This window comes from Acanthochromis polyacanthus, chromosome 7, assembly GCF_021347895.1.
Source record: "Acanthochromis polyacanthus isolate Apoly-LR-REF ecotype Palm Island chromosome 7, KAUST_Apoly_ChrSc, whole genome shotgun sequence".
Classification (NCBI taxonomy): Eukaryota; Metazoa; Chordata; class Actinopteri; family Pomacentridae; genus Acanthochromis; species Acanthochromis polyacanthus.
In genome coordinates, this window is record NC_067119.1 from 25,131,928 (window position 1) to 25,336,128 (window position 204,201).

General features: G+C 41.8%; 9 protein-coding genes and 4 long non-coding RNA genes across 23 annotated transcripts; 7 read left to right on the plus strand and 6 right to left on the minus strand.

The window, feature by feature from the left end:
• Positions 1-4,101: 4,101 nt before the first annotated feature.
• On the plus strand, positions 4,102-13,046 carry egr3 (early growth response 3). Of its 2 annotated transcripts, none has more exons than XM_022200840.2 (2): positions 4,102-4,619; positions 7,263-13,046. In XM_022200840.2, the coding sequence occupies exons 1-2, from the start codon at positions 4,466-4,468 to the stop codon at positions 8,339-8,341; spliced, it is 1,233 nt and encodes a 410-aa protein (XP_022056532.2). In that variant the 5' UTR covers positions 4,102-4,465; the 3' UTR covers positions 8,342-13,046. The 2 variants fall into 2 exon arrangements, with proteins under 2 accessions (XP_022056532.2, XP_051806794.1); XM_051950834.1 differs by lacking the exon at positions 4,102-4,619 and adding an exon at positions 6,725-7,109.
• A 192-nt stretch (positions 13,047-13,238) lies between these two features.
• bin3 (bridging integrator 3) lies at positions 13,239-58,609 on the plus strand. The gene is made up of 9 exons (XM_051950619.1): positions 13,239-13,356; positions 20,648-20,696; positions 23,060-23,100; positions 42,726-42,787; positions 44,292-44,428; positions 48,896-48,936; positions 53,494-53,635; positions 54,733-54,867; positions 57,077-58,609. Exons 1-9 carry the CDS (start codon positions 13,349-13,351, stop codon positions 57,221-57,223), a joined length of 762 nt encoding a protein of 253 aa, XP_051806579.1. The 5' UTR covers positions 13,239-13,348; the 3' UTR covers positions 57,224-58,609.
• A 136-nt stretch (positions 58,610-58,745) lies between these two features.
• acsl2 (acyl-CoA synthetase long chain family member 2) lies at positions 58,746-89,630 on the minus strand. The gene is made up of 20 exons (XM_022199904.2): positions 89,506-89,630; positions 73,536-73,786; positions 73,336-73,450; positions 66,594-66,658; positions 66,391-66,492; positions 65,622-65,721; positions 63,976-64,154; positions 63,820-63,852; positions 63,565-63,616; positions 63,335-63,408; positions 62,972-63,049; positions 62,751-62,885; positions 62,526-62,660; positions 61,764-61,932; positions 61,593-61,681; positions 61,388-61,504; positions 61,142-61,285; positions 60,956-61,057; positions 60,786-60,857; positions 58,746-60,681 (listed from the first exon to the last, which is right to left on the minus strand). The coding sequence occupies exons 2-20, from the start codon at positions 73,782-73,784 to the stop codon at positions 60,541-60,543; spliced, it is 2,151 nt and encodes a 716-aa protein (XP_022055596.1). The 5' UTR covers positions 73,785-73,786; positions 89,506-89,630; the 3' UTR covers positions 58,746-60,540.
• Positions 89,631-91,395: 1,765 nt separating this feature from the next.
• On the minus strand, positions 91,396-99,989 carry prkg1l (protein kinase cGMP-dependent 1, like). Its single transcript, XM_022199897.2, has 20 exons — positions 99,568-99,989; positions 98,477-98,669; positions 98,259-98,382; positions 97,891-98,057; positions 97,194-97,307; positions 95,208-95,313; positions 94,897-94,960; positions 94,540-94,617; positions 94,257-94,351; positions 94,007-94,072; positions 93,804-93,881; positions 93,611-93,707; positions 93,367-93,506; positions 93,189-93,278; positions 92,883-93,024; positions 92,625-92,788; positions 92,422-92,544; positions 92,080-92,142; positions 91,921-91,987; positions 91,396-91,812 (listed from the first exon to the last, which is right to left on the minus strand). The coding sequence occupies exons 2-20, from the start codon at positions 98,664-98,666 to the stop codon at positions 91,729-91,731; spliced, it is 2,052 nt and encodes a 683-aa protein (XP_022055589.1). The 5' UTR covers positions 98,667-98,669; positions 99,568-99,989; the 3' UTR covers positions 91,396-91,728.
• Positions 95,321-97,056, plus strand: LOC110955066 (uncharacterized). The gene is made up of 3 exons (XR_002595970.2): positions 95,321-95,473; positions 96,343-96,437; positions 96,662-97,056. It is a non-coding gene; the product is annotated as an uncharacterized LOC110955066 (long non-coding RNA).
• A 967-nt stretch (positions 99,990-100,956) lies between the features above and the next one.
• Positions 100,957-106,088, plus strand: ubl4a (ubiquitin like 4A). Its single transcript, XM_022199903.2, has 4 exons — positions 100,957-101,161; positions 102,679-102,784; positions 102,915-103,132; positions 105,427-106,088. The coding sequence occupies exons 1-4, from the start codon at positions 101,114-101,116 to the stop codon at positions 105,532-105,534; spliced, it is 480 nt and encodes a 159-aa protein (XP_022055595.1). The 5' UTR covers positions 100,957-101,113; the 3' UTR covers positions 105,535-106,088.
• Positions 106,089-106,291: 203 nt separating this feature from the next.
• Positions 106,292-113,724, plus strand: si:dkey-32e23.4 (dynamin-1-like protein). 2 transcript variants are annotated; one of them, XM_022199900.2, is made up of 18 exons: positions 106,292-106,477; positions 106,940-107,066; positions 107,315-107,456; positions 107,731-107,769; positions 107,973-108,019; positions 108,100-108,171; positions 108,271-108,357; positions 108,525-108,687; positions 109,202-109,322; positions 109,587-109,925; positions 110,321-110,441; positions 110,562-110,717; positions 110,826-110,915; positions 111,021-111,119; positions 111,321-111,437; positions 111,526-111,635; positions 111,765-111,924; positions 112,063-113,724. In XM_022199900.2, exons 2-18 carry the CDS (start codon positions 106,965-106,967, stop codon positions 112,117-112,119), a joined length of 2,022 nt encoding a protein of 673 aa, XP_022055592.2. In that variant the 5' UTR covers positions 106,292-106,477; positions 106,940-106,964; the 3' UTR covers positions 112,120-113,724. The 2 variants fall into 2 exon arrangements, with proteins under 2 accessions (XP_022055592.2, XP_022055594.2); XM_022199902.2 differs by lacking the exon at positions 107,731-107,769.
• A 132-nt stretch (positions 113,725-113,856) lies between these two features.
• On the plus strand, positions 113,857-128,737 carry disp3 (dispatched RND transporter family member 3). 2 transcript variants are annotated; one of them, XM_022199895.2, is made up of 22 exons: positions 113,857-115,012; positions 115,096-115,182; positions 119,333-120,313; positions 120,410-120,629; positions 120,776-120,912; positions 121,042-121,176; positions 122,471-122,631; positions 122,807-122,946; positions 123,065-123,156; positions 123,274-123,438; positions 123,828-123,989; positions 124,079-124,225; positions 124,317-124,453; positions 124,573-124,742; positions 124,843-124,973; positions 125,287-125,471; positions 125,564-125,690; positions 126,063-126,208; positions 126,312-126,471; positions 126,563-126,676; positions 126,787-126,959; positions 127,185-128,737. In XM_022199895.2, the coding sequence occupies exons 3-22, from the start codon at positions 119,341-119,343 to the stop codon at positions 127,539-127,541; spliced, it is 4,032 nt and encodes a 1,343-aa protein (XP_022055587.1). In that variant the 5' UTR covers positions 113,857-115,012; positions 115,096-115,182; positions 119,333-119,340; the 3' UTR covers positions 127,542-128,737. The 2 variants fall into 2 exon arrangements, with proteins under 2 accessions (XP_022055587.1, XP_022055588.1); XM_022199896.2 differs by having other exon boundaries at positions 113,857-114,867.
• Positions 128,738-133,699: 4,962 nt separating this feature from the next.
• LOC127534907 (uncharacterized) lies at positions 133,700-136,907 on the minus strand. Of its 2 annotated transcripts, none has more exons than XR_007943499.1 (3): positions 134,537-136,907; positions 134,337-134,434; positions 133,700-134,251 (listed from the first exon to the last, which is right to left on the minus strand). It is a non-coding gene; the product is annotated as an uncharacterized LOC127534907 (long non-coding RNA). The 2 variants fall into 2 exon arrangements; XR_007943498.1 differs by having other exon boundaries at positions 133,700-134,063; positions 134,140-134,251; positions 134,337-136,907.
• A 3,666-nt stretch (positions 136,908-140,573) lies between these two features.
• Positions 140,574-170,775, minus strand: bmp1a (bone morphogenetic protein 1a). Its single transcript, XM_022199894.2, has 20 exons — positions 170,517-170,775; positions 161,669-161,782; positions 158,465-158,590; positions 157,255-157,372; positions 155,666-155,844; positions 155,264-155,369; positions 150,353-150,477; positions 148,670-148,785; positions 148,405-148,507; positions 147,952-148,068; positions 147,427-147,572; positions 147,134-147,329; positions 146,770-146,895; positions 145,581-145,741; positions 145,225-145,405; positions 144,998-145,123; positions 144,449-144,576; positions 143,951-144,164; positions 143,398-143,648; positions 140,574-142,049 (listed from the first exon to the last, which is right to left on the minus strand). The coding sequence occupies exons 1-20, from the start codon at positions 170,659-170,661 to the stop codon at positions 141,915-141,917; spliced, it is 2,913 nt and encodes a 970-aa protein (XP_022055586.1). The 5' UTR covers positions 170,662-170,775; the 3' UTR covers positions 140,574-141,914.
• A 2,987-nt stretch (positions 170,776-173,762) lies between these two features.
• kansl3 (KAT8 regulatory NSL complex subunit 3) lies at positions 173,763-191,445 on the minus strand. 6 transcript variants are annotated; one of them, XM_022199887.2, is made up of 22 exons: positions 191,314-191,445; positions 187,033-187,307; positions 186,676-186,846; positions 186,450-186,540; positions 185,196-185,381; positions 184,955-185,083; positions 184,721-184,837; positions 184,523-184,621; positions 184,060-184,131; positions 183,870-183,944; positions 182,835-182,992; positions 182,670-182,733; positions 182,369-182,557; positions 181,659-181,815; positions 181,223-181,300; positions 180,041-180,220; positions 179,027-179,114; positions 178,675-178,802; positions 178,178-178,284; positions 177,101-177,299; positions 176,050-176,168; positions 173,763-174,789 (listed from the first exon to the last, which is right to left on the minus strand). In XM_022199887.2, exons 1-22 carry the CDS (start codon positions 191,422-191,424, stop codon positions 174,784-174,786), a joined length of 2,799 nt encoding a protein of 932 aa, XP_022055579.2. In that variant the 5' UTR covers positions 191,425-191,445; the 3' UTR covers positions 173,763-174,783. The 6 variants fall into 6 exon arrangements, with proteins under 6 accessions (XP_022055579.2, XP_022055581.2, XP_022055580.2 ...); XM_022199889.2 differs by having other exon boundaries at positions 191,177-191,374; XM_022199888.2 differs by lacking the exon at positions 181,223-181,300.
• A 1,562-nt stretch (positions 191,446-193,007) lies between these two features.
• Positions 193,008-203,881, plus strand: LOC110955057 (uncharacterized). Of its 2 annotated transcripts, none has more exons than XR_007943415.1 (3): positions 193,008-193,150; positions 193,418-193,499; positions 203,773-203,881. It is a non-coding gene; the product is annotated as an uncharacterized LOC110955057 (long non-coding RNA). The 2 variants fall into 2 exon arrangements; XR_007943414.1 differs by lacking the exon at positions 203,773-203,881 and adding an exon at positions 198,010-198,115.
• On the minus strand, positions 194,120-198,003 carry LOC127534868 (uncharacterized). Its single transcript, XR_007943416.1, has 2 exons — positions 195,404-198,003; positions 194,120-195,369 (listed from the first exon to the last, which is right to left on the minus strand). It is a non-coding gene; the product is annotated as an uncharacterized LOC127534868 (long non-coding RNA).
• Positions 203,882-204,201: the final 320 nt, after the last annotated feature.

Consider the following 204,201-nt stretch of genomic DNA (forward strand, 5'->3'; position numbering starts at 1 on the left):
GAATCCATTGCTTTTGAACAAATGTTAAGTATCCGTCAGTTGGAATATTGCTCTTGACCCTGATTTACCCATCTTATTTGACTTATGAAATCACATTTTTAACAATTGGCAAGTGGAGTCTAATTCCACACTCATCGTGGAGCATGCCAAGTGGGAGAGCATTCTTCCAAAAACCACCTACTTGAATCCATCAGTACACCATTGAAATGCCAAGATTTGTACTTCCAAATACACTGTGCATTTTTTTTTTCTTCTTTATATCTTGGAGATATCCTGCCAAAACAGCTGGATTTTGCCACTCAGCTTCCTTGAATGTGTTTATTTTTACTCCAAGTGTCAGGAGAGTTGAAATATTATGATTAAGAAAAACTGACAGCTGTAGTTCAACGCTGTGCAGTAGATTGCCTTCACTCAAAATATAGCTTGTCGCATCCCCCGATGGTATGGGAAAGACAGTTATTATTTTTGTAATTTATTCAAACTTACGTTAATTAAAAGGAATTTGTATAATCAATTCAATTGCCTAACCGGCACTAAGTGATCTAATATGCATGATGACTCGAGTCCCCATTGTTCTTCTCTCTTTGCTGCTGAAGAAGAGCAGGAGATTTATTTCACTGGAGAATTTCTGCAGCTCCTCACTTGTTGTGAGCAGTGGCAAAATGAATTTGAGTGTGACATCTGTTCAATGCATGTCAACAATATGGCCTGCTGACCGCTGTGCACATTTATTTACTGCGCTTTTGACCTCAACAGACTGGTATTGTCCTGCAAATCTGACTGCAGAGATTTAGCGCAGCTCAGTCCACCTGGAGATTTGAGTTCTGCCTCTGAATAAAATTCACATAAATATCCACGTTTTTAGGCACTATTGAACACGCTACATTCACTAGCAAGGAGTGCAGAATTTTAAAATGCACCTTTTGACCTCTAAAGATTTTTGCTAATGTATCTGCGCTGGCTTTGTTTCTTAAATGCATGTTTTTATCCCTCCTAATAACTGTAAAAAAAAAAATAAAAAAATGAAACTACATGCAGGCGGCAGGCTGAGTACTAGCTTAATGGTTTCAACTGGAGCTACTGCAAGCGACTGGACTCAATAGAAAGCTAAATGAAATGCCTTTATGGATGATGGGATAAAAATGAAGCAAAAAGCTTCAGTGTATTTTATTATTTGCTCCTAAGAAAATGCACAATGTGTAACCATTAGAGTTTTTTATGGTCAAAAGTTGTCTTCATGTTAAAAGCAGGTTATTCCTTCTTTAGCTTCATTGAAATCAGATATTGTGCAATGGATAAAGTTAAAATTTGATGCTTGTCCTCCTCAATAAAGGGCTGTAAGTGCTTCAAAAAAGACCATTTGGGGATATAAGGCTTCCACAGTACTGGCCAATGGTAATAGTTGGCTAACTTTGGAACAATGTGCTTATTTGGGCTCCACTATCAACAGATTTGACTGGAACAGTCAGGTGATAATCATTTCCCTCCTGCTTGTTGTCAGTATTACAGGATACAAAGTCATAACAACAGCAGATACATTTGTATAAGTAGTAAAATAAGGTATGTAAAGTTACTGTAACTGGGAACATTTTAACTTTCCAGCTCCTTCAGCAGCATCAAGGAACACCAATTTTAGCCTTCCCCATGAAGCTTGGAAAAAAAACAAAATCTCATTTGACTATGCATCCACAGTGCCTGGGAAGTTTTCCACTGTGCTTTCAAATGAGCCTATGCTTCCATGGAATCCCTGTATGCAAAGGAGCCCGGGACGCTACTGTCAAAGAGATCTAATGCCACAAGCCGTTGACAAGCGCTGCAGCCCTGCCCCATGTGACCCGGCTCACAGTCGAGGAAATAAGCCTGCAACAGGTAGGTATTCCAGCTGGCCTGGCCAACTTTCCAACCACAGAGCCACACACACACTGTTCTCCCGAGGACACACTCTGTAGCACAGTGAGTCCTCAACCACACCTGGGGGGATTCTCCCATCGGTTTGCATCCATAAACACAACAGTTGAGGCAGGCTTTTCCACCGATCTTCTGCTACATTGATTAACCTGCTGGTCAAACTTAACGGGATGGACAAAATAACAGGAAGAGCAGACAAGATAATGCAATCTGATGGAAATATCCTGCTATAAATTCACTTTTTGGAAGCTTACAGTGTATTATTTTCATACTTCAACTGTAAACTGTAAGTATATCTCATACATTAGTGGGTTTCTTTGATGTATAATTATCAGATTATGCTTCTCTTTTTAACATCAATGTGTCTGAGCAGTTTATATACCGTTATAATGTTTAAAACAAGGCAAATGCGACCTTCACTGTGTGACAAGCTAAAACAAGAAAAATACATGTATAAATATAAAATCCTCAATATTTCTTTAAGGGCTGACACTATCTGTGTAAGTGTAGAGGGACATCTTGCAGCTTTTAGCTTCAACTCTACGCAGCTCAGACATGCAAAAGATGATCCTAACTTATGTTGCCTTTTGACCTGGACCATTACACAAAATGTGATTCAGTGAATAAGTTTAGGGAATGAGTCAGGATGAGGTTGCTGATGAAGTCAAAATAGAAAATCTATCTTGGGACGGTCATAAGTCTAAATTTAATTTGGAATCAAGTCAATCAGGATCATTATTTTTGTTTATTTTGCTGATTGAAGGTCCAAGAAGACACACTGAGAGGACTCTGCTCAGCCCACTGCCACGGCAAACAGACACTCACAAAGCACACAAGCACACGGAGGACTTGCCTGTGGTAATGACACACACAAGATCACTGGCTGCTCTGTTTGTGTAAGCCCCCTAAACACCGAGCATGATTCAGACTAATTCTCCCACACACTCTGCTTACACTTCTGGTTCATTGAGGTACTATTAATTTCTCAGGTCTGAATATTGGAGCACTGACATTTCATTGAGAATTTTCTGAGAATTTTGCAAAGGCCTTTACTTCAATTGTTACAACTAGAGCAGAAAAAGTTCGCATAAAGTTAAGCAAACCTCCCTTAAACTAATATTTAGGAGTCCAAACGTTGGTAACTCTGATGTGACACGTGAGAGCTGTGCATGACCCCACAGGCTTTGAGTTCTCTCAGCTTTTTGTGTAACAAACAAAATTACAGGGGGATATTTTTGAAACATTATAAGGCAACTAGTGTAGGTATTTTTTCACAAGTTGGTGAAAAGCGAGCCATGACGCTTTGTCCACTGTCATGTCTTTAAACGTCTGTGGCTTCCGATCACTTTTCCACTACTACTTCACCCGGAACTCGCATGTCCAAATACAGACACAAAGGGGCGGGGCCGGACACTGCCTTATTTGGAGTTTCCACTTAAGCGGTCACTTGGGCTCCAAGTCAAAGCAAGCCTGTGGATTTACAAAGAGCTTGCAATATTTACAAACGATTAATTCCGTCAATTACTGCCTTTGTATAGTGATGATACTTCATGGAAGGGAGTTTTAAACCTGTTCTGTGCAGCACAGGTCAGCACAAAGTGTGTGTGCACTCACTAGGAGAAGAATCAGAGCACTTAGACTATCCAAAGTCATTTGTCTAACTGAACTTTTTGGACAAAACAAGCCTGAAAGTAAAGCCAGCATTTATATTTTTCATTTTTTGGTCAAGTTTGGTCAAATTAACAGAATTAACAGTATACAGGCCAAACTTATGACATAAAGTAGGCCAGTCTTTTGTAAAAGTGACAATCCCTATAGCCACAACACACTTTCTTTCCCTCTCTCACACACATACCAACACACAGATGAATAACTAGCTCGCTGTGTGCCTGATAGTCCACTAAAGGCTTCATGAGTAGTGACAATAATAAAGATAACACGCTGTTGAATCACCGTGTTTTCCACAAGGACGGGAACACTGGATAACCACCGGTTCATTCCTGAAGAAGGACGCAGCTGGAGGTGCCATGTAGATTTAGTAAACTTTGTAGCTATCTCTCTGTCGGAGCCTTTTGCCTCCACTGTAGTTTCCACAGACTGACGCGCGGAGAGCCTGGCGCTGGGCGCCCATGTCCATATATGGTCATCTACGTCACGCAAATGTTCCATCCCCCTATTTAATACAGGCAGACTGGAGTCCCCTATCCAGCTCCAATAGAGCAAGTAGAGCTGCTCTTGTGCAACCAACACCACCACCTCCTCCATTGATTCACAGACTTCAAATTCCCCCACAAGCAGCCCATCAGCTTCCACAGTGATCAGATTAATAACAACAATAGCCTGTGATCACACAGGGGGAGATAACCGGCGCTGCTCATCCTCCGCGGGATACTTGGATAGCTACAGCAACAGGATCCATCCCTGCTCCTGTCTCCTGATTTTTTTCACGCCCGATCCACACCTGTGTTTTCGACTTTGAGAACACCCGGTGTTTTTGTGTAACTACTTGGATACCTGCGCGTTGTGCTTTATAAATGTCGGACTGAATATATCTGCTATGACAGGGAAACTAGCGGACAAAATCCCTCTTACCATGAGCAGTTTAATAAACACGATCCCTGACAGTCTCTACCCAGAAGAGGACATCCCGACGTCTATGAATATTTTCACCAGTACGGAATCTATTAACCACTATTCACAGATGAACACAGGTAAGATTTTCTTCTACTTTTTTGCGTGTGTGCGTTTTGATTAAAGTGCTTCAAAGTGCGTCGTGCGCGGACGGCAACAGTTGTCTTCGGGCTTGTGGAGCACCTGTTTGCGCGCTGGCTGTCGCGCGTAAAGGCACATTCCCGTAGCACACTTTTTCGGGGTCAGGTGTAACATTGCCCTGTGTGCATGAGATGCACCTTTAAATAACTCACTTTCAGGTTCATGGTGTGATTTTTTTATTTCTTTTTTTTTTTTATTTTAAATCTATTGTCTGTAGCCGATATGCCAGAATTTCAAACAGAACGTGAAAAAGCCAGCCTTGTCATTCGCATTAAAACAAACAAACAAACAAGCAAAAAACATAATTAGAGAAATTACATTTAAGCATCTCCATGTGGCGTATAGTGATTTTAATTCTTGCGTGTTTGAGGAAATGTCTTGATATGAATGGCTGTGAAAAGGCTGTTTCTCGCAAAGTCCATTAAAAACGCGTTCGGCTCCTGCTTGAAAATGAAATCTACACACTATGAGAAGACGTGTTTAATTAGGCTTTGTGGTTAAGCCACGGTCTCCCTTATTTACTCATCTAATCCGCCTGCAAAGATGGGTCAACTACTTTAGACAATGACTTTCATTCACAACTCTATTAACATGTCAGATTGGCTTTTAGTAGGCGTGTGTGGCTGCTGCTGCTTTCCACCATATGAAACACGTTGGAGCGCCAGGCCCGTGAACCGTCTTATATTCCTTAAATTCCGAGGCCGGAGATATGGATTGATTTATTGCTTAAACCAGATTAATGTATATTTGCGTTTAATTCATCTGCTGACCCCAAAGAAGACTCGTTAGTTCGGCTCAGTGTCGTAGATTGGCATTAAATCAATCACTCAGTGTACAGATTCACCTTCTGAGGTGATGGGTCAATGTTGCAGGACAAAAAAAAAGCAAAATCTCCAGTTTCCTGATGTGGCTGAGAAGATGCGGTGACTGTGATTTACTTTTAACGTGTACAACTCTGTGCACAAGTCATTCTTATACTCAATTTTTTTTTTGTTTACAAGTTAAAGCATCACCTGAATTTGAATTTAACCTGGGACATTTTTCCCTGCTTTATGTCAGAAGTATGCGTTTAAATTATCCTCGCGGCAGGTGTTACAAATAATATAGTTCCTGTAATGTGAATTAAATATAGGCGACTTTAAGTTCCTGGCACGCATATGACATATTAAATTATTCTACTAACACGGCTGGTAAACGCATTTTATTTGACCTCAGACGGGAGATGGAGAGTTTTTTTTAAAAATGAAATAAAACTTATTAGGAAAAAAGGATGTGACATATTACAGTGTGTGATGCTGCTTTAATTATGTCTCATCCTCGTGAAATTCACATGATAAACTACACATTCTGTACATAGACTTCACATTTTTTATTATCTGTGCTATTTTGAGCAATTAGCAATTATAGGTTTTGAAAGGATCGTGCTGTGATTTTACAGGTGAAGCAGGTGTGTGCTGTGCTCTTCAGTGCTGACCTGCAAGAAAAGAGTGATGACTTTATTTGGTGCCCTTCATTCTGTTTAAAAAAAATTCCCATTACTCAAAATACCTCCAACAGACTAAACATTTAGAGAAAAATACATTAATATCAAATGAGGCTTGTTTTCTAAATGTCATATCCAAAAATAATTTTAAGAAATGCCACAAGTGTCATTGTTCCTATGAATCTCACATGTTAAATGGTATTGTGCAATGCACATAATTTGTGTTTTGTTTCATTATGATTTGCCTTCAGCCAAACTCCAGCAGCCTGTAATTACTGGGAGTGAAAATATATGCAGGAGTGTATATGATTCCCTGCAAATGAAGTGAGACGTCTATTTTAACTTCTGTTTACGAAAGAATTCTCCCCAAACGTCTCGCATTTAACCTTCAGAGAATAATCAGCACATATATGTGTCCCCATTAAGCAACATGGCATTTTTTTAGAATAGGTTAAATGTGTGAATGTGTTTTTTTGGGGGAAGGGGGGTCAAGTGTAAGATATCTATAATAAAATATCAAATACATTTATGAAATTCGATAGGAACACTTAGATTTCCTCCCAGATGTTCTTTGTTGCAAATGTGTTTTGAATGCTTGAGCGTGATAGATGTGGCGTTTGCCTTATAATCCTCCCTGCTGTGAAGAAATCAAATCTTGCCATTCAGTTTGGCTGTCCTCCTGAGGGACACAATGACTGGATCAAAGGGGGTGTTTAGGTCTTGATTTATGAGAGCTTGTGGGATCTGAGAGAGAGAGAGACACCACTCTCTCAGATGCAGCAGTCAGTCACTTAACTTACAGGTCTGACAGCGCTCACATTTCTTTATGAACTGTATGGGACTTCTTTTATTTTTGATCTTTTGTAGCCTTTTACAGAGCTATGCAGAAAAGCTGAATTTTGGACAAACCTGGGACTGTCACTTAAAGTTCACACAGCCTAACAAAGTGAATTTTCTGGACTTTTTTTTTTTCACAACTTGTGCCACATTGTCACTGTCGCAGGCTTTTCTTCTCAAATGACTGCATTTCATGTTAATGTGTGAACAATCACATGGATGATTTATTCATGTTCTGTGTTTTTGTTTGTTTTTAATCTAGATAATATCATGGATCTGGGCATGGGGAACGAGAAAGCAACCTCAGAGATTCAGTATGGATCCAGCTTCCAGTCCAACCGCAGCGGGCAGACTGTCACCTATCTGGGGAAGTTTGCCTTTGACACTCCTCCTTCAGGTGGCATCGGCGGCTCCGGCTGGTGCTCTGATAACAATATCATCAGCCTCGTCAGCGCAGGGATCCTAGGTGTTTCTCCATCCCCCGGCACTGTAACGACGCAGACATCATCCTCCGCAGCCAGCATGGGCGGACAGACGTCAGATATGGAGCAGGTATATGGTCCGCCACTGCCTGCCTATTCCACCTGCAGTGACCTGTACCAGGATCAGGTCTCCTTCCACCACAGTCCTGCCACCAGCACGGCTCTAGCCTACCCCGGCAATGACTATCACTCCACATCCAAAGCCTCCATGGATGGCAGCCTTTTCTCCATGATCCCCGACTACAACCTTTTCCATCATCAGGGGGAGGTTGGCGTGATGGAGCACAAGCCCTTCCAGAGCATGGACCCCATCCGAGTCAACCCTCCGCCCATCACGCCCCTGGAGACCATCAGAGCGTTCAAAGACAAGCAGCAGATTCACCCAGGTTTCATCGGCGGGCAGCAACACCCGCCTCAGCACCACCCCCCGCCACAGACTCTCACCCTCAAACCCATCCGACCACGGAAGTACCCCAACCGGCCCAGCAAAACCCCCGTCCACGAACGGCCGCACGCCTGTCCGGCAGAGAACTGTGACAGACGCTTCTCGCGCTCGGACGAGCTCACACGTCACCTTCGCATCCACACAGGTCACAAACCCTTCCAGTGTCGAATATGCATGCGCTCCTTCAGCCGGAGTGACCATCTGACCACGCACATTCGCACGCACACAGGTGAGAAACCCTTCTCCTGTGAGTTCTGTGGACGCAAATTTGCCAGGAGCGACGAGCGAAAGAGACATGCAAAGGTTCACCTGAAACAGAAGGACAAGAAGCCAGCCGACAAGAGCAGTGGGGCGGCTGGGAGCCACAGCTCGCCGCCCAGCTCCTGTGGGGGGCCAACAGTGGGAACATCATGACCGTCACTGCGTGCACATGGACTGGACCCTCACCACACACCATAAAGAGACTTAGGAAGAAGGGATCACGTCCACTATGAGATAAATAGGTGACTCTTTTCCTCTCTTTTACACCCCTGCTCTTTTCAGTTCCTTCTATTTTGAGATGGATGCCTTTAGTTTAAGTCAGAGGGGAAAGGCTGCTACTGCGCCCTTCTCTTTTAAGCAACTCAGAGCCTCAGCTACTGTAACACAGTGCCAACACAAAGAAGAGCACTTTGGCACATTCTGTCCAAACGGCCACTGTGTATCTATAGGTTTTTGGGGTGGATACACTTTTGTAAATTTTACAGAAATTTTCTAAATTGGAAGGAAGCCAGAATCCATCACAGGGGTCGAAACAGACACATTTATACTGGAGCTCAGTTCGAGGGTGAGTTGTCTGGGATGTATGCATTAATTTTATTAGGCTGTTTTAAAGTGCAATTGGTTATATTTGTGTATCGTCATGGATACCTTATTAGTGGCACTTGACTGTCTTTTTGTTGTTTTTGTTGAGGTGTAGTGTTTTTATTTTCTATTTGAATGTTGTTCTCTTCAAAAGAATGTGCCAAATGTATTGTGGTGATGCAGCCAACCTTGTTCTTATTATTGTGCCTGACATTTGCCAAACGTAACGGTGGCATCAGCTTAGCACAAACATTGAGTTTAGAGGAAAGATCTGATTCATTCACCACATTACCAGACGTAGATTTACCTGCACAGTTTGGTTAAATCTAGATAATGACTGACTGGGTGACACACAGCAACAAACCGATGTCTTGTCTCGTTACCTGTACTTATAAAGCAAGCAGGCCTGCAGCAACGGATGCCTTTGCCAATACTTATTTATTTGTAGTCACTGTGAGACACTGTGTATTTTTGTTGCCTTTTCATATGGTTGCTTTATGTGGTGTTACCGGATATATTTCTGTTGCTGTTTTTTTTTAAAGCTCACCAATACTGTTCATTTTTCAGTTTTCTTGTGTTCTGCAATTATATGCAATATAGTCATGACATATGCCACCAACCTGTAAATCAAATTAACTAGGAGCACAGCTAGACAGACTGAGCTGCTTAAATAAAGAACACTGGGTTGCAAACCAGCAGTATATGAAAGCAAAGAGGAAAAAGGATGGAGATGAATGAGCCCCCTTGTCTGTGCTTCACAGTGTAAAAAAAAAAAGACTAAATAACTTGGTTTAAGTCACCAGAAGATGAGCAGTATATGGCAAGAGAAAAATAAAAATGTCCAAATCCATGTTTACATCTTTTCTAATACAGAGAGACTGAGCTGTAAGTAAGGTGTTGTTGTTTTTGTACAGTATACAAACATGTATGCAGGTAGCTACGGTAGAAGTTTCACTTTTGTACTCAAATGTCAAATGCACCATAATTCAGTATTAAATTGTGCATATATGTGCATGCCTCCATGCACACTATGTAAATACAAATGTCTGCATAAACAAGAACTTTCAATTGACTGAATGCTTGTGCAGAATGTGTCTTAAAGCTTTTAGTAATGTAGTTATAATACAGAATATTTTGTTGTCCTATAGGTCATCGCAAAAATTTCTGGAGCACTACAGTAGTGCCAAATATGGTGTGCTATCTTCCATTTAAAAAGAATAATAGCATTTGCACCATCTGTATGCTTTAAAGTGGAAACTGGTTCAAGGAAGCACTAATGTGTTCTCTGAATAAATGACAACATTTTTTTTTTTTTTACATTTTGTGTATCTCCATTATAGCAATATCGGTTATTTTAATTAACACATCTTCCCCACTGCATTAAAAACACTGGTTGTTCTTGGATAGATGTTCTCCCAAGTGATTGGATCAGTTTGTGAACAAAATATGTCACAGGGCAATGCAAGAAAAAGAAGGGGGAAAAAAAGCTCATATTATATTTCTGCTTGCTTGCTTAGCCTTCTACTGATAGAAGGAAATATGTTTTCTTTTCATTCAATTAAACATTTTGTATAGGCTCCTTTCTGCCAATTGATTTACTTGGATCCTAAGTGTATTATAATGATAATATTTAAAAACATCACCACAAAAACCATATTCGATAAAACTTTGCTTTTTTTAAAAAAATATTGTTTTCCCTTAATACTGGAAAGCAGCCATGTTTTTCTTTTCCCTCCAAGACTTTATTATGGCTCTGTGGAGCAAATGCAAAACATCATAAGTGAGATACTAATCCAACATTTTCATCCAGTACAGTGAATTTATTACAGTTTTGGCCAAAACCAATTAAAACAGCTGAAAAAATAAGAATGAGAAATGAATGAGACTGTAATTATTGAAGTATTTACTTTTGTCAGGGTCAGCATGAAGCACAAATGGCAAACACATCAGCACTGCAGTCATCAAATGAGAAAGAGTGGAAGAAACATTTTTTGAATAATGACCTTGTCAGTGTTGTAGGATAATTTCAGATTTTGTTAGAAATCTTAAATGAATTTTCAAATACCACTTGAAACTCACCTGTTTTAAAAGAAACATACATCTTTCCATTTTATTTGCTAATAATATTTCTAATAATTGCCTGTGCTTTCACACTATTACAAAATCTAATGTTCACGTGAGATAAAAAAATTTATATCAGCATTTCTAACCGCTGGGAAAAAACAACTCGAACTGGTCAGCAGACACAGCAATCAGGCTTAAAGAGAAGAGGAACTGACGAAAGCAAAGGGCAGGAGAAAGGTTTAGGAAAGCAGTGCCACAGAGAACACAGTGCATACAGAAGTGAGCTTCCAAGGCCACACTTTCCCTTTCCTGTAACAAACCATTTTCACTGCTGAGCTTCCTGGCAAGTGTCCACTTATTTTCCAATTAATTTGGCCTCAGAGAGTCTTTTCTCAACTCATCTACATGGTTAAATGAACAGACCTCCTTGCACTTTTTGAGATAGTTTCAAAGTTCACATAGCCTCTAACATTTAACTGTAAATCAATAGTTTTGTATCATAGAAATCCATCCTTCTACTGACCGGATGAACATTGGCATGAAACTTTTCTGATCCAACTTAGAAAAATGCAGCTGAAATTAATATTGCAACTTTAGAAACTCCAAAACAAATTCCCAGATTGAGACATTACATTACTAATCCCACATAATTATCCTAATACTAACAACTCATTTTCAAACATTAGGCTGGAATTTGTCAGGTTAAATCTTGCAGTGAGTAATGGCTTCTAATCTCACCTTGTGGAGTCAGCACAAAAGAGTGTATGTAGTACACAAGGTGATGAAGAAACAACCGAAATGTTTATCTTCACTGTTTATCTGGAATACTTTGATGTTGATCATTTTACACTCTGGATTAGTGAGAATTTATTGGACCAAAAGCTATGCTCTCCTCTAAGAGAAAACTGTGTTTATGTTGCTTTGTGTTAAAGAACGATGCGGAGTAAGGCGGAGACTACACCAAACTATTTCCTCGTCTAAATGAAGCCATGTAATTACAAGTTTGCAAACTCAGTATTTCATCAGTCTTACTGTGTCTGTCACTTTTGTTTTGTGACATTTTTGTAATGGGCAGATGGATTTTGTAAAATTTGTGAGATCCCCTCCATCCTCTAATGTAGTTTGGCGGTTGAACAACAACACAGGCTGCACCGTGTTCTCCTGAACAGTAATCTGTGTAATGTGTGAATGCTATACATATACATCAATGACTTGTGAAGCTCAGAAACAACCTCCCTCTTAATAACGCTTCTCCAGGAATAATTTATGTCATGTTTTTTTATGTTCTATCGTCCAAAAGTGGGCGGCTGAAAGCTCTGAAATTGGAATTTGCCTCATTTTCGTCCTCTGCTCCATGTTGGATCTGAGCCAACATCAGCAGCCATCTTTGTGCCAAACTGGGTTGCAGGGTTGGCTGATCAAAAACAATACATGATGAGAACTCCACAGGAGCAACAAATCATAAATGTGACCTCCGTCTGCTTGCAGCTGAAGGCAGCCTTGTGCTAATGTTTGTGTGTAGCTGTTTGATTTAGTCTCCGTGAAGTTGGCCTCGGGCAAGGCCGTAGGCTTGGGCTCACTCATGACAATTAATAATTGTTGGATTTTTTTAAAAGAAAAAAATGCTCATTTTTGAAGAGATTCAATAATGTGTAGATATTATAGGCTACTCATGTCATCTTATGGACTTCAGGGTGGCTTCAGGGATTTTGTGGTCTTCAACAGTGACACTGGTGTTCAGATGGAGTCGATACTCACTGTTTTCTGTTGTGTTGTGTTTCCTTTCATTACAGTATATCCTCATGTTTGCATGTGCACGGAAATGTTCCAAAGTGCTACCCTCGGATGCGGTGGGTGGTGCTCATTTCTTTATTATGCATGAAAATAAAAGTCACATTGGGTGAAATGGGATAAACCTGACAACAATGCAAGACAATTGGAAACACACACTGGGATAACTGTTCTGTTGGCTTTTTTGTTAAAGAAAACAAGGGGTCTTGTTTAAAATGTTGTGGATGTCTTTAGCCTATTTCATGTTTTTATTACCTTATAATAAGGTCCTTTTATGATGAGCTGAATATTGAAATGAATTTTACTATATCCTTGTGATGGGGAGATGTGCTCCCCTGTTTACTTGGCACTTCAGTTTGTTGTAATGCAATTGTTTTGTTATTTCTATGTAAGTACTTGAATAAAGAAAAATATAACTTGCCTTCAGTTTAACTTCGTCTCTACGTGCGCGCGCACACGCACGTCAGTGCAAAAAAACACAAATTAAAATCAAAACGACAAACATTATTTTAAAAATGTTTTCTATATGATATTATTAAACTATCACACGAGAGTGACTATTTTTTAGTTTAGTTTAAAAAAAAAACTTACATGGAGGAAACACAGCGGCTCAGCTGCGCTCCGTACTTCCTGGTTAGTGCTCGTCTGTTGGGTGGTAAACAGGGATGATTCTCGGAAGATAATAAAGCTACCTGACGAAACCGGAGTAAAAGTTCACTCAAAATGAGCTGGTATGTATCGTGGCTACGTCGGTAACGTCTTACATGAGAAAAAATATACATTGTACTGATTAATTCACAATAATGTAGTACTGTCTTGTCGACCGGGCTCCGGCTAATTCCTGGAAGTGCTACACAGCCAGTACAGTAGAGCAGGAGTTAGCTGTAGCTCGTTAAACTCAGGAGCTCACAAATAAAACCTCTCTTATTGATCTTTTTTGTGCTCGTCTGAGGGGGTAGTTTGCACAAAGCAGTTTCTACTAAACACTGTATAAAAGCGACAATTGCTGCAGACTGTCAGGTTAGCTAACTTCGATGTTTGACAAAGTCGTGTAACTTGTTACTTGTACTAAATCTGTTAGCTAGATTTTAGTTAGGTTGGTTGCTGAAGAATTAACGAGAAAATAACCCACATAAATGAAATTAACTGCTATCCTAAGTACTAGCTGCTTGTCTGTACTGTTTAAAGAAGCCCAGGTTGTGCCTTTAGCATAACATGGGAACTCGGTGTAGCTAATTACCAGGTCATCAGGGTCAGTGGTGAAGCCACTTAAACGGATTTGATCATCAGTCGACAGCAGTCAGCTGTTGTTAGCTAGTAGACTGAAGCTGCTTTAGAAATGTTGGGGTGTTATGTTGCTGTGTTACGATAATAGTAATTCTAATGATGTAGTGTTTATTATTCAGTGTATGTCTCGTGTAGTATTCAAAGTATATCCCGTCAAGTATGTAGGTAGGTCAGTGTGCTGACACCACTAGCTCGTTAAATTACTTGCCACAAGCTGTGGGCTTTTTCTATTAATTAATCTATTGCCTATTTTACAGATTACTTTAAATGTACATTTTTCATTTTTGATGTTACTATTTTTGACGCTGTATTTGTGTAACTGTAAAATGTACACAGATGTTTCCATCATAAAGTGCAAAACTGTAGGTTTAAACTGACAAGTCCAACGTGATGAAAATAAATGAAAAAGAGGGTTCATGATATAACTTACTAGTGCAGTTCCTAAAGAAATCTAAACCCCTAGCCAAGTATAAAAGCACAGACAAGCTACAGCAACTGCATTTCTCTTTATTTTGCAATTGCTCTCTTACCTTTTTAGTAGAATACACACACACACACACACACATATATGTATATATATATATATATATATATATATATGAATTCACAGCACAGCTGCTGTGTTTAACTTCCCTGTATGGTGAGAATGTGGGAAGACGTCACAGTGGTAAAATCAGGATTTTAGCAGCACAGAGCAGCAGCTTGATGAACATGTAGTCTCAAAGAGCCATATTTCTGTCACTATTGACAACAGAAACAGAAAATATTGAAAGGAGAACAGCTTTTTGGGAAATTCAGCTGTATTAAAATGCAGTTCATGTGAGCACAGAGAGTAGGAGAGAAGCTAAGAACTGAACAGTACCCATGACGAATAGCACCTGTGTTTTCTATTCAGGTGTTGGTGCAGTGTGCCATGCTGCTGTGATATGCCATTGAAGTTCTGCACAGTTTGCAAACTAACTTTGTAATTTGTGATCATTTGAAGTACTCTTGTAGTCTTAAAACTTTGAGGCTTTGGAAACTGTGACATTTAGTCCAGTTGACCGTTGTGTACTGTAGCCCTGACTAGACAAAAATGTGTCATGACAACAATTATACAGGAATACTGAAGATAGGGACTTGTTAGAATGAGTTCAAGTTATAAAAACATACACGTGCGTCGACTAGAAATATTGATGTTAACACATTTTGAGCATGTCATCGGTTTTGCAGAATAATCACAGTGAGAATGGTATGTCATTTACTTTTCAGTTTGTATCACGTATAGTATTCAAACTGCATTGTGGCAAAAAGTGAGCGTCAGCCAATATCTGATGACCCACTTTATATACATGTACAGCTGCTTATTTCTGGGTCAGACAGTCATAAAGAAATCATTGCTTTTGCAGTTAGCCTTAGGCTTTGTCTCCAAACCAATCCAGTGGGTTTTTTTTAAATGACTAATTCAACTCTTATAATGCAGCTTTCCATTCATCAAAAAAGCAATTGCAGCCCGTAAACTGACTGAAATGTTATCAATGTGTCAAAATACCTTGACAACATTCGTGACAAGTACATTTTCCCTATCATAGCCTTTAGGATAATTGCAAAAGAGATAATTTGTTTATGTTACATGTGAAATGCATCCAAAAATACTTTTAATTACTGTCTAAACAAGGATATTAGACATACACAAATCTGCAATACATAAGCAAATAGAGCGTAAATGTCAGAAACAATGAGTTCAAGCTATAAACTCAAGTTTTTACAGAGGCACACTACTATTACCACGGACATAAAGTTCTGTGTTTTCGATTCAGATAAAGCAACTATAGACTGAGCTGAACAACTTTAACAAGAACTGTGCTATGAGTTTTACAACGTTAATAACCTATTAACTGTGGGATTCATCAGGTGTTTTCAAACACTCGTGTTGTTCTCATTGCGAGACACACGTTTGATGTTTTGTCTGCCTCAGTTTTTGACTACTAGCAAATAAAAAGCGCATCTTACATCACCAGCAAGAAGAACAAAAGATGCCTCTGACAGCTTTGCACCGCTTATCTCAGGTTTTAGGGGCACCGGTGACAGCTTTGTCTGCAGACCTTAAAGCTGACATGATTAGTTGAAAAGTATGGTTGAACAAGAAGTCTATTTGCATCTGTTTTGATGGCCACGTACCCCTTCAAGTTATTTTTCATGCAAAAAGGCATATGAACAGAAAGTGATTCCAGCTTCTCAGATGTGAGAGCGTGCTGCTTTTCTTTGTTAGATGGGATCGCAAACGAATGTCTTCGGGGTTTGGACTGCGAGTCAGACAAAGCGATCAATTTTAAGATGTCACCTTTTAATGTAATGAACATCTTCTGATAATAATAATGGAGAAAATAAGTGGTAGAATAAATCACCAATGAAGATGTTAGTTTTAGCTTTTATCAACAAACAATATGAAATTGATTACCATGGCGTTATTACCGTATAATACCTAAATGTATACTTTTCAAGATATTTGTTATTTCGTATACAGTCAGAGATAAATATGGAATTAAGTGCAATGAATATAAACAAGTGCTGTGTTGACTTATGACACAAGGTGTGTTTCCGTAACATATTTTAATTCACATTGAGTTTTTCTACTGCAAATGTTGCATTAGAAGAACTCAATGGAATTGGCTTTTCTGACCATTCTGACCTACAATTCTCTGCACAGTTACGCCACCGTGTCTTGTGCAAGATTAAACAAACTTGAGCCCCTGGGAGCGCACTGACAGATGACAGCTCATATCACACTATAGATCAGTACGTTTTAAGAGTAAGAAGAAAAAGTACCCAATTTGGAAAGAAGCCCTGATTATTCACTCATTTTTGAGGCATTTCAAATGTTCCCTCCAAATTCCCTTGACAATTATATGGAAACTCAGCGCTCTTCCATCTAACTGGTGGCCTCCCTGAAAATTAAACAACAGAAAACAAGGCAGTAATTTTCAGATCTTTTGGTTATTTGAAAAAAAGAAATGTTCGCTAAGACAATAGTTGCCTATTTGTTCAACATCCTTAAATTATAGGCTTTTTCATTATGCACGCTGAAGCAAGCCTCTTTTTTTTTTTTTTTTTGCAATGCAGAAGCATTAATGACGGTTGTACTCTGTTTCATTGGACTGTATATTGTGCATTTCATTGTATCATTTAGGATTCATCTATAACTGTAACTGACTTTTTCTTTTCTTTTTTTTTTACAAGTGTGCGGAGGTTCATTATACCAAACCTCCCTTGTGTGTGGCAGTTAACAAGTTTTAAAGGAGCTTTGCATAATTCACCGCTTGTTTCTCACAAGCCATGAATTGACTTTAAGAGGAAATGAGGAGAAACTTACTTTTTCACTGCAACTGTGATGCGTATGTATAGTAACTTGCTTTATGATACGTGACACATTCTTAGTGTCATTTTCAGGCAAGACCGTAATCAAGTAAGCAAGTTGGCGTCACTCAGTTCAGTCAGATAGTCAATAGCTGGCAAGCAATTCTTCTACCAGCACGCACTGCCAAACACAAGGTCAAGAGTGGGGTGCTCGACCAGTGAAAAGAGTCCTTTATGGGCTCTGCTGACTGATGCATTCCAGCAGAGCCTGCACACTTGCTTCTATGACGTGAGAGATTTGACTTTGGGGTCATCATCAGAACAATTCTACTTCCCAACATCTTCAACTAGCCCTCTGTGCTCCGTGGAATATCTGAGGTCGAATGATGCACTACTCCTCTAATGGTTGCACATTTGCCGTTTTAGTGAAAAGCCATTGGTTCTTCCACTCGGTGCATAATGTGTCCCGGATAGAGAAGACTTTTATGTCTTTGTTCGTGCCTACGTGCTCACTTGATGGCAGTGACGTGTGTCCCATTACTGCAAAGATGAGATAACCCTTAGATGCAAGTTGGCAAACTTCTCAATGACAGCAAATGCATAAACGAGTCATTTTTAATGCATATGAACCTGAGTTTTATTACAAAAAACATCCTATACGTGATCAAGTTCCTGTGATTCTCTAAAAATCCTCTCCTATTCATGCATTTACCCACGCGTGCATCGCTAGGCTTAAATTTGGCTCGATAAAATCCTGGACTTCAGTTTGTGTCACACTATTTTTCAGTCTTCAGCTGGCCAGGCCTGTGCCATATCAGACGCTAGTTCTGGGTTCACAGGACCGGACTTACCAATGTTTCTAAATGTGATAGCCCCTACAGAAATATGGCTGTGTGAAGAAACATTAGAAATGATTCTCACAGTGACTACCATCCTCCCTCTCTTCTCATTCTCTCCCTCTGCTTGCAGTTTCGCTCTCCCTCCCCGAAGCACACTTCACTCGGTGTGTTTGCCAGTTCTCATGAGCAGCTGAAGAGAGTGACCACTTTCCCTTGGCTCTCTGCAGAAGCACATACACTCTCGAATATATAGCAATAAGGGCTCCCTTCATTTTTTTTCCGAGCAAGTATAGCCTTTGGTACGTTAAAGGGAAAATCCACCGTAATATAGTTGCACTTTAGCAGATACTCTTGATGTCATCTAGAAATAAATCTGGCGTCTGTCCCTGCCAAAACATAGAAAAATAAGAGCATTGAAAGGAAACGTTTAAATATATGTTTCATGGGGACACTGATGACAGCTTGGAGCATTGCTGCAATGCTTATACTTAACTCTTCCATTGGTTTTTTTTTTCTGTGGATGTCATGATTTTCTTCCTGATACACCCACCAAATTTGAGCGAATATCAAAAGCTGTTTCCAAATGTTGCGCAATATTGGTAGAAAACCTCGTGTCCAATCGGTTACCTTGCTTTATAAATTCAAGCCTGTTATACAAATAGAGCACCATTAGACAATTCAGCCGTCACATACAGAGACAAACTTAAAAGTAACAACACCAAAAACTTGAATCTCCCTCACACCGATGTGTTTCTTTCTTTCACTTTGTAATTTATGCGAGCAGTAAATGCATAGCCACAGTTTGAAACTTAATAGTATATATGAGTCATTTGTGTGGCTGTGTGTCATTGGAGTGGATGCCTGAAATGCAGATTCATCAATCACAAACACTGGAAAAAAGTGAGTAAACGTCTCACAAATAATGAGGGCATGTACCAAACCAAAAACATTGCATTAACAAGTGGGACAGTCGTCAGAACAAGTAGGTGCTCAGCCACAGTGATGGGATGGGATAGCTTGATATGTAATCAACACTAAAAACTAGTTTATGGACAGCAAATGCTAAACTTTTCCTGATTGTTTGATACATGTCTCACTGGCTAGATAGATTTTTAACTTTCTATTTTGTTGTAAATTGGACTACATCCTGAGAAGTCTGTTAAATTATACAGCTGTTGTGTCGTTGAGGAATCCCATCCAATTTTCAAAAAAGAATGGCTACATACGTATGTATTGTGTTCAGTGTGACGTTATAGCGTAACTATCAGGCAATCAGAGAAGGTGAGTCATGTAAGATCAAGCTGAGTAATTTCTGTGGTTATTTTCCACGTTGGCTCACCCAAATGATGACATAGGTGAAACTACTTTCCTGGGGCCAAAGCAACAAAATGTTTTTTTGGCATTTGGAATTGTTTTGAAAAGAAGTCACTGAAGTACGTGTTTAAATCTTCATTTCAAACAAGGTCAGAGCAATGGATACTTGATAAAATCTAAAGTACACCACGGAAAAAGCAGATCAAATGAATTCTTGATACCTGAGCCACGAGCGAAACCATTTTTAAAAAATTTTTTTTTTACTGGATTAATCCTGCTATTATTTGACCATGTTGAGTTTTGTGATTGAGCTGTCATCAAAAGGATCTTCCCCACACATCAGTAGCGTTCCCTGGTTGCACAACGAGGCTCTACATCACACCCTCACTTTTCCATCTCATTAGTCTACACACCTTTCTTTTGACGCAGCTGCTGCCTCACCCTGCCTGTCAGCAGCAACTGTCCATCATATAGCTTAGATTTCAGACCATTAGTGGCACATCAATGACAACCTGCAGCCAATCACATTGGTACGGCAGTGTTTTCTGTTTCACGGATTCTCAAGGCACTGTGATGCTCGGCAACAACTTATTAGAGCATAGGCAAGGTTTTGAAATGGGGGATAAAAGATTGTGTTTTAACTAAGAAGGAACGGGTTTCTTTTTCTTTTGCCAAAACTCAAGTGTGGATCTTTGTGCGTTTTCTTTTCATGAGTGAAGAAAAGTTGTACTTCATTCTGAAAATTGCGCACAACTATTGCAGATACAATAAACCACATGGCATGCTTTGGTGCTGATTGTTGTTGGCTCTGTCTGTTTGAGTCCTAATATATGAATGTGTTTGCCTGACATTCTGCAGAAGCCTCACTATTTTTCTGATATGCAGTAGAGCATCTGTGTTGGATTGCCAGCTGGAATCATGCAGCAAAACCACACAGAGAAGAAGGGACAACCACCTCTGCTGCCTGATATCCGCTTGCAATGGGAGCCAGATGTGATCAGTGATGACATGAAGTTAATGTGCATGGCACCGACTACATACTTGAGATGAACAGGGATTAACAGCCTCTGATTGTCTGTGTCAGTGATCTAAAACAAGTGCTTGTTCACCCAAAGACCTGCACTGACCTCTAGTCAGGCATCATGCAACTGATGACAATCTGAACAGTCAATAATCTCACCTTTTTGGTAGTCATTTTCTGGTTGCTTATGTCTGTCACCTCTCATTGCTTTTTGTTTCATTTTAGGATTCCTTTCAAGATCGGACAACCGAAGAAACAGATTGTCTCTAAAACTGTAAGTCACCAGAACAAACTTTCACACATTTCTCAAAAAGTTTTTGATTAAAAAATGTACTTTAAAGCAGTATTTCTTTTCTGTAGAAGGTGTGGAAGGGTGGCTTTTGTTGAAGCTTAGTTGTAGTTAAGCCTCATAAAATGGCATATTCAACACATATAGTAGTCTAAATACTGTCATTGGTGTGCCACAGCCAAAAGACGTATTGGATACCAATTTGTCTTAGCCATTCAAGGGAGCAGGGGTGGTTGCATTGAAGGGACAGCGAGTGGGTGTTCTTCTTGCTGGGGAAAACCACTTCCACCGTAATGGGTCTGTGGCCCGGTAGCCACCGTCGGACTGGGTTTCCAGCTTCCTGTGCCATCCTAAGCAAAAACCATGGAGTGGGTTAAAGGCTACCCAGTTAGATGATCCACTAGTGACAAAGTATCAAGTCCCTCCCTCGTTGTTCTGGCCACTGTGTTTACTTTCAGGAGCCCACAGAACCACAAGACAGGAACCCATGAGACCTTCTAGTTGACATGTTTCCGAGACATAGGAGAACAAGCAGTCTTATTTCACATTCAGACCGACTCCCTGGGTCTTTTTGTATGGGTCAGCCTGTGTCAGCCCACCCTCCTTCACAGCCCTGCCCAGCTTTGGTGACATGGCATTGCAACAAAGACAGGAAATTTTCAATGATACCAAAGTCTAAATGTAATTTAATCAGCTGGTGTACAAAAAACAAAGTAACTGAGAGAGAGTAACAGAGAACCGAAACTTAGGCTTTCTGTAAGTACCGTATTTTCACGACCAAAAGGCGCACCGTACCAAAAGGCGCAGTCTCAGTTATGTGTGCCATTACTGTATTTAACACACATAAGGCGCACCTGATTATATGGCGAGGGTTTTATATACAATCCACGCCCACACTTCCCCTTTTAACGTTCTCATGGTGTCCTCTACTACATCGGCCTTACAACAACACACACAAGCATACAAGTGTGCGTATTTAAAAATAGAGCGGGAGCAAAACTGAGTTTGGTTGTGCTTTATTTAAGTATTGATTACAAAGTACTAACATTTTTTAATCATCAATAGGCGCGGGCATGGTAAAACACATAAAACAAGCACACAAGTGTGCGTATTTAAAAATAGAGCGGGAGCAAAACTGAGTTTGGTATTCACATTTTTTTTTTACCGGTAATCGTCATCAATCAAACCCATGGAAGTCCTCATCCTCTGTTTCTGAATTGAACAGCTGCGCTAAATCTCCATCAAACATGCCAGGTTCACTTTCTTCACTGTCAGAGTCACTTTCCGTGCCGTGCGGCGCCTCGGAAATGATGCCGGCTTTTGCGAAAGCTCGAACAACAGTGCCAGCAGACACGTTAGCCCAAGCATCTACAATCCATTCGCAAACTGTGGCGTAACTCGCCCGGCGCTGCCTTCCACTCTTAGTGAAACTGTGGTCTCCATCGGTCATCCATCGCTCCCACGCCGCTCGCAGCCTTACTTTGAACGGCCGGTTCACACCGATGTCCAGCGGTTGGAGTTCCTTTGTCAGGCCTCCCGGAATGACAGCAAGCTCAGAGTTCATTTGCTTCACTTGTTTTTTCACATCGGCTGTGAGATGGGCACGCATAGAGTCACAGATCAACAGCGACAGTGATGCGTGGAAAAAAACCACCTGGTCTACGTCCGCCTTACAACAACAACACACACAGGACGCACTGCACCATAGGGCGCGCCGCACAATTTGAAGAAAATCTAAGACTTTTATGTGCGCCTTATGGTCGTGAAAATACGGTAGTTTGTTTAATGTCACTCAGTGTAATTCTCTGGTTTATCAGTGTTGTGTGTGGAACTGGACTGCAGGCTGGAGTCTCTGTGAGAGGCAGGGTGACAGCTATGTCATGAATGAATCCAATGTGATTTGAATTCAGGTAGAGTAGGCTGCAGACCCATGTCGTATCAGCCCTGGGAGCTTGAATAGCTCAAATTTGACCTGCATTTCAACCACTGGAACCCCTGTCCAGCTTTTCTGACTTGTTAATAACCATAAAGAAGACCCTGAGAAATCACATGGCTCATTAATTTGTCAAGCAAAGATAGTTCATTTGAAGAACATTGGTGGTAAGACATGATTTAGAACTTATCTGCATTGTTCCTTAAGACTTCAAACTTGTAATCGTTGTTGCTGGCATGTTTTACATCACTCATATAAATGATTTGTCCATTTTCATTTGTGTAGTCATTCTTCAGAGAATGCTGAGATGTTAACAGCAGTTTTGTTCCCAAATTAGTTCCAAACTATTTCAAATGAGTACCTTTAAATAAGGAAAAAACAGATATTTACGTGAAATGCATTTCTTTTATTTTAGGTTGAACGAGACTTCGAGCGAGAATATGACAAACTCCAAAAGTAAGTTTGCATTTTAAACCAAACTTTATAAGGTATACAATTACTTAGGTTTCTGTATGCGTTGTTCATATCCATTTGAATAATGTGATTCTTTAACAGTTTTACAGTATACTTAGATATTTTGTGTGTTGGGAATCCATGTATGCATGTTCATGAAACTGTGCTTTTGTGCCTACAGTTTGGTTAAACGGGAGTTTTCCCACACTATGTCTCTGCTCACATAATGTCTATTTTTTTTTCTACTTTTTATTTATAATTTTCAGAATACAAACACAACAAAACATAGTAACACAGTTAGAACAGGGGGGGACACACATGCTCTTTATGCTTAAAAATCCAAATTATTACGTGTCGTGGTGTATAATCCGTCATCCTTTTTTGGAAGTCAGTCCATTTTTCCCATCGTTGATAAGATTTTACTTTTTCTTAAGTAATGAGTCAGTTTTTCCATAGAAAGAATCTCCTCTACTAATTCCAACCAGTTTGTTAGTGTAGGGGGGTCGCTTTTCAGCCAATTCCTGGTGATGGTCTTCTTGCTTGCCAATATCAGGATTTTAAACAAGTAGACGTCCTTCGTGGGAATAATGCCTTGTGGGATCAAACCTAAATACACTATCCGTGGGTCTTTAGGAATCTTACAACCAAAATCTCATCAAGAGTCTGCGTAACGGTGTCCCAAAAAGGTTGTGTCTTTGCACAGAGCCAAAAGATATGTGAATGGTTGGCGTTCAGAGTACCACATTGCCTCCAACAGGTCTGCTGTGAATTTAATAGTTTGTTTTTGATCTGGGGTGTAACGAAAAATCGCATCAAGTTTTTCCACCCAAATTCTCTCCACCTTCTGGAGCATGTAGATGTTTGTTGTGTTTTACACATAGAATACCAATCACTCTCTGATATAGTTATACCAAATTCAAATTCCCATTTGGCTTTGACATAAAATGAGTTACAGCCATTCCGTTTCTGTAGACTCTTGTACAATTTAGATACAACCCCTGAGGGGTGTTCTTGCACGCACCAGTCAGAATCCCGATCACTTCATTGCCCTCTGCTGAGATTCCCGGTTTAATTTCTGTGTTATAAAAATGCCTGAGTTGTAGATATCTGAATAGATCTCCATTGGCCAGCTGAAATTCTTCTTTAAGTTTTTCAAAGGTTTTAAATTTGTTACTCTCTAAAAGTGTACAAACAGCTGTTATACCCTTTTCATTCCACCTGCCAAATGTTTTATCTGTTAGTCCAGGTTTGAATCTAGGAGTCTGCAAGGGCCAAATTAAAAGTTTGCCATCTCCTTCCAGATTATACTTTTTAACCACCTCGTACCAAGTCTTAAATGAGTCTTCCAAAATGCTACTCTCTTTAGTTTGTCCTCTAATTTCTTTTTCTCCTAATTTTGTCTGGGGTTCAACTCAATCTGTTTCCATTTTGCTTGGTACTCCGGGGAGCACCAATAGACAATATATCTCAATTGGGCCGCAAAATAATATTCTTGAATATTTGGGAGTGCTAAACCACCCCGCTCCTTGTCAATTTGGAGGGTCTTAAATTTTATTCTTGGTCGTGCACCGGCCCATATGAACCGAGATATCCATTTGTCCCATGCAGAAAATTGAGCTTCTGGGATTCTGACTGGTAATGATGAGAAGAGGTATAAATATCTAGGTAGTACATTCATTTTCACCACTTCCATTCTTGAACTAAAGTCTAATCCTAATGCTGACCATTTTGCTATGTCTTTCTGTATATTGTTATTAATAATATTATAATTCACTTCATATAGTTTACTCAAATCTTGTTTTAGAACCACTCCAAGATATTGTATAGATTGTGCTTCCCATTTTAATTTATAGGCCTGTCTGGTTTCTTTGCTGGCTTTGTAATTCAAAGGAAGGATTTGTGTTTTATTAATATTTACTTTATTGGCTGACATCTTACCATAATCATCTAGAATTGACATCAGTATTGGGAGAACTGTGTCTGGGTTCTGGAGGTAAGTAATAATATCATCTGCAAAGAGCCCTATGACATGTTCCTCATTAGCTATAACAATTCCTCTCAGATCTTCATTTTGTCTGATAGCTTGAGCTAGAGGCTCAATAAATAAAGCAAATAGGGAAGGGCTGAGACAGCATCCCTGGCGTGTGCCTTTGGAAAGTTCAAACTTTCTCGACAGATGGCCATTTATTTTTATCCGAGCTATGGGGTCTTTGTATAATGATTGAATACACTTGACAAATTTATTGTTGAAACCAAACCTCTCCAATACTCTTTATAAAAATTGCCAACTGACCCTGTCAAAGGTCTTCTCCGCGTCCAGGCTTACGAGGGCCGCTGAAAGGTCTTGTCTATTTGTTTGGTCAATAATATGAAGGGTCCGTCTAATATTGTCCTGTGTTTGTCGTCCTTTTAAAAATCCGGTCTGATCTTCATTTATTAATAAGATAGATTCTAACCGTCTTGAAATTATGGATGTGAATAATTTATAGTCTACATTTAGTATAGAAATAGGACGATAGGATCCACAGCATTCTTTATTTTTGCCTTCTTTTGGGATGACAGATACCACAGCCTCTCTCCAAGATGGTGGTGTTACTGCTTTGTTGAGCGACCAGTTAAAGGAGTCGAGCATAACAGAAGCTATGTCCTCTCTAAAGATTCTATACCATTCATTAGGGAAACCATCACTTCCAGGGCATTTATTCGATTTCAATTTTCCTATTGCCAAGTCCAGCTCATTTTTTGTTATAGGTGCTGTTAAGAGACTGTTTTGTGTTGTTCCTATAGCTGGGAGATCTAGTGTTAATAAATACTGTTTAATTCTTTCATCCTCAACCATTTCGGGTTGTGAGTATAATGATTCATAGTAGTTTGTAAATGTTTCAAGAATTTCATCCGGATCTTGCGTTACTCTGTTAGATAGAGGGTTTTTAATTCTATGTATTGCATGCTTATTTGCTTGAGACCTTAAACGTTTTGCTAATATCTTTGTTGCCTTCGGTCCTGACTCATAAAATGTCTGTTTAGCAAATCTCAGTTTCTTTTCTAATTCGTCTTTTAAGTTGTTATTCATTTGCTCTCTCAGCTCCCTTAACTGTCCAAACAGTCCTTCATTCTTGTGCTTTTGGAGTTGTTTCTCTAGATTTCTTATTTTTTCTTGCAGTTTCTCATAGTTTGCCCTCTTAACATGATTTAAATAGGCTGTTCTAGATATAAGTTTACCTCTCATTATTGCTTTGATAGTGTCCCATAGTATTGTTGGGTCTACTTGACCATTATCATTGTCATTAATACAGTCCTTAATTTCTCTCTTAACCTCCTTTATCACACTTTCGTTGTTTAAAATACCAATATTTAGTTTCCACAATGTTTGTTTGGGTCTGTTGCTCAAACTGATGGTGATGGAAATTGCATTGTCATCTGAGATGTCTGCGGTTCCTATTGAACACTCTTTTACTCTGTGTCTATCTATGTTGTTCATTAAAAAATAGTCTGTTCTCGAGTGCACCCGGTGAACAGCTGAATAGTGGGTAAAATCTCTTTCTCTTGTATGGAGGTTTCGCCAAACATCAAACAAACCTGCTTCTTTAATTAACAAATTGAGATCTTTTGATTTAACAGGCTTGTGCTTTCTTGGGCTTGTTGTATCAATAGAGTAATTCAGAACTGTATTCCAGTCTCCTGCACACACTAGGATGCCCTCTGATTCTGATGCTTTTGTGTCAAATAAATCTCTAAGGAAACTCCTCTCGGCCTCTGGTGGAGCGTATATGTTTACTAATGTGACCACTGTATTATCTATCTTGCCTTTCGTAATTATATATCTGCCCTCTTTATCTCCCTTTCCCATAATAAAATCAAAATTAACAGTTAGAAATAAGAGTGGCAACTCCTCTCTTCCGACTTTTCTTACAGGAACTGAAGTAGGAGTTGGAATACCCAAATTTACACAATTTGTTGTGTTCTTGACAAGACATATGGGTCTCCTGTAAAAATATGACCTGAGCTTTTTCTTTTTTCATTTTTGCTAAAACCTTACTCCTCTTTACTGGGTTGCTAAGACCATTCACATTTAAAGAAACAATTTTTAAATTATTTGAGCCCATGGTGCTTGTAAAAGGATCCTAATGAGAGAGTGTACCCCCTGAACTGAACAACAACAACTTTATGAACAACAAAACATGTAAAAGAACAGACCTCCAAAGGAGGAGCCCTCTGCTCCTCCTCACTTGTGACCTCGTTGGAAGGTCGAGGGAAAAACCTCTCACTAAGAGAGGACCCGGTCTTGAGGGTGATTGTAGAGTCAGATAACATGAACTCCATCATCCTAGTCCAACTTATGTTCGATTATAAGGAAACAGCTTCTCCCTGGTGCTAAAGTGACACTACATATTGAATTAAAAAGTATATTTTGAGTTACCGTTGTCGAGCAAATTCAGTCCGCAGTCCTTTACACAGCATGACCGCGTTGAAACTCCAGGAGTCTGTCCCTCGCTCTCTGGGCGGCCGCTGATCCTCTCTCCCGGCATCCCGATACCTGTCGCCATCCTAACTGCTCCCGGAGCCGCTCCGCGCTGCTACACGGCTTCTCCGCTCTCGCCGGCTCCTCCATGTGGAAATCGCGGCTCTTCAGCTCCCTCATTACCTCCGCTGCACTGGAGTAAGTCTTAACTCCGGTGGTCCAATGAATCCGCATACTCGTGTAGGGTGTTTGAAAGCGGATGCCTTTTTCTTTGTCAAGTAAGATGCAGATGTTGAGGTCTCAGAGAGGACTCAGGCTCATTACGGCCCTAAGGTAACAAAGGTTTTGAAGCAGACAAATAAAGATCTTAAGAAGAAACATTATAAGTTAACCATATGATTGTGCTTGCTAAAATACATATATATTTTTTGAAGTGTTGATTTGATTGAAGTAATGACTCAGATGATTTATTATGTTCAGATTGAGAAGGATGATTTAAGAAGTGATTCTGTGTGAAGTAATCCTTGTTTAGGCTCTGTGTGTGCGTACAGGCCTCATAGGCTTGTGTGTCCAGGCCTTAAGAAAGCAGAAGTGAGAATGGCAGAAGTCCCCTTAGAAATGAGGAACTTGGAGTTTCCACAGGATGACAGGATGGGCTGAGGCCTATTTGCAGAACATTGTCATAGCAACTGAGTATGTGTTAAATGTATTTGCTGTAAAACACATGATTCTATGCAACTGTTGTGTGTGTAACAGGAAAAAGGTTGAGTCTTAAGACCTATGAGTCAAGGATATGGGCGTACCAAGAGGTAGAACTGTGTGTAAAACGGTGTATGTGTTTGTAAGAGCGAGAGAAAGTATAAAAAGGGAAGCGCAGAGACATTTGTTGGGAGTTGTTCGCCGGAGCCGTCAGAAGAACAGCAAAGGGAACTTGGCCAGAGTTCTGAAGAATCTTCACCTTCCTCTCTTGCCCGAGAGACGGGAAGACGACGCGGGACTTAGGCTCCAGAGATCGCTGAGGACATCGTTGGAAGCAAAGTCTTTTTCTGACTTTGTTCAACAAGCGAAGACCACACTCTGCCAAACGGAGAGTCCTAAGAGGTTCTGCAGTTATCCAGAAGAAACCAATAGAGGGAAGAACCGACTACACCCGAAGAGGCAAAGGAGGCAACAGCACTGGGCTGTTCCCCTCCCCGGGGCTGGGAGACCCAGTGACCCACTACAGCCTGAACAGACGAGGGTTTTCCATCACCACCATACCACAGAGAAGACAGCTGAGGCGTAAGCACTAACGTTCCAGCCAATTCCAAAGGTAACTGCCAGACCACGATTGGCTTACAGGACTCCTCCGCTCCCCCCTGCTGAGGGATAAGATCCTTTTGTCCACAAAGAAGACATCGTACCGAGTCCTCCGGACAACTGAGTGCTTTTCCCAGACGCAAGACAAGACCGAGTGATACGGTAGTGGCCATGCTGTTTGCTCTCTCTCCTAAATTTAATAATTAGAGAAGATTGTCAGGTACGCTCAATTTATTTACTTTAATATCATTTATAATCAGAAATAATTAATTGTTTTAATCATGAATTGATGCTGTGCTCTTGCTAAAATTTGCTTAATAAAACGCTCTATTGCATTTAAAGAGAAGCCTAATGAAATTATTATAAACCACTGAAAATCTGCATAGTGGTAAAAAGTTAAGTTGATTGTGTGCATTCAATCCAATGGTTCTTAAAGGTTGCTTAGTCTAAAGTGAGAGTGTTTAAACATTACCCCTGAGGTTAGTTCTTTCCAAACCTCTAAAACGAACCCAGGAATAGCACCAAGTGCAGGCAAGTCCTTAGAGAGAAGCTGACCAATAACGAATGTGAATGATAGATCAATTCTACTACTAAGAAAGGCTGCTTGGTGGGATAGCATTTATCAGATAAGAGGGGTGAGACATTCGGATGCAAGGCAGTTAGAACCTGGGCGAGTATCTCTCGATTCCAGCTTAATTTATTCTGCTGAAACCTGTTAGGTGAAATACTAATAGGCAGATAGAATCTAACCCTTTAAACGGAGAGCTGGACCAACCTTAACCTGAGGCAAGGGTTAAAAAAGGCTAGACTGGCGAACATGGCGTCCCTGGGTGGGCACGAGTGAAGAAAGAAGTGTCCAAAAGAAGATTCTGAGGGTCCGGCACCGACACCTAGAATCAACCGCCAGAACCTTTTAGTGGAAACTGGGGAAGAGAGGGCCAATCTCTTCTGACCGAGGGTCCACGCTGCGGAGATCGGGGAAGGAGAAGACGAGACCTTCTGACCGAGGATCCACAGCACGGGTGATCAGCCGACAGAGCGACTCGGGATCATCACGCCTGACGGGAGGTACAGTGAGAACCGCAGGCTAGAAGAAGCCGCAGTGACCTTGGGCCAGCGCATCCCAGAAAAGAGGCACCGCGGAGCAGCTAGACGAGGTCTGCACTCATCCCTGCTCAACGGTCCTACGAGAGGTTTTGAGGGAGCAGACGACTCGAGACGACAAAGACGATGGCTGAGAGCCAGCAAGACAAAGATGTACTCGTCCCTGATACAGAAGAGGCGACAGCCCCACAAGACGACGCAAAAGCCGGAGGGTCCGGTGAGCAAGAAGAAGAGGATCCATCCTCCGAGGCCCCAGTGCCGGGGGAAACAACGATCAGCGAAGTAGTGAAAGCTTCCACTTCAAAGATGCTTCGCCCAGACCTCACTCCGACCTTCCAGTACCAGATTGTCCTGGCAGGTAAAGGATGGGATACCTGGGAAGAAGGAATAAAGAAGCATGTGAGCAACTTCAACCAGAGACTGACAGAGGCGCAGCTAAAAGAGCAAATACAGGATGGCCTTGACAAAGACGGGTGCTTCACCTCCAGCGAGAAAATAGGAAAGCACTGGTTGACAGTGCTAGGAACCATGTCGACACCACCAAAATCGAAGGATGGGGTGAGAGGATGGTTAATCTGGTGGGGTGAGTACCTGAAAGAATCAATGAGAAGTGCTCCAATGTCAAAAGTTGTCATGATTTTGAGCCCTTCTCCAGAATATGACCCAGTGGTAAAGATGCTCGCCAGAGAAACAGAGGTAACTCCAGTCCTGATTGCCAGCCGCGTCCGGGCAACGGCAATCCAGAGGGACTGGAGAGATGTGTTGAAGCCCATACATGAATATAGGGCCTCAAGAACCCAGATGACGATTGAAGAAGACCGGCAGAGTGAACAAACACACACCGGATCCGTAAACGAGTCGGAGGACTCAGACGAAGAGCCAGGGGGACCTGAGTATGCCGGGCTGCCAAAGCCAACAGGGTTCGCCAAATGGGAAGCCCTGATGGAATCTGGTGAACCAAGCCGTCCATACCCGATGCCTCGACCAAGTTTCGCAGGGAACTACTCTGCTCTGACTCCTGCAGGCCGTGAGAGGGTGCAAGCAACCGACGAAGTTCTTCAAACCACACAGAAGGCCCTTCAATCCTTAAAGGCGTACCAAGCCGCATACGCCATTGCAGACTACCCAGTCGACGACCTCTGCACCAAGGACGAATCAGTGAGCGACAGATCCGAGAGGATCCTCCCCATCTTACCCCCGTTGCCCACAGATGGTAAAAAGTTCGGCAACCAGACAGGCGCTACAGCTTACTACATCGAGGGAGACCCTTGGCAGTACCACGCAGATGCTCTGCTGGTGATATCCTCCTCCATCCTGAAAGTCAGAAATACAGCTTTCAGAAAGGCGCTCACACGCAGAGGTGGCGAAGAGTACAAGAGGGAGAGAGAAGAAGCCAGTAAAGAGAATAGAAATCGTCCAGATGGATGTAGATCTGTGGTGGTAACTAGCGGGGGTGATTCAACGTACTACTCTATAATCCATGTGATAGAAGATGAGTATCGTGAAGGAGATGACATTGAGTCATACAGGAAAAAGCTGTACAGTGCCCTGGTCAAAGGACTGGCGAAAGCAAATGATCTGAAGTACAGGAGAGTGGTCATTTGTGCTGATGGGCTGAGATCCAACACACTGCCCTGGGAAGTGGCAGAAGAGGCAGCCACAAGAGCAGCGAAGTGGCAGCTGATGGCGCATGAGGTCTGTAATGAGTTGAAGCAACTGGTGGTCATGACCTCCCAAGCTCAGAACAAAGAGCGGAGAGATCGCATACTGAAGCCCTGCAAAGATGCAGAGAAGGCGAGAGGCCTTAAAGCAAAAGGGAAAACTGATCGACCAGCAGAAGACGGAGCAAAGCTGCCTGAGGTGTTCAGCCCTGAACGGGAGAGAAAATCATCCACACCCGGTGAAGCAGCCCCGCCTGGAGCTTACCCTGGGGGTGAACACAGCTACGTACAGAGCCAGTCTCAACCCAAGTCCATGGTGATATGGAAGCAAGAGACTCCTCCGGGAGCTGTGGTACAGAGGTTGTACCTACGGGATCAAGAAGGGGCCATGGAAGCCGCAATCCCCGAAGGTGACTATACCAACCTGCAGACCACTGGGCAAGACCCAAGAGAGCAGAGAACACCAAGGACCCCTGTACCTACAGGTCCAGTAGTTTCACCCATCACTCCAGGACCAACGCCTCCTGTCCCAAGACGACGCACCAGTTTGGAGCCAAGACGTGTTACCGTCAACCCAGTACCAGAACCAGATATCGTGATAAGCAGCAGTGAGTCGTCCGATGAAGAAGAAGAACAAGAAGACGACCAGTCACTGGAATCAGTCCCCCATCAGACACCTAATCCTCCAAAAGACCTCAGAGTTGGCACCAGAAAAGGTGAGAAGAAGCCAGTAGAAATGGTGTCAGTAAGAAGAACCTCAGAAAGGTTGGCAAGAGATCCAAGCTTCGGCCCCATAAAAACCAGAGATGAGAGGCAAGCATACATGCCAGAAGTCGGCCAGACCAGCTATGATGTACCAGTCAGCTGGGCTGAAAAACCAGATGAGAGGAAAATCCTGCCGGTGAGTGCTACAATTGGGGAATGGGCCAATATATTGATGATGCCTAGTTATGGAACTTTAGCAGCATGTACGCAGCTGACAGCTGGTTTCAGAACGGCCTTCATCGCCATAACCCATGATGTGATGCTTCGAAGAATGAAGAGGGCAGCATATAGCTACTCTAAAGAGGTGGAAAGGGCAATGTTGGAAGATTTTTCCGAGGATGAAGAAACCGGAGGAAGACCCCAACAGCAGCCACAGCCACAGAAGGCCCCAGCAGCATCCGTGGCTGGAGCAGCAGGTAATGCGATGAGCCTGCTGACACCAGCCCAGGGCTTCACAGAGTTCAAAAAGGTCAAAATGCTAGTGAAGGACAAAGAGCCTGGGCAAAGTATGGTAAATTACCTGAGAGACAACTGGTCACTGGTGAAGAACACCACTACGTGCGAAGAAGCCAGAAAGCTGTGGTTGACCTATGCAACAGGTAACTCAGTGAAAGAGGGAGAAACTTCTCAGAGCCATTATGACCGGTTGGTGCTTGAAGACTCAGATGATGAAGAGAGCTGGTTACTCAGAGCCAAAGCAAGGCTGGAGAAGGGACAGACCCTCACCCTCATCTGGCATGAGATCCAAGACAAATTTCCACCGACAAGGTATATAAGAGCCCTGAGGACCCTGACTACAGGCCAGAGGGACGAGGTGGACTTCGCCGCCATGCCATATGAAACCACAGTAACCCAGCTCAATGCAGCAGTAAAGGGGTGGGACCTGAAGAGGAGGTTCTACCAGACGAGAAAAGAGAAGGAGTCACAACAGCAGCCACCAAAGGCTAAGCCACCACAAGAGACCCCTCAACGACCAAGAGAACCAAACCCACCACAGCGTTCTCGGTCCTGGCCTAACCGACCAGCCCCCAGAGACCAGGCAAGACCAGCCCAGAACAAGCAACCATTCCAGCCTCGACAGACCCAGAAGCCAGCTGGTGAAAGGAAGAGTGATTACCTGCCCCCAGAAGAGTACAGAAAGCTGACCCCGGAGCAGAGAGACGCCCTCCGTGCCGCTCGCCAAGCAGCGGGCACTCAGGGGCCTGCTAAATGATGGCCAAAGAGGCACGGGTCACCCTGGAACATGCCTACTGGAAGGGGGATGAAATCTACACTGATGTGGATGGAGTCCCTTACCAAGTAGACTCCGGGGCGGAGGTGTCGATGACCCGCAAGAGCCTCGACATAGCAGGACACCTACAGGCCCAACTAGCTGATGGAGCAGTTAGGGAGTTCCCATATGCAATTTGGAAAGGAATTGTATGGGTTCTTGGGCCTTTCAATCTGGTAACGACAAAAGATCTACAACGGCTACATCAACCCAAGAAGAACATGCCAGTCGAGAGACTGAAGAAGTTGCGGGCCCGCATGATCCGCTTTACACCTCAACAAGAAGAGTTCCAGCTTAAGCAGTGGTACAAGCCGGTCGATGTAGAAGAAGTCACAGCACAAAAGGTTGAAGAGAGTGATCTGTCAGCTGCAGGGAAAGAGCAGCTGAAAGGGATCATCTCCAGAGCCAAGGTAGCACGGTTCAAGAATGATTGTGGGGATCTTGGGGAGAAGTACACCCATACTATCATTGGAGGAGTGCATCCAGCGGTCCGCCAATATCCCCTCAATCCAGGTGCAGTAGAAGAAATGGACCTGATCGTCAAAGAGCTGAGTGCACTGGGGATAATCCGAGAGGAACCGAATCCAATAACCAACAGCCCAATCCAGGCAGTGAAGAAACCTGAGTCGACGGGTGGAGGATGGAGGCCAGTGATCAACTTTAAAGCCCTTAACCGTCGGACAACCGCGAACAAGGCAAGTTTGATTAATCCCCAAGGCACCCTGAAGACTCTACAGGTCAAGAAATACAAGTCCTGTATTGACCTGGCGAACGGATTCTTCTCCCTGCGCCTAGCCAAAGCTTCACAAGGCAAGACAGCGTTCACACATAAAGGGAAAGCTTATGTGTGGACCCGACTGCCCCAAGGCTTCAAGAATTCACCAAATGTGTTCCAAGCTGCTGTAATGGATATTCTACAAGGACTTGGAGCGACAATCTACATAGACGACGTGTTCATCGCAGACGACTCTGAGAAAGAACACCTGGAAAAGCTGCAAAAGATTGTTGAGAAGTTGACAGAAGCCGGCCTAAAGCTGAACCTGAAAAAGTGTCAATTTGGCCAGTTTGAGGTAAACTACTTAGGATTCCAGGTCTCAACCGACCTAGGGATTTCTGAGGGATACCGAGAGAAACTGGAGCTAATTAGACCTCCAGGATCACTGAGAGAACTACAACAGATCCTAGGTTTGTGTAACTACGTGAGAGACCATGTCCCTGGGTACCAGAAGTATGCCAGATCGCTGTATGCAAGATTGAAGAAAGCTGAAGACCAGCCTGAAGAGGACCACGACAAGACTTGGACATGGACAGCGACAGACCAGCACCATCTGGAAGAACTGAAGAAGGCGATCCAGGGAGCCCTACGGTTGGAGCCCAGAAGCCTGACGACCAGATTGGTAGCTGAGACGAGCTGCGATGACGACGACGCCGTGGTAAAAGTCAGTAATGAAGGAGCAGGAATTGTGGCTCTATGGAGCTACACACTGACCTCCGTAGAGAAGAAGTACCCACCAGAAGAAAAGGAATTGGCAGTCCTGGCAAGATACTGGAGTGCCCTGAAGGACCTGGCACAGGGTCAGGGCATCAAAGTCAACACCCAGAGCCAGGTACACCGATTCCTGAGAAAGGCCACTGTAGAGAGTACCAAGGCGACCAATGCGAGATGGGGAAGATGGGAAGACATCCTACTGGACCCAGACCTCGAGATTGGGCCAACTCAACCCGCAAGTAAGAAAGCACCAAAGCCTGAAGAACCATCAGAGGATCCATATGAATGGACTCTGTACACCGACGGATCGAGAAAGGGTCCAGACAGCACCGCCTATTGGGGCTTCATCCTTAAGCAAGGAGAAAAAGAGCGTTACCGACAGAAAGGTAAAGCAGAAGGCAGTGCACAAACAGGAGAAGTCACAGCAGTCCTAGAGGGCCTGCTGGAGCTAGAAAAAAGGAAGATTAAAAGAGCTAGAGTAATAACAGATAGTTCTTACTGTGCACAAGCTCTGAATGAAGACTTAGCCATTTGGGAAGAAAATGGTTTTGAAACTGCTAAAGGCAAAACGGTAGCACACCGTGATTTGTGGCAAAAAGTTGCCGAGTTAAGAATGAACATGGACCTCGAAGTGATGCCCTGACCCTGTGCCAGGTCCTTCAGGGCACTCCAGTATCTTGCCAGGACTGCCAATTCCTTTTCTTCTGGTGGGTACTTCTTCTCCACGGATGTCAGTGTGTAGCTCCATAGAGCCACAATTCCTGCTCCTTCGTTACTGACTTTTACCACGGCGTCGTCGTCGTCACAGCTCGTTTCAGCTACCAATCTGGTTGTCAGGCTCCTAGGTTCCAACCGTAGGGCTCCCTTTCCTTCAAGACTTTCTTTATCTCTCCGTACTCCTTGCGTCTTTTTACGATCTCCGCTGCATAGTCGTGGTCGAAAAACAGTGTCCTGTTACTCAGCTGTATTTTCCCCTTCTTCCACGCTTCTTTCAGAACCAACTCCTTGGTAGTAAACTCCAGGAAATTAATGATTATTGGTCTCGGTGGGGCCTCTGGTCTGGGTTTGAAGGCGGGTGAGCGGTGGGCTCGCTGAATCTTTAAATCCAGGTCTTGAGGTAATGGCAGCTCCCTCTTCAGGAGACTCTCGATGAATTGTGAGACCGAGTTTCCTTCCTCGCCCTCGGCTACTCCAAATACTCGTAGATTGTTCCTTCTCGACCGGGATTCTAGATCAGTTAGCTTCCTCTGCAGACTCTGGTTTTGCTCCAAGCAGGAACAGAGGGCCTCGGTGGCCTCCGCCGCCCACGCCTCCACCTGTTCCACCCGTGACTCCGCTTCGCCGACTCGTTCAGACAAGCCCTGCACATCGGTAGTTAGTTTGTCGAGTTTACCGTTGATTTCTTGACCCAACCGGTTGACTTCCTGTCGTAGATTATCGTTATCCCCCTTCAAGCCCTCTTCTAGCTCTTTTATCGCTGTTATAATGTCCCCGGGGTCAGTGCTTGCTCCGGCGCTGTGCATTCCGTCGGTGGCTGTATCTGTATAGCCGGAGCTAGCTTGCTCTGCTTCGATGATGCTAGTCTTTGCCGAAATGCCTTTAGTTTGAGACTTTGACATCTTCACTCCTCTTTTAGGGCCTGTGGTGGTTTTCCTCCCACTCATCTATCGTTTTGGCACCCACTTTTATGTTAATGAGTTGTTCAGTGGGTGCTTTTGTAAAAAAAGCTGGGAGAGCTGCTTCGCGTATGTCTGTCTACTCCATTAACCAAACCGGAAGTCCACGCTCACACAATGTCTTTTATTTTTGTAAGTATTGGTCTTTTGTAAACTATGATCATTCAGAATAATGGAGCCAATATGGAGAATTCAGTCGGTATATTTAGGTCTCGTTACATAAAGTCATCAACATTTCGTGTGTGTGTGTGTGTGTGTGTGTGTGTGTGTGTGTGTGTGTGTGTGTGTGTGTGTGTGTGTGTGTGTGTGTGTGTGTGTGTGTGTTTAGAGGTTACATATGAACATACACTACTGGTCAAAAGTTTTACAACACCACAATTTTTCCTGTTTTTTATTGTGAATTATGCATTTTAATGTCTCACTGTCCTCTGAAGTGAAATGAAAGCATAGAACAAATAAACAAATGAAATTAAAAAATTTTTTTTTTTAAATCAATTTAGAAACCAAAATTTATTCTGAACTTTTGACTCATCAAAGTATCAACCTTTGGCAGATATAACAGCTGAACACACGCATGGCATTCTTTCCACAGTTGAAATCAAATATTCTTCTGAAAGTTCTTTCCAACTCCATTGCAGAAGTTCCCATAAATGTGTGGCACTTGTAGGTTGCTTTGCTTTCATTCTTCTGTCCCGTTCATCCCAAACCAGCTCCACGCGCTTTAAGTCTGGAGACTGTGCTGACATTCCATGTTTTCAAGCTGACCATCTTGTTCTTTTCCTGAGGTAGTTCTGTCATAGCTTGGACTTATGTTCTGGGTCGTTATCTTGCTGTAAGATGAACCCCTGACAAACTAGAAATATACCACAGGATACTGCATGGCGCTGCAGAATGCTGTTTTAGCCATTTTGGTTCAGGGTACCTCTCACTCTGAACATCACTGACCCTGGACCCAACAAAATAGCCCCAGACCATCACACTTCCTCCTCCATGTTTGACAGTTGAAGTCACACACTGAGGAACCGTCCTGTCACCGACTCGACGGCATACGAAAGTCCTGTGTGATGAACCAAAGATTTTTTAATTTCAATTCATCAGTGCATAATACCTTCCTCAGTCTGCAGTAGTCCATGGTGGTGTTTCATGGCACAGGCAGACTTCTTTTTCTTATTTTGACATCTTCGCAATGGCTTTCTTGCTGCAACTTGACCTATGAACTCGAAATCTTCTCTTCACACTTGAAACTGGGACTTCTTACTACGACCGCTATTGAAGCTGTTGTCTTGTGAGCCGCCTATCACCAAGCTGTGGACTCTCAGAAACTTGTTTTCCGATTCTGTTGTGGCTTTGGGTCCTCCAGACCTCTTCCTGTCAGAGTTTCCTCCAGTTTGTGAGCGCCCTTTGATGGTGAAGAAAACTGTACTCACTGTCACCTACACTTTCTTCTCAATTTCTCTGTAGGAAGGACCTACATTTTAAGTGCTCTGATGGTCTGTCTCCTATTAATTGCCTTTTCCTTGCTATTTTTATAGCAAAACACTACTTTCTGCAAGACAATACTGTTCAAATAATGCTCTGGAGGGTATGGTGCCACGGTGTGTTCTAACACTGCTTTTATGCAGACAGAGGGGGTTGGAAGTAATCAAGAAAAGTTAGAACACCTGTAGGATTTAGTAGCACCAGCTATCAAAGCTTGATCAGCCTCCATTGCTGCAGAACAGCTTGAAGTTGTTCACCGATTTTTTTTTTTTTTGTTCCCTGAAAATGGCTTTTTTTGTATAATTCTGAAATATACATTATTTTTCAGTTTATGGAAACCTTACCTTGTTTTGAACCTCTGTCATTTCACTACTTATCTTTGTACCATTTCAAGCTATTCATTTGACTTGAACTACTTGAATTTTAATTAAAAAATTAACAAGTAGTGTACACTACAATGCTATAGATTTCAATTATAATGTACATTTTCCAGCCTGTTAATGTGCTAGTCCAAATCCAGAAAATTCCTCCTTGCAGTCCTTCTTTCATTATGGAAAAACTAAAGCTATGCTACTAATAGAAGTTTTTATATTATTCATAATTTTAATTAACGTCTTTGCTATTGTATGTGACCCAAGTCAGAGAAGAGTGAGGTGAAAAGAAATTGCAAGAGACATGCTATAATGTGGTTAACGTAAATATCTGAATATTGATCCATCAGATTATTGTTGTACATTATAGTATTTTGACTTCACCCGTTTAAAAAGTACTACTCATTGTACATATAGTTTGTTTGTTCTCTTTGTCCAAGCTAACCCTTTCACAGCATAGCGGATTTTAATAATTCTAAAGATTTGATGACTGCAGCCAGTGTAGATAGATATATGTGCAAAAAAATAAATTTGTAAATGGCTGATAGCTATTATTTCAGTGCTTCAAACAAAGAAGAGTGGGGTTCAGAGCATTTAGAAAACCTGAGACCTGAAAGCTCACTACATCCGGGCCTCGTCTTACCGCGAGGCTGAGGTTATTGAAACTCCCCGAGGGCCCAGCAAAATGAGTGGGAGCACCATTTTCCTCTCAGGTTTTGTTGAGTAGGAGGGCCCTTTATCAGGAAGGTGTGGTGCCAATAGACCTTATAGATGAGTCAGAGCAGCAGGCATGTTCAGACATTTTTGTTCTCCACCCTAGAGATCCATATCAACACATCTTGGCGTATCTGTGGCCTAATTTCGTAGGCATAAACCACAAGTCCTGTTTTTGTATTCTGTCTACCTCACTAAAGAAATATTTTGACATTTAGCTTGAGTTTTTGTTCTTAACAGCAGAATAAATCCAATGAATATCAGTATACTTTAGTTTAACAGGATTTCTAAGCTCACTGCTGATGTAAATATGTAAGAGTGACAAAGCCTGATTAAAGGCATAAAAGACAGTATTGTTTTTACATAACATTCATAACATGCTTTAAGTATTTTGATTAGGAACCCTTAAACATGTAGGTAAAAATAGGTATGACCAAAATAGATAAGAGAGGCTTTATTCTCCCAGTGGGAAATTTCCCTTGAAATTTCATTTCTGGGAGCTGGACAATGTATGCTTGAAATTTTACCTTTACTGGTGCTCTCTTGGTGACAAACTATGCATCAACATTTCTCAACAATTATCCTTAATTTTATATACACAGTATAATATGCTGTATCTGCATGAGATAAAGGTTTACATATTTACCTTTAGTGGCAATCCACTGATGCCATTTTCTCATGTCATAGTCTGCTTGATATCCAGTGTAACTCTTTCTGTGCCCAGCTTCAATCTTTTAAAACTGGACAGTTTCTAGTTAGTAAATAGTTTTACACAAGGTCTGGATTAATTCTTGGCTTTGGCAGGGATTTACATCAAGCCTCAGTGCCTGACCTGGGTCTTGTGTGAATAGAAATGACCAGCTGTCTGCTGAAAAGGAATCTGGTGCAAATGTTCAAACATAGTGGAATGCCTGTTCATTACTTTGTGGGATGCTCATCATTTGTGCTTGAAAGTCTGAGAAAATGCAGCAGCGTCTTTCCCGTTTTCACCAGGCAATGTGGCGTGATGACTGTGGCGGCACAGGGCATCGGGGCACTAGTGCAAGGAGCAGCAGCTGTTCCAATAGGTCGCTCTATTAACACCTTTTGGAAAGAGACTCCAGGCTCACCTGGCACTCATCCAGAATGGCTCTCTCACTGTCAGCACTGACAGAGTAGGGAGGATGCAACAGTATTGTGCAACACATTTTTAAGTAGGAGGAAGTGTCTGGAACATGAGTTTCACATGCACAAACAAGCACTACAAGAACACATTTTGAGTGTACAGGCATTGGTCTCAGAGTGTGCTAGTTTGTTTACATAGTGAAATGCTTTCACCCACTATCCTGCAACCCAGTCTCCATGACTGGCAGGGCTTTGCCATTATGCTGTTATTTTCCTCATCTCATGTTTGTCTCCTTTTGTCACTCTCCAGTGTAACAGTAACTGTATCAGCCAAACTACAAGACACTATTTTAATTTCAATTTGTTTTACAGTATGCAGTGGAATTCAGAATTGCATTCAGCACAAAGCGTAGTTATGTAGTTTAATTTTTTCACATGCTCCTACTCGCCACAAATACAAACACAGAAATGATAAAACTGACCACATCAGCTTTTCCAGATGTTTGTCAGAAGCATTTTTTTTTGTAGCAGGTATGACTCAAAACAGATTTGTAATACAATAGCTGCATGGAAATGTTGTCTCTAAGGGCCGGTTTTAAATGCTCTGTAGATCCTTGGTGATGCTTGAACTCCCTTCTTTCATTGTCGTGGTCTACATGCGCACTAAAGATTTACTTAATGAGAAAAATATGTTATAAAAATGGTAAGAAGCTCTTTAATTATTAGATACGGACTAATTGCTGCCTGAAGTGTTGCTGATTAAACTAGCATGAGAAGCGATTGCTGCAATTAGAAATGCCCGTTTGTAAATATTTGAAATAAAACAGTATATTTTTATTACTTTAGAGGAAGGCTGATATGGCTTGTGAGACCCAGTTACATCTAATTGGTGAGAGGGACACAAGAAGTTACTGTGGAGATTGTTCTGACAGAATGTTTTTTTCCCCGTGGTGTGAACAGTAAGGGATGAAGTTACATCATTTACTGCAAATGACATTTTTGGAACAACCTCCATCTGGTCTGTGGCGATTTAGTATAAAATCCTGAAAAACGTCAAGAAACACAAAAGCATGTAGAGGACAAGTTATGATAAAAAATATTAATCATTTTTAGTTGCCTTTAGACCCAACATCCTCAGAGTTTGCATGCTCTTTGTGGAGAGAACAAACAAATGAATAAATGAAATTGCAGTTACAGATGACAATCTGAAATCAAAGCTGGTGCAATACAAGTGCAATCTGACATGAGCTTTTTTCCACAAACTATTAGGCTTTTGTGACTGTTGTTGGAAGTTTCCCAGGACTACACATGCTTTCACATGGGATGATACAGTATATTGCTTTTCTGGAGCTGAACATTTCTTTTGCTGTCCTGCCAATGGGTTTTGTTTCATGAAACACAGAGCTCTCTGTCGACATATTACAGGTTCACCAATAAACAAATAATAACAATTGGGAATAATGTTGACCCCCTTAGTTTTAACAGTTGAGGTTTGGTGTATGCACCTGGGAGTGTACTGCAGTAACCCACTGTGTGCTTGTTTCCCAGCTGCTGAACAATTCCATTTTTGGTTGTCTGTTCTGAAACGGCCGTGTCTATTTTACTAGCGTTTTACTTTTTGCTGTGGTCAGTGACCACACCAGACGTCCAGTGGGATTACAGTTACTGTCTTTCTATTGAATATAATCTTTGAAAAGCGATGATGGAAGTGAGACCCCACCACACTGCATTTTTCATCAAGCCAGGAGAAGTGATATGATAGCGGTCTCAGGGGAGATTGTAAACCCCTTGTTTGCCTTAATTGATATAATGAATGGCATGTGTTTTCAGCCTCCATAGTCTGGTAATTGCCGTTTTTAACACCCATCAATGAAATATGTGCAGTGGAATGAGTGAAGACATTAATGCTTTTGAGCGCAAATGTAGTTGACAGTAACAAGAAGGATTCCCTGTATTGTTAATTAGCTAACTGATTTTATGTGGAATCAGTGAAATGTGTAATTCCTTCTTCAACCATATTTTTTTTAATATCTCATATTTCTTTTTCTAGGTTTGTGTTTTCTTAATCCATGTCTGTGTGGTCTTTGTCCACATCAGCATGTTTAGAGTGAATAAAATAATTTGGAATCAAGTATAGATTATTATGAATTAATCTGACTGTTGTGATTGTTGATGCTTTGCTGTACTTTTAGAGAAGAATCTGGCTGATAATTATTCTTCTGCGTGTCCCACAGGCTGGAGGATCAGACGAAAAAGCTCCACAAAGACATGAAGAAAAGCACAGAGGCTGATTTAGGTATGTTCTGCCACCAACTTGTGTGTTACCGCCTGGTGTGCCATTGATCTCCACTTGTTCACCACAACATACCTCATGTTGCTTGGCAGGTTTTTCAGGCCTAGAAAGATGTTCGGTTGTCTTGGTTTGTGTGTTGGCTCTCCAAACGACTCGACAAATGAGACGAGAGAGTATGAGCCTCCGCCTTAATCTTCTTTTGCAGGCTTTTCCCAGCTATCGTAGCGGGCGCGCGTTTTGTCTGTCTGTTTGTGCAACATTCAGCGAGGGCTCACTTTGTGTACCATCTCTGCCGTCATTTATTTGTGCATTCGTCTGCCACAGAAACCATGTTTACTCTACGTGCATTTGCTTATTTGTTGGCTTTAGATTTTTGTGTTTGGGAAGTAGCAGTAGGCATGGCCTGTGGTAAGTAACCAGTTGTGGGGGTGGAGGGAGCGGGGACGGATGGAGCAGTGAGAGGCTTCTTCATTTCCTCTCCTTTGTGCTGTGGAATATGGATGTCTGCATCATCAAAGTGTCATAGCTGTCAGGGCCTCATTATCGTTAATGGATTCCATCTGTTGCACAGGTCCCATCTCCACCAACTGCTACCGAACAAAGAACCGGACCTACTCTGCATGTCAGCACTGAATGTAATACACTCTCTCTATATCGGCAATCGTTTATCAAATCAAAGGTGGTGATATGCAGAGTTCAGTCTATCTTTTGAATAACATTTTCGAGGTGCTGTTTCAGTTCACATCTCCAATTAGGCTAAATAACAGAAGACAAATACGTTAACACCTATTTGATCACTACTAATATTCTCAGGTCACCTTTTGATTTTCATGACCCTCAGTGATATCAGACAGTCAAATCCAGCCGTTTGCTGCTTGGAGTTCAAATGAGCGAGATGCGGAAACGCCACACCGTGATAATTGATTGGTTGAAAATTGGTCTTGAGAGAATCCCAAGGGAGTGTGAAAAGACCATTGACTGTTCCAGATCTCCATAAAGCCCATTTTCAAAATAGGGCTCCTCTTGTCAGCTCGCGTCTCCTCAGTACAGCTCATTTATTTTGATGCTGAAGCCATAATCTGATATGTGCTCTGTGTCTAAACAAAGTGGCATTTGTGCAGATTAACAGTAATTGGTGCTGTCAGTGTAGAAACATGGCAAAGATTCTTGGTGCACTGGTGAATATTCAGTACGGCAGACAGCCCCACCACCCCCTCAGGTTTTTACAATGGGGGCAGCGCTGTGCCATTCTCCTCATGCTCTTTCCCAAAAGCTCACTTTTGAATACCGCACCGCATAGAAACGCATACAGAGATGAAACGCTTAAAGCTTTTGTTTAATCCGCAAAAATTCCCTCCACAGTGTAAGAATAGTATAAAAATCTGTCGGTGAATTGGATTAAAATGTGCAGATGTGGACATTTTCATTAACCATTTATATGGGCTGCAATCTAAATGACTGACTTTGTTTTAACAGCATTCTCTGTTTTTGTCTGTGTGGCTGTCAGCCATGTCCAAAGCAGCGGTGAAGATCTCTGCAGACCTGCTGAGTAACCCGCTGTGTGAGCAGGACCAGGCCTTCCTCGAGTCCATGACTGCTTTAGATACAGCCATGAGAAGGATGGACGCCTTCAACCAGGAGAAGGTCGGACTTATTCTCACACTTTACATTTTTAGTATTTAATTTCACTCTTTTGCTGTTTTTCTCTCCTTTGTTTCTCTTTTTTTGTCTTTTGGCACTTGTCGTTTAGAAGGAGATTGGTATCAGGTGAAATGTTTTTCCTCAGACATACAAAGTGGGAAACTAGACAAGGTTTTGTTGAAATTGCATGTTTTCGGATTTGTCAATATTGTGCTGCCTGCAGACTAAAAACTATCCGTATGTCTTTCCTTCTGCTGTTTTTGAAAAGCATCTGTGGTATCATCCTCTATAAGCTCAAGCTACTGGTTATCAGCTGTGAAAATTGATGCATTTGTGACTCACTGGTGTCTAAAATAACTCATACAATAGAAGGGCCCTTTTCCAACAGGAAAATAAGCCCTGCCACAAAATTCATAACAATAACTCACAGCTTGAGAAGCGAACATTTGTATTGCTTGCATTACATATGGAAACAAACATTTGGCTTCTGTTCAACTCTTTTTTACATTGACGGGTCACACATATAGTCTTGAAAGGTTACAGCAAAAAGTTAGTTCGTGGAGTGGGGCAACTGTAATGAGCATGAATTTATAAAACTTATGCACAAACACAATAAACTTCTCCGATCAATCCTGCAGCACTACATTTTTCAGTAGCACTAGATGAAAATACACCCAAGGAATCACCAGCGTTTCAGACTGTATCAGCAGACTGACAGATGCCGACAGGCAGACCCAGCCTGACATTGTCATACTACTAGGGTAGCCAAAATATGGTCCATTCCTTCCTTCATTTACATTTGCTTTCATGTTTTACATATTTACTGGTTGTGTTTAGATATTTGCAGCATTTGTTGATTTGGAAGGCATTTCTTTTAATGTTTTTACTTCTCACTCTTGTATGTTTTGTCCTAAGGGCCGGCCGTAGTTAGGCAGACATTTCTTTCCAGAACTGTAAGCAGTACAGCGTACTCTTGCCTGCTCTTCCACAGCTATACTCTGTGAAGATCTCTTCTTTGGCTGTCAGGCCTCTTCAGATTATTTTCCGGGTGCACTTCAGTTTTTGATTAGAATCATCGCCACAGGTAGTTATAATGTGAATCATAGTGGCACCGCATGTGTGCATCCTCAAGGCACTCCACTGTGAAGGGTAGACATTTAAAGAGGAAAAAAATACAGGAGAGAACACAGGAGATCACACTAAGGCATATACCGATTGACTTTTTTCCATCTGTGTTTTCTTGACTCATTGCCCTGCTAGTAGGTGTTCTAGGCTTTTCACATTTGTTGCCTTAAAAATATTCCCCTTTCTTTTCATTTTTTGTTTTGAACCAGAATGATTTCATAACCTTTCCCACAACAACAATCCAACAAGGGGGGAGAAAATGAATACCTTTTAAAATAGTGGATAAATTTATTATTCCATGATAAAAGTGTAGTGTAGTATCTCTGGAATAACAGACCATCTGTCACCTGGAAATGTACATATAGGCTTGAGAAGACATGATTTATGTTTTCTGTGAACCCTCATGAAGTGGACTCAGTTTCCATAGAAAATCAAGAGGTAATCTGTTCCCTAAGGTATGTGACTGAGGAAGTGTCCAAGCTGCAGCCTGAGTTCCTGGAAAAATGTTTTGAAGTCCTCATTTGAAATGAGCACATTGTCTATCTAAGTAGCTTAAGCTGGGGAATAAATCTCATCGCACAGTAAGTTAATGTATAGTATTTATGCATTTAAAGCATAATATCACGTCAGGAACTTTTTTCCTACTTTGACAGAAAGTGAAAGAAATTATTTTAATGCATAATAAACGTGAAAAGTGTAGGGTGGAGTTTTAGCAACTATTCTGTGGCAATCACTTTTGTTTCTGTCCTTCCTTCCTTCCTCAGCTTTGACACACCAGTCTTTCAGATCGGTTTTGCTCACAGCTCATCAAATTTTACTGGAGCCATTTTGAGTGACTAGACAAAGTAAAATGTAGGTTGGACTGAATGTGTGGGTTTGTGACCCGGGGTGCGTATGTTCCAGGACTTGGCTTGGTTGAGTGCCCAGGAGAGCACTCCTGCCAGTTTGACTGTTTTCAAGGATAGAGCACTTTCACATTCTTCAGATTTTGTACAATATCAACTTAGCTTTTCCATTTTCAGTGTCTTTTGAATTCTCAGCTAGACACAAAAATTAAATGGCACTAACCACGCACACTTGACTGAATGGATAAGTAACGTTGGGTGCTCTGAATCTACGGCTCTTTCCGTGTCAATTGAAGACTTTAGTTTGAAGATATCTTCAGCATCAAAGTCTCCCTGCTACACTTTTTTCCTCTTGGCTAAAATCGCTTCAGGCAGTCGTCTCTCATTTCAATGTGGTTTTGTATTTTCATGTCTCGAGTAGCAAAGAATCTCTATGGTGTGTAGTAGCGGATCAATTTTCTGGCTATATGGTGTGTAGTTTTCCTGTTTGGTTCTGTGACTCTGATGTGTTTGACAGTGATTCAGCCAGGCACTTTGATCCCAGCACAGTTTCTCACTTGTTGAGGACAACAGTCACCAACCGTATTGACGCGGTTATTTATTTTTTTCAACACACTTTCATCCGGAGTGGATTTTGACAGCTAGGTCACACCTGATTTTCTCGGCACTTCTTTCAGTCTTACTAAATAAAAATCCTCGCCTTAACACGATGTTCACTTCCAGATTTGGGCAGGGCTATGTGGCCCCTTTTGTAGAGTGGCTAAAAGTGAGCTAAAGGCAAAATAGCGATTGCGAGTACTTTCTGGTCAGTCTGCTGTGTGTATCACCTCTAGGTTTGCTAGGTGTTTAAAATCCAGCACAGCTCACTCGAACACTGCTCTAACTTCTCCCTTCAAGCTGGCTGTTGATTCTGACGGCACCAACAGCAAACCTTATTGCTCCAGCAAAACAGACACAAAAGCATCCACCCTTTGCTCTTCTCCGTGTTGAGACGAGAAGTTCCGCCGCAGGGCCCACAAGTGAGAGAGCCAGCAGATAAAACGTGCAGCGATAATGAAGGCAGCAGTGGCCCAGGTCTGTGTGTTTATTTCTGGGGCTGAGGAGGGCGCACAGCCCCGCCGGCACACTGCTGCCGAAGCTGAGCCCCAGTGTAGATGGCGGCAGCGCAGTAGAGGATGCTCCGTTTGGAGGGATATTGATTTCCTCTGCGATCTGTGTGTATTTTTGGGAGGCCTGTGTGCCGGGATGGCCTCTGCCCCGTGACTCACTGATGGAGACTGCTGCTTGAGCGCCGGCCTCAGGCTCTGCAGGGCCTCCAAGGAATAGCTCTGCCCCCCCCTCTCTGTGGGAAGGGGCAGAGGGTAGAGGGCACCAGCATGCTTAAGCAAATCTGCCGCTGTTCTTCTCCCTCCTCGCTGCATGCTCTCACCTTAGAAGCAGCAGCGCAGCTCCAGTCGGGGAGGGGGAGATGGTGTGAATATGTAAAACAAAGAAAATGTGAATTCCCATGTACTTATTTGTTATTGGTTCTCTGTTTTCCCTCAAACCACAATCAACCATTTTGTACTTGGAAATGTGCCTGTGTGAAGCAGCGAGTGTTGCTGTATGTTCTCATAGATGGTCAGGGCATTTTTACAAAGCACAGCTGCGATCTTGCTTCCTTGTTCTGGTGTGATTGACTGTCCTTCCAATAGCAAGTGAACATATGATTAGTGGAGCTGCTCACTGTTCTCATGCAGCTGTCACTTCACATCTCACCGCTTTAGATTCTCCTTCACTGTTCCTTTGCGTTTGCTGTTCACTTGACTCGATTGCCTGGTTGACTTAGCTCCGTTATGCTGGCAGATCCAGTCATAGCAGTCATTTTAAATCTGCAATGTAAATGACGTTCTAAACTTTATTAATTGTGCGCCAACTTCTGTCGATGAGACTTGGCGCTGGGGCTGGAGGCCTTGAGATGAGATGTTCGTTTACTTCCATTTAACACCCCCCCCCCTTCCCCTCCCTCCCTCCCCTGTCGGTTCTGGCAACCAGAAGGAGAATGCAGGAAAATATAAACTGTTATTGTTAAAATGTTTGTTTGTAAAGAACTTTCATCTTGTAAGGCAGCCCACCCTCCACAGGATTTGAAATCAGTTGGGCTTTTCTTTCATGTCCGTCCCCTGACAGTTCCATCCTTTTGTATCGCAAGCTCAATGAATATTCAGGGGTTTCTCCTCCGGGCTTGTGTACAATAAAAGAGTCAACGTCATGAAAGTTTCTTTGCAAGCCCCCCCCCCTTCCCCTTTTTCTTGAGTGCTCTGTTTGAAATATACACAAGTGTTGATGTTTGTGCCGCGGCATTACTTTGCAGCTAATGAGCGAGAGATGTAGAAGCTATTTGGTTCCGACTTCACTTCTGATGTAACTCAATTTGACAATGAATAACAATTTGTAATGTGGCTTCCCTTGATATAGAGGTTAGTATTGCTTTTGTTGACAAATGTCTTTTATATTTCAGGTCAACCAGATCCAGAAGACCGTTATCGACCCTCTGAAGAAGTAAGTGTCAATCTTAAATAGTCCTACTCTTCAATTTGTTGTGTTACAACTGTGGGTTGGTTTTAAATGTCACTCTACATGTATGTTATAGTGTGTGTGTGTGTTTATATATATGTGTGTGTTTACATAAGACTGTTTACTTAATTTAGAGACATGCCAAATCATAGGGAAGACTTGTAAAGACACTTTAGTTCCGTTTTGTGGCTTAATCTTCCTGCGGTGGTAAATCCATAGGACACTCTGGCCAGACGAGGCCCAGTGCTCCATAACGTTTTTATTATTTGACCTAGCCCTGTTTTCACACTAGCTGGGCGGAAAGTATAGCAGCAGTGCAGGACCACAAGAAGGCCTGCAGTGTAGTAATACAGATTGTAAAAACGAACTGGGGAGTGAGCGGCAGTGCTGTGGTGGTAGTGTGTCTGGAAGAAAGTTTATTTGGTTCTCATTCCTAATACTCGCCCCCATTTGAGAAGGCAGTGAGTGCTATTCCATTCCTTAAGCCCCACTTACACACACACAGACACACACTCATGCAAAGCAGAGGTACTGAAGGGAGTGGCTGGACGATCCCACCCGTTCTTCCGGAGCGCTTGTTAAGGTTTTGCTTCCTCCTCTTGGCTCCTCCCAGGAGATTAAACATGTGCTTTATAGGAGAGCACGTGCTTACTGTTTCTATAGCAAATTTGTGTTGAACTTTCTCCTCCATAAAGCTGTCAGTTTGTAAAATAACCAATGTCAAGAGAATCCTCTGTCAAAACATGAATCGGTTAGGTCAGACTGTGTGCGTGTGTGTGTGTGCCTGCACACTAAGCCCTCTCTTCCTCGTGCGCTCTGGTGGCGGAGCAATGACAGGATGGAATGGTTCTAATTTCCTCTTCCTGGTGGGCGGCAGGCGGACGTGTGGGCAGGCTCAGAATATGGCAAAGGGCCCAGCTTCCTGGGCCCAGAGCCGTGGATTGGTTGAAGAGAAGAACTGTCTCAGGACAGTGCACACTCTGACACAAACACGCACACAAACACCAGTCCACATTTGAGAGAGGACGCCGTCTCACAAAGATAGCATTTTGGACCATAAAGTTAAGTATTTACATGATGCTAAAACTCAGCAGAGGAAGTAAGTTCATAAATGAATTTTAATGCCGAGATAACCTGACCTCTCTATTAACTTTTTCCCCTTCTGAAAAACACAGCACTATTAGTTATTAGTTTATCAAAGTGTCTTGTATAGAAAAGCAAGACACAAAAGCTGCTATACTTTAAAGCTTCCATTAAGATTCCATTAGTCCTTCACTAATGAGTATTTTTCATTATTGACTTGTCTCAAAATACTCTACTGGTGATCTTGTGTCATTGTAAAGACAATTAGCGAAGAGTTGAAAAGGAGAACGTTACGTTAATGGAAGACATTCAATGGGTTGTGTGTGTGTATGGACATGTGTATTTGTGTCCATGTGTGATTGCTATTTAAAATTTTGGCATCCATCGTTAATACTTAGTGTGGTAAAATGCACAGTAAACAGAGAACAAAGTGGCCCCCCACTTCTAGCCTCTGTGTCTCTTTCTTTCTCTCAGGCCCAGACGTGAGTTTCATGCACTCCACGGGGTCACTGAATGACATCACATGTTTATGTGAGGGGAGGGGAGCGCATGGGCATTGAGGCATTTGTGTTATCTAGGCCTTCGAACCTAGCCCTTTCTGCTCTGTTGCTCTTTTGGGTGAGACAGAAATCAAGCCTGTTTTGAGACCTTTGTCCCAGGTTGAGCTAGAACTGGACAAATCACCTTCACTATCTCAGTCAGAGGAAGACCGCTCCTGGAGCAGGTTCTGTGGCCTGAAGCCAGTGGGACTATTTGGAGAGGGGAATGAGTGGATTTTGCTTAATTTTGTTGCTCTTTTTTTATGTAACTGACATTCTTTTTTTTTTGTACACAAGGTGTTTATTTTTTCCACCTTATCTGTTGTATCATTTATCCAGGCTGCGTGAGTTTTGATCAACAAACATGAGGCATGTCGCAGCAGATCGCTCTTTTTGCTGAAACAAAGGAGGTTCTGCTGGCATGTACGTCACACACAAGTTCCCATGGCGCACTTCTCTTAAACCATTTGTACTGCAGGTGGTAGTTATTTTACAATTACAGCAAACATACTTTAACAAAACTTGCCACGTGATGATGTAGCCTTAAGTCTTCATCTGAGACCGTGACACTTGGAGGTGGTAATTTTGCACATAAACATTTCACTTTCCCATGCTGTGTGTTTTTTTGCAGTAGTGAGTTATGTGATCGTGATAGTCGAGAGGGACAGCCAGCCTTCTAGACTGAGGGTGTCTAGACCAGACTTAGGCTTGGCTGATGGTTCAGACTGGCCTGTCTGTGGATTGGCAGCTGCTCATAAACACACTTTCTGGTCCAGATGCTATTTCCATCCAGCCTGTTCACCACACCCTGACCTGTCACATGGACAGTGGTGTGCCCTTGGCCCCTGCGCAACCCTCAGCCAGCGTAAGACCTCATCCAGACAAGACTGACCGCTAATGCAGACCTTGCTGGCTGACCGGTAGCTGTCCAGCCACGGCCAGGACATCGAGGGAAATGTCCAAAGCCTGGACAGTTTTAGACAAAACTATTATTGTAAAGTATGAGTAGGCACCTTTGACAGGGGCCACTGCTGCATATTTTCATGTGGAAGCCTGGAAACCAGCTGAGTCATTGTGACCTCTAGGCATGGACAGCCTTCAGGGTAACATTGAGACATCAGCATCCAGCACGAAAAGGGCGAGAATGATATAATCAACAGTTGGCTTTGTGTCAAGCTCTTTCTCCTCCTTCAGCACTGGGACAACAGTGGTCATGCATTTTTGGAGAAAATAAAATCAGCCAGCAGCATTGTCCCGTTTAGAGTCTCACAGCAGGCCATCGCGGTGTGGCATGAGGAAATTGCGCCATGCCGCCAGGTGAACTAACCTGATGAGAATTCTGTCAGCCTTTGTGTCGTATGAAAGCTGGTTTGTTGCCGCATTGTCATCAGCCAATAGGATTGTGCTGGAGAGCAGTCATGCCTAGAGGGCAGTTACATAATCCCTTGGCACTTCAAGTATGTGTACACTGGAGCAGATAGTAGACTTGAGGATCGGCATCCACCCCTGCCATAAACTGGGCCAAAGTGGTATTTTATAAATAGCGGTGGAGCGTGGGCTGTGTGGCTGGGCTGTGCTGAGCTCTGTGATGTCACTCAAACGCTACAAGACCACTCCTTGCTTAACTTCCTGTCGGAAACAATCCCTGCTTGTCTAAGACAGAGCCTTAGCTCAATAACTTTCCCCACCCCACACCCCCACCCCTCCTCTCCTGGCCTCTGGTAAGGTGCACGGGACGACACAGTTGTAATCTAGGTTCTCGGTGGTTCCCTCATCTGCTGCACAGAGCAGGGCAAGGGTTGGCATAGAGAGGAACGTAAATCATGAAGCCCACACATTTTGTGGCTAATAACGCTATGGGCAAAGGCGCACATAATAAACTATTGTAGTGATGTGCCTACACAGTTGATAAAATGCTTTAAATGAGTCATTTAAATAAAAAGCTATATCTAATTCTTCATTACGATTGTTTTTTTTTTATTACTGACTCACATGTAGCAGGCACCTGGGTGAATAATCTGGTAACACTGTCATTGTTTTTGTTTATATATTAGAAAGGCCAAAAATAATAATAATAATTCACTGGTTGCAAAATTGATAACTACTGGGATTTATCTCAAAGCTTGCTGACGTCGTACTTTCCTCTTTAATCTTTTTTTTGTATATTCTAAGCCTTTTGAAACTGATGAAAACAGAGCTCAGCTACCTCAGTTTACAGAAATGATGTTGGTTATTTACTGTATATTAAATACAGATGCTGCGTGCATTCGAAAATATTTTAGTATCACAGCTTAGATACTGTCTTCTGCAATTTTTGCTTTTTTTCCCTTAAATATTATGAGTTTCGATATTTACGATACTCAGTATTCCTGCTTCCCATAAAAAGCAGCCACAAAACCAGTGCAACAAGTCCCAGGATGAAGCTCAGACTCCTGTTGCTAAGTTACAGATGAATGTTTTCCTATTTTTAGTGCTGAAGACCAGGATTCTTGTTGCAAGAATATATTTTCATTTGGAATATGATAATTGTCACAAAATGAATTGTTTCATGCCATTCTGAACTACAGTAATTAGATAATAGATTAGATGAAGCTTAATGCAGAGCTGTCCTCGGGGGTTTGAGAGTACCTCTACAAGAAGATGTTTAAGAGATGAATTTTATTACATCATAATGACTCTTATTAAGATGCGATGCAATGCAGAATGCATGTCTACAAATTTCAGAGAGCAGGGAAAAGCTGCTTCAGTGTTTGCAGAAACTTAACTTCCTCTCTGTAAAATTTGCGTTGTTTTTATTCCCATATGAATATGCTGGCGCGAGTGTCTGTTTTTTCTCCTTTTTTTGTATGTTTGCGTGCATGCACACTGCCCTGGTTGCATTAGGCATGTCTAAAGTGTTCTGTATGCTGCATTGTTTCAGGTACGGCGGTGTCTTCCCCAGCCTCAACATGGCAGTGAAACGTCGAGAGCAGGCGCTGCAGGACTACAAACGGCTGCAATCAAAAGTGGAGAAATACGAGGAGAAAGAAAAAACCGGGCCCGTTATGGTCAAACTCCATCAGGTACCGTCAGTTAAAAGCTTGCATTGGTGCACGTGTTCGTCCACTCGAATGCTCCCTCTTACTGCAGGGGAGCAGAGTTCACTTGCTCTTACATGCTGCATGTATTGTGAATAGAGCACAATAAGTGGAAAAAGACACAAATGCTGACTGGATATGAACAAAAATAGTTGAGCACATGCATACTGTACATGTGCGCTCCTTCACCCACGCAAGCTACCAGGCTCTCAAGTAGTGTCTTTTCAAAAAGGCACTGCTGCACATCTACAGGCACGTAATTGAGAATTGTAGACACACACATACACACACGACAAGGCCACTACAGAAGCACACACATTCACAGATAGTGCTGCAGTGTTGCCTATGCTATTGCCTCTAACACATCCTCACATGGTGAGCCACCCACACACATTGAGAAAAGCACTGTCAGGGGAACAAAGCCTTGAAGAGGCCCCCACATCCCTGCCCTTTCCCTGTGCACTTAAAGAAATGATCCTGACGAAACACTTGTGTGGCATTTCAACTGGCATGTGTAAAAGAAACTAAGGTGAAGGGACCGCATACCATAATGCAGCGGATAAACAATATGTTGCAGTTTGAATATAGCACCCCCCCCCCCTTTCCCATAATAAAAATTCTCACCCTCTCACACTTATTCATTGTGCATTCCATAACTCCATGCCTACAGTAGACTACCCACTAATACATTCACACACAGATCAGTGGTGCTGGAGTCCACTCACAGCCAAGTCTGCCCACATTACCCACTCCTCCTCACTGTGGTCGTGATTACAGCCTTTTTTTTGCACTGCTTCTCCGTGGGAATTAGGCAAATATCTTTCTGAACAATAAGAAACAGAACACTAATGATGGCTCAAGTAATGAATTAACTTCAAACTAACTTGTTTGTCTTCGCTGGTGTTTGTTTTTCTCTTAATCTGTAAGTCCTTGTGCACGTTTATGTGGAAAAATCTTTAATGCGTACTGTCATTGTCACATCTACTTCCATTGGTGAAGTGAAAGGACGCTCTCTAAATTTAGAGCTGACAGGGGCCATCGGTGAGCCGTTCGTTTATTTCTTTTTTTCTCCTTCAACTCAGGCAAGAGAGGAGCTCCGACCAGTCAAGGAAGACTTCGAGGCCAAGAACAAGCAGCTGCTGGACGAGATGCCCAAGTTCTACCACAGCCGCATCGACTACTTCCAGCCCAGCTTTGAGGCTCTCATCCGGGCTCAGGTTTGTGACCCCCCACTCACAGCTGCGTGCACACGCCCTCCACACAGTGTGCTGTTCCACCCTCTGAGCATTGGTTAAACATTGCATAAAGTGTCTGATGAAGGGCGTGTATAACCCAGGCAGTCTGTCTCCCTGCATTCAGTTCTAATGTGATTAACCCCCAGTGGCGGCCCACACTACTGTGTGTACAGGAAGGCCTCATCTGTCTGGCTCCACTGCAGCCCTGCGAGCCGTCCTCTAACCTGAAGCTTCTCTTAAAGCCACCGGGTGTCTCAAGTTAGCGCCACCATGTCCCCCTCCCCCACCCCAGAGCTGCCTGTCCTTGTCATTTCCTCTTTGGGACGGTCACCGGCACACTACTAATGAGTAAACTAGATTATCCCTGACCTAATGACAATTATCGAGTTCTGTGATGCACTTTGAACTTAAAATTAGCAAACAGAGTAATCAAATATACCCAACAGTGTTTCCACAAATCTGAGCTGAGGTTTTCCTTTTTTAGGAGATCTAATCATATTTTTTACCTTTTACCTGGCTTTGAATTGGGCAGGAGCTGCTCTTAGTCACACCAGCTATTTTATTCTGTCTACATTATCTTTACTCGTGTCCACACATGAATGAGCATTTTCACACTTCCATACACACAGCCATATGTGGGTGGTCAGTGGACCAGCAGACCTCATCCCCAGCCTTGCTGTATGTGCTCGGTTTCATCCTCTGTTCCCGTCTCTCCCAGCCGCTTGTTGCTGCTCAGCTCTCAGCAGCAGCAGCAGCAAAAAGGCACAAAGGCTGTCTTTGTTTTGAGCCTTCAGCTATGAGTTCTGTCCAGCAACCGTCAGCAGGAGACACAGCCTGACCTGTCCACCTGTACAGATGTTGATGAATTGAGACATTGTCTTCATTTAGAACAAACAAACAAAAAAGCGTTTAGAGATTATCCATCGTCAGTTGATCCTTTACCAGTGGACACACGGTTTAAGGACTGCATAGAATGCGACTTAAATTATTCATTATTTTCAGAGGTCAGAGTGTAACTTCTCTGTATAAATATTAAGCAGCTGGGACTGTGGCATGTTAAAATGCCCAGACAAAAGTCATGTAAATTAAAGCTCTGTTTTACCCAAAGGCTCCTTTTTTGTACTGTAGGTGGTCAAAGCTGTGTGAGGCTGCGTTTACTCCTCGCGGTGACTCGACTAATTGTAATAGTAGTCTTCGCTGCAGATGGAACCTAGACACTGATCTGGTGTACATTATCATCACTGGTCATATGGACATTTCCGATGGCTCTTTCAACAAGCCACTTTTGGAAAAAAAATATCCGCTTTACCCCCACAAACAGCAGAAACCCAATACTTATGGCCCACTCATGTGGTTTAGGTGGCAAATATTGGTATAAACATGCAAAGACTGAGAACTGAAAAAGGCTTATACAAGGTGGTGTAGAAACTTGACTTTTTTTCCTTTTGGCTGACAGAGTCCAGGCTGCTTATGACAAAGTTCTTCAAGCAGTTCTTCCTCTGTTGTGACCCTTTAAGTGAATAAGTATTTTTTTTTACCTTGGTTGGACTTGCTGGTTCGGCCTGCAGTTGAACACACATGAAATTTCAGAGACACCAGAGACACCCCTTAAGAGCATGGCATCATATGCATTGCTGCATGAACAAATATTGAGATGTGTGTGGGTTTCAAGGGGTTGTATTTCCCAGTACTTTCATTCTCAGCCCACTCTTCTGGAGTCTTGTAATGTGATTAAAGTCTATTAATCATCAAAGCAACTCTCTAGGGAGCCTGACTCATGAACTAAGGGGAAGAAGCAGGGGTGGGAAGTGTCAAGAAAGCTTTCAGTGAACACTCTCTATCTCTTGTTCAGATTGGGAGAGAAAAGCAGGGTCACTACCCACTGAAGTGCTGGGTTTTGGGGCTTTGTCAGAGTTGTTTGATATCTGTGGGCTCCCTCTTCTCCTCTCAAATCACTTCTCATTAGCAGGGTTGAGACGAGCAGCTTCAGACTTGGGTAAGTAAAAGCAAGATTAAATTGTGTGAGTGGAGCAGAGTTTGGATATGAATTTGGAGGTTTTTTTTCCCCTAAGAGGCATCCAAGAAAGGTCTGTGGATTGACCTTGGCCAGTTTTTTGTCAGAAGACAGACAAGGTTTTTTTTTGTTCTGCTTTCCCAGACTAAGTCTTTTTTTTTCTTTGCTGCCCACCAGGTGGTCTATTTTACTGAAATGTACAAGATCTTCAGCGAGTTAACAGACCAGATCGACCAGGCAGGGCTGACTGATGAGCAGAGGGAGAGGGAGACCGAGGCCAAGCTCAGCGAGTTGCGTGCTCTGTCCATTGTCGCCGACGACTGAGGGAGGAAAGCTGAAAACCGGGAAGGGCTCTTTTCATGCTTCTCTGAATGGACTGCACTCAAGCTCCTCCAGAGTTCAAACGGACAGCAGTGGCCTTAACCTGATTATCAGTTTGTTTCCTTGCGGCCTCATCACCCCCCCATTCCTCTTGCACTACACCCTAATCTTTCATTCTCTCTATAAAGACGCTCTGCAGCTCAAAGCAGCTGAATGCCACATTAACTAAGCCATCAGCCAAGTGCAACATTATAAGCCAATATGTTGTCTTTTTTTTAGTAAAGGAATCAAATAGAGCTCGTCAGAACTAATTAACAGGGTTACACTTTGTGGTTTCAGAGATATCTATACGCATTTGTTCCTAAAGTAGGAAGTTAGCAAGGAAATGTTTTTATTAGTCACATCAGCCACATCACCAGCAATCTGTGAAACATCGTTTTTATTACCCTGCTTTGACAATAGAAACCCTACAGGCTGAATGTTATGTAATTTACTGTAGGTTATCGACAAAAAAATGTATTTTGGTATTTTGGCCTTTTTCTGGTTGTCTTGAAGCTCTGTGCCATGTTGTGTGAGGGCTTTTTTGGGACTTGAAAGATGATAATGTGCCTGCCTTGTCCTGACTTTGGATGTAACATGAAAACTAAGTTGTGTAAAGAGACACTTTGTCTGTGCAACGATGTTGAAAGGTCGACCACTCAGGCTGCACTGATAACCAGTTGCTGTCTCAACAAAAAACAAAGGCTGGTGCTCCCTCTAGTGGATAATACTGATCATGACACATGCTTTCCTTTTGTTCACGCCATCCATCCTTTGTTCTATTGTTGGTCTGAGTGTGTGTTAGCAAAGAACCTCACACATTGTTGGCTCTCTACAAAGTCCTTCCTCTGTACCCTCGACACCAGGGTTGGAAACCGAAATTTTTTGGCTTCTTTGATTTTGGACCAAATCATACTGTCAATGCACTCCTTTGTTTCCACCTTCTATCAGGTAGAGCCTCAGTATGATGAACACACTACATGGTAATGTGCACACACTGATTGTTCCCATGTCACAGTAGTGATTATTTTAAGGTGTCGTACCATCAACTCAGTTATTTATTCTTTGATCTTTTTGATATGGAAATAGTTGAAGAAAGTGCTTAGTCTGTTGCACGTCTTTGTGTTGTGTTCTGCAATGCAGAATGAATTAAATCTAGTTAACTGTATTAATGAAGGTGCTTTTCTAAATGAGACTTTAAAGTGTATTAATGGTTGATTTTTTAACACAACTAAGTGAATTCAGTAGCATTAGAGTGGGCTTTATTTAGGCTTTTAAATGTGTATACAGAATGTTTTCAGCTGTCTCCTCAAGGTGAAATCAATTAAGTAAATAAACTGAGAACAGCAACCAGTGACTTTTTTTTTTCAATTATGTTTTTGCCTTGATGGATTTCAGCTTAAAATTCCTCCAGGTGATTACAGGTAGTTTAAGTTTTCACTCAAACACGGGTAAAAGTGCATCATGAATGGAAACATACAAGTCATCCATTACTATTCTTTATTTCTGTTCTTTTGCTTCACTGGAATTAGTCAGTAGTGTCCTGTTGGCAAATCTTAACATAAGCAATATGTACAGTTCAGCTTTATCTTTCCAAATCACTGCAGGTTGAAACGCTCACTAAAAGTTTAACTTTAAGGTCAAGTTGTTTATGAAATGCCTCAGAACCAGTTAGAAAACCATGTGACCAACGAGCTAACATGTTCTTAAAAAGCCTAAATCATCCAACAGCCGTGTTATAAGAAACCTACAGTTAATGGAACTCCAATGAGAAACGGCATCCAAAAAGCTGTAACCGTCCCTTTGAAAATCCTTACTTGGGGAAATAACAGTGCAAAGTATCGATGTTTCTGAAGGAGACTTTCTAGTAACTTCTGTGATTCTCCACTATACAACTAAACAATAATTTATGCTCCTGTAAAATTCTCCAGTGAGCCTTGAATTAGTGGAAAAGACATCAATTTAAACAGTTTGGACCCATCCTCTTAGTGTTCATGTGAAGACGTTACATGACCACCAATCAGGCGTAACCTTATGACCACCTGTCTAATATTGTTTTGGTCCCTTTATGCTGCTAAAACTCCTCTGTTACAGGACCTCTGGGGATGTCCTGCTTCAGTGAATTCTCTGGGACCTACCTCGATCAGGCTTATGCTGGCACATCCCACAGATGCTCAATAAGATTTGGATCTGGGGGGGTGTGGAATCCGAGTGAACAGCTTAGCTCTGTCATGTTCCCTGGGACACTCCTGAGCAGTTCTTACGGTGTGTTGGGGTGCATTGTCCTGCTGAGGGTGGCAACTGGTATCAAGGACTGCTGTTGCCACGGGGGGTTGCTTGACCTGTAATGTTTAGGTGAATGGTACATATCAAACATCCACATAAGTGTTAGGACTTAAGGTTTCCCAGCAGAACGTTGCATTATAGCAAGATGATCGATGTTATTCACTTCAGCTGTCAGTGGTCATAATGACATAATATCAAACCTGTTGACCTGTGAAGTGATTAACATTGATTCTCTCATTACAATGGCACCTGTCAAGGAGTTGGATAAATTAGACAGCAATTTAACAGTCACTTGTTGAAGTTTATGTGGTGGAAGGCGGAAATAAAATATGAATCAGAGGAATCTGAGGCTGGATCAGCACATCTCACGCAACTCTTGTAGAGTGTTCCCAGTATGCAGTGGGTCCAAGAGGTCCAAGGAACGACAACCAGTAAATCGGTGACGGGGTCATGGAGGTCTGATTCCACAGAAGAGCTATGATAGTACAAACTGCTGAAACCTTAACTTAGCCTACGATACAAGAGTTACACATCACAGCTACCTGCAGAGGCTCAGAGTGGACATGCTGATCCCTCTGTAAGGATGATGCAATATCACAAACACTGTTCAGGAGTTGTTTGAGGAACATGACAAAAAGCTCAAGGTGTTGACTTAGCCTCCAAACTGTTCAGATGTCGATCCAGTAGAGCGTCTGTGGTTGTGCTAGAAAACAAGTCAGATTCACAGAAGCCGTCCTGCAACTGACAAGCCTTAAAAGATATGCTTCTAATGTCTGAGCCAGGTGCTTTCAGTGTTGCGGCTGATCAGTGGATGTGTAAGAATTGGTCACTGGTGGACACCAGTTAAAATTTCTTTAAAATATAATAAATTCCAAAATATATTCAGTTGTAGATTTTAGATGAGGCACTTCAGAATGTTTCATGTCATCCCCCAGGTCCGATGTTTTCTCTTATTGGACACCTTCGGGCGTTGTGTGTAAAATTACTGAGTGGAGTTAAATCGGCGTCTTGCTGTACATGCTAGATATCTGTTCCTGAAAGACTCTGCGGATGTCGGTGCGTCTGCTTTTCAAGGTGGGCGTGAGAAGGCCGTTGGCGACAGTGAACGTCTCTGGATGCAAGTAAAGATCCTTTACCTGAAATGATAGAAAACAAGACACAAAAATCACAGGAGAGGTTACTACTGACCACTTTAGAGGTTGTGAATCTGAACGGAGATCAGCGTTGGCAGATTGCTCACTTGTTCAAACGACTTCAGTCCTGCTTCCTTCCCCACAGCTTTCATGTCCTCTAATACTGCGTTCTTTACATCCTGAAGACAAACAACCAATTTATTTTTTCAGATCTACATCAAAGTAGTTTTAAACATTTATCTAAAAGTGATGTTTCAAAATGAGGAATCTGACATACAGGATTTTGGCACAGCTCCTCATGGGATCCTACAAATCCCCGATCTTTAGCCCAGTCCACAAACACCTCGGGGTCAGGCACAACTATGCCTATGAGATAGGACTGGGAACAAGAAAATCATACATGTAACACGTCCATAGACATATATTTTGCATACAGATTTACTGAACGGGAATTAGTTTGTACCTGCAAACTATCTCCGTGCACAAACACCTGGAGAACAGGAATACAACGCATGTAGACATTCTCTATCTTCTCTGGAGCGATGTACTCTCCCTGCGACAGCTTGAAGATGTGCTTCTTTCTGTCAATGATGCGTAACGTCCCATTCTGATGGACAGTCGGGCAGAAAGTGAAAAAAATAAACATTTGCTCACCTACAGTAAATGCTATTTGCATCACCTCTGGCCTGATTATTCTGTCTGATCTTACTGGAAGCCACTGGCCCACGTCTCCAGAGTGCAGCCAGCCATCGCTGTCCAAGGCCTCAGCTGTCCGTTCAGGGTCCCTCAGGTAGCCTCTGAACACACTGGGGCCACGAATACAAATCTAGCAAGATAAAGCAGTAAGAACTGTCAGTAGGCTCCACACTGCTTGATAACATGTAAAGTATGACTGCATCTTCACACCAGCTCACCTCTCCCTCTCCGTTCTTAGCGTAGTAGTTCATGTCGGGGATGTCGACCAGCTTCACCATGGCACAGGGTAAAGGAGCGCCAACGTGACCTGACAAAGACACATCCACACACCTGCTGAGGACGGGAGGAAACGGGAACGAGGAAAGAAGATAAACCAGGTCGTTCCTTACCTGTGCTCCAGTCGCCCGGCATCGAGAACGTGCAGCCTGCGGTGCACTCCGTCTGTCCATAACCCTCAAATATGAGGCAGCCCAGAGTGGCTCTGAGGAAGGACAGCACCGTGGTGGAGATGGGCGCTGAAGCAGTCAGGGCGAAGCGTAGATTACCTCCTAAGCTGGACTGAAACAGAAGCAACGCATGCAAGTATGTGTGCAAAACAGTTCAAGTACAATTATACTGTGGATACAAGTTATTTTCCATTTTAACCATTATCAACTTCGGTCACATTCTCCCATCTGTATTGATCACACCAAGCCAAAATCTTTCAGTTCTCGTTTGCCCGTGTGCATGCCTCTCCAATACACTCCCACAGGGCCAATATGCTCCGAGTGATTTTGGCATTGATTGCTGGAATAGTTGTGCTTCTCTTGTAAAGTTTGGACAGAGATTTTGTTGACTATTTGCAGGGCTGATGGTCTGCATGTACCACTGTGTTCAGCAGCACAAAACACAGCAAGTGACAAAGGTAAAGTCGGGGGATAACACAAAATATGTCACTTATGACTGGAAACCAATGTTTAGTTGTTTTGCTGGTTGATTTTTAAAGATGCTACTCATCCTGTAGTTGTTATCTAGAGAGCAAACATACAGATGAGCAGCTTAGGTGTGATGTTGCAGCTCTACAAAGCAAGTTGTAAAGAAAAAGCAACAATAGAGCAACAAGGGAAAGTAGGATCCAGGCAGAAGACCGGCTGGAGCTTTCAGCAACTGACCTGGATCCTGTTGAAGACCAGTTTGTCCCACAGACTGTTGTTACGCACGACTCCGCTGCTGAGCTCTGCCTGCTTCCTCCTCACGGCGTAGTGAAGCAAAGCCCGTCTGAACGGAGAGGTCACAGAGCCCAGGATCTGTAGAGAAATCAGCGAAAATGCACAAAAACACTGAAAGCCAACAATGAAGGCAGCAGCTGTAAATAATATAAGAAGATATTTGCTGACCTTGTCATAGATGCGGTTGAGCAGACGAGGCACGACAGGAAAGAAAGTAGGTTTGAGAGTTTTAATGTCATCCATAAGTAGAGAAATGTCCCCTTGGTAGAATCCTACTCGGGCCCCATGGCAGAACATGGAGACCTGTGATAGAAATAAGATGTCATTTATTGATTTAGTTCACACGCGGAGAGGGGGGGGGAAACACCCCAGAGAAGACGATCAACTACCTGAATCATCCTCTCAAACATGTGGGCAAGCGGCAGGTAAGAGATCGACACATCCTCCTGTCGGATCACAAACGAACCCTTGGAGGAAGCGAGGAATAAAACGAGCAAAGCACAGGGGAGAGATTACGCTCAGGCGGCAATCAAACACGCTGCACGGCTTTATCAACAGCAGTTAGGTAGCAGAGTCTTCATACAGGGGCAATTAGTTAAAGTACCTCGCAGCGACAGGGGCAATCAAACATCCAATTAATCATACCATTAGACACAGCAGGGAGAGGGACAGTTTTGAGACACACAGATGGGAAGTGATGGGAGCTGAGAGGCTGTTCTCAATTAGACAAGGAGGTGGAAGTGTAGACAGACCTCCAGGATCTTAATGACAGAGGAAGTGTTGGAGGCGATGTTGCCGTGGGTGATCATGGCTCCCTTGGGCTTCCCTGGATAAATAAACAAGACATTATTGCAGTGCCCTGCACAGCAAAGGAAACTACAGCGGTGCCATAAAGAGAGGTTGTTAGTGGGCACTGAAGGACGTTTCTCTAATGATGTGAGCGAAGGATAATTACGGAGAGACTTAAGAGATCAGACGATACCTGTGGTTCCACTGGTGAAGCAGACCACGGCCAGATCCTGAGGCTGGGGCGGCTACAGCAGGCAGCAATAAAATATGAGAATATGACAACGCGCTTCCTCCACTCTTAATTTAAGCCCTGTTTACAAGTGAGTGTTGATATCTTACGGGACAGGACCAGCGATAAAGCTGTCATGACGCCATTTAGAGGGAGATTAGCTATTTACTCGAATCAGTTTGATGCGGTAACGGCGCAGCTGAGAGACGATAAACTCACCACAGGATCTTTGAGGTTCTGCCTGCCCAGCTCCTAGGATGTGGACAGAGAGGAGTCGTGCATATCAATTTGCACGTCGTTATTGATGACTCGATTAGAGGGGATCAACAGGAATGAGTCAGCATTATGGTTATTTAGTGCTTCCACCCCGCTCACCATGAGCTGCTCCAGTTTCAAAACCTCCACCTCGCACTTCTGGGCCCTCTCCACTAAGGCTCCGCTGAAGTCGTCGAAGAGAACCAAGCAGGAGATGTTTGGAATAATGCCTTTCTCCTTGTTCTCCAACAAAGATGCCGCCTTCTCCTCCCGGTCACAGATCACCAGAGAGATCTCGGCTGAAACGCACCGAGACACAGAAGGTTTGTGAAGGAATGTTCTCACCACAGTGTGAAATCAGGACCACCAAACACAGCCTCCCTCTGAACTAATGAGGCTCGGACGGCTGCTTCTCTCGTAGAAACTTAAAAAATAGAATTCACACATTTTCTCAAGACGACTTGCGCAATAAATCCAACAGTCTTGAAATCACACGGCTGCACTGAGGGTCCAAAACACAAGAAATAAGCAAGTAGATTTACTCTTTGAAACTCTTTGACTTTAAGTCATATTTTAATCTGTTCTGTTCACATATGAGTGACAAATGAAAGGAAAATCCAACATAAAGTGTCTTTGTAAGGTGTTGGCCGCGACTAACTACCTGTACAGCTGCAGTGAGCCTTAACATTGATTCTCCAAGCCTCTGCAACCCTTGAGAGAGAGGCTGAACATCATTCTTTCTATAGATAGCCCCACATTTGATGTCTTGTTGGTGTGCGGGTGGAGAGCGCTGTTTAACATGTTGGTCCAAAATCTAAAATAAGTGTTCAGTTAGGTTAAGATCTGGTGACTGCAAAGGTCGTAGTATATGAGTCACAGAATATTCAAACTCATACACCTGCCCCCGTGTGCACTATCGATGGAAGAGACCGCTCTCATCAGGACAGACATGTTTCATCATATAAAAGGTACACTGAGAACGACTTTGTACTGATTTGCAGTGACTCTTCTCCCTCTAAAGGGAAAAGTAAACCTCAACTATGACATCAAAATACAACAAAACAGATTCACCTGATGCCCTCGATCCCGGGGTTGGGCGTTCAGGTTTTTCCTTTAATTCGTCACCTCTCTGCATATTGCCATTTATCTTTTATATCCTGTCTTGATGCCTCGTCTTAGGTGAAGCACTTTAAATTGCCTTGCGGCTGAAAGGTCGAATTTTACTTTAAAGTAATCTTTCCTTTGACGGTTGCCCCACAGATTAAAGATTTCACACATGAAAAGAACAAATAACCTTTTTCCACTTGTTTTTTGTCTCAATTTGGGGAAAAAAATCTGTATCTACAAAGCGCCTCTAGGCTTGTTTCAGATGTTTAAAGTTAGTATTCGCACCAAAGAGTCATTTTGTTTTAAACTGCACAGATGGTTTCATTCCAATAACTGCTCAAGGCCCACATAACAACAGAACTATTCAATCTCTCACCAATAATGGTAATTAAAGCAGGACTTTTACCAGTAATGGAGTATTTTTATGATGTCTTCTTTTACTGCTATTTTTAACACACTCTATTAAGAATCAACACCACTTTTCTCTTCTATTTTGTGTTTTCTTTATTGGAATTGCAAAAATGCATTCAGTTTCCATGACTCTCTGTCTCCCAAACAAAGCTGAAGTCTGGCTGTTCACTCATGCTAGTTCAGCGGGTATCTGATTCGATGTGGGAGAGAACTATGCTTTTGTTATGTCCACATGCAGGTTTTCTCACCAAGGTTGAGGATGTGGACCATTGCCTCCAGCCCCAGTGTGTCATACAGAGGCACCACCACCATGGAGTAGGTGTAGCAGGCCAGCTCTGAGATGATCCACTAACACCAGCAGAGGGAGACAAAGCAGCACCATTAGTCTCATTTCCAGTCCTGTGTGCTGGAGTTAGATATCTAACATTAAGAGGTTATACATAATGAATTACTTTACCATGCATTTCCTATTTGCAAAACAAAAAAAAACCCTGCTTTATTCTGAGCAGGAAACTCTCAGAGTGTAGATTGGTCTAATGAGAGGTTAAGAGCTCTGATGGAGCAGAAAATTATCTTTCACTTTCAGTCAGCACAGAAATGACAGAAATGGCCTCACTAACGGATATACAAATTTAAAAAATGAGTCTGGGAGCAGGCATGCTCCAGTTTAAGTTGCCCTGGAGACCCACATTCACCATCAGCACTTTGCTCTCAATATAAATAACGGCAAACACATTTCCAGCACAGGCAAAAAGCAATCATATTTTAATCTTCAAAATTCCTATAAAATACGATCCTGCACTCCAAGGACGCAAACTTTTATGGAGATGTGCGAATGATGATACATTAAGTTCTGCGCAGGGAAAATAACATTTGAACTTAAGGGTTGTTTAGAGGTTTAAAGATCAACAGCCTTAATTAGAGAACACAACCACTCATGCCTTAGAAGTCATGTAATAAATCCTCACGGGTAATTAACCACAAACATCACACCGCAGGGCAGCAGTGAGTTCTTACCTCTGGCCTGTTCTGTGCAAATATCCCAACAAATTGCTGGGAATTCGGCTGGCAGCCTTTTGCCAGCAGCCCAGAGCCCAGAATATGTGCCTGCTGAGCCACCTGAAGGATCGGAGAGGCTCCGTTAGCAAACAGTGAAGATGAACAAAGTACACAGAAGTGCTGTGATGACCGGAGGATCAAAAAGAGCAAATATGTCAGACCTCAGTGTAGGAGATCCACTGGTAGGGCTGACCGGGCTTCCTGAAGCCAAGACACGGGCCGTTTCCTGAAGGACACAGAGCAGTTGACACATCAGCACATGCACTATTGAGAGTATTTGTCTTTCTTTTTTATTTAGAGCAGGGGTGTCAAACATGCAGTCCGTGGGCCAAAACCAGGCCTCCAGAGGGTCCAATCCGGCCCACGGGATGATTTTGCAAAGTGTAAAAATTACAGAGGAGAACTATAAATTTAATACATTTATTTGTTTTGATCATGAAGCAAAATACTAGATTGGTCATTGTTCTTTGGTCATTTTGTGTCTCGTTTTTGCAACATTTTGTCTTGTTTTTGGTGTTTTTTTTGTCTGACTTTTGTTGTTTGTCTCATGTTTTCGTCATTTTGTTTCTCGTTTTTGTCGTTTTGTGTTTCCTTTTTGTCTCGCTTGTGTTTGTCTTATTTTTGTCATTTTGTGTTTCGCTTTATTCAATGTTTTGTGTCATTTTTGTCGTTTTGTGTGTCTTTGTCTCGCTTGTGTTGTTAGTCTTTTTGGCTGTTTTCTTTCTTGCTTTTGTCATTTTTGGTCTTGTTTGTGTTATTTGTGTATTTTCCGTCTCGTTTTTGTCGCTTTGTAATTTTTTGCCAAATCTTTTCTCTTTTTTGTTTTGTTTCATGTTGTTTATCTAGTTTTTTGTCATTTTGTGTCTCATTTTTGTCATTTTGCATCTGATTTTTGTAATATTTTGCCTTGTCTGTTGTTTTTTTTGTCTGACATTTGTCATCTTGATCATAAAGTAAAATACTATATCATTCAGTTCCAGATACCCGTGACTAAATGTTTTGTTTCTTTGTAGATCCACTGTGAGCTGGAAGTCGTAATGTGTAAATAATAAACTGAGGCATAATATTGCTGAAATTAAACTTATTATTCTTAAGAAATTTCAGGTTGTTCATCATGTTTCGTAAAAAGATAATTCCTTAAATGTGAACATTTTCAGAATGTACTTTTGTTTTGCACTAAATCAATGGGAAAATTTGGAGTTGTGGTTATTCATAGGTTATTATGCTGTGATTTTACTGGTCACTTGAGATCAAACTGGGTTGAATGTGGTCTCTGAACTAAAATGAGTTGGACACCCCTGCTTTAGAGAGACTTAAACTAACTGTAAATGTTCTTCAAAGTTAGGGATGCACAATACTGGATTTCATTCAGCATGCCAATATTTTCCAACTCATTTTGGGTCGATTGCTGGTTGAATTGTAGAGGCGATCCAGTCTCTCCTGTTGTGGAATGAACATATTACTATGGCTGCTCTTATCATGGCAATCCACTGGCAGGTGTATACATGAAACACAATGCTTTTCAAACGTACACATTCACTATGGCAAGTTTACAGGCAGATAACTACACTATCTACTTGCCAGTTTTCATTTTCTTGCTGGTTGCCGGTATGTAATTTTAAAGTTCCTATGACATGAAAATCTATTTTTATTGTGTTTAGTGTTTGTTACAAACTGAAAAGCGTAAAAAAAAAGCTGTAAAGATGTAAAGCCCTTTACTGCTGCCATCCTTAAACGGCCCTCACAACTAGAAAACTAAAAAGCCTCCCAGCATTACAAGTCAATAAGAATTTTACTGAACTGCGACGTTCCAACTGCAGAGCCAAAAGTTATGGAGCCCCTCTGGTGACATGATAAAAAATAAATTGTGGCCAAGATATAGCTATAAAGTGCACACGAAATATTACTTCGTTCACACGAAATACTAATTTGTGGCTACGAAATAGGCATAACGTGCACACGAAATACTAACTAATACTATTAATATCATTTTGGACAGCTGGGTAAGCAAATCGGGCGCATCATCTCTACAACCTGCAATAATCTGTGTACGGCGCCCCGGACCTACGTGATGTTCCTAAAATGAGTGTCTTTTCTTAGCTGTTCTAGTCCATATCTTGTTATCCTGCATTTAGGCAGTTATTTTTTCAGGCCTATGTTTGATACTTTGTTGCAACAGGTAGCCTATCTGCTGATGTGTCACCCCATTTACAAACTTATTATCCTCATCCTGTTACTACACGTTGTTTTGTTGTGCTAATATGTAGCTGTAAACTCATTTCTTTCTGTAGGAGCTGCAGTCCTGCACACATATCAGGACACTTTTCAAGCACAGCTGAGGGGTGTAGGCATTTTAACCTGGCTAGATCACCATGCTAACTTATGCTGCAGACCAAACCTGGTCCGGGCCACATTCTGTTCAGAGTTTCAGCTTGAAATCGTCTTAAAAAGTGCCTTTTTCACTGATCATCTCCTCTGAAAGTAGCATCAGGTGTTTTAGACTCTCAGCTGAGGGATCTGTTAAAAAGACATTTGGGATATTGTGGGTGATGTCGTCCGGTGTTTCTGTGGGCAGAGGGGGCGTGGCTTATGGGCAGTCAGTCAGCTGGAGTTGATTGGACCACATGGTGAATGTTTGCTGTTAAAACCGAGCTGCCCAATGTGTTCGGATGCAGTCCGTCGTGAAGATAAAAACCAGGGCGGTTCCAGAAGAGGTTAAAATTGTCAATGAAATTGAGGTTGTGAGCTGTGCAGGTGTGCCGGAGCCAGGTGCTCAAACTGAGGAGTCTGGAGAAGCGCTCGGCACCACAAGACAGAGTCGGTATGGGCCCGCCAATGAACACTGACTTACCACAGCTGTTCAGACGGCTGAAGATGTCCATAAAATCCCATTTCGTCAGTTCAGGCTGTTGCTGGGCCTTGTCCTTTGTGCCAACGTGAATTATCACACGGTATATGGATGGGATGGAGTGCAGCAGCTCAGGGAGTTTGTCCGGGATAACGGCAACATAACACTGTGTGGTGGCGTTGAAAAAAACGGATGTTTCTGACAATACTGTCGCCGATGATGAGAGTTGTGGGATTGAACAGAGGACGAGGTGACAGGTGGGGCAAGCCACCAGGGCCGGCATTAGGAGCTGGGGAACACTTCACTGGCATCTTCAGGTGATGGGCAGGGAGAGAAGCCGGAGCTGGGCGTGTGTCCATCCGCCGTAGCGCCGAGGCGGGACGCTCAGCGGGAGGGAAGGCGGTCTCTGTGCCGACGGTAGTGCCTGACCTGACAGAGGGGAGCTCCGCGGGCTCCAGGTGGTGATGACCGCTATGGCCGGTAGCAGATAATCTCTGGGAAGAGGATCCAGGATCGTGCCAGGACAGTGGAGTCTTCCAGAGCGCCTCCATACAGCCTCCCTTAGAAGCCTCTGGCGTAAACAGAGGTCAAGTCCCGGGATGACAGCTGTTGATCTGGGGCTGCTACCGGTGGGGATGCCGATCCAGCGGAGTGTACAGCAGCAGAGCCCATAGATGCCGAGTCTTTGGAGCAGGAAGCCACAGATATACCGTTGGCCGCTGGTGCAGCTGAACTCAGGTGTTCATCACCAGCTGGTTTTTCTTCAATCTTCCCAGTGGAGTGTGAAGCTGCCCCCACGCTGTTATCCACCGCCGATAAAGCACCCAGGTGAGGAGCAGCCAGAGCCACAGGGGCAGGTGCATCAGCCCGGTGTACCAGAGGATCCGCCGGGTGGTTTGGATCGTCATCAGACAGGGGCGCATACGTAGTAGTTGGAAAGGCTCAATCCAGGAGGTGAGACAGCCCCGTCTAAGCACCGGCTTCGGCTGCGGACCACCACCTCCGACCAAGACAGCTGATGGCTGGGCGTTGAGCAGGAGGAAGGTCGTGGACAACTGGCAGGATCCCAAACAACCGTGTCCTGGCTGGAGGCGTGAAGCGAGGCAATCTATTTGGACTGCCCCGCAGCTACCTCCATGAAGCTGGACAACAGGGACTCTTTCTTTCGTAGCTCATTGGAGAGCTGTCATATGTCCTCCTTAAGGTCAGTAGTCTTTTTATTTGCCTTTTGAAGTTAATTGTATTCTTCGGAGTTGTAAGCAGGCTGTGCTAGCTGGAGGCCGGGCTGGTAATGGTACTGTTGGGCTAGCCGGTGGTGAAGCTGTCGGTAGAGCTGCCGGCGGTGTGACTGCCTGGCTAGCCAGTGGTGGAGCCGGTGGTCAGGCTGCCGGGCTAGCTGGTGGTGGTCAATGGAGGAGCTAGTGCTGCAGGAGGTTGAAGCGTCGTCTCACTGTCTCACTGGGCGTGTGGGCGTATCGTGTCCACTGAGTCTTCATGCATTCCCAGTATTAGGAATTAAAGATGCAGTCAGATACTTTTACTATGGAAGACAATGTCCCAACAACAGGAAAACCCTTAGTGTTGGCAGCTGTTATGATTTAGCACAACTTAATGTCTTAGTGTCTTTTAATACAGGCAACACCCCAATAAAATTGCTCACATTTACATATTTTTCTGGTTCCAGTGTCAGACAAATGAACGAGGCAGAAGTGATGACTGAAGTGTAGCCCATTAACACTTCATTTTAACAGGCAGTCATTTCAGAGCCATTTCCCAAGCTGCTTCTCTGCACCACCAAACTACTGATTTAATAACTGCAGCATTGTTTGTCAAACTCAACAAACAAATTAGTCGAAGACAACAGCTGTGCTGTGAATTCAGATGTTTCCATGGAAGAGAGAAAAAGTTAGAAGTGGTAGAAAGTCATAGTCTCAGACACTCACATGTATGTCAGCATTCACAGAGAGAGTTTTCTTCCTGAAGGGGGCATTCAACAAGGGAACTTTAAAGCTTTTACTGGCTGATACCAATGATGATGTTGATATTATCATCCTGCATCCTCGCATATCCCTTTAATCGCTCTAGTTTTACAATAACTTTTCTTACTGGTACAGCTGGAAACATGAATGGAAAACACTGTGGAATCATGCAGCTATGAGTATTTGAAGCCATCACCCCAGAGGTTACTAAAGTAATATTACACAGTGAATGTGAACTTATGATAGTTAACTACAGTTTACCAGGCTTAATAAACAGTTGTTTAAAATGTAAGTTCTAATGTGATGATATATCAATCCACTATTTATGGTGGTTGGTATTTACTTTTTGTCATTTATTTCATGCCAACTGCTAATCAGTGCTGTAACTTTAAATCTGACAAAATATCAGCTTTTGCCAAGATCATAAAAATTGCTTTTCCGATACCAACGAGACTGCGCTTTTGTGTTGATGCCGTGGGGCTGGATTTCCTTTCATGGGATTAAAGGGCATCAATGTTTGTCTCCATCGTGAGAATATAACGGAATCCTTAAACTGGAGTTGAAGCAAAGCAGCCTTTGTGGATTTAAAAGGGTTTTCACAGAAGAACACCAGACTGATTTGTCATGTTTTTGTTCCCTGCTTAAAGATGATCACACAATAAAGTTGAGAAGCATTTTAAAGCTAGAGTGCTAAACTTTTACACATAAAAGATCATTTGGTACATTGAAGCCTTTGAAAACCACTGATTAAGGCGAATCAGTTTGTATTTTGCATTAAATCTGAGTTTTAAATCTGATTTCTGTGGTTACATCAACCAGAAGTACACTACAAAAACTCAAAATCTTACAAAGTCTTTGTCTCATTTTTAGTCAAAATGTCTCATTCCACTTGATTTAAGATAAATAACTTAACAAGTGACATTTCAGCAAGATGGAGGAACTTGTTTAAATACAATGCATCTTAAATATCTTGTTAAGTCAAACAATCTTGAAATTATTTGTTTTGAATTTGATTTTACAAGAAACAAGGTTCATTTTACTTTTCATGCATTTTTCAAACAGAGTTGTTATTTGTTGAAGCTACACAATCTTGATTTAAAAAATAAACTTGTTTACATGGTGTAGGGTTATTTATACATGAGGGAGTAAGAAACCACGGTCATATTTGCAACAAATGTATTTTCAACCAACTGTATGTGGACGAATATCTTGAAATTCTTAAATCACACTTTTTAATCTTGTTTCAAGGACATGGTGGTCTTAAATCTAGAGTCATGTCACTGTTATACAACCTAAAATAAGTAAAATACATCTTAAATTTTGTACTCAACATGAAGCAAATGTCTACTTTTGAGTTAAAAACAGCTGCTTTTGGGCACAGCTGGCTTACCATAAACACAACACCTCCAAATGCTGTCAAAACGCGACTAAATATTAAGATTTCTAGCCAGCTGTGAGAAGACGTATCTCAAAATGCTTAAATTAATCTTTGTAATCTTATTTAAAGTACAAGATGGTCTTAAATCTAGAGAGGTGCCACTACAATACAACTCAAAATAAGTTTAATTCGTCTCAAATTAGGAGGTTACATGAAAGCAAAAATCAATTTTTGAGTGAAAAATTACTATTTTTTAGCATGTCTGGCTTATTTTTAGACACCTAAGATTGACATTGCTGGTAAAATAAAGCTTAAAATAAGTTTTCCCGGCTAATTTTAAGATCTCGATATTTTAAATATCACATCTTATTTCAAGAAATCTTACTAAGTCATTTTTCACTTGTTACAGTGGCAGGTTTTTTTCACTTATTTCAAGGTAAAAGTTCCATGAAATAAGTTTTTTTTTCTTGTTTTGAGATGGACATTTTTTCCAGTGTATGGGGGAAGAACCATGGATGTGTCCAAGGAGATGGACATTTCTTATGTTTTTGCAAAGTGTCTGATACTCCTGACACAGAATCTCTTGTAGTATCTGATGGGAGCAACATATCATGAGTTTAGTCTCACAGCCAGGAGAGGGAGACAAAAGTTCAACGGTGCAGGTTTGAATTAAACTGGAATACACCCATTGCTCTTACCTGCGATCCTCAGGCCTCTCTGGAACATGTCATAGGCCGTCCTGGTGTCCTCATAGTAGAACTCCAGCAGAGAGTCATCTTGAAGAAGAGCCGACCGCCTGCAGCCGGGATCTCCCTACAACAAACAGCAGCATCAATGACAATGATGTGTTCCATTTATACCAGTCAGAATATTATACCGACAGCTAGTGTTCACTCACGTTGACTGCTACAGACTGGGCTTGCAGATCACAGGGAGGACGCATGGGTCGAGGACGGGTCACCAGCCAGTAGGCGGTGAGGGAGGCCAGAGCTCCTAAGCCCAGCAGAGAGGACGGAGACAGAGACAGGGAGGACAGGGAGAAGGAGGACAGAGGCAAAGATGGCAGGAGACTCCACAAATCCTCCGATTCTGATCCTTTAAATCCAGAGCTGGAGCGAAGTGACCGTAACCACTCCCGGAAATGCATAGCTGGGAGACAGGAAGTAAAGAAAGAGAAAGAGAAGGGAAGAGCAGAAAATTATATGAAAGTTAAACTGAGCTGCGATGTAAAAAAAAAAAAAAAGAATGCAAGAAGCACCACAACAATCAACATGTAGCAGGCTAAAGAAAAAACAAAGCCTTTGTGTTATTTTTTCTGTAGTGTTTGCATTATTTGACGCTTATCTGATATTTGATGTGACTTTATGTCTAGGTTTTGTGTGTTTTGTTAGTAAGGACTTATCCCTTGGTTCTTCTTTTCAATTAGTTGTTTATTCTGTTTTAATGTTGCCAAGATAATTATAAAAATGCCCAGAGCCTAAATCGGCATCTTCAAACTGCTTGTTTTCTTCCTCTAATAGTCCAAATTCCCAAGGCGATCAATTGATCATAAACTAAAGAAACAAAACACCAAACTCTCACATTTTCTTCACAAATCTCTTGATTAAAACTACACCTTATTCATTTGCTGTCGATCAGCTATTGACTATGAATATCTCTTTAACATTACTATTGTCTGTAAAAATGAAGATTTCTCTAATACCAAGAAGTGTAATAAAAGGAAGGCATGTGTGACTTAATTTCACTACAAGTTATTTAATTGTAAACGCATTCCTTCTGTTCCTTAGATTAAACTTGAATCCCACTTGATCAATGCTGGACAATAAACAAAGCTCGTATGATTTATAATTGCATTTCTATAACTTATTCAGGCTCACAATGGACAAGAATCAGGGGTATAGTCTTTTTTTTCCAGACAGTCTCACTTCTTTCTAAGGGTAGTTTTGATCATTTCTGTATTTGCAAGTATTCATGGGTCTGCTTGGGTGCAAGTCATGTCAATTTCATCATCAGAAGTTGGATTCAGGGCAAAACTGGTCTGCCAGAGCGTCCAATCCGGCCCACAAAGGGTGAAAATTACAGAGAAGACATTATAAAGTCCAATCCAATCCAACTTTATTTATATAGCACTTTAAAGAACCACAGATTGAAACATAGTGCTGTAAATAAAATTAGAAACACACAATAAAGGCACTAATAAAGTGAAATACTACATCATTCAGTTTGAAATACGCAAGACTAAAAGTTTAGTGTCTTTGTATGCACACTGTGATGTGTAATTTATAATGTGTGATAAACTGAGGCATAATTTTGTTGAAATTGCATTTATTTTTCTCAAGAAATGTCTGTTTGTTTATGATGTTTTAAAGAAGATAGTTCATTAAATACATTTTACTTTTTTTGCACTGAAAGAGAAAGATTTGGAGTTGTTGATTTTACTGGTCTGCCCCACTTCACATCAATTTGGTCTGTATGTGGGCCCTGAACTAAAATGAATTTGACATCCCTGCTTTAAGTGGAGTAGAAAGTAGTATAATAAGAACAAATATGCATCGGTGGTGTCCACAGCTGTCCATAAGGAAGCACACCAAGGCTCTATCTCCCCACACCTGAGCACAAGCAGTTTCTGGGCATTTTTCCACATTTTTCTTCACTATGGAATGACAATATAAAGTCCTGCATCTCTCAACTATGACTAGAAGTAGAGGGAACACAAAAAAATGCCTTCTGTGCAGAATGACACCATGAGTCGAAAAATCACTTAAGTCAAATTGAAAAAGAAGACCTGGCACCAAAATGTGCAACATCACATTTTCAATTTGTTTCCATGCTCGTCTCCAGTCTGCTCCGTCAGCCGAAAAGTCCCTGAATAGTTTCTCACACAGCTTTGTCATAGCAAGTGGTTTATCTGTTGAGAATTTTTAAAAAAATGCAACATAGAGATTTTAACAAAATATCACAATGTTAAGCTTAAATGTGGCTCTTCCTCCTGTCAGAACAGCATGTCATAAGGAAAGCCAGGGAGTGAAAAATCCACGTTCTCCTCTGTTTTTTTTAATAGTTTCTGGCTCACAGATGATGCTATTTTGGCGATCTTTAAAATACAGCATGCTTTTCAAACCCACTGGCAGGTTTGGGGGGATTCTGAGGGTCAAACATCTCTCGGTGCGCAGCTTAAATATATAATGCAACAACACAAGGAAGTGGACGTAACACAGCTTCTGAAACTGTATAATCCTGCCTGTAGAGACTGGTTAAAAGGCTGAGCCACGCTGGGCCACAGACTTGGCACCGCTCAGACAGAAAACAAGAGAAGAAAAGGTTTGGGCTCCATACAGGGAAGGCTGGTGGGGGGAGCGGAGAGACACCAGGAAGTAATAATGATTGGCTTAACAGAAGCAGGCACCGAGGTTACTCTCAGCCATGTTATGCCTCTTTCATCCAACAGGGAGAGAGAGTTGGGGTGAGTACAGTAGCAGTAGGGGCTGGTGGTGAGATGGGGTGAGAGGGGCGGACCAGCTAAGTCCACCCCTAGTGATTCCCTGCCAGAGACTTTATTGTTCATATCAAAACTGAATGAGTCGGGGAGAAACGGGGAGGGATGAGGCAGCTTGAGAAATGATCTGTAGCCTCAAAACAAACTCACTCACTCACACATCAACTACAGGACGAGACTCCTCCCTAAAACTTCACCCCCTCCAGCAAACCTCTTCATCTTTTAGCAGGAAAGGAATTCACCTCTCCGAATGAATCTCTCCTCACCCCTCCTCGAACACCCCTCAACCTCTCACCCACTTTCTCCCCCAGCACCCAATAGGAGAGGGAATAAGGAGTGATGTCTCACCCCCTCCCTCCTCTTGAACCGGCGCGATGCTGCGCTGCTTCCTTTCCCTGCATGTGCAAAAGCGATGCCACACTTGTCCTCGGAGGATTTATAATCTGCTCTAAGCATCAATTTATGGGAACTAAAGCGCTTCGTTTTCCACTTTACACCTACTGGGGTGAAAAAAAGCAGCTGGTGACCCCTTGAGTCCCTTTACGAGGTAAATAAATAGGAAACAAAGGGCTTTATGAAATGTGACATCAAAAAAATGACAGTCTGCTGTGAAGAGAGCTTCCTGTAGCCCCTTTTCTGCCTCCCTCTCCTCCCCTCCCTCTCCTCTCACTCCCATTCATTATGGCCATTGTCAGGGCCCTGACAAGGACTATTGTGCTCCCAGCCTTTACTCTCTGGAAGACATGAGACAAAAGAAATGGCAAACACATGAGAAAATATCCTGAAGAAAAGCAAATGCACCTTCAGTCTGCACCAATTCCTGCTGCGAGAGAAAAACCTCAGTGTTTTTACGAGTTCCACCTAAATTCTTACTCGGAGAGCTGCAGCCAGAGCGGAGCAATCATGACAGAGACGAGTTTCAGACAGCAAGTAGAAGATGTTTTGAAAAGCACAAGTGGATTGAAAGTGTGTTTGGTGCAAATGGCGTGAAAATGGAAATCAACCACTATGGAGCACATACAAGACGCCATAAAACAGCAGAGCGCAGGTTCACAGGGAGACAGCAGGGTTGTAACTGATAGCCTCAGGCAGTCTGCATGTCTGTGCACATTTACTCCTGCTGACAAGCAGAGACGGAGCTGGGAGCTGCTCACAGCCAGTCCATGACAAACAGAAACTAAAAACTGGTTTCGAGGAAAACTGGCAAAGAAACAATACTAACTTTATTAAATAGTAACTGTCTGACATTCCTTGTCTTCTACGTTTGGTTGCCACAAAGTGCAATGAACCTCAAGTGAACGAGCAGCATTAACCCTCCTGTTGTCTTCAGTAACGGGCACCAAAAAATATTTCCTCATCTGAAAATTTTTTTTAAAAATTCAGCAAAAAAATCCCCCAAATTTCTGAAAATTTCCAAAACATTCAGGGAGAAAATTCAAATAATTCAATAAAAGTTTCCCTTAAAAGTTTTATAGAAAAAAAATCAAATCCCCCAAATTTGGCAAGACAATTCTTGTAAATATTTTCAAAAAATTACTAAAAATCTTCCAATGAAATCCTAAAAATATCTAAAGTGATTACATATATATCAGTAAAACCTCTAATATTTTCATTAAGAACATTCAGGAAAAAAATCAACCAAAATCCAGCGAAATTCGCTGGATTTTGGTTGATTTTTTTTCTGAATGTTCTTAAAGAAAATATTATTTTTTACATTTCTTTTTTCCCCACCAAAAAATATTCCCAAAAATGTTTAAAATGTGGAAATTTTCATTGTGAAAATGTGTTTTCTTGCACATTTTCAAGCTTTAAAACGGGTCAGTTTGACCCACAGAACAACACGAGGGTTACTAATGAGAGATTAAAGTTACTAAAACTCACTGATGATCTCCAGGCAACCCACATCCGGTGAGAAGGCAGACCTTAAAGCAGCAAGAACGAACCGATCGTGTGGCAGCCACTTTGCTCACAACAGACAGACACAGAGGCTGGTGAAGGGGCTCCAAGCCATCGCAGATTACAGACACTTGCAACACCGCTGACAGATTGAACACAAATGTGCAAATGTCGAAGGCCGTGAATCCAGCAGGTTCTGCATGTCAGAGCGGAAAACGTGAGGAACACCAACTCCTGGGTCAACCCTCGCAAAGCAGCAGGAACAGACACAATTCTGGGTTCTACCTCCAGGGCCTGAGCTGCACGGCTGGAAACCATGCCCACAAACATCATTAATATTTTATTCACACTCGCATAATTGACTTGAGCTCCGGCTTCCACACGGTCTCCCCACGACACCTGATTATGAACCTCGACGCCATCCTCCGCACTGTCCTGGATGCAGCAGACCACGGTGAGGCCAAATCAAATGCCAGACCACCACACCGAGCACCATCCCTCTCCACAGCTGTGTGCTTCATCATCCAGCGTCCCCCGCATCATTAGTTTTCCCGATGACGCACCTCCTCAGCAACAACAACAAAACAGCTTTCAGAGAAGCAGTGGACCTTGATGGAAGCACAGAAGCAAGAAGACCAACAAAAGAGGTTGTCATTGCCTTCATAAAGACATGTGCACGCACAGCTGACCGTGGGTGTCACCTCTGTGGTGAGGGTCAGCAGCAGGTTACTGGAAGGGCAGATCATAAAAGACCTTTTCTCGCCGTCTCACAACAGTTCGATTAAAAGTCACGTTTGACTCCGTGCCGTAACCTCCGAAGCCCTCCATTTCTTCCTTAGTGGATTTGGTAGTGGGCTTAGGGTCATTGTTCTATTAAAAAGTCTGCTTTCATCACTTCTTTTTATCTTCAAGCACTCTTTGATAATATAGAGAACTTGCAGTTGATGCAAAAACTGCAAACTGTTACATCCCCGAGGCGGTGAAACAACTCAAACAATGACGGTTCCAGCACCGTGCTTCACAGTTGTTCTCCTCCTGAGAAGCCATCGTCGTTCTCACTGAACATCTCTTCTGTGATTGAGGTCAAACAATTCTATCTTTGATTTGTCAGCCCAGAGCACAATATTCCAAAAGGCCTGCTCTTCACCAATATGTTTACTGGTAAACTGTGGTTTTGCTTTAATGTTCTTTTTGGACGCCTCCCATTTAGAGCAGATTTCTTTCTGATAGTAGTTGCAGTTCGGAGAGTTCATGGAGACTTCATATTACACTGAAGAGTCTGTTTGAGCTGAAACTGCTGGAGGCCTGGACAAATTGCCAGTTATTTGAAAACTCCTCCACTTGTAAATGATTTTCCTATCGTTGGAATGATTCTTTTCAAATCATTTTGAGATTGTTTTAAACCCACAGCCAGACTCATCCACAGTTTTTATTTTCTGAAGGCATTAGAGAGTTCTTTAGACCTCGGCATAATGACACCACACACTTCAGTAGCAAAGAGAACACCAGAGCAGATGTTAGAGAGTTTAAATAAGAGATGTTCCACCTGATGCTCCCTAAAGATGGTCTAATCATTCTATTTTTATTGATCTGAAGATGTGCTTTCACTTTTTTTATTATGTTACTTATCTTATTTTTGTTTATTCAAATATGAATTATTTTCATATATGTAATGTGAGAATATCATTCTTTTCATAGAGGATCAAATTATTTTTACTCCAAATATGCTGAAAAACTCACTTGTCATCATATTTTTGTCTGAAAAACGACAAGAAAACTAAACTTAAAATGTTCGTAATTCAGTAAAGAAATTGCCTTGTCTGGTAAATTTGGAGCATAAATGGAGAATCTGACAGTTGATACTCTTGGGATTATTTTTTTTCCCAGGAACACTGGCTTCATCATTACTTTTTGGCACATTTCTGGTGTGGTAGGAAGTAAAATTTCAGTATTAAGGAATGTGTTTAGTCAAATTCATCAACACAGTCAGGTGAAGCATGCTTATAAAAACAAATAAAAAAAGGCACCCATGCAGGGACTTGAATTCTGCTCTTTTTTTAAAAAACGCTGTCTGTTACAAACTATTTTATACAGTTAGTGGTGAAACCTCGGAGCACAATAAAGCAGTCAAGGCCACTTTTAACTCATATATGCGAAAATTGTCTTCTTTTAACAGACAGAAAAAGGCTGATCATACAGATCTACTTTAACCCTTGAGTTGTCCTGTAGGTCAAATCGACCTGTTTAAAGTTTGAAAATGTTGGGGAAAAAAACACAATTTCACTGTGAAAATTTCCACATTTTCAACATTTATGGGAAATTTTTTGCACATTTTTTGGTACAAAAAAAGAAATGTAAAATATAAGATTTCTTTAAGAACATTCAGGGAAAAAAAATCTACCAAAATCCAGCAAAATTCACTGGATTGTAGTTGATTTTTTTTCTGAATGAAAATTAGAAGAATAACTGATATATCTGTAATCACTTTAGACATTTTTAGGATTTATTGAAAATTTTTACTCATTTTTTGATAATATTTACAAGAATTTTCTTGCCAAATTTGGGGGATTTTTAACAGACAAATTTTAAGGGAAATTTTTAAGGAGTTATTGGAATTGTCTTACTGAAGGCTTTGCAAATTTTCATAAATTTGCTTAATTTTTTTTGGCTGAAATTTTTTCAGACGAGAAAACAATATTTTTTTGTGCCCGTTAATGAAGACAACAGGAGGGTTAAGTGACCAAAGGTTATTGAAGCCTTTCCTTATAAATGTGGTTAAATGAAACTTAAAATATGCAATTTGTACACTGGAGGTTGAATAAAGTATTTTTCCTCATGGAAACTGTGAGAAAAAAGTAGCTACAGTAGCTCACAGGGCTTCTGTAGTGATGGGAGCAATACTGGGGAATGTTTTTCTCTGACCCAGAAAACTACAAGAGGTGACAGAAAGAGGGAGAGGGAGGTTTTTATGGGGTAGATGGAGGCCACAGCATTTAGTACCACCAGCAGCAGCAGCAGCAGCAGCAGCAGCAGTGAACTCTGCACACACTCCATGTGCCCAGAGGAGTGAGTGGTCCGATGGAGGGGAGATGAAGAGAGAGTTGCAAGAGGGACACGTGAGGCCGGCCGGGCAGAGAGGGGAAATGAGCAAAAGAGAAAGAATGAAACACACGGGTGTTTTCTGGCTGTGATTCCCAAATGAAGCGTGAAGAACACAGACACACACACTTGGTCACAATGAAGTTTTTCTTGTCGAGGGGAAGAGACGTGAAGAATAAAAGCAGAGAGACCACACATCCTGCACACAGAGAACACCTCCACTCGCTACGAGGCGGCTGTGGGTCTCCCAGGATCTCAAATTCACTTGAAACCGATCAGGATCTTCACAAACAATGTTCCATTTGTTTTGCAAGCGTTGTGTTTTCAGTTTCGAGTGACTAAGCAGCGCCAGGTTCAAACATCACTATGCAACGGCAACCCGCTTTTGGCTTCCCAGGCACCGGCATCACAGGTCGCCTCTGAATCAGTGTGTTTCTGTGAATCCTGCCTGCACACTGTACATACTGTACTCTATAGCTGTCAAACACATGCAGGGGATGTCAGAGAGATGGCATCCTGCCCTGCGGCAACTCCAAACATGCTGCATGCCTCAGAATATGTAGACATGCAAGTAAGGAAGGGTACGCTCTCAGGAAAAAACAAAAGCCAAAGCAGGAAGAAGATGATGACACAGACATGAGAGTGGTCTGACTAAAGAATGTCTTAAAAACCTATAGTTGAAACTCTCTCCAACCATATATACCCTCAGCTTAGACCACAGTCAAAATGCCACAGCTCTATGTTTAAATTCACAGCAACATACAAGCACACCCTAGCCTCTTTGAAAAAGAATTTGGAAGCAAACTGCAAAAAACATCTATAAAATTTCATTTCCTCCTGAGCCATAACATAATTCTACGAACAGCACAATCGGATAAACTCAGACATGGATAAGTTGAAGCTACATTTAGGCCCAGTGGACAAGAATCAGCAGATAAAAATGGTTAGAGTTCGAGTAAGGTCCAGACAGAAGTCATGGGAGACAGATGGCTGGTGGAAGGAATGAAGTGGAGTTCAGGTTAAGGTAAAATCATATTAGGTGGAAAAATCAAGAAATAAAAATAAGTGGAAATTTTCTGCTACTAAAATAAATTTTTAGCGACAGTTTTGCCAATATTGCAACATGGTGATGGCACATTTTTGGGTGCAATTATATTTTAAGTATATTTTAAGTGCATATTTTAAACAGCAGGTATTGAGACAATAAAAGTGTGACAGTAAATGTTTGAAGAGAATGTTGAATAAAATTTAAGTTGCAATTCAAAGGAGTCACTAAAATGTACGCTGCATTTTAAGCACACTTAATATTTTGTGCATGTGCTTTTCTAAAGTTTGTTCATTGATTTTTTTTTAAAGTGTATTTGATGTGTTTTATGATGGTTGCAAAACTGTCTTATGCAAACCACTACTTACAATTTTAATGTGAATAGTGTGGCTTGCACTTTATTGAGCATTTATGTAGTTGTACAGCAAAACTAAAGCTTTATAAATGTATGCAGATATTTCATGACCAGATAAATAACTTTTGCTCTTACCACTCATGCTCGGCGGTCTATTTAGAGCTCTAAGTGTTATGAATGAATGAATGAATGAATCTAATACATCAGAAAAGTGGGTCAATGTTTTTATTAGGGTCACCTGAGTATGTTTTTTTTTCCAGATAATTTCTGAATCAGAAAGAGACTCCAGTTTGACACTGAAATCCACTGGAAGTGCTTTGAATTCACTGTGAAATCTTATGTATGTTATGTATTGTTAAACTAACTAACCATGTAGTACAATAAGTGATTTATATTCCTGTATGACAGTCATATGATATGTAAGCAGTGACTTCACTTGCTATACAGATGACACTCAGTAACACAAATGTCTCTCTTTTCATGCTCTGCTTTGCTGAAATTAAAAACAGGATGTCTACGATATCCCTGCAGCTGAATGACTCCACATCTGTACAGATCACAATCACCCCTCCAGCTTCAGCAGCATGAACATCTCTCCTCTAGTCTGGGTCTCTTTTCGAGGAAAGTTCATAAAAAAAGGTTTCCGATCTCTGCTTTATTTTTCCCTTTGATGCTCTGGTGACCAGAGTTGTTAAGTCTTGCTTTGCCAAGCTAAGGGCAGCAAACCAACATCCATCCCTCCCTTTAAGTCTGCAGACTTAGAAAAAGTCATCCATGCTTTCATTGGTGCTCCTCCAGACTTGACTACTGCACTTTACTCTGGTATCAGACATCCAAAGATTCCAGTTATTTTTAAAATGCTGCTGCCAGACTTTTAACAAGCACCAACAGAAGTGAACATATCACTCCAGTCCTCGCTGCCCTTTGCAGGCTACCGATGAGTCTTAGAGCCGATTCTGTGATCTTACTGCTGAATGGTCAGGTTCCTGCCTGTGTCTGTGATCTGTGACTCTCTCTGAGGCTTACTGCTGCCTAAGATCCTCCAGCAGGATCCTACTGACAGTTCTAAAGTCTTTACTTGTCACTAAAGGTGACCGAACATTTGCTGTTTGAGCCCCTCAGCTGTCGAACATCTCCAGGCAGATAAACTCACTATAACTCTCCTCTTAAGATTCACCTTTATCTTTCGGCTTATTCTTAACTGTTGTTGTATCTATTTATTTCATCTTGTGATATTTTATGTTTTGTATCTTATTTACTTTGTATCATCTAGCATATTAACTTTGTTTTTGAAACATGCTGTATAGATGAAGTTAATCTTTTCTTATTGTTACTGTTAGACACACAGGTTAAATTGTAGCTGCCTAGAAACTCATTTTTGGTTTAATACATCAAACAGAGTTTCCACACTATGAAGCTTGTTTATCAGTATTTGTCATTTATGTGCACATAAACACATCTATGACATTAATATTGTCAAAAATGGTTCAGGTCAGCACTGCTGGAAGACAAACAACAAGAAAAGCACTCAGAGAGCGCAGTACTCCGCCAAGACTGTTGGCCTTGTACTGATAACAGTCGTGTGTTTTGCATGTGTACTTTATGTACGGACACCGAATCACCTGACCTAAAAATGTAGCAGGAGGCGGGAACTGATGGGACTCAGAAACACCCAAACAATTTAATCAATTGTTCGTTGTATCATTTCCAATAAATCCTTAGTGGTGGATTTGTCGTAGGATTGCAATCATGTGATCGTCAGCAGGCAGGTGACATAGTGTTCCCTTGTCGTCATAGTTACAATGGCGCCATGCCGCTATCTCGCAATGGGAAAACCTGAACAAATCCATGGATCCAGACTATAAGCTGCATCACTGTCAAAATCTAATCAGGTGGTCCTTGCGTCATTTCTGACCTTCCCTGAAGATTTCATCAAAATCCGTTAGCCTGATTTTGAGTAATGTCGTGCACAGATGGAAGGATTTACGTACGCTGATCGTCACATAACTCCACTGTGTTCCTTGGTGGAGTAACAAAATATTCTTACCAAATGGGACAGATGATGATACGGAGGAAGATGACTGATGGACATTCAGACTCATGCAAGAGGGTATGCTTTACAAATATGTTTGCTGTTGCATAAATATACTGATAAATCATTGTTACGCCACCAAAGAACGCAGCAGAGGTATGTGACAGTCAGCGTATGTTTGTCCTTCTGTCTGTCTGTCTGTGCACAACATTACTCAAAAAGGTACTTAGAGATTTGGATGAAATTTTCAGGGAAGGTCAGAAATGACACAAGGACCAAGTGATTAGATTTTGGCAGTGATGTGGCTTATAGTCTGGATCCACGGCTTTGTTAAAGATTTCTGCATCATTGCAAATTAGCAGCACGGCGTCACTGTAACTATGACAACAAGTGAACACTACATCAGCTGCCTGCTCACGATCACATGATTGCAATCCTACTACAAATCCACCGCTGCAGACTTGTCAGGACTTATCCATCAGAAATGATACAACAGCTGAGCAGCCTTGGCAGACTACTGCACTCTGAGTGCTTTTCTAGTTCATGAATGTGCTCACTCTTTATAGGCACTGAAAAGCAGTGCACAACAACACATGAAGGAAAACATATATTTATAGAACTCCTACATTTTTCTCTTGCCAAACATAAAGGGATAGACTGAATTATCACGTCAGCCTGCCATCTTTAGAAGTTGATGCTGTTAGTATTAAACGAGGCGCCACTGGAGCGTTAAATTGTACCACCACATCCTGTGACTGTAGCATCTCCAGTTCAGGTACCTTTGAACATTCACCTCTCTAATGTCCGATGCTCAAAAATACTTCAAAGGACCATCACTCTGTCAAATTAATGTATTATTAAGTATCATATGTGTTCCCATCCTGACTATGTTGTTGGTGCTAATCCATATTTCTTCATGCCTGCACTGCAGAGGGAGCAGAGATTTTATGACTACATGATGATTTGGGTATTCTTCTTAAGCAAACTGCATTATAACTAATTAAAAATGAGCTTTACGACATAATTAAGCTCAGTGGTGTCACTAATGACATATACTGACCCCTAAACAGTAACAATACTTGATGGTAAATGGTGCTGAAGCGTATCATCAAACTGAATCTCCCTGGAAAGCATTTTCAGTAGGATTATAAATACAAGCTTTGAAATGTCTGGCAAGTGGAGATTTATCATCACGGTTCCAAGTGAAATATTTGTGTTTACACATTATGTGCTCTTCTATCTTGGCAATAAAATTATTGACAAATTGCTTGTCTTACCTCTAAGATTTTGCCATGAGTCAGCATCCAGATTAGAGGACTTTCTCGTCAAATGCGCTCATAACGCCGCCAACACATTTCGTGGTAAATGTTCTCACTGATATCTTTGCTTGGCAGAGTTGTGTAACTCAGTGTCACTTCAGGATGAGAAGTAGTTGCTTCAGTATTCCTCAAATGGCAGAAAGTTTTACAGTAAAGGTAGAATCACATTTAATGCCCTTATATCTTACATTTCAAATGTGTTGGTGTCCGATTAGAAAGACTGTAAATTAAACTCTTGTGGCAGTAGTTTATTATTTGTCCAATAATGTGGTCAGATTTCCCTGCATTCTGCTGTACTTTTGTCTGCATGTGTGAACACAGTTAGTTAAAAAAATCATGCTCCAGTAGGCAGGCATTTCAGTGCTTTCAATGGTAACAATAATAGGCTTTGTTTTATGGGTGTTGAGGTTATTCACATTCTCCATTGAGGAAACAATCTAGAAAGAAAAAAAAGATCAAGTGTACAGTATTTGCAAGCATTATCTTCTGGGGGTGAAGATTTCTCATGAATATATTTCTGCTTTCTTTGTACAAAAAGAAGACACCCAAAGAGATTTGTTTGGAGGTCAAGGTTGAGAGTATCAGCTGAGGTCATCTTTTCAATGTCATTCTGCTTTCAGCACGATTCTACAAACCTACCAGGTGGAATTTCATGGGATTTGGTAGGGAGGCGGATCATTTTATGCTATCACAGACTTAGATCAGTTTCTTTAACATTGCAAGATGGTTCTTCTGAGCTACTTTGCGCCTCTTTATGTCAGAAAGATCACCTAATCTTGATTACATTAAATATATATAAATCATGTAGCTGACTCCTGCTCACAGCAGCTCCAAGTCCATCTATATTTAACAGAAAAGGGAGTTATAATTTTGTCCTGACAAAATAGAAGTGATGGAATAAATGTGTGACTGTCATTCATTCAGGCAATGTTCACTACACCGAGTCTGAGATTAGAGCCTCCATATGAAAAAAATGCAACAATGAGCTAACAGAGCACTGAAAGAACTCCTTTGTTGGATTTTTTATGTATGAGAAAAAATTAAAAATCCACTAAGATGCTCTCAGGTGAGCTGTGCCGACCGCCACATTCATCAACACCAACAATGCTGTGCAGAAAGAGTTTTTCACCAGTTTCTTTATATTATTCAGAAGGTTGCCAAGTTTTTATTGGTGGAAAATGAAAAAATGTACACATTCTTGGGATAAATTTCAGTGAAACAATGAACAATACATTTGGAGTCATTAACTAATGTTTACAAGGTTTTTGGGACAAACATAAAATGTACTGTGGCATTAATATAGTGTGAATATTGTTTTCTGTAAATTAAAGCTGCTGTCCGGAGTTTGAATCGCAGCGTCTCCCAAAACACTGTTGGTCCCTCCCTCTGATTTCGCCCCTGTATTTGTGCACGCGCGCAGTACATGAGAGAAGTGCCCGGAGTGCTGCAGCATCTCGCCTGTTTTGCTGTTTTCCCCTCTTCTACATTTAGTACATTTAGTAAATAATAAAGGAATTACGTTAGAATTCTGTATTGAGTCTAACTTGTCCTAATACCAAAATAACATGAATCTGCTTGGACGAACGAGTAAAGTTTCAATATGTGATTACACTCGTGTATCCCTCTCGATGAAGTTGTTTATCAAACTTAGTGCATTTACGCGTGTATATGTGTTACATTGTTTATTTATTTCTCTCTAGAGTTCAGAATTGCATGACTCCTCTGACGAAGAGTATGTCCCAGACGCCCCAACATCTTCCTCCAGAGGTCGGGCATCTAAACGAAGCCGTCAGGCGGGCTATGGAGGCCGTGGTCGGGGAGCGACGCGAGCACCCCGAGCCAAAAAAACGTCCTGCAGTCTCTTGGCCTGACAAGCCGTGGGATTGGTAACTTTTCTGGAAGTTGCTGATCCCTGATGCTCTCTCCTCCACAAGCAAAACAAATGTGCGCGCGGTTGCGTAGTGCGTAGCTCGCCCACCTCTGCATGGGCTTGCTTGCTGTGCGCGTAACCGTTGATTGACAGCATGACAAAGCGGAAGCTCGAACTTGATTGGTCGGCAGCAACCGGCGCTTTTTGGAATAACATGGGGGTCTATGAGAGGAAGGCGGAGCTCAGGAATAAATTTTCATATCGCGTTATACTAACTTTATATTATAGTATCGAACTAGACTAACACATTTAAGCTTTGTTAAAAAATGATACATAAATTGAAAACAAACGGAAACTCCGGACAGCAGCTTTAAGGTTCGATGTGTTTGACTTATCCTTGCTAAATGTTAAGTAAAACAATTACCCAATAAAATAATGAAAATAAATAATGAGTTTGTTGACTTACTTTTGTGCAGGCCTTAGTTGTTTTGAAAATAGATCATTTAAGAACTTTTAAATGTAAAGAACTATACTTTGTAAGAAGGTGTGACATATATATATATATATATATATATGATAGGCTAACTGTGAGACATACTTTCAAAATAAGATAAGATGATAACTAATGATTACATTAATCTCAGCCAATTATTTTCTCAATTATTTATTTGTCTCTGAAAATGGTGCAAATTGTCGATCAGTGTTTCCCAAAGCTCACGATTACATCCTCAAATGTCTTGTTTGGTCCACAACACAAAGATATCCAGTACACTGTCATACAGGAGTTCAGAAACCCAAGATTATTTTATTCATTATTTTATTTAAGAAGCTGGAATCAGAGAGGATTTTGACATTTTCTGTCTTGAAAAAACTGCTCAGAAAAATTAATTGGTTATCACAATAGATGGCAATTAATTTAATACTTGACATTAATGGGAATAACATATTATCCTATTTTCATAGCAATGAAATGCAAAAAAACCCCCTACAAATTCAAATTACATATATTTAATTATCTAAAGTACAACTCTTCAAGCAGTAAGTTATGTTTAAGTAATTGCTAATTAAAAGAAGCAAGTTTTTTTAGAGCAGAAAATTCAATGCATTCAGAAAATATACTAAAGTATTTTTTTCCTTTAATTCCAGCTAAAATAACTGCATTGTATTATGTTAAAATGCAGTGACAGCATATTTACAGCAAATGCTTTTCATTTTCCCCAATATCAGCTATTGGTAATTCACTATAAGTTCAATGTGAGCTGCCTTCAACTACAGTTTGAATATTTTTTTCTAAATTATCCTTGTGATACGTCTGTCTTTCTTCTGCTGTAAGTAAACTTTAACAGTATAGTGCAACTTTAAGACGTGCAAAAGTACCCCAAAATACACGTTTAATCGATCAAAGCACGCCCCTGAACGCAGCACTAAATTGGTTTTCACGTAACATAACTTTACATAAACTAAATTGCACTAAACTATAGGAAGCAAGCATATATTTTTTCGCTTGTGAGCTTTTGTCTCATCACTGCAGCTTTTAAATCCACTGAATCCATTCATATTGCACTCAACAGTGTTAACACGTTGATTTGTCTGCAGTCAGACTCTCAGCTCAGCAGCGTGCAGTCGGCGGGCTGCAGCCAAACTTTTCTTATGATTACCTCAGAATCAGAACCTCCTCAGTTTAACTGCGTTTCTTAATCGAGCTGAAACCACCGAAAACAAACCATTAAAGAAAGAGAAACCAAATGAAACTTACCTGAGTGAAACGCAGAGCTCCAAACTGTCCGTTACTGCGCTCCAACGTTACTTCTTCTGCTGCAGATCCATCGGAGTCTGTCCATACGTCAAGTTAGAAGAGACACAGAACAACTTCCGCTCTGGTCTCAGCTTTCAAAATAAGACACAGTGGAAAGCAACATGCTCATTTCCGTTAGGTTCGATATATTTAAAAAGTTCATCCAGACAGATCATCCACAAATAAAAAATACATAGTGATCTTTATTCAGTTGAAGAGTTTTTTTTTGTTGCAAAAACAGATAACTCAATTTTCATAAATTTTCAGGAAGCTTATTTTTATTGTTTACTTGAGCTAATAATAATAATAACAATAACAATAATAATTTTTTCTCTATTTTGTCATGTATTTTCTACTGAGTCAAATCCACTCAACTTCAGTTTGATTGATATTATCTCAAGTAAACAATAAAACAAAACGTTTTCTGAAAAATTATAAAAATGGAGTTATCTGTTTTTGCAAATAAACTCTTCAATTATTTTTTCATCTATGTTAAGTTTTGGCAGTATATCTTAAAAGAAGAAATAAGACAATTGGATGTGAAAGAAAAGTTTGCCCTGTGATTACTTCCTGCCACATGTTGAACAAACTGAACTGAAAATCAGGACACTGGAAAATATAAAAATTTAAGAAACAATCAAAATGCAAAGTTTAATTTACTAGCTGATCTCCCGAGATCGAGCCCATTCATTTATGTCCTCTGTACTGTACATTTGTTCTTGAGCCAGATCTTTTCACTCATCAGGATGAATAAAGTCTACCTTAAAGGCATTAGAGGAGATTTAATTTCCTACGACTTTGAACGTAGCATGCGCACATACAACCTCCCCCTCTTAACATTTACGAAGAAACGCCCCCCTCCAGAAACTTGCGTAGGACTCGTGAAGTTGTCTTTTACGGCTGGGTCCCCCTGGATCTTTATCTGCTATTATGCAAAAAAAGATGAGCAAAACAAGTCGCCAGCTAAGTACGAAGCTATACCAAAGCAACACATACACAAAACACGTAAGTCCAAGGCGTACGTAATCTACGTAACTAGGCCTGAGCCAGAAGATTTTTGATTGACAGGAAAGGGAGCAAACCAAACGCCTCGGTCCGAGCGCAATGATTGGCTGATGTTTTTCAGGTCCTGCCATGTCCACAGTTATTTTTTAAATTTTTTTATTTTTTTTTAGAAACCATGCATACAAGTCCACTAAAGGTCAGTATATTCATTTTATGTGAATCAGACAAATTAAACAACAACAAAAAAAAAGATCCTCCATAATGCCTTTATCTTATCTTATTTGAGCTACCCTACTGAGTCTCTATAGAGCACATCCTGGCCTTTCCAATGGTACCTCATGTGATTGGGTGGGATTTAGGGAACTTTATTTTCTTCCTGAAACAAAATGGAATCTGCAGCAAAATGCAGGCCTCCTGACTGAGAGTTTATGTTCATGCTCAGTTTAATTTAGATTCTTAGTTTCATTAGAAAATGGATTCACATTCTTGTTTCTTGTCAGCCAATTTTGATTTTAAAGTGTCACAGTTTTTGGGGATTTCTTTTTTGTCCACTACAGTGAACATGCTGTAAAATCTAAATTGTGAGCTGTTTTAGCTCCAAAAATTCAGGAAATCACAAAAACCGTAAAATTGAAAGATACTTTTTCCCTCTGCTCTCAGGAGGATATGACTGGGTTTTTTTGGCTTTATTTTGAAGCTAAATTCAAACCGTTTTCTTCTTTCTTGACATTTTCATGCAAGACTGATGTCGCTTCTCAGCTACATTCATGTATTTCAGGGAGACAGGGACAGAGTCATTGCATGGCACCACAAAAGGGAGAAAATAGATTTAAATGGAACCACAGACACGGTGTGATGCAGCCTTTATTTATTTACCGAGTTACATTCTGCTGCAGTGATACCACACAACTCATATCTTGTGTTTGTAAAGCTATAAAGATTTCACACTATAAAACAAAAAGAAAAACAAAAATCAGTCTGAGGTTAACACAGTAGGCAGCATGGTTCATTTATCAAACAACATCTGCAGTTACTGATACAGTGGAAAATATTATTTTTTAGAAAATATAATTAATTCTCGATGGCAGTAAGACTGAAGGCAGTGAATCATTCATGAAGAAGTCCTGAAAGTGATGAAGTGCTGTCGGTTTTTTTTTTCCTCCAGTTCACAGAAATTCATCAGAATTCGTCCCAGTTTGTGCACAGCTCCACTGAGTCCTCAGGGTAAAGAGCACATGTGCTGCTTTCCAGAGGATGTTTAACCTGAAAGACAGGAATAAAAAGAAAAAAATAGTCCAACATGTGAAGCAGATCTATTTATTTCAACAAGAGTCATCCTGAAAAACAGCAGCCAGACCGAACACGTCTTACTTTGGGGATAACTGGAGGATTTAACGTTCTTTTACAAAGTCCGTCCCAGTTGAAACCTTCAAACCACCTGAAGAAAGACAAAATATCGTAACCTATAAAACCTGAATAGGAAGCCTGAACCTACAATATTTCTCCGGTGTGATAAATCTGTCATCTTACTTGTGCTTCTGAATGTCCTTGGCCCCATTTCTCTGGCTGCCCAGTCTCTCTGAGGGATTGCTCCTTGGTGATGGAAAGTGAAAAAGAACACACCAATAAATAAGCTATGAATTAATAATCAGATTCTCTCCTTCAAGAGGCGGCAATACAGCCCAGCTAGTGGCCAATGCACCTGTGCTGTTTCCTAATTTCCTCTTATCTGCTATTTCTGGGGAGGCTGGAGGAAGGAAAAAATGAAAAAATATCCACAAAAGGTAGGCGGCTGTTTTTATGTGTGAAAAAGCACTAAAGGATAAAACTGTCACATTGTGTTCCAGTGTGTTAAGTGGATTATATTTGCACCTGCACAGTTTCTTTATGAGACTGGAGGCACTTTTGCTGATAGTTTTTGGGAAGTCGATCTGATCGATGCCACGGATGCTCGCAGCGAGAATCTTCATCGGATCAGAGCCGCTGAATGGGAGCCTGGAGAGGAAGATAGGAGCCCATCAAGATAAATTCCATCTACAGCAGGAGAAAGGAGCTTTAAAAGCGGCAACACTTACCCACCACTCAGAAGTTCAAACACAAAAACACCCAGCGACCAGAAGTCTGCAGAAATACTGTGGCCTTTGTTCAAGATGATCTCAGGGGGGATGTAGCCCAGCGTGCCGCAGAACGTCCAGGTTTTCTTCCCCACCTCGACCCTCTTCAGACACCTGGAGCCGATCTAACGACAGGCAGACATCAGCTCATTTACAGTCACCTCTTGTAAAATTCACTGGATAAAAATGTAGACTTGAGCTTGTAAGCTGCTGTACTACCAGTTTGGCGTAACCGTGCTCATCTAGAATGACATTTTCAGGCTTGATGTCTCTGTAGACGACACTCTGACGGTGAAGAAAGGTCAAAGCCTCCACAACGCAAGCTGTGTAAAACCTTGTGCTGCATTCGTTCAAAAACCCTCTGCAACATAATGGAGAAGCACTGATTGAAGCCTTATAGCACAGAAAATGTTGTCGACGCATCAGACCGTGTTCTTCAAATGTCACTGTGGCATGGCTAAAAACAGTGATATTTTCTCTGTATGATGGAAAAAATGTGCCTGAAACATCAATTTGCACACTTACTTTTCTTTGAGTAGACTAGATAAATCCCCACCAAGACAAGCTTCTGTCAAAACATATACATTCTCAGCATCTCTAAAGGTTTTATGTAGCCTGTAATTGATAAAAACAAGAAAGCGTGTTAGATTTTTCCATCATTGACGCACATCACCTAGACAATCTTAAGGAGAAGGACAAACACCTGACTATGAAGGGACAATTGGCCTCCATTAGGATGCGACCTTCTCTCAGTATGTGCTCTCGCTGACTATTGTTGAGGATCAGCTTCTTCCGAAGGACCTTCATGGCAAAAAGACACTTGGCGTTGCTCTTCAGCTGCACCTGACAAGGCAACAAATCAATATATTACATTACAGAAACATGGAATTTAAATGAAGCAGCAGCCTGTGTCATTGTTTGTGAGCTTCCTTACGATCAGCTCTTACCAGGTCTACGTGACCAAACTCCCCAACTCCCAAAGTGCAAATAATCTGAAAATCTCTTAAGGTGGAAGATGGCAGGAGGGCGGGATCCATGTCTGATCTGCACTCAAGAAAAATACATGGATGAGCTGGTATTTGATTGTTTTTCTATAGCTGCAAATAGAAACCGTTTTGTGTGTGTTTTGATGCTCCTCACTCGACTTTGGATTCAGTGTTTTGCTGAACCTCTTGGCGGCAGTCAAACACCAACCCGTCGATTATGTCTTTGAAGCTCCTGAAACGCAGAATGAAGCGAAAAGTCACCAGATTTCTGAAGAAGCACGTCAATTTCTGACCACATTGGAGGAAAGTGTTGCGACAGAATCAGTCACATTTTCAGTTCACAAAACCTCCACTTACTCTCTGTCTATTACCAGACATGCAACATCCCCAGTGGCTATCACGTTCACAGTCCGAATGTCCTCTCTACAGAGTCAAGAGAGCTTCATGTAAAAATTACGCTTGTCAACGCATAAAATATTGACAGTCATCCTGAGGCATATTACAACTTTTAATGCTATTTTTCAAGGGCTGTTTTCATAAAAGCTGCTCAACAAATTATATAATTTCCTCTACAGCATCCACTAAAACTGTATTATTTCCTTTGTACCCCCAAAGAGCTTTTTCTCCAAACCACTGCCTCTCAGAGAGCTTAGACAGGACTATCTGCTCCTCCTCCCCAGACTTCTTTTCTGTCATTTTCACCTGGCAAAATCCAAAAGACAGAGGAAATGAAAAGGAGGCAATGATGACGAGCAGTGCAAAAAAGTTAATTATCATCATCATAAAGTCATTTCTAAAGCTGCTGTGACATTTCGTCCTCCACAGTCTAAACCTTTTTCACTGAAAGCCTCATTTCATCCGTGCAGCAGACAGAGAGCATAAAACTTTACCTGGCCTTTGCTAATGATATAAAACGTGTCTCCTGTGGCTCCCTGTCGAATGATGTAGTCACCGTTAGAGTAATGCGTCTGTGGAAGACAGATGGCAGATGGTGGAGCAAACATTGGAAAATAATTTAAAAAGTAGAATGTAAATATTGGAAGACAATAATCAGCTTTCGAAACAAAGAAAGAGTAGCTCTAAAACTTTTGTTGCACCTGTTTTTGTTACAAAGATACCACACAAAGAAGCTTGAAAATAGAAAATGCAGAAAACATCGCTCCGTCTGCATATATAATCCACTGGCTGGATTCTGTTTGAAGGCTGAGAGACGGTTATACAGTATTGTGCTCGGTGTTAATCTGTACCTCCTCCATGAGATCAGACATTCTCATGATGACATCCTCTGGCAACGACTGCAGGAAGGGAAGGCTGCACACAGGTACAAAGAAGACAGACTCAGATACCCACAATTGCTGGTTTGAAAAGAGATTTTCCACAGTTTGTGGGTGCGTGAGCATATTCAGAAACATCGTGTTGATATTGTGCTCAGAGCTAGAGGCCTAAATGAAGCATTACGGTGACTGACAAACAAATGACCCCTGTGATATTCCTAGAATACAAAGCAGCTTTCACTGGCCGCCCCGTGGCAAATCAAGTGTATCGGTGTGGTGTTCACCTGCTAAGCAACTCCACGGAATGAGAAAGGCGGTTGAGACCACATTGCATAAGTACGGTCTGGTAGCTCTTGCGGTCAATAACCCACAGCTTGCTGTCCGTTTGTGCTGCGGATCAAAAGACAGAGGCGGAGGAAACGATAAAGGTTGTGTCAGTGACACTGGAGCTCAAGTGGAAACGCTTTCAAGAATCTCAAAAATTTTCTCTCAGACATGTTTTCTGTGATGGATGTGGATGTGCAATTCAACATCGGCTACAGCTCAAAGGGTAAGCAGACCAAATTGAATTGGAAATGTTTACCTTGTAGGATAAACAGAAATGGTGGGGGGGCTTGTTTTTCTTAGCGAGGACATTTAATAGAAATCTAATCTAATTTCCTTGACCACATTACCCTTTTTTTATAATAGAGCTTGAAAGAGGGTGTTGTAAATTAATAATGACCCTTATTGATTGGTTCACAGAAGCTTCCTGCAAATGCAAGTAAATGTCCGTCTAGACAGTCTAATTAGACCCAACATCTGATAATATGGTGCAGCCCTGATATCTCACTTCCACTATTTGGATAAACCCCATAGGTTTCCACTTTAGCGCCATATGATACACAGTTTGGCTTGTATTTCTGTCTGCTGCACTAGATATTTCTGAAAAGTAAAACACTGGTCTCAAAGGAAGACATTTTCTGACATTTTCTCTATATCATTTTTCACGCTGAACTTCAGCACCTGATGATGATGCCCCTTTTCAACTTCTCCTTTATAACTTTCACAATGAAAGAGACTATACAAGCAAAGGCCTTATTGATGGTCTCAGATGGCCACACCGGGGGGAAAAAAAATAAAGTAATTTCAGGTCAGGAAGGAGATAAACGCAGTGGGCCCTAGCAGATCCAAAGGAAGGGCTGACAGAAATGGACATGGAACAAAGGACAGCAGTCTGCCAGCAAGAGCTGAGCATTGTTACTGGAGAACAGACAAATAGTATAGAACAGTAAATTGGAAAGGCTGACTGGTGGGAAGATAAAGAAAGCAGGATAAAAAGGGAATGGGATGCTTACTGACCAAACACGGCAAATAGCCTGATTTTTCAATTTAAACTAATCCTAGCTATTTCCACATCCCATTTATTTGTGAAACCAGGTCAGATGCACGCGGCGATGGCTGAGGATGTTTCCCCACGGGACTCTGCGATCAGATGCTAGACTTACATTATAGCACGCTTTCTGTCATCTAAGGTAAATGTTTACGCTACAGATGTGTATGTGACAGGTCGGTCGCTGAATTCACATGGTTTCACAAAATGTTATTTGTAAATGTTTGGCGAAATTTCAGCTAATGTATGATAGATTGCAGGGAGAAGACATGGTACTCGGGCAGCTGGGTTATGCAGTAATACAGGGAGGGCCATAAGTTTCCATACATAGGAAAATGTATAATATATATATTTTTTATGTTTCAGATACCCTAGAAGATGCATTTGACGGTGTCTTTGGGGGCCATGGTGTATCAGATGAAGATAGGAGACATAAATCATCTCAAGGAATGTATCACCAACACCATCACAAGCATAACTTCAACTGTGCTAATGCTAGTTCATCAACAGTGGAAAACACGTGTTATTGTGTTTTCGAAACAATTGTAATCATATAGAGTACATTATATAAATAAAAATGATTGTTCAACATAAAATGTTTATTTTTCCTATGTGTGGAAACTTATTGTCCACCGTGTTGTAGAAAAATGTTTTAAATTCCCCTCATCTCTGAGAAAAACCATTTGAAGCTGCAGCGTTGTCTAAGATCTGAAAATGTCTCTGATTTTAAATTCAACAGCCGTCTTCCATCTAAGACCACTGCCAGGAATCCGCCCGCTTGTGATATTCTCCTAAATAAGAATTATTTATATCCCCACCAAATTAATCACACAAGAAAGTCCACCAGTGCTCCAGCTTGCCATTATGAAACCAAGAGGCCAACACAATGCAGTAATACCTGAGACAGAGTAGGTGTGGGTGCAACTGTAGAGGAGTGCCAGCTCTCCGAACATGTCTTCTGGCTCAACTGTGAGCAGCTTCAATCCGTCTTTTGTCATATCCAGCCTCCCTTCTGTTAATAAACATACACTCAGTGAAGAAATACAGCATGGGCATAATACACAGAGGAGTGATATGCATCTGATTTTGTGCCAGATAATGTAAAGAGGCTGTCAAGAACCCCAGACCGTCTCAGTTGTACTGCACAAACAACGGATATGCAATCATCTCGTCGCTGACAAAGAGAACAGAGAGCAGCCACTCTCCATTAGCGGCCACGTTACAAATACAGCCAAGATTCTTCAGCACAATTGAGCACTGATGAACTCTGCAACCAGGGCAACGAGGAACCTCTTTTCTCCCCTTTCTGCAGGTTCAAGTTGACGTTTCAGCACAAAACATCAATGTAGGTCACTTGTCATTCCCCCAAGTGGCTCCTCTATTCTTGCTCAAACTTGCAATTATCACATTATGGTGCTCAAGAGCAGATTATCACATCAAATTGGGAGGAAGCAGCAGGGAAATTGAAAAATAAAGATATGATAAAACAAGTAATTTCACCAGGCTTCTCTTAAGCACCTGTCATCGTGCGGAAATATTAATAAATCCTCTCAAGGATGATTAATGTCAGCAGTTGTTAGGAGAAAATGATTTACCTTCTAAAACATAAGCCTGAGCCCCGACGGTCCCCTCCTGAACGACGTAGCAGCCTTGATTGATGGTGCTGCGGTACATACAGGCTATGATCGCTCTGATTTCTCCTTCATCAAGGTTCTTCAACAAGTCATTTTTCAGAAATGCTGCCTGAATCAGCCTCTGAGACCTGTGAAGGTAGGAACACTGATGTAACATTAAAGGACAACTTATTAAACACCTTGAAAGCAGTGTCACAGGCTATAGTGTTATAAATATGTGTTGATTATGAGTCATGTGGAAAGCAGACAGGGAGACTGAAATATTCGAGGGTTAGTTAGTTTTTTCAGTTAAAGCAAGTGGAAACCAAGGGAACACTGTGTGCTCTTACTCCTGGCTTTTATCACAGCTTCTGTGTGAAACCATGGCGAGAGTCACCGGGTCCAGACTGAAGGGTTCAGAGATGACCGTCATCCTTTTCGCTGTCTGGTCATCCTCAGTCACAGCTGAGCAAGCTGCAGGGACAAAAAGGTCACAAGTTGAAGTCAGGTTTGAGGCTTGTGCTACCTGCAGGTGCTTAAAAATACGACAAATGTGTCTGCCGCCCACCTGCACCGGCTGCAGATGGTCCTGGGAGGGAGATGGTTGTTCGGTAGCGATCCAGTTCCTCCTGCAGTCTCCGAATCAGTTCATCCTTTGTGTCCAACTCTAACTCTAACTCGTCTATCAGTGTGTCCCGCTGGCGAAGCTCCTCAATCTTCAATTGCAGGGCAAATTGGAGGTCTCTAAGTGTACCCATTACCTGCAGGTGACACAACAGTCAGATGTATCTCCTCCTCCACGCACACAAACATACAGAGTGGGTGCAACTACACTGAATGGACGATTTCTGTCTAATTCAAATTGCATTAAGGCTCATTTCCCAGCTTGGCATCTCTGAATGTTTTCCTATGATTACTTATATCAATATTAATTATATTAACAACACAAACAGGCAAACAACATCCTCATCCTCAATATATATTGCATAATTGCTTGTTATGCAGCTATAGATAGATAGATAGATAGATAGATAGATAGATAGATAGATAGATAGATAGATAGATAGATAGATAGATAGATAGATAGATAGATAGATATTTTCAGCAGGCCGAATAAAAACATATTAACTCTAGTTCAATGACAGTTTTTCATGCAATAAAAAATAAGACTGTAAATCTATCTACGAGCTTGAAATAGCTCCTATTATTTGCTTTCCATGGTAAAGCATTCAGTAGATGTGCATTAGTCTGTTTATTTCTCTATTTGTCTTTTTCTCCCAACATCTTAATGAAAAAAATAAACCAAGGACACCAAACAAAGCTGCGAGAAAAACACAGGAGCAGAAAGCAGAAGTGCTATGATTATTAAAAAAAATTGTTCTAAACTCAATCCCACACAAAAATCCCAACAGAAACAGAATTTGAAATAAAATAGATATTTCCTCAGGCGTGTCTCATGTCCTACGCAGTGATAAAAGCCTCTGCTGCTGAAGGATGTTGTGTCTCTATTAGACTGTTTGTCACCATAGATGATGCTGTGTACAGAATAGGAGAAAAAATGATGGTAATAATTATAACGCCAGGCGGGATTTCACATTTCACACCACGCACAAAGATCACTTACCACACGCAGGCGTGGTGGGAGTCTGTCTCACTTACTTGTCCTGGATAAGTGTGTCCTGGTTTGGCAGCAGCCGCTCCATCCGACAGGTGCAGCTCTTCTCTGTGGCTGTCCGACTGGAGGACGCTGCTTTGTCGCTCGGGGCTGGACAGGGCTGGGCACCGGCAGAAGGCAATCACATGACCGACACAGCGGAGACCGAACCGGGAGGGCGTAATGAGAAATGCATGGACTGGATCCCAACTGGGTCACAGGGTCCTTAGGGTATTTTCTGAGTTCCTCCGGGGCATAAATGGGCATCCGGCAAACTGAGCACTGAACATTAATCATTTTACTCCCTAATGAACATGTGAACGAGATGAAAGGCTGGCTGTGCGCATCGATCACAGGTGGATTCATCATCTCTGTTCCTGTACACAGGAGACACACAGGCTCTCCTGGTGGTGATAGTTTGTAGTCTAAATTGGAAATTTTGTGGAGACGGTTAATTTTCAGTGACCTTAACGCTCATTGTTACTGCTGCTGAGATGTATTTAATATAACTCAAGTCATGTCAGCTTTATTTATATTGCACATTTAAAGTGCTTTCCAGTCGGTTAGAAAAATAATACTGGGGTTATGAATTGATATAACAAGTTGTGATATTGAGGTTAAGACCCTCCAGTGTTATTTATGCCGTCAAATCGCCTGAGTAATTTAAACATTTAGGGTTAAACCCCTACAAAATGAAATAAAATAGGATACAGCTTTATTTGATTATAATAAATATTAAGGCTAAGACCCTACAGTGTTTTCAATTATGGAGAGTAACCTAACTAATTGAAATATTCTGGCTAACACCTTACAATGTTAATAATTATAGAGGTTAACCTGACCCATTTAGAGCTCAAAGACAACTCTACACAAAGACACATAACAATCCAAGGATTCCTTGAATTCTCAATGAGGATAATATACGATTTATTTATTTTCCATTATTCTATATTTCTTTTATAATATTTTAGATTTCTTAAGTCCATTAACAGCTACATGGTCCGTGCAAATAAATGAGGACATCAATTGTAGTGGCTGTAAAGTTAAAATGTTTTAAAAGTAGTTGTGGTGAAAGTCAGACTCAGTGAACTTAATGATGATAGGAAATAATGAATTAAAAAGGCCCACACATTTGCTCAACATCACACAAGCAAAGTCAATCCCATTCATTTATTTTTAAATCGGTACCCTGTGTAAATCCCAGAGAAAATCAAAATCTAACCTAGGATTTGTAATAATATTACTACTAATACCTCTCTCTTTTTGCCTTTTAATATTTAATTACGCTGGGGCCATTCCAAGTAGGACAGACAAAATAATTTGCCTTTCTGTTTTGTGCTGCCCTCAGCTGCAGTACCACTCTCCGGCCAGAGAGGGGCGGCAGAGGAAACTAAGAGCAGTGCGCAGCTGCAACAGAAGAAGATGGGCTGTTAACGAGAGAAGAACCACTGTGCTTTCCGCTAAGTAACAAAGTAGCATTGCTTTGGGTAGATATTGTCACTCTTCTTTTAAACGTACAGTGTGGTTGTGTTTTGTTGAGCATATTCCAAAATGATTCTTACCGTGAAACCGCTTCAAGGAAAAGAGTGCAGCGTCCAGGTGAGTTAAGCAACGCCGAGCTAAGCTAACTGACAATTATGATCTGCACTATGCTAACTTAGCGTTAGCTAGTCGCTCAGCCGGTAGCGGTTGTCATGTCACATGCTGAGCTACCTGTAGGGGAAGCAACCGTACGTGTGATTCTTGGGTGTCAAAATAAGTTGTCTAACACCGCAGAGCGTAGGTTAAATGAGTCAGTTGTACAGACGGATAGTTTATCCGTTTTGAATTGACGTTACTGTAGCTAGCATGCTAGCCGCGTCATTTCAAACGAACTGTAAATCTTACGTTTCTCAAGTTAACTTTATTGTTGTCCGAATTCTACATGCAGGGTACCTAGTGAACTAAAACTATATTCATTTAAAGACCGTTAAAAGACAAGTACTTTGGCAGGACAGAATACCCATATCATTAAGACAGAACACGTATTATGGAGGAACTGTATGAAAAACAGTGTTGAAAGTGGCTTTGTGCTGTAGTAAACATAATAAACATGGCTAAAAATTGTTGTTCAGTGCTCTCTGATGTGAATAGGAGCAAAGAAATGCCCAAAAAGGTCTAACTATTTGCTATAAGATGTAACGTTACCAGACTTTCTCCTTTAAATTCTCTCTTCTAACTTGCCACTTTGAGACTCAGCAGCTGTCTGGAGCTCTCTCAAGTCCTTATTTGGTTGCTCTTTTAGAAAAGGGAAGTCTCTTGGCGAATGCGTCAATAAATCAGTATCTTAGGAAAATGTTTTCATTAGGTCAGTACGGTGTTACCTAAGAAGAAGTTGTTTGCGCTGTTGTCATCAGTTTGTGACGTAGTTTGCTTCCTGTGGACTAGTCTAAGCCCCAGTTTGTACCTCTTGTTTTACAGTGATAACATCTGAGGCACAGACTGGGGGTATACCAGGCCACGTACATGTCAAAACATCCACAGCACAGCCTGCTGAATAAAGAAAAATTCATCAGTGTAGTATGTGTGTAGATAACACTTGTTTTTTGTAGTGTAATTGGTATGCTGCTAAATTGGTCTAAGGTTAATTTAGGGTTAATTATATACTTGATAATGTTGCCTTTAATCTTTAGCACAGGCAGTTTTTAAGCAATCAACATGTGTATCAGATGAGGAGGGATTCAAACCACACTAAATTTTGTATTCAGCAGAGACATGACTCTGCTGAAAAATGACTTGTTGAAGAACCCTGATGGAGAAATCCGAGCGATCATAGCCTGTATGTACCGCAGCACCATCATGACTCTGCTTTTAGATGTCAAAGATTTCTTTCCAAACTCTGCTCTAAAAATAAAATAATGCCCACCTACACTGTAACTGCCCAAAACTGACTACATTTACAGCACTTTTCAGAAAATATTAACACTTTTAAGTTACTAAACATTTACTGTTTGAGTTTTAGGGAAAAGGGTTATCAAAGAAGCCAAGAATTTAGATTTTTTACAATCTTCTTACACCTTTGTGCTGTGTATTTCGATGATGAGAGTGACTACATGCTTGTGTTGTTAATCTTCCAGGTGACTGAAGATGAAAAAGTCTCCACAGTAAAGGAGCTTGTGTCTGAACGTCTTAATATACCAGCAAACCAGCAGCGGTTACTCTACAAAGGGAAAGCACTTGCAGGTACATTTTCCAATAGTCAAGTGTTTGATCACTTTTTAGCATAGCTGTAATTGTTAGATCCACCACTTATCTTCTACATGCTTCAAATGTTTATCATTTTAATTATGGTGAATTATATTTACTTTCTCAGATGAACACAGACTGAGTGATTACTCCATTGGGCCAGAGGCTAAATTGAATCTGGTAATCCGTCCTGTGGGAGAGAGGACTGGAGCTTCAGGGATGGCTGCCGGCAGCAGTGGCAGCAGCAGTAGCACACAAGGAGCAGTGTGGCAGACTGTGTCCACTATACTCGCCAGACACTTCAGTCCAGCAGATGCAGCTAAAGTCCACGAACAGCTTATTAAGGTATGTAAATGTGACATCTTTTGCTTCTTGGCAAAGCGAAATGTTTGCATGCAGGAATTCCAGAAAGTGTGTTAAACCTCATTTGAGAGGTAATAAGTGTGTCCTGTTCCATAAAGAGACACGGCTTAAACTCTCTGAGTTTCTGCGTTAATTTAATCTGTGAAGCTAACCACCTCCTTGGCAAGTTTTCCTTAATATCTGAGTTTCTCTTGGTCTCCTCCTCTTCTGGTGAGCCTGAGGGAACTATCTGACTCGGTTTTGTTTCTTCATCCATACAATCCATAACAAATTGCACATAACAAATTTACATTGGGAGGAGATTAAAATCCCTGCTGAATAGTTTTAGTTTGTTAAAAGACTCGTCTTTACTGACGTTACCACAGTTATGATCATTTGGTCATCAAATATGATGCCCTGTGGGGTAATTGTCAGCTCAAATGAAGTGCTTCTTTATGGCATTGTGATTCTGAGGACATTAAGACAACTTTGATGTTGTCAGTTGGTACTGAAACACTTTGTGTGCATGCCTGTAGAATCGGCTGTTTAAAATGATGCTTTAGGCACATAAAACTGTGAATAATAGTTTTCGATATTGTGACTGGCAGGACTGATAGATCATTCCTTTCATAGTTATATTACATTTGAGATTATGTGAATACTGTATAGCTGAGTAATGATGATTGTAGTGGAGCTGCAATAATATTTATAAAAATGGAATAATCCACCTTATAGTTTTGGCCTGAAGCGTGAAGTTTTTGAATAAAGCCTGCATACAGAGTCCCATTTCACTTTGACAGCGTTTCAGTTACAATTTTTTTTCATTTACAACATGTTTAAATGTAGTAATTAAATGCATTTCAGCAAGAATAGAAATCGTAAATGTAAATTCTCTTTTAACCTAGATGCATTTTTATCACTAAAATCGTTATTACTGAATAGGATTATCACAAACACAGGTTCCATAAAACACCACTTCATATATATTTGATTTATTTTTCTGTTGTTACCAACACTTTGCTGCAATCGGGTTACAGGTTTTTAAATGTTTAAAAATGTGATGTAACATAGAGTAGGATTGAAGCACTTCTTCATCTATTAAAGAAATGCTGAATAAAATCTATAATTGTTAACTTATTTATCGTTTTCTTCTTTTCAGTGCAGGCTGACACCCTTCTATCTGCAGTGGATGAAAATTGATAGTCTTCTATTTATTTACCAATTGCTATGGTGAATTGGTAGTATTTGAACTTTGCTAATCACACATGTGCACGTGAACTTAGAATTTTAAGTCTGATCAGCTCCTCTGGACGAAAACTTTTGAGTTTTTCATCTCAGGATTATCAACTCAGAGTTCAAAGTTGTCAATAGAGTGTTCAATGGGTCCTTAATCTTTTGTCTCTTGTCCTTTTACTATAAATGTTGTTCTTTTGTTTCCATTTTAGTCATTAAACATTGTATTAGGCTATTAACCCCCAAACATTTCAGTGTCTCATCCAATCACAGCCAAGACAGTTGCAAACCCAGAGGAAGTTTTCATTTGAGGCTCTGCATATCTGACAGTCCAATGTGCTGGTCATTTAATAGTATTCAGGCAAAGTTTGTAATGTCATAAAATTGGTAATTACTTTGTGATAATGTAATTTTTTATCAGATAATTACAATCAAGGGGCGGCCTATAGATCAATGGAATACTGTATGTCATTTGAGCTAGATCAGAAGAACAACAATGTGGAAAGCCAGCAGCCAACATTAACAAATGTGCAAATACTTTTTCTAGAACCTGTAAATAGAAGTCATACGGATGTCTAACAATTGTTCATCACGCATTGAAGTGAAACCTCACAGCTCATACAGTTGCTGCAGTTGTCTAGAGATTTTCCCAACTTATCGCGTATGTAATTTGCTGGTGTCGTAACAACTTCTCCATGATAAACTTGGAAATCTATGATTTGCCAAATTGGTTAGGGTCTCTGGTAATACACCATTAGTTTTGGACTGAGAGACTAAGACCTTCGTATTTGAGAGAGACACAAGCTGAGTGATCCAGCTACTAAATTAGTAAACTGTCACAGACTCTATGAGGTCAAACTTGTCTTTTGTAGGCATTTCAACTCCAAATATGTAATGTTTGTGGTTTAGTTTCAGGTCTGCATTGACATAGACTTAAACTACTTGTAAGAAGAGTCCTCAATGCCTCATTAAAAATAGAGCAATTTCTCCTCAAATATAGCATGCTTTAAATAAGTATAGTCAGATATTTTAATCTGCTGTTTTGCAATTTGCTATCCTTCCAGGACTATGAACGTTCCCTTCGACAGCTGAGCCTTGATGACATTGAACGCTTGGCAGGAAGACTTCTTCACCCAGAGGGCGAGGGCATGGACACCTCATACATGGACTAAGAATGCCTGCTTGAAACTGCTTTTTCTGATTGTTTTTTTAAGAAGCGCTCAGTGCTTGGAGATGCATACAGTGTTTAGAGTGTGAGACCATGGAAAATACAATATCAATTGTGTTGCAAAGAGCCCCTGGTGTGTGCCTAATCAGTGGCCGAATGAAGCTGGATTACACTGACTGTTGATTATCTCAGCAATAGGGCTTTCTTATCCACGTATAGAGGACTTGGATAAGAAAACTTGGCCACTTTGAACTGGCCCTTGTTATTGATGGTGAAGTAATGACTCAAGACCTGATCACATAATATTGTGAGTACAAAGGAATCCATTTATGCTGTTGTTTTCACATGATCTCTGGCTGCTACGAATCCCAGGGGACACTAACTTCTACTGGAGGGTATTTATTAGTAATATCTGTGTTGAATGGTGACAGCGTGTTTTCTGTTAACCAAATGTGAGAAGGTAATACACATTTTATCCCGTTACTTACTGATGGCCATTGTATGATTTGTAAATATTATGTTTATATATACAGACATTAAAACACACACAAAAAAATCTTTCCTTTTGTACTGAGTGATATTTAATTTATGCTAACTCTTAAAAGTGATGAGGGTTGACAGTGATGGTATTTAACTTTTTTTGCATTAAGAATGTGGTTGGAAGGGGAAAATGAAAAAGGATTTCTCATTTGGAGGCGGGACCAAACGCTGGATTGTTTCGTGTGACCCAATCGCACAACAGAAGAGCTCATGAGTCGTATGTTATGACCAATCAGATCGAGGGAGAGTAATACAGTGCCCGCCTATGTGGTGGACGACGGTTTGTGTCTTGTGCCGCTTATTTTAGATAATAGCTCGTGTAAAATGCCGTATTTTTGACGCTTTTCTACAAAGAATGAAGGACAGACAAGTTGGATAAAAAGAGGTTTTTGCTGAACACCGACAAGGTCAGAATGGAGCATCTGTTTTGCTAGCGTTAGCACAAAGCTATCAGTCTTTCACTTCCTGCCTCTACCAATAAGCTTTAGCAAGCTAGCGTTAGCAGATATTATTGAGTCTCTCGGCCTCTGCTGCTACAGTTAATTACTATTTTAAATGATACCTGATGTGAGTGCTGTTCCCGATAACTAGTAGACATGTTTCATCTTAAAATCCTTCTTTAAGCTAGTGTATGATCTGGGATGAGTCGGCTCGGTGTTGGTCTCGCTGGTGCCGGGGCGTTACTCCCCTCTCATCAGGACCACTGTTCAATTGGTGAAGCAAACAGGAGTCAGCCAGCTTCAGTCTAATTGGACTTCTGGGAACTGTATCTCTACTTAGAAAGTGTTAGATCTTTGGAGTCACCTCAGTTACACGAATTGCTGTGCTTTCTCCCTGTGAATTCATGCTTGTTTTGTTTCCCCCCATAGTAAGAGTGACCAGTCTATTGGAAGGATGGAGACTCTGATTCCCACCATCAACCGGCTGCAGGAAGTTTTTCTCACTGTGGGCGCAGAGATCGTACAACTACCTCAGATAGTCGTGGTTGGATCTCAGGTTAGCTCGGAAAAAAGCTCAATAGTAAAATAATAATAATGACCTCACTGTTATCTATAGTTTAACTTTATCTCAATGTCACTGCTTGCTGCAACTGAAGCTGTCAGATCTCTGTCAACAAACGTGTCTATAATTCTGATTTCATAAGATCATAAACTAAACTATTCTGAAGGGCATGCTCCTACTTGAGATAAACTTTGCAGATGACTGTATCAGAATTGAATTGCTCTTATTGTGTGCCACAACAGAGCAGTGGAAAAAGTTCAGTGCTGGAGAGCCTGGTTGGACGGGATTTCTTGCCTCGGGGATCAGGAATAGTCACAAGACGACCCCTGGTGTTGCAGCTGTTTAATGTTGCCCCACCACAGGAGAGGCTGAAAACTGAGAATGGTAGCCAAATATGAATCTGTTATTGTTTTTGTGTTTCATAGTAAAGTTGAAGTAAACATTCTTTTAAACACACAATTAAGTTTGGGGAGTTAGGTTATAGGAAGTGGTTTGTTATTTCTGTCTAGGCACGTTGACTCTTTGCAGTAGTTTATGTGTCCTTAGCACACAGGCATGACCCTTTCACTAACTGTTTCTAACTACTGGACTTTGTAGATCTTTCGTCTCGCTTTGCTAACATCTTTCTTCCTCTTCTTCTTCTTCATTACTTTTTCAGGAAATGGGGTAAAACAAAATGCCCAAAACAGCTACCCAGGTCTCTTTATATTTGCTCTGCATGGACTAATCTCTGTTTTAGCTTCATCGTTTCTTTCGTGAACTCTCACAGACAGTTTTTTTTGTTCGTTCTCATCTTCATGTATCCCACATTATGCATGAGTGAATTGACATTGTGTCCTACATCTTGAATTTATTCGAATTCTCTGCGGAATAGCTTGCACTCACTCTTGTTTTGTTCAGGTGTCAAAGCTGAAGAATGGGGAACATTCCTGCACTGCAAGAACCAGGTATTTATTTTACAGATTCCAATGACCTGCATTATGTTACTGTGTTTAGGTGATGCTTCATACTCTCACCTTTTTGACAGATCTTCACAGATTTTCAGGAAATTCGTCAGGAAATTGAAGCAGAGACTGAACGCAGCTCAGGAGACAATAAGGTGAGAAAAAGGTTTGATGTAAACTTGGTGATGCCTTATGCTTATGTGTTTACACAGACTCATGTTCTTTTTTGTCTTTCTTACTTCTATATCTTCCAGGGAATTAGTCCTGAGCCAATATATTTGAAGATTTTCTCCCCCAAAGTCCTTAATCTCACGCTAGTTGACTTACCCGGAATTACTAAGGTAAACCGAGTCACTTGACAAGGCTTTCATTTGTGCGAAAACACAGTAGCACAAAGCAATCATTAATGCTGATTGAACTGCATATCTGTAGTCATCACAGATCCACAGCAGCGCGGCATCTGTGCTGTGGTTACTGTAACACTGACTTCTCATTGTTGTTGCCTCAGGTTCCTGTTGGAGACCAGCCAGAGGACATTGAGGCTCAAGTGCAAGAGATGATCTTGTCCTTCATCTCCAATCCAAACTCCCTCATCCTTGCAGTGTCCCCTGCCAACTCTGACTTGGCCACCTCTGATGCACTGAAATTGGCTCGTGAGGTTGATCCAGATGGTGGGACATTTTGTATACAGGCACTTGTTCTCCTCAGATTTCATCCTAATTTTGTTTCCTGTCTCTCTGTGTTTATTACATAACAGGCTTCAAGTAGAAATGCATTTTAAATTATTTAATATGCAGGGAGAATGTATTATAATTATAAACCCATCATTTCATGATATTGAGGCCGTTAGTCTTTACAGTTAACAGCATCTTGATAGTTAGTGGTTGCTTGCAAAATTAATGGGGCTGTCATGATGCACTCTGAAAAATAGCTGAATCGATAATGATAGTGTGCCTGTAATAATTGGCTGGGATGTTGCCAGTATGACCTAGAAATATCTGTTGTGTTGAATTAGGATATCTGTATCTGTGGCTAAATGTTGCCCTGCTGGCTTTAAATCCTGTCCATCAGGGTCATGTCACTAGTTTGTTTTCTATTGTGTCCTACTGTAGCATTTCCTGCCGCCTTTGCCAGGATGAGAGATAACTAAATGATCTGTGAATGCTGTGTTTGTGTGTCTGTCAGGTCGTCGAACACTACTGGTGGTCAGCAAGCTGGACCTGATGGATGCAGGGACTGATGCACTGGAGGTCCTTCTGGGTCGAGTCATTCCAGTCAGGCTCGGGATTATCGGGGTGGTTAACAGGTTCGAAATAATTAACTTCTTACTTTTGGTGATCTAAACCTGGTCTGCTTTCTTTATATTTAAGAGAAGTAATGTTTTCAGCTTTATATTAAAGTGGTATAAGATAAGATAAGATAGACTTTATTGATCTCACAAAGGAGAAATTTACTGTTACAGGGCTCTTAGGAACAAAAAACAGAGGAGTGCAAAAAGTCACGAAATCTTGTTGTCTTGTTGTCCTTTTCATCTTAATGAACTCTCATTCATTCTTGTTGTTCCTTCCAGGAGCCAACATGACATCAATACCCAAAAGAGCCTGGAGGACTCAATGAGGGATGAACAGGCCTTCCTGCAGCGCCACTACCCCTCCCTCGTGTCCCGCGCCGGCTCACGCTATCTGGCCAAAACTCTCAGCAGACTGCTCATGCACCACATCCGAGACTGCCTGCCAGACCTCAAAACCCGAGTGACTGTTCTGAGTTCTCAGTACCAGGCACGGCTCAACAGCTACGGTCAGCCAGTAGAGGACCACAGCGCCACTCTGCTGCAGATCGTCACCAAGTTTGCCAGTGATTATTGCAACACTATCGAGGGCACAGCCAGGCACATACAGACTTCAGAGCTGTGAGTCTGACTTCACTGTTGAAGCCTTCATATTGTAATATGCATTCTAATGATGATGTTTTAGTAAATTATTTCTAACTTTCTTAGGTTTTTCCTATAACTCATTCAGCAGCTGTTGCGCAACTCCGCTTTTTACTTATATTGATGCACAGTGTCATGAAGGTAATGTCCTTAGGGTAATGTAAGTGTAAATTGAAGTGGTATCAGCACCTTCTGTTGGCACTTTCATCTCCACAGCTCTCTTATCACTGTGCGATTAATTCATGTAAATATGCGAGGAGCAGATATTGACCTTTTTTTGGTTGACTGCATTTAATTTTAGCACAATTACCATTGCTGACACACAGCACTAAGAAACAGCATTAGTGTCACAGCTGAACACGTCTCTTCTGCAGCTGTGGAGGTGCCCGGATCTGTTACATATTCCATGAGACCTTTGGCCGCACTTTGCAGTCCATCGACCCCCTGGGAGGACTGACTGATCTCGATATCCTCACTGCCATCCGCAATGCTACAGTAAGCTCATCTTCACCCCTGCTTGTGTAGTTTATTAAACAGTGATTCGTCTCATTTGTGAGAGTAGTGGGTAAATACCAGAGCTGGTGTGTTTATGTTTGTGTGTGATTTTGCCTGCAGGGTCCACGGCCAGCGCTATTTGTGCCCGAGGTATCCTTTGAGCTGCTGGTGAAGCGGCAAATTAAGCGCCTAGAGGAGCCCAGTATGCGCTGCGTGGAGCTCGTTCACGAGGAGCTGCAGAGGATCATCCAGCACTGCTCCTCCTTCAGCACTCAGGTTAGCCAGGAGACGGTGAAGAACTTTACATTTTACTGATTTTGTAAAACAGTGCTGCATTATTTATGACGACACCATATTAAGAATGTATGTTTTTGTGGTTTTAAGGAGCTTCTACGATTTCCCAAGCTGCACGATTCGATTGTGGAAGTAGTGACTGGATTGTTGAGGAAGCGCTTGCCGATTACTAATGACATGGTAATCCGCAGCTCAGCTGAGATGATCTTTCATATTCATTATTATAGCCTGCAGCCAAGACGTTTTAACTGTCTGGGGTATTTATTTCTGTGTTTTTCCTTTTAGGTACACAATTTAGTAGCAATAGAGCTCGCCTACATCAACACAAAGCATCCAGACTTCACAGATGCAGCGCAGGTCTCAGCATCTGTCAACAGTCAGCAGGTAGTTGTTTGCACCTTACAGCAAATACTGAGATTTGTCATTTACTCTGTGCAAGTAAACAGCAGAAGCAGTGTTCTGTAAAGCCTTAACCATTATGTTCCACATCTAAACATTACAGTCCCTCTCAAAGTTTTTAGTGGAATTCCAGGCTCAGCAAAAATTGCTTTCACCCTCTGACATCCACGGATTTTTTACTCGCAGGCAGAAGCCCTTGATGGAGGAAAGCGCTGGAAGAATGAGAAGGTTGCGGAAGAAAAAGCCCCAGCCACAGGCTTTGGCAGCCCCAGCAAGGGCCAGGCCATTAACCTCCTTGACACAGTGAGTGGTGGGATTAGTAGTAGAACTAAACACTTAGGAGTTAATTTATTGCCAGCTATCAACGTTTTACTTTGCCCCTCTCTGCCAGGCGGTACCTGTATCCCGCAAGCTGAGTGCGAGGGAGCAGAGGGACTGTGAGGTCATCCAGCGTCTCATCAAGTGCTACTTCCTCATTGTCCGCAAAAGCATCCAAGACAGGTTTGACTGGAACAAATCCAGAGGAGCTGAGGGCACGCTCGTTCCCTGGTGTCTATTGTGAAGCTGAGTTGTTGTCACTGATAATGATTTTCTAACTTTAGAAACTTTCTTGGGACTGTGTGTCCGCAGTGTGCCCAAGACAGTGATGCATTTTCTGGTGAACTATGTGAAAGAGCATCTGCAGAGCGAGCTGGTCGGTCAGCTTTACAAACAGCCTCTGCTGCAGGAGCTGCTCATTGAGTCACAGGACACGGCACAGCAGCGGACTGAGGTTGCTCAGATGCTTGAGGTAAAATTGGATGACGCTTTTGTTCTCTGAATAGGTTCTGAACGTCATGAACCGCAAGTAATTTCTCTTTTTTTTTTCTCTCTCTCATTTTACAGCCAGTAATTTAACCAGCCTCTCTACTGCTTTTCCCTTTTTCAGGCGCTGAAAAAAGCCAATAACATCATCTCTGAGATCCGGGAGACCCATCTGTGGTAGCCAGAGGAAAGTTCTCTTGTCAAAGGACAGTTTGAGAGAATGAGTGTATGTGAGTTTACAGCAGACAAAGCGTGTATGAGTGTCTGTGTGTTGATGTGCGACAGTACCACTGTTTTCTCATGGACCAACGATCATAGCACATTTAGATCTACTTTTACCCGTCAGCTGTTCCCCTGAGCAGCACACTGGGGCTGTTGCTTTTCACTGTGAACAACGACAGAAAGATTAATTAAAAACTCAGGCCGAAAGTGTTACTGCAAAGTTGGAATGTGAAGGACACAGCCACGAACAAAATCTTTTGCGAAAAAAATCTTTGTGGGCTCATGAGATTTATGTTGTAAATGTGAAATGTATATAATGTGTCGAGTATTTAAGTTGTTCTCGGGGGTGGTTTTTTTTTTCCCAGACTGTACAGTTCCATAGTTTCCAAAAAATTAGGCTTCCTCTGAGGCCTTTTAGCGGGTGCTAAAAGTATATTATATTAGACATTCCATCTTTAATCTCCTTTGTTGGAGAGCTCACCAGAGTTAGAAGTAGAGTGAAATTTTGATCTGAATCAACTGCAATGCAACACTGAAGACCCAGTGCTGTCATTTTCAGAAATTACAGGTTGACTGCAGATTGTTTTTCCAGCTCCATAGTGCTAATCAATATCCAGTTTGTTTCCCAGAGTCACATTTACATATCAGCCCATTTGTACTGTTTACTGCTGCACTAACTTCCCAGTGTTGTGTGTAGTCATTTATAAGACGACCAAACATTCCCAACATATAATTCCTTCTGTTTACGTGATTTTTAGAGGACTCCCACATTGAGTTAAACAGCTATAGTATGTTGCGTGTATATACCATGCAATTAGTGAATTCTTATTATTGAAATGTTAAAAAAAAAAAAAATGTCGGGAGATGGTATTTTTAGGGGTAAGGAATTTAGATTTTAGATCCACATAACAGAGCAAAAAAATCTCCAGCTTCTTTTTTACCAATTATCCATTTGACTCCTGAAACATAAGCCTTCTCCATATTATCGACCCTCTCCAACCATACAGACAACCGGCTGCCAGGAATGAGAGACTCAGTATGCATGCCGACATCTCCTGCATGGAGTTTTTTTGTATTCCCAACTGAAAGAGCACTTCTTAATTTAGCCAGAGCCATTTGCCTTTGTGCCAGTCATCATTCCATTATGTAATGTTGCTTGATGTTTATCCATCTTTTCCCATCTGCCGTTCCCACTTTCCGAGAGTCAGATTCCCCCCCCAGACTGAATCTCTTCCCATATTCAAAAAATATAATGTTTATCTTGCAAATGAGGCTTTTTCAGGAAGACTTGCTTTAACGAGACTCTCACGCAGTATCTCTGACTCCTCCTGTCTTCAGTCAGTCAGTCGGTCTTTCTGAAAACGCTGCGTAAGGCTGCATGTGTGAGTTCAGTGTGCATGTGTGGAGGTATGAGTGAATGTATATTTTGTATTATTTAAATGTATATTATTATCATGTGTCAACTGCCTCCGAGTTCTTGCCTGCCAATATTTGTGATACGTACATGTTTACTGAATGAGGTCTGTTGAGTGTGGAGGGACTCATTAAACCCTGACAAAAGACACTGTTCAGTTAAGCGTCTGTTTGGGTGTCATTGATGAAACGCAGCTGTAACAATTGATCAGTTCCCCCGAGATGTGTTTGTTTGTCACCCACCGTGCCACAAAAATAGATGTGATTAGACTCCCTCTTCCTCACGTTATTGATCTTAAGTGACTGAAAAAGTCTGTTTTGTCCGATATGTCCATCACAGTCACAACAGCAGGATGGAGTCTACACACACAAACACACATATATACACACTGCAGAGACATGAGCACCAGTTCCCCAACATCTGTTTCCTTTCTGTACGACTTCTCACTGCACCAACGGCTGTAGAAAGAGTAAAAATTTCACTTCACACTTATCTGCTTCCATTTAGACGGTAGCTCATTGCCTTTTGATGTCAAGGCAATCCGAGTTAAACATGAGCAGAGGTTGTGAAGCGAGGTGATGGATGAGTTGAACGTGGCAGTAAGAGTCGAGAGCTGGTCATTAATGTTGGATGAGAGTGAGCGAGGGCGCTACAGTCCAGGAGAATGCATTATTGGCACTGCAAGGCAAACATGACAAGTCAAATCAATGCTGAATTTACAATCCCCGATACATGTTAGTGGTGCTGTACGCACACAGCAGTCACACTGCATTTAGAAGCAGAGAACCACACCGAGCAGCTTTATTTCATCTGGCATGAGAGCACAGAGTTCCAAAATTAAAATGAGCAGAAAGCTAATAAAGTCTTACTTCAGATCATTATTTTAAATTGCTTGCACTTTGTTTCCCACTATAGCCAGTTATTCTGATCACCCTCTTATAACACACCCCACCTCCCCACCAACTGAGACTAGACTAGACCATACCAACTCTGACATGATGGGAGGGGGCTCGACTGCAGCATCGTGACAACCGCATCATTTTGGCCACCTACAACCGGCCGAATGAAGACTGAATCGTTCCTAGTGGCACTGTAACTAAGGTATAAAATCCCCCCAGGCTCTCCAGCCCGTCACCAGAGATGTCGGGGAGGTTTTCGAGCTGCGTTTCCCTCCTTGTGTCTCTTCTGCTATTGAGCCAGTCAGCAGAGCAGGGCGAACAAAGCAATGGGAGAGAGAGAGAAGAGCTTCTGGGAAGAAATGTCTCTCACTGACTCTGTCGCCTCGACAACCGGGTAAGAAAGGAGGGGAGGGAGCACCAGAGAGGGAGAGAAAGGACTGGGGAGCATAAAGGAGAGGAAAACAACACATTATGAACTGATGAGGGTAGAGGATTCCTGTAGAGTGAGGGAAGAAAGTGGATTTTTGTGTCATTCTCTGGTGAGGGTTCCCTTGGTGCCTGTCTTGATGAGTTATTAACTATGACAATAAAGCAGTAATTGATCTTTTTTTCCCCACATCAGTGCATGGAGCAGATGAAATTTCAGAGCACAAGTTGGACCAAGGAGGCCCGATCGCTCCACCTGTAATTCTTGTTCCATCAGCCTCAGGTAAGTCTCTCCTCGGTGTTGCAGGCATTTGCTTTGATAGGGATGCTTTTGTTTGTCATTGGTGAAATGTAAATATGAAATATTGATCACGGAAGGCAGCCAATTATGCAGTTATCTAGAAGATGTATGAGAAAGTCAACAAATTGTTTTTAAAAAATCTGTAAAAGTTTTCGAAAATTGGCTTCATTGTGAGTTTTACTGGAAAGAAAGGCTACCTTCAGTGGAATATGAGGCTTATTTATTCAGTTTTATTCAGGAGAGTGAGAGAAAACGCATTCTTCATCCCCAGCACGCTTCGCACACTTTACTCAGAGCTTTGCGCTTCCTTCAGTGTGAGCAGAAATTCATCGACAATAAGAAAAATGAACACCTTTGTTAGGTGTGAATGCTTCTCGAGAGTTTGACTCGACCCAAAGACTTACAGTGCGTAAAGAATGGAAGGCACGTCCGCTATAAACATACTGCAAGCGCTCATGCATAAGGAATATATTCATGGAGCACTGGTGGTGAAATCAATGCTCCTTTAAATGAGGTGGTATGCTGGCTGAGTTTACACCAGGCTCAATGTGTGTGGGGCAGGAGGCAGCATGTGATATCCATATTGGATGAGATGGAGAGGATATAAACTGAGGAGGGTGGGGGGTTATTTTTAGCTGCTGTCAGTAATGAAGGTTACAAATCTCTCACCTTTGTGGACAGGATAGACGTAGAGAAAAGGCAGCAAGATTGAGGGGAGGAAAAGGGCAAGGGAGTGAGGCATGGAGAGCAGACCGAGGGGTGAGAGAGATGCTGAGAGAAATGATGATATGTGAAAGGTTCAGGCTCAAATCATGCTGGGCACCCACCTCACCTACTCGACACAATCCAGAGCTGTACAGGAGGGTAACAGCACTGCCACTCAGCCGATCTGTGTTTTTACTGGAGATAAATGCATACAGGAGACGTGCGGTCAAGGGAGGTTTATGGTTCATCAGCCTTTTTGCTTGCAAACTCTCTGAACATAACACACGAGACACCAATACAGCTGTGTGCTGCTTATCATGGTCCATCACATTCAGCTGCTGTACTTCCAACCATGAGGCAGGTACAGCTGGGATGCACTTCTTTAAAAAAAAAAAGAAAGAAAGAAAAGAAGAAGGGAAAAAACCTACAGAGAAAGTTCCCAGCGGAGTTGGGAACAGTATTCAGAACACAGTCACACTCCATACATAATACAGGGGCCGGTTCATTTTCCAAGCGATTAATGCAAGATTTTATACACCTGCACAGAGAGGTTCATTTCAGGGCTCTGACTGCATTAATCTGTCAAATTTTTGAGTCTAAAAGTGCATTACAGGCAAAAAAAAACAAAAAAACAAAGACACCACCTCGCTATTAAGAACAACAGCCTTAATATAGACTGAGCCATATGGGAGACGGCTTTTATTCCAATAAATACAGAATGCAAGATGCCAAATTACACAGTATTTTTAATCCACACCTGCACAGGGTTTAAATCGACTCTGTTCTCCTAATCTTTGCAGAAAAATAGCTACCCTGAACAATTCTGGCAGCTTGTAAACACATTAGTTATAGCAGACTCTGCACTGCTCGCAGTGCTGTGCAGCTGTACACGGCTCATAATTACTGTACATGAGGTGCAATGTTCTTAGACGCAAAGAAGCGTCAGACTCATCAAGACGAGAGAAAAGGATGTGTCCCCGAGGCCGTGCATTACTGTAGTTATCTCTCCTCCACTGTACCTACATGCTGTCTGTTGCAAGACAAACATACACAGAGAAGAGGGTGAGCTGAAAGCACAGAGAGAACCCTGCCTTAATGTGTAATAAGCACTGTGGCTGCCTATCAGTCCCTAATGAGTTCCTCGAATTGACAGACTTTGACATCTACACGGCTAATCAGCCTATTTTGATGTTGAGACGGGCGCAGATGTAAGAGCCGTGGAGATTTACTGATAGTCCTCTCATTTTGTTTTTTTTTCCCCCCCTCCATGAATATTAAACGGCTAAAAAGCAACATTTTTTTACACAGATGTTTGAGGTGCTGGTGGGTGTTTGATGGGTGATGGCTGTGGTGTGTGTGTGTGTGTGTGTGTGTGTGTGTGTGTGTGTGTGTGTGTGTGTGTGTGTGTGTGTGTGTGTGTGTGTGTGTGTGTGTGTGTGTGTGTCTTCAGTCATTCCCCAGGCTTTTCACTCCTCCCCACTTTCCTTTTCCACTCCTCTCATCATATTGCTGCACTTGTCTGCATGCCTCCTCTCGTCTTGTGTTGACGAGAGCACCATCATCAAAACAAGCTGGAGAGGCACAGATGAGATGTAACAGGATTACAAAAATCTAATTACCAAAATTAGCAGCTGTATTCAATTTCATTTGACGTGAACGCTGAATTATATCTCGCACATTTTTTTTACCAGAGTGGTCACATAATTGCTCATTTCTGTCAGTGACAGGGACACGTTCAGAGAGGAAAAGGGACTCGCATTGTGGCGTTACAGTAAACAACATAATAGTGCTCATTTTAGAATAATAGGTCCTGATTATCAGTAATACCGCCTGTAAATTACAGCCAGCAAAGTGTAACAAATTAAGCTCCTTGTTGTTGAAATGTGCAGCACTGTAATCCCAAAGTAACTGAAAATAATTGGTTGATTTTGTAGAAATTATATGCTTTGCTTTGTGTTTTCACACTTGAAAAGCAAACTGCCCAACATCATTAATGAATTTGTCCTCTAAAGATGCAGGAAGTTCACATTCACAGTGCGTGGGCTGCTGCTAGCCTGCTGCTCTCCCGTTTAGAGGTGCACTGGTGCTCTTGTCTGCACTAGGATGACAGTATAATTAATAAAACCAAGTGTTGTCAAGATATAAATATATATAAAGAATGCCCTCAAATTACCCAGAGTATTAGATCCAGTGTAGAGTCATTGGCTTTCAAGTCCACATGCTTTATTGTCTCTTTTAGAAAAGGAAAAATTCAGCATGAAACCACATTCGTGCCTGTAAGTCCTGTGGACATTTGAGGACATGAAAAGCTGTTTCTCTCAGGAAGTGAGAAACTGTAGAGCAAAGGCTTTTAATGATGTGCCCATTAAACACATCCATGAGCTGCTCCATTATCAGTGAACTGGGCTCTGACCATACCAGCTTATTTTCTGCTGCAGAAGTGAGTGCATTTTCTGCTTAAACACCACCATGAAATAAAGTTTATTCAGGTGTAAGAGTCTATAAATCAACAAGCCCGCAGTTCATTTTTGTTGCCTCAGGGTTTATCTCTCAAAAGTCTCTCTTCTGTGAACTGAAGTAATCTTTATCATTTCAACAAATATTGATCAAACAATATAATTTGTAAATTCTGTTTATGATGGATTTTCACTTCAGCCACAGAGCTGAGCGCAGCTATCTTTTGCACATAATCAAGATTCAGTGTCTTACCTGGCTGACCTTAAAGCACTGTTCGAAAGAGAATAGATAAATTGCTGCAGTTAGTGGCCCACTGCCACTTGAATGCAAACTGTCTGCAGTATCTCATGTGTAGAAGAGTGGAAAAAAGTGGCACCTATTGACACTATTAGTCAAAGGCTGCCCATCACATGAGATAAATCCTCTCTTATTCTGCAACTCCGTCTAATACTCCACTCACTCTTCTTGTCAGTAATTAGACAAGCCACATGATTTAATTTGGTGCAGAGCGGACACTGCTACATCGACCGCTGATATGTAGACAGCCACCGGTAGACTCTCTCCAGGTGATAATGGCTTACACACAATGACAGAGAGAAGAATTAAATCGCAGCTTTTAGCCCGTCTCACCCCCAAGCTCTTGTGATCAGCATCTTAAAGCAGGACTCAGCCAACCATTTTCTCTTGTAAGCCCTTGAGGGGGGAAAAAAAGGTCCTCCTCCCTCAATTTTCTCCTCATGAGCTGCCAATGGGAGGCCTTTGTCGACAGCTGCTTAAGGACAGACTTAATTCTCTCATGCCCTTGTCGAGTAAAACTTTGGAAGTTACCTTGTCCTTCATCTTGTCTGATGCCTCTGTCAGCTGCTGATAGTTCAAACATCTATTTTGTGCCCGTGTTCACCTGCCCAAGGAGCCAAAAGGCACAGCTTTAAGTGAGTGATGATCGAGTGGTGTTATGTGTCCCTGACAGGTTCCAGCATGGACATGGATGATGAGCCGCTGCTGTTTCAGACCAGCTGGGGAGGCGAGGAGGAGCAGGAGGAGGAGGATGGAGTGGTACACACAACAGAACAGGACTGTTCCTGTGGGGATGCTGGGGTTTGTGGACTGTGGAGGGCAGTGGGGTGGGTTTACACACAGCCCTGGGCCAGTGGAGGGATTTTAGGGGTGGCTGTCCTGCTGCCATGTGCCCTGTTTGCCTACATGCTGCTCTACTGCCCTCCTCTGGACATAGACCTCTCCTACAGTGCCTTTGAGGTTCACAGTCACTTCTCTGCTGAGCGCTTTGATGCCCTCACCATTGCTGTAAAGACTCAGCTGGGGTCCTGGGACAGACGTAGGCGAGACTTAGATAACATCGAGTCCAAGGCATTGCGGGAGCTTCTGCTAGAGAAGCTGGCAGGACAGGGAGCGTTCAACAGGACAGATAATGAGGGCATGAGGTCCTCTGCTCATCAGAATGACTCTTTAAGTGCAGGAGATGATCAGAAGAGAGGAGCTGCAGCGAGCAGAGATAAAAGGACAACACTTGATCTGGGTCGGGAGGAAACGGGGAAGCACAAGAGCTCAAATCCCAGAACAGAGGAGGAAGAGGAGAGATTAGGGGAGAGAAATGCTTCACTCATTAGGAGGCGCAGGTTTGCTCCCAATTACTACTTGCAGAGTCAGGCCCTGTGGAGGATTGAGCTGGTGTTCGTGGCTCAAGGGCACGGCGATCGCAACATCTTCACCCGAGAACGTCTGCAGACGATTCACCACGTGGAGCGTCTGCTAATGCAGCATCCACAGTTCCATCAGTTCTGCTGGAAGCCTCTGGAGGTATTGAGGGATCTGCCACTGGGGCCGTCCTACTGCTCCCCACCCAGCTCACTCCTGTCTTACCTCTACCCCAGCGAGAGAGGAGGGAAGATATATTATGATGGCATGGGCCCAGACCTGGCAGATATTCAGGGTAAGTCCACAGTGAGTGAGCCAAGGGGGAAATCCAGTTCAAACAGAAGTCACTTTCCGTAGCGGTCTAGCCTAACTGTGTTGATTTACCTTATAGGTTCCCTGAGTCTGGCCATCACCCATCCACAGTTCTACTGGTACGTGGATGAGAGTCTGTCCCCTGAGCATCTCTCCTCGTCTCTCTTACGCAGTGAGATCCACTTCGGAGCTCCTCTGCCATCTTACTACTCCCTGCAGGATCGAGCAGACGAGCAGAGAACTCGCTTCAAAAACTTTGTGGTTCAGTATGGAGACATTCTGGCCAAGCAGTCTACCAGGTCAGGAAGAAATGACACAGTGCTGGCCATTTTTACCACGACAACATCCTTCTCTTCCAGTGTTTGTTTTATTGACTTATAGTCACAACAGTCACTTATTGTTGCAAGTGGTTGCGATGTGATGTTATTTTAAACCTTGTTTCCAGTCAGGTGAAGGTGCTGTATGGGGGAACAGAGCTGTTTGATGATGAGGTGAGACACACCTTCCACAATGACATGATGCTGGCTGTCATCAGCGGAGCATGCATCACTGTGCTCGTCTATGTGCTTACCTCCTTTTCTGGTACAGTGTGACCTCTTCCTTACTTCACATGTGTGCACACACCTTAATTTTTTGAAGTGCCAGAGTTTGTTCAGAAGCACGTGGATGTTTATCTTCTCCTTATCTTCTCTCCTTGTTGTTTCTATGCAGTTTTTCTGACTTTCTTCGGCCTCGCCTGCATTGGACTGAGCTGTCTGATGGCTCTTTTCTTATACCACGTTGTCTTTGGTGTTAGGTACCTGGGCATTCTCAATGGAGTTGCTGCCTTTGTCATTATCGGTATCGGTAAGCGAAAAGCAACAACACCAGATCATCCCTCTGTACAATGGATATGAAGCTAAACAACCAGTTTGATTCTAGAGATCAAGGAGAAAGCAAACGTGGCTCTAAAAAATGTCTGAAAAAATCCTAGCAGCACCTCTAATGAAAACTAATTAACATGTGACATCTTGGTTGTTTAATCTCTACAAATATAAAATGGAAATTCATTACCTTGAGGTTTAATGGGGCTTTTTATATTACTGTTAATAGACTCTGGAAAGGTTACAGCACCTGACCATTAAATAGACCGACACTTAATCTCCATGGTAGAAAAAGTATTCTGATCCTTCACTTAACTAAAAGCACCAATACAGCAATGAAAAAATACTTCATTACAAGTAAAAGCCCTGCACAAAAGCAAAATGTAGTAATTCTCAAGCATGAATAAGTAAGCAGCAGGTTACTGTTGCTGCAGGTGGAGTTTATTTAAACTACTTTATATTCAGTGTTATATACAGAGGCAGAAAATAAATCTACGAGCTTTTCAGGTAATTAATGGGAGAGGAAATAAGAAAAAAATGTCGGTTTTCATTTTTCAGCTTTTTCTGTAATCTTAGTTTTTAATTAAAAATTGAATCATTTAAATGTTTATTGAAGTGAAACCACATAAAAAGCCCCATGATACACCAGTGATCTCTCCATGGGTGTCTCCTGAAAATGCAAAAATTTCTGTCCAAGTAACACTCCTATGTAATCACAAAGGTTCATTTTGAGAATTAATCCTGAATGTCAGAAGGGTTTGATACCACTAGTTTAACTTCTTACAATGTGTTGTATTTTAAAAATCTTATTTTATTACCTATTGTGTAAAATATCCGTCTTAAAATCAACTAAAGCAGTGAAATAAATGCAGTGGAATAGAAAGTACAATATCCCCTCTCTTAAATGTATTGGGGTGGAGGTGTAAAGTGGCACAGGTAAAATAAAGTACAAGTACGTACTTGGTAACTTTTCACCACTGTAAAATCCTGCACTACAAGATGGCACGCTGTTTCAAAGTTCTTTTTGTTGCAGACTACATTTACAAGATGTATTGTGTCAATTAGTTAACTTTCGAGGTGCTTGAAGGTGGCTTGTGTTCATTAACTGCTTTCCTCCATTTCCCTTCTTTAAGCAAAGCGAACTGGCTGCTGACTTTAGATCATTTGAACTACAGATGCGTGAATGGTGTCGATTTTCTTAAACACCCAACATTTTTACAGTTCATTTACAATGACATGTACTAAGACAGTCCTTTTGTGTTCTCGTCATCTCTCAGGAGTGGACGACGTCTTTGTGTTCATCAGCACCTTCAGACAGGCTTCACATCTGCGTCAGCCAAAGCAGCGAATGATCTACACAATTAAAACAGCTGGCCGAGCAACATTCCTCACCTCCTTCACCACTGCAGCAGCCTATGCTGCTAACACCTTCTCTCAGGTAATCATGCAAGAAAACCTGAGCACTTAATAGAATCTGTACTGGAAGCATAAATGACTCCTCTGCTGTAGTTGAATAGAAGTGCATGCCTCAGCATACAGCAGTTTTCATGCGATAAGCACAAATTGAATGTTTCAAGGTCCTTTACACTGTGCTTCGCTTAACTGACACTCAGATCCCAGCCGTGCATGACTTTGGCCTATTCATGGCGCTCATTGTCAGCTGCTGCTGGCTTTGGGTGTCCGTCCTGATGCCAGCTGCCCTGTGCATTTGGACTCAGTGTGTGGAGCCTCGTGAACATGCCTGGTTGAACTGGTGAGCCAATACTTGCTTACTTTTGTGTGAGATGTTACTTGTGCATGCAGTGCGACACCGCGGGTGAGATGTAATCCCTTCTGCTGTCTCTCCCCGTAAAACTCTTGTCCCTTTGAAGCTGGAAGTTGTTTCCAGGCCTGTCAGCGAGCCACAGCCCTTTGTCAGATGAGGATGATGATGTGGCACTTCTGTCAGTGGAGATGGAGCCAGGTGAGATTATTATCTCCCTTGCATTCAGTGGGTGACGGAAGGGGAGAATTGGAAAGGGTGGGCTGTAAAACGCGCCTGTCCAGGCACCACTAAGGCCCTTCTCTTTGTGTCATCCAGGCTCCTGTGACACAGACAGTGATGCAGCCATTCTGTCCTTGTCAGTGGAGACACCTTTATCCCCTCCAGGCCAGCAGCATGTGGGTGTGGTGAGCACAAATCTCCAGTGGGCCCTAAAGCACTTAATGGCAGAGCCAGCTGTGGAGCACCGTAAAGCTGTTCTAGGTAAGATTTAATATAAACTCTGAGAACTTACTGCGATGCTGACATGGCTAAGATCAATTTATACGCAAGAAAACTGGAGACGATCAGGGTGAAATTCTGCAATTTGGTCTTCTTCAGATATTGTGTGCTGAGCTCTTGATGTTTGATTTAGTCATAAGAGTAACCTCAAGCTTAAATAAGAACTATTGAAGAAATACTGAAATCTTTGCTTGTCCTGAGGGGATTCAGCCTGTCAGTGGTACAGCAAGCGCCTCTCATGAAGTATTCATTCGCACTTTTCAGGAGTGACTGTAACTGATCCTCGCCACTCATCTGTCCTTCAGCTGCTCTGTCTACTCCATCAGTCCCTCCTCTCTGCCTTTGTTTATTATTGTCTTCCTGCCGGCCAGGTGTCTTTCTCCTGGTTCTGCTCTTATCTGCCGGCTGCTGCTGTCTCCTGAGGCCGGCCACTCACGCCCCTCTTCTGTTCCGTCAAGACACAAACCTCCAGACCCTGCTGGCCCTGAGGAGCAACCTCAGTGGCCAAGGCATCTCCTGCCCCATGTGCTCAGGTGAGACTCCAGCACTGAAGGAAACACGCTTGGCCAATAATAAAATATCCAGAATAACTATCTAAAATGCATGTTGTCGTATCCTGCAGGTGTGTTTATGGAAAAACCCCACCCGCTGAACACCCACGCATCCTCATCAGGATTTAAGTTTTCCACACATCAGCAGAGCCCGAGCACGACAACCTTGACTTCTCCTCAGAGTTCAGCGAAGATAAACCCAAGCACCAACCAAACAGGTAGACTTTCAGCAAATAAAATCCTTCTCCCTCCTTATTGAAAGCCTGTTCCCTGACTTTGAAATATTACATTTTATACCGTTTTTTTTAGGCCCTCTACTGACTGTTTACATATCAAAGTTGGACCTCGGAGCTTCCGGTACTCTTTATCGTTTCTCCCTGAACACCAGCATCCCATCTCCGTGGAAAATGTGCAGCACAGAGCACGAGGAAGTGTCATCATTTCAGGTTTGATAGCAGAAAAAGTCAATTTGATGATTTTTGTAATTAGTTGTATCGTTACGTCACCCAGTTGTGATATCTGCCACCAAAAGCGGCTTATAACTAATCTTGTTTTATCTGAATAGGCTTTTAATCAGCCCCGCAGCAATTACACCAGCAGAATGACAGTGTGTGTTTCCCATGTGTACCACCCATACCCCAGCTGGATGATCACATCCAGCTCATGTGATCCTCATCATGGCTGGACGCCAGAGTTTTCCTTCTATGTAGCGGCATCTCCGCAGCAGCAGAGCAGGTGAAAGCACGAAGGAAATAACATTAGAGCACAAGTTAGATGGACTGCCATGTTCTTTTAGTGGGGGATCAGTCATTTCAGCTCTGCTCTCTCTCTTTAGGAAGCTGTACTTTGCACAACGCCGTCTGAGACCTCATCCCAGCCGAGTATGTGTCAACCCGCCCGGCTGTGGCATCAGTTCTGGGCCTGATGGACCTACACAGGGAAGCTTTTATACTCCTTTTCCCAGCGGTGAGCGAGCAACTGTCACAGCATTAGAAAGCATCATTAACATAGAGACGGTTTGTTATCCCATCAGTAGAACAGCTTTCACACTGCGCGTGCCACGCTTCCGAAATGTCTCTTTTATGTCATCTAATCTCACATTGAGTCTTAAAAATAGAGAGGATGCAGTGATATGACAGTTTCCTCAAATATAGCTTATTAAAGTGGCACTGTCTCAACCCACTGGAGGATTTTTCCACAGTACTCTGCTTGTACGGATATTTTTACACTGCATAAATAAACGGCTTTGAGAGATTTTTCTCTGGTTCTATTTTCAAAGATCCCTCATCTGCTGCCAAAACCAAACCATCCAAAACGTTTGGCTTCAACCCATGCAGCGGCGGTGTGTGTGGTCACCCAGCGGTGCGTCCTCTGGTCGACACCGGGGCCATGGTTTTTGTCGTGTTTGGGATCCTGGGAGTGAACCGAAGTGAGCACAAGGACAACCATGTCATTGGAGATATGGTGAGGGTCACACCCAGGTCTTGTGTCAGCTTAACAATCAGCATGAATGATGTAGAGTGAAATGTTGATATGTTGTTTAATTTTCTCCAAAGGGCAGCATTATTTTGGATCCAGACTTCGACATTTTCCAGGAGATGGGGCATCTTTGCAAAATCTGTAAAGCTGTTAGTGCAAACACACAACTTGTGAAGCCAGGAGGGGCTCAGTGTTTGCCTTCAGGTATCACACACACATCAGTACTAATTTAGGAACTGATCAGTTGCTTTCAGTAATTTTTTAAATCAAAACTCGTAACTCAAACATGAATATCAAACTGATATTTTAGGCTTTGGTTCATTGAACAAAACTGTGCATCTTAAGACTTCAGTTTGGGGTTTGGGAAATTATATTCATGTGCATTTTCTGTTTTTTGTAGCTGCAGTTCTGAAATGTCCTTTATATGGCACAAAAAATGAATATAAAATGCTTTTCCACTGGGTAACAACTTGCAAATCACTGTCTGAACAAAAAGAAGTCCAATTAATATATAAAACTCTGAGGAAAGAAAAAGGGAGCTTTAAAAGGTTTTTCTTTGTCTCTTGTTTCCCTCAGGCAACAAGCTGTCTTCTATTCTGCCTCTGCTCCATCCTGAGTGTCACTCTCTCCCTGAACCCAACCTGCTCCCGGGGCAGCTCTCCCATGGAGCAGTGGGGATGCATGGAGGGAAGGTCCGCTGGCTGTCCATGGCCTTTGAGTCTGTGAGTCCCTTCATCTTTCAGCTTTTCATCTTCCCTGCATCAAACAGCTGTTCGTTTCGGAGTTGGCGCTTGTCCCCTAATGCTTTGCCTCTCCTCTCCCAAGACCACATACAAGGGGAAATCCTCTTTTCAGACCTATTCCGACTTCCTTCAGTGGGAGAACTTCATCCAGGAGCAACTCGCCAGCCTCCCGCAGTCTTCTGCCCTGCAACGAGGTTTCCAGACCTGCGAGCACTGGAAGCAGATCTTCATGGAAATTATAGGCAAGTGACAGGCCAAAAAAGTTCTTTGTCTGCAATTTGAGCAGCAACATAAATAAACCTGATAAAATGCTTCTCTGTGGTCTGTTTGTAGGTGTGGAGAGTGCCCTCTGGAGTCTGCTGCTGTCCCTCGCCATCTGCGTGGCAGCTGTGTCGGTCTTTACTGCACATCCTCTGCTGCTGCTGCCCGTCCTCATAACCATTCTAGGTAAGCTGCATATTCAGGTTTGGAGGTGATGTGTTCACACACTTAAAAATGCATCTTAAAATTGAGTGTGCAGGCCTGAGTTTGGATAATGAGTTTTGGGCCTTCGACAGGGGTGATCTGTCTGGTTGTGGCGCTCATGTACTGGCTGGGATGGGAGATGGGAGCAGTGGAGGCCATTTCTCTGTCTATACTGGTTGGATCTTCAGTGGATTACTGTCTGCACCTGGTGGAGGGATACCTGCTGGCTGGGGAGACTGTTCCCTCTACGCCTGATCGTAACTTGGTATGAGAGTGTGAACTTGTCAACAACTAAAACCAACTAGAAAACTACCACTACATGTTTTCTGTTTACACACTTGCCAGAACAAACTAGTTATTTAAGGTTTGGGATTTAAAAAGGTGAGAAGTGCCCTGAAGTCTCATGAATAGATGATGCTCAGAGTGTGAATGTTGGTGGTCCGTTTACAACTTTTTAAAATCGTCCCATTAATCTTGGTTTTGTTTGCAGGAGCCTCCAGCTGAGAGACAGAGGCGGACTCTTGAGGCAGTGAACCATGTGGGCGTTGCCATAGTGTCCAGCGCCGTCACCACGGTGATCTCCACAGTCCCTCTCTTCTTCTGTGTCATTGTGCCTTTCGCCAAGTTTGGCCAGATCGTGGCCATTAACACAGCCGTCTCCATTTTGTTCACCCTGACCGTGACTGTGGCCATGTTGGCCTGCATGGCCCCTGCTCGCTTCAGCAGACACCCCAGCGCTGTGCTAAAGGCCAGCCTGGCTGTGGCGGCAGCTGCAGCCTTGGGAGCAGCTCTGTGCTGGGTGGGAGGACAGCTGGGTGCGTTGGCCTGGGAATCAATCAGCACATAAATGCTACTGTCCATCTACTCACACTGATGTCAGACAGGGGAGTTTTTCTGTATGCAAACAATGAGAACTGTGTTTTTCCCCATATATAGGAAGAATGTCAGATCAGTAAATGGTCTTGTACTTTACAGCACAAAGATGTCAGAATCATCTCAGTATTTAGACACTGTCATCACAGAATATGTTATTTTCACTTGTATTGATCGGTGGATTGTGAGTATTGGGGAGATAAAATGTCCTCCCCCACCGGGTATGTCTTCTATAATACGGTGTAACTGACTCTGTGACTCAGTAGTGGGCTGACCTTTCTGGGTTGACATGATGATTCAGTTGAGGTATTTCTTTTTTTTTTTTTTTTCGCCTTCGGCCCAGATGATTGAGTAATCGTTGGGAAACACTGGCTGAGTCACAGCTTTCATCAGTGTAACTTATTGAGTTGTGAACCGCTGTTGTTCACACACTGACAGGGTGCAGCGCTCTGACGTCCATGAAGATTAGTGTTACCAGTTTACATGATTCATGGCCATTTTGTGAATCATATTGTTTGTTTAATTTTTCATGTTTACCTAATTGTGCACTGAATGTGATTTTTTTCAGCCACATTTGTGTCAAAGGTTATGATGTCCTGCTGTGGCTGGATTCAAAGTTGTATAAACCAAATTTATACTGTTTTTGTTAAATGTAAAGTGTGACGTAAGTGTTTCGGTATGCTGCTTTGACACACTCTGAGCTGAACCGTGGATGCTGCCAGCACCCACGCAAGTTTAAAAGAGTTGTGTATGCCACTACTTAGCACAAATTACCATCCCCTTTTTCCTGACTTCACAAGGTTGTATCTCAGATCTTTAACTGCTTCAAGGTCTCTATTTTTATCATCGGCACCAGTTGAAAGAGACCTCTTGTCAGCTCCTCAGGTGTACCCTCCACATGCCCTCCACCACACTTATCGGCTCTCACTGTAACCCACTCTGCTCCCTCCTCTGCTCTCACACAATTTAGAGCACCACTCAAATACCCATCGATGGTGGATTCGGTCTGCCCCGCAGTGAAGGTGAGAGCCATTTGTCAAACCACATAACACAATAATGGTTAGGGAGAGGGACGGACTCAATTGCAGCAAGAGCAGTAAATTTCTGTTTTGTGTGTGTGTGTGTGTGTGTGTGTTATTTGTGACTGTCAAATAAAGCAGGTGCAGAAAACCTTGGGTCTTTTTTTATTTTGTGAAAGCTCAGCCAGCGCCGTTTCCTCCTGTATTGTTATGTAACAGAGCAGCGGCGCAGGATGAAGACCTGTCACTGTCACCGTTTGCTTACAGTCGCATAATTACTGGGAGAGCTACGGGAGACAGTGTCACATCTTTGGGCGGTCGTTAATTATTCATCTGAAGCGACTCCGATTTAATGCTGAATCGCAGTGCATCAATGTTTCATGTCAGCTGTTAAACAAAAGGAAGTTGTTCTACAAAAAGTGGCATTTCTGCTCAGTGTGATGGGAACAGATGGAAAAAAGTGAACAAATGTGACAGAAATCAGAAAAACCTGGGTGGGCTTCTGTTCTGTTTGGAGTCTGAAGCAACAGAAAAGGAAAATATGTTTTCTGTTCAGGGGTGGATCCAGATTAATTTTAGTGGGGGGCACAGGGGGGTACCAAAAAGCTGTAAGAAAATTTGGAAGCTGCTACCGACTTCTCGCTTTTACAAAGTGTTTTTCATGTTTTTTTTGGCTCTTTAACCCAATAGGAAAGCTGTATGTGACCTTTTCATTTTGGACTGTTAACATTCAAATTATGATGGACTTGTTTCCTTGTTTATGTGAATTACAGCATCATGAGCTGCAGCATCTGCCTGTTATGTAAAACTAGTAAGCTCAACAACAGCATCCTGAGGGCAATTAAGTGACAAATATTGTGCAAGAACAGCACTTTATACAACCCTGTCAATTTCCACTTGTTAGAATGTTTGCTGACAATTATCACACTTAAAATAAGAAATAATGTTCTGTACTTTTAGCAACTAGTTCTCAGCTGTAAACCATAAACATCATAGGGTTCTGTACCCTAATCAGTCTAAATCAAAATGAGTACTACCCAATACACAGTGAACAACAACAATCTGTACCCTTGATCTGTGGTAAAATAATCTTAAATGTTCTGTGCATTAATGTAAATGTTAAAATATAATAAAATACAGTAAGTAGCACTCTATACATTTAACAGTAAACCTGAGAACAATAATAAACAGTACTAATACTCCATATTCTTAAATCAAAAACAATAAAATAGTTGAGGTTTCAGGTGGATTATTCCTTTTAACCAGCCCCTCTGGTCTCTTTGAGGATTTTGGATGGAACATTCGGTTAAACCAACATTTTAGGTGCATGTCCAGGGATTTTTGGTGGAATGTTCCTTTAAGGTCGATGCGTGAGGACCTTGTAGGTGGAATACTTCCTGAAACCAACCTTTTAGGTCAACATACAAAGATTTAAGGTGGAATATTCCTTTAAACTAACCGAAATGTCATGTTTTGATCATTATCAAGTGAGAAACCGCAATCCAGACTCCTCATAATGGCGTTTGAGATTTATGCTGCTGTTATTTGTTTAGTCCAGACTAAATGACAGAAATCCACAACTGTAACTTTATTTCAGGACTCAGTTATGAAATGTCAAAACAATTCATGTGACTCTAAAAACTCAACAGCTTTACATACTATGACGTTTTTACAGTGATGGTTCTACTATGGAACCACTTTGACATGTTCAGGTGTTCTTTGTGTGAAAACTCAGAGATTTCAGGTATCAGGAGGTGGTTTCCAACTTTCATAGTTAACTTTCTGCTTTAACTTTAAACTAAATTTACTTCACTAAGCCAGCCCTCTGGACTTCCAGTAAGCTGTGTTCCTATTGGCTGTCCAGGTGGCTGCTTGGTGTTATCAGGAACACCTGAGCAGCTCAGTGTCTTCCTGCTTTATGGCTGCAGTCAAACATTTCCTCTGCTGCTCTTCACTGAACTGGGTTCGGCTCCGTTGCTTTAGTTTGTTCATTAGGCGTTTGCTTGCAGCTTCCAGCAGTAAAATCATCTTTAATGTGTTTCTTGGTGAGTTTTAGGGCTTTGTACTGGATAGTTGTCTTGGTAAATGTGGTTCTTTAGCCACAGTTAGCACATGGTGTTAACATATGCAGTGATTAGTGGATTTGGTGCAGCTGAGTTGTCTTTATCTTGGCTGTAGTGAGTCTTTAGAGGTTTTTGGTCAGACACATTCTGTATTCTTGTTTGTGAACCAACGTTGGTTGTCCAGAAGGTAAGAGTTCCTGTCCTGATTCTGTTTAAAGAGGTTACCTGTAGGCTGCAGGAGACTTTAGCGTTTGAGTTGTGCTAATTTGGTTTTTGTATGGTTTCATTTGGACGACTATCTTGAGGCCCCTCCATGTGGTTTTGTGAGGGTTTCTGTCACAGTTCTACAAAGCAACCTGCAGCAGAAGAGACTTTGAGAGTTTTTAGGAAGTTCTGGAGACCAGACTTTAGAGCAGCAGAAACATTTGTCAGCAGTTTGAACAGGAGAAGGAAACGTTCTTGACCCGTGTGGTGAGGTCCTGTACCAAGAGTTTGAGCAGGTTGTGAAAAGTCTGTAGTTCTTTGGTCTGAAAGCACCAGAAGAGTTGACTCATTAAAGGAGAAAACAGGAGATATTGATGGTTCTTCTGTCGCTCTTCAGTTTCCTTAGACAGAATATCAAGTTTCTATTTTAAATGGTTTACTGTGAGCCCAAGAACACCTCAAACTCCCTCCATCCCCTGGACACAACATATTTTATTACCATGTTAATTTTTTTAAAACATGTTTTTGAGTTTTAATCATAGTTTTAGCATAGTTTTCTCTTTGATTGTTGAGTTTTGTGATCTGTGTGAAAGGTTCTGAACAAATAAAGTTGAATTGATAAACTGAATAATTGACTAACTCATGATTGTGACAACAGAAGTATTTTCATTGTGATTTAAGGGTTAAAATCTTGACAGAAAAGAAAGATTAAAGAAATAAATTACATTTAAAAAAGCAATTAAATCAAAGGAAAAACATTTAATACAATAAAACTTTAAAAAAAGAAAATTAAACAATAGAATTTATATGAAACAAAATATTAAATTATATAATTAAAAAGAAGATACAAAACATGTAATTATGAAATTAAACATTTCTCAGCAAAAATATTAAACATTAAAGATGAAATATTTTAGATAATTAAACATTTAAAAAATACAATTAACCACAAAGAATATTAAACATTTAAAAAATACAAAACATTGAATTAAATTATTAAAGCTTTAAAAAGACAAAACATTTAATTGAAAAATTCAGTGTTTAATTAGAAAATTAAATCTTAAAGACAAAACTTTAAATAGAAATTAATTTAATTTGATTAATTAAACAGAAAATACAATGAAGCATTTAAAAAGAAAACTAAACATTTAAAGGTGGTAAAACATTTAGAAAGAAAAATCTTAAAGATTTAACATAAGAATTAAACATTGGGGAAAGAAAAGGAAAAAAAGTTTTTAACACGCTCATATGGCGAGTTTGAACACGTTTTTAGAAAGAAGTGCAACACCGCTGCAGCTGCAAAAGAGAGAGACGGCGTGGAGAACACTGCTGCCCGGGTCAATGCGTAAGTTTAAATGTAGTCCTTTGTAATCGTAATAATATTGCAGGGAATAACTGTCTGAATGCTAGCCTAGTAAGTTATTTCATTTACGTGACATTTCGCGGGGGAGAAGCGCACGGGGCAGCAGCTTAAGATGAAATATAAAAACATTGTTCAAACAGGTCAGACCTCGGCATTATCTCATTGAGGTACTTCATGTTGATCATGTTTTACATTGTAAAGTAGCCTAAATATTAAGTGGCTGTTTGACTGTGCAGTTGTTTTATCCACACATAGCCTAAATGTCTGCATCCATATCATGTTCTGTTAAATAATTAAGCCTATTTAAACTGACATAGATTTCTGCTCAGCCAACAGAAAGAAAGCAGATGTCTGTAAAACGGTGGTATAAAAGGTCATGGATGCATATATATATATCATGGTAGAGACTGCGATTTGGTAGAATTGGAGTTTCTACCAGTAGAGATTGCGATTGGAGTCTCTACTGGTAGAAACTCCAATTCTACCAGTAGAGATTTGTCAGGGCTCAGGTTAGACTTTTAAGGTTAGGGTCAGGGGTCAAGGCAGGGGTTAGATTAAAAGGTCAGGGTTAGTTAAGGTTAGGGTCAGGGGTCAGGGCAGGGGTCAGATTTAAAGTTCCATCTCTACTGGTAGAGATTACAATCGCAAACTCTACAGGTAGAGACTCCAATCGCAATCTCTACTGGTAGAAACTCCAATTCTACCAAATCGCAGTCTCTACCCTGACATATATATATATGTATGTGTGTGTGTGTGTGTGTGTGTGTGTGTGTGTGTGTGTGTGTGTGTGTGTGTGTGTGTGTGTGTGTGTGTGTGTGATTATTTAGTTCTCTTTGTCTTTTTTTGTCTTTTGGCCCCTTCACACCAAAACAGACCTTGTCATTGTAAGTAGGCAACACTCCAAAGATTTATCCAAATGATAGTTTAAGTGTACTGAAACATGTCACTGATCTAGGATGAAGAGGATGAAACTGTGTCTGCTGCCTTTACAGAAGGGGATCCAGAGGTATGTTACTGATAGTTCTCTTCCCATTCAGATTTTGGGTGGAATATAGAGTGTGACATTTAGCCTACACTGAAGTATTGCACATTCTCATCCTTTTCACAGAGCATGGCTGGACAGCAGCAGGATGGTTCCTCTACGTCCACTGCACAGACTGACACAGTGAGATGGATGTTCAGGAAACACCAGAGGTTCATTCTGTGGAATTCATGTGCAACTGTATAATTTAATGTCCTCTATGTATTCCCAGTTATCAGTAAAACAGATTTACAAACTGCATTTGCTGAGAAAAATCCAAAAAACAGATTAGGAGGGCAGATCTGGAAATTGAAATACTGGAGAACAAGTTAGAGGTGGGTGATGGTCACAGGTGAATTATGTTAACTACTGGAACATTAACTGAACTATCTTTTATTTGTAGGAAATAAAGAAGACCAAATGAAATGTGTATCATGTCTTTATTTGCTGTGGTGGTGATGATGGTGACTTAAACCCTAAAGTGATTATTGCATACGGTGTCTCTGACTGCTCTGCTGTCCTGGATAGCTGCAGGTGGATGGGCTCATCATCTGGGTCTTCAGTTTGTAGGGCAGGGTGTTTCTCTCCTCTAATAGTGGTAATATTATGAAGAAGAACACATGCCCTCTCAGGGGTCACCCTGCGGAGACGTAGACGCTGGAAACGGGCTTTCAGCAGGCCTATGGTCATCTCCACCCGGGCTTTGGTCCTGCAGTGAGCCCGGTTGAAGTTCTGTTGGGGGCCTGGTTCAGGGTCAGGGTATGAGGTCATCAGCCTGGGTTGGCATGGTAACCCCTGTCACCCAGCAGAAGGTCATCAAACTCTCCTGTAATGTATAGTGGATACATCATTAAAGGAGGGAGACAAGAGAATTCTATTGTGAAAATCTTTAGGCTGCTGACCACGCTGCAGTCTGTTGCTCAGGTTAGACTCTCCATAAATCCTGGAGTCATGAACAGACCCAGACCACTTGGCCTCCACATTAGAAATGATGTATGCAGCATCACATATGATCTGGACAGTGGAGAGAATGACAGATGTTGAACTATGATGCAGTCTTTAACATTTAGAAACAGTAGTCAGTCTACCTGTAGCCTACCTGCACATTTATGCTGTGAATGGACTTCCTATTCGAGATGTGAGGGAGCTGTGATGGGGATGTGTGTGCATCTATGCAGCCAATCACACTGGGAAATCCTAAAAGAAATTAAAATAACTAATCCCAGTCTGAGGTTGCAGGACAATGTCATTAACAGAATATGATTTAAAATGAATTTAACAGATCTCTACATCATTCACCTGCAATCCTGTGGAACTCCTCCTTGATGCTCTGACAGGTTATGTCCAGGGAAGGTAGCAGGTTCAAGACCTACCTCTGGCATTTTTCTTTTTTTTTTTGTCGAAGTTTTTCAAAAAATTTAAGAAGGGACTGGTTTTGAACCAGCAACCTGCAGCTCCATAGGCAAACCCTTAACTCACTGAGGTACAGAGCAGAGAAAAAAGTTTTGATTTCGTCGTCCCTTTGACATCGTAGTTTCCAAGTGACAATACAGCTGGAGCCAAGGCAGAGTCTGGGTAGAGTCAGGGCAGAGAGTAGGAGGGGAGGTGGGAGGCAGCCTCCCCCCTCTACTCCCTACCCACCACACCTTCCCCCGCCTGGCGAGTTTTTCGAAAATCCGAGTCTCGAGGGGAGCTCGGAGGCAGAACAATTGTCATGAAGAGCTGTTGAAGTCGGCGAGGATGGAGTGACTTTTTACAGCGACTAGAAGGAAGACAACTAGAAGAGCAGCGGCCTCATTTATAAAACATTGCGTAGGATCCATACTAAAAGTTTGCGTACGCCGAAAATCTGAAATGGGCGTACGCCCTTCGCCCCTGATTTATAAAACTGGGCATAAGCACAGCTGCACGCAATTTCTTGATAAATCACACACCAGCTGGAAGATTGCACAGGTGGATCCACCTCACATTCCACCCACAACACACCCACATTTTACCATGAATGGTCAATGCAAAGTAACTCATGAATGTATCTGTATATAAATAAGCTGCTGATCCACGGCATTTTACGCAGCGCCGGCCTGGAGTCTTTTCCCTACACTGCTGTGTGTCAGGATGAATGAATGAATCATGTGTTGACCCAGGCCACCCTGCCACTAAATTTGTTATGATCATGTCCGATGTACAAATAATTTGTACACTGATTGAATGTACATTTTTTTCGGTTCACACAGACAAATTCATTTTCACTCGGAGCCCTTACAGCAACATGAGTGCAGTCAGTTACGCCGATTACATTTGGGAAACCGGACATCGCTGCAAATTGCCGTTTAATGTTGGCCTGTTCACCCACAGTGTAAGGAAACCTGATGTATTGACTGGTCATGTTTATAATGTCATCCAAAACAGCTGGCATTATTGCGCTGAGGGATGGTTGTGATATTCCAGACCTAAAGGACATCCTTTAACTGTATATCAGACCCAGATAGGATTTAGACAACAAATGTAACCTCATATATTCTTCATATAAAACACATACCTGTCGGCCAATTCCCGCTGGAAGGAGCCGGTGTCGCCAGAAACCCCTGAGTCGTCAGCTCCTGTGTCTGTACTGGGATGGCGTGGTTTGGGCAGGTGGGTCTGTCTAAGACAGCCCAGTTCAGCACATAGATCCAAGAGTACTGCTCTAAGGAATCTGAATCGGCTTATTAGCCAGTCATCGTCATGGGCCAGGAAATCCCCGTGATCCCTAAAATCTCTCTCCATTCTTAACGTGATCTTCCAGCAATGCCAGCGCATCCATTGTGCCACATTACGTATGGCTGTTATCTCCGGACACGAGCTTTAAGATCAGAGATTGCAGCATCTGAGGGCCTCTTCAAAAGAAGACGTAGTTGATGAAGATGTTCTGGAGCAGGGCCAGAAAGACCATGACCAACAGTCTTGAGATCTTAGGCATCTTAGACGCGATATGAAAATTTATTCATGAGCTCCGTCTTCCTCTCATAGACCCCCATGTTATTCCAAAAAGCGCCGGTCGCTGCCGACCAATCAAGTTCGAGCTTCCGCTTTGTCATGCTGTCAATCAACGGTTACGCGCACAGCAAGCAAGCCCATGCAGAGGTGCGCGAGCTACGCACTACACAACCGCACGCACATTTGTTTTGCTTGTGGAGGAGAGAGCATCAGGGATCAGCAACTTCCAGAAAAGTTACCAATCCCACGGCTTGTCAGGCCAAGAGACTGCAGGACGTTTTTTTGGCTCGGGGTGCTCGCGTCGCTCCCCGACCACGGCCTCCATAGCCCGCCTGACGGCTTCGTTTAGATGCCCGACCTCTGGAGGAAGATGTTGGGGCGTCTGGGACATACTCTTCGTCAGAGGAGTCATGCAATTCTGAACTCTAGATAGAAATAAATAAACAATGTCACACATATACACGCGTAAATGCACTAAGTTTGATAAACAACTTCATCGAGAGGGATACACGAGTGTAATCACATATTAAAACTTTACTCGTTCGTCCTAGCAGATTCATGTTATTTTGGTATTAGGACAAGTTAGACTCAATACAGAATTCTAACGTAATTCCTTTATTATTTACTAAATGTACTAAATGTAGAAGAGGGGAAAACAGCAAAACAGGCAAGATGCTGCAGCACTCCGGGCACTCCTCTCATGTACTGCGCGCGTGCACAAATAAAGGGGCGAAATCAGAGGGAGGGAGGGTGGGACCAACAGTGTTTTGGGAGACGCTGCGATTCAAACTCCGGACACGAGCTTTAAGGAGGAACTGCTACTTTCACTCTGTAACGAGACAGCGGTTATTTTAAAGACCCAGCTCCTGGCGGTTTTGAGTGAAAATTTAACATCCATCAAAACAGAACTACAGACAGTTAAATCTGAGCTGTCGGTCAGTATTTCAAACATCAAGTCCGACCCGGGTGCCCTAAAGCAAGCTGTGGGTGAAATGGAAACTGCAGTCTCCACATCACCGACGACATCGTCACGCTCCAAAGCAGAACACCTGTCTGCTGAACATTTAAAAGTGGACTATAAAGGTGAAGAATGTGAGCAGCGTAACAGATGTGATCAGAAAGAAGTCATTTTCTTTTTTCTTTTCTTTCTGGTTGACTTGATGCTGTCAGATGCAGATGTTGGAGCTCATTCTGATCTTTTAAGATAAAAGGCTGCTTTTCCTTCATAGACTTTTCAGGAAATTAATCTCTCAGGTTTTCTCTGCTATTTATATTTTTATTATCTGTGATTATTTCATTATTGTAAAATAAAATTGCAGCCAAAAAGACTCATTTAGTTATTTTATTCCTGAAATCCTTCACGTAGCAGAACTAAACTTCCATTTTCCTTCTTGTACTTCTGATACTAGAACTAAATGTGTCTTCAACACGGATCATGGTTTTAATGCATCAGCAGCAACATCACAACAACAAAAGAGATGATTTTCAACAAATTAATGAAATTGATGCCATTTAAAACTATCAGAGTCTGTTTTAGTGTCAAATTAAAGCTGATTACTGACAACTAGAACATTAATGTTACTGTTTTAATCACATTTAAATTTCCTGAACGTTATATTAACGCCAACCAGCCACAGTTTTGTGAACTTAATGAACCACATTACAGGAACACAACACACTTCAGCTGCTGACAGGAAACAATACAAACATTGTTAGCTTGATGCTACATTTAGCTGCTAATCAGGACGATGCTAGCTCGGTTAGCAGCTGTAAAGTACAAGTTTCACACTAAAGATGAATCACTGATGAACATTTAATACATTAACTCAATTATTATGAGGAAACAGAAATCCATGTCTAATATTTCTATCAAATATGAATATGTCTTTATAATATAGTGGATATCAATAAAAATGTCTGCATAGTGAAATATATGAAGTCCATCTGCATATATCCATCATATTGATGTTTAAATAACGGAAACTGCAGCTCACATTCAGTCAAGTTGGTGGAATTACAGATAAACAATGTTTCCAGGGTTCTCTGACAAAATAAAAGCCGTGATTTGTTTTACGGAAAAATGACATGATTTCAAAAATGGGACTTTGAAAATGTAAACAAACTGTAATAAGCGTTAGCTAGCTGCTCCACTTGCTCTGAATATTTTTGTTCTCGTCATTGTCAAGCCCAAACTGAAAATTAATTCATATTTTGGCTACATTACAGACAACAGCATCCATGGAGTGACCGGAAGTGTTAGCCGACCTAGCGGAAGTGCTAATGAGGTCTGCTCTGGCACGGATTATTACTGTCACACATGTAGCTTTAAAAATAAATTTTCTACAAGACACAGAGCTGTAGCTCCGTTTCAGTGTGAGCTCTAATGTTTCTCTGCGTGACTGTGTCTGACTTCCTCTAATAAAATCCTCTGTTCACTGTGAGCTGCAGCCATAGATATATACAGGAACGGCTGGTATAAATGGGCTAACAGGGCTAAGCCCTCCCAGGCCAACACAAAAAAGATGAGAAAATTATTTTTTAAATAACTTACAATGGATTGTTTTAAGTTTAGGTGAAAACAAAGGTAGCAACAGCACCAATCGGTCAAAAGAAAAGCATAGAATATATCTAAATGGGCTTATTTTTTACAGCCCCAGCAGATACAGTCCGCTTTCATTCATTTCGTTCTTGTAAGTGATTGACAGGTGTCATGTCCCGCCTCTCTGATTTACTGATCATTTGATTTAACTTCAGTCAGCCCACAGGCCACTGACTTTGACCAATAGCAGCGAATTGACGCAGTGGTGCTGCTATTTGTGCCAGAGTTGGGAAGGAGGGAGAAAAGGTTAAGCTATGGCGGGCGTTAGCATGAACGAGGTGGATTATTTGCTTTCATGTCCATTTTCCTCAATGTCTTTGGAGGAAAAGCTGGAAGTTAATAGCCTGGGATCACATCGGCCGTCAATGTGAGCTTCTTTTCAAATAAGGCAGGCCCATGTTGACCTGTTAAAGGACTGTGACACCTTGTTTTTGCCGAGGTTATCTGTTGTACTGAAGGCGTGTTTTGCACTACATGTCGCCAAAAGTATAGTGTACCTATAATTAATGTAACTGTGTGTATCATAGGTGATGTTGCTTTTGCAGCTGTGTTAACCATTTAATCGGTATTATGCATTTGTTAGCCCACCCAACAAATTTCACCACTAGCCGCCACTGGATATATATCTATTTACTGATTCATATCTGTGCGCACTAGTCTGGTCAGATGCAGTCTCGATGATGACGTTTCACGAGTACGTGAGAACCAAGTATGGACAGTTATGTACTGAGAAACAGACACAGTTTTCTTACCGCAAAGGTACAAAGCTGCTCTCTTCTCCTCCAACATCAGGAAATGTCTTCAAAGCTTCTTCAAATCCAAACAAAATACAATCAAAAGATCAAACGTCATTAGTGCATTCAGGTGCAGTCTGACAACGAAGTTGCGTTCAGGAGCGTCGGAAATCGGAGCATTAGTAATGTAAATTTCCCATGCAAATTTTGGGGGGGCACACGGAGTGGCCAATCAGATCACGGGGGAGCCACTGCTCCCTCATGCCCCCATGGACAAGCCGCCACCGTTTCTTCTAAATTTTCAGGTACTGAGCTGATTTTACCAGGAGTCCTTGTTGTAAGGAGGTAAGTGAGTATGTGCAGCTATCAATGTAATCAAAGGAAAACACATTTATGTTAAAATCTAATATACCTGCACCTGTGAGGATTTTTTTCCTCATTTATTCATGAATGTGAAATCTGTCTCACCTCTTTGAAAGCATGTTTACTCAAACTGTAATCTCGTTGCAGCAGCATGTCCTCTCTTGTTAGGATGCGAAGATTGAAGACAACATTTTTCTAAATGAACAACATTGCTCTGCTCCTCCTGTTTTTTTTTTATGAAAAAGCACAAGAGTAGCAATGAAATAATCACAAAGGGAAAGTGAGGTTATATGCAAATGAGAAGAATGGAAAAAGAAATGATTTCCCACTGTAGTCTAAAATGACAAGCTCCATCTATAAATAGAGAGACACAGATAATATGAAGAGGAGCTATTTATATTTGACTTTGTTTTTCTGTGTTTACGGGAGGTCAGAGAATTCTTCTGGAAGTTATTTTCGACATGGACCAGGGTTATTATTGAATTCCTCATTTCTATTACTCCTGTCCTGGATTGCCCTCAGCATAGTTAAGCTACAATCGCACAAAGAGATTTGCAGGTTCCAATTACTGCTGTGAATAAAGGTCAGACATCAAACAAATGTGTCAGGCTGCAGAAAGTTCACACAACATGGTGTTGAATGACAAATAAATGGAGAGAGGGAATGAGTGAGCAACAAAGTATATTCAACACAGACCAGTGGCTATACATTAGAAGGCAATTATAGGGCTAATTTCAACAGTACCTTTCCACCTTTACATTATATATATAGTCACTATAACAATAAATACCCAGGCTCATTTGGTTCTTGAGAAATACTTCATTGTACCAAGAAAAGGCATTTTCTCTGGAGAGAAATTATTTTACATCAGAAGTGTAAATCAACACTGAAACATAAGTCATATCTTTATTACCCCATGTTACAGGGCACACACAATGTTCAAGTATGCCTGAGGAACTAAATGGAGCAATTAAAAAAAACAAAAAAACAAAAAAACAGAAGAATAAGAGAGATAAAATGCATTTAAAAATAAGTGAACTGGCATTGCATTTCACAAAAATTCATAAGCTCATGATTTTGGAACAATTCACCGTAAAGTGCTAACTGGTTCGAGCTGAGAAAAGCACATGTTCCCTTTGAAAGATCAAACATTACTTTATACATGGAGGTACAGTAATAGCCAGTCATCAGGCAAGCAATTACCAACCAGAAGACATGGACCCCATTTCATTTATTAGTCCTTTAATTAGATAACTGCTTCCTTAATTTCCTTGTTAATGGTAACAACGAGAATCTTGCCACTGGTTGCCAGGACAATGCCAATTACAAATGCTGGTGTTGTCACTGTACAGTTTTCCTTCTTTCCTTGTAATTACATGCAATTGACTGACAGACAGTATCAAAATCTCAAGTCAAGTCCTTTTAATCCTCTTACGGATTGGGATCCTTGAACCAAAGGGATGAGAGTGTGAGGAGAGGAGAGCAATTATCGAGGAGTGCAGGAGACGTTTCCATACTCCTCCTCCTCCTCTTCCTCTCCTCCCCTTGATGTGGTGGGCTGGCCCTACAAAAGCAGGGATCTGTCCAGCTGATGCCTGCCTTCCTACAGGTCCTGAGAATCCACTGTTTTCCTTAGTGCCTCTCACTAAGAGGCGTGTTTTTAAAAAAAAGAAGAAGAAGAAACAATCGAAAAAATATCTGGAGGGGACTGGGTCAATAAATTTTCCCCTATGTGTCCGCCTAAAGCGGACAATTACCCTCCCGCCCCAATTCTAAACATACAAAGGTAAAAACAAGGTGTACTGCAGAATGGCTTTACTCCTCACAGTCTGTGGGGGGAGCTAGAGCCCCTAGGAGCTGAGGTGCGGTTGGTGGTCTTGCGGCTGTTCTGTCGTGTCTGATTCATCTTGGTGGCCGAAGGTTTCCGAGCGTCAGGCTGGCGCCTCCCCTGGGGGCCCCTCCGTTTGCCCCTTTGCCCTGCACGGCCCCTTCCGGCCCCCGCTGGTCACTTGCGTGAATGCAGTGTGTCCTGGAACTTGGTGCTGGTGTAGCGGACATGAAATCCTTTTTTGTTGATTGTATCGTCAGAGCGGAACTTGATCACAATAGAGTCACCGGCCGAGTAGATCTCCTCTGGAGGCTGTCAGGAGAACAAAACAACAGATTCATTTGTGGTTGTGGCTTTCTGCTTCTCTGACTGCACCTCAGCTAAAACTTAAGACTTCTCACATGCTGAAACTAAAGTCAAATCAGTGACCATGACGGCTGCTTTCTGACTGCTAGTTCTGTAACAGTCAGAAGTCGTGTTGGGATCAGCGTCCAGGACTGGCTCTCTGCAGGTTTATTCTGATTCGGGCTTTGGCTGATACTAAAGTGAGAACAGAAAATACTGGGATGATTAGTGCCAGGTGCACTACTGCAGAGAGCTCATTGTTTCCCTAAACAAAGCCACAAAACTCACAGCACTTAATATACTTCTAGTGTAAAGTCAGCCAAACAGTTTCCAGGAAAAACTAAAGGGGCGTTAACTGTATTATGTAAGAACAAAAAAATTCTACACCGAGTCTTTATCAGAAATGTGGTATATCACATAAATATTAATGGAAAACATCATCTTGAGAAATAATTGGTTGCTTTAAGGTGCTCAGTCAGATGAGCGCTGCAACATCAAAGCTGCCAAAGCTTGTGTAACCAAGTGTAAAAACAAAAGACTGCAGATTTAAGCTGCCATTCCCAACATGAACAATCTATCTTCAATGGCCCGTAAGTCTTGGTTTATTGGGAGAGGGATTTAAAACACAAGAAGAGAGTGGCCCACCAATTTTATTGTAGACCCAGAAACAGTCGACTATTTAAATGAGAAAAGCCCTTGAGCTAAAGTAAGCCTCCCCACACTATAATGAGTTTTCACCCTACTTTGGATTGAATTGTGTCAGTTTATTTCAACCTGTTTTATAAAAGGAAACTTGATTGAAGAGCCGCTCCCTGGAGCACAGAGGGTGTTATGTCCCCTCTGGCGAATAATTCATAAAAGCAGGCGTGAGTGAGAGGACAGAGCTTATTACTGAAGTGTGTAAATGAAATCAAGCTGTTCTCTGACCTGAGCAAACTTGTGTTTCTATTCCCTGCTGGCCTCATTGTTCCAGACTCCAGCTGCAACCTCAGCACAGCCTGATTATTTCCAAGTTACAGCCCCAATGCCAGAGACTCTGATAAGTGCATCGACACCTCGGGAGTGACCTCTGGTGTTGACCTACAGCCACCTCCACAGCACACTCCCAAACTCAGAGGAACGCGTCAACCTCAACAAAGCGATTAAGTCAGACTATGGACTGGAATCTAAAGCCCCAGAGTGGTTTACAAAATTACCCTGCCTGGATGGGTTACAGCAGCACTAATTCCAAAGCAACAGTCTGAACACTCCTGTTATAAAAACAGAACAAGTGCCGTGACCTGCCGACTTTATTTGTCAAAGAAATTGTTCCTACCCCTGAGCCACAGTAACGTCCCAGTCGTGGAGACTTGGTGTCGGCACCATCGAAGAGCTCCATGTAGTCATAGCCGCAGTCTGTCTCCTCCTCGATCTCAAAGGTCTGGAAGATGAGCTCCACGCCGTAGCCTTTCTCCGCCGAAATCACCCACTGACAGTCGGAGGCTCCAGGGTAGTTGTTGTCTCCAAACTGGGCGTGGGAGAACAGGTCCTTGGTTTTGACTTCAGCCTTCAGACGACCCCCACACTCTGGACAGAAAAGTTAAGTTGGGTGTTTAGCAGACCGAGGTCAGGGTTGGAAACAAACAAGACCAGCTGTTGTAGTTGTTAGTCTAGTCATCCAGATACAAAGAATTTTTCAACACACTCTGCAGTTAAATATGAGTCATAACCATTCTCAGACAGGGTGGTAAACTGTGACCTAAATTATAACAGACATGTCAGCAATTGACCTGAAATTATGGGGATGCCCCTAAAAAACCCTCCTGTTGTGGTTTTTATGTAGCTGGAAAAGAAAAGGAGCACTTTTGTAACAATACGTATATTCCTACCTGCAGTATGGGAAACCTCAAAGCCTTTCTTCTGCACAGAATTATCAGAGAAGAAACGAATGAACAACTTGTTGCCACTGGACGTGATGGGTGGAGGTTTCTTGGTGCCACAGAAGCGACCTAGAGTTGGAGCTTTCCCGTCTCGGCCGTCGTAAATCTCAATGTGGTCATAAGCGCACTCCAAGTGGGCCTCCATGTCGATCTCATTGAAGGCCTGTACAAGACATGATGAGAAACAAGTATGAGAACAAAACGTTCCACGCTTCTTAATGATGAATTAATCTGCCGTGGTGGCACGGACTACAAAAATGCAGATAACAACAGAAGGGGGAGCCACACATCATCAGTGGGAATACTGTGACACTTTTTGAAATGAGCACAGTAAACACAGATGTTCTCAGCGGATGCAGCAATTCAATTTCACAGATAAGCTACATAAAAACGATTACATGACTGACAAGCGAAATGATACCGAGAGCAGGAGGAGGCGGCACGTACGATTTTGATGCGGTGGCCTGGAGTGGTGGTGAGAGCCCAGGTGCATGCCTTCTTGCTGGGGTATTTATCCGGCCAGTTGGGGCTGGTGATGATGCCACTCACACTATTCACAGTGTGATCGCAACCAGCTGTAAAAAGACACGAGGAAGTCAACACAGTGCTCTGCATTATGCTAACATGAAAGAAGCCGACACTAAAGGTGGGCTGAGATTCTGTACAAGCATTGCTGATGTTTTGAAAGTTAGCATGTGCCAGATTAACTGCCCCTTTTGCCTATTTTCCCTCCAGCATGAAACACAAATATGTGCAAGGCAGTGTTGCGTGTGTTGATCTTAGAAAATTTGTTTGCACACTGTGCACAGTGTAACAGAAAAAACAGCTAGTGAACCACGAATTTGGCAAAAGGTTTGATGGATTTAAAATGCTGTATCCTCCTTTATATCTACAAATCAAACAGTTTCTGACACTAATGAGCCTCCTCTCACTAACTTGAGAGCAGTAAATAAATGTGCAACCACATCAAAGTGACAAATATCTGAGGTGAAATACCTTCTTTACAGTCGTGTTTGTTCTCATGTAGCACAAAACCGCTCCTACACTGACAGCTGTAGCTCCCAAAGGTGTTGACACACTCGTGCTGACAGCCGCCGTTCTCCTTGGAGCACTCGTCTTTGTCTGAGGAAGGACACGCGACTCAACATTGGCGGCTGTTCGCTTTAAAGATCGGAAGTGAAGTGATTGAATGAAACACTTGAGATGCCATGTAGAGCACTCACCTGAGAAAAACTGTGCCTTGAAGCCCTTTTTGGACACCGTGTTGTCTGATTTAAACTCGATGCGCATGTTGTTGTACTGAGAAGTGATCGCTTCTGGTTTCTCTGCCCCACAAAACTTCCCATGTAACCTCGAGTCCGCTGAGAGTCCGCTGCGCACCTCGACATAGTCATACTTACAGACCTGAGCAGAGAGACAGGGGATGTTTTATTTAATTTAAGTGACAAACAGCAAAAGAGGGAGAGAATGACTTTATTTGGTGGGAAAGTACAGAAATGTGATGCAACAAAGAGACGGAAAGAGAGAGAGCACAGAACAAACCCACCCCGGGTCGATTCATAATAACCCCAATTCTCACATCATTGCCCTCAGTCTCGAAGACGTCAAAGAGCAGAGTGATGCGGTACTGTGTGGGAGCAACCAACTGCCAGATGCAGTTCTTGTTTGGGGGATACTCTCTGGGCCAGCCTGGACTGGTGATCGACCCGTTCAGCTTGGTGATGAAACCTCCGCAGGCAGCTGGACGGGAAACACAACACATGAAGTAAGGCGGACAAACAGCTTGGTGCAGATGTGCGGCCCAAAAAAAAAAAAATCAATGATATCACCACATGTTTTAACGGGATATGATCCAAGTGCTATGTTAACCTCAGAAATATCCGTTCTGTATTCTGAAAAAAAACAAAAAAAAACCTGATTCCTGCCTGACCTTCCTGCCAAGGACTTTGTGTCAGTTATGCAACACACAACACGCTACAACTACCGGTGTTACACATTCCTTCATCTGGCTATTCTTAGTCAAAATTGATGAGCATTGTTGATCCGCAACAACTGCAACAAATGCTGTGTTGATAGGTGGGCTTTAAAGCTGTTAGATGTGGATGGTAGTAAAATGCTGGAGCCACAGAAGTCAGAAATATCTGCCTGTTTTCAAGGTGCAATACAGACGTCAGTCACTAGTTTGTTACCAGTTTTATTTAAACACCATACATAAATGCAGGTGTAACTGTTAAATATTTCCACATTGATATTTTAACTTTATATACAGTATATTTTTGTATTGGAATAGGCTCCTATGGGATTATTAACATAGCCACATGTAGTATTAATTTGTTTTGCACCTCTCTTTTTAAATGTTATCTGGGATTGTATTCAAATTAAAGTGCTTGTCCTTCATTTTTGCAGCTCCATAATTCCTACAAAAGTAAATAAACTCTTCTGCATAAGCTAAATGTTGGTACACGCAGCAAATACATTGTGACTTCCTCCCTTCAGGGGCGGACAGGGGTAAGTGGGTATTGCACAGCTTGTATACTAACAGTTAGGTCTAAAAACAACATGTAATTTAAGATTAAAATAAAGATTGCATTGTTGTGAGTCAAATCTCTAAAAGACAGTGCCAGGCCAGCACAAACACCACCGTTGGCATCTTTTCCGGCTCCTAGGAATGACTGTACTTATTGTATTTGGGTGGCTAACTGTGCAAAATGCTTCAGCATGTAAATGACATGGTGAGCAGGGCTGGTGACTTTTCTCCCTGTACTTACCCTCACAGCTGCGCTTGTCAGCAGCCAACTCATAGCCTGGGTCACAAGCACACTTGTAGCTGCCTAGTGTGTTGACACAGCGTTGCTCACAGCGACCGTTGTCCGGCTTGGAGCACTCATCCATCTCTGAAAACACAAAGATATGTTAGGGCCCTTTTCTCTGGCCTCCCTGGCTCAATGGCTTACAGGAGAAACCCTCCAAAACAACAGCAGAGTTGGGAAAGAGGGAGTCGCACTGGACCCGAAGCTGCGAGCACGACAAATAGATTTGAAATAAACTTGCACTGTGGGAGTATTAAAAAGATCTAACAGGTCAGAGGCTCTGACATTCTCGCCTGGAAGTTTACAGCCCTTAACCCCTCACCTTTGAAGAAGTTGGCAGCAAAGCCAGCCTTGTTGACAGACCCATCTGAAACGAATTTCATCCACAGATGATTGGAGCTGGTTTTGATGTCATCTGGCTTGTCGTAGCCACAGAAGCGGCCCAGCAGTGGGCTGTTTTCAGTGAGCCCATCACGCACCTCTAGGTAGTCATATGCACAGCTGTCATGCCTCTCAATCTGTGGAAAGGCAGAGGGTTTGGGGTTAAAGTGGTACAAATTCGCCATTAATCCACAATAAAGGAAGCATAATTTGAAAAAAGAGTTGGCATCTCACCTCAAAAGACTGGAAGGTAAGGCCTACGTGGTAGCCCTGAGCAACAGATATCTTCCATATGCACACTTTATTGGGCCTGTAGTCATCAGGGTAGTTGGGGGACTGGATCTGGCCATTGTCCTTTTTCACTTCCCCTCCACAGATGGCTGCATGTGACAATAAAAACAACACTGAGCTCCCTCGATAGCAATATGATCGCTACATGCCTCTGAAAAGAATGTGTGCTCACTGTTGATTCATTGATTTATGCAATGTGGATTAGCTGAATGCCTTCACACACACACACACACAAATACACATCATCCTTTTCCACGGTCTGGAAACAATGCAGCTGAATGTGAAGGCCAGCCAAAGTCTGATTAATGCAGCGTAAAGTGCCTGACACATCAGCAGTAGGACAGCCAAAAACTGTGGATGTGGCTGCAGCTTCTAGGCACATTGTTGGATGTGTGACTGGCTGTGCGTTCAGTCAGCTGAGCGACATGCCGGAATAGGGGGCAGGAAGGACAGGGAGAGGGCACTTACCCTCATAAACGGCGGAGAAACCTTTTCCCACCCAGTTGCTGCTGCTGCGGAACTCAATCCACAGTCGGCTGTCGGTGGAGACAATTGGCTCGGGCAGCTTATCTCCACAGAAACGACCTGGATCACAGGTGAAGACACAAACATAAAGATTGGATCTTCACAGAGCGTGCAATTGCTCTGAAATTCCTCTACACAGCTTTTTACACAGGCACGAAACGCACTATGAAAGGATGAGAGAAGAAGCATAAAACAAAATCAAAAATAACAATAACCTTGCCTTTGTTTGATACAGTGTATCTGAACACAGAACACCGGTATCAATAGCTTGTTATCCAAGTTATCTGTGAAAGTAAACTGAATATCTTTGAAATCTATACGATTAGTAGGACAAAACAAGACATCTGGATTTTTTGCTCCATTGTCCTAATACAGTTTTCTCCTCTTAAAACTGACCTTTCAGTGGTGCCTTCCTCCAGTATCCATCTCGGATCTCCACGTGATCGTACCAGCACAAGTGACTCCTGTACAGATCCATGGAGGTGAAGTTCAGGATGATCTTGAAAACCAAGAAAGCATGATTACCAACACAGTAGAGCCCAAAGGTCACACACTGGTCATGCTCAGGTAAATATGAAGAGACAAAGACAACATCGGCATGAGCAGTCAGTGGTCCTCGTTTAAAGGCATCCCAAATCCGGCACTTTCCGTACGCTCATACCTTCTCCCCTGGTGTGACTGATATTCTCCAGATGCAGTGCATGTAGGCTGAGTATCCATTGGGGAAGCCAGGAGAGGAGAAGTTCCCGCTGCTGTCCTGCAGACTGTCCCCACATCCTGTGCAAAGAAACACAAATCTGCACTTAAGGCCCGAACTTTAGAGCACGACACACTCTTAATTAGTCTCTGCTTGAAAACACCTAAGCCGCTAATCAGGCTCTGAAGTCAATCCCTGAAACCTCGCTGGAGAGACAAATACTTGAAGCTGGAATTATAACAGCGAACTGGAAGTAAAGAGCAGCTCTTTTATGTTCAAAAGCACATCTGCTTATAATATTCACCCGGAACCCTGCATCTCACCCGTCCCCTCCCCCATGTACCCCAGATGATGATCACACAAAGGCATAGAGAGTGTGAGACACTTTCTCTGAGCATCCTCTGAAAATAAACCTGGCCCTCTATAAATAACCCAGGCCTCTGGAGGATGTGATGCATTATGTACGTGTTGCCAGTGAGAAAAAAACAACCTTTAGTTTGACTGGCAAAACTAAGTGTGCAAGTGTGTGTAGACCGACTCCCAACACAACACAACAGCCTTATGTAGCGGCTAAGGGATCCTCAGGCCAACTGGGGGAAAAGACGTATTTAATTAATTCAGGGAGGAAATGCTAGAGAGCAGATTGGTATCTTCAGTTGTCCATCTTGAGAACTGTTTATGCATTCACAATTACCTCTGTGTTATTTTTACCTTGGGCTGCATTTAGTAGGAGTTAAGAAAACATCTTCCCCGCCTGTTTGCGTTCATTGCTTCCCTCGAGGATTTTGTGTGAGCAACAAAACGATGAGCCCTGAGCTACGAGCAAAGTGTAATAAAGCCTGGCAGAGGTCTGCCAATCCTAAAGTATTAACGAGCGCTCAGACGAACACCGACACATGACAAACACTCCCGGGAATGCTGCATGAATGAGAGATCCATGACTCTTTAAGGATTCTTTTTCCAGGAACACGTGGAGGGACTCACTACCTCATCCCCCACAATGTGCACCACATCATCCAGCGTTCCTCACGAGACAGAGACTGTCGTGATGAAAGAGACGGAGCACTCCCATCAACACACACCGATCTATTTACGGTTAAGACTTCCAGTAGTGCTGTAAAACCACACTGACTGGTGCATGTGGTGACCCATCACTGTTTATTCAGTGAGCTGTAATGTGAGGGTGACAGCTCTGCTATCCTGCCTTGATTTAAGATGTTCTTCAGTTTGCATCTGTTAATGCTATAAATTCTGTTTACTTCAAGTCATTCCTGTCTTCTCTGGAAGCAAACAAACTGACGCAGCCTCACGTAACTCTCCTTAGTGTTTAGCTGTAACAATTTACAGTTTACATGCTGGGATGTGCGGACATCATTGTCTTCACAAAACCAGCTGTTCTTTTGCATCTATCTGGGAAGAGCGATGACAAACTTCCTGTCCCTGGGTAGTGTTTACACTCCTCCCAGCTTGGGAGCTTCGGACGCTGTAGCCAAGGAACCACCACATCAATGGTAGCTGCACACAGTCCGAGCTGCATCTGGAGAAGGCAGGAGGAGCTACAGGCCTCTCTCAGGGCTATGGTGTGCACATATGCAAAAATAGACTAGAAAAACCCATAGCAGACAGAATCTGTCATTTTGGTCTTACTGGAGCATTTGTAGAGTTTGCGTGCCTGTGCAATATCCCCTTTGCTAAGTCTGGTTCTCTGGCCAATGGGTGGTCGCACTCCGTTCACATCGTAGCGTGGCAGGATGGTGTCCAGGAAGATGCCTCTGTAATTCAGAAAGGGAGACTGATGTTAATGTTGCATGAAACCCAGACGGCGCACACACACAATCCTGCTAACTATTCCAACATGCACGTATGCCACAAAACATGTTTGCTTAAGGATTAAGTGACTTACCATCGATCAGTACAATTCAATCACTGTCAACATTATTACCGGTATTAACTGTTTTAAAAGGATTGAGACTTCTAAAAGCCGTGATGAAATGAGTGCCGCCAGTCTTGACAAATCCAAACAAAATGTGGTCGTTTTGTAGAAAATTCAGTAAATCCAACGACCAGACCAGCGAGGAGTGAACGGGCTAATTCCCTTATTCACTTTGGGATTAACATTAAACGAATACTGAGAACACTAATACACATTCTGCCACCATGAGATGTCTAAATATTTGTGAGATTTTGGATGTAAATCAGACATCTGTTGAAATCAGTAAATATTTTATTGTTTGTGCTGAAATGACACCAAGAAAAAATGAAATTTAAGAGGCTTTCTACTTGTTGACTTCACAATGGGCATGTTTACTGATACCCAGCTGCTTGCAAATTAAGCCTCTTATCTACGAATAAACTCTCTTATGATAATGTAAGCATTAAGGATGTGCTTGACACACTTTTCCACCCATCATCGCTTTCTAACTTTCTAATTAGGTTCATTAAAATCTTATGCTACATGATTGTTTTCTTAACCACAACAACTTCCTCCACTCAAAATATTATCAATGTGTGCATTTATGTGCTTGATTCACTCTACATGTCATCCTTTTTAATTTTTATCTACTTTGTAGATCTTTCAGATCTACTCGTCACTGCTGCAGTCGCTTATCACAGTCTTCTTTTCAGGTTGGGGTCACACGGTTTGTTTCAGAGGTGAAAGATGAGATCATTCTTTACACACGTCTGTTCTACAGATGGACCAAAACTGAGAGTTTATCCCTTCTTCAGAGTTACCAAATGTTCAAAATAAATTGCATAAGCTGTGAGGCAGGAACGTGAACATCAGCCAAATTCTTGCTAGATTTCAAATTCCAAAAAAAGAGAACCATAAATTTGACCAGGTAAAGGATCCATGCAGCTTTTAAAAAATGACAGAACAGAACGTTTAGTCCAGAGAGACTCTTTTTTTATACTACTGCTGCCTCACATGACACTTTGCTAGTTTATCATCTTCATTTTTCTCTAAGTATTGGCGAGGAACGGCCTGGCTCCCTGACCGTTCCCATGGTGACATGCCTATCAACGCCAGGCATGTGCAAACAGAGCAGCCTGAGCTAACAGTTTAGACTCTGCCTCCCTGTCTGTCTGTGCGCTTCCAGGAGCCCGTATGCTGGCGGCTGGTGAAAAATGCCACTCCAGCCGGTGTCAGAACAGACAAAGGGCACACTGGCAGGTCTCTATTTGAGTTGGCATCGCTCCATGCAACAGTCCTAAAAAATATCTCTGAAGCAAAGGAGGGGGCCGGCAGAGCTGAGGGTCGGGTAACACGCCCCAGACAAAAAGCATGGGATCAGCCCTGCTTGTCCCCAGGAGACACTGCAAAACATCAAGACAAGCCATGAAATCTTCCGAACAACACCCGCGGCAAAGGCCCTGGCTTCCCACGGTGATTTACTGTAAAACACCGGGCAAACACACTGGCTAACAATGAGCGACAAAGAAGAGACACTGGCACAGGTAAATCAGCCAATCAGCACTAAAGAAAAAGTGCTTGGAATGACTTGTGAAAAGCTAACAGGAGCTCCTCATCTGCTAAAACAGCTCTGTGAAACATTCCCCAGAAGCGGCACCAAAAACCTCTCTAAGCAGTCTTATTGATCAGCGTAGTTCCACGAATTAGGGCGAGAACGCAGTCAGAGCTGGACTGAAAACAGAACGGGGCGGATTACCCCACATCAATATACTTTAGGAGTGGATTGCTCCATTGTGCTGCGCGCTGAAGGGCAAACTGAAAATTTCTAAGATTAAGAGGTTAAGCCCAGATCTTGACCTTAGAGTGACAAGAGCTAAAAAGAAATGTGCTGAGCTGACTGAAATCCAATACGAGATAAAACCTTTTCCCCAAAAGACAACAAACAACAGTTTATCAGTTACAGTGGACTTTGTTCAGGTCAGCCAAAGAATCCTGCAAACTAAAAGTTTGTTGCACTATGAAGTGGAAATGTACTTCATGTTCTGCATCTTACCAGACGTTACTCTGTTTTTTTTCATTTCCTTGTGCTGTTATCAACATTAAAACCAAACAAATCCAACTGCAGCACTTCAGCTTCTTTCAGTGTGAGGTGCATTCTTGACCTACAGTTTGGATGGACGAGGCCAGACAGGAATTTCTGTACATTGGCCTACATCCAGCCTCAGCCTCCGTTTAGACAAAGATTCCCTCTCTGCTTCCCAGAATCTGTTTGCCGCAAGAGCATGGCAGTCGATTTGGGAAGAGGCCACTACACTGAGAGAGTAACCCGGGGCATGGGAGAGCCTGTGCTGGGGAAAAACAAAAAAGTATATATATACAGCTGACGGAGAGGGGCAAGAAAGAACAGCCAACAGCTGGTTCTTATATCAGACTGAGGTAGTAATGATCACAGCCGTTCTGCTTTTGACTTTCATGTGGCCAGAAAACACATTACACCCACTCTGGCTTACTGAGGGCTGTCAAAACTATTCCTGCTATAGGTAGAACACTGCATAATTGGAGTGACTGTTCCTGCATCTGGCCAAAAAAAACCCATTTTGTTTCTCTGTGCAATAGAGGCAAACGTACAAAACTTAGGTCATATTCTGCACACGTCACCAAAATGTAAAGTTTGGTTGTCACAGCTTACAAAATAATTGTCCACAACCAGGTTAGTCAAGAAGCCACTTTGCAGCAAGTGTAGTGATGCTGTTGTAATCCTAATAATGAATCACATGTTGAATCAGAGGCAGCTCTATTCTGAGGCCACATGGCTGGGAAATAACTCCTGCAATTAACCACAGCCTATGATGACTAAAGTAAGAGCCCAGACTGACCAAGTGTTCCTCATGCGGCTTTTTCTAGTCGAACACCACAACACTCCTGTGCAGTGCTGAACGACAGCACAACATCTGGCAGGGCTTCCTGTAGCAGACGACAGGGAGTCGAGAATGAGGTCAGCTCGTGACGAATTCGAGCATCATTTTCAGAACGCCACGAACAGTTCTGCTTTTACAAACAGAACTTCTCAGTGACATGTTTTTCAGTATCCAGGAAATTTAGTACAAGCTTAGGCACAGCAAGTCCTCCGCAGTTTGGCAATTTCTGCTAATTTATCAGTTATTTACCCACAGTTCAAAGTCTGAGTTTCAAATCAAGGGACTATTTACAGAGTCTGGAGAGCATTAGAAATTTGGCAGGGCTTTTCCTACGTAGGTGTAGGAAACATTAGTAAGACAATAAAATTTTGACTACTTTATTCCATCCCAGATGTAGGTCATTATTAGGGGTTAACAAATTGAGTTTGGTGTGCAGAAGACGTTTAGTAGCGAGGCAACACCTGAGTGCTGTGATGGTGCTAAACCGCTTTGCAGCCTCAGAAATGCGAGTCCCTGCAGTAGCCTCAGGTGACATCATGCTACTCATCATAAACGCCTCTTCAAAGAACTTTTAGGACCGTAATGAGGTGGTTTATGGTATGAAAGCACAACTTTTACAAGAGGTTTCATATAACCTTGAAAGTGGCGTGCAGAAATTTGGTTGTGATGAAGCGGGGCTACTGTTGCTGGGGTAGCTCAGCTGTCAGGAGCGACACTTCTTTACTGGGGCTAAAGCAGCAGGAACCGAGGACAGGAGCCTTAACTTGCTGTGGGAAGGAGCCGCTACAAACACTTTAACTGTGGCTACGCAGGCCTGACTTTCACTTAGAAGAAGAAAAATATACAATATTAATCATTTTATGTTCCTCAGAGAGGTCAGATTTTGATCATTTTCAAACACTATGTGTCTATTGTCTAACTACTAATCCTGTATAAGCCGCATTGACATTTAAAAATATAAGGGATACTGTTGTTAGCGCCACAGGTAAACTTTATGAACCAATGCCATAGACCAGTTTAATCCACTCAGGGTCTGAAGAGGAAAAAGCTAAATGGAACCAGGCGCATTCAATTTCTTGTTACAGCTTACTTCATGCAGCAAGTATATTATTTTTTTGACCCGCTGTAATCCCCATACAGCAATAGGCAACTTAACCTTGTCCAAATATTACATAAATCACATTAGTGCTCCCCCAGTTGCCCTAAAGCCCAATACAATGTGAGCATAGAAATAAAGGAGGCCCAGCTGTACAGAAAACCAGAAAAGAGGAGCAGGATCGTGACTTCTAAACAGACGTTTTTGCGGTAATTTCTTTAGAAAGCCAACCCTTTCCCTAGAAACCCTTTTCTGTCTATTTGCACCTCAGCGCAAATACTGAGCAAACAATTCAGATCCAAGACAGACATTCAAGTAACAGCAGGCTTTTTCAAAGTTTCACGGCCTGAGGCAACATGTTAGTTTTCTAGTGATTTATTAGTAGGGAAGAAGTGAGCGTTGCATTCCTTCTTCATCCCAAGAGCTGGGATCCAGCCACATTACTCAGCAGTAGCCCACAGACACAGACCTGATGCATTACGGATCTATTCAGACATTAAACCTTATGCAAAGAAATGGAAAACGACAATGGGTTAAAAAGTTTCAGAGTGGGATACAGTTCCAGTCTGACTCAATATGAGCCTAGTTTTCATGTCTGGGATGTATGAAGTGGAACTTGGCTTGGCTCCTACCTGGAGAATGTATTCCTGGCATAGTGCATGATACTGTCAAAGTCATAGACCTCTCCCAAAGAGTCCACCTCCCCCGGCTCCATCTTCAAGAAGTTATACTCCTGTCCTGTGAAAGGAAAAAGAGAAAAGCACATTTGAAATATGAGGCAGAGTCCTACAGTGAACTCCAATGTATGTATATATGTCAAAGGTGAATACAGACTGTCATCAGTAGTTTTAGACCTGCTTCAACAGATCTAAAAACTGCTTTTGACAGAAACCTGCAGGCTGAAGATGTGTGTAACCCACAGGTGTTTGTTTTCTGTTTTTACAATCTCAGCCCAGGTTCTCTTATTATTTTGGCTCCAACGATGCGTCTCACTCATTATTGCTGAGGGATTGCTGTGAGGCCTGTGCTCCTACCTGGTTGAATGTTGTCTCTAATAATGCTGACGTGTTCATCTCGATCAGGCCGCGTGTGTTCGTGCCAGAAGCCGATCACATGACCCAACTCGTGCACCACGATGCCAAACTTGTCACAGTTTTTACCGATGGATATGGCCTGGGGGCCTCCTCCTCGGCGACCCACATACGAACAGCACCTATGAACCAGCAGCCGGACACACACATGCAAACACAGAGAGGCAGTGTTAGCAAAGTCTGAATACAAAGACCAGACTCTATACTTCACTACATGAAAAACTGACTAACAAGTATGTGGAAACAAGGACGACTGCAGGGGGGAAGAAATGTGTCTCTGGCTGTATAATCCTTAATAGCTCTGCATTTCAGCATGTAGTTAATGTATATAATGAGGCTCGTAAAGAAAACATCATTATCTGAACAACCTCAGGCCTGTTATAGGAGAGCAGTACGAGACGAGCCATCATCCACACACACAGGAGTGACATTCATTCATCGATCTCCTGATGCAAATGCCAAAAGTGACGGTAGAAGACTCCTGGCTGCAGCGCTACAGCTCGGTGTACATGAAAGCTTCAGTGTGGGAGTCGGCAGGACGGGCACACACACACATAATGGCCCAGTGGGCCAGACAGCCGCTCTCTAATTACAGCTAGCCAAGTCAGGCTCTCCTGAGACACGCCTTGAACTTTGCACAGGACAGATGGGGGCCTGCTGAATATGCAGCAGAGTCAAACGTTCCCACTGCTAACCGCTGCTGCCTGTGTGGATAATGTCATCGTTGTTGCTCCAGAGGCCAGTAACCAGGCTAAAATTGGCTATTAACAGTTTGCTGGAAAAAGTTCCATTTTATGAGTTGCATCCGCTTTCTGTTTCACTGTTTGTGTTAAATGAAACAAATAAGTGGGAGAGGTAGGTTCTGTGTAATGACATAATGGTATCCAGCTTGTGGAGTAAAACTGCGTGAGGTTGGTGTGTCCCCTGGAAACCTCCCTAATAACTCTAACAGCACTGACCTCCTTTCCCTCAAAATGACAAATTACTAGGCTGCACTGGTTTCGTATCCAAATACACCAAATGTTTTAATTAAAAAAATATTTTATCATGAGATTAAAGAGGCCTGCGCGTCCAAACAGGTTGTCTAGAGTTGCTTAGCAACAAAAAGAGCCACAACCAGCACTTTCTCTGGATCTGTTTAAAGAGAAATGCTGAGTGGACACTGAGCTGAACTTCAGAGGAGTAAACAGGGTTACGGAGGCTGAGGAAGCCTCTTTCTTGTGTGCTGCTTCTATACTTCACACATGACATAAGTGCTCAGTGACTGATGGGGAGCGAAGATGAGGCTCAGGAAATTCCTGCCCACTGAATGGCTGCCTCTTTCAGGACTAGTAGGGGGCTGCAATAACAACTCACACTGGCTGCAGGGAGACTGCAAGCGGAGAGGATGAACAATGGTGAAAAAGCTGCTGAGCAGGAGGCAAGGAAAAGTACTTAGGCGCTATATAATTAGCTGTAGATAATGAGCATCTGACAGAAGCTGACCATTGTTCACTTCCTACATGTGGGAGCTGAAAACCCCACTGACTCACCCACATGGTCGGTAGGTGAAGACAATATAGCTCTCCTCCTGCGTCCTCTCAATAAAGGTCACACAGGTGTGCTTCTCCCAGTGCCGCATGGCTTGGCGGAATATCGCCCGCTGGCTGCCTGAAAGGGATGTCAGAGAGGGTGAGAAAACACACTAACACACAGCATTTAATGGAAAGAAAGCAGATGAATAGAAGTGTGCACTGCTGATACCGGCTTAAGGCTTTGCCATTTGAGAAAGAGTAGATGAAAACTGATGTTTTTACCTTGTTAACCACCACTAAGAGCATATTTTGAATAAAGATACAGAAAAGGTTTTGTATTCATTATGTCAAAATACCACCTTTTTTTTCCATTTCAATAAGTTAGGTGTTAATCTTAGTTAAAAATAACACTTCAACACTTTATTTCACAGTAGAAGTCACGATTAAGACACCCAGCTGCCTATTCTTGCCATTTAATTACATGTAAAAAAATAATGTTTTGCTCTCTAAAAAGTAAATCAAGTGACCTGTTCCCATCACTTAATTAAATAAATGGTTGCAAGATAACAAATGCAGTTTACTGATTTAGCTGAACTATTCATGTTTCAACATTATTTTTGATGTTTTTGGTTGACATAATATTGTTAGCAATTTCATCAACTTAACACTGTGTGTAATTTGAATGCAAATTTCTGTGTTTGTTTATTTGAAGCTAAAGTCAAGTTGAGGTAACTTAACAAAATTGACTTATTTTTTCTTCAGCTTGAGTTCAGGACTTCAGCTCCCCCTTTATCATAACAATCCAGGTATTTTTAAAGCTGCTATTTAAAAATAACTCTGATTATAGATTTGGGGGGAAAGAAGCCAACTCTCGTAACTTTATGTAATGTGTTTTTTCAATATAATTTCAACAGAATTTCATATAATTCATAAAAATTGACGCAAACTGTTATTTTTTTTTGGTTTGGAGTCCAAACATTTTTCAGAGTGCAAGTCATCTGTGTTTGAATCTGGTGGCTGAGATGTGTCTAATCTGTGTCATATGTTCTGTTTGACGGGTTGACTTGTCTTTATTTGTTCCATTTATTAAGTCCAAGAGGAGTATTTACTTCAACAACACTTGACTGTGCAGCATCACAGGTTTAGACCACAACCCACTTCATAGGTGCTAAGAGTTAATAAAAGGTGCTAAATTTAAATGTTTGATGAACAAACAACTGTGACTTACCACTGAAGTTACCACTGATGACATAGGGAATAACTCCCTCAGGCCAAACACGCTCAGGTCTGGAGGTGGCAGCTCTTTTCCTGCGGTGGGAGCCCTGCCCATTTTGATGACTCCGATTGGTTGATGCTGAAGATTTCAACAAAACAAGAGAACAACAAAACTGATTCAGTGCATTCCTTGGTCTGACAGAGCAAATGTTTCTCCAACAGAGACAATACATTTTCCTTCTGCATAACCTTTTGACGCTAATCAGACATTATAATTATTCTTCATTTATGAAATTACATTCCCTCCCTCAGCGTGACATTTGTTCAAATAACGCCGTTCTTCCCATTTGCAGTGAGTGGAATTGATTGAAGCCTAATTCTTTTCTTCCTTCAAATTAATTTCACCATTTTAATGTCACTCAACCACGCATTGATGTTACCATGGAGACTAAGCTCCCACCTAAACCTGCTGATTAAAACAAGAAGCATCCATATGTGAGCTGCATATAGCACCATCATCCTGTTGTAGTTTGTTTGTGTGGCAACAGGGAAAACTAATAAAGCAGCAAATAAAAAGACAGCTTTAAATCTGCATCCTAACTATTAAAAACGACGGCATATACAGGCAGGTTTACTGCAGCTGATTTAGAAAAACAAATGAATGGAAAAGGTTTATCTGTGTAAGAATTACTATGCTGGTTTTAATTGGCATCTTATGTTCTGTATTAGGAAATTAATTTAAGTAATTAAAAAACAAACAGAGGTGTAAAAGATATGTTCTTATTATTTAATCAAAACAAAAATTACCTTATGTCAATATTCAAACATCAACCACATCCACAGCACATATCATATTTTTATATTTCTGAGAATTTGTGACCTTAAATGATATAAATATTCACTGTGGATGTTACGTTGCAACATCAGAGAACAATATATCATTTACGGTACTAAAAAAGCAGAAGTTACTCTTTTCAGTAAATCTGTGTGGGAGAGAATTCCTCAGCAGTCTTATGATGAAGTCTGAAGACTGCTGAGAAAGATCCGTGTATGTATGCAGCGTGTGAATTTAAGAGGTGTGTGGGGGGGAAAAGCCACGTTTGTTAAACTTTGTATTTTTCCCTTTGATTTTTTTTTAAATCATTCAACCAAATCATTTAGGAGGGTTGAACTTTCAGGTTCTATAGAGGGTTAAAATATCACTACATACTTTCCAGACAAAAGATTCCGATCGCTGATTTCACTCCGTTTTTTTTTTTTTCTCATTTCTGGGTGAAGGTGCGTAAGTAAATCTGTCAGCACTGCATTTCCCTCTGATGAAAACCTCCCTGTGATATCATGATGAGTGTCCCTGTTCAGGAATTTATTAAAAGATTTATTACAACAGTCAATTAATGTGTTGACCTCAATGCATGTTGGTTGCTGTAGGAACAGCAGAGCGGGGATTTCTGGCGCCACTTTACCCACTTCCAACGAAATGGGAACTAGTCCAGAGATATCAAACCCCAGCAATTCTTGCAGCATAAAGAACAGCTTTAATGTGAGACGTCACCTGGATGACCACGATGAAGCCCTGAAGCTGTTGTTCCATAACAATACTTACAGCGGAGCGACTATGAGCCCTCATCTCTCCTTTACAAATGTGATTATCATGAAAGCCTCAGTTCGCAGCGAGCTTTTTAATTTGCTGGAACAATGTGTTTCTGTTGAATTTCAGTCTGCAGGAGTAAATCTTAGCAGCCTTGCGAGATCAATTAGCACATACACTTGTGCATGTGTTGTGGAAAAAGACTGATAACAGCCAAATCTGCTCAGTTAGCTGATAAGAAGTGCTGGGGAGACAAAACTAGTGGAAGATGTGTTAATTACGAGAATATGATTAAGTCTACCATCTTCATTCATAGCGAGGAAGGGAAGGTTTTGTTTTTTAGGTCAAAGCTTTCATGAGTTGTTACCCCGATTGTGTTTTTTATTCAGCCAAATGCTCTTGTTCTTTTGTGGAGTGACTGAAATGTATCATTACACCAGCAGCAAACATGAAAAACTGTGTTCAGGTTCACGATGACTGAGCAGGATCATAGTCCAGAAAGAGAGGACAGGTAAACAGATCGAATTCGTGTAAATGTTTGATGCTGTACGGAAAGAAAGAAAATTATGAAATGAGTTATTTCCTGCACTTTTCAGGACAAAAATGGCACTTGAGCTTAATTTAAATAGTAAAGATGTTTCAGAAATCAAGATTATTGTGTGGCATGACTGAATTCTACCCGTTCAATTATTTTTTAATGTACTTTCGACATGAGAATTTTCTAGACTACTACTAACTGGTGTCTGTACCTGTGTAAGATGAGCTGGTGTAAATACTGAAATGACTGAATTTCTGTGCAGCCTAGTGCACAAATCATTACAGGGAATAAAAAATGTTGCACCAACGCTTCAAAGCGTTTTATGCAATACCGCTATACTGATTGTGTTTCTCATTTTGAACACCAGCGTAACCTTTCCACTTCATACAATTCAATGTGCTGTGACTCACCTGCTCAAGTGGATGGATTTTCAAGGGTGACTTTACTCATCGTCTGTCCCTGAATCTTGTCTCGACTCCCTGATTCAGAGGTGACTATTTACACTGAAAAGCTATCTTACCAAATGGATATTTTAAGCAGCTAAAATGTATTTTTAATCCTCAAAAATGTTTCTTTTCCCACAATGTGCTTAAACTGGAGCAAAAAAAAACAAACAAACAGCAAACCGACAACATGCACTTGCTTGTTGCTTCATGCTCGTCTTTAGTTTATGGGATTGCGAAGGCCATTGGTCTCTGCTGACTCACAGCTGTTGCTTAAATAGCGCTGTTGATTTTAAGAACAGCATTCAGCCTGACAAAGCCAGCAATTACTCCAATACACGGTGTTACAGGTGGAGCTCTGTGTTAGTGATAACATGATAGTTGTAGGCATGAAGATTTAAAGAGAGCTCGTGAAAAACGCAAAGCTGCTCTCTGACAGGTGTTGCTGCCGGCGCTCAGGATAGGAGTGGTTTCACAGTTGTAGTTTTGGAGAACAAAACATCCTCGTATGTAATTATTCCCCAATTAGAAGCCAACCACGCGTGGACCTGTCCATCTCAGGTCTTTTGAATCAATCCAAAACCCATTGCCTGAGCACTCCAATGAAGATTTTTGACTTTACGTTGGAACCTTTGGTGCAGTCGTTACCTGTATCTGTATGATTCACAGTCTGGACGGTTCTCTGAGCCAAATCTATGATTCGGTCCACTTTAAACGATCGCAGGTCCTCCTCATCCAGAGCGATGTCTCCCAAAAAGGCAGCTGAAAAAGACAAACAGAGACGGCACATGTCAGACGACGTGTAAAGGCAGTTCCACAGTATGAAGCATCGGTTTGTGCTGCCTCGTAGCCTCGAGCTTTTCCTGCTGCTCAGACTGAGTAGGCTGCGTGGAGGCCCAGGAAAAGCACTTGAGGAAGGCCTAGAGCGCGCAGCACACACATATGAAAATATATATTTCATTCCTTTCTTGACTCTGTTCTTCCTACCCTTTCCTTGTGGTGAAATAGAAATAGAGTTGTGAACCAGCAGTGTGTCTGTTTTGGATGACAGGGAGGCTCAGCTCAGCTATATGATAGAAATAAAAGCAGCACATTGCTTGTGAAGGCCCGTGCAGTGAAGGAGGAGTATGAACTCAGTAACCCAACTGTTGACAGGATTAATTGAAACAGGATTTGTCCAGATGTTAACGACAAAACTCACGCCATGTGCGCTGGCGTCCTTGGATAGTTAATGAGAACTATCAGATATGAAACAATGAGACACTGACACTGCCTCGGTGGAGTAATATGGGGCACCTTGAACAAGTAATAGCTCTTTAATGAGGCCAAGGAGAGGAGAAAATAACCAAACAGTCCCACTTTATGAGGAATGTGCTTTATTAGATTTCTTACTAAATGCCCCATTGCTAGAAGTCCTCTCCGCAGAGACAGGGTGCTCGGTTTTACAGGCTTTTAACACCAGCACGTTTCCAGAATTTATGGCCCAGCTTGTATGCAGGAGTTGGGGGGTGGTGGTGGTGGTGGTGGTGGGGGGGGGTAGATGGTGTGGGTGGGGGTGTTTCTTGTGGGAGGAAGAAGGGGAAGAGAGGGGGGGGGGTGTCACTGCGATACATCTCTGAAAACAGGAGAAAAAAGACAAGAAAACAGAGGAGAGGAAGGAGACGGATCCCCTCTGTCCACATCGCAGCTCTGAAGGCAGATGTGCAGCCGAAAAGAAAATGACTGCCTTCTGGACGTGAGTTTGTTAGGTCAGTGTGGTGGAGGGGAGACCAACACTCGCAGGCAAGAAACCAGAGAGTCATTAAAATGTACAGTTAATGGGAGTGATTTACAGTGGTTTTGTTTGTTAGGAGGTTTTATCTGTAAAAATCTCCAGTGTGTCACCCCCCCATGCAAGCTGCCAAATACGCAAGAAATCCATTTTGTGGCATCAGTCCTGAGGCAGCTCATAGCTTTTGCTTGCTTTTAGCACGCAACAGAAACACTGACGGGATCGGTGTTTTATCTCTTGCACTTGTATAAAACTTTAACAGAGGTCTCAGACTGGAGAGACAGGGATGAAAGGCACAATAGAGACTAAGACAAAGAGGAAAAAAAACTTGGCTCGAGTCCTTCTTGAGCAGAGGAATATTATTGAAACAATCTGGAGCTGGCTTTAGTAGATGCAGGCTGTTTTTCCACCCAGCACATCGTGGAGGATGCACAGCAGAGTGCCTGGATCAGAGGCTAATGGCAGCAATAAGCGGAAGGTGTAGATCTCTGCCGGCGAGACGGGGCATGCACAGAGGACAGGTTCAAATTCCAGAGGTCAAAGGGATCCTCTAATTTGTGCTTGCAAAAAAAAAACAAAAAAAAAACACTGACTTCACCAAATCCGAGACACAAAACAGACTCCTTTCCGTCAGCACTCGTCCTGACAGCCACTGCCAGAAACACCACTGATAAGGGGAAGCTACCAGATGTTGTGCAGTATAGGATGGATAGGCTGACTACAGAAGGGGATTTTTGCTTTTATGTGCACATTTTTATTTGCTTCCCAGAACTAGCAGAGCGTTGACAGGAACAGACAGCACTTGAACAATTAATTCTAAGTTGCTGTCATATAGGACCATATGCGCTGAAAGAAAAAGCACAGAACGATTGTAGGAGACTCTTTTCCCTTTATTTTCACTGACACACAATGGAGACAACTGGAGAGTGTGTCTCTTTGCATGCTGGGTTTCTGCATGTTAGTGTTGTGTTGTGTGCAAGCCGTGACCAAATAACGAGGTGCAGGCTTTCTCCCACCCCCAGGAGGTTCACAGAGGGCTGCACTCTTAGTCCCAATCATGCATCACAGTTCTGGGGACAGGCTGGTTAATCCGCAGTGTCATTGTTCTCAGACAACAGTGGAGACTGAAGTGAGCAAATGCACAGCCCGGTGGCATTAGGACTCACTTCCCCCGGGCGCAGCAGTCGTCCTGGAGACGCTGTTGCAGGTTTATGGAAAGGCTCGCAGGGATTGTGCATTAATCCCCTTGTCTCCTGGCTTTAATTATCCACAGACACACGGGTTTAGGAATCTTTTGTACACAACTCTGGGCTGGGATTGAGGGCAGGCTATGGAGAAAAGTGATAAACTTGTCTCAAAACAGAGCGCTGTAACTGATTTGAAGTGCAAACACAGTGAGACTGGTGTGTTGTACAGTAGATTACAGCCGAGTGAATGTGGCAGATGGCAAGTGATCATCACAGAGCACAGTGCTGCATCTCCTTCCAAACATTATTCATTACCTAAATGACAACAGCTGCAGCTACAATAATAATATCCATGCAGGAGAGTTAGGTAATAGTAAGAGGGCTTCAGCTCAAGAGAAAAAAATAGGGACTGAAGTTTGAGTACAAATTTGTGTGTGTGTGTGTTTTTCACACACTAATGCGACCTAACTGAATATATAACAGAGGCCATCGATGAAAACTGGATTGCAAAAACTTGACAAGTGATAAAACCCAACCTCCCCCGCCACTGAATTTTTTAAACCATCATAATCCTTCTCATCTCAGACGGCCCCCCTCTCCAACAATCAGCATATCCAGTCAGATTACACATGAGACCTCAATCAAATTAATCCCATTGATTGGTGTAATGCCATAGCCTCGACCTCTGCGGTGTCAAATACTCCAGGACTATTCCCATAAATCTCCTTCCGTGAAAACCAGACCGTGACATCTGCCACTGAAACCTGCACAAACATCAATACTAAGCCTATACAGACACTAACATCAGCCTATATTTAGACGGCCTGCACCGCTGCGAGGCCACGGCTTACTCCTCTTATAAAGACATTTAGACAGTCTTTTCCCCATACATGACCTAATGATGAGGGATGGGAAAGCCTGGCCAATATGTAAGCCTGGAATGCATCACAATACCCTGGCACTGCCTTTCAGAGACTGTGTTTGCTGACAAACGCTGCAATTTGAATTCCAATAGAGGCCAATAGTGTATTCTGTTTAAGGTGATTACCATTTGATAACAGTAGAAGGATCACTTTTCAGGTTTTCATTTGGCACCAGCTATTTCTGCCAAAGCCTGATGAGTGCAGCCATCGTTGCTCCAGACGCTGTGGATTTAAAATCGCACAAAAAAAACGTAAAACAGCAAAAGCTGTGCAGCACGAATATCAAGACAAACTTCCTATGAATAAAAAAAGCAGAATCCTAACAAAGGGATGATGAATTGTATTATGCAAGCCTGTTGTCGTGTAAATACGCTACCTCTCTCCTTTGTAAAAACAACACCAGCTGTTATTTCTTCAGCAAACGCTTACCTTAACATTTCCTAACACCGCAATTTGAGCCCAAGGCAGGAGAGGGAAAAGAGTCTCCCTGTTTGCACTCTGCTCATTTCAAAAAGGTAACTATGGCACAATTAGAAGAGAGGTTCTGGCGAAGTCACAAACTACAGCTAGAGATTCAAGTAATAATTTTCCAATAAATCCTGACAGCTCATCACCCAGAGCTGAGATCAAGACCGAGTTACTGTCACCACTCTGCAGCTTCCATCTTATTGACAAAATGAGAGCGGCTTCAGCTGCAAAGGGCACACAGCAAGAGACTGCCTCCCCTTTAACGTTTCACACTCCATCAAACCCATTAGCAGATTGGATTTCCCAGCTCATCCCTGCCACTGATTACTGATATACCACACTGCCAGTCGAACTCTCTCTAATGACTCATCAACTCGCCAAGCATTTGTCTTTTTTAACGTCTACGATACAAAGCATTTGAGTTCTGTACACAGATGAATAATTCATCGCCACACTGCAGGGATTTTCACCTGTGACAAAACTTATTTTGACCATCCAGACTTCCAGCTGCTGGCTTAGAGAGCAGATTCGCACACGGTCTGCTCTGAGCAAAAGAGCAGATTTTCTCAGAACAGATGTCCAAGGTAAAGTTTAAATGGGTTTGTGGAGCTTAATCTGGAAGCAAGCCTCAACTCACAAAATTTTCCACAAATAACGGCTATCTGCAGCTGAAGAAAAAGTATTCGCTACAGTTGGATGGAAGAGAAAAACAATTCTTCCACATGAACAGCAGCATAGCAGATATGAACTGCTTAAAAGCAAACTGTGAAAAATTCAAAATTACTGTTAAGCTGCTCATTACTAGAGGCCAGTGGGGCATCTTTAGAGCTATTTGAACGAACCCTCCCAGGCATTTGGTGCTACTCGGGCTCCGCACCGAGACTTAGAATTAATGCAACGCAAGATTAGTTATTACTGAGCTCTGACAACAAACATATTGTTCCAACTAACGCACTGAGATCATGCCAATAGATCGGCTCCCTAATCACCTGAACCCTGCCGAGAGAGAAGTGGCAGGGGTCCTGTTATGTAAAAAAAACACCCAGTGTGGGCTCAGCTATACAGCCGGCATTCCATGATAAAAGAAAAGCATCTGCTTAAGTGTTGCTTGAAGGCCCAATCACGAAGTTCAACAGGCAGCCCCATCAGCCAGAGCAGTACTGAGGGATGCAGCTGGATAACGAGTGGCGTCTGTTTAGAGCTGCCATTTTCAGAGGGCCACGTTCACAAAACAAAAAGAACAAAAAACAAGAAAAACAAAACAGAAGCCTTTGGAAAAAAGGACGTCAATGCATAAATATATCGATTTTTTAAAAATCCGAGCAGATTTTTTCTGACATCAGGCTGCAATACATCTTTACATCAGATACAGTCTCACATTGCCAAACATTCTGCAGCACTGTCGAATGGTCTGACTCCACCTCATTGTTATTCTGCTATTAGGGGGGAAGAAACACTCTGGTTTCACAGTCGTGAAGGATGCAGCTTTGGTGTTCACTCTAACGACAGAATTTTTTGTGGAACGGTTTGACTGACTGTGAACAAAATGGATAAGTTACTGTAAAAACTAGCAGGGCTGCTTCACTGCACTAGCCAAATCCTCTATAAAATTTGAAATTTCCAGCGTGGTAGGTTGCGGCCTGGAAGTTGTTGTTCTTTCCAGCTGCAAAGAAAACTGTAACACACAGACAGCGGACAGGGGAGAAAGCTGGCTTAAATAAACGGTGGCTTATACCCACATTCTACATCCGCTGAGTCAGACTATATCAGATGTAGCACTGTTGTAGAATAGTCTGACTCAACCCCACTGCCATTCTTCTATAAGAGGAAAAACATTCTGGCATGATGTATTTCTTCAAGGAAGGGACACAGCAACAGCGTGACCTGAAAATAGTGACCAGAGAATTGTTTTGGTGGAAAATTTGCACACAAGAGAGGCAAGTGCTGTCATTAAAAGGGACACTTCACTGAAAAAAAAAACCCAGCATGACCCAAATCCTTGGAAATACTTGAAGCTGTCGGGTGTGCTAGGCGTTTGTTTCCAATGAGGGATTTTGAGAAAGTATACATACAATGACAGCCTTACAGTCCACATCCAGTCAGTCAAACATTGCACTGAACCATCATCTTTACTATTTACTATCTGATGAGTACCTGTAAAGTAGCAGGTGACCCTTATGGAAAAAAAGGCTCTCAAACACTTTCATCAAAAATATCCAGTTGCTCCGTTTTAAATGATCAAATCACAGCCAGTCGCTGACAGCAAGTGGTGACAGCAATGACATAAGTCTCTGTTGACAGCAACAGCAGGCAGACTGTGGCTAACCTGCCTGGCCTCCTCATGAATGGCCTGCACTCACCTCACCTGGGCTGGTGTGGCAAAGTGCGACCGGCCTGCCCTCGATCCTCTGGCCGTGCCGTGCTTTCCCTTGGCACGGGGTGAATGACCTACTCTGTGTGAAGTGCTTCACCCAGTCAGAGGAAAGAGTCAGAGAAAGCCACTTGCATAAGAGAGCACAACAGAAGAGAAGAGGTGTAGAGGTCGACCTGTCTGCGGCAACACAGAGGCTCAGGTATATATCCACAGCTTTGATACGCACAATGGACGGTACAGTCAGACGGCGCTGTCACAAGAGTCTTTAGTAGATTAAGATGTCTGCTTCATGAATGCATGCATACACACAAGTCAAACCAATGACTACTTTCCTGATTATCTCCTGAGCAGAGAAGACAATGAGCACGACTGGTTCTCATCCATTTTTCATTTTGAAAATGAGTGGATCAAATCTCTGTGGGTTGTTAGAGTCTTAAATGACTTCCTGGGATGCAGCCAAGTCTGGAGTTCTGCAAACCAAGGAATTTTCCACTGCTTGACTTCTAAATAGATGGCATTATTCAATCAATGCACATTTCTGCCATGCCGGGCACAGTGATGAGTTATTTAATCTTTTGCATATGTGAACACAGTTGATGGATTTATTTATTTTTTGGCATAAGTGGGGAGGACTGACCTACATGAAGAACTTGCCAAGTGCAATTTAGGTAATCTGAGGAAATTAAATGAAATCGCCTCTTATCTCAGCTAACTAGCCTCTGCAGAGCAGCCGAGCATCAAAGCAACACTCACAGGAGCCGGTATATTTACTCTCAGGAGGACAACAGGAAAACAATTTCACGTGTGTCAGCCAAGGAATTAGTAAAAATCCTGGTGTAAACCAAGGACAGTCCTTCAGAGGACGAGCATGAAACACTCTCCTCAAAGGGCGCCACTGCATTAGAGTTTGCACGGCTGTAAGCATTTTCCTGGGCGGAAGCTGCATGACATAAAAACGCTGACCTCCAGCCGCAGAAAGCGATCAAATAGACTCAGTGTAGTGATGTGCTTGAAAAAAAAATGAGGGGGGAAAAAAAAGAGAGAAAAATCGATAATCCAAGAATCATCAACTCCACACTGGTGTCTGTAGGCACCAGTGTTGAGTTGACAGTGAAAAATGTTCTCCCTGGTGGATGAAGTGAGTGAGGAGGAGTAAAAAAGGGAAGAAGAGCCGAGAGATCTTGGACATTTCGCTGCTTAGTAAGAAGAAGAAGGAGAAAAGCAGGTGGGTGTTGGAAGAGATGGAGACTGGGAGGGTTAACAGAGTGGGAGTTTGTGTCTCTTAACCACCTGTCTGTAGACGTGCCCGGAGGACACCATAAACAAAACTGCACTCTATGGAAATGACACATTGTACAAACTGGACTACTAATAACGATAACATCCACGCCGAGATAAACACCAGTCATGAGCAGGGATTATCAAGTGTCCCTGCTGAGACATTTCCGTTAAATATCAATGATTTCTTGAAAGCCACGCAAGAAATATCACTTGAATTATAAACACAGCGTCACACACCCTTTTGTTAGTTTACCTCTGACCGTAAAGAGGAGGCTGATGTCTAATACTAGTGATCTGCTCCAGTGACTCAACGTAAACAGCAACGCAAAAACAGGATGCAGCATCTTAATGACTGGGACATTGTTCATCTGCAGCCTGACCTCTTGTCATGTTTATGTACGGTCACAATCGAAACATCTTCCTCGACTCTCACAGACAAGAGTGGCGGTGAGAACCAGCGAGGCAAGTGAAGAGTTTTGCAGCTCTGAATTGTGTTTTATAATCAGCTGACACATCAGAAAAATCGGCAAATGCCAAAATCAGTAAGCACTTCCAGACTTTAGAGGTCATTTCGACTGAAGCCAACTCTCTGTATCTGTAACCTGAATACTTTTACCAGATGGAAAATGCAATCTGTTCAAACTCCCCCAAAGGGATTTGGCAAGACAGTGAGTTCACAGTACGAAAAGAAGAAGAAAAAAAAAGGAAAAAAAAGAGAGAGAAGATTACAATGACAACTCAAATATTCTTTGGCCAAATAACGGGAAAAAACACAGGTCTCAGCACAGCAGTGGAGAGGCAGACATATTTATACTTTGACCCACAAGACAACAGCCAGCAGAATTATGTGTGCATAATTTCTGAGCTCCACTGTACTCTCTCCCCTCCTCCACTTTGTTTTAGTGGCCGTGTGAACAGCCGGTGGAGAGAGAGAGAGAAAGAGAGAGGAAAAAAAGACTATTTCTGCAGTGACAAAAAGCAACCAGAAAGGGAGCAGAAGTCTTAAAATCAAACTGCAGAAATCCTTTGCTTTCCTCCACGGCTCTGACTTTCCTCTCTTGCCTGAAGGAACTCACATTTTGAGGAATACGTGCAATCAGCAGGCTGCAAACTTTCCAACGAGCACTTAAGCCAAAACTTTTTTAATGTGTCGAGAGAAAGAAGAAAAAAAAACAACCTTTTCATCCTTTTTTTCCTCCTCGCAGCCGCTCTCAGAGCTGGGTTATCCCAGGCGACTGTGTTGCGCTTGAAATGTTTGAAACTGCACAAACTCCGTCACTTAGTGCAAAAACAATTGCACACAATGTTCCCCGAAGCCTTTTAAAACTACCTCCACTGCTGTCATCTCTCTGAAAGAAAGCGTTTCTCCGGCAGATCTGTGCGAATCCGCGATCAGATTCGTGGCATGTTTCTACCTCCACAGAAATAAAGGTAAATCACACGGCGTACTACAGTGTGGAAAAAAAGAAAACGAGGGGGAAAAAAATCTCACCAGCTTTACAGGGATCCTTGTAGTCGATCGCCTCTGATGTGGCAGTGAGCTCCACATAGTAGCCCGGATCAATCGCCTCCAAATCGATCGCCAATATCACGCAAAGACATGATAGAAGAAACAAACACCTCGCCGAGAGCTCCATGTTTGTGGTGGGGGAGACGGCGAAAGGCGAGGGATAAAGGTAAAGGAAGAGAGAGGAAAAGAGAGAGAGAGAGTGAGAGAGAGAGGGAGAGAGAGAAGAGTGAGTGAGAGACAGAGAGAGAAAATGGGAGGTTTTTTTTGGGGGGGGGGGAAACGAGATCCCTCCGGAGGGCGGGTTTTAAATCCAGCCTCTCTCCGGTGTCTTCTTGGCTCTGGGGGCAGTGATTTCTCTCCTCCGGGCGAAGGGCTGACTGTCTGAGAAACTTTGATGATATGGCAGCTCCACAGGGGCGGTGAAAATGCCCTTTCAGTCGCTGATGCCCGTTTTTTTTATAGCTCCCTTGTCGCTCCATCAGGGGTCCTTGAAGAGCGGATTGAGGGTCCATTATTTGGCTGACTGGATATTATGTCTTTGAAGGATTAATATTGTCATGATAGTTTCCTCTTCCTTTATTTATAGTCGTGGGTAAAATTTAGTAGAAATGAAGTGAAGCTCCCTGGAGCCAAAGGTTGTTAAAAAAAAAAAAAGAAATAGGCCTCAGTTTTGGATTTAATATTGTTTAGAAATGTGAGAAAAAACGGGGAAAAAAAAGTTCATGCGCTCTTACATAACAAATCTGTGTTATCTTTAAGCGTCTTTTTACACTTTAATTAAAGTTGAAACTATCCCTTTTCCCTTTCTTTCTTTCATTTTTCTTTCTTTTTTTTACTTTGGCACACAAGGGCGCACGGCTTTACGCACAGTTTTACGCACGCACAATTATTCACACGTGCGCACTGGACTCCAGCCGCCCACACACGCTATCACACGCACACGCCGCACCGCAAACAAACAAACAGCTTGACCTTTCTGGAACAGGCTCGAATACTCACATACAAAAGAGCCACCAGCTGAGAGGAGTGTTCAGAGCGCCACCTGTCGGTGATCTACGGGACACCACGCAAACAGGAATGAAAATCTAAATACAAAGAGGAGTGTCATGATGCTGTTAGTTTCACAAAAAGTTCATGTGTTGATCTCCTATCAGGAGGTAGTGAATCCCGAGCCTCCTTAAATAACTCCAAACTCACATCTGGCTTTTACTTGTTTTGTCGTAAGGAGGTAAAAGATTCAAAGCAGCAAAACTTCCTTCAGCCAAATAAAGACAAGACTGAAAGAAACCTATCTAGTGGTAAAGAAAGGAACACCCAAGTCAAGAATCTTAGTCCAATCGGATCTAAATTTCAGCAGCGAAATCCCCATTATGGCACCTTTAAAGCAGCCAAACTGAGAACCTTTGTGTCCAAGTGGTCCATTTTCTTTTACTACAACTATTCTTACTATCATTGTTGTTGATATTATTGCCTTGTCTTTATGGTTTTACCTCTATTTTTTCATTCCATTTGTTCTTTTTCCTTACTTGAAGACAACAGTTATAAATTATTTTTAATTCTGATTATTTTTTTTATCTGGTGTGGTTGTATTGATTGATGTTGTAAATCTTTTGCCCTGTTTTCCTGTTTCTCCACCTTTGCCTCTCTCAGTTTGGATTCACCAGCAATCTGTTGTTCAGTGGTCTTCCTGAGTAACCTGCTTTTCTTTTTTGTCCCATTTGTAACACACTCCGTAAACTCTATTTTTTTAAAGTTGCTATTTGCACGTAGTCTGATGCACTCCTCACTGGTGACCGTAACAAGACCAGTGGATATTGCAGCTCTATTAACTACTGATTTTAATTACGCAGTGGTATTTTGTAAAGTACTTCTTACCTTTCGTATTTTTACAGTTTAAGGCAATCAGTTTTAACTATTCTATACAAATTGTGTGCAGTTTTAGACATCTGTTGTTGATTTAATCATTTCATTTTATTCTATTGTATTTATTTTGAACATTTTTTTAATTTAATTTTGTCTGCAAAGCACATTGAATTATAGGTGTGTCAATTATTTTTCATTTCTCTATTTCTTTCCAATGAATTGATTTGATTTTCTTACGTACTTTCCAGACCCTACAGAGAAAGATCTTATATATAAAGTACAATATTCCTGCTGTTATCTATGTATCTACAGCACCCTCCATGATTATTGGCACCCCTGGTTAAGATGTGTTGAAAGCCTTAAAAATAAATTAAATTTTTATTGCAGAAGCATACTCTCACACTGAAATTTGCAGAAAAATGTATTATAGGAGAAGATTAGGTGCTGTTTTGTTGTCAAAAGGGGATTGTACAAAGTTTTAACATCAGGGGTGCCAATAATTGTGGCACACATGATTTGATGTAAAAGAATTATTTCTTATTGTGGGATTTTTTTCCCCCACTGAATAAATGCACTTGAATGAAAGGTTGGATTTTCCTCTTTTTTTTCATTGTGGTTCTATATTATTTAGAAAAAAAATGAATTTATTAGAAGCTAAAGAACACATCTTAACCAGGGGTGCCAATAATTATGGAAGGCGCTCTATCTGTTTCTCTATCTATCTTCCAGACTCTAGGGACACCCTGTATATTTGTGAATATAAATAGATTCTATCTTCAGTTAATTGTAGCTTGAATTTTCATTCAACTTGCAGCATTAATATAAAATGCATGCCAATCATCAGCAATAATGTCACTATATCTCAGTCTCTGAAGGCCACTTCACTGAGCTGAAATACTCGCCTCTTTCTATTCTGGACTCCACACACATCAAACTAATTTCTGAAGACATCAAATGTTGAACTGTAGAGGAGATAGGATGGCGAGACCTCAGATAGATTGCTTGAATATCCAATGATGATGGGAAGGAAATGCCAGCAGCTCTGCTGTTCTCTGTATGACTGGCATCAGTTATCCTGTCCCTGCCGATTACATACAAAGGCTTACGTAAGAAGGAAGAGACACTCGTAGCTTTATCTTATCTGACTGCTGCCAAAGTGTGGAATTTAAGACAGGATGTCTGCGGCGATGAGTGGGCTGTTATTTATGCTGCTGCTGTAAACACAGCAGTATAACTATCATGCATGAGAGTAAGCTCCCTCATAATATTTTGAAGAACAGGCGGTTTTGAGATTGCTCAATACTACAAGTGTTGAACATACAAGGCCAAATGTTTATATTAGCAAAGTGAAGCCAAGCAAGCGTCTCCAGGCCAATCTGTTTATTTCGCACAAGAAAATCCATACACAGCGAAGTGATGGAGTGGTTCAGATTATGAAACATCCGGTTGTGGAAGGAGCAAATGAACAAAAGCTATTTATCAGTTCTCATGTATCTGAGCTTTATGAGTACATATTATTGAAACTGAGCGCTGCACAGGTGCTTCTTTGACAGGAGCTTCAGCAATCACAGGATTATGAGAAATACTGGCATTTAATGAGCGCTGAAATGAGCTCTTCCTCTGCCAATTTTGTGGAGTTGTTTGTCATTGTGAAATAGCAGCGCTACACAAAAAGAAATAATCACGATGACTGGCGCTAATGATGTGAATTACTGTGATGAATAATGTCAAAGCAATCACTAACATTTAAATTCAGTTACTGGATAAATACGGAGATATTCAGAAGTATCGAGCCGTGAAATCGAAACGCTCGACTCACAAACTGACATTAATCATAGACGAGAGATATAGCAGAGGTAATGACGAAATTATATAAAATTAATACACACACAGAGAAAAATTGTAAATATTTCTGTCAGTTCTTTTTCTGCTGATCTGCAGGTTTACAGGCAGCACGGTTGTCCTTCGATACGTCTTGCCTGGACTACTTTGCTACAGCGCAGATGGTTTGCAGTAGTTTATCCTCACGATATAATTTCCTCCCAGGAGGAAAACATGTGATCGCGTGATATATCTTGCAGTCAGAATTTGCTCGTTAAAGTTAAGAAGGTGCAAGGGCAGAGCAGACACTGGAGCATGAAGGCCACCTCTGCAGCGCTAGTGGAGACGGTGCTGCCAGACACAGACATGGACTATTGTAGCAGCTCGGTTCATAATGACTGCCTGGCCTTTTCCCACCGCCTCGGCAGGGTTTGTGCACGTTGTGGGGCGGTGTGTTCGTCACCGTGGGGAGGGTACAGGCTCATCAGCACGCCGTGGCTCCCGCATGCCTCTGGCTCGGCACCATCAGGCGTGTCACCACATGGAAACAGTCGAGCGGATATCTTCACTGCTGCAAAAGGGCACAGCGAAATTCAAATTAGCTCACACTCCAAAAAATGTAATCATCCGCCTGCTTATATTGAATCCTTAGCCCTCGTGTTGTCCTGCGGGTCAAAATTGAACCGTTTTAAAGTTTGAAAGTGTGTGTGTGTGTGTGTGTGTGTGTGGGGGGGGGGGGGGGGGGGGGGGGGGACAACACATTTTCAACATTTTTGGGAAATTTTTGAATATTTTCTGGTGGTAAAAAAAAGAAATGTTAAAAAATGTTTCTTAAGAACATTCACATAAAAATCAACCAAAATCCAGCGAAATTCGCTGGATTTTGGTTGATTTTTATGTGAATGTTCTGAAGAAAATAACAGAAGTTTTGCTGATATATATGTAATCACTTTAGATGTTTTTAGGATTTTTTTTAGGAAGATTTTTACTCATTTTTAAAAAATATTTACAAGAACTTCCTTGCTAAATTTGGGGGATTAAAAAAAAAATCTAAGGGAAATTTTTAAGGAATTATTGGGATTTCCTTCCTGAAGGTTTTGCAAATTTCGCAGAAATTTGGGTGGAGTGTTTTGCTAAATTTTTAGATTTTTTCATACAAGGAAACAATATTTTTTGGTGCCTGTAAATCAAGACAACAGGAGGGTTAAGGGCAATTTACTCATTTGATTCTGGCTGACGACCTCAAACTGCAATCTCCAGAAATAATGTTATATTATCTTCTCAGTCATATCAGACGAATAGTTTTAAGTGAAGAACACTTTTATACAGGGTCTCGTTTCCTATATCGTTACATCCAATTATGAAAAACAACTTGTAAACTTCAATTTGCCACAGCAGAAAAACCAAAAGTTTTCTTTAATCCTTGCTTACGCCTTATAGCCTGCCATTTTTCAACACTCACAGTCCTAGGTGTTGCAATCAATGGATAACTGGTAACAAAAAAAAGCAACCAAATACCATTAAAAATGATGCAGAGGGTTTTGCTATAGAGGAGGTAATTACTTGCTACATGTCCTCCACAACAAAACAGCCAAGGAACCGCAAAATGAACTGTAAGCAGAATCGACACTTCAAGGCATTGTGGTTGCCATGGCAATGAGGATATTCATAAGAAGCCCAAAGATAAATTTCCACGGGTTGTGTGGACAACAACGCAAGCAGCATCAAAACAGAAAAGCTAGACGCTGTGAGCAGAAGCCAGCATTACAGATAACTTAGGGACATAAAAAGCTCCATAATTGTGCCTGCTGGATGCTGAGATGAGACACACCTTGGGCTCATGGGTGCGAGCTGACGTCACAACCTCACCAGCTTGGCTGTGAGATCCCACTTTAGTCGGCTGCGCTCCTCGAAGGGTCACCGTTATAGAAGTGGGGGCTTTCTGCCCTCCTGACAACACAAACAAACAAAAATGCTCAGCAATAAGCTAAACACGCTAGTCCTTAAAATACACTGAGAAGGACTTGAGCATTTTATTGTGCTGGGAATCATCAGAATGATTTTAATATTTTTAAAAGATTCACATATTAGCAGGATTTTAGAGGATGAGTATGGGAGTTAAAAGCAAATTTGGAGGTTTAGGCAGGGGAAAGGGGTGAGAAATCCAAGGGACTCACACTAAAAGAAAAGAAAAACAACAGGAACAATGAAAACATGAGTTTGATTCCAGTCTTTATTGTAACAACAGGAACAGAGCTTTGGTAATGTCATGTGCCAGTGTTATTGGTCGTCAACACAACTGTCTAAGACGTCAGCATTCATATTTATGATTATAAGAAGGTGAATTAAATGGAAGGATTTACAAAATGTTACTTTATGAAGAGGCAAACAAACAAACAAAAAAATCCAACATGTAATGACAGCCAGAACAAACAGATTTGACACAGAAAGCAGTCCGGATTGAAATTTGGTCAACCTTTCCAACTCTGATTCCAACGTGACACTTCACAATTTTTCAGTATCAAATGGTTTCATACAGCTATATTTGACATTTTCACTTATTTCTCCATAAAAACTATGTGTCCAGCAAAACACGGGAACTCCCTTATGGCTCTTTGTGAACATGAAACTAAAAACATGTATGCCACTGATCTGCCCTCAGATGCTGAATAGCTGCACATCTGACTCTGCAAACCACACAACAGTCAGGCTCCTCCAGGCAAACTACCTCCACACGTGTCGACAGAGCTGTCCTCTACGTTCCTCTACTGCGGCAATCCTCCCTGGCCTACAGACGTCCTGAACTACTGTTTCCAAAACAAAGGATGAATGAGCCCTGGGCATTCAACGAGGCCGTCGTGTTTTGGCAGTTCGAGACATACCAGTGGTCTGATTGGTGATGTGCGCCAAACCGGGCAAGCTGCTAGCGAGTTTGGCCAGCCCACCGTTGGTGAGCAGCTGGTGGATAGCAGTGGTTTTAGCCACTCCTCCTGTGGTGACCACAGGCACTGCTCGGAGCAGAGTGCTACTGCTGGTACCGACAGAGCTCAGGACAGGACCCTGGGGCTTCCCACAAACAGCCTGAGGGTGGACGAGAAAAAGACAAACAGCTGAATAACAGACTGAGGACGAATTTCATCATCTCCTCACAACTTTTAGAATACAGTCTGACTCCTATAAGCAGACCTGATAACAACACCCTTTAAACATAAAAGGCCAGAAGATAAGTGCTCTGTTGCCACTTCTCTGTCTGTCAGATATATCCTGATTAAATCTCTCTTTTTCAAGATTTTGGTATTTTTGGCTTTAACCCTTTGATGTGCAGTGTGGCTCAAATCCATTTTCCATTTGAGTCACTTTTGACCCATGTTGTGCAACAAAGGGTTAAACAACAGTCTACAGAGACAGGAAACAGGGGCAGAGAGAAGGGCACACCATGTGACAGAAGGTATCAAACCATGGATTCACACAGCGGCATCATCCACACGCATCAGGGTTTTACTTTTCTTATTTATTATGTATGAAAGTGAGATCATTTCTTTCTTTTTATAGGTCATTTTTGTTGTATGTTTTTCTATCTCCATATACATTGATTAACAGGCTAAAGTGGTTACATTCAAATTCATTTTTTGTCCTGGCCTGTATTAAAAACGGGTAATCAAAACATTTCATCATGACAGACTTTGTTAACCATTAGGTCAGTGGAAGATCCACTGAATCTGAGTGTCGCCTGTGTAAATTGGTGGTTTTCCATCCACTGCTTGACCAGCTAACTACAAGTTGTGCGTATTCAACGACTAGATGAACAAAATACAGTGAACAAGTGATTCCACACAATTAAAATAGTTGATAGTACACTGTTCATAAATTCAGTGTAAACAGACTTCAAACTAGCAAAAATATATGATTCATTACGATACTAAAAACTTTTATTTAATGTAACTGTCACTGACGTGTACCTGGGTGCTGCCTGTGTTGGCTGCTGTGGAGGGTAAGTTAGGAGCTTTGGTGACGATCTCCTGAAGACTGAAACTTAGGCCTTGTAGCAGACTGCTGGCGGAAGGTGCTGCACACAAACACAAATACAACAAATTAGTGAAGCTGAAACATGGGTGAAATTACTGCCAAGGAAATATCAGCACAAACTCACACTCTTACAAACTGACCACACACCCACAGACCTAACTAGATGAACACACACACACACACAATCACAGTCAAGTCCAAAGGGGAAGGTTTGGATCAGAGGCAGACAGCAATGGCGCAAGAGGTGATCAATGACGATGTTTGCTGAAGCATGTTGCCCTCATACACTGCTCTCATCCAGTGTTCAAAACCTGAATCTCTCCCTATGAAGCCATCAGAACTGCGCTGTGTGTTGAGGCTACTGTGCCGAGATTATCCGCACAGCTGAGAGTGCAAGCAAGCGTGGCGAGGCAGGACAAGACAGAGATACCTTGGGCAGCAGCTGGAGCTTGCACCTGGACTGGTGTGGAGGACCCTGACACCATGCAAGGCTGCACGCTGTTGAAGGAGCTGGAGCCTGGGGACAGGGCACCAGACACCTCTGAGAGACTACCAGACCTGCAGTGACACACATAACCACCATTCTACTCAGGAGCTACCCCAGCAAGGTGCTGTTTGGCCATCACTCAGCTACCAAACTCCGAGTACACCACTCATTAATCCCTCTGCACCAGACACACTTTTGCCCAGTAGGGTAGGAGTTGACATGGGTGTAGGCATGGTTAAGGTTTTAAGCGTTCTCTGCTCAATGTGCCTGTGTGCAGGCGGGCCGGCTAGCTTACCGCTGGCCTGTAAGGAGTCCAGAGAGCTCCTTGGCACCGGCCACCGTCTGTCCCACTGTCACTGTTAAAGGCTTCCCAGAGACACCGACTGTATGTAAAGAAGTGAACAGTAGGACAGTCAGTTATGTGGAAAACAATACATCACATGGTCATCCCTGGAAAAAGGCTGAAATTACTGACATTACCAAACAACTCGGCAGTGATTCACAACATATGTGCCATATTTTCTCAGGAAAAACTGGGCTGAGAAAGTCCTGCTTTCACTTTCGCATACCAAACAAAAACATGTTTCTCCTTTTATTGTTCTCTCTGGAAATCTTGATGAAAGTGAGCTTTCAAAACTACTATCTGGCCACTACTGATGTTATCAGTCCCCGCCAAAGAACCAAAACAGCATCAGTTTACTCTGTACTAACTGAAGAAGCTCAGGGAATTTCTTCTGATGTTTAAAGAATCATCCAAAGCATGTATCGAACTTGGGATGTCATGACAACCAAAACTTCGATACATACTGAGCTGTGTATAAGTTGTGATCAGGACATGCTGTAGGTAAGCAAAGCTAGAATGCATGATGCCAGCAAGTAATTCAAATGAAAGAAGGAAGCACCTTAAAGTCATCTAAACATTAAAGTCAGTCACCCTGATCTTTATACAGATGTCACTGTGGTTAAGTACTGACATATCGTGTCACTATTATTGTTTGTGAAGTGGAACAGTTCATCCCAAAGAATGTTTCAGAGATGTTTATGAAGGCTGAAGTTCTACTGTTTGGCCTTCGCTCATAATGTGAGCAGGGTGAGGCTCATAACGTTGGTCAATTACATTCAAGACCGCTGCATCTGTCAAACAATACCGTATGTGGCATTTGTTGCATCGATTTATTTTTTGTGTTTGTTTGTATGGCTAAAGAGATTCGTGGAATTTCTGCTGCTTTACCTAATTTCTGGTATCATAAAATCGGACGACTCCTATAACATCTCATACATAAGTAATTTAAGGGAGCAGCTTCTGTACCTTCATGAGCAGCAGGACTCATGGCACCCCCTGCTGACTCGCTTTGAGACAAGATGGTGACCTTGATCTTGGTTCTTTTGGAGGCCTTGCTTGGCGTGGGACTCGGTGTCTGCCTCCTCTTGCCATGGGACCGCAGTTCATCTCTGTCCAGGCCCTCCATCTGATCACTGGTCACTGGCACTGCACCACACAGACAAACACACATGTTCAATCGAGTGGCGACGTGACGTTACAACGGGGTGTTTATCTGTGTGATCAATCGCCACGCTTCACCAATTTTTTCATGTCTGGAAAAGTACTCCATAATATAAAATATATGATTACGAGTTTAACAAATGTTCAATACAAAAAATTACAATAGGTGTGTTAGTTCTAGGGCTGGCCCGAATAGTGGTTTCTGGCCTCCAAATATTTGGGCCCTATTAAAGATGAATACCCAAATATTCGTTCCGCCCCGTAACGTCCGACAGAGGGGGGTGCGGCGCGGCGGCGGCTTGTGACACAGACGGCCCGGAAATTCGGATCCTTTTTCATTTTTAAAAAAGTTCTGGCCAACATTTCCTGCTGACAGATTGAACCCAGTGTAAACCGACCTTCGTTGCCTTCGTTTTGTCTTCAGCATCTTGTCTTGTGTTTATGCAACGAAGTGAAGCGCGACGTCAGAGTCGGCAGCCACCCGGCCATTCAGGTGATGTTTACAAACACGAATGGAGGAGCCGAGATGAGCCGAAGAACACGGCGGGACGAGCCGAAGTGGGCCGAAGGCGCAGGGAAGAGACGAGCTCCGAATATTTTCGTCTGGGGGGGAGGAGGGAGTGATCACATAGACAGACATATGTGTATATGTTATAGACATGTGTATATATTTATGTGATCACATGACGAAATGAGCCGATAAGTGCCGATGTGGGCCGAAGGCGGAGGGAAGACAGTAACACGGCATATTCTTTCCGCCCGGTAACGTCTGACGGGGGGTAGGGGGGCGAATATTCGTATACCAAATTAATATCCGGATAGTGCCGTAGCGAATGAATATCCGGATATTCGGGATATTCGGGTCCAGCCCTAGTTAGTTCAGCACAGTAGTTTAATATGAAGAATGAACATTAAAGCAGAGGAAACAAAGCAAGGAGAGGGAAAAGGACAGAGGAAAGAAAGGAAAGAAGCGTGATAGACACTTACCAAATATACAAGGAGGGCTGCCAGGAGGAAGATTTTTCCTCACAAGCATGTTTTGTTTCATAAAAGCAGCAAACTGAGCTGGAATGAAGTGAAAAAAAGTCGGAAAGGAAAGTTGTAGGAAGAGAAGAGACAAGAGGATGAGAGGAGAGTATTTCAGTCACGTTCCATCTTGTCCCATCAGATGTCGTGACGTGATATCTTAAAAAAAATAATACAATCATGGTCACATCTTACATACCACCCCGTCTGCTAAGCAGGGACAGCTTTTGCTAAATTTCGGCTGAAGAAGCAGTGAATGACTCACTGTATCAAGTATAAATAAACAAGTGGGGCAAATAAGCAAGCTGTGTCCCAGGTACCTAGAATCACTGCACACGTGTAGCTGGATGCACTGAATTTTCAGTACATCCAGAGTTCACTGAGGTGGGGAACTAACCTTGAGCCTGCTTGTGAGTGAGCACTGTGCCAGAGCGCTGCATGTGTGTCTTGAGGAGCTGTGTGGCCGTGATCAGACTGGACTTCTGTGCTGGAGACAGACCGGATGTCTTGGGTTTGGGACTTGATGTGGGACTGCTGCAGACACTAGACAGATCCTGAAAACACAGAGAACAGAACCACCTGATGAGTAATAACTCAATAGTGTCAGTCACTGCGTATGCCGACAGTGTAGCTTTTTACAGCTATAAACAAGGTCTGTTTATTAAAACTCCACTCTAAACGCTGTGTACAACATACATATGACACAGAAAGTTCTTGAATCGATGTATAGTAAATTGAACAGACAAAAACAAAGACATGAAAAAGCAAATAATTTCCCAAAACTTTTGAAACCATTTTAAGTGACAGAGAGAAAGATTGCAGAAAGGTACAAAAGCAAAGCCAAGTATTTTTATTTTAAAAAATGTGCTAGCACAGACACTCGGCACTTTTTTGGTGTGGCAAAATGAGAAAATGTGAGAATACGGCTTAAAAAAACATCCACGTTTGTCTTACTTTTCATCACTTTTCTAGAACTGGACGAGTATAAAACTTTCCAAATTCCCCCCAAAATAAACGGTATTATTTGTTATTCCATGAACTACTAACTTTAAGTAAAATACAGCGCTGATGGTTCACCTAAAGCTTAAACATAAAAAGATTTCTAACCTCTGAACCTGATGGGGAGATGGGAACTCTAAGCGCTGGGGAGGATGGTCGTCCTCTTTCCATGTCAAAGGGAAGCTCCCGTCGAGGCCTTTTCTTCTTTTCTGTGTCCAAATCCTTCATCTCGCCTGAGCCATGGCCATGGCCTTCTGCCCGTGTGAGGACACCTGACAAGAAGTCAGCTATCTCATCCTGGACACCAGTGGGGGAAGCACAAGAAAAGAAAAAAAAAAAATCAACATTGTAGGCAATGAAATGTAAGACAGCATAGAGAAATACTCCCTGGAATATTTCAAGGACCAACCTGAACGCAGCGGTCCACCATAGTCTGTGTCAGTCCTTCTGACTTCATTTTTGCTGAATTTATCCTGTGAAGGGATTTAGTGTTAGTAATGAATAATATTAGCTACAATCAGCTACAAAGTATACGATACTATTTGCTTTCTGACTGCTGAAGGTTGTGACTGACCTGAGGTTGTCGTCTGCTCCTCCCACCACCACCAGGCTGTTATCTGCCCTCAGTTTCTCTCTGAACTCCTCCATGCCTTCAGTGCTACACTGAAGCGCATTCTGGCCGACCACAAACAACACCGGGGTCTTCATGTCCAGCAGAGGGTCATCCACGTCCTGCAAACCAGTGACACACCAACCGTCACTACAACTGTTGATTTCAAGTCAAAATTCAGCTTTATCAGAAGAAAAGGTGAGCCATAATGCTCTATATCAGGGGTGCCAAACGTGGCCCGCCACAGGGTCCAATGCAGCCTGTGAGACGACTTTGTAAAGTGTAAAAATTACAAAGAACACATTAACTGCAGACTGTAAATTAGTAAAAATATAAATGTAAAATAATTTCTAGACCATGACAAGTTGTTCTGATCATAAAGTAGAATAATAAATTGCTCATTGTTCCTTTGTGTCTCATTTTTGTAATATATTGTTTTTTTAGTCCGACTTTTGTCATTTGTCTCATGTTGTTGTGGTTTTGTTTCCTTTTCATCTCGTTTGTTTTTTGTCACATTGTGTTTTTCTTTGTTTTGTGTGTCATTTTTGTCGTTTGGTGTTTTTTGTCTCGCTTATGTACTTTGACTATTTTTGTCATTTTGTTTCTTTTGTCGTCATTTTTATCTCATTTCTGTAATTTGTTGTCCTGTTTTGTTGACTTTGTTACTTTGTAATGAATTTTTTTGTCTTGTGTCATTTGTCTCATTTTATTTCTCTATTTTGCTGTTCTTATTTTTGTAATATTTTGTCGTTTTTAGTTGTCTCATGTTTTTGCAGTTTTGTTTCTTTTTTGCGATTTCTGTCTTGTTTGTATGATTTTTTTTTTTTACTTTTTTTTTTGTCCACTTTTTTTTTCCGCTTTGCTTCATTTCGTGTTGTTTGTCTCATTTTGTTTCCCTATTATGCTGTGATTTTACTGGTCCAGCCCACTTCAGACCAAATTGGGCTGAATGTGGCCCCTGAACTAAAATGAGTTTGACATCCCTGCTCTGTATCTTACCCCTCTTGGCCCGTTGACTGTCAGCAGGGGGAAGCCAAGACACACCACAGCGGTCAGATACTCCATGAGGGATACCTAAAATTAAACAGTATTAAATTAACTTAAAGACGCCTCTGGCATTTTTTCCCATGGGTGACAACCATGCAGCCTCACATTAGATATGCTATGACTTGATAAAAATAAGTCTTACGTGACAAGCGATGAGAGCACCAGCATTCCAGCCGACCAGGATAATGGGTTTGTGGGGGAAGTGACTGTGAACCTGGTGGTTGCAGTTATAAAACATAATAAATTCAGCTGTAGACAGATGTAAAAAAAAATCTACCATAATACAGCATGTATATCACACATTTGCTCTACTTTGGTCAATTTTGCACTCACAGACATGATCACTTGGGCAATAAACACTGATGAAAAATGGCAACTGACAACAACCAAGCGCATAAAAGCAAATGATTTTAACTAGGCCAGAGAGGTAAGTCATCATTTACATAAAAATATTGCTTATGTGGCTTTTTTAATGCAGTGAATGTTCTTTCCAATGTGCCTAATGGAACAAATAGGCAAACATTCAGCTACATAAAGGGACAAATTACAACATCATCACTCTACACACACTGACAAATGTACCAAATAAAAACAGAACCTCCTACCTCCATGACCTTGGCCCTCACAGTTCCCAACATGTGCTCCAGACACTGAGTGACGCCAATGTTGGCCCCGCTGTTCACATGAGTGTGGACTGGGATGACCTGACATAGAAGCATCTGTTTTAGGTTCTTAATTTGAGAAAAAATACAAAACAATATTCATGTTATCACATTTAGATTTAACCAAGTGAGTTTTCAGACCTTTCCCAAACAGGAGAGCTGCGACTGCCAGAATCTCATTCGCCGAGAGGTGGAAAGGGCGGGATTAGTCGGGCTTGATGGTGCGATGAGGATGAGCGGGGATCCAGGAAGTTTGCTCTGAAACGCGTAAGGAAACAGATCGTATCTGGTGTTTACATGGTACAAACCTTGAAGTACAAAAGTTACATAAAAATGTTTTCCATGAGAAACTGAGGATGAATGGTTTGGTCGTACCGGTTTATTTTGAGACAGGACTCCAACAGCGGGGTCCCACGGCCGTTTCAGTAGCAGCGACAGAGCCTCTGCACTTGGAGCTCCAGTCTTTGCCGATGGCAGCAACATTCTGTCGATTAGTGAGGGCAACTTGCCAGATAAAGAGAGAGAAGAACAATGAATGAAGAATCCCAGACCTTGCACATACCGTACAGGAAATCTACACCAGCTCTTAGCCTTCATTCGACTCCAGACATTATACCTTGCTTTTAAGAGTCTGCAACACATCCAGGTAAGCAGCAAGCATGGCGAGGCTCAAGGATTCAATCATGGTGGTGTGTAACCACTGTGTCAGCTTGGTGTCCCAGTTCACACTGGCCAGGGCGTGACGCACCTTCCGAGCACACTTGTCCACAGCTATCCTGCGCAAAATTGGCTCATTGGAGGCCTAGTGGGAAGAAGATCACACCAGTGTTTTAATTTGAATTAAAAATCAGTAACAGCCATGCTGCAATTTTACAAATCCCAAAATGAGTATATCTTCCCAACCATTTAAATTTTCAAACTGCAATACATGACTTCTCACAGTGACACTATATCTAATCTTCAAACATTTGACACAAAAGAAAGCAGGTTCTTTCCAAATTATGTTATATGCTAGTTTGTCAATAACCTTCATGTATAATTTTAAATACATTTGACATTTTATCTGAGCCATATTCATCAAAAAATAAAGAGTTAGTAAAACAACTACTCAAAGAAATCATGCAGACTGCAATACTGATTTCACCCACTATAAAATCAGTATCAGAGCATCACTTTAAAAAAAAAAAAAAAATCAAATTTGAACAAACAAACTGGCACATCATTTGCCTGAACAAATTTAAAAGTGATCCATATCACGTACACCTGGGACAAGGTCACAGACTTTGCTCCGTTCATTCAGATGCTTCTGCCATCACTTGGCAGGAACGCTGACATGAGAGTCCTCGGATTAGTTTGCTATGTACGGTAACAAACAGTGCTTTATCTTTGCTATGAATTTCTGCCATCTGCACATCCTCTCAGATGCTTCAGTGTCATCCTGTTACCACCTCATTTGCTCGCTAGTTTCCTCCATTTTTATTTATTAGCCTAATTAACTCAAGAACCAACAGGGCATGCAATAGGTCAAGCTGAAACTTAATTCTCTGAGCTGAACCGCAGAGCAAACCACTTCAAATGTTCTGATGAGTTCATATACTGTAAATTTTTAATATGAAAAGGTCACTACAGTTCAAAGGTCCAATTTTTCCCCAAGCTCAAATTAAAGTTTGAATAAAAAAAGTGGTAACTCTTGTGTGAAATTACTATTATCTAAGCCTCAGCAAAGACTAAACCCAAACACAGTGCTTTTACTTTTCTGCACCATAAAATGTCATTTTACAGTACCTTTATAATCCAATGATGAGAGACAAAATACACACCGCAAATCTAGACTAAGCATTTAATGTACACTAATTGAGTAATAACTTACGTTTTCATTGGCCAGCCGTGCCAGTCGTTCAGCCTGGAGAGCTTTAAGCACTTTGTTGAACAATTTGTTCTGAGCGACTGACCATCCAGCCCTGAAACAAACATCAAAATGTCAAAACCAGGCGCTGCAAGTGAAATGCTTTACTAGTTACTCATATTATAGATGAATAAAGATGTCAAATATAACAGCAGATGATAAATGGTGGATCTTTAAAGGGACTGATTACTTGTTGATATGTTCCTCCCAGTCATCGGGGGGTGGCGGGCTCTCGGCAACTGTGCGAGCAAACAGCACATGTCGCTCACACTCTTTCATCACACTGAGAGCTTTCTGGTTATCGTAGAGAGGAACAGGTGTTGGTGTGACCGTCTCCACATCTACTACAGAGTCAGAATCTCTGCAGACAAAGAAAAGAATACGGAGTTAATGCCAAATATAAAAAAAAAGTACAATGATCACACTGATCATTAGAGGATTAGTTTTATGAAAACTGAGAAACAGAGCAGGAGGCTGATGACAATCCCAAACCGTACTCTGAGGTCTACTTCAGTTACAGATTATGATTATTAGCTTTCTGACTCACGACAAGGCTTCAGGCTGGCGTCGAGGGGTAACAAACAGCGTCCTTGTGGGCCGAGCGCTGCTGGCATCAGGGTGGGCATTCCAGGGTTTGGCATAGCTGTGGTCCAGAAATACCAAATCCAGCTCTCTTTCATGAGCCGACAGTTGGAAAAGCAACGAAGTACCCATCTTTCGTGCTGATATCTGGAAGTCCTTATCCCCACCGCGATGCATCCTCTTCCTGGGACCCAAAGGGCCCCGGGAAGGCCTCAATAACTTGTTTGGATTCAGGCCAAACTGGTGAGGAAGAAAGAGAGAAAGCCTTTATTTTAGACAGAATCAATGTCAAAATAGGACAGTTGTTTTTACACATGAATACCAGCTAATGCATCAAAAAAATTCACAACACAGCCTGTAAAAAAACACATGTGTATGAGGTTTTCTGTGGCTCTTCAGGAGTTTTGTGAAGTGTAACCAAATCCTGGTTGTTGGAAATGTTTCCAGGAGACACTAAAACGTGATGAACACGACTGGGACATCGATGTTGTCTTGGTGACTCTTGAAGTTACTGAAGTTGACTATCTGGCCGTAGCTTGACTCATCGGATGTAGGTTGCGGGTGTAAGCCTGCCACTGACCTCAAATTTCACACAGCTTTCCCCTTCTTATGATGTCAACATGTTACTATTTTCAAAATTCACTTCATGATGGTAAACAACAACAACAATCTCCAGGCAGCAACTTACACACTGAAAACGTCAAGTTCTGCTGAAGGGTTGAATTGAGTAGTAAGGCTGCCCTGCCTTTTTGGTTTTGTCTTAACATGTTGTTGTGAAATATCCATTTTAATGGCAATGCTTGTCTCCTAACATGCAAATGTTCGACAAAAACAATTCCTGCCTCACTCTTTTGAGGGAACACCATTGCTTAGCAGCACCCAAGACAACAGTGAATGGTTTAACAAAATATCAACATGAGTATTTTTTTCCTCCTAAAGCAGAATGGCCACATAATACTAATCTGATAAACGAGGCAGTAGTTTTGGCTTTTTTATTTGTTTAAAATTCTTATCACTTGATTTCAAAACTATTCCCGATATCTGCTGCAACCTCTGTGTCATTACCTCCGCCAGGAGGTTATGTAATCACCAGAGATTGTTTGTCTGTCTGTCCGTCTCTGTGTGTGTGTGTGTCTGTTTGTCTGTTAACAGCATAACTCAAAAAGTCATGGACGGATTTTCACCAAATTTTTACAGGATGTCCGGAAGAGCACGAGTAAGAATCGATTAGATTTTGGAGGTGATCCAAATCACCGTCTGGATCCAGGAATTTTTCGACAACATAATACTGGCGGCCATCTCTCAATTTTTGCGTTATGCTGTTAACAGACAAACAGACAGACACACACACACACACACACACACACACAGACGGACAGACAGACAGACAGACAAATGGCATGGCGGAGGTATGCGCTCTCCGAGTGCTTTTCTAGTTTCTGTATTTGATGGACGTGCAATCATAAACCAAATAAATGATTTGGTGTCACCTATTAAATTTACCAACAACCTAAATAATCAGTCAGTCAGTTTGAAGAATTTTTAAAGAATCAAGAGATTTTTGAAATTTGAATATTGTTTGGGCTTTTTTTTTTTTTTTTTTTAACTCTTCTGCAACTGCAAAAAGAAAAGAGTTCTTAAAAGCCAACTCATCCAGGGCCTCCCAGTTGATGTCTGGAATTCTTGGAAAAAAAAAAAAAAAAAATCAAGCAAAAACTTCTACTTAAATCGTAGAATCTTGCACAATCCCAAAGCTCTACTCCAAATATTTTTTGACTTATGAATTTTTGAAAATAGGCCCTCGCGGTTAAATTTTAGAATTTCAGCGATTATTTTTTTAATACATCTGTAAAGGTACGCCAGTTGCTTGTTTTTCACAGGATTTGGCTGACTGTTTTACTGAATATATCCCTGAAACCTCAAGAAAAATGTGGAACTTGTAATCATGCCAAAAGCTTATGCTGTTTTGTTGCTTTTATTTTATTTACAGAAATGAAATAATAAAAATCTATCATTTGATCATCAAAACCAAAAAAAAAAAAAAGTCTTTAATTTTCAAAACATATCTTCACTAATATTCCCAACCAAATGTTTGTTGTTGGTAGAAACAATTTAGTTTTGTCTTACCAAAAATGTCATTTGGTGCTGTATCAAAAACTAACTTCCTAAAATTTGCTTCAAAGCTGGAAAATCCACTTTTTTTTGGACATTTTAACATTATTTTTCCCCTCCAGGAAGGATTGTTTTGGCTTCTTTTAAACTTTTTGAGGGAATTTCTTCATATCCATTGAAACGATGTGACATCACTCCATTATTTAAAAATTTTACAAAAAGAACACATTTTTCAGAGTTTTCAGTGGCTTTAATTACACATTTGGTGGCTTTAATCATCAGGTAGATATTTGCATTATGCTGATTTCAAGGTTTTATATGTCTGTATGGTATCTGTTGAGCTATTTTGTCATTAGTTCAGGAAATAAACAATTCAAATTCCAGCTTGCAGTGGTTTTAGCCATTGTGTAATAGATTATTGATCATGCTCGTGTGTCATTTTGTAATTCATCAACTTGGAGCATTAATGTAATTAGCCAAACAATGCATACTACCAGTATGCTAATGAACCATTATTCTGACAATTAACCAATAACTTGAGAAAATAATCAACAAAAATGAATAGTGAAAATAATGATCTTCGTAGCTGATTGCATTTTCTCACTGAAAGACATTTTTATTTGTAAATTCAGGGCGTGTTTTTTAACATCAGAGAGGATGTTTTCTTCAGATGTGTGTTTTGTCAACGATTATTTACATTTACTTTATTAATTTGCAGTAAGCTCCGTGGCCACAGTAAACAACGGTTCTAAAATGTTTACAATAAATGAGTGATCGATTTTTTGAGAAAATATCCAGCACATGGATTGATAAGGATGCAGGCAGTGGAGCACCTAATCCAGACAGACAAGTGCTTTGTACACTGCGGTCAAGTGAGCCACCTGCACTCTGAGCAGCCAGGCTGAGAGACATCCGCTGCAAATACATGCTGTTATTCAGATTTTTACTTTCAATATCTCCAAATCCTGAGGCGGTGACAACGATCTCTCACTGTGGCCTTGTCAGGGGTCATCCCAGCCACAACTGTCCATATCTCCAAATCTTGGAGATATGGAGCAATTATGGACATAGGCGATTGAAATTGCAGCATACTTTGACATTAATTTTCTCTAAAATTCAACAGTAAAATAAGGTGATATTGTGCATGGTGGTAGCTGGGATGACCCCTGACAAAGCCACACTGACAGACCTGTGTCACCGCCTAAGGATTTAGAGATATGGACAATCAAAATGAGCAATTATGGACATAGGTGATTGAAATTGCAGCATACTTTGACATTAATTTTCTCTAAAATTTTACAGTAAAATCAGGTGATATTGTGCATGGTGGAAGCTGGGATGACCCCTGACAAGGCCACAGTGAGAGATCTTTGTCACCGCCTCAGGATTTGGAGATATGGACAGTCAAAATCAGCAATTATGGACATAAGCGATTGAAATTGCAGCATACTTTGACATTAATTTTCTCTAAAATTCTACAGTAAAATCAGGTGACATTGTGAATGGTGGTAGCCAAGAGGTCCCCTGATAAGCCCACAGTGAGAGATCCTTGTCACCTCATAAGGATTTCCTGATATTCACAGTCAAACTCTGAAAAAGCAGTCTATATTTTCAGCAGACGTCTCTCCCTGGTTGTTCAGCGCCTGTGACAACATTACCGTATCACGCGAAATAGCCGCGCAACGTCCAGAGTGCGGGCGGCTCACTTCAGCGCAGTCTTTGTGCTCAGTGAGCACCACCCTTTAGCCACGCACTGGATATTGTTAGCTTAACGTTATTAAAAAAAAACGTGGAGCAGTGTTGGATTGCGCGTGACTTTAAACCAAATGTTAGCACGTTTATTGAATATTGTAACCCTCTTACTCTCAACATTTATCATTATTATTAACGCATTCATGAAAAGCAACTGAAGGCGGGGGGCTGGCCTAGCATGCTAACGTTAGCATAGAAAGCTAAAAGCTAAAACAGTGTCGTTATGTCGCTGTTCTGCCGCTCACCTCTTCCTTTCATTACTCCATGTTCGCTGTGAAGACTTCTGCTCTTACTAGGAGCCAAACAAACCCAAAGAAATTCGTATTTCTTACTCAGTTCGGGAGGTTATATAAAACAAATATTTATTGCGTAAAAGCCTTACTTCCTTTTGTTGTGTGGTGTGTTGCCAGGCTAGACACTCCATCCCCCGTTTTCTGAGCGCTCCAAAAACGAATGCAGTCAATGGCCGCTTTTCAACGAAACTGGCAACCATGCTTGTGGCGCGTCAGTGAGAGACGGAAAACATGGACTGGAGTAGAGAGATCTGGATCATTTACTCAGTCCACAAAAACAGTACAAAACGAACTAAATGCGTCCAATTTTAACTGCAAGACATAGTTATTGCTTTTAAAGCTTTATAAAGTAATTGCTGTTTCGTTGGTAGGACAATTTAGAGAGAACATAAATATAAAGACTTGTTTAAAGACCCTCTACATTGAAAGTGTATTTTTTTTAACCTATGCAAAAAGCCAGTCTCAAAAACATGGATTCAGACTTCTTGAATCCTCTGTTCTGTAAATTGCAACTGGAATGATGACTTGCAACTGAAAATGTTCTGCTCTCACCTGATCTAACAGTAGGATGTTGACTGAACTGTACAGTAACTTGTAATTTTAGTTGAATCGGAGATACTTTAATTTTATCTAATTTTGAAGGTTTATCCTGTTAACAGATTAATTGTGGTTCAGCTAATGGGGATATTTATAAATCAGAAAGGTTGAATGCATACAGATTACAATATATATTTCTAGTCATATTTTGTTGAACTTTATAGCAAGAGATCTAAGGATTTTTGCAAAAACCAAAAATGCAGCCATGACCGTTTGAATATTTGCCAGATCAATCGTAAAATCTATTATCTTGTATTTCTTTCTACTACATGTGTGTTGTTTCAGAGGCACTGGTCTGCTGAATTGATACAGCTGCAAAATACGATGCTGACTTACATGAGAATTCATGTAAGATGGAGGTTGAATCATAAACAGAGATCACAGATCATCTACATAACATTTCAATAAGTAATCCGGCCATAATTAAAACTATGGAAGACTGCATGCACTATGTAAATTAATATATTTGTCTGTTAAGATGGAGAGCATTGACAGAGGAATTCACATAGGAGTCACATTTAAGTCATTTTAAGGCATCAAGTTAATCAATTTCATAGACAAACATTATGAATATCTAACTTTAATCAACAGAGATGAGCTTTTAGGGGCTGAATCAATGACTGTGAAGATCAGAGCTGATGAATTTTTTGTAGATATATTAAACTTCATTTTACTGAAACCAGTAAAATTCAGAGAACGGCAGCACAAAATCGAATCTGAAATGTCACCTCTAGTCACATGGCGCGTTCACAGATTAGTCTGCCATAAACGCATTTCTTTACTCCAAAAAGCACCACTATTTTTTTTTTTTTTGAGAATTTGAATATTTTTGATGGTCTACTATGTTTTGTCACTACTTAAAAATTTATTGAATTATATATACATATATATATATATATATATATATATATATATATATATATATATATATATATATATATATATATATTGTTACTTATGTTGTTGTTTTTTTAGTTTGTTTTTTGTAAACTGAGTTCTGGGGATAAAGGGGCAGATAAAATAAGACTTGTCTTCTTTCTGCTCCCTTTCATTCTAGTTTGGAGAAGTTTGTATTTACATTAAAAAATACTTTACAAATGAATGAAATAAAGATAAAAAAAACCCTGTAATTCTGACAAATGACCTCAGAGGTGTTGATCTTTTCCAGTAAGCTTGATGATCACTCCTCCTATGTCCCCCTCATGTTTGACTCCAAAGGTCCCTGCACACACACAGGGTTTAAAAGAAAGAGTCCTTCACTTAAAACACAACACAGTATCAGCCTCTTACGTGAACACTTCAAAATTAACAAGTATGACTGCCACAATGGTAAGTTTTTAAATTGTTAATTTAAGAAATTCTGTTAACAGCTGTTTGTTGGTATTTTGTGAAATTCTTGATAGAATAGTGTCTTGGGAAAAATAATTACATTGTTTTAAACTCTAATGTTTAATGAATATAAGTGATAAATAGTGATTAGGTTAACATTTCAGAAGATTTCTCTGTTGCCAAATGCATGCTGGGATACTTACCTGGATTCCTTATGCTGTGATTAAATGCTCCAACTACAATGTTTGTACCTGTTTTCTCATGCAGAAATATTTGACTCCAATACTGCTGCTTTGTGCTCTGTTGTCACTGTCAGATGCTTTCTGTACCTCTAAAGTCCTCACACTTGGTAAATGACAAGAAACACACACACACACACACACACACACACACACACACACACACACACACATGTTTGTACTTCTATCTTAGTGAGGACATCCATAGGCGTAATGCATTTCCTAGAGCCTTACCCTAACCTTAACCATCACAACTGATTGCCTAACCCTAATCCTTACCCTAACCCTAACCAAACCTCAATTCATACCTGTTCTCTTAAAACAAGTCTTCACCCTCAAACATGGCTGTTTCAAAGTGAGGACCGGCCAAAATGTCCTCACTTTGTAAAAATGTCCTCACTTTGATAGTTAAATGCAGAAAATGGTCCTCACCATGTAGCAAGTACAAGAACACACACACACACACACACACACACACACACACACACACACACACACACACACACACACACACACACACACACACATACTATGTTTTTCTATCATTGTGGGGACTTACCATTGACTCCCATTCATATCTAACCCCTAACCCTTACCCTAACCTAGTGGTGTAGTCTACGTGATACGCATGTATATGCTGTATACTCACTAGAAAAGGTCCCGAATTTTCATATAACCACTTAAAAATGCGCAAACATATATATGTATCAGTAAGTTTTTTGACATAACGTTCACTTTCCCGTTCATAAATTCGTCTTATCTGTGTCAGGAAGCGGTGAAGCTGGATGGGGCGGGGAAAGGTGTCTGGCTGAGAACAGGGCTCACTAAAAGGCGGACCGCGGTCCGGATCCGGACCCAGACGCTGTCTATACGGGTGTAAATTTGACAGGTCGCTTCTATTTTACCGGTGCAGCTTTCCAGTGTTTATCATTGGTCTATCAGCTCAGAAAGGCACAGACCAATTATGTACGAGTTCAGGCATCCCACGTGACGCTACTCAGGTAATGATGTCTCTGCATTGCATCGCAGCTCTGCCTTCAAAAACCAGTTGAGAGATGAGGGACAGAGAGGACAGTAGTGATGGAAGTTCAGCTCTTTTCAGAGAGCTTTTGGAACGGCTACCAAAGAAAAGCCGGTTCTTTCGGCTCCCAAACGGCTCCTAATTTATTATTGTTTGTAGCCTCATATTTAGCCTAATCAGGCAAATATGAATCATTTGTGTTTTGACAAACTCTTTTGCATTCAGTGTTTTTATGAGAAGCCTTATAATTGACTCATTTTGTACATTTGTTTTGTTACAAAAACAGGCATTCTTACTTTTGTTTAATATTTCAATAAAACTTTTTTGCACAAAAATAAATGAACAAAACTCTGCACATGATGAAGAGGAAACATCAGCTCTACCTGATGGCAGGGGAAGGAGCTGCTGACGCTATAATGTCTATAAGTATCTAATTGGTAGTTTGAAATAAAGGAGCTGCTGTTGCTGTGTGTGTGTGTGTGTGTGTGTGTGTCTGTGTGTGTCTGTGTGCGCGTATGAGGGGCCGTACTAGACTTAATTCATTCTCGTCCTCTCACACACATATATTTTCTCTCATACTCACATACATTCTCCTGTGACACACATACATTCTCCTTTCACATACATACATTCTCCTTTCACACACATATATTTTCACTCTCTTACACGTATACATTCTCCTCTCACACACATACATTCTCCTCTCACACACATACATTCTCCTTTCACACACATATATTACGCGGTAAACTAATTAATAGGAACTGGACTTCAAACAATTTAGACACGGCGTCTAAAAGCGTAAAAACTGCAATGTCTAAAGTGTGAGAGGAGACGGTGTATTTTTGGTTAAATTATACAATGTTCGCCGTCAAAGTCATTCATATAAACTGCCTGTAATGTGCAGCAAATAGTAGTTAACCGGCGCCAGCTCTTCAGTGACCTTAACGGGTCCGTACCTCTAGTACAGATGCTACGGGTACGGGTCCGTACCTCTAGTACAGATGCTACGGGTACGGGTCCGTACCCGTAGCATCAACCATGACAAAATGTTTCTTAAAACCCCAATGGCTTGCTGAAGCGCTCGGGACTCCTCTCCACCTGCCATGGTAACCGTTACCTGAACATCACCGCCCACTTGAGCTTTTCAGCCAATCACAGCGCAAAAAACGATGGACTTCCTTTTCCACTATACTTACTTCCTTTTCCACTATTCTCTCTCGCACATACATACATTCTCCTCTCACACACCTACATTCTCCTCTTACATACATACATTCTTCTCTTTCATCCATATATTTTCTTTGTACATATACATATATGTCTATTTATTTCGGAGAATGTATGAATGTGAAAGGAGAATGTATGTACGTGCAAGTGTGACAATATATGCATGTGAGAGGAGAATGTATGTGTGTGCATGAGTGAAAATGTATGTATGTGAAAGCAGAATGTGTGTGTGCGTGAATATTAAAATATATGTATGTGAAAGAAGAATGTATGTGTGTGCAAGGAAAATATATGTATGTGAAAGGATAATGTATGTGTGTGAGAGGAGAATGTATGCGTGTAAGAGAGTGAAAATATATGTGTGTGAAAGGAGAATTTATGTATGTGAAAGGAGAATGTACACACGTGAACAAAATTGTTGGTACCCCTCAGTTAAAGAAGGAAAAACCCACAATTCTCACTGAAATCACTTGAAACTCACAAAAGTAACAATAAATAAAAATTTATTGAAAATGAAGTAATCAAAATCAGCCATCACTTTTGAATTGTTGATTAACATAATTATTTAAAAAAACAAACTAATGAAATAGGGCTGGACAAAAATGATGGTACCCATAACTTAATATTTTGTTGCACAACCTTTTGAGGCAATCACTGCAATTAAACGATTTCTGTATTTGTCAATGAGCGTTCTGCAGCTGTCAACAGGTATTTTGGCCCACTCCTCAAGAGCAAACAGCTCCAGTTGTCTCAGGTTTGATGGGTGTCTTCTCCAAATGGCATGTTTCAGCTCCTTCCACATATGTTCAATGGGATTCAGATCTGGGCTCATAGAAGGCCACTTTAGAATAGTCCAACGCTTTTCTCTCAGCCATTCTTGGGTGTTTTTGGCTGTGTGTTTTGGATCGTTGTCCTGTTGGAAGACCCATGACCTGCGACTGAGACCAAGCTTTCTGACACTAGGCAGCACATTTCTCTCCAGAATGCCTTGATAGTCTTCAGATTTCATCTTACCTTGCACACTTTCAAGACACCCTGTGCCAGATGCAGCAAAGCAGCCCCAAAACATTACTGAGCCTCCTCCATGTTTCACCGTAGGGACAGTGTTCTTTTCTTCGTATGCTTGGTTTTTGAGTCTATGAACATAGAGTTGATGTGCCTTACCAAAAAGCTCCAGTTTGGTCTCATCTGTCCAAAGGACATTCTCCCAGAAGCTTTGTGGCTTGTCAACATGCATTTTTGCAAATTCCAGTCTGGCTTTTTTATGAGCTTTTTTCAGCAGTGGTGTCCTCCTTGGTCGTCTCCCATGAAGTCCACTTTGGCTCAAACAACGACGAATGGTGCGATCTGACACTGATGTACCTTGGCCTTGGAGTTCACCTTTAATTTCTTTGGAGGTTGCTCTGGGCTCTTTGGATACAATTCCAACGATCCGTCTCTTCAATTTGTCATCAATTTTCCTCTTGCGGCCACGTCCAGGGAGGTTGGCTACTGTCCCGTGGGTCTTGAACTTCTAAATAATATGAGCCACTGTTGTCACAGGAACTTCAAGCTGTTTAGAGATGGTCTTATAGCCTTTACCTTTAAGATGTTTGTCTATAATTTTTTTTCGGATGTCCTGGGACAATTCTCTCCTTCGCTTTCTGTTGTCCATGTTCAGTGTGGTACACACCTTTTCACCAAACAGCAGGGTGACTACTTGTCTCCCTTTAAATAGGCAGACTGACTGATTATGAGTTTGGAAACACCTGTGATGTCAATTAAATGACACACCTGAGTTAATCATGTCACTCTGGTCAAATAGTTTTCAATCTTTTATAGAGGTACCATCATTTTTGTCCAGGCCTGTTTCATTAGTTTGTTTTTTAAATAATTATGTTAATCAACAATTCAAAAGTAATGGCTGTTTTTGATTATTTAATTTTCAATAAATTTTTATTTATTGTTACTTTTGTGAGTTTCAAGTGATTTCAGTGAGAATTGTGGGTTTTTCCTTCTTTAACTGAGGGGTACCAACAATTTTGTCCACGTGTGTATGTGTGTCACAGGAGAATGTATGTGAGTATGAGAGAAATATATGCGTGTGAGAGGACGAGAATGAATTAAGTCTTGTACGGCCCCTCATAACTAACCCTAACCCTAACTCTAACCCTATCCAAAACAATGCCTAACCCTAAAGAAACGTTTTACGGTTTACCTACAGTTGTGGGGACATTCGGTCCCCACAAGTATAGCCAGCACCTGACCACACACACACACACACACACACACACACACACACACACACACACTTTTCCTTTCCAGAACAATGTGGATGTCATAGAACTGTGCTGCAAATTTTTATAATTTTATTTTTTTACCACCTAAAGGCATGACCCACTGTCAGGACGATGTGGATAAGACATGGCATGCAGTCGGCTCTTCATGGAGAAACAGTGAATGTATGGACTGTTCTTGTTCCGGCTGTTGTTCTGCGTAAGTACATGTCACAACATTGTAAGGGGAAGGAAAAATAACATCTGTTTGACTGTTTGATTTGATATATTTCACTGTTAACTCTGTTTTTACTCTGTGGCCACAGGTATGGCATCCCAAGGGGCATCCCTGATGACTGCGTGTCAGTGTTTGACTCGAAGGCATGCGACTACGTAGTGCACAAGAAAGACGACCCGACAGTGCTATGCACAAATTATGCTCGAGTAGGGAAGTGATGGAGTCATTGTTTTAGGACTACTGAATTAAGTCCCAGGAGCAAGGAAACACATTCACATAAAATGATCATGCAGAATTCACTTAATCGTACAAAATTTCATAAGAATTTTTAAATTTATGTTCAAATGGTAGCTTCATATTCAATGTTGAATTGAATCTTAAATAAATAATGTTTTTTTTGTTTCTAAGGCGTCATTCATTTTTGAATCATTAACTTGCTTTGTTCTGCAGCCAATATGGTGGAATATTTTAATAAACATCAATAAAATGAAATATATGCAGTGTGTTACTACCTGGCTCAAGGTAGACAACAAAGAAAGGGAGGCAACACACAGCAATAGCCAATCAAAGTATAATTTATTAACAGAAAATACCCAAAAATAAAGCACAAGTATATGTAAGATGTAAAGAGCAGATTCAGAGTGTCAGCAAATGAAAAATGAGTGAGCATGTATATGGTGGATGCTGGAAGATATAACAAACTGACAAAGGCGATGGCTGGGGTGGCAGATGCAGGCCCTGCTGAGAGAGAGAGAACAAACTATGCAGCCAGCCTTTTATGCCTTCTGGCCCTGCCCTGTTTGGCAGGTAACTCAGCCCCTCCCAGCTCCACCCTCCACCATCTCCCTGAGGCTGGAACAGACAGCAGAGTGAGACACATGCAAGGGGAGAAAGAGGAGGAGGAGCAGGAGGGATTGTCACAATATGCTTATCTTTTATTTCATTTTATTAATGAAATGCACATCAACACTCAGTTGCAGCAGTAATCAGGACTTATTGATATTTTCCACAATACAACTATTTAGAGTTGCAGTAGTTATCCTACTAAAATAACACCACAGACTGTGCACTCTTTTGTATATTCTGGTTTTGGAATACAGAACTAGAATATACAGAAGTATATTGTTTTGGCAGGTGTTTTTCCCAGAGACTTGGCTGTTTAACTTTAAACACATGCTAGAATGTCATCAAAAGATTTTATATTTTACAACAAAATTTTCTCATAATGTGCAAAATCTAATTGTAGCAAGGAAAAAAGTGGCACCTTACCTCTCTCTCTCTCTCTCTCTCTCTCTCTCTCTCTCTCTCTCTCTCTCTCTCTCTAACAACATATTTTTTTGTGTGTGGTAAAACAAACAAAAAAATGGACCGACAATTGTCTGTTTCCGATATTAACTGAATTTTATCATAACTCTCTGAAAGTTACAGGTTACAACAGACTTTCTGAGGTCAGATACCATTTTCCTAAAAAGTTTAGTCATGCCCACAATTGATCATCATCCAAATCAAGTCTGATACCACCACAAGAAGTGTTTTCAATTGTTATTTCAATGTAATTTAACTGCTTTTTCCTGAATTTCCAGGTCCGAATATCATCAAAAACAAAATAAAATAAATGATTTTCCAAATAATAGATATGCTCACTTATGTTTTTTTAACAAGCTATGCTCATTAATAGCATTTTATTCCACTTCATTTTTAATAATCATGTGTCTTTCTTAAATGGCCAGTATGCATAATTATGAATACAAACGAATATCATTAGCTTTATCTCCTTGTATGTTTCATCATCATCATCATTATTTCTAGTCCTCCCTGTCATAAAACCACAGTTTATTGTCAGAGCCAAATGAAGCCAGAGTTTTCAGTCATAGTGTTCTACACTATTAAAGACTCAGCTGCAAATGAACCCAAGTTTTTTGTTTTTATTATATTGTTCGCTGCTGGTTGTTGCATGCTTTGAACATGAATATGTAACCTTGCCAGCAAGTTGATTTCTCGCGATATTTGTGAATTCACAAATCTCTCAAGAAACCATCTTGCTCCGCTCCCGCATTCACTGTTCGTACAGAACCAAGTTGGTACGGGCCAATCACGCAGCAGTATTCGTGTGTGGGGCGGGATATCCGGGTGTGAAGACGACACCAAGCGCCAGTAGATCAAAACAATCATGGCAACGGAGGACAACGATCGTGTAGATGCTGCTATTAAGTCAGTTTAGCTGAATCTCCTATCGCTTCTTTGAAGGAAGAACAACGAGAGGCGCTTTGCGCATTTCTGGATGGTAAAGATGTTTGTGCTTTTTTACCTACGGGTTTTCTGTACTAGAGGTACGGACCCGTACCCGTAGCATCTGTACTAGAGGTACGGACCCGTTAAGGTAACTGAAGAGCTGGCGCCGGTTAACTACTATTTGCTGCACATTACAGGCAGTTTATATGAATGACTTTGACGGCGAACATTGTGTAATTTAGCCAAAAATACACCGTCTCCTCTCACACTTTAGACATTGCAGTTTTTACGCTTTTAGACGCCGTGTCTAAATTGTTTGAAGTCCAGTTCCTATTAAGTAGTTTATTGCGTTCAGTGGTGGAAGCGGCTGACGAACTCCATTGCAAATGTTCCCATTTAATTTCGGACGCTAATTTACAAGATAAAGTTAAGGATGTCGAATATGAAACAAACACTCGTGAATGGTGAGGAGCAGCTCTTTAATTCGGCATGAATTAAAAAAAAACACAAACTCGATTTACTGTGATATTGTGAGATTTGTTTGTGGTTATGTAACTTAGCCATTCAACAGAGTCCGCTAACATTAAAGTGACTGTGATAGTGTCTGTGTTGACAGACGTAGAAAATACGTCAGGGTTTTGTTTAGGTTGTTAATATGTAATAGTCTGTCGCTACTTTTGAAGGTAAAAAAATACTTGTAGTTTGCTGGCTGTTAGTTCCGCCATTTGTTTTGTTTGCTGTTTGTGCTTTATTAGAACAGGGTCACGTGAATAAAAAGTTTTGCTATTTTTAATAGTAGTGCTGATTTCAACCCCCAAATCGCTGTCCGTGAAAAAGTCAGATAATGATATTTATAAGACATTATGCATGATAGAAAAGAGAACAGCAGATGACTGACATGACAGGCTCGGCACGCAGATTCACCTCGAATCACGGAAGCGCCTTCATCACTCGGATTACCAAACCGGCTCATTAATATTTATGTACGTCGGATTACCAGCCAATCACAAAGCGCGTTCATCAGCCGGCTCATTAATATTCATGTACGTCTTATTAATATTTATAGCAAGGGAAAGTGCCGTATCCGTAGGCCACAGGCTACGGGTACGGGTCCGTATCTGTAGACACTACCTTTGGTAAGAGTTTAATCTACCAATTGGCTCCGCTCATTGTGAAGATCCCGCGATTGGCTAAAAACAAACCTGTCAGAGGCAGGACATACTGTTGCATTGTCCAATCCGTGCCTCTTTCCTCCCAACGGATTTACATGGAGCGGTCCCAGATTGATATTGTGGAGTACTATCAAGTACTACACAATTATTAATCTGGCTATTGCCAGGTTAATGAATATGAGCTGTTCTGATGAAGTAAAAACTGCAGAAACATGTATTTTTATCCTGAGTGACGCAGAAAAAAAAACCCAAAACGGCTGCATTTTAAACAGAAGAACAATAAGATAAAGTGAGTAAAATGTTGTGGAGTTTTCATATGAATAAGGCTACAGTGGTACTGATAGTTTCTAAACGTGTTATTTTCAGTCATTTTTTTCATGTAGGTATGACTGACTTTCAGAACTCTCTGGATAGAATATTTCATCTTATTGGATCTTAATGGATAAACAGGAGATGTAGAGACTTCACCTGTACAAGCTGCTGATTTGTGTACGTACACGTGCAAAGAAAAAGTAAACTGACAGTTACAAACGTTTCCCATAGTTGTGTAATTGCAGGTAGTTTCTGAATCATACAAGTTCTCGAATCATATCCTAAAAAACATTTCTGTCACGGACCTATCTTAGTCCCGCCCCCTTCTGGCCATCCCTTCCCCTGCTGGTGTGTCGCTGGTCTGTGAGGCTTGATTACTGGATTAGCTGCAGCTGCAAGAGCCTCACACCTGCAGCTCATACCATCTGCTATAAAGACTGGTCTTTTAGTATTTTCCTGCTCCCTGGAAAAACCTGACTCCTCCCTTCACGTGAACGCGCGCAACTTAGATTTCACTCTGTGGCCACTAAACGGCTTTTCTGTTGTATGTTTACTGTTTTTTGTTGTTGTTTTCCACTGGTTTTCAGATTAAATGCAATTAAGTAGTGAACTGTAGACATGTTTTCCTGTTAAATATGATTAGGTGACATGTTTCTCCTCCTCTTCTCATCCGCATGCCCGCACCATCAGTGTCTAAATGCCATCGGGGAGTTCCTACTACTCTCAGTTTCACTGGTATGAGGACTTCAGGACAGAGTGTAACCAAAAAAGATTTTCATATTCCATCAGTGTTGTACACATGTCAATAAAATAATTTTTCACTGAGAAAACTTTAAATCTCCTTCCTTTGCAAGACGTGGGACCTAAATATGTCTGGTACTTACGTATGAAGTGTTTAGTATAAGCATAGTACTGTTGTATAAAGTCATTTATTATTGTTGTTGTTTTATTGGACCAGTCAACAATAGAATAGAATAGAAATATTTTATTTATCCCAAACCTGGGAAATTATTTGTTACAACAACAAAAACACTAAATCACAACAAGTTAAAAAACAGGAAATTACATTCTGTAAAAACAGAATTAAAGGGACTAAAGTGATCACAGTGTGGCAGATTAAGAGCAGAATGACTATTTGAGTATTTGTGTATCGGTGGGGGTCGTTGAAATGCGTCACTGAGCCCTTGTGTGCTAATGGTGGTCATTAGCATGAGTCTAGTAGTATTTTTGATGGTCTGACTATATTTTGTCACAACTTTAAATGAACTATAATTCTGAAAAATGACCTCAGAGGTGTTGATCTTTTCCAGTAAGTTAGATGATCACTCCTCCTATCTCCCCCTCATGTTTGACTCCAAAGGTCCCTGCACACACACAGGGTTTAAAAGACAGAGTTCTTCACTTGAAACACAACACAGCATCAGCCTCTTACGTGAACACTTCAAAGCTAACAAGTATGACTGCCACAATGGCAAGTTTTTAAACTGTTAATTTAAGAAATTCTGTTAACAGCTGTTTGTTGGTATTTTGTGAAATTCTTGACAGAATAATGTCTTGGGAAAAATAATGACATTGTTGTTAACTCTAGTGTTTAATGAATATAAGTGATAAATAGGTTAACAATTCAGAAGATTGCTTAGTTTGTTGCCAAATGCATGCTGGGATATTTACCTGGATTCCTTATGCTGTGATTAAATGCTCCAACCACAATGTTTGTACCTGTTTTCTCATGCAGAAATATTTGACTCTGGCACTCCTGCTTTGTGCTCTGCTGTCACTGTCAGATGCTTTCTGTTACATTAAGCTCCCTACACTTGGTAAATGACAAGAAACACACATAGACACTTTTCCTTTCCAGAACAATGTGGATGTCATAGAACTGTGCTGCAAATTTTTACAATTTAATTTTTTTACCACCTAAAGGCATGACCCACTGTCAGGACGATGTGGATAAGACATGGCATGCAGTCGGCTCTTCATGGAGAAACAGTGAATGTATGGACTGTTCTTGTTCCGGCTGTTGTTCTGCGTAAGTACATGTCACAACATTGTAAGGGGAAGGAAAAATAACATCTGTTTGACTGTTTGATTTGATATATTTCACTGTTAATTCTGTTTTTACTCTGTGGCCACAGGTATGGCATCCCAAGGGACATCCCTGATGACTGCGTGTCAGTGTTTGACTCGAAGGCATGCGACTACGTAGTGCACAAGAAAGACGACCCGACAGTACTATGCACAAATTATGCTCAAATAGGGAAGTGATGGAGTCATTGTTTTGGGACTGCTGAATTAAGTCCCAGGAGCAAGGAAACACATTCACATAAAATGATCATGCAGAATTCACTTATC

Coding starts and splice junctions, on each gene's coding strand:
- egr3 (XM_022200840.2), top strand. CDS start 4,466: ATGACAGGGAAACTAGCGGACAAAATCCCTCTTACCATGAGCAGTTTA. Junction 4,620..7,262: donor CTATTCACAGATGAACACAG/GTAAGATTTTCT, acceptor TTTTTAATCTAG/ATAATATCATGGATCTGGGC.
- bin3 (XM_051950619.1), top strand. Junction 23,101..42,725: donor GAATATGACAAACTCCAAAA/GTAAGTTTGCAT, acceptor CGTGTCCCACAG/GCTGGAGGATCAGACGAAAA. Junction 42,788..44,291: donor AAGCACAGAGGCTGATTTAG/GTATGTTCTGCC, acceptor TGTGGCTGTCAG/CCATGTCCAAAGCAGCGGTG.
- acsl2 (XM_022199904.2), bottom strand. CDS start 73,784: ATGCATTTCCGGGAGTGGTTACGGTCACTTCGCTCCAGCTCTGGATTT. Junction 62,886..62,971: donor TGTTTGAGAGGATGATTCAG/GTAGTTGATCGT, acceptor TTTCTATCACAG/GTCTCCATGTTCTGCCATGG. Junction 61,505..61,592: donor CTAAGAACGGAGAGGGAGAG/GTGAGCTGGTGT, acceptor TTATCTTGCTAG/ATTTGTATTCGTGGCCCCAG.
- prkg1l (XM_022199897.2), bottom strand. CDS start 98,666: ATGGGTACACTTAGAGACCTCCAATTTGCCCTGCAATTGAAGATTGAG. Junction 97,308..97,890: donor TCAGGCTTATGTTTTAGAAG/GTAAATCATTTT, acceptor GTTTATTAACAG/AAGGGAGGCTGGATATGACA. Junction 92,789..92,882: donor AGCACGGTTACGCCAAACTG/GTAGTACAGCAG, acceptor GCCTGTCGTTAG/ATCGGCTCCAGGTGTCTGAA.
- ubl4a (XM_022199903.2), top strand. CDS start 101,114: ATGATTCTTACCGTGAAACCGCTTCAAGGAAAAGAGTGCAGCGTCCAG. Junction 101,162..102,678: donor GAAAAGAGTGCAGCGTCCAG/GTGAGTTAAGCA, acceptor TTAATCTTCCAG/GTGACTGAAGATGAAAAAGT. Junction 103,133..105,426: donor TCCACGAACAGCTTATTAAG/GTATGTAAATGT, acceptor CTATCCTTCCAG/GACTATGAACGTTCCCTTCG.
- si:dkey-32e23.4 (XM_022199900.2), top strand. CDS start 106,965: ATGGAGACTCTGATTCCCACCATCAACCGGCTGCAGGAAGTTTTTCTC. Junction 108,358..108,524: donor ACTTACCCGGAATTACTAAG/GTAAACCGAGTC, acceptor TTGTTGCCTCAG/GTTCCTGTTGGAGACCAGCC. Junction 111,438..111,525: donor CCATTAACCTCCTTGACACA/GTGAGTGGTGGG, acceptor CCTCTCTGCCAG/GCGGTACCTGTATCCCGCAA.
- disp3 (XM_022199895.2), top strand. CDS start 119,341: ATGGACATGGATGATGAGCCGCTGCTGTTTCAGACCAGCTGGGGAGGC. Junction 120,913..121,041: donor TGTGCTTACCTCCTTTTCTG/GTACAGTGTGAC, acceptor GTTTCTATGCAG/TTTTTCTGACTTTCTTCGGC. Junction 124,226..124,316: donor CCCAAGCACCAACCAAACAG/GTAGACTTTCAG, acceptor CGTTTTTTTTAG/GCCCTCTACTGACTGTTTAC.
- bmp1a (XM_022199894.2), bottom strand. CDS start 170,661: ATGGAGCTCTCGGCGAGGTGTTTGTTTCTTCTATCATGTCTTTGCGTG. Junction 158,591..161,668: donor TGTGAATCATACAGATACAG/GTAACGACTGCA, acceptor TGAAATCTTCAG/CATCAACCAATCGGAGTCAT. Junction 144,165..144,448: donor CAGGCCACCGCATCAAAATC/GTACGTGCCGCC, acceptor TGTCTTGTACAG/GCCTTCAATGAGATCGACAT.
- kansl3 (XM_022199887.2), bottom strand. CDS start 191,424: ATGGTTGCCAGTTTCGTTGAAAAGCGGCCATTGACTGCATTCGTTTTT. Junction 184,838..184,954: donor TCCTGTCTCAAAATAAACCG/GTACGACCAAAC, acceptor TACGCGTTTCAG/AGCAAACTTCCTGGATCCCC. Junction 182,993..183,869: donor CAGTCAACGGGCCAAGAGGG/GTAAGATACAGA, acceptor ACTGGTTTGCAG/GACGTGGATGACCCTCTGCT.